Raw genomic sequence first — 288358 nt, 5'->3', positions numbered from 1 at the left:
ATAAATAGATGAATACAAAATTTACACAAAGTAGTTGGGGGAACACTTATTACTGGGAAGATAAGGAAAAGTCTTGTGTGAGCAGTTGAGCTGAACTTTGAAAGAATCTCGGGATTTTGAGAGGCTAAAGTGAGCAAGGACAATAAGGGCACAGCAATGAAAAATATCAAGCCACGTAGGGATTATATCAAGTAAGCCAGACTGGCAGGAGTGTAAAGTGTAAAAGGGTATGTAATGTGAAATTTGTCTATCTAGGTTTGTGCTAGTTTGTGAAGAGCTTTAAATGACAAACAGAAGAGTTTGTATTTGATCCTAGTAATTTCCTTTGTAACCCTGTGTATTTTATTTTATACATTTAAGAACATTATTCTGAGAAGAAATATATAGGCTTAGCCACACTGCCAAAGAGATCCATGACACAAAAGATGTTAAGCATACTCAAGGTTCTCTTACCCATTCAATTGCTAGCTCCTCAGGATAAAAAGCTCTTACTTGACTTTATATGCTCTTCTCCTTCCCCTTCTCCTCCCTTCTCTTCTCCCCTTCCCCCTCCCCCAGCACTTAACACAGTATCTAGCACACAGTAGGCACTTAATAAATGTTTATTGATTGACTGGAGGTAATGAAAAGCCACTGAAACTTTATAAATAAGGGAGTGAAATGATCAGACTCATGCATTAGGAATATCAATTTATCTGCTGTGTGGAAGATGGATTAGAGAAAGGAAAGATTAAATGCAAAGGAGATCAATTAAGAGGCTCCTGCAATGGTCCAAGAGAGAGGTGACAATGACCTGAAGAGGGATGATGGTTCTGTGAGTACAGAGAAGGAAACAGATGGGAAAGATGCTATGGAAGTTAAAACAACAAGATTTGGCAACTGAGGCAGTAAGGAACAGTGAATGGAGGAAAATGACCATGATATTCCCTAATATAAATGATTAAAAGGATGATGTTGCTCTTGCAAGAAGTTAGGAAGAGGGAAAGATAGCAAACTGTTATTTATTCCTTGGAATCCTGGAATTCATAGCATTATCAGTACCTGGGGCTCTTCCCCTTGACTGAAGAGCAGAGAGATCCTCCTCAAACCTTATTTAAGGAGAATGCTTAGGCCAGCCATCTATTTTTTCCATATTCAATGGAATCCTTGAACTTCTCCATTGTGCCTTTGCCCTGGGTACTTCCTCTTCTCCCCACTACTCCCACCTTCACCTTTCTTTTATGTATTGTTTTTCCTAGTTAAAAAAATAAGGACAGGAGTTGAGGACAGGAGTTGTCTTTCTTTTTTGCTCATATTTGTATTCCCAGTGTTTACTACAACGGTTGATACAACATAACCACTTAATAAGTGTTTGTTGACATGTGGAGTTAAGATTTCTGTGGGAATATCTAAGTGGAATTGTGCAGTAGGCCATTTAGAGCTAAAAAAGATAGATGAAAACTAGATAAATAGATCTGGAAGGTTTCTATATAGAGATGATGATTGTTATCTATTGAAGAGTTAAGTCTATACAATATGAGGATGGGCTGAAGAAACCAAGAATTCTCTCTGTTGAAGAGAAAACTTCACTGGGTCACCAAGCTTTGTTCAAATATTTGAAGGGTTGTCATATTCCATATATAAAATAATACTTACTCAATTTAAAGCCCAGAAGGCAGAAGCAAGAATGAGTGGAAATTGAAGGGGTAAATTTAGGCATAATGTCAAAGGAAAGTTCCTAATGTCCAACTCTTAATATCTTCATTTGGGATTTTCTTGGCAAAGATACTAAAATGCTTTGCCATTTCCTTCTTTAGCTCATTTTTTACAGATAAGGAAACTGAGACAAAGAAGGTAAAGTGAGCTGCTTAGGATCACACAATTACTATCTGAGGCTAGATTTGAACTCAGGAAGATGAGTTTTTCTGATTTCAGACCCTATGCTCTATCCACTTTGACACTTTACTGCTCTTCCTAAGGATTAGAATGTGGAAAGAAAAATGGGCTATTAGGTGCTGAGTTTTCCTTCATTAGCGGTTTTAAAGCAGAGGCTGCATGATCATTTATTGGGTATGTAATAGTGGGGATTCTTTTCAAGAGTGGGTTAGACTAGACAGTTACTGAGGTCCCACCAAACAGTTCAATTCTGCTTTTCTGTGGGCTGATGGGATCATCAAGAAAGAGTCAAGAGAGAGAAAAGAATCAAGGACAGACCCCTGAGAAACATCAGTTCTATAGTTGACACCTCTTTGGGGGACCTGAATGATGACTCCGAAGAGGAGATTGAGAAGTCTGGTTGGAGAGAAACAGGAAACAGCAGTGTTACAAAAAAAATGCTGAAAGGGAAGGGAAGCAGTGTCACCAATATGTCCTAGGCTAAGCCCCAAATGGTCCTTGTTTAATTGACTCAGATGTAAATAGCAATCATTTCTGCTTTGGCTAGAAACTCTGAGAATCTTACTCTCCAGATTCATTCATTTATTTATTTATATTTTGGGGGGACAAGGTGAAAGAGAAGACTTTGCCTAAATTGCTCCCTAGCCTTAATGACTGAATGGATGCCCCCTAAGTCAAACTGAGACCTGTGGAAGACCTTAGCTTACAAAGGCCAAGGTCTCCCATTTCATCCAAGGCCAAATCTGGTGGTCTTGATCTATATCTTGGCACTGGACCAGATAGTTCTGGAGGGAAAAGTGAGGCAGGTGACCTTGCACCTAAATCCAATTCACTTGCATGTCATGGTACCACCTCCGTGATGTCATGGTGCTCTGGGATAAGGAAAGACAAACAGCAGCATCACCAAAACATGAGGATGAGGATGGAGGGAGTGAAGGTGATGGTGGTGAGCCATCATTCTGCAGAGAGGCTGAGGACTGAGAAAAGGCAATGGGATTTACCAATTTGGCAACATTGGAGAGCACAATTTCAAGTTGAGTAGTGAGATGGGAAGTCACTTCGCAAGGAATAAGGGCTGAAATGTGAGTAAATCATTATTGTGACTTTCCCCCCTTCATCCTTGGCGTTGGTTTTAACCAGATTTGACCCGTATAACGGCAGTATTGGGAGATGATGAGGAAGGGGGTAAAGTACACTCTGTTCTGTAGAGTCACTCTTTCCCTCGGGGACTTCACGGACGGAGGAAGACAGCAGGGCGGTATGGCCGGGAGGGCGGATCAGAAGGGAAAAGCGTCCACGTTACTAGAAGCTAGCCCATCTTTTTTGAGTAGCACAGACGGAGGGCCTCCTCGGAGCCTGCTTCTATCAGGGCCCCTCCCTCCCAGGGGTGGCAGCCTGCTGGAGAGCATGCCCGACAGAGGTCCCCGCTGAGAGTGACCATCAGGCTCCCCCAGGCCGCCCCACCCCATGTCTGTATGGTGTAGTAATGCCAACTTCAGGGATCCCGGGGTCCTGTCTGCCTCTGCCTTTCCAGCGGAGCCACCTGCGGGTGCAAGCCCGAGGTGGGACGAACAGGGGAGGGACGACGCTCCCGGCACTGGGTTGGTGGGGAGGCGAGAGAGAGAGAGAGATTGGAGGAGAGAGAGCTAGAGAAGAGGAGGAGGCAGGCAGGGGCGAACCTGAGGCATTGCCGGTGCAGTCCGTCGGCGAGTCTCTCACACATTCACTCACACACACATACACACGCGCGCACGCTCAGGCGTTCTCCCACCACCCCCGCCCCCAGCCCCAGTCCGGGTCCTAGTTCGCTCCCTCACCTCTCCTCCCCCGCCGGGGAGCATCGCGGGGAGCCTGGGGCTAGCTGCATGGAGCTGGCGGAGGGGCTCAGGGAGGCGGCGGCGGCGGCAGCGGTTGGGGTATGGCTCAGACTGCCCGGCTGAGAGCTCCCGGGAGGCGGCAGCGACGGCGGCGTTAAGACTGAGGAGGGGGACTGAGTGGGGGGGAGTTGCAACACTCCCCAGGCGGCGGCTGCCGACCCCCTCCGCCTGGCCCCGAGGTAAGCGACACCGACAGGCGGCTAACCTGTTGGAGCCCTTTGTCTGTGGCGGCTGGGCTACAAGGACAGCCTTATAGAGGAAGAAGGGGACGGACGGAACCGGCTAGGTTTTGAGCAGACCTAAAGGAGCTTGTGGGGACATTGGTTCAAGGCTCCCCAGCTCTAAGGGTCTGAATCAGAGCGAGCCAGACTCTCAGAAAACATGGGGCTGGATATGTGAGACTTGACCCATCATGACCCTCAACTATTGTTCTGTTCCGGGACCCTGACTATTTCTGGGCGCTCCCTTGCTACCCTCTTGTCCCTCGGTTTGGATACCCCGGTTTGGGATAAAACAGACTCTTTATAGGTGCTAAAAACAAAGTGCCCCCCCCCCCGCCCCCACCCTCCCCATCCCCATCCCAGGTCCTGGCTAGATGCCAGTTGGGCGTATCCGGGGCTCCCCCTGCTGGTGTGTGGGCTGGGGAGGAAGAGCCTCCTGTGTCAAGGGATAGAGGCACCCCCCCCCAACTCCAGCCACCCCCTCCCCCCCCGGGGCCCTGATGAAGGAGGGAGGAAGGGAGGGAAGAACAGTCCGGTGTCTAGCCGGGTAGACAGCGACGTTTAATCTCTGTAAGGGTTGGGCTCCCTCGGAGCTAACTTGGGGGTAGGAGCAGTAAAGGGGACTGCTTGGTCACTTCGTTGACTTCCCGAAAGCCATCGTACCTGAGATGGTTTACACACGACTTGCCAGAAGAAATTCACCAACCCATCAGTCTACCTTCCCCAGGGAGGTCCACAGGTAATACTTTGCCAAATTTACCACTTACTTCCTTCCGAGAACGGGTATTTGACCAGGCCAGTACCTAGTCTCAATGCAGTGTGACTAGCATGAGTGGGGAGGTCAAAGGGGGGGTCCCTGCCCCACCCCCCCACTCCAGCAAGATTACCAGTCTCGAAGCGTCCTCTCCAGAGCTAATAGCCTCATGCATTTTTCCATTCGCCATCCTTCCAACTCTGCGCAAGAAATTGTGGCAGCCCTGAAGGGCACTGAGAGGGCAGGACATAGAAACGGGTGAGGGAAGCAGAAAGGGGTGAGTGAAAGAAGATGAGAGTCCATTTATTTTCACCCCACCCCACCCCCAAGCCAGCATTTTTACAAAGCCTCCCCTTTCTTTTTCTTTTTAAAATATAGCTCTTCTCTCCAATGGTAGCCCAAAGTCAGCAGCTAAATTTACTACTTGTCTTAATTTCATCAGCTTTCAATAATTTCAGCTTTTTTTCTCCTCAGAGATATTTGCTAGGATCGGACATCTTCCCCTTGCCCTCGCTCAGCCCCCTGCCAGCTTCTCAGCCACCCTTCAGGCTTTTCAACTCTTAGGAAATAGTGGTTTTTGTCTTAAGTTTTTCACTGGGTGTTGCATAGTGGCAAGCGAGGGGATATACACTGCACTCTTCTTTACTATAGAGGTGTATTGGCCAAACCTGGTGGAAAGTTGTTGTTGCCAGGTTGGACGGGAGGATTATGACAGCTTTAAACTCTGATCAAATCTTTGGGAAAACTAGCTTTTCATTAGCCTTGAGTTGGTAGGTCACATGAAAACCAAATGCTACTTTTTTTCTATGAGAGTTTGCTTGGGATTCCCATGTTTTCAGTCAGACGCCTGTGCTGTTTGGGGTTTGAGTGTAAGCTGTTTCATCTGTGAGCCTGTGCGTGGGGAGGTGAGGGGATGGAGGTGGAAATGAAGGATGGGAAGGGGTGGAGTCTGACAAAGGGAATTAGCAAAGGTTAATAAAGCATGACTCTTCCCTGCATGAAAGAAGAAACACTTCCTTTTTAATTTGGGAAGGAAAAGTGAAGAGTTTGTATTTGACTTTGGAAAGGTGGGGAAGGACAAATTTTAAATCCCATGGCCTCTTATAGGCTGGAATGAGGACTGCTAAACCTTATAATAAAGGATACATAGGTTGTAATCCTGGCCCCTCCAACTTATTACTTTTTGTTACCTTGGGCAAGTCCCTTTTTAAAAAATTTCTAAAGTGATGACTCCTCAGGTCCCTTCCAACTATAAAGCTCTGATTTCCTGATATATAACAGAAGTTATTGGCCTTTTTTTTTTCTTTTTTGTCATGGATCCCTTTGACAGTCTGAAGAAATATGGACCTTTTAGAATAACAATATGTTGGCATTTTGTTTTATTTAACAATTGAAGGAAATGCTAAATTTAAGTTAGAGGTCAGAAAATAAAGATGTGATATTTTTCTCCATCCACATTCACAGATCCTTTTGAATCTATCCATGGATGTCAGGTTAAGAACATGAACCCCTGATCTGTAAGTTCTTTAAGGAGATAAAGTATCTGTGCCTACAAATAAGGTTCCCACCCAGAAAAGACATCTCCTAGAATGGCTTTAATTTCTTTTTTGCCTTGGGGGGGAGTTGGAGCCCAGGCGTTAGGAACCTGGGCCAAAATCAGGTCTTGGAGAGTGACGTCACATTCCATTCCAAATGCCTGGCTCCAAGACAACAGATGTCGCCCAAAGAGCTGGGCTGGCAAGACACTCACTTCCATGATGGATGGGGAAAGTTATAAGTAGGGCTGGGAGGTCCAGAGGGAGCAGATCTCCTACTGGAACTGTAGGCGTGAAAGAGATGAATGGCTCGTGTGGAAAGCTCTGAATCCCTGTGTTTGGAAGTTTCTGATCCCATTAAGACTCAAGGCAGCATTGGGTAGGAGAGGTGGGGGAGGGTGGCAGAGAACAATATAAGTTATACTGGGTGCTCCTGAGTTATCCTGAAAAGAGCTAGTTTATCATTAGTAAATGCTATTTTGAGGACTGGCTGGACAGTGTGGATACAGCTCTGTGGGAAAACACACCAAATAAATCAAGCTGGACTCAGGTTTTTAACTCACCCTTCCCCCCACTGAAAAGTAAAGGCCAAGGCACTGAAATATGGCAAACAAAATCTGCATTCTTTGCTGCTCTACCAGCATAAATCAATTCAGCCTGGCCTGGGCTGCATCATTCAGCCAAAGAAACCAAGGGTGACTTTGGTATTTATGTTAGGCCTGGAGCTCATCTTTGTCAAATGCCTTTTGCCTTCATGCCCAGGATAGGAACCATTCGCTCCTCCGAAGAGGATGCTCAGTGAAAAACAGCATGGCCTCAAATGCTCCCCTGAAATCCTCTTACAGAACTTATATGGAGGTGAAATGAGGGGAGTAGCTTCTCTCATGTAGCATTATCTCATGATTCTGTGACTGGACTTTCAAAGGATGATGGCAAAGTTTTCATAGAATCATAGAATTTAGAGCTGGAAATGACCTCAAAGATTAAGTACTACAACTCCCTATTTTACAGATGAGAAATCTGAGGGAAGGGGACTAACTCAACCAAGGTCATAGAGGCTATAAGTATCAAAACTTGGATTTAAAAATGAGGTTCTCCAATGCCAACGGATAAGATTTGAATTTTGCTTTTGAATTTTGACTGCCAGTTTAGCCCTCTATCTATTACATCAGTGTCATTTTATGACCACAGGAGGATCAATTCACTTGTCTGAACCTCTGTGTATTCATCTGCAAAATGGGGATAATGCCCTCTCCTATAGAGTTGTTGTATGGTCCAAATGAGATGATAATTAGTAGACTTCTCCTGCATTTCATGCCCACTCCACCTCCTGCTCACTTCTCTTATTCTGACTTATATGAAGATAGAATGTGTTTGATTGTGTTCATGCTCTCTTTATAGCGACCCCTTTGTGTTTTTTATTCTTTTTAACTATTTATTTTCAAACTATATGCCGTTTTCAACATTCAACCTTGCAAAACCTTGTGTTCTGAATTTTTTCTCCCTTCCTTCCCCCATTCCCTCCTCTAGACAACAAGTAATCCAATATATGTTAAACATGTGGAATTCTTCTATACATATTTCTACAATTATTGTGCTGCACAAGAAAAATCAGATCAAAAAGGAAAAAATGAGAAAGAAAACAAAAAGCAAGCAAACAGCAACAAAAAAGTGAAAATACTATGTTGTGATCCATACTAGGTCCCCATAATCTGCTCTCTGCATCACAAGTCTATTGGAATTGGCCTGAATCACCTAATTGTTGAAAAGAGCTACATACATCAGAATTGACCATCACATAATTTTGCTGTTACTGTGTGCAATGTTCTTTTGGTTCCATTCACTTCACTTAGCATCAGTTCATGTAAGTCTCTCCAGGCCTTTCTGAAATCATCCTGCAGATCATTTCTTTATCCATTTTTTTTGTTCCCCTGAGGCCATTCGGGTTAAGTGACTTGCCCAGGGTCACATAGCTAGGAAGTGTTAAGTGTCTAAGGGCATATTTGAACTCAGGTCCTCCTGACTTCAGAACTGGGGTTCTATCCACTGTGCCACCTAGCTGCCCCCTGCAGATCATTTCTTATAGAACAATATATTCCATTACATTTATATGCCATAACTTATTCAGCCATTCCCCAACTGATGGGCATCCACTCAATTTCCAGTTCCTTGCCACTACAAGAAGGAGTGTCTAGCAATCCCTTTGTATACAGTATTGTAGACAATACTGTCTTGTATACAGACAGTGATAGATATGATAGACAGAGCTGATATGGTTTCTTTTTTTTTATTTTAAATTTTTATTTAATAATTACTTTATATTGACAGAATCCATGCCAGGGTAATTTTTTTTTTACAACATTATCCCTTGCACTTGTTTCTGTTCCGATTTTTTCCCCTCCCTCTCTCCACCCCCTCCCCTAGATGGCAAGCAGTCCTTTATATGTTGGATATGTTGCAGTATATCCTAGATACAATATATGTTTGCAGAACCGAACAGTTCTCTTGTTGCACAGGGAGAATTGGATTCAGAAGGTATAAATAACCCGGAAGAAAAACAAAAATGCAGATAGTTCACATTCGTTTCCCAGTGTTCTTTCTTTGGGTGTAGCTGCTTTTGTCCGTCATTTATCAATTGAAACTCAGTTAGGTCTCTTTGTCAAAGAAATCCACTTCCATCAAAATATGTCCTCATACAATATCGTTGTCGAAGTGTATAATGATCTCCTGGTACTGCTCATTTCACTTAGCATCAGTTCATGTAAGTCTCGCCAGTCCTCTCTGTATTCATCCTGCTGGTCATTTCTTACAGAACAATAATATTCCATAACATTCATATACCACAATTTACCCAGCCATTCTCCAATTGATGGGCATCCATTCAATTTCCAGTTTCTAGCCACTACAAATAGGGCTGCTACAAACATTTTGGCACATACAGGTCCCTTTCCCTTCTTTAATATTTCTTTGGGATATAAGCCCAATAGAAACACTGCTGGATCAAAGGATATGCACAATTTGATAATTTTTTGGGCATAATTCCAGATTGCTCTCCAGAATGGTTGGATTCGTTCACAACTCCACCAACAATGCATTAGTGTCCCAGTTTTCCCGCATCCCCTCCAACATTCATCATTATTTTTTCCTGTCATCTTAGCCAGCTGATATGGTTTCTTAAAGATGGTGGGTCATTCATGTGGAGCAGACCCTCTATAATAGCAGAACTAGAACATCTCTCCTGCAACTGAAGAACAAGATCCCCTAATGCAGCTAAAGGATTAGACCCTACCCTACACCCCTACCTCCAAAAAGTTGAAGCACTAGAACTCCCACCCCTTGCTTCAGTAGAAGCACTTGGGTCTCTCCAAGGTTTTGTATTAACACCAGAAAGCTATCTGGGTCTTTCCATCTTCCTTGGAGCTGAACTCATGGACATATATATTGTCTTCCCTAACTAGAGTGGTGGATCCTAGGGAAAAGAAACTCTCTTCTTGTTCTAGTTGCATGCCCTGTGCTTCAAGCAGTTCTTGACACATAGTAATTATTTAATATAGATATCCATTCAATTATTTCTATACTAATGAAATCACAGTTTTAGTTTCTATCTCTATCCTATTTCTATATATCTCTCTCCTACTTGAAGATAATTTCATGTAATATTAAGAGAGAAATTTAGTCAAGTTTCACTTAACCTTTTCTACTTTAGAGTGGATCACATCTTTTTTTTTTTTTTAACAAGAGCCAGATTCAGAACCCCCAAGCTCTGGTTTCCATAACCCAAGGGTTCTAAACATATTTTGTGCCTTTGCCTCTCTTGTCAGTCTGGTGAAACGTCTGAACCCTTTCTCAGAATTATGTTTGTTCCCTTATATTCATATTTGAAAAAATTACTAGTGTTCATTTAGAGGTTAGAGAAAATGAAGATGTAATATTTTCCTACCTAATTGCATAGGAAACCTCTCCACAAATCTATCTACAAACTCTTTGGGAGAACATGGACTCCAGGTTAAGAGCCCTCTGATCTAAATTCTAGAAAATTAAGGACTTTGGAACTGGTATGTGCTGAAATTGAAATTTTATGACTTAGAAACTTTTCTGAATGGATCCCTCTGAAGATATAAGGCAAGAGGGAACTCCCAGTTCAGATTACAAACCCCTATTGGGTCACTACCAAAACCAAATTGGCCCAGTTGGAAGTAGGATGTTTGGATCTTCTTGAAGTAAACCCAGTGACTTCATCATCCCAGTGACTTGTCATCTCTTGGTGGCAGTCATGGTGCTTCTTTTGGGGAATCTATCTGTACATGATAGTGATGATTTAGTATTAAGTACATTGATGCTAATTCGTCAAAAGTTATAGAAGTTCCACATGGGCCTGGCCCTTGTACTAATTTGGGAACAGCTAGAAAGTAGATTTCTAGAGCTACAGTAAAGTTGTCATCACAGTTTTCCATAGGATTAATCAGTGATTGTCAAAATTCTTGGTCTTGAGACTCCTAAAATTTATTGCAGATGACCCCCTCCTCCCCCGCATCTGGTACATTACATTTTTATTTTGTCTATCTAATTATCTAATTACCTAAAATTATCTAATAATGTTTATTATATTTATCATATTATCATATATATCATATTAAAACTTTTTGTCCTATTATAGGAATAGTTTTGACATTGTGGATCCTCTGAAAGGGCAACAACATTTATTTAATGCTTACTATGTGCCAGCAACTGTGCTTACAATTATTATCCCATTTGATACTCACAACAATTCTAGGAGTTAAATGCCATTATTAGCCCCATTTAACAGATGAGAAAACTGAGGCAAACAGAGGTTAAGTGACTTGCCTAGAGCTACCCAGCTAGTAAAGTGCTTGAGGCTGAATTTGAACTCAGTTCTCTCTGACTCCAGATGCCTTACTCTCCACAGACTACATTTTGAGGACCTCTTGGATAAATAATTGTTTATCATGAATTGTCAATAAAAATAAAACTTCCTGTAAGTACCTCAGGAAAAATGGTGCCCAATTTGGAATATGTCAGTGGTTAAGATAACAAATCAAGTGGTAGAATATTTTTATTTAAATATTTTATCAATGTGTTTTTGCCAGTATTTCTGTCATTTCCCAATAGTCAATTCCACCTTGAACCCCTATCTTTTAACAAATAAAAACAGTTAAGCAAAACAAGCTGACGATTTGATTGTATCTGTAGTGTAAGTGACATTTCAAACATGTAGTCCACCATCTGTTTGCCTAAATGAGGGAAATACGCTTCACTATCAGTCAGCTGGATTGGTCTTTCGATAATATGAATTCTATCATGAATGTTGTTTTTCCTGATAGAATCTTGAGTTAGAATCTTCTTACCTGGTCTGTCCCTAAAATTCTAGTTGCTGACTAGTGTTGAGTTTCAGACTTCAGACAACCCTTCCCATCTGCAATCCCCAGACCTCTTGTCAGAACACAGCAGACAGCCTTCTTTGTTTCTTTTTTTTTATTATTCTGAAAGCACTTATTATGAAGAACTGAAAAATGCACTTCAAGCTTGAAGTGGTTCTTTGCCATTCTACATGGAAAGGCTCAACTGCCTTTGTTTGAACTGGGTGAGGATGCCTGAAAATCCAGGGAAAGCTTCTGTCTCCAGGGGAACTAAAGTATGTGACTCCCTGTACACGAGAAAGTGGGGCAACAGGCTAGTATCTGCTTACAGAGCAGGCTTTTAGAAAGAGAAGGAAGTTGGCCGACTGTGCCCTGTGTTGCCCCCCCAATCTACTCCTATAGGGTGATATTAAGTTGTCTCCAGGTGATGCTTAAGAACAATGAACTTAAAGTGGAAAAAGTAGCATATTTTTGCCTTTGATGCATACTAGTCCTGCCTGCCTTTAGCCACCTTCTCTTCACTCACTCTAGAACTCCCTGGATCATTAAATTCATAAACTGGAGGGACCACCCCCTTGGCATTTTCTCTGAGTGAAACAGTCTACCTTTGAGATGCTGGTGGTGAGACCCAGAGAGGGAAGAACAGAGGCTTTCTTCTCTGTGTCTGGAAGAGATAGAGCCATGTTGGAGACTTCAGAACCAAGATTCAGGGTGGATTGGAGGCAATGCAGAGGAGAGCAATAAAAACAGCTGGAGTTGGAATGGTTGACTTGAAAGGCAAGATTAAAAGCTGCTAGGGGGAAGCTCTTGGCTGAACAGTAAGCAAAGAGGAGAGGTGATCAATGTCTCGGCTTGTCTCCCAGAGCCAAAAATATGCCACCTTCTTCTAATTTAGTTTCTGATGGGCTTTGACCCAATCCTATCTGTGCACATCCACCCCAGGTGGCAAACAAAAACATTTATTACCCTCCCATTGGTCCCTATCCAACTTTTCTCCCCCCAAAATAGAAATCTCTGTTTTATATCAGTCAATATATTGAGTGTCTGCTCTGTGGGAGACACCATGTTAGGAACTGTGGGGATATAACAAAAAATAAGGTATAATCCTTGTTTCAGAAAGGAAAGTTCAGCCTAAGAAATCAGGGATCTGGGGTTCATAATAACTCCTATTACTTTCTATGTTCCCTGAGCTGAGCAGTGCTAATGCTATTATCCCATCTCAGTTAGCCAGCAAATGCTCCTCTTCTGAAGGGTCTTCCTGGCATGGATTTCCAGGTCTGACCTTGATTCAGGGCACCAACACAAATAGAACTGGAGATGATTGTGGTGAGGGCAAAGTAGCATAGTCTCAGAAATGTTTCTGAGCCTGGATCTCTGGATAGTCTCTCATTCATTAGTACTCTAGAACAAAAGTTTTTAACCTGGGGTCTATGATAATGGATGAGAAAAAAATTACAACTTTATTTCCACTAAGCTATTATCAAAATTTAGTATTTCCTTCATTAATTATTTTTTAAATAATTATTCTGAAAAGGTTTACCAGGCCACCAAAAGAGCCCATAGTACCTCCCCCCCCAAAAAAAAAAGATTAATTCCATTTTTAGAGGGAAGCAACATGGAATAGTGGCTAAGGCTACTTCATTCTCCAAATTTTACTTGCTATGTGACATTGGGCAAGTTACTTAAATTCTCTGAGCCTCAGTTTTCATCTATAAAATAAGAACAATAATAATTCCTATCTTTAGAATTATTATGAGGCTTGAGTTAGTTTCAAGTCTTAAAGCATTTTATAAATAAGAGTTATTCTTATTCTACAGGGAGAATTTCTTTTGGAAAAATTTGTGGTCATCATTGCAAACAATATAGAAGGTGGGATGGCTTTCGGCCAGCACCTTTCTCCTTCAGAGGTGTAGTGTATTAAATCTCAGGGCAGCTTGTTAAGTTGACTTGATAGGTTAGTTGGATAAAGTGAAGGGGTGGGATAGAAACTATTGCTAGGATGTCTTTACTCTCTCCAGCCTTTATGGAAGTTTTAAAAAGAGTCAAAACTCAGTAACATTGTAGGTAAATTACATGTTTTCCATTCAGTTGCGCTTTTAGCTCAAGGCTTTACGACTTGAGGAGGAAAGCCCAATGAATTCATGACATTCAATCAATAGGTATTTCTTGAGTGCCTACCAAGTATAGGGCACGGTGCTTGGAGTGGCATGAAATATAGTAGCACTTCACTTATCTTGAAGCCTCAATTTCTACAACACATTCAAGGAGAAAAGGAGAAAAAAAGGTTTTGGACCAAACAAAAATAAATATTATAAAGCTCATGAATTTTATTTATGGGAAGACCTTCAGACCCCTCAATCTAAACCCATTTATCTTTTTAAAAACTAATTTTAATATAATTTGTTTTTAAATTTATTTCTGAATATTTCCCTATATTGTGAGCCTGAAAAATAAAAAAGGGGAAAAATTGCAGCTTAGCAAACCTAAAACACATGAACTGAATCTGACTGTATGTGTAATTAAATGAGTTTTTATAAACTTCATGATCTGGCTTCCCAGCCCATAGGAGATTAGAAACAGCAAATTAGAGAGATGTGAAGAGGAAATGGGAAATGGGAAATGCTAGAGAAAGACATACTGACAGCAGCCAGCTTTATGGGGAAGTTGGAGAGAAATATGTGTATAAATATAGGTATATGTAAATATATGTGTGTGTATTTATACATAGCTATATAATACATTATATATATATATATATACATATATATATATATACATATACATATACATATGACACGACAGAAAGGAGAATAAAAGCCCAGGAGTTAGAGTTACTAAATATAGGGGGAAAACTGACTTACCTCAATAACCCTGATCATTATGTTATAGCACAGTACAGTCATTGATATTCATAGTGATTATCCTGAGCCTTCAAGAAAAGGTTGAATTATGTTGGGTCCTCTGTTTAAGAAGGCAGAGAAGTGAATAATGCATTTTTAAAAGATTTCCATCACAAATTATTAAAATCAAGAGCTTTGACACTTAAAGGTGTAAAGTGGCATAGCCCAGGCCCCAGTAATGTTGAATAAATGAGGTGTCCCTGTACTAAGCAATGTAGGAGAAAGCTTACTTTGGTGCAAAGAGCATTAGACTTGAAGTGAAAAGACAGCCAAATTTCAGTCCTGGTTTTGCCCACTGTTACTTTGTATCTATAGGCAAGTTATTTCCCTTCTGTAAAAGGAGAAAGAGTAGGACTATGTCATCTCTAAGGTTCATTCTGCTCTTTATAAAACATGGTTTATATCCTTAAGGACTTTACCTTTCAAAGAGCTGTCCATGGTAATGAAGGACAATTATATCCCAGAAGAATAAAGTTCACAGCTAATTCTAAAACCTTTTGTAGTTAAAAGCTTCAACATCTCTGTCCTACATAGGCTCTACTAGGATTATTTGCACATTTTAAAATTTGCTGATTTAGGTTTCACTTTCTTCCTGTCTCTCTTGCTCTCTGATGGAGATGCTGAAAGGAATCAGTAATCAAGTCTGAAATGGTCTAGAGCTGCTAACAAATAATTATGATTTTAAAAGCATAAATTTACAGTTGGAAAATAATTTAAGAATTATCTATGCAATGCGTTTATTTTCTCGATGAGGTGACTGGGGCCAGAAAGGTTATTTTTTACTCAAGCTATTCAGTCATCAAGGCAGGATTTGAAATTAGATTTTCTGTCTCTGTGACCAGTGCTCTTTCTAGTAAATTATATTGTCTTTCTCAGTTATAGACCAGAGGATCATATTTCTAGAGCTGAAAAGGACCTCAGAGACCATCTAGCCTTCTTTCCTTCTTTTTACAGATGAGAAAAATGAGGCCCAAGAAAATTAACTGACTTACCTAAGATAATACAGGTAATAAGTATCAGAGAAATAATTCAAACTCTGGTCCTCTGATTCTAGAACAGTGTTCTACCCCATTATACCATACTATCTTCTTATGCCTTTGGGGTCCAGGATAGCCAATTTCCCAAATCTTTATTTTTCATTGTTTATCCCATCAGGTTTTTTAAGCTAAACTTTCAAAGGAGAAGAGGCCCATATTTTCATTGGATTTGGGTCTCTTTGGGGGAAGAGAATGAACACAGTACAGTAGATTCTTTTCTTGGTTCATAAATTGGCACAAGAATTCTTTTCTTTACTCCATATCATGGATGGACCAGTAAAATAGACTAGGCTAGACAGTCATCAGAAGAGAAAGCTATGTGACACTGTTGATAACATGCTGGACTTGGAGTCAGGTTTCAAATCCTGCTGTACTTACTATCTGTGTGATCCTGGGCAAATCACTTTCATTTTCCTCATCTTTAAAAATTAACTGGTTGACTTCTGAGATCTCTAAACCTAAGGTCCTATGCTGTAGATCAAATAATGGTTGGTATTCTTGATTTTAAAATATCTTCCTGGAAACATTTAAGATTGCTACACTGTTCTCTCCAGTAGTTTTATTAAGTAGTCCTTAACTAGACTTAGTCACAACATCAGTTAAACATTTCCAAGTGGATATCTTGTGGTATCTCATATTTCATCTTTCTAAAATATTACTCATCATCTTCTTTCCTATAAATATATAAAGCCTCTTTGCCAAACTTCCCTATTTCTCCATCCTCCAAGTCTTTTAAGTTTACTTTTCCATTTCTCAAATGGAGCATCTCTCCAGAGCATCTCTCATATATGTCTCCTTTCCTTTAATCACAGAGACATCATCCTACTTCAGGCTTTCATCACTTCTCACCTGGACTGTTACAATAGCCTCCTAATGAGACTCTCAGTTTCTAGTCTCTAACCTCTCCAGTGCATCTTCCACATAGTGGCTAAAATAATCTTCCTAAAACACAAGTCAGACAATGTCTGTGTCTCTAAACACTTTCAGCTACCTCTAACTTAAGATACAAATTCCTCTGTTTGTAAATGCCGCACTAAAAGCTAAAAGCCTTCCGAATCTGATTCAAGCTTACCTGTCTGAGCAAAATCCACCCTACTTTCTCTTCCCAGACTGCATGTTCCAGATAAATTGGTATTCTTGCTATTTCTTCCATGCAACATTTCATCTTCTAGACTCTGCATGAGCTATCTTCATGCCTGGAATGCACTCACTCCTTACTTCACAGATCATAAAATGACAGAATTTTGGTGCTGGAAGGATTCTCAACAACCATCTGGTCCACTTATACCTGAAAGGAATACCCACAATAACACACTCAATAAATGATAATACAACCTTTGCTTGAAAAAGAATGAAAAGAATAAAGAGAAACCTATTATTTTTCTAGGTATCTCTGTTTCTTAGAATCCCTAGTTTCCTTTAATGCTTAGCTCTTGCAGGACCTTCTACAGAATCCTTTCTTGGTTCCCTTAGTGCTTTTTCTCCCCTCTCTTCAAATTATTGTGGGTATGTGGGGTAAAATGTCAGCTCCATGAGGGCAGAAATTCTTCTTTGTTTTGTCTTAGTTTTACCCAACTTGTATATAATAGATGCTTAATCAATGCTCTTTGTCTTTTATTGGATTGGTTCCTATTTCTCTGGCTCTGCCTTCCTGAGTTGGAATTGGCAACTCAAACCATTGGCCCCTTTGACATGTGAGGGTTATCTTGGGAATAGGAAGGGAGAGTGGAGGAGATAGCTTACAAAGTCATATCCAGTAGCTAGATTGAATCAGCTTAAATTAGACTGGGAAATGTGTTCCCTATGTCCCCCTCAAGGAAAAGGGGAACTAAGGTTTCATTTGTGACAAGAAAGTGAGGTTAGGCCAAAAGAACATGATCCTGCTAAGTCATTGAATACAGAAGCATATTTTCCAAAGGATCTAATGTAATTTCTTGCCCTGAGGAATTTTTAAAATTGGAAGAGGAGGGAATTTTAAGAATTGGAGAAGGCAAAGAAGGAGAAGACAGTAGCAGTTAGGTATCACAGTGCATAAAGTGACTAGAGCCAGGAAGACTAATCTTCCTGAGTTCAAATTGGCCTTAAGATAGTTACTGACTATGTCACCCTGGGCAAGTAATTTTACCCTGTTTGCTTCACTGTCTTCATCTGTAAAATTAATTATAGAAGGAGATGAAAGCCACATTAATATCCCAAATGGGGTCAGGAAGAATTGGACACAACTGAAATGACTGAACAACAACAAACAACAACAATAATAATAACAATAATTTCTCACATTTAAATTTATATAACTAATGATGAGCCTGCTCTTTAACTTCTTGGTGCCCCAACTTTCAATGGTAGAAAAAAGTCTAGTTTCTTGCTTTAAGGTTAATAAAATACTTCTGTCACCATACGCCCTATTAGATAGTGAGATGGGTTTTTAAAACTCTCATTTTATAGGTAAAGAAATTATGGTTTAGAGAGGCAAATGATAATATTTACATAATAAATAAGATTTCTTTTTAATAATATTTTATTTTTCCAAATACATGTAGAGATAGTTTTCAACATTCATTTTTTTGTTTTGTGTTCCAAATTTTTCTCCCTCTCTCCCTTACCTTTCTCCTCTCCAAGACAGCAAGCCATATGATATAGATTAAATAGGCACAACTGTTTTAAGCACATTTCCACATTTCTCATATTGTGCAAGAAAAATCAGATCAAAAGAGAAAAGACCATGAAAAAGAAACAAAAAACAAGCAAACAAACAAGGGGAAAAAAGGTGAAAATATTATGCTTTGGTCCACATTCAGTCTCTATAGTTTTCTCTCTTGATGCAGATGATACTTTCCATCCCAAGTCTATTGGGACTGCCTTGAATCATTATATTATTGAGAAGAACCAAGTCCATCACAGTTAATTAATGTGTCCAGACATGTAGATATCTCTTTGCCACTTGCTATCACTCTGCTTTAATTACAATACAAGTTGTCACTGCCCCCTGACTTCTCAGGAAAGCTGAAAGCCCTTAAGAGAGATGGGGAGCCAAACCAGATATCAGCAAGTTCCCTCTGGGATGGAGAGTTTTATATATCACCCAGAGTTTCCCCACTATCTGTAGCCCTCTACAATTAATTATCACATAATCTTTTTGTTGCTGTGCACAATGTTCTCTTGGTTCTGCTCACTTTACTTAGCATCAGTTTATTTAAGTCTTTTTAGGCTTCTCTGAACTCAGCCAGCTTATTAATAAATGAGATTTCTAATGGTTTATGAAGTGCTTTACATATTTTATCTTATTTGAACCTCACAACAGTTTTGTGAGATAGGTGCTACTATTATCTACATTTTACAGATGAAGAACCTGAGACTCAGAGAGAGCCCAGTGTCACATAGTTATTAAATTTCTGAGTCAGGATTTGAATATGTCTTACTGACTCTAAGTTCAACATTCTAGTCATTTTATCACCTTGCTGCCTCAAGAGATTTTACATTGTCAAAGAATGAATAGACAATCATCTATCATAGTCCAGTTGCTAGAGGATGTACTGAATTCTAGGACTCCCATCCAGCTCTTTATGTCTGAGGCAGCTAGGTGGCATAATGGAGTTCAAATCCAGGCTCAGACACTTAATACTTACTAGCTATGTGACTCTGGGCAAGTGACTTAACCCCAGTTGCCTTGCCAAAAAAAAAAAAAAAAAGAATTCTGTGCTTCTAATTATGCTCCAAAAGTTATTAAAATAATGCGTACCCTTCTACTAGGTCCATGCTGCCAAGAAAATCAAAGAAAGAGGACAGGATCCATATTCATAAATAATATCTCAACAGCTATTTTTTTTTCAGTGACAAAGAATTGGAAAATAAGGAAGTACCCACCATTGGGGAATGGTTGAATGATTTATGATTTATAAATGTGATGGAATTAAGAAAAGATCAAGAGAATGGTTTCAGAGAGACATGAGAAGATTTGTATATACTGATGTGGAAGGAAGCGAGGAGAATCTGGAGGAAAATATGTTCAATAACAACAAGATCGTAAAGACAAATATCTTTGAAAAACTTAGGACTTCTGATCAGTGTAGTGACAGCCATAATTCCAAAGGACTCATAATGAAACATGCTACCCACCTCCAGATAGAGAAGTAAATTCAAAGTGTAGATTGAAGCATCATTTTTTGGACATGATCAAAATGGGAATTTGCTTTGTTGACTATTCATGTTTATTAGAGGGTTTTGTTTTGTTTTTCTTTCTCATTGCAGAGGGAGTAGGAAGAGGAGGATTTCCATCGACTAGAAAAATAAAATGTAATAACAAAAGATGAATTCTATGCTTTTCTCACCATTCTCCTTTATTTTCTTTTAAAGGGCTGTAGCCATGGGGTCAGTTGGGGGAGAGCACTTCAAGGAGCTCAGTCCAGGAGTGACACCGGAGGGAAACGTGGTGATGAGCTTCAGTTTTGACAGCTACCAGTTGGAAGAAGAGGAGCTCCAAGCCAAAGGGAACCAGGCCAAAGGGGTTCTGACTTTTATGGAGCCAGGTAATAATAATGGGGAAGTAGGCTCTATAGGCTCCCCGGTAAAGGCTCAGGGGTGGAGTTAGGGTTGGTCTAGGATGGGCTAGGAATGGAGTTAGAATTGACATCATCAAAGGGAATATGGATTAGTTTAGGTGAAGCCCTAAGACAGGAGAATGAATTAAATGGCTCCTCATGATTCCTCTAAACTTCTAGGAGCCTTTGATTCTATGAGATTCTTTGATTTTCTCTTGACTCCCATCTTAGACTGAGCCATAATTGGAAATGTAATATTCAATAAGCATTCACTAAGAAGTACTTCGATGATCCAGTGGATCGATTGCTGCACTTAGTGAGTCAAGAAAGTCTGATTCTCCCAGGCATGGAGAAGGGCTTCCCAGTGGTTAGAGAATAAGAAGAGAATTTGGATTCTATAAGTTTTCTCTTTTGACTTCCTTTCCAAGGACCTGTGGCTCAGGCATGTGACTTCCTCAGACCTCAGGCTCTGCCTGTGTAAGATGAAGATGGTGACTGGTGTCTGTTGTGTGAAACTTCTCACCAAAAATAAAATAACAGATTAAAATAAAAAGAAAAACATGAAGCTTTAGAATTCTTAAATGAAAAGTGCTATTTAAATACTAAGTGTCACCATGGTACTGAGAGTGTAACTATATTTAATGCAACTCATGCAATCCTGGGACTGAAAGGGATCTGGGAAGCCGGTAAGCCCATCCTCCTGCCTTCATTTGGGTCAATAGTTCAGCCATTATAGCCAGTGGCATTTACTTCTCCAGACCTCAAGAGAAGGCAATGGGGAGGTAACGTGGGGCACTATATTGAGTACTGATTTGAATTTGGATTTTGAATTTGGTTTGAATCTGCCACTTAAAGACTGGAGACATGTCACAGAAATTCTCATCTGTATTTTCCTCATCTGTAAAATGAGGAATCTGGATTAGATAATCTTTCTCCGGGTTCTCTAGTTCTTAAATCTTATGTTCCAAAGTCTTCAAAAATTCCCAGGAGGGTTTGGAACTTGGAGCTTGGAACCAAGACCTAGGTTTAAAATCCAACTTTAACAGTCTGACTCTTTGAGTCTCCGTTTCTTTATTTGTAAAATGGGGATAGTATAATTTGTACTGTCATTCTCATAAGGTTATTGGAGGAAAAGTGTTTTGTAATCTTTAGAGTTCTAGAGAAAAGGAAGTAGATACTATTTTTGTGGGGCAGCTAGGTGGCACAGTGAGTAGAGTTCTATTCCTGGAATCAGAAAGATGAGTTCAAATCCATCCACAAATACTTACTATCTATGTGACCCTGGGCAAGTCATTTAGCCCCTGTATATCTCAGTTTTCTCATCTGTAAAATGGGGATCAATAATAGCACTTACCTCGAAGGTTATGAGGATCAAATGACATAATTGTAAAGTGTTTAAGCACAGTACTTGGCACATAGTATATGTAGATTATACACATACACAATATAGTATATATGTTTTAATATATGTATACACATTTAAATGTGGTATATATAGTGTATATATAAGTGATATATATACATAGTATATGAGATATATATAGTATATATAAGTAATATATATATAAATACTATATATAAGTGACATATATAGTACATATAAGTGATACATATATACATTGTATATACAAATGATATATGTATACATAATATATACAAGTGATATGTAGATTATGTATGTGCCAAATACTATGCTTATATAGTTATATATATATATGTATGTTGTATAAATGTTAGCTATTTACAGAGTGATGCTGCTACCAAATTGAACCCTTTTAAACCATCTGCATTTCTGTCCTTGGGCTGTTTCCAAGTGCTCCCTCTATCCTCCAAAATATTTAATCCTCAATTCCTCCTGCTGCAAAAACAAGGGGGAAAATCCCTCCTTTGCTCAACTGCTGGGAGGTTTTAATTAGTTGCCTTTTGGAGAACTCTTGGGAGACAGTGGAGATCGTTTCCTATTTAGATCTGTACTATTTGACACCACGATAGGATCTCCTTAGTAACAGAGAATAAAGACACTGTAGAGACAATAATGGGAAACCACCTACCTGGTCAGTAGGCTCCCTTAAAGTGGGCAGTTCCAACCACTGGGCCAGGGGAGAGCCAGCTGTGTTTACATACTTAGTATCAGTCCTGGCCCTCCTGCCTGTTGCTCAGTATGGTTGTTCAGGTCTTGGCTGCCTCATACCAGGCAACTTTGATCCTTTGTACATCACCAGAGGGGTAATTATGCTTCCCACTGCTTACCCTGGCTGCTCTCTTTGTCTACACCAAGGGAACTCTGGGATACTAGCTATATTTATCCCTTAGTTCTCAGCTCAGATGCACTATTGATCTTCTGCCAAGCCCTAGGGGGACTTCCTGCTGCACAACCACCCAACCTGGGACCTTCCTGCCCTTCACTTACTCCCAAGTACTTCCCAACCTTTACTGGGGCATGCCCAATTGGGACATTACCATATGCTCTTATTGGGGAAAGACTTTTCTCATCGGTTAAGAATTCAACGTCTGGGATAATAAAACACTCCCTGCTAAGTACAGGGCAATTATTGATTAAACAAGTCATTCTAACCTTGACTCTGAATAAAAAATTATACTCATAGAGAAACCTTGCTCCTCATTTCTAGGATAACACAGTTCCCATGAAGTAGAGAATGAGGGAATAATCTTGGTGAGCTACCACAAAGTCCAATGGATGCTTAGACTTTAGACCCACAGTAGCAGCTTTTTTATATAGATTGAAATACCTTTGAACAGATAACCATGATTATGTTCATTTTACAGATGTGGAAACAAAGAAACTGACAAATTATTTTATTCTCCCTCAGCCCTAAGCATACACGTTCTTCTCTTTGCTGTTTCCTGAATATACCAAGATCATTTCATGCAGCATAAAGGGAATAGAACTAGAGTTGGAAGTCAGGATGCTTAACTTTGAATCTAGCATTAGATACTTACTAGCTGTGTGACCAGCGACAATCCACTTAACATTTTCAAGCCAAAGTTTTCTCATCTGCAAAGTGGGAATAATTATTCTTAGATCTATTTCTCTTTCTATTCAAACTCTTCAAAAGATGAACAGTCTTACTTTTCTATTTGTATCCCTAGTTCTTGCACATACTAAGCACTTAACAAATGCTTTTCATTCATTCATTTACGTGGGTCTGTTGCAAGGTTGTAGAGGGCTAAACCTATTGAGTCGATACACTGAGATCAGGACTGCTGAGCACTTGAGGCTAACTACTGATTGGACAATTCTCTATGGGCATATGCTTGGAAAATAGTCCTTCCCACTATCCGTGCTGGCTCAATGATTGGTATATACAGAGGATTATTTGAGGGACTAGGGAGTGGAGTAAGACTAGCCAGAGTCACTTTTTGGTAGTGGACGAGGGAGAAGGCGGTTGCGGAGATTCTGCTTCCATCCCCTTTACTTCTATCCCTAAAGACCAAGAATAAAGACTGAGGACTTTTGCTTATCCTGACCCCGGCTGATTCTGAGGTATCCTGGGTGCTAGCGTGGTAGTCACATTAGGTCATTGTGAAGAAAGCATTTTGCAGACCTTAAAACCATAATTTACATTTGTATTATGAGGGTGCACACATCTCTACTTATCAGGGATGCCCTCTCCTCCCTCTTTCAGACCACAGAAATCATCTAGTTCAACCATCTCCTTTTACAAATGAGAAAACTGAGAATCTGTGAAGTCATGTGACTTGCACCAAGTTACAAAAGTAACAATAGACTTGGATTTGAATTCAGGTGCTCTAATTCCAAAAGCATTGCTTTTTCCAATTCTCTACTTCTCTTAATTCTACCCATTTTCCAAACCTACCTCCTCCTCAAAGCTTCCACCAATCTCCTTTTCTGAATTCTTCCAGCTCTTGCATAGTATAATGTTCAATTACATATGGTCTTCTACCATCTTATTTCATGTATATTGGTTTTCTTTTCAACTAGATTGTAAGTGACTTAAGGTCAAGGCCACATCTTATTCTTCTTGTGTCTTTCCTATGAAAAAATAGGAAAGAGTTTGATATATAATAGACCTGAGATAGTCAAATCAGCTATAAAATCTAGGAGTTCTAGAGTTATGAATTCTTATGCCAGGATGTATGTGTATACATTTATCCTTGTCTATGTATACACACACACACATCCTCAGTTACTCCTCTCATCTGTCTTCTTCATGTAAACAGCCCCAGGATAATGGAGTTGAAAGGGACCTCCAAACTCCTCTAGTCCAATATGGCTTCTGGGCCTTTATTTGACCAAAGAAGAAAAAAGGGGCCCAACCAAGAACTAAACTGGTACACACTAAAATGGCAGAAACCTAGATTTGGAGCCATCAGGGATCCTATATACAATCAAGTTCAAAGCATTTCCCCATTTTAGAGACAGAAAAACTGAGGTCCAGAGAGTTTGAGTGACCTGTCCAAGATCATACAATTGCTAAATTTCTGAGGAAGTTTGAATTCAGATTCTTCTGACTGAATCCAGTTCTTACTCTATCTACTGCACCTCCTAAATGTCTTATATTTTGCTTTGTATATTGACAAGATAACCAAACAAATCTGACATCCAGTTCAAATGAGGTAAAACTGTTAAGCAATTTGCAAACTTCAAAATAATGAATAAACATCAGCTGTTGTTAGTACAGTTAGTTGCTCATTCCCCCAGGAATCAGTTTGGTTGGGTTGTGAATCTGATCTTTTCTCTCATGTGTTTGGGGTTTTAGTGACTGAGGAGCCGGAACCCGATGACCAGTACCATGGGATCTATTTTGCCATGCTACTGGCTGGAGTGGGCTTTCTCCTGCCATACAATAGTTTCATCACAGATGTTGATTATCTGCATCATAAATACCCAGGTAAGTCACAGCCTCTTAATGGAAAATGGACGCCTCTCTTCATAGAGCCTTAAAGTTCTACATTCTATGGATAGGGGTCTCATTGGAACTGGTATCTGGGAGTCACTTCATCCAAACATCCATCCATGTGGGCAGAGGGGGTTTCAGGCTTGTAGGGGAACACATGTAAGTGAATGAGCAATGGCTCATTCAGCATCCACATAGCTTACTGCCACAGGCTGGTGGGGACCAAATAATTAGGATGAGATGAGTCATAGAATTTCACGATGGGAAAATACTTTGGTGATTACCTTGTCCAATATTAATCATGAAATTAAAGTTACTTCAGACAGTGAATAGCTCAGCTTTTGGTCCTTACTTGACTTGCTGTGATGAGGCTTTAGTCAGAATGTAGTACAGTAAAACTTAGAGTCATATGACTTTTGTGACCTTGAACAAAATACTCAATCTCCATTAACCTCAATTTCCTCATCTATAAAATGAGTGACATCAAGAATTGGAAAAGATTCTTCAAATTTCAGATCTACAATCTTTGGCTAGCCTCATCAGCTTTAGCCCTTTACTACATCCTTCTTTATCTGAAGTTGACCCAAGACAAAGGATATTCATGATAAGACATAAAATAACATAGATACTAATATCTCCTTTACAAGTGAACATATTTTATATTAGAAAATTCTGTTGTCTCTACCTCAGAACTATTTACTTTTTGATTCTATAAGTTACAGTACTGGGAATAAAAAAAGAAATGAAAAAACAAAGCAATTCCATCTCTCAAGGAGTTTACAATTTAATGGAGTGGGAGGTGACAGTGATTCAATTATAAATTTAAAGCTAGAAAGGACCATAGAGGTCATCAAGTCCAATGCCCTCATTTTACAGATGAGGAAACTAAGGGTGATAAGAATTTAAATCTCTTGCCCAGGGTCCCAACTAATAAATGTCTAAGATAGAATTCAGAACCCAGGTCTTCATGACTTTAAATACAATATAAATAAACTATACTGAGCCTTTTTAAACTTTTTCCATTCATGACCCCCTTTCCCCTGAGAAATTTTTACACAATCCTCGGAATATGAGTATGTAAAATAGATATACAAATCAAATATTTATTGAAAATAAATCACAAAGAAATTTATATTAAAATAATTCTTTGGCATGCATATAATTTTACCATTTATGAAAGAGGAAAGCAAAGTTGCATACTAATAATATAGATGTGCTTGTTTATTTTTACATAAAGAATTAAGTCTTGGCAGAATATGTGATACCTTTTAGTGTTGCCAAATTTTTTCATGACCCCCACATTCACTTACATAACCTCATAGAGAGTTTCGACTTACAATTTAAGAAGCTTTGCATTATACCATACATATCATATGCACATATGCACAAATAACTATGATACAAAGTAGAGGCAAAAAAAATTCCAGATAAACTGCACTAGAAAAACTCAAGAGGAGGAAGATCACTTTTTTGAGAGGGACATCAGGGAAGGCTTCATGGCCTCTGAAGAGAAGGTAGGATTTCAATAGTTTATGTGAAAAGGAAACAAATTATAATCATTGCAAAAGAGTGTTACATAGGAGATGAGGTTTAGCATGTGGGTTTGGTGAGCAGCTACATTCAAGCTCAAATACAGAATGAATGAAGTTGGGGAGGGAGAAATGAGTCTGAAAAAAGTAGGTTAGAGCCCAAATGTGGAAGGCTTTATGTGCCAGACTGAGTACCTTTGTACCTTTCCCAACAGCAGGAGGGAGCCATTGAAAATTTTTGAAGAGAAGAATGATATAGACATAGTTGTGCTTTAAAGAGGCTTCCTTAGGGATCAGCTAGTTGGTGTAGTGGATAGAAGACCAGCCCTGCAGTCAGGAGGACCTGAGTTCAAATCTAGCCTTAGACACTTCCTAGATGTGTGATTCTGGGCAAGTCACTTACCCTCAATTGCTTCAGCAAAAAAAAAAAAAAAAAAAAAAAAAAAAAAGGCTTCAGTTATGTGGGGAATGATTTGAAGAGAGGAGAAACCAGTTAGAAGTATATTAAAATTATTCAAGTAAGAGGTAATCCAGGATCACAACAGTGAATCATTTGTTAGTTATTTGTCCTTCATTCTCAAAGAGGATCATGATCAAGAAGGTGATGTCATGACTTGCAAGTGAATTGTATTAAAGTGAGGAAAGGCTGTGCAAAGTCACCCGCCTCACTGTCTCCCAGAGCCATCAGGGTCCAGTAGCAAAATATAGATCAGGATAACTGGAGATGGCTCTGGATGCAGTGGGAAATTGGTCTTTTCCAAGTCTCAGTTTGACTGAGGCAACTGCCTGTTCAGTGATTAAGGCTAGGAAAGAAATGAAGCAAAGAATGATTTCTTTTACCTAGTCAAAAAAAAAAAAAATCATTCTGGGAAGTGAAGACTCTTAGAGTTTCTGGCCAAAACAGAAACAATTGCTAACTCACTCTGAGAAAGGAAGGAAGGAAGAAAGGAAGGAAGGAAGGAAGGGAGGAAGAAAGGGAAGGAGGGAAGGAGAGAAGGAGGGAAGGAAAGGAAGGAAGGAAGAAAAGAAGGAAAGGAAAGAGGGAGAGAGAAAGAGAAGGGAGGAAGGGAGGAAGGAAGAAAGGAAGGAAAGAAGGAGAAAAAGAGGAATGAAGAAAGGAGGGAGGGAGGGAAAGAAGAAGGAAGAAAGGAGAGAAGGAAGGAAGGCAGGGAGCGAGGAAGGTCAAACTACCTGCTTAGAACATGTATATATGTACATATGCATATGTTGACCCCTTCTTTAAGGAGTCTTCTTTTTAGCAATATATTGGGTTTTAACACTTTCTGCTAAACATGACTTGTTAGGCCTATGACTAAAGAATAATAAGAGCTCACATTTATATGAGCTCATTTCAAATAGCTCAGGTGGCTAGAGTATGGCTTTAGGAAGGGCAAGGTCATAAGTTGAATCTCTCCAAGAGGCGCAGATAGTTTTGCTTTATTTTGAATCTTGTCTTATGCCTTTGGTCCTGAGAGGAACAAGGTGACAAGTTGAAAGTGGGTCAGGGCAAACCCATCACCAGGATTAAGAATCCAGTTCATAGCAACTGGCAATGTAGCAATGATTTTTTGTATCCCATTCCTATCCTCAGCACTCAGGGTCTTAGAAGCAATGATGGAGTAACAAATAATTTATTTGATATAGACTAATAATACTGTTCTCTCTGGATTCTCTTCCTACTTGTCTGACTGATCCTTCTGTCTCTCTTTCACTGGGTCATCATCCTCTTCCTGTCCCATGGTTATAATGATCAGATATAAAGTGATAAGACTGAGTCATTTTAATTTTTTTATCACTTTAGTTTTCATTTATTTAATTTTTTCAGGTATATATACATTCATTTATGTATTTTTTTATTATAGCTTTTTATTTATAAGATATATGCATGGGTAATTTTTCAGCATTGACAATAGCAAAAACTTTTGTTCTAATTTTTCCCTTCCTTCCCCCCTTCCCCTTCCCCAGATGGTAGGTTGACCAATACATGTTAAATTACATTCATTTTTAAAAACACATTTCCTTATGAATAATATTGGGAGAGGAAAATCAGAACAAAAGGAAAAACTACAAGAGGAAAAAAAAAACAGAAGAAAAAAAGTGAACATAGCATGTGTTGATTTATATTTAGTCTCCCCATTTCTCTCTCTGAATGTGGATGGTATTTTCCATTCAAAATTTATTGAGATTGCCTTGGAACACTGAACTGCTGAGAAAAACCAAGTTTGTCATAATTGATCATTGCACAATCTTGCTGTTACTATGTATGATGTTTTCCTAGTTCTGTTTGTTTCATTCAACATCAGTTTGTATAAATCCTTCCAGGCTTTCTAAAATCAACTTGTTCATAATTTAAAAAAGAAAACAATATTCTGTTATTTTCATATATCATAATTTATTCAGCCATTCCCCAATTGATAAGCATCTACTTTGCCTCCACAAAAAGAGCTGCTACAACCATTTTTGTACATATGGATCCTTTTCCCTTCCTTTATGATTTCCTTGGGATACAAAAGACTGGATTGTTTTTTTAAAAAACCAGAACATGTCCATACCCAGTGAATACTGACCCTTCAAAATAGTCACCATGGAATACTATGTACGTATTCCAGTGGGAAACTACCATTGCTTAAACCATTTGAGGAACCACTCATTGAAAAGAGCCACTAAAGCCAGCTTACAAGCTACATATGGCAATAACTCTCTTAACTTTACAGTCAAGCTTTGTTATATCCAAACAGACTGACATCCCCCATATTAATCAGCAGAATAAACTTTGAATGAATAGGTTGTTTCAAAAGTCAAATCCATCCTCAAAAAATGAGACTTTGCCACCATTAAGAATACTGCAAAGAATGACAACTCAGTGGCAGAGTGGATAGTGTGCTGGACTTGAAGTCGAGTGAGTTTAAATGCTAAGACATTTATTAATTGTGTGAACTTGAGCAAATCTCAATCTTGATCAGCCTCAGACAAACATTGGAGGGGCTTTGGAAAAACACATTAATGTATTGTTTATGGAGCCATGAATTGGTCCAGCCATTCTGGAAGACAATTTGGAACCATGTCTAAAAAGCTATTAAATTATGCATATGCCCTTTGACTTAGGGATACTGCTCCTAGATCTATAACCTCAAAGAGATCAAAGAAAGAAGAATATTTCTGCACACCATATGTACAAAAATAATCATAGCAGATCTTTTTGCAGTGGCAAAGAATTGGAAAATGAGGGAATGCCAGTCAATTGGGGAATGGTTAAATGAATTACAGTTTATGAATGTGATGGAATATTGCTGTGTAAGAAGAAATGATGAAAGGAATAGTTTCATAGAAACCTAATAAGACTTGTACACACTGATGCAACAGGAAAACAATTCATACAATAGCAACAATATTGTAAAGACAATAACTTTGAAAGACTTAGGACTCTGATCAAGGTAATGATGAGCCTTTGCTCCAGAAAACTGATTATGGAACTTGCTGTCTACCTCCTGATAGAGAGGTGATTCAAAGTACTAGCTGAGACAGGTGTTTAAAGATATAGTCAATAAGGGAATTTGTTCTGCTTGACTATACCTGTTTGCAACAGATGCTTTGTTTTTCTTGCTTTCCAGAGGGGATTAGGGAGTGGGAAATGGGAGAAAGAGATGACAGATGTTTATTGATTGAAAAAAAAAATTTGATTTCTAAAAAGAGGAAGATAAAGAAGGTGTCCAGACAGCTATGCTATATGAAGACTGCTTAAAGGAATTGAGAATGTCTGGAAAAAAGAGGATTTGGAGGGGTAGAGACAGGAACTTGATGGCTATCTTCACATATTAGAAGAAATGTCATATAGAAGAAATAAAGATATAATGGGAAAAATCCTAATGATTAAAGCTGTCTAAAAAAATGGAGTAGAGTGCTGGAATAGGTAATGAGCTCTCCTTCAGCAGAGATCTTCAATAACAGGTTGGTTTTGGCCAAGCCTTATTAGGTCTGTTTCCAAAGAAGATTTGGGAAAATGGAAAAAATGTACATGTTCTAAAATATTTATATCAGCTTTCTTTGTGGCGGCAAAGAACTGGAAATTGTGAGAATAACCATCATTTGCAGAATAGCTAAATAAATTATGACATTTGTTCATGATGAAATCTTACTCTGCTATAAGAAATTATGAAATCGGTGATTTTAGAAAAGCATGGAGAGATCTCCACAAAATAATGAAGAGCAAAATAAGCAGAACCAAGAGAACATTGTATACAGTAATAGCAATATTGTTTTAAGAACAATTTTGAACAACCAAGTCATTCTGAGGAAAATGCTGAATGAATTTAGAAAAGAATATCACTGTGATGTATAAAATGATAAGCTGCTTGTCAACAATGAGGTAATTAAGGCAATTTCAATAAATTTGTGATGGCAAAAGCCATCCAAACTATGGAGACTGAATATGGATTAAAGCATTGTGTTTTCACCTTTTGTTGTTGTTGTTTGCTTGTTTTTTTCTTGTATTTTTTTCTTTCACCTCTTGACTTGATTTTTCTTGCACAGAATGACAAATATGGAGATATGTTTAGAAGAATTGCACATGTTTAATCTATATTGGATTTCTTACTGCCGATGAGAAGGGGGTTGGGGAGAGGAAGGGAGAAAAATTTGGAATATAAGGTTTATCAAAGGTGAATATTGAAAACTATTTTTTCATATATTTGGAAAATAAAAAGCTATTTAAATTTTTTTTAAACTGTTGAGCTGGTTGATCTTAAAAAAAAAAACCATGGAAATATTTGGACTTATGATAGAAGATGCTATACACTTTCAGAGAAACAGATGATAGGATAAAATAAGCATAATTGGCCTAATCTACATATATATATTTATTTATATATGTATTTATACCCCCACATATCCATCCATAAATATGTATTTATTTGTGTGTATGTGAAGAAGGGACCCTAAAACACTAAAACTCTTTGAAGAAGAAATTCTCTTTGGACTCTGCCTCAGTGAGGGACCCGCCTGAGGGAAACAAGACAGTTTCATTCTGTTATCTGGGTTGGTTCAATCCTGAGCAAAAGAATTCCAACTCTATTGAATTAAAAAAACTCATTCAATTCTTATTCAAATTCCAATTCAAGCTGAAACCCAGCTTATAGATGAGCCAACTTGGGACTCCACCCACGAGCCCCCTTCAGCTTGTAGCCAAAGCTTCTATTATAAAAGAGCCAATCTAAAATCCTCTCTTTGCAGAGGTTTTAAACATGCTATCCTATACCATGTTATGCCAAGGAAGCCTCTGCCCATTGGATAATATTCTTTCCCAGTGTTACCTTCTCTTTACCCTCACCTATTTCCCAAAATGGATTCTGCTCTGCCCCCAGACAATCTCTTCCTCTCAGAAATTCAAATAAAATATTAAAGACTCTCTAATCTCTATCTTGCCTCAGTTTCTCTGGCATTATAATTGTAGCCATATTTAGGGAGAATAGAGAAGGGAGGGAGAAAAAATAAAGTAAAAAGTACATGGCAGAGAACAAAAGAAACCAACAAGGAAGAAAGAGAGGCTTTATGCCTGTCAGGATTTCTAACCTTACTTTCCAATCCCAATAATAAACCTCTTTTATCAGTCTAGGTTTTCAGGTTTGTAAATTCCTTTACAGAGAATCCCTGCATCACCAGAAGGGGGTTCCCCAAACTCCCTATTCTTGCGCCGAATCCCAAGGAGTGCAGGGGAGCCAAACCTCTCCATATGTATGTGTGTGTGTAAATGATGGGGTCAGGGTAGCAATTCCTAATTCAAAAAGAAACATGTGACAAAATCACAATGGCCATTTTCTTTGGCAAAAGGCAAGTTTATTTAGAGGAGGAGATTATAGACAAAAATAAGAAGTAAAATAGCCATTAGGAATAGTAAATATGAAATATAATTGGGAGAGTATTTAATTAGTATATCCAGAGTAAAGAGAAAGATAACATTAGAGGAAAGGCATTATGGGGAGGGAGATAAAGAGTAACCTTATAGTGGGCTTAGTCCTGAAAAAGAACTAGCAAAGATCTTTATCATAAGTAGAAATACTTATAGGGAAATATAGCCTTTGGGGGTTTCTCAAAAAGACCAGAAAAGTACAGGCAGGAACTCAGAGGGAGTATCAAAGAAAGAGGAAGAGCCAGGGAGCTTAAAGGTGAGGAATCATGGAGCCAGATGGAATGCACCTGGCAGACCAGGTCCCAGACCTGCCTAAAGATATGCTAATCATTACTTCAAAGGTTGTTTAAAAATGCTTAAAGGTTTGAGGGATAGACAAAATAGTTGCATCCTCACAATCATTCTATTCAAACAGAACAGTCTGGGAATTAGATTTTATGTGATAATAGTTGATTGGACTTCTTCCTGACAGGAGAAGATAGTTCACATCTACTATCTATCTATCTATATCTGCTCTCTTTATGGTGGCAAAGAACTGTAAATTGTGGGGATGCCCATCAATTTGGGGAATGGCTAAATAAATTGTGGCATGTGTTCATGATGGAATTTTACTCTGGTGTAAGGAATGAGGATGATATCCGTGCTTAGTTGTGTTGTGCCAGTTTCCTAAATTGTTCTGCCTCAGTTCCTTGAATTGTTCTGCCTCAATCCCCCTCGTTGCAACTCTCCTTGCTGACCATTAGGACTGAGATAATTAGGGCTGGGAGCCCTGACCATTTGCATTCCATAAGAGCCATAAAAGTACAGCTGAATCATTTCAGATCTGGGAAATATCTCTTATTCCAGACTTCCTATCTCTAGTTTGACTATCCCTTTCACTCCCAATTTATTAGCATTTTTGGTCCTACCCCAAATCTGTTAGAACCAGATTGATGGTCCCTTCCTGGAAATTCCTGATCACCAGTGTTTGGACTCCATCCCTTGCTTTCGTGTTGCTAGGGCCCTATAAAAATAATTGAAATCTCACATTCCATGCTGAATTCTTTGAAATGAAAGTCCAATTCAACCCTGGGGGCAAAATAGATTTTGCTTTGCCCCCAGACAATCTCTCCCTCTCATATTAAAAACTCTCTAATCTCTATCTTGCCTCAGTTTCTCTGACATTATAATTGTAGCCATCTTTAGGGAGAGTAGAGAAAGAGGAAAAATAAAGTAAAAAGTACATGGCAGAGAACAAAAGAAATCAATAAGGAAGAAAAGAAAAGCAGGGCAGCTTTGAAAACAAGTGTTGTATTTATTCTATAGATTTTCTTGAAATGGAAATTTATTGTTTTATATTGAATCCTTCCTTATGATCTGCTGTGTTCATAGTAATGTTATTGTTTTTTCTCTTCTCATTTTCTATTTAATTGTAAAATTTTAAAAGTTCACCCAAAAAATGAAGAAGAAAAAGAGGTTGGATGGCTTTTCAGCCCAATTGTCATAGAGAGGATTTCTGCTTTGTTATGGATTGGACTAAATGGCCTTTGAAGCCCTTTTAGTCCTACTATCCTATCAAACCTTGTGCAGATTAGTAGTTTCTTCTCTGGGTGAGGCAGCTGAAAAAGTCCTAGTTTTGTGACTTTCTATGATTGACAATCCATAGTCCTTTTGCAATAAATTATTAAATTCTCCTTATGTTTCTTCATAGGCTGGAATCACTTCCATTAAATACTATATTTGGCAGTTGTATTGGGAAAATCTGAGTTCAAATTCTTACTCAGATACTTACCAGATGTATGATCTTGGATAAATCATTTAACTATTCTATATCTCATTTCCTGAGTCATTGGACCCAATTGTTCTTACATGACTGATAGTTTTAAATCCGGCTCTTAAATCTAGGATCTAGGATCCTAGGCATGGAGCTGGTGAAATGTCAGTGTAAGTTATTCCCAGGCTAATGTTAATATGCATGCACACTACAAAAAAACCATGAAAGTATGATTGTTACAGAGTTGTTATTATTGAGTTATATCCAACTCTTCATGACCCCATTTGGGGTTTTCTTGGCATAGATATTGGAGTAATTTGCCATTTCCTTCTCTAGCTTATATTTTAACAGATGAGGAAACTGAGACAAACATAAAGTGACTTGCCCAGGAACACAAAGCTAGTAAGTGTCTGAGGCCAGACTTGAATTCCAGATCTGGTGCTCTGTTTTATTATAAAGGATGCTGGGAAGAAGAATAGGTCATAACTGGATCTAAGCTTAATCACTACTACACTGCTCTTTTCATCAGAAAAAAATTCCTATTTGGTCTTTTTTTTTTACAAGTCATAGAATCTTATAGATGATCTATATAGTGTTGGGAAATTTTCTTCCCCCTTTTAGATAAGAAAATAATTCAACTGATTTCTCTAATCCAACAGACACTTATCAAGTCCCTATCATATGCCAGGCACTACACTAGATACAAAGATACAAAGATTAAAAGGTAACATAAGTGCCCTCATAAAGCTTACATTCTATTGAGAAACCAACTTGTGTGCATTAGAAATAAAATCTATATACAAAGTAAACATAAAGTAATTTCAGGGCTGGACACCAGCAGCTGGGGAGGTCAAGAAGATGGTACTTGATCTAAGTTTTGAAGAAAATTAGAGATTATTAGAAGGGAAGGGAAGGACAGCATGCATTCCAGGCAAAGGGGCAGCTCATGCAAAGATATGAAAGTAGGAATGGAATATTGTGCATGGAGAATAACCCATTTCGTAGTAAGTCGGTTTTGCTGAAGTGAAGATTGTGGAAATGGGAGTTATATCTATTAAGTCTGGAAAGGTAGGCTAGAGGCAAATTTCGAAGATCTTTGAATACCAAGCAGAGGAGTTTATATGTGAGGCAAAAGGGAGCCATTGAAGCTTATTGGGCAAAAGAGTGAGTGACATGGGAGATATTTGTGCTTCAAGAATATCACTTGATGGCTTTGTAGAGGACACTTTGGAATGGGAAAATGCATGAGGCAGGGAGATCATTTAGGAAACAATTGTAATGATCTGGGTAAGAGGTGATGAGGGTCTGAATAAAGTGGTGACTGTATGTGGTAAGAAAATGGAACAGATGCAAAAGAAGCAGCAGTGAAATTGGTAGGACTTAATAAGCCATTAATTGGACAAAGATGGTGAGGATGACTGAAATTAGAAACCTGGCTTGATGGTGAAATCAGAATATTGGGAAGAAGAATGGGCTTTGTGGGGATTGGGGAATAAGGATGGAAAGTATCAAAATGGGGGAAATGAGAAGAACTGAGATGCAGAGTTTTGAGAATTTCATTTAACTATGGCACTCACTGTTGATCACAAAGAATGGTTTCTGGAGCACAAATGAGGCAATAGGATCATTGTGGGTAATTCAATGCCTCTTTCCATTTCCCCTATCCCTCTTCAATTGGACATTTGAGGGAAAAACATCAGTAAAAGACTGAGGAAGTGGCAAGGTCTTAAGACACAGCATGATGGATAAAATACTGAACTTGGAATTAGTAGAACTTGGCTTGGAATCTAGCCCCAGACACTGAATAGTGTTACTCTTTAGGATTCAGTTTCTTCAATTGTATAATGAGGGTAGGAGTGAGAACTGGTGGTTTCTAATGACTCTTTGAGCTCTAGCTCTATGATTTTAATAATAATTTATATTTATTATAGTATTTTAAGGTTCATAAACTGTATCCTACTAGTTAGGTAATACATGTATGATAATACTCTTTTTATGGATAAGATTACTGCCTGTGAAAGGTCATGTCACATGATCACATAGTAAGGGCATTTTTTGAACCCAGGTTTTCTGAGTACAGTGCCTGGAGTCAGGAAAATCTAACTGTAAATCTTACTTCAGATATTTGTAAGCTGTATAACTCTGGGCAAGTCACTTAACCCTGTTTGCCTCAGTTTCCTTATTCGTTAAATGAGCTGGAGAAGGAAATGGCACACCACTCTGGTATTTTTGCCCAGAAAATCCCAAATGGGGTTTCATGAAGAGTTGGACACAACTGAAATGATTGAAGAGCAACAGTTTCTGAGTACAATTTTAGCACTTTATCTCTTATTATATGACACCCTCTACTATCTGTGTTCATTCCCTACTCACTAACTTTTTGGTCAAAAAAAAATTTCAAAGACTTGGAGAATCTCCCTTGTCTTAGCAAAGATTGGCCATTCTGTCACTCACCAATTGCTCCTTCTTGACTGCTTAAATGTAAGCCATGCTGTTTGAGAGAGACACAGTCCTAACCCTACTCTTCTTCATCTAAATGGCTAATGAGCACCTCACAAGAGGTGAGAAGGAAAAATGACCCATGTGTGATAAAGAGCCAGACCAAGTCTGTTCTACAAAGAGCATCAAAAACAGAGGGAAAAGTCTTTTCTTTTGCTGGGTCCCTCCCCAGAAGCCAGCCTTGCTTTTTGGATGGGGAGAAAATAGGGGAGGAACATCTTTTTTTCCCCTAACCTCCCTCTCCCTATACTGCAGGGACTTCAATTGTGTTTGACATGAGCCTCACCTACATCCTCGTGGCCTTGGTGGCTGTCCTCCTGAACAATGCCCTGGTAGAGATGCTGAGCCTACATACCAGAATCACTGTGGGTAAGTGAGTGTCTTTCCTTAATTTGCAGGGGTCTCCTGAAGCCAGCTATTGGTTGTTATCTTATTTGTGTATTGAAAAAAGGCTTGTCTTCCCCATTGCAGCTCTACCCCAATGACCTAAAGTTCTAAATATCATAAGACTAGTATTTTATTGCATTTTGAAAATTGCAAAGCACTTTTAAAAATAATATTCTATTTTCCTCCACTTACATGCAAAGGCAATTTTTAGGGTTTTTTTTTTTTTAGTCCCAAATTTTCTCCCTTTTTCCTTCCCCTTCCCCTTCCCTGAGACAGTAAGCAATTTGGTATAGATTATACACGTGCAATAAAAATTGCAAAGCACTTTGCAAATATTATTTCATTTAATCTTTACAACAACCTTAGAAGGTAATTACCATAATTATTCCCATTTTAAAGATGAAGAAAATGAGGTAAACAGTGGCTAGGTGATTTGCCCAGGGTCACACAGCTTATTAAATGCCTAAGACTGGATTTGAATTCAGGTTCTTCTGATTGAAGGTCTAGTACTCATCTTCACAATATGGTGGCCCTGCCCAGAAGGTCTCAGCTAAAAAATATATGAGAAGCTAGATGAATACAGTGGATAGGATGTTGGACCTCAAGTTGGGAAGACCTGAACTCAAATCAGAGCTCAGACACTTATTAGTCTGAACAAGTCACTTTATCCTGTTTGCCTCAACTTCCTCGTCTGTTAAATAAGGGTTTTAGATTAAATCCTGATTCCTAGCAGAAACACTATCTGGAATGTGAAAATATATGATCTTAACAGTTGATATTTGATATGTTTAGAAAAATTGCACATGTTTAACCTATATGGGATTACTTGCTATTTGGGGGAGGTGATGGGAGAATGGAGGGAGAAAAACTTGGAACAGGTTTTGCAAGGGTGAATGTTAAAGCTATCTTTTCATGTATTTTGAAAATAAAAAACTATTAAAATTTTTAAAAGAATTTTAAAAAACAGTTGATATTTGATTAATCAATCAAGAAACATTTACTAAGCACCTATTCTGTTTGCCAACACTGTGCTAAGTGCTGGAGATACAAATAAAAAGTAAAGGTTTTAAGGGTCATAGATCTAGAGATGGAGGGTACCCAAGAGGCCATCAATTTTTCAGGGAAGGCCGAAACTGAGGCCGAAAAAAGGTAAAAGACCTACCCAAGATCACCCAAACAATAATTCAAATTCAGGGTTCAAATATGGGGCCTTTGGCTCCAATCCAGAGATCATTCCAATGAATCAACCTAGTCTGGACTGCCACAAACTTGCTATGTGACTTTGTAGAGTCTTCCTCTTCCTATTTCTGGGGACTCAGTTTTCTGAGGCCCTGAAAATGGTGATGATGATGATGATGATGATGATGATGATTGACATTCATATAGCACTTTAAAGTTTACAAAGCACTTTTCTTGTAATTTCTCACTCTATGTAGCAGAATATATTCATCAATTCCATTTTACAAATGAGATAATAGGCTCAATAATAACTTGTTTATGGCCAAACAGACAGTAAATATTAGAGCCAGGATATGGTTAAGAAGAAGAAGATTGAAGAAATCTAGTAAGATTAATATCAAGTAATTGGAAGTTACAACTAGGTGGTACAGTGGCTAGAACACTGGACCTAGAATCAGGAAGATCTGGATTCAAATCTTTTATAGATATTGCCTAGCTGTGTGACCCTTAGCAAGCCACTTAAATTTTTACTAACCTCAATTTTCTTATCTGTAAAATGGAGTGGAAGACTTCCTTCCAGAGTGATTACGAGGACCAAATGAAATAAAATATGTAAAGTACTTTACCAATCTTAAAATTCTATTAATAATGTTAGTTATTATTATTATTATTACTATTATTATACAAAAAAGAACTTCTATGGAGTTCAAAAGGAAACACAAATAAGTAAGGCAGTTTTCTTTTAATTGCCATTAAATTGAGTATATACACACTTGGAAAAAAAAGTATGATAGATCACTTTTTAAATCATCTTTTCTGGTCTCTTTATAACAAAATGTTCATGTTTATTGAGTTTATAGTAAATAAAAAAAGAAAAAATTAACATGAAGAAAGTAGAGCCAAAAGACCATGGGCTGTATAAAAAAACTATATAAAAACTATCTACAAGTACAGCAGGGAAAAGAGAAAGAAAAATGGTTGAAGTTAACAGAGGGAAGATAAGCTGTTATGAGATCTGTAGGTTAATTAGTTGCAAATGTATTTAATTGATTTTAATGTGGCAAATTAGATTCAAAATAAATCACTTTCTTTTTTTTTTTTAAATGAGTATCAGGTAATCATAAATTTACAGCCAGAAGGGACCTTTAGTCCTGTGGGTCTCAAACTTTTTGGTCTTAGGTCCCTTTTTCATTTTGAAAAATTATTGAGAACTCTTCCCCCAAAAGCTTTTATTTAAGCAGTTTATATCAATAGAAATTCACCAAATTGGAAATTAAAGTTGATATATTTTTTAAATATTTTCATTAATTACATTTAAAATAAGGACAATATAAATGACATTTTCTGAAAAATGACTATATTTTCCAAGACCAAAAATATTTAATGAAAAGAGTAACATTTTTCCTTCAAATTTTTTTGGTTGTTTTTCAGTTAAGTCTGATTCTTTGTGATCCTATTTGGGGTTTTCTTGGCAAAGATACTGCCATTTTCTTCTCCAGCTTATTTTAGATGAGGAAGCTGAGGCAAACAGAGTTAAGTGATTTGCCTGGGTTCATAAAGCTAGTGTCTGAAGGTTAGATTTGAATTCAAATCTTTCTCCAGATTCAGTGCTATTCACTGTGTTACTTAGCTACCTCCATGTTATAGGTAGGATTCAAAGTGGGGGTCTCTGGTGCTAAATCCATTACTCTTTCTATTATGATCTCTAAGGTCCTTCCCAGCTTCTACCATTCCATGATTATTGATCACCTTTAATTCTCAACAATTCGTGGTCATAGAAGGACAACACTTGTCACCCCTCCATGCCATATCTTTTGGCATCCAAAACAAAACTACTTCAATCCTCTCCATCCCTTCTAGGCACAAGCACTGGATTCCACTGGGTGAATGTGAAATTAATCTATTCATTTACTCACTTCTTTTTAGACTGCCTTAATACATATAGCTTTCAGCAATGCCGGTTTTATCAGAACACTGACTATTGGGGATTAGGACAATGAGAAAAATTAGGTAGCTGATAGATTCCCCAGAGGAGCTTTTTCTCTCCATAGCCTATGTGATGTAGTGAAAGACAGCACTGAGTGCTGAGTGAAAAGATCTGCTATTTTTTACCTATGTAACCTTGGGCAGCTAGATGATGCAGTGGATAAAGTACTGGATCTGGAGTCAGAAAGCCTTGAATTCAAATCCAGTGGCAGACATGTTTACTAACTGCGTGATACAGGGCAATTCACTCAAATCAATTTGCCTCAGATTCCTCATCTGTAAAATGAACTGGAGAGGGAAATGGCAAACCAATTTAATATCTTTACCAAGAAAACCCCAAATGAGTCATGAAGAAAACCGAAAATGATTGAACAATCATAAAACTTTGAGTGAATAACCATCTCTCTGTATTGGTTATCCTTAACATTTTTACATATCATAAGCCCTCTTGGACAGTATGGTGAAGGGGTTCAATGAACCCCTTCTCAAAAATAATGATTTTAAGTGTATAAAATAAAACACACAAGATTACGAAAGAAATCTGTTATGATCTCTAAGATTCCTTTCCATTCTAAATCTGAACCTTACATGGATAGAACAGAAAACTGAGGTTGAAGCTGAAGCTACCCTCCTGACAGACTGCTTGGGGAGAAGATATGGAGCTCCTTCAGAGCCTTAACACAGGAAATGAACTCTAGGTCTCCCCCAGCCTTACCCCTGACTATCCTGTATATCTTCTCATCTTCAGGTTACTTCTTCGCAGTGGGCCCCCTCCTGTTTGTCAGCATCTGTGATGTCTGGCTGCAGCTCTTCTCCCAGAGACAAGCATATGCCATCAACTTGGCTGCTGTGGGTACAGTGGCTTTTGGTTGTACAGGTAGGTTAAAGCACCCTAGAGTGGGGAAGGGTGCAAAGGAATTCCAGTGACTCCTTTCATTATCGACAATGCCCTAGATTGTCAGGCAATCTTGAGGTAGATTGGGGAAGGTTGAGCCTAGGGAAGCACAAGTTTGGGGAGGGGATGGGGCCTGAGGAAATGTCTTCTGTTGGGGCTCAAATGCATTCTTAGGCCTTGAACTAGCCCACGAAATATTTATCTGCTCTGAGGCCGACCTTCTTCTAAGGGAGTTCAATGGCCCTGGGAGTCCTGATGTAGTTCTAACCCTTCAATTGACCTCAATTCAATTTGAGGTAGAATCATCTCCATGATATTAAGATTTGGGGAGGGGGACAGAATCAAAGTTCTCCTTCAAGTCTGATCTTCAACCTGATCTCTTGGCTACAGGAATTCACTAAGTGGTACTGGAAGGAGGAAAATCACCATTTCACCCTCATCCACTTTTGGGGGAAGGGTGGGATTTAACTGACCCATGGTCAGCTCTCCAAGGAGGGGGCTCTTCCAGATACTATCTTTCTAAGGGGTAGAATGGAAGAATGGTTCTAAAATTAGGAAAAACCTGAGTTCAAATATCTCCTGTAATGTTTATTACCTGTTAAATGTTGGGCAAATCTGGACCTCAGTTTCCTTATCTGTAAAATGAAGAGGGTGGACTCAATGGCCTCAAAGGATCTTTCTATTTCTAAATCTTTGCTTCTGTGATTTCCTGAGTACTTTATAAAAGGGAAAATGGCTTGATATCTGGTGATCCTCAATAACTGAATATTCCTCCATCTTTTCCAATATATGTGGGCAACATACTGAACCTGCTCATACCCTCAGCCTGTAGCTCCCAAAAGCTTATATTCTGATAAATCATGATAAAGAATGGCCTGGATGGTACAAACATTGATTCTTTTTTTAGTAATATTAAATTGAGTCAGGGATTTATGGGATGAGGAGGAAGAAGAAAAGAAAGACTTCTGCATTATGTCTATTCTATTCACAAGCAGGAATCAGTTAGCTCAGTGGGATTCTTTATATGTCTGCCCTGAGGGAAGGAACTTTCCAAGACCTTCATACTATCTCTGTCAGCAGCCCAAGATGGTGCAACTTGCTAATGGTCAGAAAATGTTCCATCTGGTTGCCACAGTCTGGCAGATATTTCACCCACTAAAACCTAGGCTTCTGCCAGCTAATTGGCACTAACTATTCCCACCAATATTTATGTTCTGTTTTATGGCTTTTTATGAAGGGTAAGATGGGCAGCCTGCAGACCCACGGAGCCTTGCTCCTCCTTGTCTGCAGTGAGAATCCAGAGGGTTCTCTGCTCCTTTCACTTCTGCCTTGGGTAGCCTGGGGATGGAGAGTTCAGGAAGGGCTCAGATCCCCAGAGCCAGATATGGAAAGGCAGGTAATATGGGAGCCTGTCCTTCCTTCCTTCTTCTTCACTTTTGAAGGGAGTTGGGTCAGTGAGGGAATAGGCCTGATCAATAATCCATCCATCAATAAGTATTTATTAAATATCTACTATGTGTCACATACACTGCGAGGCACAGGGATATATAAAGATAAATCTGAAACAATCTCTGTGTACATATATATGCACACACCCTTGCATCAGTTTTGTAATTGTGTGTGTGTGTGTGTGTGTGTGTGTGTGTGTGTGTGTAATTGCAAGACTGATACAAGGTAATTTTTAGAGGAAAGAATTAAAAATTGGACTTTTCCAATGCCACTGTTTTTGTGCCTGGTTTCAACTCCATAGACAAGAAGTCTCTCCCAGAATAAGCTCATCACTTTTAAACTCAGCACCAGGCTTCTCACTCAAGGCTTGATTAATGCCACCTCCCTCAGCCTCCTCTCCCCTCTGATTAGGGCTGAAGGGTACTGTAGCCAAATCTTGAAGGACTCTGGAAATTCAAAGAAGTGGAGCTAAAAAGGTTACTTTCTAGGTAGAGTGCTTCTTCTAGAAGTAATCATAATAGATAACATGTAGCATTTACTATGTGACAATATAGCATTTTATAATTATTATCTCACTCATCCTCACAACAATAATAGGTACTATTATTATCCCTGTTTTACAGATGTGGAAACTGAGATAAATAGAGATTGTGATTTGTAAAGTCCAAGTATCTCAGACTGGATTTGAACTCAGTCTTCCTGAATCCAGACGCAGCATTCTATTCACTTTGATACCCAGTTCAATTCAATTCAATTTAACAAGCACTTATTAAATACCATCTGTCAGACTCTATGTTTGGTGCTGGGGATAAAAAACAAAAACATAAAACATACCTGCCCTCAAGGAGCTTACATTCTATGGGAGGTGGAGGGGAGAGGTGTTTCTTGTGATTTTCAATAATAGTCTCCAATGAATATGTCATCAACCAATCAAAGATTGGGAAGAGGGATCAAATCTCACCCTCCCCATAAAAGTGGGACTTGTCTCCAACACAACTACATCTGTATTTATCACCCAAAGTTATCAAACTCCTCCACTGTTCAAATTCCCAATTTCCAGCCTTCTGAGTCACTCCTACCCTCCTGGGTAGTTTAAAACTAACCTCTTCTCAGGCACTCACAGCATTAACTACATGGTGCCACTGGGAAAATCCCTACTCCTACTTCCACCCTAACATACCCACCTTCCCTCCTTCCACCCCTCTACCTTATAGCTGCAGCAGGAACCTCTGGGAGGACTCTGCTCCCAGGAAGTGGGCCATAATTAAGAATTCCACTTGTCCCTTTTTATTTTGGATGGGATAAAGTGAGTCATCAGAGTAAGCCATCATGGATGTGTGATAATCATTACAAGACCCTTCTCTCCAAACCCACCCTTCTTCCCAGGTTCCTTATTTCTGTCAAAAGCCCTACCATCCTTACCCCAAATCATAACTTTGGTGTCATCTTTGACCCTTTATTTAGTTTCATCTTACACATGTCTATTTACTTTACAAATTTTGTTTCTACTTCACAACATTTTGCAAATCTGACCCATCTTTCCACTTTATCACCTTTTTTAGTCCCTTATCACCGCTCACCTGGATTCTTATAGCAACCTTCTCATTGGTCTTGCTGTCTAAGTCTCTCCCTACTCTATTCTATCCTCCACCTAGCTGCCAAAGTAATATTCCCAAAGTGGAGGCCATTTCCTTCTAGTCAATAAACTCCAGTGGCACCCTATTGATTCTAGCATCAAATATATCATCTTTATTTAATTCTTTTCCATTTTTATTTTTGAGTAAATTTTGTAATATATATAATAGGCAAATACAGGTATGTATGTAACACTGAGACTCAAGCCTGCATATTTACATGAGATTGTTATTGTTCATGGAAAGAATAATTACTATCCAGGCCTGAAGGAAGGCTGTGTTGGAGACTAATCATTGCCTCTACCAATGAGAAGAGTCCCATCCGATGCCTAAGCTTGAACCTTGGGTTACATACTTACCTGTATATAGAGAGTCATATATGCAAAAGTTTAGGTTAGAACCTATACATATAATTAATATACATATAACATGTGTATATAATTACATTTATATGTAGTTAATAAATATCAAACTACACATACAGTGTGGGGGGAATCTCAAACATGTTTTACTGGTGGGGTGCATGATTGAAAGCATTTGGAGATCAGTAACTTAGGGGACTAATTAAAAAGTTTTAAAGATTTCAAGTCCAGTTTACAGGAAATTCCCACTCTTTCTTCCCCCCACCTCACTATAAGGGTGGGGAAGTAATAACATATCTTCTTTTTCTTCTCTTACCCTTCCCTCTCTCTTCAAGTGCAGCAATCCAGTTTCTACGGCTACACAGGGATGTTGCCCAAGAGGTACACCCAGGGGGTGATGACTGGGGAGAGTGAGTATCTGCATCCATCCTGCATCACTGGCAGGCTTCCCTAGCTTGGTTTTCTCATATGGTCACTTTCTGGTCTACCCCAACAGGAGGTATGGTAGGAAATAAGGAGTAAGAAATGCATTGAGGTGATTTGAAGTGAGTTCCTTTTCCAAAGGTCATCCTGAAGTCTTTCTTGCTTGTTACTGGTGTGGAAATGCTGGGGAAAGGGTGGAGGATATAGTAGGGCACAGAAACCAATGAGAGAGGCTATTCTCACTTTGAAGAAGCTGGTCTAGGACCCTATAAGGCCAGACCCTGAAGCAAGATCTGAGGTTTCTGATTCCTATTGCTCTCCTCACTGCTGAAGATCAACAAAAACATGCCTGACCAAGGCGTTAGCCAATGAGAATAAATCAGAAGAACCTGAAATTTGGGTCCCAGATCCACATTTTTAAACAGAGATGTCAAAACATTTAGCCTGAGGGCCTGACTGCTCATAATCCACAACATTCTCAAGTGCATCCTGAACCAGATTAAGATGTAATTGAGAAATATTTAACAAAATAAATAAAAATACAAATAAAACATAAATAATATTATATTTTAAAATTAAGTCAAGATTTGGGGGATCATTAGGATTTAGTGGTTCCCAACTCTATTTGACACCATTGGCTGTCCCCTTTTCTTTATTTGCCTTCTCTCTTCCTATAAAATGTTAGCCTTTCTTGAAATGAATGAAACCTCACTCCAGTCTGAGAGTGTGGCAAGTTTGGATGGACTTGGATTTGTGTGCATGATTAGGTTTGGGGAGCAGGGAGGAACAGTTTAAGGATTTGTGGTGGGACACTCCATTTTGGGGGGAACAGTGTGTTGGGGACCATGAGTGTGTGCAATGTATATATTAGCACTGGGGTAGAGTAGTATGTGTGTGTGTGTGTATATATATATTTGTGATTGGCTGTATGTGTAAGCAGTGCATATATTTGTGCATATGTGATATCTGTATTAGGACTGCTAGGTTGTTGGTTTTTTATTTTTTTAAAAAGTTAATGATGCATTTTATTTTTACTTTCCAAATATTTCCAGATTATTCCAATTTATGATTTGTGCTCTTGTAACAAAGTAAAACAATGAATAAAACTAACAATATGTTATCATTAGCTGAAAGGGCATGCAACCTTCCACATTTTCCTTTATTCTCTGTTTTTAAGTTCTTTTTAAAAATTAAAAATGTTTTATTTCCCTTCTATCCCGAGTCCAATAGGAAAAAAAAGAAAAATAAATTTCTTGTAACAAATACACATAATCAAGTCAAAGAAGGAGCCTGTTATTAGGTCAGCCTGCCTCAAGTCTCTCCCCATTCTAATCCATCCTTTGTTCAGCCACTTCCCCATTCAGTTAACTTCAGTGGCATACTATCACCTCTAGGATCAAATACAAAATCCTGTCATTCAAAGCCCTTCAAAACCCAGCACCTCCTCCCTCCTTTCCAGTCTTCTTACACTTTACTCTCCAACACATATCTTCAATCCAGTGACAATGATCTCCTGTCTGTGCCACAAATAAGATACTCCAGCTGTTAGCTCTGGGCATTTTCTCTGCTCTAGAATGCTCTTCCTCTTCATCTCTGCTTACTGTCTTCTCTGGCTTCCTTTAAATACCAACTAAAATCCACCTTCTACAGGAAGCTTTCTCCAACTCCTCTAAGTGTCTTCCCTCTTTTATTTACTTATTCATCCATCCATTTAATAATTTGATTGATTTATTATTTCATATTTATCATTATTAATATTTATGATTTATTATTATTATTATTTATTCATTCTTATCATTTATTCAATGTTTAGTCTTTGTTATTTTATTATTTCTCATCCTTTGCACAAATATTTGCTTATTAACTCCTCCATTTAGTTATGAGCTCCTTGAAGGAAGGGACTATCTTTTTGCTTGCCTTTTTTTTTTTTTTTTTTGTATCCCGGGCTCTTACCATGCTGTCCAGCACATAATAGGTGCCTAATAAATGCTAATTGACTGACAGGCAAATTTCCTCATTGGAGATATTGCTTATATACAAGATGCCCCCAAATTCTTCAATTTTAAGTTCAATTTTAAGCAAGCTGTTTAAAGGCTGTTTTTCTTTGTATATATTTGTGAGAGCTAAGTGTACAATGTCCCCAAATTTTTCAATTTTAAGTTCAATTTTAAGCAACTGTCTTAAAGACTATTGGTTGTTGTTTGTTTTTTTTTTGTTTGTTTGTTTGTTTTTTTTTTTTTTTTTTGGTGTATATATGTGAAAGCTATGTGTACATAGTATGTGTAAATTGTTTATATTTATGGTGGGACTAGTGTATTTGTGGTTGGATGCTTTGTGTAAGCAGTGGGTGAGCATGCTGTATATTTGTGTAAAAGTTTGGGAGGGGAAGTGTGTGTGTTTGTAGGGGGAGGTTCTGTGTTTGTGTATTCGTGGGGGGATCGGGTCCATTTGAGGAGGGCAATAGTATGTGTGCTTGTGAGGAGAGAGAGACTAGGATGTAGGAGTGGTGTATGTGGGGAGCGGAGTAGAGCTGTCGTCTCTGTAAGGAGCAGGGTATTTGCATGGAGTAGCATGGTGTCTAAAGGGGGGGAGGGTCAGCTCAGGCTCCCCCAGACCCTGATCTGACCCCTAACTCCCCCTTGCTCAGGCACTGCCGGAGTCATCATCTCGCTCAGTCGCATCTTCACCAAGCTGCTGCTGTCAGATGAGAAGGAGAACACGATCATTTTCTTCTTCATCTCTATCGGCATGGAGCTCATGTGCCTGCTTTTGCACGTGCTGGTGAAGCGCACCCGCTTTGTCCGTTACTACACTGCCCGATCCCAGGAGGGCGCACCAGAGCTCAAGGGCAGCGTGAGTGCTGGCTCAGGCTACCGCGTGCACCATGACGTCATTGCCGAGGAAGTGCGATTTGTAAGTTTTTAGGAGAAAAGGGGTGGGGGAGGCAGACTCACCATGGGATCTTAGACTGAACGCATCCAAAACTAAGAGCCCTCCTTTGGAAAGCTCCCATAAACACCCAGATCCCATAAACTTATAAGGAGAGAAATATACACATACTATTCCCTGTACACTACTCTCCCTTCCCATATAACCTTCCCCAAATTACATGTACACACACGTTATTTTCTTTCGAAAAAACAAAGTCTATACATTCCTTGTATGCACATTACTTACATTAAAAAAGCCCTTCTCCTTCCTACACTGCCCTCTGATAATCAGAAGACATCATCACTGTTTTAAAGTGCTGCTGTCTGGCTAACATAGTGATTTTAGGGATGTATCTTCCTGACTCAAGACCCAGGTCTTTATACACTGTGCAAAGAAGCATAAGGCATGATCCCTGTCCTCCAAGAACTGATTGTTATTGAAAAGACAAAAATATATATGCATGAACAATAATTAATCCTTTGCAAACCAGAAAGTGCTACCCATACAGGACTTCTTACTATTTTTGGAGATTGATTACAAATAGAACATAATGAATGAAGTCCTGAAATGAAACTATAAGTGCAGAGGTAATTTAGAGAAACAAGACATTGTGGCAGCTGATACTTGAAAACTAGGTAAGAGTCTATTTATTGAATATTTATTGAAGATCTAACGTGAAAACTGTTTTAGGTGTTGGGGCTACATAGACAAAATGAAATAGTCCCATCCCTCAAAGAACTTACATTCCAAGAAGTTTTCAGTATGCAAATAAGTTAAGAGGAGCAGAGAAGACATTCCAAGAAAGATTATTTAAAAAAAAAAAAGTTATAAAAAGTATCTTCATTATTTTATAATTTAAAAAGTATAAATAAGATTTTGTTTTTGTTTTTTTGCCTAAGAGACATAGTCTCATAGTGAACAGAAATAGTAATAATAACAATGATAATGACAACTAATTTACTACGTGTCAAGCACTTTACAAATATTATCTCAAAAATCTAGCATTGGTCCTAGGAACATCTAGGTTCAAATCCTTCTAAACACATGCTAGCTTTGAGATTCTGAACAAGTCACTTGGAGTTAAATCAACTAAGACTATAAATTGAAAAAAAAAAAAAAAAAAGATAGTACTTCCCTCATTGATAAAGAGCAAGTCCTATAGGAGAAGAAGTAGGACTTCTGACCTCAAGTCCACTTCATCTATTGGAAGAGGGAGTTACCTCATTGGGGAGTTCTCTATATCATTGAAATCACAGGTCCCATACCTGTATAATTATCCTTCCTACATTGCAAGATAAAGCTTGGCACCCCCATGATTTGGAAAATTTTCAATCTCCCCTTCTTACCAGAGCAGAAGTCTGAATTATTATGTTATTTAAAAGTAAAATCTATTGATGTTTTACAATACTATACATATATTTTATACATACCTGAGTATCTAAAGTTTATCTGTATAGTTAACCAACTTTCCTCATGTCATCTATGGCTTCCACAAAACTCCCCCAAAATTCCCATTTAATTTTTTATGTTGACTCTCAATATATGAAAATCTCAATGGAGTAAGTCTCAATGTAGAAGGGAAAATTATACTTAATTTCATCCTGGGGAAGTATCAAAGGTATATGAACTCACAGAAATAGCCCAGGACATGCCCAACACCTCAAACTAGTGGGTCACCTCTGCCCCCAATGAAAAGGTGACACAGTAGATAAGAGTGTTGGGCCTGAACCTGAGTTCAGATTCATACTTACTATCTGTGTGTGATCCTGGTCCAGTCTCTGCCTATAAAATGAGGATAAACATAGCCTCTACTCACTGAGTTGTTCAAGGATCAAATGAGATAACATTTGTAAAGTGCTTAGCATAGTACCTAACACATAGTAAGTACTTAATCTTGTTCCCCTCCTCTCCAATTTGCTAACACAATTTGTTAAATCTGCCTAAACCAGGATTAAACTAAGTAGTCTCAAAGACCCTTTCCTTGATCTATGGTTCCATGCTCCTTTGAGATGAGACAGTTTTCTTAGTTGTAAAATGAGCCCAAAATCTATGAGTTACTGGGGGCATAGGCCACTCACTTTCACTGCCCCATATTTGCTAAAAGGCCAAAAAATTACATCCCACCCACTGGTAACAGGCAACCTCTAGTCTTCCTAGAGGGGAAGAAGGAAGACTTTTGTCCTCAAGTTCACTTCATCCAGACATTTTGGATTCTGCAACTCTAGTAATATACTCCAGCCTTGTAGAATCATACACTAATCACAAATCTGCCTGGGGCTAAATCATAGGGAGAAAGCCTGTGATGTCCCTGAGGTGCTACTCATTAAAGTCAAAGCACCTTAGTGCAGTTATGCTGGGAGAAAGTGATCAATCAATCCATTAATCAATAAGCTTTTTTGTGGTTCAGTCATTTCAATTCTGTCTGACTCTTCATGACCCCATTTGGGGTTTTCCTAGCAAAGACACTGGAGCCATTTCTTTCTCTGGCTCATTTTGCAGATAAGGAAACTGAGGGACACAGGGTTAAGTGCCTGACCCAGAGTCACATAGTAAACGTCTAAGACTGGATTAGAATTTAGGAAGATGAGTCATCATGATTCTCAGCCACAGCATCTAGCTATCCCCAATAAGCTTTTACCAAGGGTCTATTACATCCCAGGCAATGTGCTAAATGTTGGGAATAAAAGATAATAAGGGACTCCTTATAATGCATTATGTCTCCAAAGAACTTATGTTCTAACAGGGAAAATCACATGGATAATATAAATATATAAAGAGTAAATACAAAATAAATGCAGGCTATTTGGGAGAGGAAGGGCATTAGCACCTGGGGCTGAAGTGGAGATGAGGAAGGGCCACATGCTCAATCACAGAGGAAGTAAAAGATTTTACCAGATAGTAAAGTGAAGGTATGGATTTCAGGCCTTTGCAAAAGTATAGAAATTGGAGGTAGAAAATCATGTATGAGGACCTAAAGAGTCCTTTGAAGGATACCTTCCACCTCTGAAGGCCCAAAGGACATAGGACCATAGTTTTAGAACTCCAAGAGAACCCTAGTCCAATCCCTCATTTTGCAGATGAGGAGACCAAGTCACAAAGATGTTAATTAACTTCTCTGGAGTTACAAAGTCAAGTCAACAAGTCAAAAAGTATTAAGTACTTTTTTGTGCCGTGCACTGAGCATACAAAGAAAAACAAAAGCCAACCCCTGCCCTTTAGGAGTTCAGTGGGGGAATCAGAATGCAGATAACTATGTACCGACAAGATATATTCAGAATAAATTGGAGGAAGACAGATTTAGAGGGAAAGTAGTCCTTGTCTAGGGACAGCCAGGGGAAATGTGCAGAGATGGGAGATGTCTGACATATTTGAGGAGCAGTTAGGAAACCAGTATCACTAGAAGCTAGAGTATAAAAGAGGAAAATAAGGTATAAGACTGGAAAACCAGGAAAGGTTGAGGTTGGGAAGAGCTTTAAATGTTTAACAGCATTTTATATTTAATCCTGGAGGCAATAGAGAGCCACTGGAGTTTACTAAATAGGATAGGAACATTGTCAGGCCATGTAGGAAGGGGCAGGTTATGAAGAGTTTTAAAAGCATAAACCACATGTTGAGTGAAATGACTTGGTTAAAGTCACCCAGATAGAGAGGATTTAAAATCCAGTGCTCTTTCTTCCATATCTACATCATATAATATTAAAGGGAACTTCGTTTTTGTCTTATGATATAATATAATATAATATATATGAGAATGTTTCCTGCATCATATAATATTAAAGTGATCTGTGTTTTTGTCGTATCCCCTTCCGCATCCCGAAGCGTAAACATGCTAGAAAGTCTCTGAAGCCGGGAAATCCTTGGCAATATCTCTCCCTGCAGACTTGAGGCCCCGGGGAAGCGGAGGCTGTTTGCCTCCAGCGGCCCCAGCCCCAGGGTTTTGTGAATGGGAGATGACAAAGCGGGCCAATCTGCCCCAGCTTCCTGCCCATCTGGCCCCAGAAGCTTATTTCTCAGCCAGTGGAGCTCGTGAACGGGCGGAAGATCTCTAACTTGAGAAGGATGTATGAGAGCATCCCCGCCGATGGGCACCAAGGGAACGTTTGCTGGGCTAAGCAGAATGCTCATTTAAAGGCAGGGACTTTGGTCGGCTCCCACCACAGCTGTATCCCAATTAGCCTGATCAAAGCAGGCTGCCCAGCTGTTCCTGCTAAGCATGGAATGCCATCTGGTGGTGGCCAGAAGTAACGCACCTGCCTTCTGCTCTAAAGGGCTGGAGTGCGGAAGGACTAGTTAGTCCCACCTCCTCATTTTCCAAATGAGTTCACTGAGGTCCGGAGAGGTTAAGGGTCATACAGATAGTAAGTGTCTGAGGAGGACTTGAACCCAGAGCTTCCTGCCTCCAAGTTCATCCCTTCATCCACGAACCAAGATACTTTAATTCCAAAGTCCTTTTTACTTTACCATGATGTTCCTTATGGCCCAAATTCTTAAAACGTGGATGGTGACCCCATATGGGGTCTTATCTGAATTTGGGGGGGTCATGAAATTATGATTTATTACAAATGTTTGATTTTTATACATTTTTAAATTTTTTTACATTTTATGTTTTATATATTTTTTTATTTTATACATTTTATGAAATTATTTTTATCCCAGGGCCACATAAAAATTTCTGGAACAAAAAGGTCATAAACAGAAAAAGTTTAAGAATCCCTGCCTTCTAACTCTGAGATACCACTACACACCTGTCAGATTGGCTAAGATGACAGGAAAAAATAATGATGAATGTTGGAGGGGATGCGGGAAACCTGGGACACTAATGCATTGTTGGTGGAGCTGTGAACGAATCCAACCATTCTGGAGAGCAATCTGGAATTATCAAAATTTTATCCAAAAAATTATCAAATTGTGCATACCCTTTGATCCAGCAGTGTTTCTATTGGGCTCATATCCCAAAGAAATACTAAAGAAGGGAAAGGGACCTGTATGTGCCACAATGTTTGTGGCAGCCCTGTTTGTAGTGGCTAGAAACTGGAAAATGAATGGATGCCCATCAATTGGAGAATGGCTGGGTAAATTGTGGTATATGAATGTTATGGAATATTATTGTTCTGTAAGAAATGACCAGCAGGATGAATACAGAGAGGACTGGCGAGACTTACATGAACTGATGCTAAGTGAAATGAGCAGAACCAGGAGATCATTATACACTTCGACAACGATATTGTATGAGGACATATTTTGATGGAAGTGGATTTCTTTGACAAAGAAACCTGAGTTTCAATTGATAAACGATGGACAAAAGCTGCTATACCCAAAGAAAGAACACTGGGAAACGAATGTGAACTATCTGCATTTTTGTTTTTCTTCCCGGTTATTTATACCTTCTGAATCCAATTCTCCCTATGCAACAAGAGAACTGTTCGGTTCTGCAAACATATATTGTATCTAGGATATACTGCAACATATCCAACATATAAAGGACTGCTTGCCATCTAGGGGAGGGGGTGGAGGGAGGGAGAGAAAAAAAATCGTAACAGAAAAAAAAAAAAAGAATCCCTGCTTTCTGAGACCTTTTCTAATGGTGGAAATAGCATGTAAATAAATATATGTGTGTATATATACATATATATATATACACATGCATATCTCAAGATATATAGAGGATAAATAGGAAATAATTAATAGAGAGAAGGCACTGGAATTGAGAGGAGTTGTTGAAGGCTTAATGTAGAAGGCAGAATTTCAGTTGGAATTTTAAAAAAGCCAGGTACACCAGTAGGCAGATATGAAAAAGACTGTTTCAGGAATGGGGAACAATTAAGTCCTAAATCAAGAAGCTCTGATGATTTTTGAACAGAGAAGTTGTTGTTTTTGTTCTTTATCCTTTTAAGAGGACCATGGCATGGGAAGGTGATACCGTGACATGCAAGTAAATTGGATTTAAGTGAGGGAGGGCTGTGCAAGGGCACCTGCCTCCCTTTCCCCTCCAGAGTCATCTGGGTCCAGGGGCCAGACATAGATCAGGAGGATGGGAGATGGCCCTGGATGCATTGAGAAACCTAGGCCTTTTTAAGCTAAGGTCTTCAACAGTTCTCAGTTGACTGAGGATGTACCCATTTGGTGATTAAAGCTGGATAGTAATTGAGGCAAAAGAATCTCCTCTTTCACCTAGTCAAAAAAAAATCTAATTAAATAAATCAATAAATCTGGAAGAGGAAGACCTTCAGGTTTTCTGGGCAAAGCAGAAGTGATTTCTATTTATATTCAATCTGAGTCAGATCTCAGGAAACTCTCCAGAGGCCGAAGTCAGTGGGGACTTTCTCAACCTAGCCTGAAAAGGTTCTTACTTCCCCTGCTCCTTTTCTCCCAATTATAATGAGGATTTTCACAAAATTGGTAGCGCCTCAGCAGTATCCTCTACAAAGTGAGGGAAGTGGGGTAACACCTCTTGACAGAGAGGCAATAGACTCAAGAGGCAAAATGAGATGTATGCTTTTAGATGTGACCATTTGGGGAATTTGCTTTGCTTGACTGTGTCTATTTGTTACAAAGGCTTTGTTTTAATTTGTTTTTCCTTCTTATCCAATGCAAAAAGTAAAAAGGTAAGGTAGAATTAAAATAGAATAACCCTCCCCCCCCCAAAAAAAAAAGGAAAACAAAACATCATTGAGATAATACAGAAAATACAAAAGGTTAGATAAGCAACATCCTTTGAAAATTACAGGTTAAATGTATTATACGCTTAAAAAGAAAAGCAAGGCATATTTAATAGGGATCCAAATTTCATGTACAATGTTCTCTCTTTTTCTGTTCTACCACAAATATGCAAATACCCCCATTGTTAAGTGTAGAATATAAATAAAATAATTACTTTTAAATGAAGAGATTTGGTTAGATGGTGTCTAATATCCCTTCTAGTTCTGATGTTCTAGGATGCAAGTCTCTCTTTGAGTGCAGACTGATGATCCCTTCTCCCAAGATCCAGCTTACCCTGACTCTTTTCCCCCTTTCTTCTCCACCACCTCCACCTTTTTCAGGAGGATCGGCATCATGGTGCAGGAGGTTCCCCTCAAGGCAGTGTGGGCCATGAGACTGAACTGGCTGGTAGTGGAACCTACATGAGATTTGATGTCCCTCAGCCCAAATTCAAGAGAAGCTGGCCTGACTTCCGAGGTAAGGAGAAGGGTATCCATCCCAATTAGGCTAGAGAGTTGGGGACAGGAGAAGAGTGGGGAGAAAAAAAGACAAAATGTCTTGCCATTCTTCCTATTACTATTACTATTGAAAGTTAGGTCATGGTGCGGGATTTCGGAGTCCCTTTCACTACTTTTCATGGGGCCATCCAAAAGATATCCTTTGGTACCTCCTTTTGCCCACCAGATTAGCAAGGATAGTCTATCCAAGGATAGAATGATGGCTGGACAATTCTATACCATCCAATTCTTAAATTGGCTTAGCCCTTGGCAAATCAGGCGCTACTCTATTTCAAGGGCTGTATTCCTCCAAAAAAAGAAGTCTGAACCAGAGGCACTCTAAACTTGATTTTGCCACTGATTATCTGTGGGTGGCTTTATTTTTTAGGACCTTAATTCCCTATTTGTAAAATAAGAGGGTTGGACCAGATAATTTCTCAGAAACTTGGGCCTAAGGTCCTTTTTTTTTTTTTTTTTTTTTTTTTTTTTTTGGAACAACCAGTAACCAAGTGGTTTCCACAGAAACTGGGGGAGAAATTTGAATCACTTCTGGGGAGGTGGTGAGTTGATGGAAAGAACACTTGACTTTGAAGAACTGGTTTCACCCAGAACTGGGTTCAAGGTCTAGCTTAACCACCAAGTGATCTTGTATGAATGTATTTTCTTTGTAGAAGGAGGAGTTTGGACTCGGTGGTCTCTCTGGTGCCTTTGGGTTCAAATATTCCGATTCTATGATGGGAAAAGAAGGGGGAGGGCCCGTACTGATGACAAGAACTCTGGTGTTTCCTTCTTCCAGCCATGATGCTGCAACGTTACGTGGTGTCCCGGGTGATCTGGGCCTACATGCTTTCCATCGCCATGTCCTACTTCATCACACTGTGCCTCTTCCCTGGGCTGGAATCGGAGATCCGCAACTGCACTCTGGGCGAGTGGCTCCCGATCCTCGTAATGGCCATATTCAACCTCTCTGACTTCGTGGGCAAGGTAAGACCCAGGCTCAGGCCCCTGCCTGAAAGGGCTCTTTAGGGATGCTCCAAGCAGACAACTGCTCACCTCTGCTTTCTGCATCAGCAAAATAGCTGGCCACCTCCGTGTTCTGACTGGGAAGACCATCCCATATCAATTATCTCAACAGCCCTACCCCCTTTAGTTTTTCACTTTCTATCTTAACATCTGAGTTTTCCGTTTTTAGGAAGCCTATATTGAAATGCAAACCTTTTTGGGAGTAGTCACCTTATTGTAGATGAGCACATCCGCTGGATATAAGATAGGATCCCAGAAGCATCAATGCCCTTTTTTCCTTTTCTCATTCCTCCTGTAAGAGTACCTCATCTTTCAGACTTCTATCCTCATCTTCCCTAGCAATACTTCACCCCTTCTCTGCCCCCATCTCTTCAGGGCCCTATTCTCTCTTAAGAGTTAGCCAGATATTATCTATCTCATATAACATAAAATTTTATTTATTTTTTATTAAAGCTTTTTAATTTTCAAAAGGTATACATGGATAGTTTTTCAACATTAACCCTTGCAAAACTTGTGTTCCAATTTCACCTTTCCACCCACCCCTTCTCCTAGAGGGCAAGTAATCTAATATATGTTAAACATGATAAAAATATAATATACAATTTTAGCCTAATTAAACTAGTTCCCTCCTCTCCCATCATGAGGGTAAGAACATATGATGCATGTAACTGCATTAGAAATGTCATGTACTTGATGGTATATATACGATGAATAACATATTTCTTGCTTTCTCAGTGGGTGAGGGAGAGGGTTGAAGAGAGGAAAAGAAATTAGAATCAAAAATTAAAATTAAAAAAGGAATGTCATGTCCTGAGACAAGTTAGTAGGAGAGCTATTGTTAGGAAGAACAATGGATATCCCGTACATGATAGGCAGCATTATGCCTTCCTTGAGAGCCAGGGTGGTTCAGAGAGAAAGCACTGACTTTGAACTGGTTTAACCTGAATTCAAATCTAAATTCCACTGGGGGCTTTTGGATGAGTCACTTATTGCTCTAATTCTCAATCTCTTCAACTAAAAAAAAAAAAAAATGATAATATTCTGGCCTAAATCCCAGGGCTCTGTAAGAATCACAAGTAAAAAGAAAGGAATTTGTTCATAAGAGGTTAGAGGTCTTGGATCCCTTTAGGTGATTGGTCTAAATCTTGAATTTGGTTATTCAGGAATGTACATTAGAGAATCTTGTTCTATTTGATTTTAAGATGAAAGTCCCCAAAAGCCAAGCTGGACATGAAGAGATTCCAGTTTTCCATAAGAAAGTAACTCCACACTTTGCAGCACTTTCCTAAACCCTAGACCCTTCTATTTTGAGTTCTAGAGTTCAGATGCCCAGCAATGAAGCATCTGCCACTCTGAAGCAACCTCATCCTGGAGAAAGACCTGACACGAGGGATCCTCAAACTTTTTAAATAGGGGGCCAGTTCACTGTCCCTCAGACTGTTGGAGGGCCAGACTATAGTAAAAACAAAAACTTTGTTTTGTGGGCCTTTAAATAAAGAAACTTCATAGCCTGGGTGAGGGGGATAAACATCCTCAGCTGCTGCATCTGGCCCGTGGGCCATAGTTTGAGGACCCCTGCCAGTGACATAGTCCCATCCTTTATTTGGGAGTTGGCGTCAATGACCTGTCATGGCCATTTATTATCTGCATGACCTAAAACAAGTGACCTCCCCTTTGAGGCTGCAGTTTCCCTACTATAAAATAAGAAGTTGGACTAAATAGCCTCAAAAGTCCCTTCCAGCTCTAAATCCTTAATTCTTTGACCCTTCGGTGGCCTCCCAAAAGATCATCCTGACCACAGTCTCTCCACTTTTCACAACACTACTAGATTAATTTGCCTTTTGCATTGATGTTGTTCAGTCATTTTAGTTGTGATTCCATTTGAGGTTTTCTTGGCAGAGAAGTGGTTTGCCATTTCCTTCTCCAGCTCATTTGACAGATGAGGAAACTGAGGCAAACAGGTTAAGTGACTTGCACAGCTACTCTCTGAAGCCAGATTTGAACTCAGAAGGAGTTCTTTCTGATTCCAGCACCAGCACGCTATCCATTCATTGCATCACTTAGCCACCCTGGACATATCACTTTTTCATAGCCACCCTTCAGGGATCTCTGCTGCCTTTCAAGTAAAATGTATACTCCTTTGCCTGGCATTGATGCCCAACCCCATCCAGCCCTTCTGTACTTTTCCAGACTTATATCACTCCCTTCCACGTAATCTGCTCCAGCCAATTTGGACAAATCTTTGTTCCTTAAGCTCACCCTGTCCTTTCCTTACTTCGTACTTTGTTTAACACTGTGCCTGCCTATTCCTGGAATTTCCCATACTGAATTCCTGTAATCCTTTAAAATCTAACTTGGTCAAAGGATATGAATAGGCAATTTTCAGATGATGAAATTAAAGCCATGTATACTCACATGAAAAAAATGTTAGAGCACTATTGATTGGAGAAAGTGCAAATTAAGACAACTCTGAAGTACCACTACACACCTCTCAGATTGGCTAAGATGACAGGAAAAGATAATGACAACTGTTGGAAGGGATGTGGGAAAACTAAGACACTAATGCATTGTTGTTGGGATTGTGAAATGATCCAGCCACTCTGGAGAGCAATTTGGAATTATGCCCAAAGGGCTATTAAATAGTGCTTATCCTTTGATCCGGGAGTTTTACTACTGGGTCTGTATTCCAAGGAAATCATAAAGGAGAAAAAAGGACTCACATGTGCAAAAATGTTTGTAATGGCTCTTTTTGTGGTAGCAATGAATTGGAAAGTGAGTAGATGTCCACCAATTGGGGAGTGGTTGAATAAATTATAGTATATACATCTATATTTTTATGAAAAATGCTCTAAATTTCTATTGATTAGAGAAATGCAAATTAAAACAACTCTGAAATACCGCCTCCCAACTTTCATAATGGCTAAGATGACAGGAAAAGGTAATGATAAATATTGGAGGGAATGTAAGAAAACTGAAACACTAATGCATTGTTGGTGAAGTTATGAAATGATCCAACCATTCTGGAGAGTAATCTGGAATTATGCCCAAAGGGCTATAAAACTGTGCACACCCTTTGACCCAGCAGTGCCGTTACTGGGTCTATATCCCAAGGAACTCTTAAAGGAGGGAAAAGGACTCAAATGTGCAAAAAATGTTTGTAGCAGCTCTTTTTATGGAATCATGTTGGAAGGGAAATTGAGTAGAATTTCTAGAAAATGAGTAGAAGCCCATCGACTGGAGAATGGCTGAACAAGTTGTGGTACGTGAAGGTAATGGAATATTATTGTTCTATAAAAAAATTTTTCCACTTAAATGTTATAATTTTCCTCTCTGGAATGCTCTCTTGCTCCTTTCAACTTATTTTGTATCTTGAAGGCTCTCCCAAGTTTTCCTGGTTTCAGGATGGGCTCCCTAATCAGTGTGCAACACTTTCTGACTTCTTCAGTATTCTGTATAATAGTTATTTGGGTTATCCCCTGACTAGAACATAGGCAATACAAGGGCAGCAATCTTGTCTTATCTTCCTCAAGTGCCTAGAAGAGTGCCCCACACATGGTCACTTGGCTGACTTTCGTTGTTATGGCTCCTGACTGGGCACCATGTCCACTGGGGCTCCCATGCTTTTGCTTTGTCTTACAGATCCTGGCAGCCCTGCCCTATGACTGGCGAGGGACCCACCTCCTCATCTACTCCTGCCTACGGGTGGTCTTCATCCCTCTCTTCATCTTGTGTGTGTACCCCAGTGGGAAGCCCACCTTCAGTCACCCCGCCTGGCCCTGCATCTTCTCCCTCCTCATGGGCATCAGCAACGGCTACTTTGGCAGTGTGCCCATGATCTTGGCTGCGGGCAAAGTGAGCCCTGAGCATCGAGAGCTTGCAGGTATGGGGAGCGGGCTCAACATGAGTTAGTCAACCTTGGGCAAAGCAGAATATCTTAAGGAGCTCAGCTTCAGAAGATCTCAAACTCACCACTGGATTTAAAAAAAAGCACAATTTCCCATCCCAACTACTTCCTCACTCCCTCTGTGCCCCCTCATGCAGGGTTTTTATAGTTCATTGGAGCAGGAAGAGACCTTTGCAATGATATTGTTTAATTTTGTAATTGTAATTTTCAGCTGTAATTTTACAGTTGAAGAAACTGAGTCCCAGGGAGATTATTTCTTGTGCCACTGTCATTTATTGAAATGATCTGCCCTCAGCAAAAAGTTGATGCCATTAACATTTATTTTTAATCATCCCCCTATGTTTTTCCTGCCCTTTCACCTCATCTGCTGCCCACCTGTGGTTCTCCCTTCAGGCACCCAGTATTTTCATTCTCCTGTGCCCCTTTACCCACTCTTGGTACAGTCTCTGCTCTGTCGATGCTCATCTCAGCATGAGAAAGCCAGATGGCACTGTCTGTCTTGAAATCAGGAATACCTGAGTTTGAATCTTTCCTTAGATGTTTGCCCAGAGTGTGCCCAAAGCCATATACTTAGACCTTGGACAAGTCACTTAACTCTAATTTTATCTATAAAATGGGAATAATAATAGCATGTATTTACAAGGGTAGCTGTGAAAATCAATTGAAAAAGGGAATTTCTCACCAGAAACTCCAATGAAATTCTTTCTCACCCCCCAAAAAGGAAATGAGACATATTCTATGTGATTCCAGAGAGCAGTGGGCGACACAGATTCTTATATCAAAGAATTTTCCAGCAAATAAAGCTGATGACAAAGGAACAGTCTACTTTGTGAGGGGGTAGTGAGCTTCCTGTTACTAAAAGTGTACAAGCAGAAGACAGATAACCATCTGTCAGAGGTGCAACTGAGTGGAAGGAAAAAGAATAAGCATTTATAAAGTGCTTACTGTGTGCCAAGCACTGCACTAAGCACTTTTAGAAATATTAAATAAATTTTAATAAAAATAAACATAGAATATAATAAATAAAATAAGTTTATATTATAAATCATGTCAAATATTAATTACTTTGTATTGATTGGTATATTTATCAAATATTTAAATATTATTAGATATTTCTATTTATTTTGTTTATTAAATGATTATTACTATTAAATTTTCAAATATTGAATAAATATTAAATATAAATTATCAAGTGAAATATATAAAACCTAAAGTTTATATACATAAAGTAAATTTAACTCATTTGATCCTCACAAGAGCACCATGAGGTAGGGGCTGTTATTATCCCATTTTACAGAGAGACCTGATTTTTAGGTCACACAGCCAGGAAGTCCCATCTCTCTGACTCGGACCTGGTGCTCTCTTGTGGACTCTCTCAGTAACAGGCACCTCCTTCCCCGTCACTGATTCTCAGATGCCCCCAGCTCAGGGGAGGTCCGGGGATGGGCAGGGTGGGCAGCTGAGCAGAGGCAGGCTGGCGTCCCTTAGTGGGTCCCTCCCTTCCCCCCCCTCCTTGGTCCCCCAGTCAGGAAGGCTGAGCGGGCGGTCCTCTTCTCTTTCCAGGTAACACCATGACGGTTTCCTACATGACAGGACTGACCTTGGGATCAGCCGTGGCGTACTTCGCCTATAGTCTCACCAGTACCTCCCACAGCACCTGCTTTTACACCGAGACCTTCAACACCACCTTCACATCAGGGTACTGAGCAGCCTTAGGGCCCTGGCAGGAAGTTCAGCTGGCTGGTGTGTGCACGGGGGGTGTGATGGGGCTGTAGGTGCAGGCTGGGGTGCCTGGATCCCGCAGGGACCTTTTATTCTTCTGCTTGTGTGTAAGTTAAGCACCCTCCCTTCCCCCTGCACCCCATAGCCCAATCCCCTAGAAAAAAATCCCCAAATTTCAGAAAGCCTCATCCTCCCCTCTTCTGTCTGACAGTAATAGGAAGTCTGGGAGTCAGGGAGTGTGTGAGAAGAAGTCTCAGGGCAGGGCCTTAAAGGGGCTGCATCCCCAGCCCTGTCCTGGAGGATGTGAGTGAGTGTGTGTGCCCCCTGAAGATTCCTCTCTCCCCACCTCCTGCTTCCTCCTGCCTCCTGCCCCACTGATGGATTCTGACTCTTGGGGTACAACCTGTGGGGCAGAGATTGGGGCTCGTGTGGAGGCAGCAGGCCAGGGAGGAGTCCAGCTGAGTCAAGGCAACCCAAAGCCTTACTATAACCAAGCCATGCACCCCAGTCCTACACCAGGCCCAGCCTGGAGCCCCACAGTATTGTGGAGAGGGCAGGAAGCAGCAGAGGAGATGACCCTGGGGGGAAAGAGCAGTGAACCCTCTGAACCCTTCAAGCAGCCAGATTCTCCTCGATTGTAGATGGGGTGGCTCCTAGGCTCCCAGGAGTTCTGGGAGAACCTTTCTCAGGCAGGGGCAGGCTAAGGCCAGGGCCAAGGCAGAATCCTGAACAGGATCTGGTGAATCCTGCCCCCACCCCCAGCAACACCCCCAGCTCTCTTCCCTCCCAGTATTAGTCTTCCTTAAACCAAGAAGATTCAGCTGAGGGATGCTCTGACTAATTAGTCAAGCCCAGGGATTACTTCCTCCTGGCAGGAGGAAGAGGGAACCCTGGTCATTTTTGTCTGTCTAACTTCCCTGCCTATCTATTCTCAAACACTGTGTAACTTGCTGTTCTATGTGTGGGCTGTTCAGAGAAGGAAGAGCCCAGAACAGATGTCCGGAGTTGTTGCTGCTCTGAAGTTGGGGGTGGGAGAGAGTACGGCAAATGTGAGACCCAACACTGGCACTCTGGGGGGGGGGTTCCTAAGAGATGTAGGGTGACCCAGAAGCAGGATGGGGTGGGGGTACCCTCCCACCATTTTGACCAGGACAGACAACAATGGGTCCTATGGTCCCCAAGGCCATGTAGGAAAAAAGCCAATCTCCACTATCCAGTTGGCAGACCATAGTCCAGCCAGTCCTTTCTCCTTTAGCCAACACTCTGCCACCACTACCATTCTCCCCTTTGTAGGTGCTAGAATAATTTTTACCTCTCCAGAAAAAAAAAATCCTTGCAGGGAACATGAGATGGAGTGAATGAATTCTGTGAGATCAGTGTGGTCCAGTGGAAAGAATTACTCAAAGGATTTAAAAGAGATCTCAAGAAGTCTCCTAATCCAGTTCCCTCATTTTAGATAAGAAAGCTCAGTCAGACCAGGCAGAGCTACATGGCTGGCAAGCAGCAGAATGTGGGATTTGGACCCCAGCTCTCCCAGCTCACATCTTTCTAGTGCTCTACATGGGCTAGGGGTCAGAAGAGAGAGTCCTGGTCCCAGCTCAGTCACTGACATGCTGCATGAAGTGGGACAAGTCACTCCCCCACCTCTATACCCCAGGTTTCTGTTTCCCCCTCTATACAAGAACATTTTGAGTTGATTTTGGGGTGCTCTGTAGTCTCTGACATTTTAGGGTTTTACTGAGAAGAGAAAGGAAGCTTCTTAGGGAAAGAAGTAAATTACACTGGCAGGCGTGTGATGGGGGGTGAGGGCAGTACTTGGGTCTTGGGTCTGCTCTGAGGGGGTGCAGACAGACACTGCAAGGTGGCAGCCAAAGGAAATCACCCTAGTTTGGAGATGTGCCAACAGAAGAGACATATCTATTTCAGCCTGGATGCAGTCTTTATTTCTCCCAACCCTCCCCCTATCCCCAATCCTCAGCATTAATTTATTCTTTACCTGGATAAAGTTTGGCCAGGAAAGTTGGGGTGGGAGAGGGAAATAAGATATTTTTTACAGATCATAATGGGTTGCCCTCAAGGACGTTAGCAATGGGAGCTTTGAAAAGTCTTCTCCATGGGAAAAAACGATACCGACTGGTTATTGGTGGGCAATTGAAGGAGAAAAGTCTCTGATCTCCGACCTTTGCCCATCTCCACTGCTCAATTCTCTGATCCTGCCTAGAGGAAGATGGGAGCTCCCTCAATAGCCTGCGCTCTCCCTGAGGGGAGTCCTCCATTCTGTACCACTGAATTTTATTGTGTGTGTATATATCTGTCTTACATAAAAATGTACCACTTTGACCATTAAAAGATCATGTGAAAATATATAAGAGGCAGAGGAAATATTACGGCAGAGGGCAGATTATGGTCTTTGAAATACTCTAAACTCCATATATTTTCAATATGAATGTAGAGAATTGTGTCATCTCAGAAATACAGTCCACACATCCTCCATCCCTGTCTTCTCACTCTTGCCCTCGACAAAGTGACTTCCTATTGCTTGCCAAGATGCTAAGGGGAGGGGAGAGGAGGGGAAGAAAGCAAGGAAATGAGAAGGAAGCCCACTGATGCTTGGAGATGGAGACATTGGGGCAGGATTCTAAAACCCAAACACAGTCCTGAGTGGATCTGGCAGATGGATGATGTCCTTCCCAACCCTGAGCCTCAGTTTCCCTAGTTGTAATGAGGGATCAAGGAAAGAATTTGAGATCCAGGGACTCTAGGACCTTTGGATAATGGCAATCAACTGAATAAAACTGGAATTAGTCCCTCAACAGACTTAACAACAAAACCTTTGAAATTAGGGGAGGCTATGCATCTCATAGTCCTACTCTTTCCAGGGATTAAACCACCTTTGTTTGAATTCCTTCAGTGATGAGCAAGTCACTACAGTTCATTCCATTTATGATGAACAGATTTTATTAGGATCATAAGAGCATAAATTTAAGACATTCGGGGATATTAGAAATCCTCTGGTCCAAGCCTTTCATTTTAAAGAGAAGGGAACCAAGACCCAGAGAGATTAAAATGATTTGCTCAGTCACAGACTATTTTTCCTTATATAAAATCTACCTCCTTAGGACTTACACCCATTGCCCCTAGTTCTGCTCCCTGAGACCATGCACAAGAAGCCTTAATTCCTCTTTCACATGAAGACAAAGTCTCTAGAAATAATATAGTCTTTCACTAGTTGCGTCTCTGCAGAAAATTAGGACTTGTGCAAAGATGTTCTGGTAAACATTTAACAAAAGGCTCTCTGGGTTAAAAAAAAAAATCTAGTCTACTTTTAAGTTCAATGTGCAAGTCAGGTAGATGGTGCAATAAATAGACTACTGATCTTGGAATTAAGAGCTCTGAATTCAAATCTTCAGACATTTACTAGCTATATCAACCTGGGTAAGTCACATGTCCATTTGCCTAAAAAAAAAAAAAAAAAAAAAAAAAAGAAGAAGAAGAAGAAGAAAGAAAACTTAATCTGTATTGTTAATTTTTTTCTATTACTTTTTAAAGTTGATAAATCAACAAAACAATAAACCAAGTCCTGATTTATAGCATTTTATGATTTCCAAGATCAAAATGCTTGCACTAAAATTTTAACAATCAGCTTTTCAAGGCTGGGAGCTAATTCTAGCACATCCCTGCTTTTATCCCTCCCCAGGAGTGATTAGCTTACATGTTCCAGGTATTGGATGAACACTTTTTAAAATGTGAGAGACCCAAGCTGAGTGCAGCCCTACAGAAAAAAGCAGCATAGGGCTTTGGACCAGTTATGGGAACAGTGAAGCTTCTTGCTCCAGTCCCAAAGTAAGATGGTGCCAGCAGATATTACCCTTAGAAACTAGCCTTATTTGTAAGATGGACTGTGTAATGGAATCCGAATCTACTTCTCCAGGTCCTGAGGGTGGACAGCTTGCTGGAGCATGGATTTATACAAGGTTGATGAGCCCATGAGTCACCTAGTTCCATTGGTTCTGCTTCCTTTTCCTGGGCACCAAGGGAGGTGGTGTGCCTGTAAATGAATAACTAGAGTCTTTCTTAGAATATTTATTATTTGCAAAGTGCCTTCCTCACAACATTTCCCTTTTACAGATGGTAAAACTAGGGCTGTGCACAGAGGTGATGAATTGCCCATGATTACCCAGTTAGTGAACATCAGAGCTTGAATTCAAATCCACCGACCCCACTGACCATTGCTTTTTCTCTTAGGTCACACTGCTTCCACACAATGGGTATAGGGCTAAGACATGGGCCAGCTCCCCTCATATAGGATCTTGGGAAAGCCTGGAATCAGGAAGGGCTAAATCCTAATGGTCACTGACACTAACTGAATTTGGGATCTTGGATGAATAATTTCCCTCTCAACTTCAACTTCCTCCTGTGAAAAAAATGAAGAGGCAGGATTATTAAATTCATCTTTGGGCCTTGCTTTTTCTGCCAAGCAGCAGACTTTCCCTCACCTCCACTCAGGGCTTCTTGAAAAAAAAATGGGTTGGTGACTTGCTGGGTTTAGGTCCAGATGGTATCTCAGAGGCTTCCTAGTCCTAATCTCTTATTTTCCAAATTAGAAAACAGGATTGAGGAAGTTAAGTGACTTGTGCAACATCACAAAAGTAATTCATGGCAGAGAAAGGATTCTAATCTCAGTATTCCTGTACCCCACTCCTCTAAATGATGGGGTTTTTAGAATTATGCAGAAATCATAACTGCCCACCCAAACTAAACACCGATAGTCTACCCCCAAAACCTAGGATGTTTCCAACTAGAATGTCCTTTGGAGACTTGGGTGTGGGTCAGGGGGTTGGGATGTGACCCATTTGTTTATCATGGTGAAGTCAGGTTATGAACATCACAAAGGCAAACGACTCTTAGACAACCCATTTGTGTATATGTACATAAATGTGTATATGTGTATATATAGGTACACACACTTCCCTAAGCTTATTGCCTTCTCTTAACACAGAGCAAAGGCTCTTCATCTTTTTGATATCATAGACCCCCTTGGCAGTCCGGTAATGATGTTTTTAAATGCATAGGATAAAAGAGAATTACAAAGGAAATCAATTGTATCAAAACAAAATTACATTTAAAAAACCTTTAAAACAAGTATGTAGGTCCTGTGTCAAGAACCCCTGCGTGAGATGGGCTCCCAAATCTCTTCTAGCTTGAATAATATTGTAATCCATGAGCCTTGAAAGGAAAAAATATATATATATGTATACAGTGTGTGTTATTGTTCAGTCAGTCAGGTCCAAATCTTCACCCAACTTGGGATTTTTTTGGCAAAGATACTGCGACACTTTGTCATTTTCTTCTCTAGCTCATTTTACAGATGCAGAAACTGAGGCAAACAGGGTAAACGACTTGCTTGGGGTCACACAGTTTAAGTAATTGTCTGAGGCCAGATTTGAACTCAGGAAGATGAGCTTTCCTGACTCTTAAGTCCAGTTCTCTATCCACAGTGACATCTCACTGCTCTTTATTTGTGTAACATGTCTACACACACAGAGTTATCCATGATATTTATGTATGCATGCACATATACACATGTGTGTATATATATATATAACTAAATTATATAACTACAGTTATATATAATTCTATATATAATCATATCTATATTTAACTATAACTATATATAAAATAACTATGTAAAACCATAACTATATAACTACATAAAACTATATATAACGATACATATGTAAAAAGTGATAATTGTATCACTTACATATAACTATAAACTACATATATAAAATTATATAACTTTGTAACTACATAACTATAACTCTATACATATATGTATGTATGTATCTGTATTTGTGTATGTGTACATATATATCTCCTTGTGGGTTTTTAGGCTTTTTTCCTCAGTTGCCCCAGGTGTAGCCCCAGCTTCCCCAGGCCCTTGGCCACCCAGAGTTGCTGGGAGTCTGAATGGTTTAGCCTGTTCCCATCCCTACCCAACAAAGGTTTTAGGAAAGCCCCCAGACCTCTGAAGGTTCTGTTCACCTGGCCCACACAGGCTGTCTCTTGAAGTAGTGAGTTCCCTGTCCCTAGAAATGTCTGACCTAAGGATGGCCGACTGTCCATCAGGAGCCTTAAAGGGCATTCATGTCGCAGGTAAGACTCAGACTGGACAGGTACAAGACCCTTTCTAGCAGCACAGTATAATATAAAATGTGAAAGCCTTGGGGTCAGGACAGCCTCCATTTTAATGGAACTTCTGCCAAAGTCCCTTCGCCTCTCACACATTGGAGCCTCAGTTTCCTTGTCTATCACACAGGGACACATATTTTCTGGAAGGTAACAGGATTGGAGCTGGAGGGGGTGTGAGAGGGACATTTTACAAATGAGGAAACCAAAGCTCCGAGAGATTCAATGATTTGCCACAGGAACTAAGTAGCAAAGCTGGGATTTGAACTCAGATCCTGTGACCCTAAATTGAGTACTTCTGATTCAATTGTGGTTGAATCACAATTCATACAAAAATTTCACACTTCCTCTATGGCACACCAATCTCAGAGACTTGTTTCAGGATCACATGAAAGAATAAAGTTTTTCAAACCTTAAAATGTCACATAAATGTCAGCTATTGTTATTATTCCCAAGAGGCAGCAGAATGGACAGAAAGCTGATTTTGAAGTCATGAAGACCTGGGTTCAAGTCCAGCCTCTGACCCATATGGCTGTGTGACCTGGCCAAATCACTTAACCTCTGTGTGGTCAGCCTGGGTTGGTGGAGGAAAATTGAAATGAAATCATCAGTCCCGTCCCTTTCCCTGTTACTGTTCCTGCTCTAACATTATCTGATTTCGGCATCTTCTGACTCTCCTTTTATTCTGTGTCCATTCGCTATTCCTCTAACAAAGACCCGCTGGACTTTTCCTTCCTTGCAGCCTAATGATTCCTAGCAGGGTGGCTACCACAAAGACCTTCATCTCCCGGGGGAGGTTGGGGCCCGAGGGAGATGCCCTGCGTGGCCGCTAGATGGTACTATTGCCTCACATAGCAGCTCCCACCCTTGGGCAAGCACAGACGCCCAAATGACCTTTCTTCCAAGGTTGAGGGGGAAAGGACCAGAGACTGCAAATGCTTGCAAATAGGATGACCAAAGAAGCGGCAGGCTTCTTCTAGGAAAGAATGTCTCCTGGACATCTTGCTTGGGACCATGACAACTTCCTGGGCTTCCCATCCCATCCCTCCAGATGGAAAAGTAGATTGTGTTTTGGGATTGTGATGGGGAAGAAAGGGGAGATCATGGCTAGGGTCAAAGGCACCAGGGTCCGAGGCCGCTGCCAAACTTTATGCCCTGGCTCTCTATGCATCTTTTGACAGCTTTGACCAGAGTGTGAACAACTATTCGGTTCTTACCTTTAAATCTTGATTTCCTCCAAACTCCAGAATTTTATTTGAAAGAACTGAAGCCTTCTAATCCAACCCCTTCCTGAGAATCCCCAATAAAGAGCTATTCAGTCATTGCTTGGAGAATTCTAGTTCTTCTCTTGAGGTGTCCATCCCACTTTTGGACAACTAATTGTTAATTTTTTTTTCCTTCTTTCCATCCTCATTCTGTCTGAGTGACTTCTATCCATTGTTGCCTTCCAAGACCAAAAACATATGACAGCCTTTCAGATACCTGAACAGCTAGCAGAACCTCTCCTAAGTTTTGACTTCTCATAGGATCTCAGAATGCAAAGATATCTTGCAAGTCATTTAGTCCAGTCCATACCGGAATAAGAATCTCTTCTGTATTCCCAAATAAAGCCACCCAACATTTGCTTGAAGGCTCCTCCAGGTTTACCATTCCTAGTTCTTTTAGTAGATCCTGAAATGGCATGATAAACTAGTTGTTTGCCTCTGGACATTCTCCAGCCCCTAAATCCAGTACTCTAGCAATCAAGGAATCATCACTTCCCTTGCCCTAAAACACTTCACAGCTTCTCAATGCAGTCTAAAATTACATTAACTTTTTGGCTGACTCACCTTGACCCTACAATAAAACTTTCTCATTTTTTCCTCAGATAAATTGTTGTCTATTTATACTTTCCCATCTTATAAAGAGGATTTTTTTTTAAACCCAGATGTATGATCTTACAATCAACTAGTAAACATTTATTAAGCATTACTATATTCCAGGGACTGTGCTAAATATTTAGGATACAAAAATAAAAGACAGCTCAAGTCTAATGGGGGAAGATAACATTCAAACAAATGTTTACAAACTCTATAAAGGATAAATAGGGAATAATTAAAACAGAGAATTAAGCACTAGAATTAAAAAGGGTTGGGAAAGACTTCCTATAAAAGAGGGGATTTGGGTTGGAATTTAAAGGAAGCCAGTAGGCAAAGTTGAGGAGAAAAAGCATTCCAGGCATGGGAGACAGCCAAAGAAAATGCCCAGAGAGAAGAGATGGAGTAATCTTGTTTGTGGAACCACGAGAAAGCCAAAAGCACCAGATTAAAGAACACATACTGAGAAATAGGGTATAAGAAGACAGAAGGTAGAAATGGCTTCTGAATGTCACATGGAAATTTTGTATTTGATCCTGGAGGTTATAGGAAGGCGCTGAAGTTTATTAAGCAGAGCTTTAGGTCAAATCGAAAGCTTCAGGAAAATCATGTTGGTAGCTGAATGGAATAGGGAGAGACTTGAGGAAGACAGATTCAACAATTGTAATCTTACATTATCCCTATTATTTTCATCATTTTAAATAGTCCATTCTAGTCCATCAAGATCTTTTTTGGGTCCTGAATGTCATTCAACACATTAGCAGTACTCCTAGCTTGGTTAAATGAAAATGTAATCATCATGGCCCCTAAATAAAGCCTTAACTTGTTGATAAAAGCACAGAAGTGCCTGAAGCTGTCTGCATTTCCTTTGCACAGGCTAGCAGAGAGAGACCTCCTTTCAACCTGACATCCAACTATCATGGCTAATCCTTAGATTTAGGCATTCAAACAACTCTAAATCCCCCCAACTGAACTATTGGATAACCTATATTTCTGCAATTTGCCTAAGTTTAATGTTTTGCTAAAAATGTAACTGAACAGTATCTATGACATTCTCTAACTTATCAATCTCGTAACTCCCCCCTCTCAAAAAGAAGATGTGATTTGTCCTTGTTGAAAGCATTCTGGTTCTTTGATCGCTGCTCCCTTTTCATGGTCACAAGCCATTCCTTTAATAATATCCAAGATTTTACCCAGAAATCAAACTTGGTGCAAGCGTGATTTTAGTCTCTGATTAAAAAATCAAGACTTTTTTTTTCCAGATCTATGAAAATCTTCTTGTCACCTTTCAAAGATACTTGGATAATGTCTCAGGAATAGCATTCAACAGTTCTTTTAGCAGCTTGGGATAGAGTATGTCTAGATCTCACTTGAATTCTTCAAGAACAGTTGGGTGCTCTCTTGCTCTCTCTGTCTTGCTATCCTTCTCTTAAGAGCACCAAGTCTTCATTACCCCATAATAAGTCATCTATCGTGAGAGTCAAATGAAGTTAGCCATCAATAGTTCTCCCACTCTGTAAATTTGGACAAGTCATTTAATCTGGGTTTCCTCATCTATAAAATGAGGCAGTTGGACTTAATCTCCTTCTCTGTCTCTGTCATACACACACACACACAATCCTTTCCAGTTCTGTGGACTTTAGACTGTAAGAGTTGAAAGGGATTTTGGAGATCATGTCAAAAGTCATGCAAAATTAAAGTCAAGAGCAATACAAATATAAGGTTATAGGGAGATGCAGGCAATGAGATCAAGTTCTCCCCAGATAAAAGAGGCCTTTAGGATAAGAGCAAGCCCTTAGGATCAAATATAAAATCCTTTTTGGCATTTGAAATCCTTTGCAAAAACATGGCCCTTTCCCACCTCTTCCTGAGTATACTTAATTCCCTCGCAAGCATTACAATTCAGCTACTGGCCGACTGGCATTTTCTCTAACATAAGACTCCATCTTTCTTCTCCTATCTGAAGGGATTGCCTCCATGCTTGGAGATGCTCTCTCTTCCTCTCCCCCACCTTAGTTAGCCTCCCTGGCTTCCTGTAAGACTCAGCTCAAAGCTCATTTTCTACAGAAGGCCTTTCTGGCCCGGCCCTACTGACTACTGGTGTCTTTTCCCTGATGTTACCTGCCATCCATCCTTGTGCTTCTGTATTATTTTGCTTGGTGATCTCCCCAGCTCACTTATCTCTATGCAGATGATTCTGCTCTAACATTTCTCCTGACAATGGTTCTTACTTCTCCATCTCCTGACTGGTATCTCCTACTGGATACTCCATAGACATCTCCAGAAATGAACCCATCTTCCCCTCAAACTGTCCCTTCTTCCAAATTTCCCCATTATTGCCAAGGTTACGACTACTCTCCCAGCCACTCAGGCTTTTACACCTAGACATTGTATTGGACTGCTGATTCTTTCCCTGCACCCCCTATCCAGTCAGTTGTCAAATCCTGTCTATTCTACCTTCATAAAACTCAGAGACACCCACTTTCACCACATCAGAGCAGGCTCACCTCACATTTAGACTATTGTAATAACCTTCTAGTTGATCTTCCTGCCTCAAGTCTCTCCCAGTCCAATCATCTTCCATTCAGATGCCAAATACATCTTCCTAAAGTACAGCTCTGACACTCTCCCCTCAATCCTATAAATCACAATGGCTCCTTATTATCTCCAAGACCACATATATAATCATTTGTTTGGCTTGTTTATGTCTGACTCTTAATGAACCCATTTGGGATTTCTTCTCTGACACTCTCCACCCCATTCTATAAACTACAGTGGCTCCCTATTACCTCCAAGACCAAATATATAACCATTTGCTTGGCTTCTTAATGACCCCATTTGGGACTTTCTTCTCTGACATTCTCCCTCCCCCTCATTCTATAAACTATAGTGGCTCCCTATTATCTCCATGACCAAATATATAATCATTTGCTTGGCTTGTTTATTTCTTACTCTTAAGGACCTGATTAGGATTTTCTCGCCAAAGATACTAGAGAAGCTTGCCATTTCCTTCTCCAGCTCATGTTACATATGGGGAAACTGAGGCAAAAAAGTGACCTGCCCAGTCTTCCTGAGTATACCAGACATCTTTTCCCAAGTATATTTAATTCCTCTGCAAGCACTATAATCCAGCTACTGGCCTAGGGCTGCCTAGATGGCTTTTAAAGACCTTCAAAACCTTGCCCCTCCCTACCTTTCCATTCTTCATACACTCTGAATATACTCTCCAATTTAGCAACATTAGCCTTGTTGCTGTTCCTCAGATATGACCCTAACACCCAATTCTGATAATTTTCACAGCCATCTCCCAAGCCTGGAATTCTCCCTGGCTTCCTTTGATTCTCAGCTAACATCCCACCTTCTACAAGAGTCTTTTCCCAATCCCCCTTAATGTCAGTGTCCAGGGACTCTATACATTTGCATATAGTTGTTCACGTATTTCCTCCTCCATTGAGTGAGCTCCTTGGGAGCAGGGACTCTTAATTTTTTTTTACCTTTCTTGCTATTCCTAATGTTCAGCAGTTCCTGGCAAGGTAAGCCCTTAATAAATGCTTAATGAATTAAGGGCTGAGCAGTGACCTGCAAACTTTGCCCCAGTAGTCTGGCCTGGAAGCAACCTGTCTAGCCAGTTTTTGGAAGTCCCAAGTCTGTTCCTGCCTCCAGACTAATAATAGGCCTGATTTGCCTTCCAGGCATCCCCCCTTGCATTCCTCCAAGCCAGTGAAGTCCAGGATCATCCCACAATAGACTGGGGTGGGGCAAGGAGGAAAATCACCCTTCCAGAAAGGTACTGAGGTCATACCTTTTTCTGTTCCAGAAAATGCAGAGGAAGTGCCCATGTACCAATCCTCCTGCCTCTGTAGCCAATCCATTCAAGAGAGACACTGCAAATTCTACGGCAGCACCTTGGAAAGGCAACTAGGGAAAGGCTGTGCTTTCAGAATGTGGAGCCGTGGCTCAAATTGTCACTCTCCATCTGACCCCCTCAAACTTCAGTTACTATCTTCCTGTCTGGACAGCAGTTATCCCAGGGTGGCCATCTCCTCCACATCCTGAACCTCACCCCCAACAATTTAAGGAGTATTTAACTTCCAGAGAGGCACGGTGGTAAATCTAGGGGCATATTCTCCAAGATGGAGACTGAAGGGGTTATCTCTGAATAATATATGATCTAACTGGCCTAGAACACCAGTTGGCACTCTTCTCTCAATTAGGAACAGCTAGCACTTCCACCAATGATTAGATCCCCTATCTGACATCCCATTCAAAAAGGCAGTTCCCACTTCCTTCAGATGTAGGTGGACTGCCCCAAGTTGGTTTTAGGGTCCCCTTGGCCTTTGCCAAGCCAAGAATTCCTGCTCCTCTGATAGATTCGGACCAATGTTTTGGACAGGATCTCTTTACCACCACACAGGCTGGACCAAGGGACTGTCCCCAATCCCCTTCTCCCCGCCCCAGTAGACAGAACCGGAATTCTTTCCCCCAGGAAAAACCAGGCCAGAAAACAGTTAGTTGGGGTTTTTTTTTCAGTTGAATCTTTTTTTTTTTTTTTTATGAAAAAAGATCACACAGAATTCGCCAACAAACAAAATTGCAAAAAAAAAAAATTAAAAACAAAAAAATCCCCCCAAAACAAAACTGAAGTCTGGCTTTCCTTCCCTCGCGATTGTCTGGACAAACCCTTGTGTTTTCCTAGAAGGCGCTGGGGCAGATAAGTGCTTTCTGTCGGGCACGGGTACCCGTGCTCCGTCGGTCGCTCGCTCACTCTCGCTCGCTCGCTCGTTCTTTCAGGCTTCTCTTCTCCCTATGTCCGCACACAGTCCGTTGGGGTGAGTACAGTACACTTTAGGCCTAAGGGGCAGGGTAGGGGCAGGGTGGGGGGTGTGCGTGGAAGTGTGGTGCGTGAGCCCAATGCTTTACAATCACAATCCAACAGGAAATAAAAAATAATATTCTAAACGTCAGACCGTGTTCACTTTATAATTCCATAACTTTTTTTCACAGTTTTAAAAAGTTTATATTTATATATATATTTATATATATTTATATTTATATATATAATTAAAAAGTTGAATCCATTTAAAGACGTATAATACAGGGGGGCTAGAGAGTCTTTTCGGTACATTAAAACTGTACAGGTTAAGAAACAGCATTCTCCTCGAGGCTCTTGGGGAGCCCTGATCCGGGAGAGGGACTGGGGGTGCAGGGGCGAGTGAGGGGGTGTCAATTTCAGCACCATTTGTGGTTCTTCGTAGTGTGAGCGCTGCAAGGTGGGCTTGCCCCTCATCTCTTCCCTTCCCGAGGACGTGCCCCAAGTACCATTGCAGATGAGTCCAAGATCCATCCTCGGGAGCCGTGCTCCCAGGAGTGTGAGGCAATACCCCCGGCCATCCTTAGAGGGAGGGGGCCCGGGATGGGGTGTCCCAAGCAGGTGTCAGTGCACCCCTTTCTGAGTGCAAGGGCAGGGACCCCGGACACTTCTGGCTTTTTTTTTTTTTCATGTTCCCCTCAAGCCTGCGCATTGCACAGGCCCTGTGGGGCAGCTGGGAATTCTCCATGAATAGAGAGGCCACTGAAGCTTCATCTTTAGGGTTGGTGGAGCAGTGTAGCAAGAGGCAGAGATGCAGCTTTCCAACAGGAATTGGGAGAACCTGCTTGGGACCAGCCCCACCATCACCAGTCAACCTCCTCGGTGGGTGATAAGTAGCCTGGGGAGAGGGATGCTGGTATCTGATTCCCCTCAGGCTTGTTCTTCTGGTCACAAACCTCCCCACGGCACTGCCTGGGAGCCAGGCCAGCCCTGAGTTTGGGAAACAGATCTCTCCACCCCAAGTAGATCCGGATTTGGGAGTTTCCTTGGAAGGGTTGGGAAAAGTTCTCATGCAGTTCATGTCCTGAATCCGGGCCTTTTGGGTTCCTTTCAAACCCTTCCCCTCTCACTTGCCTTCTTCTGCCACTCAGAGATCCTGCATTTTGTGGATTTATGAGAAAACATGAATTGCAGGGGCCCTCCCGGCTTGAGTGTCTCTTAGGTTCCTGCTGCTGCTGACCAGACCGCTGCCAAAGACATCCTGACGTTCCTAAAGGGCTGTCCTCCAGGGCCTGGGCAGCAGCCTGCCCACTGTCCACCCCTGCAGCCAAGCATGTCCAAGGTACTCAAGAGAAGCTGGGCTTCCCTCTCCATCCAGGACAACTGGGAGGGTGAGGGAGCATCAGCTGTATATATTTTATATATACCCTGATGGTTCTCCCGTGTCTGTCCCCAGCCAAGGGCACCTCAGGATTCTGAATGGAGGCTGGAGACACACACATACACATTCACACACACACTCACACACACTCTCAAACACTCACACAGAGTCTCCCTCACCGTGGCAGTGATCATGAGAATCTCCCCCCTTTTTTTCCCAGGGGAGGTGAAGGCAGCTGGTCATGAGCCCTTTCTATGCGGGCAGCCGGGTGAGGGGGCCGGCAAAGGGAGTGAGGGGTTAAGGGGGGAAAGTCTGTCCTTGGTGCTGTCTGAAAGCATCTGCAAGTCTCCTTCTCTGCGCATTTGCTGTCGCTTTGTGATGACCCCCCACCCAACGACTCAGAGGTTAGGCAAGTGAAAGAAACAATCATGTCGTCTATATACTCTCTCTCTCTCTCTCTCTCTCTCTCTCTCTCTCTCTCTGTCTCTTTCTCTTTCTTTCTATCCCCTTCTGATCCCTCTGTCCAGGTCAGAGAGATCCTGTTTGGGCTGGCTAGGATCTCTCCCCTTTTCTCAGCAACTCAGCAGATAACTGGGACTCCATCTGTGTTAAAAATCATGCCAGTGGTGGGTTCATAGGTCCCTGCCAGGTAATACAGGTCCTCACTATCTTGATACTTCTTGGTCTTCAGCATCTGCTCATACTGGTCCAAGCCAACCACGAGACACTTATGGGAGACGGTTTGGACATCATTCTCATCCACGTGTGATGACTGGTACAGGGCGCGCTGAGGGGAAATGAGGAAAGATTGATCAAGTTTTATTAAGAATATCACCCTAACCCTACCTAATAATAATGATAATGATAGCTAGCATTTACATCATGGAACTTAAAGGTTTGAAAAGTGATTTACAGTGGATAGAGTAGCAGCCCTGAAGTCAGGAGGACCTGAGTTCAAATCTGATCTCAGACACTTAACACTTCCTAGTTGTGTGACCCTGGGCAAGTCACTTAACCCCAATTGTTCAGGAAAAGAAAAGAAAAGAAAAGAAAAGAAAAGAAAAGAAAAGAAAAAAAAGAAAAGAAAAGAAAAGAAAAGAAAAGAAAAGAAAAGAAAAGAAAAGAAAAGAAAAGAAAAGAAAAGAAAAGAAAAGAAAAGAAAAGGAAAGGAAAAGAAGAGAAAAGAAAGGAAAAGAAGAGAAAAGAAAAGAAAAAAAAATGATTTACATTGTGCTAGCTTATATTATTCTCACAACTACTCTCTGAGGTATTATTATCTTAATTTTACAGATAAAGAAACTGAGTCCCAGAAAAGTTAAAAGTGATTTGCCTAAGATCATATACCTAATTATATGTCTGAAAGAGGAAATGAACGCAAATCTTCAGTCAAAATCTAGCATTCTGCATACTACTCTATCCACTTACCTGCCTTATGATGAACAATGCTCTTAGCTTGTCATTTCAAAAGCTATGTTTTTTATGTGCTAGACCAGTGGTTCTCAAAGTATGGTCTAGAGAATCCTGGGGATCTCTGAAACTCTTTTAGAGAGTCTACAAATTCAAAAATAGTTTTTATTTCCAATATGGTAAATGTCTATAAATATAACTCAGATAAACAAAAATGCTTTGGAGAGATCCTTAATAATTTTTCATAGGATAAAGATACTGAAAACAAAAGTGCTAGACTTTTCACTATAAGCAGGTTCCCCAAAAGTAGCTACTTACTATATTAGATTACTTGCTGTCTAAGGGAGGTGGGGTGGCAGAAGGGAGGGAGAAAAATTTGGAACACAAGGTTTTGAAAGAGTGAAGGTTGAAAATTATCTTTGCATGTGTTTTGAAAATAAAAAGCTATTAGTTTTGAAAAATCAGCTTCATAAACTTAAATCTGTAAAGTCAATCATATTTCAAATTTCCTGGAGTTAGACAGGTGATCTGGAAGGAACTTTCTAGTGAATTTTCCTGCAAAGTAATCTCCTAATTTGCTTTGTACTATCAATCCAAATATTCATGGCTTAAAGAAGGGACCAACCAGAGGCAGCTAGATGGTGCAGTGGATAGACTGCTGACCCTGAAGTCAAGAGGACCCCAGTTCAAATCCAGCCTCAGACACTTAGTACTTCTACTGCTCTGAATAGAAAGGCTGTCTGGGAGGATAAACCACTAATATTCATAATGCACTTTTAAGGTTTGCAAAACACTTTAAAAACATGGTCTCAGTTTATTCTAAAAGCCCTGGGAGGTAAGTATAGCTATTATACCCATTTTTAAAGATGAAGAAACTGAGGCGAAAAAAAAAAAAAAAAAACTTTGTTTGAATTGCTCAGTTACACAGCTAACAAATGTTTGAGACCAGACTTAAACTCATATTTCCTAATGAAGCCGAGTAGGATACAAGGAATCGTAATAAGTCATCTGGCTCTTCATGTCAGAAAAGCATGGGTCTCTTTTCATTACTGTCAGAATACTTAGCTTCTAGTGAATAACATGTTATCAAATACTGAAAAACCAGCTCTCCAGGGAAAAAAAAAAAAAAGAAAACTATTCATTTTAAATTTAAACTACATCATAACTATCTTCTCCATCACTGTATTAAATAAAAAACACATGAAACTTGATTTGTAGCATTTGCTGATTTTCAAAGTGCAAATGCTCAAGCTGAAAATTTAACAACCAGCTCTTTCCAGTTAGTTTGAGCTGGCTCCAGGCCATGCCTGCTTCCAGTCCTGACTCTGCCATTTACCTCCTTGTATAGATAGGAGTGGGTCTTTTACCTCTCTGGTTTTCAGCAGTGGTTTGAGTGGATAAAACGTCACACTTAAAAGTCTGGAATTACTTGTGTTGAAATCCTAATTCTTTTTTTTTTTTTTTTTTTTTTTTTGCTGAGGCAATTGAGGTTAAGTGACTTAGTGCCCAGGGTCACACAGCTAGGAAGTGTTAAATGTCTAAGTCTGGATTTGAACTCATGAAATTCTACATCTGACACATACTGGTTGCATTAACCTTTGAGGCTCAGTTCCCTTAACTGTAAAATGAAGAGACTTGACTAGTGGCTGTTAAAAGTTTCCTTTCATCTCTGAATCCATGACCCCACGACTGAGTGGAGCTGGATTTGAGTTCTGCCTCCAATGCTCTAAGTTCTCTTCTCTCTTTCGGGGGGAGCTGGCTCTCCACCTGGGAGATTCCCTGCTCCTCTCAGAGCAGACGCTACAGAGCCTAGACTTGTTTCGCTTTTACCTACCTCCATGAAGTCCTTCCTCTGGCTGGAGGTCTGCAGGGCGGTGGGGATGCTCCTCTCTGACTTCTGATCCCAGCGCTGTTTCCCAAAGCAGGAACGAGAAGAAATCAGTGAGTTTCCCTGAATGAACGCAGATGATGAGCCAAGGTTGCTCCTTGCAGCCCACCCCAAGGATCCAGAAGCCCAGCCAAACTAAGGACAAACTGCTCTACCTAATGGCCACTCTTGAATTGATCCCTATTTCCAAGTCACCTTGATCACAGACCTGGACCTCACTGGCTTCCCTACGCTATGTAGGGGCACAAAGGTGCCCGGGAAGCACCAAGGTGACACTGCCCTCCCATCTCTAGAGGATGCCCCAGCTAAAGCAGTGATTCCCCAGTCATTATCTACCATAGACATTTTGGAGGACACAAGAAGGAGCAAATGCTCCCAATAAACAGTCTACATCATGGGGTCTTAACCCTTTTTCTGTGTGATCATCCCTCTGGCAATCTGGTGAGGGCTACAGACTCCTCAGAAGGCTTTCAAATACAAAAATAAAATATACATAAGATTACAAAGGAAAACTATTATACTGAGATAGTTATGAAAATATTTCCTAAAATCAATTCAAAGTGAGGCACTTAGCTGGCACAGTGAATAGAGCACCAGTCTTGGAGTCAGGAGGAACTCCATTCAAATCTGGCCTCTGAAACTTACTAGTTGTGTGACAAAGGGAGGGAAGGGGGGGAGACAGAGACAGACAGACAGACAGAAAGAGAGGGAGAGAGAGAGAGAGAGAGAGAGAGAGAGAGAGAGAGAGAGAGAGAGAGAGAGAGAGAGAGAGAGAGAGAGAGAGAAAGGAGAGAGACAGATAGACAGACAGACAGACAAACAGAGACAGATAGACAAAGAGAGAGGGAGGGAGACAGAGGCAGAGAGACAGAGAGGGAGAGAGACTGACAGAGAGACAGAGAGAGAGAGAGGAGAGGGAGAGGGAGAGAGAGAGAGAGAGAGAGAGAGAGAGAGAGAGAGAGAAAGGGAGAGAGAGAGAGACACAGACAGACAGACAGACAGACAAACAGAGACAGATAGACAAAGAGAGAGGGAGGGAGACAGAGAGAGGCAGAGAGACAGAGAGGGAGAGAGACAGACAGAGAGACAGAGAGAGAGAGAGAGAGAGAGAGAGAGAAGAGAGAGAGAAAGGGAGAGAGAGACAGACAGACAGACAAACAGAGACAGATAGACAAAGAGAGAGGGAGGGAGACAGAGAGAGGCAGAGAGACAGAGAGGGAGAGAGACAGACAGAGAGACAGAGAGAGAGAGAGAGGGAGACAGAGAGTGAGACAGACAGACAGAGAGACAGACAGACAGAGAAAGAGAGAGAGAGAGAGAGAGAGAGAGAGAGAGAGAGATTCAAGAACCTGAAGTTAAGAACCAAGCCCATGTATGTCCATTTAATAGCAAAGAAAACTTCTCCAGAACTAGAGTCCAACTGTAATTCGAGTTTCCTTTAGCTAATGATGACTTCAGGCCAGAAGTTAGAGCATGGGTGATAGAAAGCATGTTATTTCATACCAGACCAGTGACTTCACTGGGGCAGGGAATTCTCCAACAGGCAGCTATCCTGCAAACTCAGTCTCTCTCTGAAAGTTGCCCAGGACTCTGAGAGGTTAGTGAGATTTAACCTAGGATCTCCTGGCTCTGAGGTCCTCTCTCTAGTCAATTAGGATAACATAAAGCAGGGGGTGCAGGATTTAAAAAAACAAATTGTGACAACTGTACTTCAATATAATCAGTTACCCTTGTAATCCTGTGTATTGTAGTTTATGCATTTATTAATAAGAGCTGTAATTTATATAGTGATTTAAAGTTTACAACACTCTCTACAAACATTGTTTCATTTTTTTTTAGGATAACATGTGATTGTGTTGGACTACTCACCATGTAGGGGAGGGATTGGGGGGAAGCAGGGAAACAGAAGGTTTTGCGAGGGTCAGTATTGAAAAAATTACCCATGCATATGTTTTGTAAATAAAAAATTATAATATAAAAAAAGGGATAACACATGATTCTGAGAAGGATCCATAGATTTCACCAGATTACCATGGCATGAAGACTAAGATCACTGCTGAATCTCATACCACGAGGAAGATTGCTGAAGATGGACCTGGCCACTTGGATTTCCTATGGATTCACTATCGGTATGGAGGCTATAGAAGATTTCCCCCATCTCCCCCTGGAGACTACTGTCCGCTTGGTTGGCTTGGCCACTTTGTTTCTTGGGAAGATTTCCTGTGCCCCACGTGCCTTGAGGACAGGGCCCAAGATTTTCCTAGAGCTTCGTGCCCTCGGACAACCCCTTGGCTATTTTTCTTTTGGAGGGGGGAACCAGAGCTTTAGAGCTGGCTCTTGCTGGGGAGAGGGGGGGAAAGGGAGACCACCACCTACCTTGCCTTCGTGGAGCTTCTTGCCGGGGTTGGTCTCCTCAGGATGGTAGAACCACTTCACCCTCACCACCATGTTGTTCCCCCACGACTCCCACATGCTCTGGATGCGACCGATGTAGGGCAGGTTGGGCCGGCCAGCCGACAGGAAGACCGCACAGTCGCCAATACGGATGATCTCTTTCCCCCGGACGATGGCCTTGTAAAAGAGCTTCCTGGCCTTGCCCTTCATGCCCCGCCTCTGTGGAGAGCCACAAGTACCGGGTCATGGCTGTGGGGGCTTGCACCGGAAGGGCATCAGTCGTCCCCCCCAGGCAGGGGCCTTTTATGTCCCGGGTACTGCAGTGGCGAGCACGAGGGAGCCGTCCCAGCTCCCAGGAATTTATGGGAGGGCTGTTCGGCTGTCTCAGTGCTATCTCGAGTCAAGGTGAAGGCAGGGATTCTGAGCCTAGGCCCGTACGGCTTTCTGTTTTTAAATCTTTCAAGAACTCTTTTTCCACATAACTGGTTTCCTTTGTGATCCAAAACATTAAAATATAACGCACAAAGGAGTCCTTGAGGGGGACCGTTACACACCAAAAAGCTGAGACTTCCAGAGCAGACACTTTGTGTCTCGGGACAAGACCTTTTTGTGGCTCAGGTACCCCCCGGGAGGTGGGATGCACATTTTCTCTCCCACCCACTCTTTGACTGCCTGCATAAACAAGATATTCCCTTGGGCTCCGCGGCTGAATTAAAAGGAACAGGATTTCTTATGGTTACTGTTACCCGGAGGATGGAGGATTAGGCTACGCCACTGATTTAACAAAGGGTAACAGTTGGGCCAAGGCCGGGGTTAGGTTGGCTCCCAGATGGCAATAAGAGTCTTGTTTCAACAGGTCAGAGTCAAACTCCCTTGGCACTATTAACAATCTCTTAGCAAAAAAGAAGGGGGGGGGCCCACAGTGGGAAGGGGTTAGTTAACATGCTCTTGGGCCTGGAAAGGTCTATCCACCCTTTAGGTGAAGGGGAACGCGGAGCAGATCAGTGGCCAGCTCTGCAACTCCTTTCCTGTTCACTGGCCAGAATGGGGCAGGAGGACCTGCGGTGGACAGCCCGCAAACCTTCCACAGGGGGGACATGCAAGGAAGACACTCTGTGGGGGGGCCAAACCCTGCTTTTCATAATAAATGGATTTGTGAAATTGTGTGTAAACTGCAACTGCTGTTAACTGAGTCATTTTAGCTGCACTAGTTTCATGGAAAAATTCTAGCTAAAGATTTTGGCAAAGCGTAGGATCATCTGATTGATTGCTCTGCATGTCACGGAGGTCCATTCCCCTGCCTCTGAGCCTCAGTTTTCTCAGCTGTAAAATGGGGAGGTTATACTAGATGACCTCTGAGATCTGTTCCTGGTTTGAATCTAAGTCCAGCAATCCAGGACCTTCACACCTCGGAGAGATGCCCTAAAAAACGTGCTCAATAAAGCTATTTTTATCATCGACAAGGCCGCTCTGCAAGGGTCCTTCCTTCAGTGACTACAAGGGCCCGGGGGGAGAGTCATTACCTGAGTGGGCTTGCCGAACCACTTCCACAGCTGCCTGGCCGGGAGGAAGGCGGCGATCTTGGGCCGGTTCTCCACGGACGGCAGCCTCTGCCGCTTGGCCAGCTCCTTGGTGGTGGGCAGGTGGATGCCCTCCCGCTTCTTGGGGCGGCTCTTGCTGCCCCCGGGCTGCGCCTTCGGGGCCGGGGTGGGCGGCTGCTGAGGCTGCTTCTTGCCCTCAGGGTGAGAGGAGGTCCGAGATTTCCCAGCCTGCTTGGCCGCCTTGGCAGGAAGGTCTGGCTGGACAGAGGGGCCGGCCTGGGCCTCCTCGACCGTCTCGTCGTCTGAGCTGCAGGAGGAATCGTCTGTCGTGGAGGAGGAGGAGGAGGAGGAGGAGGAGCTGGAGCTGGAGGAGGTGGAGGAAGAGGAGGAAGAGGAGGAAGAGGAGGAGGAAGAAGAGGAGGAGGAAGAAGAGGAGCTGCTGCTGCTGCTGGAGGAGGAGGAGGAGGAGGAGGAGTTGGATGAAGACATCGGGCTGGAGGCCCGGGAACTGGAGGAGCTACTGTCCTCCCCACGGGCGTCCCCCCCATTCTTGTCCCCTTCCTCTTCCCCTTCAGTCTCTGAACTGCTGCTGCTGCTGCTACTGCTGCTGCTGCTGCTCTCGGACTCCTCTGCCGCGTCTGCAGCTTCGGCACCCCCCTTGTCCTTCTCCATGGAGGCCAGGGGGTCCCCAGAGCCGTCAAACTTGCCCGCAAAGCCGGGAACCAGAGGGTCCTCTTCGGGGGCCTTGCCGCGCACGGCCTTGGCCTTCGCCTCAGAGCCCCCCAGGGAAGAGTAGCCACTCAAGGCCACGAGGCTCTTGCACTCCCGGCGGCCGTTCAGACCCGAGTCCTCCAGCATCATCATGGCCTCCTTTGTCTTCTTGCTCTTAGGGGAGGTCACCCCCTCGTGGTCCAGCTTGATGAGAAGCTCGCTGTCCGCCGGCCTCCTCGAGCCCTTGGAGGCCGAGCCAAACTCGGCCGCCTCCTCTGCCCCTCTGCCCTTCTTCCCTTTCGATCTCCCCGAGGAGGGGCTGTCAGCCGCGCTGAAAGCAGTCAGCTCCCCATAAGCCTCCGGGGCCAGCGTGCTGGCGAATGCGGGCGTCTGGAAAGCAGGAGCCGCTGGGCCGTGCAACTTGGGGGGCAGCCTCATCTTGGCGGCTTTGCTGCGCTTCTCCTCGGGGAGACCCGTCGGGTTCTTCTTGGAGTTCTTGGTGCCCGCCTTGCCCAGGGTGCCTGGCTTCTCGGGAGTCAAAGGGGGCCCTGGAGAAGGGTCGGTCTGGGCCACCTCTTCTGGGAGACTCGCCTCTTCTGGGAAGGGGGAGAAAACAGACATGCTAAAGGCCACATCAAAAGCGGGGGGCCCTTTCACGGGGCTCTCCATCAGCCGCAGGGACGCAGCTGAGCGCTCCGGAGCCCGGCCCCAGCTGCCGCGCCAGCTGCCACCCTGGGTTACTCAGCCGAGTCAGAAATCTCCAAGTCAATGGGGGACCCTGAGATGCCCCCCAGCCACCCGGCAATATGGCTCAGTGGGGTGGGGGGAGTATTTAAAGAGATTTCTTCAGCCAATATGGGGAAGCTCTTTTACCCATAAGTAACTATTAATGGGAGTCTCCAACAGCTTCTCCCTAGTTGGGGACTCCTAATCTTACTTATTCTCCCGGCACTACGGCCACAAGGAAAAGCAACAAGAAGGAAGAAGACATGAACTGACGCTGAGAGAAACAAGAAGAAAGAGGAATTCACCGTGCATAACAACAAGAATGTGCGATGACCAACTAGGAAAGACCTGGTTCTCAGGTCAGTGATCCAAAGCACTCCCAATAGACTTTGGATAGAAAATGCCATCTGCGTCCAGAAAAACATCTAAGGAGACTGAGTGTAAATCAATACATGCTATGTTCACTTCTTTTTTCTGGTTTTTTTTTTTTTTTAATCTCTTCCATGGTTTTTCCCTTTTGCTTTTCTTTCCCAACATGCTTCATAAAGCATTAAGTATTAAAAACAAAAAGAATTTACTAGGGGAAAAAAAGAGAGAGGAGAGGAAGGTGAATATGATTTCCAAAGATGAACAGCCAAAAAAGCACAAGAGTTTGTCATAGTGGGTCAGACCCATGGAGCCCCCAGATCAAGCTTCTGTTGCCGACTGAGGGCCCAGGGAATGTGCAACAAGAGGGCCCAACTGCCTCCCCTACCCCAGCCTCTTTTAGCCTCCATTTATGTCAAAGATTCTGACCTTCGTGAGACTACGCTTGCTCCTTTGGAAGGTTAAGCGGCGGGTTCCCCCACAATACTTATAGCAGTCTACTCACTATTCAAGAAAGCAGACCCTGGATGCAAAACAGACCACTGCAAACGGACTTTGGAAGGAAGGTTGTAACATTTAGTGGCTGCTCAAGACCAGAGAGTGTTCAGTTTGCTCATGGTTAAAAACGAGGGGGATAGATAACACGGCATCTAAGATTCTTTGGCCCTTAGGCCTAGGATTTTATGAAACAGCCTGCCACTGAATTCTCTGAGACTCAAGTCTCTTCATCTGTAAAATGGGGGGAACTGGACTGGATCATTGCTGTGTTCCTTTCCAGCTCTGGAGGAAGCTCAGTGGTGCAGGAGATAGAACACCAATCTAGGAATCAGGAAAGCCTGAATTCAAATCCTTGCCATAGAAACATACCTGATCACTTAATTTTTAGCCTCAGTTTCTGTATTAGGGATAATAATATCATCCATTTCACAGGATTATTGCAAGGATCAGGAAAAAAGATATTTGTAAAGCATTTTGCTACAGATAATATGAATGAGACCTATGATCTTGTGATCAGAGAATAAGCAAGAATCCTCTGTAAGGAGGAAGGAGAACACAAAGCTCAGGGCCTCCGGTCCAACTTACCACCTTTGCCCTTGGTGCTGGGTTTCCGCCCACGACCTTTGCCCTTAGCACCAGATTCCTCTGACCCCAGGGAGCTGCCGTCTTTTCCTTCTCCAGCATCCTTGCTGGATTTCCGACTTCGACGTTTAGCACTGGGCACGAGGAGGGCAGGGGAGGGCTCTGCACCTGTGGAAGCAAGTACAGGAGAGGCTCAGAAGCCACTGTGCCCTCAGGCACAGGAGCCAGAACACAACAGGCTGGGGCTACCCTCTGGCACTCCCATGCACAGGGACCCTCTGGATCCCCCCCAGCATGCTTGCTCTTCCCCGGCCTTCCCCTCCACCTGGAGCTCCCTCACTGCAAGCTCAGGGTTTATGGGCCTCTGTGGGGAAAAAAGGGACTTTCTAACCATTTGATAGGTTCTGGGAATCCCCCTATTAAAATGTACACCTACCCCACCCCAGGGAATCCCCAGACTAATATCCCCTCCATTTCTGCATTTTCCATTCATGAAGGTGTACGCTGAGATTGCCCACAGCTCTCAGGAAGGATAAACAACAGGACCAAAGCAGCCATTAGGCTCCCCAGGGGGAAGAGAATAGAGCCAGCAGGCTTCTCAAAATGCGTAAACGGGCTTCAAAGGCAGCCTAGCCTTGTCTTGGGTCAGGCCTAGAAATGGAGAGCCACTTCCAGAGAGGTCACAAAGGTCCATGTTGTGCTTCCCTGGGACTCCCTCCTGTTAGAAGGGAGCCGGCCCTAGGAAGCTCAGGACAACTGAGGCCGGCCCGGGGGATGGCACGGGGGAGGGAGCCCACCCGATGGGGAGCCGGGCCTGGGGGGGCCTGGGACAACCGAGGCTGGCCCGGGGGATGGCACGCAGAGGGGAGCCCCTCCGACGGGGAGCCAGGCCTGGGGGGACTTGGGACAACTGAAGCTGGCCCAGGGGATGGCACACAGAGGGGAGCCCGCCCAACAGGGAGCTGGGCCTGGGCCCGGAGGACGGCACGGCCCAGAGAAGCAACTAACAGTCAGGTCCCAGGCCAGACTGGCAGCCTCCCGGGGCCTCTACCCCCACTTACACTGAATCTTGTAGTCTGGTGGCAGAAGACGGATGTGAGATAAGGGAATACGCCCAGTGTCCCCATCATCAAATTCTACCGTGATCAGATCCCCATCTTCCTCAAGATCCAGGGCCCCTGAGGGAAGAGAGGTAGAGGGAGTCATTACAAGGGACCTCACACTTGTCTGGCCTCAAATTGTAGAAGAGAAAGAGAGAGAGAGAGAGAGAGAGAGAGAGAGAGAGAGAGAGAGAGAGAGAGAGTGTGTGTGTGTGTGTGTGTATGTGTGTAAGGCAGGAAGACATACAATACCCAGCCCCAAATGGCTCCTAAAGTAATCAGTTCCCACATAAAATGACCTCCAGGAGGATGAAGGACAAGTCAATGATTCAGAGCACTTAGATTCTATTTTGGGGTCAACAACTAACTTGACTTTATGAGTCAGTTTCTCCACCTATAAAGGGGGAACAGTAATACGGTGGGTATTCTGTGATTTTTTTTTTTAAAGCGCTCATTATGTAAAATTCAACTAAATCAATTCACAAGAATTCTCTGGGTGCAGCGCATGGGAAGGGGAGGGGAGAGCTGTTAGAATGTGACTGCTAATTAGTCCCTTGTCCTTTACGATGTTAAGATCTCAGGATGGTATTGGATGGAAGTGTGATGTCCACCCCCTACACACACACACACACACACACACACACACACACACACACACACTCTCTCTCTCTCTCTTCCAGCACAAGAACCAGCAACAGTGGAATCCTGGGTCTGGGAAGGCAAGTTAAGACTTCATTTTTTTATCCTAGGATGCTATGAATCAATCAACAAGCAAAAGCTTTATTGGTGCCGGCCCTACAGTGGGAATATAAAAACGGCACACACATACAAATAAAACAATAACCCCCCTCCCCAAAAAAACCTCACGGTCTTTACCCTCAAGAAGCTCTCATTCCAACAGAGGAGACAAAAATGGGAATAAGTGGGCTGTGTAAATGGACAATGTATCATAGGGAAAGCATGAGCAGCAGCGGAAACCAGTTCCAGTAGAAACACAGATGAATTTAAGGACCATCGTAAAGACAGAGCTGAATCAGGAGTTTAAGACTTTTTTTGACATTGATACAAATGACTGAGAAAACTGGTGATGAATTTGAGGACCATAATGAGGGCACAGCTGAATCAGGAATTCAAAACTTTTTCTGACAATGATGACTGAGAAAACTGGTCAGACAAGATGGTGGATGGGGTACGGCTTACCTCGGACCACAGTGCCAGGATAGAGACAACGGTACTGCTGGCTCCAATAAGCTGCAATCCTGGTTCCCTCAGGCAAGAATCTGATTGACGGTGGCTTCACATCTATGATCTGTGGGAGGGGGGCAACAGGATAAATACACTGAGGTCTCCTTGGGCTACCCTGAAAAAAAATGCTCCCTGTCTGTCCCTAATATTTCCTGGGTTCTCCTCATCAGGGTTTAGCTACTAGCTTCCAGACCAGATCCAGACTCTTTGTAGAGTTATCAGTTGACATTAGTGGGAATTCCCTTCATGATAATGGGGAAGAATATAGAATACCCTTACCAACTCACCCAGAAACTGAAAAAAAATCACCTATTAGGCATGGATGTCCAAAAATCAGTTCTTTTCCAAAGATGAAAAGCTTTTAATATTTTTTTCCCTATATTTCTCCTCCCTCATTCCCTTGAAGATCAGATTTTTGGGATACATTGAGGTTTTGCTGATTTCCTTCCTCCTTTCACTTTTAAACTTTTTGTTCTTAAAAATTATTTCTTATAGAGAATGGCTCTCTGGGAAGGAAAGGAAAAGAGAAAAGGATAATGGGGAAATTTAAGTAATATAAAAACAAAAAATATCAATAAAAATTTATTTAAAAAAAAAAAAAAAGCTGGGGGTCATGAGGAGAGTCTTTGTTCTAATTCAGTGCTTCTTCCAAAGGATTAGGAAAAGGAAAAGCCTTAAATTTTCTCTATGTTTCTCCATGGAATGATTACTATATGCTTCCTCTGTAACTTTCTTCCTCCTCTATTCCAAATCCTCCAATCAAAGGAAAAGGTCACATTCACTCACCGCTTCTTGAAGGAGCTGCTCCAGACAATAGATGTGGGGCCGGTTGCCCCTCTCTCCTTCTACCACCACTCGGTATCTAAAATACCAGATCAGTGTACGTGTCAAGCCACTGGGAAACTCATCAATATTGAAAGCTTCCTTCATTGCTTTCAATGAATTCATTCAATTTAATTCCAACCAGTACTGCAATTTCTTTGGTCCATCATTGAATTCAGTTGTTCTGACATCACCATGCCCTCCATCCCCATGACACAGCTCCCTTCTCTTCCAGCTTCCTTCCATAGAGACTGTTAAATGAAGGTCACTTTCCCTCTGACTATACCATGGATGGGTCAAATGATGTCTAAGGAAGAGCCCTTAAATGAAGTCCTTTCCTCTTCCATGCCCCATTCCCTTAATCTCCATGGATCATTACCCTGGGTCTCACCAAGTAGGTGTGTTTTAATGGTACTTAATGGGAGAGGATCAAAGCAATAGAAGAAGAACCTCTAAGAGAATCTTAGATGATAGGCAATTAATTGAGAGGGAGAATATCTTTTTGGATAAGCAGGCGAGCGTAGGTATAAAACATCAAATGTATGTCGGGCTCAGTTGATATGTTTAGTTGGTTTGCTGATCTGCTCTTTTTCTCTCTTCAAAATCTTTGGAACTAGTTAGGGATATATTTGGAAATGAAAGTAATAGAAAAAATAAAGGGACGATTTTTAAGATACCTGGAAAGATTTGTATGACCTGAAGTAGTGTGAAGTGAACAGAACTGGGAGAAATCTTTGTTGCTGTTATGCAATAATATTATACAACAACTTTGTAAAGACAAACAACTTTCAAAAACATAAGATCTTTTATCAATATAGAGATCAATTCTGATTCCAGAAACCCAAAGGGAAATATGCTATCTCTTGAGAAAGGAGGATGGACTCAGGGGGCAAAAGAAGATATATTTTTGGATATGGCCAATTTGAAAATTTGTTTTGCTTGGCTATGTACTTTTGTCTCCAGATCAGAGTAGGGAGGGAGAGGGGAGAAGTAGAGAATAAACTTTTGTTATTAGGCAAAAAAATTAATATTAAAAAAGGAAAAAAATAAATTATAAGATTTTAAATAATTAAAATATTGGTTCAAGCTGATAGCATAGCCTAGCAACTTGATTCTTCAAAAGTGTGGAACACCTGGCTTCCTTAGCTCTAGCCTCTCACTTGGCCCTAGCCACCCTTTAGCATTATTAACGGTAATGACCTGGGGTTACTATTTACCAATATAGAATGAGTGTGTTATGATAGTGAGTTCTAGGAATAAAGATAGAAACGAATATGCTGGAGCCAGTTCAATTTTCAGTGTGAGCATTTATTCCTTACTTAACCATAAACCATAAAAAGATATAAATCAAGCCTTGGTTGTTTTGTGAATTGCCTGGATTTAAGAGAGTGAAAGGGAAAATGCTAATAACAATAGTAATAGCTAATATTTAAATAGCACTTACTATGTGCCTGGCACTGTGCTAAACATTTTACAATTACTTATCTCATTTGATTCTCACAATAACCCTGCAAGGAAGGTGTTATTATCCCTACTTTACAGATGAGGAAACTGAGATAAAAATTAAGCAATTTGCCTTTCTAGTCAATATATGTTAAGAAAGGGGACTTGAAATGGTCTTGCTGTCTTTTAAGAAGTTGTCTCTCTACCCACTGCACCAGCTATCCTCTCATTGCCTCTCCCTGTACACACTCCTATAATACTATTAACAAATGTTTTTGTGAATTAAGTTGGGTGGTTGAGAAGAACTAGGCCATTGATTAATTAATTATACAGGAACTCCTCAGTCTAATGAAGCCATGATCTAGACCAGGAATTCCAAACCTGGGGTCTAGGAATTTGCTTTTTGAAAATATTTTGATCACTCAATTAAAGCCATGATCTAGATTAGGAGTTTCAAATATGGGGACTAAGAATTTGCTTTTTAAAAATATTTTGATCACTCTATTTCATAGTAATTCATTTTCTTTGATTCTATACATTTTATTTTATGTACTTAAAAACATGATTCTGAGGGGTCCTTAGCTTTCACTAGATCCTGATCTATTAAAAGGGTTTTCATCACTGCCAAGGAGAGCTTCCTCAGTCCCCCAGACCTTTGGGAAATCTGACAAGCTTGAACCAGACTCCAATGATAAGGCTATCCTCCAGCCGCTCACGTCATTTTTTCCTTCAAGGTCTTGTTTTCCCCTGTTTTGGGATTCCTTCTGGCCCTGGGTGTGTGGTGGAGTGTGACTTGCCCGGCCCCTTGTCAGGGCCCCCTACCTTTAACCTTTGCCTAGGATAGGAGGAGGGACCCAGGACCCAGCTCCTCCCATAACTCACATGTCAGGCGAGTGGACCGTCTTCACGTGCCCAGCGTACAACAGCTTGTCATCCATAGGGATGAGGACCCGCAGTCCGTCCTTCAGCTCATCCTTGTCAATGATACAGGATCGAGGGGCTGTGGGACAGGGAAGGGACAGCAGGAATGAGCCACCCTGTTCCCCAATCAGAAGGATCTGAGTCAGCAGAGAGAAATGGTGTCTGTCCAGGGAGGATTTATTACTTGTCACCAGATGAATGGCAGCCTTCCTACTCAGCAGAATGCAGGGAACCTCAATTAGGAAGCCTCTCACTTGCCTTTTTTCTTCCCACGAGTGAACTCCTTGAGCTAGCTTCTCTCCCCCTGGCTTGTGGAGCAGCTGGCTCCACAGAAATGCTTATTTCCCCTTTCCTGTTCTTTCTCCTATTTGATCTTTTGAGAATGTACACTGTGCAAAATCACCCCCAGGCCACTAATACATCAAATGGTTTCCTGCAGCCCATTCTCAATTATTCATGAGGGGGGGAAAGGGAAAGGTGACACAGACCTAGAACTGAACCTGGGATTCTCATTAATACACAGTCCTCTCAGACAAGGAAACTCCTCCCATGGATACAGGTCAGCATCTCTGTAACTTATGGTCTTGGGGAATTGCCTAGGAACCAAGAAGTGCTCTTCGGTGATATATACAGAAGCTCCCCGTGAGTAGGGAAGACAAAACCATTCAGGTACAAACAAGATAGAGAAGTTGGAGATAATCATCGCCTGCCATTGAGAGGGATCAGGAAAGCTTCCTCTGGAAGGGGGCATTTTAGCTGGGACCCTCACAATCACCCCAGGGTGCTGTTATTATCTCCATTTTGTAGTTGAGGAATTGGAGACAAAAACAAGTTAAATGATTTGCCTAGAATCACACAACTGGCACAGTCTGGAAGCAGATTTGAACTCAGGTTTCCTGACTTTTAGTCCAGACAGTGATGGCATTTCCTCTACCAATGCAGCTTACCGGCTCTGTGACTCATAGTCTTACAGTGCTGGCTAGGGAAATGTGCCCAGGATCACAGAGCCAGTACATGGAGGAGGTAGGACTAACAGCTAGATCTTTCAGGCTTCAGGGCCATTCTCTATCCACCAAGCCAACCGTGACCAGTGGATTGTGAGCTCCTTGAGAGCAGAAACTCTTCTTGGCTTTATAGTATCTTAGTGTTTAGCAGTAACTGGCGCTTATTAAATACTTGGTGACTTGACTTGTTGGCTTGTGTATTTCAATTGCACTTACTTAACATAGCTGTTCTTTTCATGGATTTTTGACATACTATGGACAATGCTGGGGCTGGGTAGTCCCTGTAGATCTCCTCAGCACCCAGGAGCATTAGTCACTTTCAAAATGTCCAATGGACTAATATATTTCAGGTCAATCAGAATAAATATTGATGGAGTTTTGTCTTCTACTTCCCTCCCTTTCCCACTTGGGAAGTGTCATAGGGCAAACAATAAGCAGTCAAAAGATCTTTCCTATAGTTTCAAGGCTGCTATTAACTATCATCCAAATGGTTTCTCTGCAAAAAGCTCTCAGTAAGCTCGAATGGTTCCCTATTACCTTTAAGGCTCAAACACTAAAATCCTGCTTGATATTCAAAGGTCTTTATAAACTTCTTCCTCGCACCCATCATTTTTCCTGGGTTTTTTTTATGCCTTAGACCCCCTCCTCTTTCCAGTGTCTGTATGGTACTGGACTTCTGCTGCTCCTCAAACAAAGCACTCCATCTCCAGACTCTGGACATTCTCACTGATTGACCTCCACCCCCTTTCATTTCCTTCTCCTAGCTGGTTTTCCTAAGGTTTTTTCAAATTCCATCTAAAATCCCACCATCTCAATTCCAATGGACTTCACATCTGGAGAAAGAACTATGGAGACTGAATATAGATCAAAGCATAGTATTTTCACCTTTTTGTTGTTGTTGTTGTTTGTTTGCTTGGGTTTTTTTCTTTCTTGTGTTTTTTTTTTTCTCTTTTGATCTGATTTTTCTTGCGCAGCATGATGAATATAGAAATATGTTTAGAAGAATTGCACATGTTTAATCTATTTCGGATTGCTTGCTGTCTTGGGGAGGAGGAAGGGAGGGAGAGAGGGAGAAAAATTTGGAACACAAGGTTTTGCAAAGGTGAATGTTAAAAACTATCTTTGCACATATTTGGAAAAATAAAATACTACTTAAAATAAATAAAGTGCTACCTTCTATATGGGAAGCATTTCCCAATATCCTTTAATACTATTGCTTTCCCTCTGTTGATTATTTCCAATAATCCTATAAATAGCTTTTTTAAACATAGTTTTTTTTTTGCATGTTCTCTACCCCTTTTGACTATAATCTCTTCAAGATTATCCCCAAGGATGAGCACAGTGAGAGGAACATAGTAGGCACTAAATAAATGTTTGTTGACTAAGAGGAACATAGTAGGCACTAAATAAATGTTTGCTGACTAAAAGTTCAGAAACTAAAATTCTGGAGTACACACCTTGCTCATACTCATTTTCATTTTCAGTGAATTGACTTACAGTCTATAGAGCATTCAAAGATGAGGCTTTCCAGGGGCTTATTCATCAATAAGATTTGAGGGCCTTCTCCAGTTATCCTGATCTATATCTGGCCACTGGACCCAGGTGGCTCTAGAGGGGAAAGGGAGGCAGGTGACCTTGCACAGCCCTCCCTCACTCAAATCCAATTCATTTGCGTGTCATGGTATCATCTCCCTGATGTCATGGTCCTCTTCAATAACAAAGGACAAACAATATAGAAAATTTAGTTTGCTTTAGAAGCCTGATGCCTCCTTATATAAGAGAAAAAGTTGAGGATACTGTTAAGTATGAGGTAGCATAACAGCATTCTAAATTATTTTGAAGGATGAATCTATCTCTCAATAACAGCAATAAAAGTTGACATTTATATAGTGCTTTAAATATTTGCAAAAGTGCTTTACATTTGAGCCTCATAACAATCTTATGAGGAGGTGCTATTATTGTCCCCATTTTACAGATGAGCAAATTGAGTCTGAGAGAGCTTAATAAGTTTAGTGAGGTAGGATCTGAACTCAAGTTTTCTTTATTCCAAGTCCTGAACTCGATCTATATTATACTGATGAGACAGTCAATTGGACTAACTAAAACCATAAGAACAAAGTCGTGTGTAGGCCCTGGAATCTGGACCTCAAAGAACCCAGTTTCTTTCTCACTCAGAAAAAAAGATGCAGAATCAATATCTGCTCACTGGCCATTATTCAGCATGTGATTAAGCCAGAATCATAATTTTTATTGTCGTTTTTTTAAAGCACCCCTACCCAAGGACTGGGAAGGGAAATCAAAGAAGTCCAGACTGACACCATAGTAGTCTGGAAGGGAGCTTGGAAGTTCTGGCTTCAGTTAGCTTGTGAGTCTCATTTATGGATTTCAATGGTCTATGGTCTTTTCATTTGCCATTTCCTTAGTTATTCCTGAGAAAGAGTTTAGTACAAGAAGTTCGGTCTAGTCAATGGTTCCATTTAGTGGGAATCCTTTGGAAGTATAAAATGATGGTCCGAAGAATTTGTACCGAAAATTCTTTAAGAGTACCTTTGAAGCAGTAAATAATTGCACAATTACCTTACCTTGTCTAAATATAATCTCCTACCCCAGGGGTCTTGTCACTTCCTAAAAAACTGTTATTGAAAGATATTTCATGGGACCAAAAAACATTGGAAACCATTGGTCTAAATGAATGACAGCTAGACTGAGTGGGGAAGCATAATTTGAGGAAGAGACAGCATCTCCCACTTAGGACATTACACTATGTCAATCAACTTGGCAAATTCTCCTCAAATTTATCCAGAGATTCCAAGAACATTATTTAATTTGGGGAAGGAAGATCTATGGCCTGGCCCATTATCTTCCAGATTTTCTTTTCTTTCTCTCCTCATTTCTTCCCTTCTCTAATTTTATCTCCCTTTTTTATTTTCTAACTTGCTTTCATCATCTATTTTTTCCCTTACCCCTTTAATCCTTCTCCTTTGACAATGTTTTAGACCTACTAGGAGTGTTAGTCAACGCTGCTTAGCTCATTGTTTCCAGCCTTTTTACTCATGAACCTGAATTGGATGGGATCTCAGGTGTGCCTAGAATGTACACCAGATGCTAGGTCACCCCACGGTCCATGATCGTTGGTCCTTCCATTTAGGAAAAGTAAGTAGAGCAGAGTCACCATACTTTCTAGGCTCTCCTGGGAATGGGATCAACAAGATCTTGTGTTCACATGTTTAACATATAGTGGATTACTTGCTATCTAAGGGAGGAGGCTGGGGGGGGAGAGGGGGAAGGGGAAGGAAGGGAGAAAAATTTGGAATACAAGGGTGAAAGTTGAAAACTATCTTTATGTGAATTTTGAAAATAAAAAGCTACTATTAAAAAAAACAAAAAAATCAATATTCTGTGTCCCTGTCTCAAACCATCCAGCATGTCTCCTTCTATCCTACTGCCCATAATCAATATCTACATCTATATCTGTATATATGTACTCAAACATACTCCTACCAACACATATATATATATATTTACTATATACATTTGTATTTCTATGTAAATACCTAAATTTATCTCTATAAATACACATATATCTAAATTGACTTGTACATAGACTTTGACTATATACAGGCCTCAATACTTTAAGAAGCTGTGATTTCATCAGTGTGAGGACTCACTTATTGTTACAAAGATTATAAACCCTCTATAGCTTAGCATGGTATTTGAAAGCTTCTGTGGGGCTGCTAGATGGCCCAGTGGATGGAACATCAATTCTGGAGTCAGGAGGATCTGAGTTCAAATCCAGCATTAGACATTTAACCCCAACTGCCTAGCCAAAAAATAATAATAATAATAAAGTTTTCTTTGGTTGAGAAATCTATCACCTTTTATTCAATCTGATCAATCTATCCAAACTTAGCAGACTTCATTTTACAATGGACAGAAGTTGTAGGATAGAGTTGGTGGTGAAGTTTTCACAAAGGGACTATATGTGCAGTGGGATAGGGTTGGGAGAGGGTAAGAGAGGGGGAAGAGGTTTTGATTATCTCTTCTGAATGCCTTTGGCAAGATGAAGCCCATTCCTGGGCCCGTATTTGAAGACCTTCCAGCACGGTAGGACTTAGGGTCATAGATGTAAGAGTTGGAAAGGGTCTTAGAAAATATCAATTCTAACTCGTTCATTTTACTCAGGAAGAAACTAAAGCCAAGAGAGGCAAAGTAATTTGTTCATGATCACACAGCTAGGAAATGTTAGAGGGAGGGTTTGATCAGGTCTGCCTGATTCCAACTCCAGTGCCTTATTTATTGATTCATTGCAGCAGGCCTAAAACCCCCAACACACCACAATAAAATGCAGAATATTGAATGGAATATGTGACTATGTATGAAATCTGTGTGTGGTCTTATTTATATCCATAATTACATTAATTTACATATTTGTGGTTTTGTCTAATTCTCCTCTTCTGCCTTAGTCACCAGAATATTCTTCTTTTTCCCCCTTTGTTCTTTTTCAATCAGAACCTGATAATGAGGAATTGGAAAGCTTAGGCTAATAACACACCAAGGACATTTTTGATAATGCATTGGTGGTGAGCCATAGATGGCACTGTAGCCCGGGAAGGCCTTTTCTTATTGTCTCCTGGCCCCAGTACTTCCTTTCCCTCACCTGGAGTCAGAGGCCGCTCTACCAGCATGCTCAAGGGCAAGTTCTCATCCTCAGAGAAGCTGCTGTCTTGATTGGGTTCAAAATCCTCTTCAGCTGCCATACTTTCCATCAGCTTACTCACAGCTCCTCCCTTCCCTCGGTTCTAAAGTTGGTCAGAAACACATAAGATTGTAAAATCCTTGAAAATAGAGGTTATGTCCATTGTAACTCAATAGTGGCAAAAACTAGGAGACTATATTCCCATGCTACTAAACCATACTTATAGAATAAAGTCTTTATAATTTTCACTGATTGGACAAACCCTCAAAAAATTATTATTCCAGCTAAAGGACTGAGGGATTACAATGTCAGGTTTTTTTCCTCCAACAATGAGATTGGCGACAAAAGAGAAGTCAAAGAGAGAACCAGAATACGACTGTACTATATCAAGATGATTTTGGCCAGTCCCAGACACGCAGGAAGATGCACTCAGGAAAATAGTCTGACAGAAATTAGGTATAGACCAACATTCACACCATACACCAAGATAAGCTCCAAAGGGGAACATGATTTAGATAAAAAGAGTGAAATCACTGAGCACAATCAGAAGACCTGAGCTCTGTAAATCATGAATATCTAATGACTAGGTGTTTGACCTCGTTTTGTTTTTTGTATTTTTTTTAGTTTATTTTATAAATCAAATTTTATTGCTACCTTCTCTCCCCAGGAGCCATCTTTTATAATAATTTAATCTAATGTTTCTAGGCTTCATGAACAAAGTCACATAAATGACTAAAAAAGAGAAAGTCATAGGGCCAGTATTTCTTGAAGCACAAATAGTGACTGGTTTTAAGATTCCATTTTTCAAGTGACCCAACTTTCCATCAAAAATTAGCACCATTAGATGCTCCATGAATATTAGGATGTTGAATCCCAGGAATGAACGATGGGCTACTATGATTTTCCAAAGAGATCTAATGAATAGAATTCATGGTAGTCAACACCCGGTAGAGCTAGAATACCACAAAGAACAACAATTTATCCTATGGGTTGCAAAACAGTCTGAACATCTGGATGGAAAAGGGTTCATCAATGATCTGACATTCTTGACTACTGTACTAAGGGGCAAGCCATTATGGGAACTGATCTAGCCACCACTGAAGATCATTGCTGGTTGGGCTAGGGTTCAGTTTTTGGTTCCTGGTCAGTTCAGAGCCCCAAACAAGCTAGCATTTCTTCTATTTCTACTCCTTAGTTCCCAAAGATGACCTGTAAAATAATAGCAATAAAGGTTTAAAACCCAGCTTCTTGGGAAAGGGACCTGTATGTGCCAAAATATTTGTAGCAGCCCTATTTGTAGTGGCTAGAAACTGGAAAATGAATGGATGCCCATCAATTGGAGAATGGCTGGGTAAATTGTGGTATATGAATGTTATGGAATATTATTGTTCTGTAAGAAATGACCAGCAGGATGAATACAGAGAGGACTGGCGAGACTTACATGAACTGATGCTAAGTGAAATGAGCAGAACCAGGAGATCATTATACACTTCGACAACGATATTGTATGAGGACATATTTTGATGGAAGTGAATTTCTTTGACAAAGAGACCTAACTGAGTTTCAATTGATAAATGACGGACAAAAGCAGCTACACCCAAAGAACGAACACTGGGAAACGAATGTGAACTATCTGCATTTTTGTTTTTCTTCCCGGGTTATTTATACCTTCTGAATCCAATTCTCCCTATGCAACAAGAGAACTGTTCGGTTCTGCAAACATATATTGTATCTAGGATATACTGCAACATATCCAACATATAAAGGACTGCTTGCCATCTAGGGGAGGGGGTGGAGGGAGGGAGGGAAAAAAAAAATCGGAAAAGAAACGAGTGCAAGGGATAATGTTGTCAATATAAAGTAATCATTAAATAAAAATTAAAAAAAAAAACAAAACCCAGCTTCTTAAATTGTGGTTTGTGACCACATATGAGATCTTGTAACTAAACGTGGGGATCATAAAATTATGATTTATTAACAGTAAATGTTTGAATTGTATACCTATATACTCAGGGTCACAAAAATTTCTTGGGCAAAAAGGGGGTCACAAGGGAAAAAGTTTAAGAAGCCATGATCTAGGGAGAGAAATTTCAGAGAGGCTGATCTGTGAGTGCTAAAATCACAGAATTTTAAAGCTGCAAAATGAAGTTAAGCAGAACTAGGAAAACTATATACACAATGACTACAGTGATGTAAATGGAAAGAACAGTAGCAAAGAACAAAATGAATGCAAAAAAATTATAGTGACCCAGGTTAACCCCAAAGAAGAGATAGAAGGCCAGACTTCCTCAAGGTTCTTTCCAAAGGAGAGGAACTATAGGTATAGACCATTATATAATTTAGTCAAGGTTTTTAAATATATAATGATTATTTTTGCTTCACTTTTTTTTCTTTTTATTCTTTTAAAAGGAAGGAGGATGCATTGGGAAAAATAAGTGATGGAAAAACAAAACTTATCAATAAAAAAAAAAATGTTTAGATGTCTTTAAAAAAATTTCCTAGGATATGAATAGAAGTTTTCTAAAGAAAAAATTGAGCTATGAATAGTCATGTAAAAAAATTCCAAATAATTATAGAAATTCAAAATTAAAGCAATTCTGAGATTCCACATCACACCTATCAGATTAGCAAAGTTGACCCTAAAAAATAAGAATGACAAATGATGCAGAAGCCATGGGGGGAATGAAGGTGGGAAAGACACATTAACGAACTATTGGTGGAAGTGTGAATTGGTATATCCATTTTGGAAAGTAATTTGGAACAATGCCCCGAAAATTACTAAAGTGTGAACATACTCATTGACAGCCCAGTGATAATACTACTAGATCTAAATTAAAGAGGAAATACTTTGTATACAAAATACTTGTAACAATTCTTTTTTCATTGGCAAAAAACTGGAAACTAAGAAGGTGCCCATCATTTTGGAATGGTTGAACAAATTAAGGGACTTGAATGTAACAAAATACCATTATGGCATAATAACTGATAAAGAGGATGGTTTTAGAGAAACTGGGAAGACTTGTATAAATAGAGAGTGAATTTATACAATAATAACATTATGAAAACAAACAACTTAGAAAGACTTAAGAACTCTAGTCAATGCAACAACTAACCAGAATTCCCAAGAACTGAGGGTGAAGTGCAGGTGATAGAGTCAAAGTGCAAAATGAAATAGATTTTTTGGACATGGCCAAGGAGGAAATTTGTTTTGTTTGATTGTGCATATTTGCTACAGAGTTTTTAGGTTTTTTTTTTTTTAATCAAGGATAACAGTGATTAAAAAAAAAAAGAATATTGACTTTTGCCAACTGAATCAAAATTTAAATTAAAAAAAAAAGAAAAATAAACAAGTAAAAATGACAAAACTAAAAAATAAATAAAACGAAAGCCTTCCCATACAACAATCCCATGAGATCAGTACTACAATTATTGTTTTTCATTTCACTTTACAGATGAGGAAAAAGAAGAACAGAGAGGTTTGTCCATAGTCATAGTGTAAGAGTTATTAAACTTCAAGAACCTATCAGCCTTAGTACTCTACCTCACCACCCCCATCTCCTCTGATTGAAAGGTAGTGGCTTGAACTCCAAAATTTTCATTTAGGGAGCAAGTCCAAGTTAGAATATCTCCTCATTTCTCATCTAGTTGTACTACTTTGGGACTTCTGTGATTTTTCCACAATGTTGAGTCCTTTCCCCATTCCTGACCACCCCCTTTCATTAAATTGTAAGCTCCTTGAGGGCTCTATCCCAGTACTGATATACAGAAGTTGGAACCTACTCCATTTTCTCAGCCTAGTGTCCCTTCTTAGCAGCCTGGTAACCTAACCATTCTTGGAAGTTTGCCCTACTGGTGCTGGCTTTGGCTTTAAATCAAATTCTGATCAAAACTCTTGAACTCCTGAGGCTAGTTTTGCCTTCCCCCAAAGCAGGGAACTATAGTCTGTGCTACCATGCTCCACTCAGAATAATGTTTTTAAATATATAAAATAAAATATGTAGGATTACAAAAGAAACCAAATCTATTGAAATATAGTTATGTTATGCCCAAAGGGCTATAAAACCATGCATACTCTTTGACCTAGAAATAGCACTACTAGGTCCATATCCCAAAAAAGATAAAAAACAAAAAGGAAAAGGACATGTGCAAAAATACTGATGGCATTTTCTGGGGGCAAAGAATTGAAACCTGAAGGGATGCCCATCAACTGGGGAATGGCTGAATAAATTATGTTATGTGATTATGATGAAATACTATTGTACTGTATAGATGTGATAAGCAGAATGCTTTCAGAAAAAAACCAGAAAGACTTCTGTGAGCTGATGCAAAGTGAAATGTACTGTGTACAAAGTAATAGCAATATTGTAAGAGGATCAGCTGTGCAAGGTATAACTTTTCTCAGCAATACAATGATCTCAGACAAGTCTGGAGTTAGGATGAAAAATGCTGTCATACCAAGAGAAAGAACTGATAGTGCTGAATGCAGATTGAAGCACACTTTTTTTTAACTTTATTTTTCTTGAGTTATTTTTTTTTGGGGGGAGGGATGTCCTATGTTTATTTTTTCACAAATATTATAGAAATGTTTTGCATGATTACATGAGTATAATCTATATTGAATTGGTTGTATTCTCTATGAAAAGGAGTGGGAAGAAAAGAAGGAAGAGAATCTGGAACTTAAAAGTTTAAAAAATGAATATTAAAAATTGCTTCTACATGTAACTGGGGGAAAATAAAATACTAAATAATTTTAAAATGGAAAGTTATTACAATATTAAAGAAAATTCAGAATCCCAGGTTACAAATTTGTGGACTAGATGGTTTCTAACATCTCCTTTAGTTCTAACACTTTATATCTAGGGGACCACTGTCCTCACCCAAATGCTGACAAAGATAGATAGATAAAAGAATCAAGTCCATTGCTTTGTGCTTCTCTTTTTTCTTGCGGCCCACAGAGAGGTAAAGAGACTTACCTCTTTCTTTACTTCCTTCCCTTTAGCCTTGCCCTTATTCTTCTTGTTGGCCATGGAGCTAGTTAAGGATGTCCGAGATTCTGAGGTCAGGGAAGGGATACCAGGTGGGGACATGGAGGAACAACAGGAGCTCTCCTTTCCCTTCTTCTTCTGCTGGAGGGACAAGCACAGCAGATGGACAAGGTCAGAGGATCAGCTGAGAGGAAAGGGGCCCTGGTAGAGGAGGAAGTACATTAAGCATCACCTCCCTCCCTGAGATCCCCTCTTCTGACAACAACAGTGGTCAGCTTTGCCCTTGCATCAACCTAACCACTCTCCACCTGCTTTTTAAAAAATAAGAACTGGATGGGTCCAGAGTAAGAAATTCCTTCCTTTCCCTGAGCCTATTCTTACTTCGAATTTGCATTTAAAAGGAGATTGTGGGACTTTTTAGTTCCCATGACCACTTCCCCCCAAAATTATAATTTATGTAATATTATTCCTGAACCCAAAGAAAGCTCAAGACCTGATCAGCCAGGCAGGGAAAGTGGAGGTTTGGGATAGAGGTGCTGTGGCCACAGATCAGGCTAAGGATTTAAGGACCATCTGAAAAACAGAGCAGTATGGCATGGTGAGTAGAGTATTGAATTTAAAGTCAAGAAGTACTGAGTTCAAATCTGGCCTCAGACATTTACTAGCTGCATGACCCTGAGCAAGCCACCATTTGCCTCAGTTTCCTCATCTGTGAAATGGGCATAATAGCACCCCACACCCCTCACTCCCCAGGGCTATTAATTGGAAAGCACTTAGCACAGTACCTGGTACTTAGTAAAAAGATTAGCTATTATTGTTAATACAAGAAACCCTGCATTTCAAATCCCACCTCTGCCACATACTGGCTCTGTGATCTTTGGGTTCTAGCCAACTTTCATCTAAGATTATAAGTTACAAGGAATGGAAACTGAATATAAATCAACATCAACACATTCTATGTTCACTTTTTTTTCTTTTTCTTTTTCTGTTTTGATTTTTCTCTCCTAACATAATTCATTAAGAAATATGTATTTTAAAAAATTATAGTACATATAAAATTAGAAAATAAAACAAAGGGGGAAAAATAAGTTAACAGGGAAAAGACTAATCTGCATTGATCAAGAGAATTCACTAATCTGGGAAATGAAATCACCACATCCAGTCCCTATCACTATCTAAAAAGCAGATATACATGAAAGCCCCTGGAGTCTCTTTTGACAAAGATTGATCACCAAACAGCTTCATCAAAAGAAGAGGTTTCCAAGACTAATTAGAAAGGGAATAGGTGCGGGCTTTGGTATGACTTGACCAAGGTGTTCTTACTCAAGACAAAGGTAGTCAAAGGGTCCTAGTCCTGTGGCTGGAAGGGACCTCAGAGACCAAATCCAATCCCTCATCTTCTAGATATGGAAACTGAAGTTCTGGGACATTTAAGTCACTTTTCCAAAGTCACACAATTGTCAGAGGGTGGAATTTGAATCCAGGTCCTCTGATCCTATAGCCAGTACTCTTCCCACTGCACCTTACTGTCACCCATATTTGGAGCAGTCATACTAGAGAAAGAAATCAGTATTGAGAGTAAGGTACTGGTAGGAAATAAGGAGGGAGAATAGCAGTAACTAAGGACTGAGTGATTTCAAATTCTTGAAATTTGCCAAAGAGGGAAACTGTTGTGGTTGGTTTCCATGTCCCTTGCCAGCATTTATTAAGTGCCTATAGGCTAGACCTTGTGCTAAGCACTAGACCCTGTCCCCAGATCCTAAAAAGAAAATCCCTCAGGAAAAATCATAGCATCCCACACACAGTCCGTTCCATGATGCCCCTCTCCCAGCTCCCTACCTTGTTGAGCTCTTTCCTCTCCTTCCCTTTGCTGCCTTCCTTTCTGGGGCTCAGTGGGGTCCCTTTGCTGCAGCGGCTTCCCTTGGAGACAGGGGTGGAGGAAGCAGGGGACAGAACCGTGGCTGAAGTGCTAGCGTCATGGAGGAAAATCCGCTCACTCCGGCGCCTGTTCCACAGATCGTCATCGCTCACCTCCAGCCCAAACTCAAAGCTTGATTCTTTGGGGGACTTGAGTTTCTTTGACTTTCGCCCTTTCTCCACAGCAATCTTGGTTTTCTCCGGGACAGGGGGATTGACACCCAGGGTACTGGGAGAGGGTGTAGGCGGGGCTCCTCCCTGCTCCATCAGTCCCTTCTTCCCACGAAGCAGACCTGGTGGGGACTTCTTCCTTATTTTGACTTCACTCTCAGAATCGGTATACTCAAATTCAGTCCCTAAATACAATTGGATGAAAGGATTATGGCATATTCCACTCGGCAGTGGGTAGATAGTAAGTGCCAGGGTATCTTTGAGCTCTCCATTAAATACCCTGCCCTTCCAACACCTTAATAACAATCAATTCATTCAACAAAAGAGTAGACGACAGAGTTGAAGATCCAATTGGATTCAATGCATCTGAAGCATTGCTTTCCATCCTAGGTCCCTGCTCCCTTCCTATTTTTGACAACCCTGTGAGCAAAGAAAAGATGCTATTTTCCCTTCTGGGAAATAAGTGACCCTGCCTTATGAATCAGGGGAGATAGGAATAATGGCAGAGATCCCAAAGCCAAGAACAAGTCAGAAGGTTTCCTATATGCTTCCCTCCATTTTCTCAATGGCCCTTCAACCAAGCATAGAGAGATCCCAAATCTCATCTGCCTCCAGAGCTTCAAATTCTGACCCCTTCTGCTCTTTTTAGAGCTATTCTGGGCCTTTTCAATGTAAAGACTCTAACATAATATTATGGCTCTGAGAATAACTTTCATGAAGGAGTTTCATGAACTCCTTAAGAAGTTCTGTACTTAGTTCAGGCTTTAGAATGCTTTGTTGGGACATTCTCACCATAGTCTGAGTTTGAAAAGAAAGAAAGAAAGGGGAAGGAAGGAAGGGAGAGAGAGAAAGAGAAGAGAGAGATAAAGAAAAAGAAAGAAAGAGAGAGAGAGACAGAGAGAAAGAAAGAAAGAAAGAAAGAAAGAAAGAAAGAAAGAAAGAAAGAAAGAAAGAAAGAAAGAAAGAAAGAAAGAAAGAAAGAAGCATGTTATTCACTTAAAGAAATCGGGTTAACTCTCAGATTGGCCCAACTAATGGAAGAAGCTTATTATTGGCTAGCATCATCATGGTCTATTTCCTGGAAGCATCTGATTTCTCACAAAATGGGGCTAGAAATCCCCTATGAAAACTCCCCAAATTAGCAAAACGGTACTTTCACAGCTAGAAGAGACCTTAGAGATGACATCCCTCCAATCAAGCAGGACGACGCTGAAACCCAAACAGTACAACGACCTTCCAGGTCATACCATGAGTTGCAGCTCAGGATCTCCCATCTCCTAGTTCCTTTTCATTATACCAGGCTCCATTTTCTGTCTCTCAACTTTGCAAGCAAGCAGCAGAAGGAGACCAGACTGGGAGATATTTTAAGGAAAGGATCTGCTTACCAGTTTAATGATGCTATTAACCAATCTTTTATTAACAGACTCCCAACAGCTCCTAGACACAGCTTGGGGGTTTCACGGCTTATTAGGGGTGCAGGCAATAAAATGCAGCTGTGATGAATGCCAGAGCAAAGTCTGCCACCTAACTCACTACTACAAGATTTAGAAATGGCTGAAAGGGCAGAGGTGCCTACCTTAAGTCTGGGGGGGTGGGGGGAGGAAGGGGACCTGCTACATAGCTTGGGGATACCTAAAAAATACAATTGAGACTCTAGAAAGGACTACTTGTTGGCAATGTAGACACTGGCGTCTCTAAGGAGATTTGTGAAATATGTGTATTTTGTGTGTGTGTGTGTGTGTTTGTATTTTGAGGAGTTTAAAGTCAACAAGAGTCAGCATTAGAGCACTGTGCCCTTTTCTCACAGGCCTAACATTAGTGGCCCCTTAGTGTACATGGTTTTTCCTGTAGGCCTTATTATGGCCTGTGACCTCTCTATCTACACATGGTCCAATCTGTCTGTGACTAAAGTGTTCCCCCTGTTTCCATGCCTTTATGTCTCTTCACTCTGGTTTTTCCTTCTAGGAGACCTTTGTGGAAGTTTTAGTGTGCTCTCCCCTATAAAAAGCTCTCCTCTCAGATGGTTCAATCTGTCTCCTGAGGAGAGAGGGAGGGCAGTTCTCCTCTTCTTTCAAAGACCAAGCCCATAGGCCAGCCTCGATGTGTGGACTCAGATCAGTATCAACTCCCTGGTGCTCATAATCTGAAAGAAGGTCATATCAATGGGATATAAAGAATACAGGCTTAAAAAAATAATTCTTTTTTCCTTGACTATGAGTGTTTATAATTATGGTTTTATTTCTCACTCTGTGTGTGTGTGTCTGTGTGTGTATGTGTGTGAAACAGAGACAGAGACAGAGAGAAAGAGAAAGAGAAAGTCTTGGAAAGAAGACAGTATTTGGAGGGACCTTGAAAAAAACAGATGATAAATGCATGTAAAAATAAATAATTGAATAAATACAAATTGCAGGGGGGGAGGAGCACATTAACCATTAACAAGTGCTAAAATGATGGTTAAAAAAATTTAGGCTCAAAAATTTTACTGTGACTAACAAGTTTTCATTAAGCAAGGCCATAATCTATTAATTTTATTGGTTGACAAAATTCATACTTTGATTTCTATTATAATAAATAATCACTATTAAAAATGAGGCAGAGACAGAGATACACAGAGAAAGAGTGACTGAGATAGACAAAGATACAGAGAGTGCAAGAGACATAAAGAGAGATCTCTAGAAACAGAGAAAAAGGGAGGGAAGGAGAGGGGGAGAAGGGGAGAGAGAGAGAGAGAGAATACACTAATGAGAATATATAGACCAAGGAAAATTCATATCTTAATCAGAGTATTTAGTTTTTATAAAAGGATCACGCCTTTGGACACATGCCTAAGCATGGTCTGTATTTGTATTTCCATGAAATACAAAAGAGTGATATGGTTTGAGTTTAGAGCAGAAATGGACTTCAGAAGTAATCTAGTCCAAATCCTTCACCTTAGAGATAAGGAAAATGAAATCTAGAGAATTTGAGTGCCTTTTCCCAGGGTCAAACAGATAGGAAACCTCATAGGCAGTATCTATACTTAGGTCTTCTAATTCCAGAAAGGGGAGTGGGTTCCCTGTTCAAGTCTCCTGGGGTTGTTAGGTGGCTTTCTAATTAAATACTTGTTGGAAGGAGAAGAAAGGTGTTATAAAGGAGATGGATGCTTTGGGTCCAAGTTAATCTAGATAACTCCTGAGGTTCTTCCCGTGTCTAAGATGCTAAAATACATTCATAGCCATCTCCCTTGCATGTCCCCCAGCCTTGGAGAGAGCTCATTTGTGGGCCATCAGCATCCCATTGGCTGCTCCAAGTGACATTATGTTACATTTCTATTATACAACTTCATATTACATTAGTTACATAACACAACTATGTTATCCACATTGTTACTTCTTTGAGGAACAAAATTTGAGTCTGATAACCTAGGCTTCTCTGACTTACTGTGTGATCTTGGAAGCCAGCTGTGGGCAGACCTCTGTGGGACTCTTGTTTGTTCATCTATAAAGAGGGGATTGGATTAGCTGAGTCCCTTCCAGGTCTAAATTGCAACCCTATGGATTAGGGAGTAAGACATGAATATATGACTCAGTTATTCCAATGTCAGCACTGGGACTTGGCTCAAGAGGTCTGAAGCTGAGCCTGGGGTCTGTTAGGGACAAAAGTGTGCTAGTGTGAAAAAAATTCTGAACTTGAGTTCAGCCCTGTGAGCTCCAGTTTTGTCACTTCCTAGTTTCATGACTGGGGGACCACAAATACTGTGCTGAGAGATACAAATGTGAACTAATTTGTGACACCTCTCTGAGCTGAAGTTTCCTGCTCTGAAAAGGAATAGAGTGAGGTCAATTTGGTTAGATCACCTCCTTCCTCCAGAGAGGAGCAGTGAGGGCCAGTGCATGTGGTTGTAGTTCTGTTTCCTCAATTTTTCTGAGCAGGAATAAGTGAAGGTAGTTCTATATATGCTTGAATGAGATTTAGGCCTGAATTTTGAGTGGAAACCTTGTAATATTTTCAACCCCAGTCCCAAACTTCCTCTCTCCCAGAAGATTGATGATAACTTAGCAGCTTCCCTGAACAGGATATGGTTTTAAATGGGATTTCTATCCTCTAAAGGGAGAGAAAAATGAGACACCTTGACAATCCTCCCCTATAGGCTGTTCCCACCATTTCCCAGTAGGCAAAGGATTGTATGTACAGTTCTTTTTTCCTGATCTAATGAATCCTTGGAGATCAGCAAGGAACAGGACAGATATTAATATCTTAATTTATACATATATATATATGACTGGAATGATCTCTTAAGCAAAACAGCCTGAGCTGAGAGGTAAAGGCAAGAGTTGAACGTAGGCCCCTTGTGGTACAGTGGGAAAAGTACTGGCTCCTGAGTTCAAAGTTCACCTCTAATACTTACTAACATTGAGGCCATAGGCAAATTATTTAACTTCTCAGGGCCCCAAGGACCTCATCCATAAAATGAGAGTGGTGGACTAGATTGCCTCTAAGGATCCCTTCAAGCTCTACATCCATAATCCTTTAATTCCAAAAGTCCCTAACCAGAAGAATTAGATCATTTGTATAGAGAGAATTCCTTGGGCAAGAATGAAGAGGGTTCCCTCAAAAAAATATCTAGTATTTTCCCAGTAACCTATGGAAAAGTAACATATGTTCATCAAGAAAGAAAATAATGTCATTCTCAGTTCTCAGTAGCCTTAACTAGTGGGGCTAAACTGGGCATCTTCTCAGCCTCAACTGTGAAATTTTCCAAATTACTGAGCTCTCCTTGGGCATCCTCTAGTCCCAGAGTATCAGATAAAAAGTGCCATCTCGCTTTTGTGAACATTCAAGTACTCCAAAGAGCCACCTTGCCAAAAACTTGGAGAATATTTACTTCCATGAATAGATACTGACATCTACCTTTATCTCTTATTGAGACTCAACCACACAGAACAACAAATATTGATCAGCTAATGCCCTGGGCTTGCTCAATAAAAAGAGGATGACTGACTCACACATCAATATACCTTTACAAAAGATGAACTCATTTAAAGTGGCTCTATTGAATGGATCACTTTAAATGAGATTTGTTTTCAATGGTCACCTGTATTTTATGAGGCACTTAAGAGCTCTTTGGTGATCATGGTCTCTATGAAGTACTCACATCTGTTCTCCAAACTTTCCCTCCACCCTTGACCCCAAGCACAGAACTCACCCATTAGATTCTGCCTTTCTTCCTTCTTTTTTGCCTTCTGTTTGGCTTCCAACTGGATGATAGAAAGTGGGGGAGCCACAATGGGGCTAGGCATGGCACTGGCCGCAAATCGGGCCAGCAACCCCAGACCACTCTCATCTAAAGATGGGGATGACAGCCTATTGGGGCCATTCATCCCATAGCTGTCCATTTCTTCCTCGTCTTCTTCATCATCTTCATCTTCTTCTTCCTCCTCTCCAGAACTATAATCTAGCATGCAGAAAACAGGAAGCTTGTTATATATCTGGGGGAAAGGGGGACCATGCAGTTGCCAAAGTCTGTATCCCCAGCAGAACACCCCTCTCCCCTCACCCAGTTGGGCAGTAAAGTTTCTTTCCCCCATCTTCCCATTTTCCTACATACTACACCGGTGTTGAGCTCTGGATTCTGCTCTGTGTTGAAGGTTCTCACCTAGCTACAGACTCAAAACCATTCAAACCAGGCAGCCAAACAGCTTTAGAACCCAAAATACCTTATCCCTCAAGAACTGGAAGGATTAACACTAACCAGTTCCTTGGGATGAGCCCAACAGGGGGAGGAGGACAACAAATATTTACTCCCTTTTCATCAAAGAAAGGAAAATAATTTTTAAGATCAAAATGGACAGATACCCAGCATTTTGTACCATTTCTTCCTGGATTTGTTAACCAATCAGGGACCTTGTGGTCAGGCCCCAGTAGTTTTAAAATCAGTTTTTGTAAGGGGAATACCAATCAGTATGTGCTGTGGGAGAGGAGGGGAAAGTGACAGTAAGTGACACATACAGAAGACAGAGGAACATATCCATCCACACACATTTTGCACAGACATGCTTCAACACACTCACACACAAAGGCCCAAAGGGAAGAGAGATGGAGTGAAGCAGGGCCAAGTATGGAGGGAAAGGAAGAAGAAGAAGAAGAAGAAGAAAAAGGATAGAATTGGAAGAAACTAGAGGTTTGGAAGGGAAAAGACAGGAACCAGGCTCCTAGACTTCCTTTGCCTCTAAGGACTCAGTCTGGAGATGGGGAACCACATTTTTAAATGGTAAATCTGACAATAAAATGTATCTGGATTGGGCTTGGGCAAGGGAACAGTGGGAAGGGGTTTACCTTTTTATTTGGGAGAAGAGAGTGATCATAAAAAATTTAAAACATTAAAGAATTTTTTTAAAAGCAGCAACAGAGGCCAGACCACTTCTCTAGGAGTATCTTGAAGTAGGTCTAGAGTCCTGTTATGATCTGCTGGCATCTTCTGTCCCAATACCAGGTGGGAAGAGCAAAGAAAAGAAATTCCAGTGGTGAATCACAGGAAAAGGAATGAAAGGCCAGTCAAGGGAAGAATTAATGACCAAGCCAAATATGAAATTATTTCAAATATGAAATCACAGAAAGCCGGTCTTCCCTTGTAGTCTATCTCACTAAAAGCAAAACAAAACAAAAAATCAAAAAAGTATCTGAGTCATGCAGATTATTGTTCTACAGAAGGAACTTGAAACTACTTCTCCCCTGATGGGCTAACCATTTGTGGCCTTTAAGCTGTTAAGAGACTTCAAGTTTTCTCAGGTTAGAAGGACCCTAGAATAATCTACAAAGAGCTAGCCAAATGAGACATGGCTTTGTAGTTCATTATGACAAAATGACATCCAGCAGAAAGCAGTCTTAAGGCTCTGTCCAGGATCCCAGCATATAACTGCTTATGAGGGTATCCAATCATCTAAGAAACTGACTTCAGAACAAGGGATAAGACTAACTTTTTTCCCCATTTCCCAAATCCCTTGCTTTCCTGGGAGGACTTCTGGTGATCTGGGGTGAATTAAGAAAAAGAAACAAATCCCAAATCCAAATTGAGCCATTGAGAAGGATCTGATCAGAGGAGACTGATGCTGCCCTTCGCACTCCATGGAACATCTCTTTAGTGAGGCTATCTAGCTGGGCTTTCAGTGACGCAGGCTGTTCCTGCCTGATTCTTACAAGGAACAGAGTTTTCCATTAAATTTGCTCTGGCTTATGTAGGTTAGGCCAAGGAGCTAGAGAAGTGGGTGGGCCAAGATCAAAAAAAAAAAGGAAGGAAAGAGATAATACTGCCCAGCATTTCAAGAATCCCATCTGGGCAAAAATAGCCATTTTCTGCCTATGAGTCATACATTCCATAAAATTTGTGGTGCAAATATTTCTAATGCAACAAGACATAAAAAACACTTTTAAAACTCGACAAGTCCAGCCAATATGCATGCTATTTATTAGAAGGGGGGAAAAAAGAGGGTACAAAGACAGGAGTCATACCAGATAAAACTCAATGGGTGTCCCTTAAACTTTAAGAAATAAAACACCCATGTAGAAGGATGAAGCCTCCATTCTACCTACAGAGAAGTGTTTTTCAAGTAAAATGGGCTATAAAACTCTCTGACCTCTCATTCAAATAGCAAGCAGCTCTTTACTCTTTCCCTTTCCCCATTTTCCCTCCTTTATTAATTCAGAGCTTAACTTTTAGGGGATAAGCCCCAAAGGAACTGAAGGTCCCTTCAATTGTAGCATATACATATACTTCAATTACTCAGAGGGTTGAAAAGGTGGGTACATCCCCAGGAGGAGTAACAAAAAGGTAGGGCAGTGGATGGGGAAGCAGGGTGTGTCTTGTTCATATGCATGGTGTGGAAACACTTAAGCTGGTACCAGACACACAAGCTCAACCATGGTGGCCTGTGGCAAGGAAACATGTGGTTTGGACATCTAACAGATGCACAAAGAAAGCATGGGATGGAGATGAAAGGCAAATGTCACTTTTAATGATAAATCTTTGGAACCAGGAGCAGCAAGCAGACTGTACTTTGGGAAGGCAAAGGGGGAAAAGCCCCAAGACTTTCTGCAACTGCCAGAATCCATTTGTTTGTTTTCTGTGCTAATGACAGCCAGAAATGGCTAACAAGAGCGGGAAGTTCATCTTGTCTGACCAATTTGGCACCAAAACCCAGACTGAGGTTTAACTTCTGTTATTAGGCAATCTCTCAAAAAGGAGGCGAGCCAGTTAGGTGAGTGATAAGTCAAGGAAGAAAAGGAGGGGAGAGATAGAGGGAATGGAGAAAAGTAATGGACAGATCTGTTAACAGAATACAGGAGAAAGTGATAGCTTCCAGAAAGAAATGGAAACGACTGAGATGACCAGAAAGGAGACAGAAGCAGGAAGGGGAGGGAAAGGGAGAGAGAGGACTGAACAACACACACTTGAAATCCATTTCACATATTAAAATAACATGGTTCTGTCAGAGCACCAAGCAAGGCCTACAGCATGCAAAGCAGGCTAAGTGTAGGCAGACTTTCCACAGCATCTGGGTCCCCCCAACATCTGGCTTTGATTGGGCTTTCCAATTCTAGGTTGTTGGGTTGTTTTGTTTTGTTAGGTTGTTTTTTTTTTTTTTTGGGGGGGGAGGGGTAATATTTAGCAATTGCTTTTGTTTTTGCTTGTTGGTTCTGTTTGGATACTTTTATGTCTTCCCCTCCAATGGGGATGCTTGACTTTGGTTTGGAGGACGTTTTTCCCATATATTATGCTACTGACTCCAGAAAGTTGTTCCATTCAAATTAAGATCCAAGAATGGGCTTGACAGTTCAGGCCTAGCATTATCAAGGGAACCAGCTGGCTTATAACGGAATTATCCCTCCTCTCCCCACTTCCCATCTCCCAAGCCACTTGGAGAACACTTAGCTCTATTGTAAGAAAAAGCAACATCAAAATGTTACCCAAAGGTCAAACACTTCCTCCAATGAGAGAATGGACTCAGTTGGCACTTTCCAAAGTCCATATTTATTTGAGTATTTATTGAGTTTCAGTCTTCCCCACCCCCATTCCAACCCCAAGTACTATTTTCAAATATTTCTCCTTTTGTCTATTTAAAGTTACCAGCGATCACTGCCATCAATGACCAAGCCATTCAAATGTGTCCATCAAACTTTGAATTACCAGGCCTCAAACTCTCAACCCAACTTGGGTCTCCATGGTCCTTCACCAACTCCTTAAAAACAAGAGCAGATCTGTAAAGATGTGAAGTTTCCTACAGAAGGTACTCTCGAATCTATTGGGAGTATTGAGGAAGGCCCAGAACTTGGGAGAAAAAGCTTCTTCCTCTAGGGATCTTTGGAAATTAATAAATTCTTTCTGGAGTCCTTAGCATAAAAACCAACTAAGCAGGGGTTTACAAATAGCAAGAAACGTTCCTATAGAAAAACCCAAAGGGAGGGATGCTGTATTTTTTTTTTGTTTTCTTTTCTTTTAAACCCAATAAGTTAAAAAAAAAATAAGGAAAAAAGAAATAAAGAAAAAGATACTTAAGTTTTATCAAATGGGGGCAAACACCAAAAAAGCCCGAACTTTTATAGACGACAGAAAGAAAAGGTATTTTGCCTACCTACATAATAATGTGCAAGGTTCAGGTTCATGGTTAGGGACCCCTCGCTGAGCAGGGTCTGCCCTACTCCCAGCCTTCCCTTTGCTTCTTTAGTGCAGCGTGAGAGCAAATGCAAGAGACCGATACAGACATTCAAAGCATCATGGATAGGGGTCAAGGGTGAAGGGATGGTCAAGCAGCTGCAAGGAGAAAGCGAGCACGCTAGAAAAGCTTAAGTTATTAATTGTTTTAGTATCAGGGAAAGTCATTAGAAACCCTATTACCCAAATATCCCTTAAAAGAAACTTTGGGGGAAAAAAAAAAGGTTCATCTGCAGGGAAATAAATAAATAAATAAACATTCATAAAAGGAATAATCCACCCTCCTCCCTCCCAACCCCCCGAGGATCCCCAGTGCCTTTCCCCACTAAGAGATCCCACTGGAAGACCAAATGCATTTTCCCATCAATAATGCACCCAACCCCCACCCTGCCCAATTCTAATAGGAATAAATAGGAGGCACATTTTAAAAAATACACTCTTGGCCAGTTGGCTTTCTCCTCATGAATCAGGAGAAATTTCATATTTGTAACATGAAGTCCAAGTTGGGGAAAAACTAAAAAAGTTCAAAGCATTGGGCTTCACTCAGAAAAAAAAAGGTGGGGAGGGGGAAGCTTAGAGGACAAACACCCAAAGTTGCAGGGACACATGGGGATGCAGAATTGAATGGAAAACAAACCAGATTCTTCCATGGAAACACTAGAGCATGGGCCTTTTAAATTAAGGCCTTCTAGAGTGAGTATGTGTGTATGTGTGTGTGCAGGTTGGTGGGAGAAAGATGTCCAGTCACAGAGCTAGGAAGGGCTGATTCTCTTCTTGGTCACACAGATTTTTCTCTCTCTGATACAGCATTTGTATCAGAAGGCCATTTCAAAGCAATTCAACCAGAATGGAACATTTTGCTATGGATTAATGGTCATCAAAAATGGAGAGTTGCCAATTTGGAAAGGGGAGGAAGTAGGAAGCTAGGGGTAGGAAGGGACGGAGCATAAACAGCATGGCCTGGGAATTTTCAAATTGTTTTCCCCGATTTAAATTTGGATGGTCAATCTCCCTCTGCATGGTTATGGCTAAGCTATATTTATATAGTAGTTTTATTTGTCATGAGGTTGGGGTTAAGGGTGAGGGCCTTCATTTCCAAATTCCAAAGAACCATTCTGATGACCCATCTCCATTATTCTCAATGAGTGAGCCCTTAAAAAAGTAACTTCCTTGTATCTTTTAAGAAGGTCTTCAGAGATCTTTCCCAGTCATAACAGGGAGTTAATACTGAGATGGACCCCAGGCACCAAAGACCCTGGCCAAGGAAGTCATTGGAGTATAGTTTCCCAAAGATTCTCATTTACTTCTATTTCTCTGAATATTCCTGATTGAAATGGAAAATCTGAGAAAATTACAACTTAAGACTTCCCCCCAAAAAAGTGTGTATTTGGAAAACCGTATTGAAATTTTTTAGAGTTGGGAAGGACCTCAGCAATAATGTGGACAAGTCCCTGCATGTTATACAGGAAAATGAGGTCCAGAAGGTAGAAGTAATTTGTCCAGGGGCCATATAGCATGTGAGTGACAGAATCCAGACGAGGATTGAAATCTCAATGTCCGGTGACCTGGTCACTACACCCATGCTGCCTGCCCAACTATTACCTTTTCACTGCTATTACCTTTTCAAAATATGAACCACAAAATGTTTAAAATGACAAATATTTTACACCCCCATTCTGGCTTTGTCACCCTTCAAAGTGGAAATATGTTTTTGAACTAGTGTTTCCAAATATTCTTTAACCACTGTTGAATGATAACAGAGATTAAGAAAATAAATTTTAAAAATAAAATAAGCAGCTTAAAAAAAAGAGCAGGAATGATGATGGTGATAATAGAACAATTAATTTTAATCCTGAAAAATGAAATGAATGCCAATTGCTACCAGGGATATTTGAATAATAGAGAGAGCGTCAGACTGCATTAATACAATTTCTACTTGTTTTGGAGTTGTGAGGAGGTTGGGGGGAGGGTAGAACAAATGAAGGGAAGCGTCAACCTAATCACCTAATAAGAGACACAGCAAGAGAGACAAGGCACACTGGTTTAGTTAAAAATGAACTCGATATGTTTAATAAAGCTTGGTATACCAAATCGCAGTACAAACATCAAGTCACACGCCCACACAACAGTATTCCATTTACAAAAAGTTCCTCTGGAAGCCTCTATAAGGCCCATGCCAAAAACAAAATAAAACCAAAAACCATGGTGACAGTGGTCAGGAAAGAAGTAAAGGAATTGGAAGGGGGAGGAGGGGGGGAAGGGAATGGAGAAAGGTGAAGACTAAAAACCAGTCCATATAAAAGCTCTAAAAGAGCCAGCCAATAATATTATCACAATGATACAAATACAAAATAAAATAAAATAAAAAATTATACTGATAAAGCAGGCTACGCTGCCAAGAACAAAGATGGCTGCCCTTCCTTCAGCCATCCAAGATGGCCAACCTTGGTAACGCCATCTCTCTCAGTCTCTCTCTCTCTCTCACTTTTTCCTCTCTCTCTCTCTCTCTCTCTCTCTCTCTCTCTCTCTCTCTCTCACAATCTTTCTCTCTCTCTCTCTCTCCCCCTCCCTCCCTCCCTTTCTCTCTTTCTCTATAAAACATGGAAGGTATTTTTGTGTTTTTAGCTAGTAACCTTGATCAAATGAGTCCTCCGAAGAATCACTGAAGGAAGATCTAGCCTCGGCTTCTCGGAGTAGCAAACCAAATGATTGCTTTCTGCTTGTGGCCTGCTTAGCTTTGAGAGTTCTGGTGGCAGACACGCCCCTCTTGGGTGGTTTGAGACCACCAGTCGACTTGCTGCTCTTTTTGGCCACTACGCTGTAGAGACTGGAAGGTCTCGTTTTGGAGCTGGATGGAGACTGTGAAGGCCACTCATCCCTCAGGGATTCATCATCTTCCTCTGAGTCCGTATCTGCAGTCAAAGTAGTTTTTAATAGAGATTAAGTCAAATAATTTTGGGGGTTTCATTTCCTTCTATTTACATAGAAATAAATGAATATGTGAAAACAACAGTGCTTCTGAAAATAGAGGCTGAAAGTCTTGTTGGGACAAATGAGGGAAGCGGTTTAAATTTCCCCCATCCTCCCTACTTTGACCAGCATATTATATAATCTGATTTCTGCCTTACTCCCACTTGACTTGACCTCCAAATTGCTGCCACCATGTAACTCATCTTAATGAAGCTTGGACCTGGGCCATTTCTTAGGCTGTGATTGCCAACAATAACCAAAAACTGAGCTTCCTAGTTCATTTCTTCCTCCCATGGCCAAAGAAGAAAAAAAAAAAAAAAACATTCCGGCAACTGAAAACTTATTGTCCTGAGAAGCAAGGAAATTTCTTATTTCCCACCTCCTTCTGTGGAATATTATTCTTTCTGATAGAGAAGAAACTTTTGTTCAGTCCTCCCAACTGTCTCTGAGTATGGAAAATATGTTTTCTTGAGTCACAATTAAGAATGCTAATGAATAAAGAAGAAGTTGTAATCTCCCAGAGACCATGGAAGTCTCAGAAAACAATAAAATGGAAAGGTCTCTTAATGTCTTATTCCTCATCTTCCCAACACCTTGGGCCTACTCTCTACTTTCAGAAGACCTCAACACACTCCTGGGGTATCCCACAAAGAGGGAGAAGGATCCTTTAACAACAACTCTATCTAGCTCCAGAGCTCTTGCCTTAAAGCTGCTGATGCTACTTCTTGTCCCTCACCCCAGAGGCTCACTGACTTTAGGGTTTACTTCCTCAGTAATCTAATAATTCCACATTCCAGAAAATAACTAACTTTTAGGTCTGAATCCATATCATTCGTTTCTACATGATAATAGAATTCTAAGACTAAAAAGAACTTTAGGGTCATCTCATCTAACCTACTTATCTCTGATAAGTACTCTATCTTTGCCAAGATAAAATCATTTTCCCCCTCCCTCCATTGGTACTCATATTTGCCTATCATTGCAAAAATGTTCCCTAATCAGTAAGATCCCTCAGGAGTTTATTCTGCTGTTCCGGCTCAAAGAAAAATCTTTTGCAAATCTAACCCAAATCTTCCTTACTGAAAAAATTTAAACCCATTTTCTCTAGCTCTGAAAATAGAGAATAGATGGTCAGCATTTTAAAACCACCTTGCAATTTTTCCTTCGTCAGATGAAATAATAGCAATTCCTTTAACTAATAATCATAAGACACTATTTTTCTTCTCTGTACTTTTTTTTTGGGGGGGGGGGGAGCGGGTGTTCTTTGGTGGACCCTTTAAAAATTCTCTTACATGAGCAGCCCAGCCCAGGGAAAAAAAAACAAACAAAGCTGCAGCTCTCCTATCGACAGAGCATCTAATCAAAACTGTTTGAGACAGCCCTTTTGGCATTCTAGCAATAAATCAGCTGAGAACAGCTAATGCACACAGTCTTTTGAGAACTGGGTGTCAAAGCTCAGTCAAAACTGTAGCACCCCTCCCCCCAACTCATCTCTTTCTGCAGACAAAGCAAAATTATTTTGTTTTTTGTTTTATGATAGGGTTTGTTCTGATCAGATTGGCTTCCTAATCCAAAGTGGAGTAAATCAATAGCACAGAAAATCAGAATAGAGTATCATATATCCACCAAGTCCTGCTAATGAGAGAATGCTAAAATGTATCATGGAGGAACATATATTTGCTCAATACCAACCGGGCACAATGAAAGAAATTGAGCGACTTTCAATTGATTACTACAAGCAGATTCTACTCATACTAGTGCAAACACATCCTCCTCTATGAGTAAGAGGAAGGTCTCCTACAACCAGGCAGCAATGGCAATGCTATATGATGAAGATGATGATTTTTCCCCAAGGCATTTTACTAAATGAGTGACTAGTCCAGGAGTTTCATTAACCATGGGATGTGTCCAGGCAGAAATATATGAGATTTGCTTAGATCACACCCTGGAGAGATATGGAGCAAGATCTTGATCTGCTAGGTCACTGGAAATTCAGATGAAAGATTTGACTTAATTGTTTAAGAAAAATCTGTGCTTGTCTTTGGTCCAATCAAAAGTCCAAACATAAGACACACAATTGACCCTAATTCCTCTGAAATTGCTAAACAAGAAACCAATTCTAAAAACCTAGTGTGGAAACTAACATAACAATAGGGGACAGGTAACCAAGCAATTTGAAAAATTGTTGGAAATGGAAGCAGGAAAGAATGGGCCAATATATAAAAAACCCAATCTCTCACCTTTAGGGCTAGAAGAAATTGCAATTGGGATGCAGATCTTAGCTCTCAATTTCACAGTGTTTTAGTCACTACTATGCATTCAGGTGATCTACCATTATTTACTCATAGTCTACGTGCTGTATTCCATGGATGTTGGAAAGACTCAAACATCACCATGGGAATCAAAAAATCTTGAACGAAGAGACATGGCTGGGGTCCCTTAAGCTCCATCTTAGTCATCATAGGGGGTAAGGAAACAAAAATGCAGATGTGCCTCAAACACAGCAATTGTGTTCCAGCAAAGTGTGTCACATCAACTCATGTTTTAAATGCATCAGGGGAGCTTCACGATTTAAAGGAACCATACAGCATATTTCCTGAGTATTGCTTCAGAAAGCTAAGCATCCCTCTGTAGTAATTATGCCTGTCCCCACCAAATTTATGGGATTTGTAAGTGTGGATTTATGGGTTTTTGTTTTTCCTGAAGAGGGGCCAACTTATATGGAGTGGTCACTGCTTTTCCCCTAGAAAGTTTCCTTCCCTCCCAGATTCCTTCAGTCTTAACTCTGAATACCTCTGGCCTCCAAACAGTTCTGTCCTCACATTAGGCAGGAACAATGCTTCTCTTCAAAGATAATTCCAAGCTCTATCCCAGGAGCCCTAAATTCTACAAAGTATTTCAACCACAGGGAAGAACATTCTATCTATAACCAGCTTATCATGGCGATCACTCATAAAACAAACCGTATCCTTCCATCAATCAGAATTCTTCAGATACCAACAGAGACTTACAACCCAAAATGAGGAAAATCACATACTACATGAACGTCGGCTATTTCATAAAAGTAAAAGTGAACCACAAAGGTTTGACTTGTTAGACAGCACACAGCAAAGAACACTCTGACCCAGGAACCAAACATATCATCCAAAAACTTGGAGGTGGCAAGGGAAGGGAATACATATCTTTTCTGATGCAACATAGTAAGGCATAATTGTAACACATTCTTCCAAAAAATACATGAGAAAGGAGAGACAGAGGGGAAAAGAGAGAGAAAAGAAAGACAGAGAAAAAGAGAGAAACAGAAAGAGAGAGAGAGAGAAGAGAGGGAGGGAAAAGAAAGAAAGAGAAAAGAAAGAAAAGAAAAATAGAGAGGGAAGAGGAACAGAGAAAAAAGAAGGAAAGAAGGAAAGAAAGAAAGAAAGAGCAGGGGAGGAGAGAGACAAAGAGCAGGGAGAGAGAGAGAGAGAGAGAAAGAGAGGGAGAGAGAGAAGACAGAAAGGGAGGAGAGAGACAGAACACACAGGAGTGAGAGAGAAAAACATCCCCTCCCTGCCCTGACAAGGATAAGCAACAGACAGGTTACTTACTATAGGAGTAGCTGCTCATTTCCGATATCACAGGTGAGTGGGAAACTTTCAGTTGACCTTTGACCTTTAGCCCCACCTCCATCTTCATTTTGGCAGCGAACTTATTTTTACCTTCTTTAGGGGGTTTTAGGGATAGGCTCAGGCCCTTGGTCAGGACTTTTTTCTCTTCCTTGCTCAGCAGAGTGTCATGGGGAGATAAGTACCTGGTGCTAACCCCACTACTTTTCTGCTTCCCCCCAGAACTGTCTGAAAACTTGTAGGGTGACTTCAGCTTGTCTTGCTTGGTGAGGGACAGGGCCTTATCCAGCTTGGTTGCCAGCTGCTCCTGGTCACTGGCCACCTTCTTCTTCTTGATCTTTAGCTGGAAAGGAGAAGTCATGGTCACACATTAAGATACAGATATGAGGCCCTGGAATGGCCTTTCCAATTTGTCTTTATGGCAAGGAATCCAAGTCTCATGGTGTTGATAAAAGAGCCTCTCCTAGGAGGAACTAGCTCTGCTGGGCAGCAGGTGAGCAGGCAGTAATGACTTTCAGCTGGGAAGTACAAGAGGCATCGAGAGGAAGAATAAAAAAAATAATAATAACACACAAAACACAATGTATCCTATACCATGGAAATGAAACCGACTGCAGCGGAGTCAGTCTGGTTATTCTGACCACATTAACCACTACATCAGATTACTGCACAGAATGTCCAATGGACAGAAGCAAATACCACAACATGGTACTGATAACGAATCCACCATGCTGAAGCACAGAGCCAAAAAAAAAAAACTTTCAATCACATACTTGTTTCTGCCTTATTATTAAGTTGACCATTTGTTTGTTTTTAGTTAGACATTCTGCCTTGATTAAGGTCATTGATGTCTACAAAGTAACTGCAAATGTATTTTAATTTCCTCGTATATGTCTGAATTCCATAGGAGGAAATACATTTAGGTCTCTTCTGTTAAAAGTTTATAGTGAAGGTTTATGGTATTACTTAAATGAACAAATGATGGTAATGAAAAATAATAAACAGAACACTGACCGAGAATTTGCTAATTGGGCTTCCTTAACTATACCGAAGCAGACCTACATAACTATGTTCTCATTTAGAGTCAACCCAACTCACACCTCCTGCAAAGGGTTTTATGTAGGAAGGATAAAAAAAGAAGAGGTGACTTAGAGAAGAGGGCTTTAAGGGAAATGATTCTAAACATTATCAGAGTAAAAAGAAGGGCTAGCTCTATCCTGATTACTACTGTAGAGTTCCAGAGTAAATTACAATGGAATCAAATGTCTTCTCTTAGATCTAAAGAATAAGACAGATAACCAAACATTAGTTTACTAACAATCTACAACAACCTGCCCTTGAATTTGAGTGTCAAAATTGAGTGGGGGAAAGGAGGCAGTTAGTGTTCTGAAAGAGATGGGCTAATAATTAGTGTTTATATAACACTCTAAGATTTACAAAGTATATCCCAAATCTGTCATTTGAGGCTCATAATCGCCCTGGAAAGTAGCTGCTATCATCACTCCCATTTTATAGGTGAGGAAATGGAGGTGGACAAAGGTCAAGTATCTTGCCAAGGAACACATAGATCATAAGTATCTGAGGTCAGATTTGAATTCAATTCTCTTAGGCCCCCAAAATTCCTCCTACTGTGTTACCTAGCCAGTCTCCTCTTTTAGCCTTCCAAATGGTGGCTATTGTACATGGTCCATACTCAATTCAATAATACTAATGTTCCTAGACATGCTGATCAATTGCCCAATTCACCATCTTCTTCCTGATCCAAAACACTCCTCCCTAGCCACTATTTTCCTCCTAAGTGTTACCTTCCTTATTGAGATATATGCTTCCTGAGGACAGAAATTGTCTTTTAAGATGTCTGTCCCCAGCTTAGCATTATGCCCACCACATAATAATAATAAATGCATTTCCCGTCCTTTTTTGTTCATTAAATTCCTGGATTACTAACCTCATTGGAATAGCCCGATGTGGTCTCATGGTCATCCCAATTCTGGTGTCTCCCCTTTGATTTCCCAATTCCACTGTCTATGTCCTCCTCATCCTCAGGGATTGACCCCTTGTGTCTCTTCCGCATCCCTTCTCCATTCTCCGAGTCTTCTGACAGCAGCAAAGACTTGCTCAGCCTGCAACCCAAATGTACCATTGGTGATTGGCTCAGGTACTATCCCATTCCTCAGCCCCCAGAATCAGCCAGTATTAACCACTCTTTAATGTTGGTAGATGAATCTCCCACTGGAGTCAAGAGAGCACTTGGTGGCCCCTAAAAGGAGGAAATTATTTAAGTTTTCCTAAGGTTGCTTGATATGGAATCACCTTTAGGATCATTAAGGTGAAAACTGAGTCATAGCTTTTAAATCTCGCCAATTTTAGAGTTGAAACTTACTTCAATCCGCTTCTTTTTCAGATGGGAAAACTGAGGGTCCAGAGAGGTACTTTGTTCAAGAATCAAATTATGAACCCATTTCTTCCGAGTTCAACTCCAGAACCCGTTCAAAGACTGAAAGCCCTTACTTTCTAGGAGATCATGCTAGAAATTCTGGGTTGGGTGTACCCCGAGACAAAGGGCTAGATTTTGCATGAGGAATTTTAAGAAATTCCATTAGGAAGAATAAGAATTTATAGAACTCAGAGAAGAAATTCTCATCCATGTACCATTAATTAATGCTCAGGGCTACACACACACACACACACACACACACACACACACACGCACACATACACACACACACAATTTCATCACTCTTTACCAAAATGTGCTATGATTGAGAGGTTATTTATAATGTTCAATAGAATCCAGGGAAAGTGGGAAGCAGAGAGCTAAAAAGTATCTTGCACAGGGAAAAAAAATAAAAAACCATTCCTCTCTGCTCAGCTGCCTGAGTACCCAGAAGGACAAAGTAGAAAGGAACCTAAAGGAAAGGACCCTTTGTCTGTTTTTAGTCAAAAAATTGGGGAAAAAATGTTATTCCCTCAAACTCCAATAAAGTCACTGCAGACATTGCCAAACTATTTCTCCTTCCTCATTCACTGCTGGTTATTAACAAGAAATTTTCGCCTCTGTCCAAACAGCTCTGTGGCCTCCAGGGATGTTGTGGTTTGCCAGGAATGTTCCAGTAGGCCCAGTTCTGGAGAGGGGAGGAGGGAGCTAGAGGCCAACCTACTTCTTTATAGATAACCTGAAACCATCCCTCCACAGCTGTTTTTTTGCCATTGTTTTTTCCACAAGCACTAACTACAACAAGCCACGCAGGCCACTTCTGCACCTCTCCAGTGGAAATTGCGATTGTCTCTCAGATTAATCAATAGGCTATTCACCAGGCCAGACCCTCAGGCAGACCAGCTCCCTCAGTCCTGCCCCTAAGCTGTGGCCCCTTGCCTAACTTCCAACTTCACTGACCTAGGCCCCTCCCTGCTTCCTAAGAGAATGGCCAGAGAAAAGTCTGTACCTCACCATCTCCCAAGTCTCCCTTCCCCTCATTCACTCCCAAGGGAAGTTGCTCACTTCTGGCACTCAGAGCTAACTAGGCCACCATCCTGCAAACCAAATCAGGTCTGAACAACACGGCTCCCCACGGACGGCCGGGTCCTCTGCAGCCAGCGAGAGCGGCCCGGGAACAATGGATCGGACGTGCAGAAATTAAGTGCGGCCAGCAGCAGATGGAGGGAGCAGACTTGCTAGGAGCTGGGCGCTGGGGCCATTCGGGGAAGACCAGGCTTGGGAGGAGCAGGAGTGCCTCAAGTGCAGGTCCGTGACCCAGGCAGGAGTCAGTCACTGAGAGTCCCAGCACCAGAGCCAGGACTCTGGAGAGGAGCAGCCAGCTCCCAGCGGCAGAGGAGGCGCATTTGGCCCCTCACCCCGTTAACGTTCCCCCGCCGGGGCTATTCCTCCCACTTAGCGCCGAGACGCGTGCTGACGTGCCGGGTCCGTCCTCCTGCCTGTCGGTCACCTCAGTTACCAGCCTGGGCATCTTCCTATTGCTCACTCTCTCTTGCCCAGTCATTCTTCTTTGAAAGAGCACACACACCACCACTGGAGCGTACTCACAGGCCAGCCTGGGCCCTGGCGACCCCCGTGGTCACGCCGAGGACCCCGCACCGCTCAGCGGCCCTGCCCGCAGAGACACCGCTCCTGGCCAATGCCCGCAGGCCCCGCGCCTGACCGACACACGCTGCCGGGGGCAGCCACCATCCAGGACCACTGACACACGGCAGCCACGCCACAACCCCGCGAGGCCCCAGGCTCTCCTGGGCCTCCAAGCACACGCTCCTCCCCCTCCACAGGGCGCCATGGACCCCGGCCCAAGATGCCAGTCTTACTTTCCGCTCCTGCCGTCACTCTTCCCTTTTTCCAGAGGAGGAGACAGAGCACTGGATCCATGCTTCCGTTTCCGCGGCCTTCCAGGGCCTCTTCGCGCCAAACTTCTACTTTTCTCTTCACGTTTTTCCCTTTAAAAGAACCACAGCTTCGCTGTTAACCAGGGGAGACACAACCTGCACACTGCGCACACACACACCACAGACCCGCACACGCCTACACCGCCTACCACTGCCACACCGCTAAAGGAGAACTACCACAAGAACCAAGACAAAGATGGCTTCCTAACGGCGAGTGTCGGCCTCCGCCCTCGAGGCGTGCGCGGGGGCCCGTCCGGGAGCGGCCTCGGACCTGAGACAGAGAGACGCCACCGAGGAAAGGGGGGAGCCAGCTGGGGGGGAGAGGAGGCCGGCGCACTTACTCAGAATCTCTGCGCCGCTGCAGCTTCACCAGCTCCCGCTGCTTCTCCTTATACCGGCGCTGGAGCTCAGCCAATCTCATGCGGTAGTCGAGCTCCATCGCGTCCATGTTCTCGATGGCAGACTTGATAGAGTACATCTTTGTTTGGAAAGAAAAAGAAAAGGGAGAGACCTCAGAGGCTGGCTTCAAGGTCAAGGATACGTGGCCTGCTCCATCCAAGGGGGCCGCTTATGGACAGGCCTCTTGGCTAGATAACGTATGCCCCGGTAATGGGAGATTACAGTGTTAGTTTAAGTGTTAAAGTTCTGGCCCCATGAGGAGTAAAAATGGAAAGGCCCTTACCGGTTCATCCTTTTTCTGCATCCAGCTATACTTCTTATTAGGATTCAGTTCCCGAGGCAGCTTGATGGTCTTCAAAGGGTCCATGAAGGGATTGGAGAGCACCTCCATCAACATATGGGTGCTGGCAGCTAGCAAGCTCTCAAGGGTGGGTCGCACAGGACAGCTCTCAGGGCCTAGGAGGAGGGGAAACAATGACACTTAGCAAACAAATGTCTGGTATAAAACCATTACTACGGCAGCCCTTTTATAGTGGCAACAATCAGCAATTAAGTGGTTGCCCTCAGTTGTTCAATTGGGGAATGGCTGATTACATTGTGGTATATGAATGTTATAAAATATTATTGCTCTGTAAGAAACAACTCCCAGAATGAATACAAAGAGGCCAGGAGAAACTTACATGAACTGATGCTGAGTGAAGTGAGCAGAACCAGGAGATCATTGTATACTTCAACAACAAGATCAATAAAATGCAAGTAAACAATAACAAAAAAGTTCGTGAAAATGCTAGGTTGTGAGCCATACTCAGTCCCCACTCTCTGGGTGCAGATGACTCTCCATCACAAAATCACTGGAGCTGGCTTGTGTCATCTCATTGTTGAAGAGAGCCACATCCATCAGAATTGATCATTGTATAATCTTGTTGCCATGTATAATGATCTCCTGGTTCTGCTCACTTCACTCAGCATCATTTCATGTAAGTCTCTCCAGGCCTTTCTGAAACCATGCTGCTGATAGTTTCTTACAGAGAAATAATATTCTATTACATTCATACACTATAACTTATTCGGCCATTTTCCAATTGTTGGGCATCCACTCAGTTTCCAGTTTCTTGACATTACAAAAAGGGCTTCCACAAACATTTTTGCACATGTGGGTCCTTTTGCCTTCTTTAAGATTTCTTTGGGATATAAACCCAGTACAACACTGCTGGATCAAAGGGTATTTTTGATAACTTTTTGAGCACAGTTCCAAATCGCTCTCCAGAATGGGATGAAACAATTATTATTAATTTTTTTATATGTTTATGTTGCTTATTGAGTATAAGTTTGGTCTGAACCTGTGATTTCACTAATTTGGGAACTCCTTTTAATGTTTTTCTGCAGGAAAGAAGTTAAATGATTTGATTAGGACCACAGAGCCAGTATATTTCAAAAGCAGGACATATAGCTTGGCTCTGAAGCAGGCTCTCTATTCACTATTCCCTATTACATTTCTCTCGTAAGAAGCTGGGCTTTATAGTACTTTTACCTTTATTCAAGCATCTTCACTCTGACTACCTCATTTCCATCCTCATACAGTTTCTCTAATATAAAGAGTTACCATGTTACAAATAAAGAAACTAAGTCACAGAGTTGGCAAATAACTTCCTTAATAATGTCTAGGCAGTACAGCAATTGAGAAGAGGGAGGGAGGGAGAGAATTTGGAATTTTTTCAAATGAATGTCAAAAATTTGTTTTTACATATAACTGAGGAAAAAATATTATTTTTAAAAATTATCTGCCCAAGCAGATTCATGGCAGAAGCAGGCTGAGAAGTGCCCCTGGCTTGGAGAGAAAGCCAGTCACTGTTTATGATTATGCTGTTTTATTGACAGATTAAACTCAGTTTATAGCAGAGTAGTTAGGAAGAAAGGAGTAGAGGTACCTCTATCAGGCTGAAAGATGCTATAGGTAGGAATTAGGACTTAATGTGACTTGAGAGAGTGAGGAAGAGATGATCTTTATTTAAGATTGTCTGTAGGGACTCTGATCTGGGATTCTTTTTGTGCTGATCTAGCAGAGCACTACAAAAGTCATATTTTACTATGCATTTTGCAATAGTGTGGACAACATTGGAGAACACAGAAATATTCAGGAGTCACTGTGAGTCAGTAGATAAAGGCTCAGGAGACCTGGGTTCTGGTCCTAGTTCTGCCACTAATCAACTACATGATTCTTAGAAAGTCCCTCTGGGTTTGTTCCTTCCTTTATCGAATTAGAATGGCTTAGAGAGGGGGTTCTTCACTTAGCAACCATGAATTGGTTTTTTTTGTTTTTTTTTTTTAGTATTCTACTATTTTTAGCATTTTATTTTAGCAAATGATAACTATTCATCATCATAATAATCTATAATAATTTTATTTAGTTTTGTGATTCAAGTAATTCTATTAATAATGACAATTTTAGTAAATATTTACTATTTTAATATTAGTAGCTATTTGATGCCCCAAGAACTTAATAATTTCAATTAAATTTAAAAAGCAATGATAATTTCAGTGATAATTTTAGTAAAAATTTCATACTTTGTTATTAACTATTCAATATCCTGATAATTTTATTAATATAATTTTAATTTTAATAATAATTCTGATTTTATTAGAAATAAGTTTTAGTAAATATTCTATATTTTAGTATTATAGCTGTTTGGTGCACCAATAATAGATTCTTAATAATAATAACTTTAAATGTTTAATTTTAATTAAAATTTAAAGGTAATGATAATTTTATTATCTAATAATTTTAATAATTGTTATTTTAGTAAACATTGTATATTTTTGTATTAGTAGCTGTTCAGTACCCTGATAATTTTATTAGTAATGTTAATTTTATTATTTAATTTTAATAATGAAATTTTATTAATAATTTTAGTAAATACTTGCTATTTTAGTATTAGTAGCTATTCAGTGTCCCAAAACTCTTTAATGCAGTTTGAAGCTCCAAAAGCCATAAACACTACACAAGACTTTTTGGATACCTTGTACTTCTATAGGATTGATTTCTTTTGTAATCCTGTATATTTTATCTTATGCATTTAAGAACGCCATTCTGATTGCCCATGTATGACCTATATTAGATTTACACTGTCTTGGAAACGGGGGAAAGGAAAAAAGAGGGATCAAATTTAGAATTCAAAACTTAAAAACAAATGTTAGAAATTGTTTTAACACATAATTGGGGAAAATTTTAAAGAAAAACAGTTAAGGGTCTCTGGTTATAATGTTTGGGCTAGTTTTCTGGAGGAACTTGGGATCAGTCCAAGTCCTTAGTCTTAGAATGAAGGAGAAAGGAGGGCCACATGGCTGGTCAAAGATGGAATGAATCATTTCCAGTCCTCAGTCTTTATATACCTTAGTACAATTACATCATTACAGCACATTAAACATGTGTGAACTAGAGAACCATTACACACCATTCTAAGTACTAAGTATATATATGAACTAGAGAACCATCATCTCATCAATTCCACTGAGCTAGCACCTTGTTTCAAGTATACTTCTTCAGAATTCTGGCCCTCTACATCTAGTCTAGAGAATCTTTATAATTTGATAATGTTGGAGTAAAGGAGCAAAGAAATATAAGGTAATAATGAAGTAAGATTTAGCCATAAAACTGAAAGGACAGTTTCAAAAAAAAAAAAAGCCCAACAAAGCAAAGTAAGATATTAAAAGATTATAGGTTGGAAGAGACTGACAAGAAATTTGGCCCAGATCTAGGAGAGGGGGTAGGGGGAAAGGAAAAATTTGGAACAGAAGGTTTCGCAAGGGTCAATGCTGAAAAATTACCCATGCATATGTCTTGTAAATAAAAAGCTTTATAAAGAAAGAAAGAAATCTGGCCCAGCCTCCTCATCTCACAACAAGCATATTGAGGGCCAGAAAGATTTAAAATTGACATGGCAAAGTGTCAAAGGAATCCATGGCCAGCAACAAGTGGGATTCTAATCATGCAGGAGAGTCAAAAAAACAGATGCTTTGGCCAGCTCAGTGACCACCCTGGCTTTAAAAAATACCCACCCAAACCAGAAGACATCCACCTCTTTCCCAACTCACTCTCGACTTCCTGCTTCCTCTTCTCCAGTTCTAGCTCAGCGATCTCGCTCAGCAGAGTGATCCCCTGTAAGAAGCTCTGCTCCAAGGACAGGCTCTCAGCCACCTCCAGGTTCACCAGGGCCTGGGTGACGCCGCCAGTGTTCAGCAGGGGATAGGCCTGAGGGAGCTCTGTGGCAGCCACCAAGGCATTCATGCCGGCCAGGGGGTCGTCGGGCTTGATGTCCAGAGTAGGCAGGGGGCAGGGAGCAGCTTCCTCTGGGTACGGGGGGCTGGCTGGCACGGGCCCTGCCTCCTCTGCGGGGAGGCTGTAGAGCTCTTGCCCCCCGGCCCCGGACTCCCTCTCTGGGATTTCCACGCTGGATGGAGGTCCACTAGGCAGAGGAGTGCCCTGCTTTTCATTTGGCTCCTCTGTAAGTTCCCCCCGGGGGAGGTCTTCCACATCTTTATCCAGTTGGCCTTCGTAGTCCATGTGAATGGAGCAGGCCTCTGGCCCAGCACTTGGCTCTTCCTGAATCTTAGCTTCAACTTCGGTCGGGCAAGACCCGACCTGATACTCTGGTGGGCAGCCCTGACTCTCCTCCAGCTCTTGCTCCATTGGGCCTAATGATTCTCCCGGCTGCGACAAATGATTACAGTTGTCCGGGCTCTGGGCTGGCCTAGCTGCTGGGGACAGGGGACTGGGTGGTTCCAAGTTTGGCTCAGGGAGTCCTTCCTGGCCCTCTTCCATTTCTTCCACCTCAGCCTTCACCCTCTCCTCCAAAGGTTCCTCCTCAGGGCTGGCCTGGAGGGTATCTACTATTTTGGTTGGGGGCAAATGAAGGGGCTTATCTTCCGGAGACAATTCCATGTGTTCAGGTCCCTCAGTAGGCAATGGCACATCAGGAGCTAACCCATCGGCATCAGAAGCTGCTGTGGGCTGGAGGAGATATGGGTAATGTCTCCCAAAAGAAGTGGGAAGGGACTGGAATGAATATCTTGGAGGAATCTCTGCCAAAGACATAGAGAGATATTCATTAGATACTGTAGTCAAAATCCTTATTTATTTCCTCTCTGTCTTAGAGGGAAAGCTATTCTTGGGCAGGGATTATTTCCCTTGTTTCTAGTATGGTATCTAGCATAGTTCACACCTTCTATAAATGCTAATAAATAGTGAAAAGCAAACAATCTAAGTCCTTACTCACTTATCCATCATCAGGGGATGATAACATCCCACATACTTATTTTGTATTCTTTCTTCCCTATCCCACCCACCCACCCCAAAAACAACAACAGTGTTCCTATGCCTGGAATGCCTGGTGTTTGAATGACTCCTTATTAATTCATCTGGAACTTTTAATCAACCTAAGCCCCTTGTAAAAATCCATCAGTTTTCCTAAAATTAGGTTGTCCCAGTTAGCACATTCTATTACCAGCTCATGAACTAAAATATACTGGTTCTGGCATGAGTTTTCCCTTAACCTATCTGCTAAACAAACTGCTACCAACTTCAGGAGGTGGAAAATGTAGGGAAGAGAATGAAATGATTTATGATATTTGATGGGCACTGGGATGGAAGAAAAAGATGGTGGACTGCAGAAGTTTGAGATCATTTGGCTATAGCCAAACTCCAGCTTCAATGTAGGGGAGCTACTTGTCATGAGGAAGAACTTGGGTCACTTTCAAGATTATCATATTAAAGAAAATAAAAGTTTATGAATCTCTTACCTGGAAACAAGGCTTGAAATGGGCTGGAGGCTTCTTTCTCTAATTCCAAGTCTTTCTTCTCTATGTCTTCTGGAACTTCCTCTTTGGGGGGGATAGCAGGGGTTGGAGGTGGGGAGGCAGGAGGAGGGCTAGAAGGGTGGGAACTAGGGGTGGCAGGGTAAGAGTAAGCTGGTGGCTTGGGTGTCTCCTCCAATTTCTGGATCACCTTAGCTTTGAGCACTGTCACAGGTGAGGCACGAGGGGATAAGGGTGGTGGGCTCACAGCCTTGCTGTAGGACGTGGAAGTGCTGGGTGAGAGGACGGGGGGCTTTCGGTGGATAAGTCCTGAACCAGAGGAGGGGAGACCCTGTTTACTATTCTCCAGGCTCCGCTTGGAGACCTTCTCTTCCATCTCTGCCCGCTGTTCGTTGACTTTTAATCTTTCCTGTCGGAGAAAAAAATACACAATAGCATTAGCTGTTCTGAGGGGTCCAGAAGTCACTTCTACCTATGGACTGAGGTCATCCTCAGTATTGAAAAGGTAGATCTCAACCTAATGCTACCAAAAGGGTGCCATCTGAGTGGGAGACTATTCTTTCAGATATACCCCAGAAGCGTTAAAAGTGTACACTGACAGCCCTCAGGTAAAAGCTGGCACACCACCTGGTCAGAGCTGAAGAAGGGCTCTGAGGAGGTCTTGTTGTCTTCCAGCCAAAGCTCAGTCTCTTCTCTGGGACTATGACGTAATTGTTCTGTTAAGGACGTGTAATAAGCACAACTGTTCCATTCAGAACAGCCAAGCCCAATTCCCCTCCAAGGAGAAGCTCTCTGCTTAAGCCAATTCTGCTCTTTCAAGAATTGCCTCCAATAATCAGGAGCGAGCTTCCTCAGGGCCTGCAGATCACCATCTTCGACCTTGATCTAATTCGATATCATGGCCACAATTTGGGCCCATTTAGAATGTTTCATGAGGTCGGGGAGAGAGAATCAGTGGGACAGAGAAAGGGGAATAAGATGGTGGATTTCTTTCTAAGAACATGGTAGCTGCCATACTAGCACTTTTCCCCTGTCCCAATTTCTTGTTACTGATGGAGATACCGAGAAATGCTTTGTGGGAGGCTATGGTTATCTCACTGACAGCAGTTTTAAAAGGCCATTTTGACCATGAATTTCTCCACAAAAAAACATTCACCAGCTTTTTTAAAAATTAAAAAAAAACATTTAAATAATTTCACCTAAAACTTTTTGGAATACATTTCTATTCTTGACATGTTTAGTCCCCTTGGATGAAATAATTCTTCTTTGTAGACACTGTAAGTGCACTTCTCAGACCTCTACATCTGATATTTCTGAAACTGGAATCCCTTAGAAAGGTGTCCATTAATTTGGGAGGCAGAGTCTGGTAAGTGGATACTATGACAAATGGTAGCTCCAGTAGTATGTACTCTCTCTTACCCAAATGTAAACTTAACAGTCCAGAGCCCTTTCCCTCTCCCACCCTGTAGAGTATGGCAGAAGGAAAAAGGACATGATACTATCAAAAGGCAAGCAATCCATTCTTTGCACATGAACTCCAGACCAAAAGAAAGCCAAATGAGATGGCTGGATTTATAAAGGGAACTATCTTAATTCTCAGAGGGCATAGGACTTGAATCGGCCTAAACAAGTGCTCTACCTATAAATTAATCTCTCCTCAACACACATCCACCCTTAAAAAAAAAAAAAAAGTCTCTTTAAATAAAGCATTTAACTGAAGAAAGCATTGGTAGGAAGAAGGGAAAGAGAGATACCAAAATCTTATCTATAAAATGTCAAGAGAGGGGTTAGAGATCTCAGCCTCTTAGGAAAAAGAATAAAACCTCCGAGTCTTCTCCTGTGACTAGTATGCCCCCACAAGGGACACAAGTGTTTCATAAAATCAGCCTTCAAAGTCTGAACTGGACTGTGTCTGATTTATGAATGGCCCCAGGGGATCCTGTCAAGGAATTGTTCTCTGAGAGGCAGCAGCAGCTGAGCCCTGGGGGCTAAGTTTTATTCAGACAGGGTTATCTCTGGCACAGGCTTGCCCCACTACCCCCAACAGGGTTTGGGTCCAAGGCAGGAAATGTCCATGTGAAGTCCTCACCACCAGCTGGGCACTCCTCTGCAGCTCCATGGCGTGCGCAGCTTGCTGCTGCAAGATGTACAGCTCGTGTTGCCGTAGCAACTGCTGGTGAGACAGCAGCTGGAGCTGATGAGCATGTTGGAGGGAGCTTCGGGTTGGGGGGTACATCGCAGGCCACAGAGGGGGTGCTCGCTCCATCAACTCAGCTGAAAAAAACATAAACATGCACAAATGGAGAGCCAAGTCAGATTTGGTTGAACCACAAATCTCACTGTCTAGCAGACCATCAAGAAGGGGAAATCAGTCCATAGCTTTCTTTATGGACTCCCAGAGGCCTGGGTTTAGGATAAAGCTAAGTTAACATACAGTTCATGTCCCCACATTGCTTCCAACCCCAAAGAGCTAAAGTCCCCACCCTTCATTGTTTTCTCCATCCCTGACATGATCACAGTGAGAATTATATTCATTTATTTGACACCACAGGGAAATGAGATATTTCTTATATATGAATTTTTTTTGAGGGGGGAGAGGAGGATTAAACAATCTCTCCTGAAGTCTCATAATATTTTGCAACTCATATGGACATATTATACTTAAGATTATACTTATTCATTCATCTCTCCTACTTTACAGGGCCCTTTGGGGACATAAACTGAATCAAATTCAATTTAATGTAACAAAAACTGAATCAGGAGACCTACTATGTGTCCGCTTGGATAAAAAAGAAAGCTCCTCGGGGAGCTTACTAGGACTCTACAAAGGACAAACAGAAAAGAAAATGGAAAGAGAAAGAGACAAGAACAATGGGAAAATCAAGAAAGGCTGAACATAAGAGAGAGCAATAAACAGAATCTAGAAGGAAGCTAGGACTTCTAAGAGACAGATACAAGGTATGAGAAAGAGAACCAGTGCAAAGATCATCAGGAGAAGGAAGGAACAGGCAGAGGGTCAGTTTCGCCAATTTACGAAGGTGGGTAATTTAAAATAAGGCAGCAAAGACACATAAGAAAGAGTTTAAATGGCAGGTCAAGAGTTCTGGTGAGTATCTCCAGATAGGCATTTGGTGATGTAGAGTACAGGTGAGAAAAGAGATTAGGATAGGCTATCTAGATTTGATTAAGTTAATTATCTAGTTATTTCTCTCAGAACTTACAGAGAACTCTATAATAGTGGATATTGAGTAAATCTTTACTGAGTGAAGAAACAAATGAATGAAGAAATTTAGGAGCCAAACTCAGGCTCGATTGCAGAAATCTGTTTAATTTGGGTGCCTGGCAACAGCTACCTCTGCTTCTTTTGCATGGTCTCTGTTCTGGTTTTATCCCAAATTGTCTCACACTGCAGTAAACTCAAATATTATATTTAATTTCAATGCCATCTCAAATCCTTTTGGAAAAATGAAGATAATAATATAGTCTCAAATAAATAGGTCGTAAACTTCCCTGCCCTCGTAAACAGTATATCGAATTAAGTAATTTTGCCTTTCCCTGATGACTCAGGGATAATATTATGAATATCCAATATTATACTTGCAGTGATACAATGAAACCCTCAGAGTCAACTGAAGTCTGTAGGGCTATTTACCCCTAAAATAAATGAACCCAGGAAACTTCTTAGAATCTGACTTATCCCTTTCTGTCCATGCCAAAACTACCTCCTCTTACTCCTTTCACTCCAATTTGCTATTTTTAACTTATGTTGGACTAGAGTAAACAAGCTTGTTAGAATTGTGGATAAAATAAAATTAAAAGGCTTGGAGTAAGGACCAGGGGAGCTCTCCTAAAAGTGGAATCTGTAACTTGAGCATATGGACTTTGTAATATTTACTTGGTCTGTTTCAAAGTGGGGTTTTGGAAGGAATAAGGAGAGGAGAAAGGTTGGCTTATTTTTACCTTCTAGGCTATATTTTAATAATTAAGACTACCTGATAAATAAACTAAGAAGTTTATGCAGATTAAAGACCAAAAAAAGCCCACTAAAAATTGTCTAGTAAGATGATTATAGAAATTAAAATCAGATTCATCTAATCTATAAAAATATTACTATCATAAAAAACCAATTTTTAAGGAAGGATCATAGGCATACCTTTGAAAGAAAATATTTCTAGAAATCTATCAGATAAAACAGGAGATTTCTGTCTTGACCCTATTACAGCATACTTGGCTAATGCACTTCTATTGTTATAATGTGCTAAGATTGGATTAAATTAGATTCTGCCAAACCCTGGTAATACACAAGAAATAAAGAGAGGAATCCATTAGAAAATGTTGATATTAGCTGTAATATTTTGAGAAAAGTATGTACCACAATGGTCTAAATGTCATATTTTTCCCCTTTCTCCCCAAATCTGACTAAAGTTGCTCTCTTAGAATAGGAGTGACAAAGAAAGAGGAAAATAGCAGAAGCAGTGATGATTAAAATTGAAATGTTGTCTCTCCTTTAGCAAGTAAGCTCCTTGAGGGGAGGGACTATTTTATCTTTGTCTTTGTATCCCCAACACAGCAACTGGCACAGAGTAAGTGCTAAGTAAATGCTTGCTGATTGGTTAATTGAAAAAGAAAAGGCTTATCTAGTTACTTATTTGCTTATTTTAGGCCTACTATTGCCAGACAATGTGATCCTCACAACAACCCTGATGGGCAGTTGATATTATTATCCCCATTTTACAAATAATGAACCTGAGGCTTGGCCAAAGTCACTCAGCTAAAAAGTATCTGAGGCTAGCCTGGAATTCGAGTCTTTCTGACTCTAGGTTCAGTGGCTCATGCCTTAATACCCTGTGGGATCCTTTTTCTTCTATAGAACCTCCACTCAGCATGATGGAAGCCTTCCTCTAGATACCAAAGGAGCATTGTGGCTGTCCATCTGTTATTCCTTGTTTATAAAACATAAAAGGCCTCCCTGATTTTCTGATCATACATTTCCCTAGTGTACTGCTTACAGGAAAAATAATTCTGCTTTTTGTAACCCTAAGACTTAAAATTCAAATGCAGGCTGTTACTGAATAATCTTGGGCAAGCCACTTACTCTCTGTGCACCTCAGTTTCCATATCTGTAAAATTTTATTAAATGACCTCTAAAGCTCTTTCTAGTTCTAAATTGATGATCCTATAATCATTCCACATGCTACTTCTTGAATATAGAATACTATTGGCTAACCTGTGTTTCTCCATAGCCTTCTGAGTGACCCCAACTTTGATTCCTTGGATAATATAGTGTTTCATCATTTATAAGCATATATATGAAGCCATGTCAGGGAATTCATTATTTCCATTAATCAGAACTTAGCTGTATCTGGAGGGGATCACGATTTAAAGGAATCCTTTTTCCATTTGGACCCAACTTAAAATACCCTCCATAGAAATAGAATTCACCTTTGGCCCACATATTTTTTATTCCAAAAGGCCATTTATCTTAAAAAGATAGGTCTTGTCCTTAATCCCAAAGGAGAGTTATGAGAAAACATGTCTCCATTTTCTTTACACAAACCTATAGGTATAGGGGACCGTATGTAATGTCAGACTAACTGATATGTTGGTTTTGCTCAACTCTTTGTTTTTCTTTATTATTTGTCATAAAAGATGGCTCTCAGAAAGGAAAAGAAAAGGAAGGATCTATCAGAAAATGCCTGTGATATAAAAACAAAAGCTATCAATAAAAATTGATTTAAAAACCAGATCCAATTGTCCAAATGCAGCCTATTATGCTCCCTTCCTTCTATTCAATTTTGGGTTCAATTCATCATACATCTGAAGTCTACATTCTAAAAATATGAATCTTTATGAGAATGGTCTACACTTGCATCAAAAGTACATGAAAATAGGAAAAGGCAGGCATTGGTAAAAATCCTTTGTAGCTGAGCACATCTTTACAATCCAACAACTGATTGGAAAGCCAAGAATACAAGATCATGTTACATTTAGCATCCTGATTACAGCTCCCCTTCCCCCCTCTCCCCCTTAGTAGAGCAAAAATCAGTCTTTAAAAATCTCTATTATTAGTTCAGAAAGATTTCTTGATAAATGGAACCAATGACTCTCTGGATGATTAAAATCAAATGAGGGATAAAATAAGAAATATGTACGCCAAAGGTGAATTCTATTTCTATGGAGGATATTTTGAGTTGGGTCCAAACGGAAAAAGGATTCCTTTAAATGGTGATCACCTCCAGATATAGCTAAGTTTTGATTAATGGAAATGAGTCCCCTGACATGGCTTCATATAACCAAATGCATACTGTTCAATGTAACAAACATGTAAGATATGATCATTAGCTTCAAACCAATAGAAATATGCAGTGTGAATTTTTTTTTAAAAAAGGAACCACTTTAGCAGGATTTGTTTAGCAGCAACCAGCACATATTAATTAGTATTCACCTTTGTCTGATACTGTGCTGATTATATCATGCCCCAGAATATTTCAGATATTCCTCAATAAGATCCAAGATTATTCCAAATATATTGTCCAAACAATTCATAAAGGAACAACGAAATGGATGAAAAATAACTATTTCTCAATTTGTGCCAAGGAGTTAAATGTCCATTCCTTTAAGTTAGTATTAGACATCTAAGAGGTACTGAAAGTTTTAACTGTAATTATGAAATTTTCAGGTTTTTTTTTAATAATTATTTTTCAGTACATACTTATATGTTTTTTTTTCCTTTCAAAAAAGATCTCATTCAAGGGGAAGATCTCATTCAAGGAATGGTACCTCTATCGTAAGATGACTTTATCTAATTTGACTAGCATTATCAAAAATATTTATAGGGCAATCTGAAGAATATTAAAGTACACAATCATTTATACTGTTTAAAAAAGTTCCATAAAATATCCTTCTATCAATCCATTAAGCAACAAATGTTTAATAAGTACCTACTATATGACCAAGAATGGTATTAGAAACTGTGGATAAGAATATATATAAAGAAAAACAATCCTTATTTCAATTTATTCTGTCCCCTGACTCTCTGTGGGCCAGTATTAATGAATTCCATCAAAACATTTCAAACTCCAGAGTGCCCCAAATTAGTGTGGGGAAACGTGATCTAATTGTAATCCCATAAATATGTATAAGATAGTTTGTCTCAGACTATAGTCACATCTTTCTTTATTTTCTCACATCATTTAATTTTGTCTGTGTTTTTCCCACGGGCATTGTTATAGTTACTATATGTGGTTTTCCTAGTTATGCTCACTTCACTTTTGCATGGATTCACATGAGTCTTCCCATGTTTCTTTGAATTCTTCATATTTATTGTTTTCTTATGTCACAAAAATATCCCATTATATCCACTGCAAACCATTTCTTCATTCTCCAATTGATGGGCACCTACTTTGTTTCCAGTTTTTTACCACCACACAAAATTAGTTAGCTATATCTGGGTCCTTTTGGCCTTGGACATCTTTGGAATACATGCCCTCAGTGGAGCATTTTACTCTGCCTCTTTTTTCCCCCACACAATGCTTTTGTTTTCCAGAATGAGTAGATCAATTTGTTGCTCTAATTTTAAATCTAGTTTGATTATATAATTGCAACACCTTCTTTGAAAGAGTTAAGACAGGGTCTTATTATCCCCATCTGACAGATGAGGAAACTGAAAAAGATTCAGGAACTTGCTCATGAATATACAGCCATTCATGAGTGATAAAACTATATCTAGAATGTAGATATCTGGTCTCCTGGTGCTTTTCCTCTAACCACACTGTCTTTTCTTAAGCTCTGATTCAGATTGAATGGCTAGATCTGCCAGAGAGAGACCCATTCAAAGTAGCCAAAAACAGTGGCTGTCTCCCTCCAGCTAAGCTTGTATCCAAAGTCCACTGTGAAAGTTATCTGAGACTGAGATGGTTACCCCATATAAGAAAGATGTGGTTTGCAAAAGTCTGAGATAGGTTAAAAATGCAACCTATCTACCATGAGTCCCCATGGGCTTGGCTATTCACCAGGAGTCTTACTTACCAAAATGCGGCAAGTGTTCACTGGGGATCACTACCAACTGTCCTGACTGAGGGTCCCTGGCAAACTGATAAGCAGAAGAAGGAATAGAACCCCCCATACCAGGGGGGAAAGCTGGAGTCATGCCCTGGTGCAGGGAAGGGTGGCCTAAGCCTAGGAGAAAAAACATAAAAGATTCACATCAGTTTAGGTGGTTGCTAAGATCCTCACCACCATGCACTAAAACTAGCTCAGATGCTTCTATAACCATGAGATCCCCATCCAAGAGACTCAGTAGGAGAAAGGGTAATGATTAGACTTCACACTGGCATTCAAAGGCCTTGTCTTTAAACGGGAAATGCTGCCCTCCTTGATTAAGGAACCATCACAGAAGAACCAGTCACAGGCTGGGTGGGAACCAGTGCCCTATCTTTATATTTACTTGAAAGTCTTTTCATAAGTGTTTGGCTCTCTGTGCAGATGGAAGGGAGCAGGGAGCAAATAATCCCCAAAGTACATCTTCTCAAATACATTCAGAGAAGCCATATCAGCATTTTCAGATACCATTCAAAACAGACACACAAGTTAATATATTCAAACATGCACGTGCTCTCTGGTGCCCAGCCCCAATACCCTCCCTTTGTGGTCCTGACACAGGGAAATCTAGGACACATAAGTGGTGGAGAAGATGAAGCCATGGTTAATCCAAAATAAATAACTCATTCTCAGGCCATTAAGAGCTGACTCGAGCTACTAAATATTTGCCACCCCTTTAATTTTTTTATTAGTCAAATCCTTCGCCAAAGTCAGTCAAATTTGTTACTTTAACATACTTTATTTTCCTACTTGCTTGAACCAAATCATTACTCACACTTAGTGAATGAGTGAATGGTTCTCTGCCAGGCAAGCTCAAGGACTACCAGCACCCTACTGTATTAATCCTACCAGAGACAGCTTGCCCACAAATCCACTAGAATTCAGGTCTCCTAACCTAGCACTCACCGTAGGGATGGCCTGCTAACCACATGGAGGGGCTACCAGTCCGGGGTAGCCATGGGTGTGCAGCCAGGTGGGAAGCTGGGTCAGCAGACCAACGCCCAGAACCAGTCAGGGCTGGGCCCCCTGTCACCATGAGGTTAGGATTCAGGCCGTTTGTGGCACAACCAGCGGGATGGATCCGGGCCAAGTCAGCTAATTCCTTGCTTTCTCTGAAGGGAAGAGAAGGAAGACACAGGGAAATGGAGGAGTTAGCATAATACTCAGAGGTCAGTGTATGTGTGTGTGTTGTCTATTTATTTACTCTTATTTATATATTCAAGGAAACTTTTACTTTAGCTCTAGATGGGGTCAGTAGCTCATTGAAACTTCTGGCCTCTTTTTTAGGTAGCAACAAATAGACTTTAGAGGTCGAGTTGGAGGCAAATAACAGGAATGGTTGACTGGTATAGTAGATAGAAAGGAAGAAAACAGTTATGGTAAGAAGAGCATAATCTTGAAACTTCTTGAGGAGCATATATGGCCAAAGAATTGGGTTCCTTGGGTAAGTGCACTTCCTTAATCCAACACTATATACAATATACATGCATATATCCAAAAATGCATCATGCAAGCCCATTACTTATCCTTAGTGAGGTAGAAGGTACTAGCAAATAAGATATATGTAAAAAGTGTGTATATACTGAGATATATAGATTTTATACTTTAATATACTTTTTCACTATATAAACTGTCTATATCTATATAAAGTATTTAACTTACACACATATAAAATTACATTGTATATAAAGAACCCTTTGCAAACCCCTAAAGTCTGGAATGTTCCCTTTCCTCCCCTTCTTTAGAAGAATCCTTTACTTTCTTCAAATCTTACCTCTACTTTCTATACCAAATCTTTCCTGATCCCCCAGATGTAAGTGTCTTCCTTCCCCAAATTAACTTATGTTCATTTTGTATTTATTCTAAATATACTTATATATATGATGTCTTTCCCAACCAAATGTAAGTTTTTTTGAGGGAAGAGACTCTTTTATTTTATCTTTGAATCCCTAATACCTAGCAAAATGTCTAATATGTAATAGGTATTTAATAAATGCTTGCTGACTGAATGAATATACAAATATCAATCAATATTGTTGACAGATAATGACACTGAGATACAGACAAGTTAAGTGATATATTGAAGGTCACAATATGATAAGATAGGACTGGAGTCCCTGTCTCCAGAATTCCCAGCCCAAACTCTGTTTTTATGTTAAGATACTCAACTTACAGTTGTCATCAATGTCACTAAATGTATGCTGAGCACCTAAATATATACAAAACCCTGTAAAAGGTGGTCATTATATCAAGAATCTATGATTTTGTTAGTGCAGGAACTTGTCTATGGAAGCAAATAAATCTTAGAGGGTTGCCTTTGAGGGATGCTCAAGGGATATGCCCACAGTTACAAGGCTAACTATAAGTATCAAACAAAGGTAGTCTATTCATGTCTGCCCAAATCTAAGCCCAGGGCCATCTCTACACTTTGCCATTCTATTTCTTATAGGATTTTAAAGAAAAAAAAAAAAAACCATAGTCTCTATAATCTGGGAGCCATGGCTAAGTTGGGTAGAGAGAAAAAAATAACCAATAGCAATACAACAACATGGAAAACACCAAAAAGTAGCATAGACAATGCAATAGAGCTCTCAGGAAGGAGAAATCATTGTGAGTGGGGGTGGTCAAAGAAAGCTTCATCAGAGATGATGGGGGAATTAAGCTTGTTTTGAAGAACATGGGTCTGAAGAAGAAAAACAAGGGAATGCATGAGCAAAGAGAGAAAGAAGAATGCTAAGGTATGTTCCAGAGAGAGCAAGCAGATAAATTTGATTGGAGCATGGGATTGTAATGGGTGGGAATAAGGCTAATGAGATAAGTTGGGATCAGATTGGGGAATGTCTTCAAAGCAAGACTATGGAATCTAAAAATCTGTCCTATATGTAGTCCTAAAGTTATGTACTGAGACAATTAATCTCATAGTAGTACACTGTATGAAGTAAAGAAGAGTTATGAAACTAATGCAAAAATTCAGATAAGGAGAGGCTGTTTTGAAAAAGACAGGATAAGTTCCAATGATCTTGTGATGAAGAAAGCCATCTGCACCCAGAGAGAGGAGTGCAGGAACTGAGTGTAGTTCACAACATAGCATTTTCACTCTTTTTGTTGTTGTTGTTTGCTTGAATTTTGTTTTCTTTCTCTTTTTTTTCCTTTTTGATCTGATTTTTCATATGTAGCATGATAAATGTGGAAATATGTACAAAAGAATTGCACATGTTTAACATATATTGGAATACTTGCCATCTAGGGGAAGGGGTGGAGGGAAAGGAGGAAGAAAAAAAGAATTTGGAACACAGGTTTTGCAAGAATGAATGTTGAAAACTATCTATGCATATGTTTTGAAAATAAAAAGCTTTATATTAAAAAAAGAAAGAAAAAGATAGAACAGATAGAAGAAGCATTATGGAAGAAGGGTTAAGAAAAAAAATTTTTTGATAGGTTTTGTTAATTTTTTTCTTGAACTTTTTTCCCAATAGTATTTTATTTTTCCAAATACATATAAAGATAGTTTTCAAAATTTATTTTGGATTGACAAAGTTTAGAAAATGCCAGATGGGGAAAAACTAGGAATCTAAGGCTATTATCAAAGAACTGATCCTAATGATTCAGGAAATTATATTTATGATGTCTTTAAGAAAGAAAAGAAAACAAAAGGAAAGAGAAGAAAACAAAAGGAAAAACTAAGGATAATTGTGGGCTGAATGGGATAGGAGAAGAATCTGAGAGTAGGAAAGGATTAAAGAATGGGAATTGGGAAGTGGATAATATGCAAGGACAGGGAATGATAAGGTCTCTTTGAAACAGGTTGAGTTGACGTTGGCAATGGGACATCCCCAAAGAAATGAGCAACAACTAGTGATGTGGGGCTGGAACTCAGAAGCATAGTGACATGTAGATGTCAGAGAGTCCTTCATATATCACTGATAAGCCTGAACCAGTGGAATCAAATAAATTAAGAAGAGAGATCCAGAGAAAGACATTCAGGGAAATGAGAACAAATCTTGGGGAGTGCTGACATTTAGAAGGCAAGAGACATGAAGTGAAGGAGAAAGGCTACAGAGGGGTTATTATCCAAAGAGTCAGAAAGGAGTACCTTGAACTAGTACAGTATCTGCTGTGCCCATAGGCAGTTTGGTAGGTTAGAGAGCAAATTTCAAAGTCAGAAAGACTGGACTTCAAACTCCTACATCTGACATATACTAGCTGGATAAGTCCCATAACCTCTCAGGGTCCCAGGCATTTCTCTAAGGCTCTTGAGATGGAGAAGGCTAATCACAAATAAGGAAAGCAAAAAAGAGAAAGTGGTCTGTATTGCAGATTTGCCCTGCAAGGCCCTAAACAAAGACTAATCTCAAACTAACCTTGGCCTTTTATCAAAAAAAAAAAAAAAAAAAAAAAAAAAGACAACATGGCAAAACATTCTGCAGATTTAAGTTATTCTTTCCCCTTTATCTACACATATCCATTTATTCCCCTCTTGCTTCCCAAAGCTTCTAGGCCCCATGATGTTAATCCTTTACTTCAAATCTCAAGGAATTAATTAGCTCCTTCCCCAAAAGCAGCCTGCCAAGAGTGGCAGTCTCGGAGCACAGCTTGGAGTTTGGACACTCTGAGCCCAGACAAATAGATATTAAGAGATGGGAAACAAATGGGAGTTGTGGAGATGGGGAAGGGCTTGCAGCAAATAAGGGAGCTTGTTCCTCCAGTGTGGAGGCTCACCTGAGCAGCTTCTCTTGGTCCCGCTCCAAGCGCCCTCCCCCCAGGAGGCGTTCTTCCCTGTGACGGCCTCGGTCATCTCCGCAGTCCTCATCTGAGCGACTGTGTCCTAAACAAGAAGATCAAATCAGTCAGTGAGAGCAGCCTGAGGAAGAACAAAAACTGCAGAGGCCAAAGGTCCTCCACCTTGCCCTACCTCCTGGACTCAACCCTTCTTTTATCTCTCTTCTGACCCTACTAATCTTCACCTCAGATGGATGTGGGACCAGCCTGCCAATGTTTCTATTAAACAGTTTTAATCTATCAGATTTCGCAAGGCCAGGGTGGGAGCAATCTTTGGTTCCCTGGCCACGGTTGGGAAGTACCAGCTCTCACACAAATATTTGGCCAAACTCCGAGATGTCACTGGCGCACTGATACTGCCAAGTAAGATAAGAGCTGAATTCTCCAACAGCATGTCAAAAAAGGGGTGGGATATATGGAAAGAGACTGTTAGGTCATCTGGCCTAATTCCAATTTTACAGATGAGAGTACTAAGAAGAGACCTGAACTCATGTCTTAAGGCTCCAAATTCAGAGATCTTCCCACTCTATCACTTCTGTCTCAAAGGAAGAACAGATCAGAAGTTAGATTATCTTAGACAGAAAATGCCATCTGCATCCAGAAAAAGAACTATAGAGATTGAATGTAAATCAACACATGCTATGTTCACTTCTTTTTTCTGTGTTTTTTTCCTCCCATGTTTTTTTCCTTTTGTTCTGATTTTTCTCTCCAAATATGATTCATAAAGCAATGTAGGAAGGAAGGTAAGAAGGCAGGAAGACAGGAAGGTAACGAGGGAAGAAGGGAAGGAGGGAAGGAGAGAGGAAGGGGAGAAGAAGGGAGGAAGGAAGGGAAGAAGGAAAGAGATTATCCCAGAGAGCAACTAGACATTTGACTTGTAGGGTTTTTCTGGCCCCAGTTTGCAAAAAAAAATCCCATTTTTAAAAACCATGAATTTGTTTTCTTAGAAATATTAGTAACTACATAATTATAATCACACACACATATTATGCATTTAAAAGCATCACATTCTGAGAAAACGTCCATAGGCTTCGCCAGACTGCCAAAGGGGTCTATGACATAAAATAAAGGTTAAGAACCCCAATTCTAGTCCAATCTGGGCATTAGATTGAAGTTGTCATATGTAGTAGCAATCACTTCTTATACTTTATATATACTAGTACTCCCAAAATAATAAGCTCTAAGTATTTATATAAGCTCTTCTCCCAGTGCCTATCTTATAGGGGAAGAGATTGAGTTTTGGAAAAGAAAAGAGGCTTTTCTGTCCTTAAGAGGGGAACACAGGTGCTTATTCTTTCCTCCCCTCTACAAGATATGTTTCATTATCATAGGTAGGTGTAAGACCAGACAGGATGCAACCCTCTACCGAGCAATTTCCAACCCCAACAGGCTTTGTAGATCCAGACTTAGATCACAATTTTGGGAGCCCAGACCCTCTGCTTATCACCTTACCTTGCCTCTATTCCCCAACTTCCCTCCCTTCCCCGTTCCAGACCCTTAATCCGTTCAGGTGTTATTATCAAGTAAGTACACACAGCCCAGCAGTGCCAGAATAAATAGTATCACAACTGTAACAAGCAAGAAGGGAAACATGGATACAACTTATCTACGAACAATCCAAGACACATCAGCTAACAACAAAGATGGTTTTCTTAAAAGGAGAAATATGTTAATTGTCTTGAGGCTCCATATGTTTTAATTTACGTGTGGTTAATTACTTTTTCTCATGGTCTATTTCCCCAGGAATGCCAGAAAGGAGGCTGGTGAGTACAAAAACACAGTAGCTGCTGGCACAGAGACGAGGCTTCCATGCACTCTGCTCTAGCCCTGGTCTTGGCTGCATTGGTGTGCCAAGTGGGCTCAAGCCTGGGCAGACAGGGGTGTCCCTGTGGTTCCACAGCCATCTGGAAGCCTTCTCTGACACCCTTCCAACTTGCCCTGCCCGTTCTGCTACGGGCCTCTGCCTCTTGCCCTCTCAGTCCCAAGGAGGAAAGAAGACATCTCTTTTTATTTTATTTTTTAAAATGTACCTATATACACCTATGTGTGTGGCTCCACCCTAAGTCCTGAAATACTCCTATTTAGGGTAAAGATAAGAAGGCAGGGAGTTTACTCCAGCCACAAAAGGATCGATCCAGAAGCAAGTTTTGCTCAGTTCCACAGCCTCTCTGGTGAGAAACTGGGGCACCTCCAGCTAAAACTCTGCTGGGATAACCCAAGGGGCAGTTTCCTTAAAGACCTCACTAAGGCCAGTCACCTCAGACTCCCCAGAGGTTTAGATTTCTCAGTCAGTCCCAGTGGGAGCAGAGGTGATCTGCAATGAATGTAGAATTGGAAAGCCAGGAGACCCCAAGTTTGTTCCTATTTCTGCCTCCCATTGTGATCTTTAAAAAGTTATTGCTTGAACCAGGACATCATTACACACGGCAACAACGAGACTATATGATGATCAATTCTGATGGATGTAGCTCTCTTCAACATTGGGATGATTCAAACCAGTTCCATTTGTTCAGTGATGAAGAGAGCCATCTACAGAAAGAGGACTATGGGAACAGAGTGTGGGCTACAACATAGCATTCTCATTCTCTCTGTTATTATTTCCTTGCATTTTGTTTTCTTTCTCAGTTTTTCTTTTCCTTCCTTCTTGATCTGATTTTTTTTTAATGCAGCAACATAACTGTATAAATATGTATACATATATTGGATTTAACATGTATTTCAACATATTTAACATGTATTGGACTACATGCCAGCTATGGGAGGTGGTAGGGGGAAGAAAGAGAAAATCTGAAACAAAAGGTTATGCAAGGGTCAATGTTGGAAAAATTACCCAGGCATATGCTTTGTAAATAAAAAGCTTAAAAAAAAGAAAAAAAGTTACTGCTCAGCTCAGTCTGTCTACTTGTCAAATGGGGAGACCAAAATGTGCCCCTGTCTGTCTCCCAGGAATAAGGCCTGGCTGGGCTGTCAGTCTGAAAAGGGCCCTCTCCTTCTGGAGGAAAGTGCTAGCGATGTCATGTCATAACATTTCAGGGGTTTTGCACAGACTTTGGAAATCAAACTGATCTTAAAGAAGAATACTGTGCTTCTGCTTTGTTTCTTCCCTCTTGTGCCTAAGGGGCCCCAAAAAGTTCCCATATCAGAAGAAACTTGAGAGAACATATAATGTTTAATGCCTTCATTTTTACAAATCAGGAAATGATTTATCCAAAATCATACAAGTCAATAAATAATGGAGTTTAGATTTGAACTCTAACTCCATATCCTATGCCCTTTCCCCATAGTATCATAAGTGTTTTTCAATAGTTCACTGGCCTAACAAAGAAAGTACTTTTACCAAATCAAATCAGAGAATTCTCTCAGAAAGAGGGAGTGAGGGTGGAGAGAAGATTAAAGGAACTAACCTTGGAATATACAATCTATGGCCTTCACATTGTTTGATTTCATCAAATCCACAGCAATTATTTCTAAAAATACAGACTTCTGAATGACAGGAGCACTTCTAACTTTTCTCTAACAGCATTTTTTGTGCATACAGTCATCATCATGAGCGATACAAATGTGTTGATAGCAGAGTGGGTGGCAGCAGAGTGTTTGCACTGGCATAGCAACCAGAATTTAATTATTATAGTCTTGGGCTTGGCCCTAGATGGCAGCTCTCTACTTATAAACATGATCTCTTTGGGTAGGCCAACGGCCTGTAGTAGAATAAGGGGGAAAAGTTTGCTACCTCTAATCTAATTTATCCACCTTATCTGGAAACAGCAAGTACAGTGGAAAGAGCAGTATATTTGTCTTGGAAAGAGCATCCCCTGGGTTTGAATCCCAGGAGTGTGTAACCTTGAACTAGTTCCTTTGCTTTGGAAGGCCCCAATTTCCTCATCTAGAAAATGATGGAGGTTGGGCAAGATGACCCCCCAAATTTCCTTGAAGCATTATGGTCCTTGATCCATTCCCAGCATCCTTTGATTTTTCTTCCTTCCCCTCAAGAAGGACCACACTTTAGTATCATAGAATAATACATTGTTAAGATCTAGAAATGACCATATAGAAAACACATCTACTCTGACCTCTCCCTATTTTAAAGATGAGAAACTTTGTGCTCTCACTGCCAGGTACTACTAGCAGAGCCACGATTGATACCTGGTCAATAGCTCTCACTTTTAGTGTTCTTTCCAGCACACCATGATAACCAACAAGAAATGTAGCTTCCTTTTAAAAAGATAACTACTCCTACTTGTAACCATTTCAAGCTAGCAAGCATATATTAAATACCTACCCATACAGACAATATACTGCCATTCGAATCTTCCAGAAAAGGTGATTCTACAACCTCCCCGAGAATTTAACTCCTTCCAGTCCATCTATTTTTTTTTTCTATTTCAATTAAGCTATATAAATACAATCGGATAGGATTATTGAGACATGAAAAAACAGGCAACATCTAATCAACGACATTGGGGCCCAAAGTCAAGTAATAATTGGACAATGGATGAAATGTGCTGTTCTTCCCTTAAGGGGATGGATATTATTGGTCATGCAGTAGAAGGAACATTGAGCTTGGGAATCAAGGAGACAGAATTCAAATCCTTACTGACTCTTACTATTTGTGATAAGTTGTACAATTTCTCAATCTCAGTTTTTTTTATCTATTAAAAAAATGAGTTGAAACTAAACAAAAAGTTTAAAGTTTAAAGGTTCCTTCTAGATCAAGATTCATGATCCTATATGTAACACACATTCTAAAAGCTATTCTTTTGTGATCAAAGCAGGAATTTGAAAATGGATTGCTTGGAGTTTGGGCTACAGTGAGGAGCCATAGAACAAAGTGTTTCTTGGTGGGAAATTAAGAGGCCCCATGGAGACTCAACTCATAATGAGTTAGCCTCATTACCAACGAGCTCAGATTAACAGAATTAACGGGACCAGACAACTGGCCAAATAGGAACAAGCCCATAAATGTGGTATCTTGGGGTAGTTGTGGCAGGCAATTTGCCAGAATGAAGGGGCATGGCTATGGACTGGGAGCCATAAGGTCTAGCCCTGGCCTAGTCTAGCAAGGTAAATCACTATTTCTTCAGGCCTCTGTTTCCTCATCTAAAAGCTAAGAGAAATTAACAGAATGATTATAAAACTCAAGAAAATTCTGAAAAACAGAAAATATCCCCCATAATATACAGTGGTATTATTCTGAAGGGTTCTGATGCCCAGAGCCTTTTATCTCTCAGCTTCTGCTTCCTCTCTGCCAAACCACCCACAGAGGGCTGAATGCCAATACCAATGGCTCAGTGGGGATGGGGAGGGGAAGGCAGCAGGTAGGCCTGACAGCTCCCTGACACCTCATCTGAGTGATAAAAATGGTCTTCCGGGCTAATTCCCCCAAAGAAAAGACCTCCTATAGAATAAATGTCCAGGCTTGCTAAATCCCTAAACGTTCAGAAAAATAAAAATAAAAGGTATGTGTGCACACGTCTAAGATGGGGGAGAGGAGAGGTTTTAGGAGATAACTTAAACATCCATCAAATTAGTTGGCAAGCAAAGAGATTATATATGCAATATGAAGCGTCTGAGTATTTTAATTCTGACTAATCTCTGCATTTTTAATGCTTACTAACTTCAATAAAAACACACCTATTGCTCCAAGGTAGACTTTTATTTTCGTATCATTCAAATCATCTCTTTCCTACCTTTTTCTTCTTAAAAAAACTTTAAAAAAAAAATGATGGGTAAAGAGAAGAAATGTTAACATCTCAGAGCCCCAAAATTCAGACTGGACCACCCGCAGTGAACTGCTCTTTCATTTCCTTTCAATTCTTCCACTTTCCCAATGCCTGGGACTTTCCCAATGCCAACCTTATTTGGGCTGGTGATATTATGGAAGACTCATTATTTATTGCAAGTTTAATTTTAAAGCTTCCACCATCTCCCCTTTCACCACACCCCTGCCCCTCTCCTCCAGCTCCCCCTTTTCCCACTCTCTGGGGCTGGGATGGCTCCCTCTGGTACAAACCAGTTATTGTCTCTATCAGTGAATGACCATTTTGTCCATCTATAATGTGATGCAGGGAACTTGCATACAAAATTCAATCAATTATGCACAGAGGACAGGCTGAGGGCCGGTTTCCATGGCAACCAAGGCCTAGTACTAAATACTTGCATTTTACTAGCCAAATACTACAGATTAGTCATCTAAAGCCTGCTTTCTCTTTCTTAAAAGGTCTAAATATTCAAGCACTCTCCACTTCCAAGCAAGCAAACTAATGTTATTACTAGACTCTTGGCACATGGGGAAAGGAAAAGGGGATAGGGAATGGAGGGGAGGGAAAGGAGGGCCTGCTTCTGTTGCCAAGCCAATTACATCGCTTAGCAACAGACCCAGAGGCCTGTCAGAATTCAACCCTTGTTTTCAGCCCCTGAGTTGGACTCAGTAAATTACATTTAATGCCTGGTGGGAGGGTCTGAGTGGCTGAATGGCTCTTATACACATATCCCCCCTCCCCTGTGCTGATGAGGAAGTATAAGACAGTCTGCAGTTATGGCAGAGGGGATGAGAAAAATGGTTTCTGGGGCAAATATTTCAACTGGATGACCAACTGAATAAACATGGCCATGTCTGTCCAGAAAGAAACTGGGAAAAGGCAAACATCCTTCCTCTTCCAAAACACACACACACACACACACACACACACACACACAATCCCTGACCTCCACCTGAAGCGGGGAGAGGATGGGGAAGGATTATCAGGAGCTGCCAATCAGAAGTTAAGATTGTGTAAAGGATTAAGTGAGTTATTTGGCTACCACAGCTAGGACTCTCCCATTTGGTCTCAGGCAGGACTGATCCAGATGGGTAGCAGCTATCAATACCAACACAAGGCATTCCAGAATGTCTAGAATGCATTCTTTCCTCCTTCCCTAAAAGAAACCCCACAGACCCCGCAAAAGGCAAATCTTATTTATCGGGTCTCTTAAGTGTCCTGAAGTTAAAACACAGTCCAAGTCTAGGCTCTTACTCTCCCAGAATGACAAGCTTTAGATATGTAAAGAATCCTCCCGGTCATTTAAGTCAGTCCTTTTGTTTTACAAATGGAATCTCTCACATAGATAGCAGAAGCCAGTAGGTGAGCCAATATTTGAATCCAGAATCCGAGGTAAAAGTTCAGCTGAAAAATTTTGTCCTTTGGGAAGGAGAGAGAGAAAAAAAGAAACAGAGCCTCCCTAATGATGAAAGGCAAGAGATTATTTTAATCCTAAATTATCAGGGCTCCCTTTTCTCCTTCCTAATACCTACCTCACTTAAGCATTTCAGTTACATTGGAACAGGACAACTAGGTAATGCAGTGGATAGTAGTTAAATTCCTGTAGTCAAGAGATCCAGTCAAAGCTGGCCTCAGATACTAAAAACTTACTAGCTGTATTTCCTAGCTAGTCATTTAATCTCAATAGCTTCACAAAATAAATAAAATTTCAGATGTAGTAGAATGTTTTGCCCAGGCTCCTTTTTTAGAGTTTTATGGGGCTATAATGAAAAACTTCTAAAGATTAACCCTAACAGGCAGTGTTCAAGAAGACAGGAAGCCAGAAAAAGGGGGCCCAATATGTCAGTTCTGCTGACCTATACACCCTAAGAAAGGCCTAGAGCTGGGTGGAGAGGAAGTTGTTTCTTAACTTGAAGTCCACAGATTCTGTCCAAGCATAGAGTACTTGGGGGACCATGGACTTGGATGGGAGAAAAATGGCATCTTTATTTTCAGTTACCTCTGAAATTTAATATTTCCTTACTTAATAATTTTTTTAAAATGTATTCTGAGAAGAGGCCCATGGGTATCACCAAACTATTTAAGGGATCCTGAACACAGAAAAGTTAAGAACACTTGGTCTGGAGCCTATGAGAAAAACGATATATAGAGTTAAATGACAAAGAGAGTTAAATAGGGCTTTCATTCTCCATGGAGCACAATAATAATAGTAATACTATAATCCTCCACTAACTGATTTTATATTGTGACATGGAAATGACTTTGGGAGCAGGTCTCATCAAGCTGGGAAGATTTCAAAGTAAATCAGAAGCTTGAGTGTCAATCATGATTCTCTTTTCTCTGAAGAAAAATAGTGAACTATGGTAGGAAACAGGGCATAGATTGTCAGGTATCACCAGTGTGTTAGTTTGTTTTACTTAATAATCCTTTGTTTAAAAGTAGAAGAGGAGAAGAAAGAGAAGCAGATCAATTGAAAGTAAGTGGGTTTTTTTTTTAAAGCATTAATAAAGTATTAAGGTTGTTGTTGTTTTTTTAAATATAAACAACAATCTTAACGACCAACTATGTTTTATGTCTGACCAGCTGGAACTCAAAAAGCTCATGTATTAAGGCCTATGCCTCTATGGGGTTAGAAATCTTTATTAGCATAGGGTAGTGCCAACACCAAAAAAAATAATGGAACTTGAAAGTGGTAATCCATAATGGCCAGTTAGTAAGATACAAAAACCATACTACTGGTCCATTAGCCATAATGGAACATTGACTTTGTGCTGTTTTTTCCAGGAATAGACAGATGCATCTATCCAGCCATATTCTCCTCTTGGATTCCCTCTTCCAAAATCTTCTACTTATGACCCAAAACATATAGGAAAGCTAAGATTAACCTATACACTAGTTAAAAGAGTGAAGCTTCCCCAGAGAATTAAGACCACAATTTTATCCTAATTAACAAGGTATTTCCAAGGCATTGCCTGAGCTGCTGCATGAAATCACTCCCACTCCTCAAGGGCTAAAAGGCTTCTGAGTCAGTTTTCCAAATAGAACATCTCCTGAGTCCTGATAAATCTGGGCTGAAGGAAGCAAGGTAAAAACTACCTGACAGAATTCAGAAGAATTACACAGCACATCCCCTTTCTCTCAGTAGAGACGTGGTAGCCTTCAGGTATAGGATGACGCATACATTTTCAGACATAGTCAATTTTTTTTTCTTGACTTGTTAGAAGAAGGGTTGGGAAATAAAAGGGTGGGGCAGAAGGAAGAGCCAAGGAAAGTGATAGGGATCTATTAAAAGGAAAAAACATCAATAAAACTTGTTTAAAGTAAGAAAAAATACCTGACCAACCTGAAATTACCTTTGCCTTTTCCTTCTCCTTGGCACTATAGCATTGACCACATCCTCTCATTTTTGATCCGTGCCACTTGGGCTTCTGCCTTCCACTAGCTCTCCTTGGCCTTCTAAAAACACTTCTTTCTCTCTAATGTTTTTTACTGATTCCATCTCTAAGGAATTCTAACCATTTCAGCTTCTCTCTACCACCCTTCTTTCCTACCTCCTCCTCCCCTCACTCTACACACAAAACACATGACAGATTAATCTCCCAGCAGCCAAATACACCTCTTTGGTTCCTTCCTTTGCCCCATCACTGTCCACTTCAAGTCAAAAATTTCTTGGCTCTGGCCTTCATTCTATCCCAGTCAATGTTTAATTTCTCATAATCCAGCCTTGTGAACCTCTGCCAGAAATTCCCAGCCTTCAATCAGAGAAGAATGGTGGGAAATGGATAGGAAAACCCTATCTCTCTTATTTCTCAACTTACTCAAACTGCTGCCCATCATGGTCAAGTGGCTGCCTATTTATAAGACTGTGGACTATGATTATATGAATAGATCTAATAAAAAGACAATCTTGACTAAATTGATTTTAAATTCAGTCAAACTGCTGGTCTGAATAGGTGTTCAGGGTTCTTTGCACCCCTCAGAACAATATGACTGACAACTAGCTTTTCCCTCCACAATGAAAAAAACTACAAAAGACCTTCGCATTCCTTCTCATGCCCCAAAGTTTCTAAGTCCTTCCAACACATAACCTAACCACCAGCTTCCCCTTAGCCATTTACAGGATTTTTGATTCGGAATTCAAAATAAGGCCATCAAATCCAACATACCCATTACTCAGATGAGGAACCTTTCCCAAATATTGCCTCCCCAGGCTAAGTCTCTCTTTCCCTGGGCATCAGGATGGGTGCCATGGATAAAGCCCTGGGCCCCAAACCAGGAAAACTTGAGTTCACATTCAGCCTGATTCATTTAATCACTGTGTGAAGCTAGGCAAATCACAACTTCTGCCTCAATTTCCTCATCTGTAAAATAGCACCTATCTCCTGCGGTTATGATGATAAAATGAAATATTTGTAAAGTGCTTTGTAAACCTTAAATCTCTACATAAATGTGGTTTTCTTTTCAGAAGTTCCTCTAGTTTCTATGCTAGCTACGTCCTTCTCTGCTATTGCTGAACTCTTGTCCTAGAACCAAGGAGACTTGAAGGAAGGCCAGAGATGAAGTGACGGCAATCGAAATGTTACACTCGCTACTATTCCTGTGAGATTGGACGCTACCCCCGCTTTTCTCCTGGGAGCTCTCTGTCTCGCTTGTCTTGTTTTTCTTATTTAGATCGTGAGTAGAAAGCATGTCTCGCACTATGTTTTGAGTGGTACCAAGGACATGGCTGGTGCTCAATTAAATATTAAATAACACTGAAAGTCAGAGGAAATTTGGCTTAAAGGGGAACTGCCTCTCATGTGGAAGTATTTTGACAAAACAGCCATTTGATCAGAAGAAAGCAAGGACTTCTACCAGAAAGCAAGTTAATTAATGACCCCTATGGTTTAGCTGACTAAGACAATTATAAAACAATTAGATTTAGCAAATCCTGAGTTTGAGGATGTCAATAATTAAATACAGAGTAGAATTTCTCCTAGCTAGTTAATATTCTCAGTGCTTTTAATTTTGTAAATATTATCTTATTTTATCTTCACAACACTCCTGAACAGCTGAGGAAACTGAGGCAGGCAGGTTAAGGACTTGCCCAGAATCACACAGCTCATCAATATCTAAGATTGGATCCGAACTTGAATATTGTTAATTCCAGGTCTAACACTGTGGCCAGTGCAGCAACTAGCTGCTCTCTTTCCAGCATAATTAACAAGGTTTGATATGGTAAATGTTAATAGATGTCAATGTCCCCACTCTGAAAGAGATAGGAAAGAGTGTCTCAATCAAAAGCATTAGATCAGTCATTCTATGAAAAAGAAAGATAATAAGGAAAGAGAAAGTGAGGAATACAGAAAAAAGAAGAAAAATGAGAGGAAAAAAAAAGAAGGTAGAAAGGATAAAAGATTAGAGAGGAAGGGAAAGAAGAGGGTTAAGGGATTGCAGCTGGAGTGCTTAACTAGAGCACTAGACCTGGAATTAGTAAGGTCTAAAATCCAACTGGCTTCAGACATTTGCTAGTTTTGGGATCCAAGGCAGGGCACTTCATCTCATTCTGCCTTACTTTCCTTAACTGTAAAACAGCAATGATAATAATACAACTATCTCCCAGAGTTATTGTAAGGATAAAATGAGATATTTATAAATCACATTGAAAACTTTAAAGTACCACATAAATGCTAGCTGTCATTATTCTGATAATTGCATTTTGATATAATTGTTTTCCTCTGGATTCTTATGTATTTTATGCATTTAAAAACATTTTGAGAAAGCAGGTTATATGTATAAACACATTCATGCATATATACACGTGCACATGTGTCTATATTACTTATGTATATATGTGGATTGTGTGAATATATACAGATACAAATGCATCATATGGATATATGTGTATATATACACATAGGTGCTTGTATGTGTGTGTGTATGTAGATATACACCCACACCCACATGGCCAACCAAAAAAAATAACTTTTTTAAAAAGGCTAAGAACTTTAGAATAAAGAAAAAGAAAGAGGAAATATTTGAGGGATGTATGAAAAGAAAGTTGGAGAAGGGGGAGAAGGAGGAGGAAGAAGAGGAAAAAGAAGAAAATAATGTTGGACAATCCATGGACAATCCACTCTGTATTTCTTACGAGAAGTTAAGTTCTTAAAGGAGTTAAGTAAAAAATATCAAATAATGAAAAATAAATTCTATTAATTCTAATGACATTGAGTTCCATTAAACTGAAGCTTCCACATATAGCCAAGATATTTCCATGCCCCACAGTGAAATCTGAACTAAGAATAAGCCAGTGCTACCCTTGATTGTTCAGTCATGGTCAATTCCTTATGACTCTATTTGGGGTTTTCTTAGCAAAGATATTGAAGTAGTTTGTCATTTCCTTCTCCCTTTTACTTTAAGAAAAGGAAAGTGAAGCAAACTAAGTTCAGCGATCAGCCCAGGGTCACAAAGCTAGTTAAGTGTCTGAGGCAAAACTCAAACTCGGGTCTTCCAGACTCTAGGCTTGGACCTCTATCCACTGCACCACCTCCTTGCCCTCCTTTGGCCTTAGAATTCTCTATAAGAAGCTGACTAGATTTGTTCACATAGTGAAAGAGCCCTCACAGTTCTTTGGTTCTGTCGTAAAGAAATATCTACCCTTCAACTTTTATCCTTCCAACCCAAACATCAACCAGAGAACCTCAGAGATGAAACAAATCTCAAAAGTCATCTATTTTAATCAATCATCTTCCAGAAATCCACCAGAAACTTCAAATCACAATAAAACAGCAAAAAAATGCAAAGGTTTAAAAGAGGGTAGGGATGGATATTAAAATATTCACATGAGACTGGTGTGATAAATGTTTGCAATCCGAGCTACCAGAAAGACTGGGGCTCGTGATCACTTGAATTAGGTAATTTTGAGCTGCCGTGGAGTAAATTAATCTAGTTTATGCACCAAGTCTGACACTAAGCGAGAGAGAATTATCTAAGAATAAGGCAAATCAACCTAGGTCAGGAAAAGGGAGCAGATTAAAGTTTCCATAATAATCAATACAGGGATTGGGCCAGTGAATGGCCACTGTTGTCCATCCTGATTAAAAGAGGGAATCCTGTTTTCCTACTTTCTCCACTCTCCTGACTATACCAAGAGCATCTCTCACTAATTCATTGCTAAAAGATCTGGGCTTTAGTCCTATAGAACAAATATAAAAATGTATTAGATAAAGAGATAGGAAGACCTGGATTAAAATCCCCCTAGTCTCTGTGTGAACAAAGTCACTTAATTTCTCAGCTTCCCAGACTACTCTCAAAGATTAAAAACTGCAGAGAAGCTACTGATCCACACTAAAATTTCCTCATCTCTACATGAATCATAGATATTCTAAACCTGATCAGCATCATCTTAGTTCAACAAAATCATTTGTGTGCCCTCTGTTAAAATGGCATCCAACCTGTATCTAGACCATCCTCTCCATATCTGATGAGGATTAGCCTTAGTGTTCTCTACAAATCCCTGAATCCTAGATCCTCATAACTTGAGGTGACATAAGGAGAGAGGAACAACTAACAGTTTCAAGAGATCTCTTATCCAGGATCTAAAGAAGCAGCCTGGGCTGAATTTTTTCTTCTATCTGGTGATTAATTTGTCAATCTAGTATACTTTCTCTAGTCAACTCTTCCCCTGTCTCCCTACTCTATTACCCACCTCTCCTATTCCTACCTTTTAGAAATAGCTGCCATTACATTTCATGAAAGGGAAAAATAAGAGGTATTGGGAACTGTGACGTTTAACCTATTAAATTCACAGAAAAAAAAAAAAAAGAAAGAAAGAAAGAAAAAAACATGAAAGTAGTTAGAGTACCAGACTGTCATCCTAAACCATTGGCACATGGTATTTGACAAATACTTGACACTACAAATAACAAAATATCAAAGGCAGAAAGACCTTCTGTTGATGATATTTTTTGACCCCTCATTTATTATTTCTTTTGGTCAGAGAATTAAGAGTTATTCAGATTTAAGAGTCAGGAAACTGAGTTAAAGAGCATTAACTGTCTTGCCAAAATTCACCAGAACCAGAACTCAGGTCTCCATAGTTTTATCCTGAATGGTCTTTCCACTAGACCTCAGCTCACTGTCCCAACACACCAGTCTTAGGATCCCTTAATACAAAATCAAGTTCCCAAAATCACACATTTTTTATTTTTGCTTTGCTTCTCTCCCATTCCTTATTTTTATCACTTTTGTCAGTTTCTATGGGTTAAGAACCACTCTTCCAGAGCTCCTAATTCATTGCATTGAGGGATATGGTATTTTGAAGGAAAAAGATAGACCCATGTAAACTAAGGCTGAGACCAAGGGCAGCAAGAAAGACTTAAGGGCCTGGGGTCCCTCTCCCCCTTATTTTCTGCCATCTTGGTTAAATCACATTATTTCTATCAGCCTTAATGCCTTCATCTATAAAATCAAATTCCATATATTAGTAATATTAATCAAATTCCACTAACTGGAGACGAAGGTTCTTTCCTGCCTTAGATGTTAATCTTAGTGAAGCAATCCCTACCTGATCCTAGGTAGAGAATGAGAAACCTTTTAAATGCTGAAAACTATCTTTCCCTGTATTTGGGAGAATAAAATATTATTGGAAAAGAAAAGAATTAGGGATGTTAAGGGACAGGCAGCAACCAGAGCATGAACGGGGACAGGGAGGAAGGATGCAGCCAGGGCCCATCGGGCCTCAGGGCCGCCCCGGGTCCTACCTTTGATGTTGCTCAGGGATAGGGAGCGATCCTGGTCGGCCAGGCCGGGCCCCAGCTTAGTGCCACTGTTGTCCTTCTGGCGGGCCACGGCCACCGCAATGCCCACAGGCGGGTGCCTCACTTCCACCTCGCCCTGTGACCCGATGCTCTCCCTCCCGAAGGACTTGGCACTTTCCGGCCTCTCAGGGTCCCTCTTTAGCTGCTTGCCCCCTTGGTGGGAGAGCAGCTGCTGGACCTTGGCGGTCCCCAGCTGCGAAGGGTCCAGTTTCATGTTGCCCAGCCCGCCAAAAGGGCTCTTCTTGCCGCTGCCGGGCCGGGCTGAGGCCTCCTTGGCAAAGCTGCCACTGTACTTGATGAGGCTTTGCATGGCAGAGCCTTCGCTGTGGGGGATGGGATGGAGGTCACCACCCCCCCGGGGACCCCCCACCACCGGCACTCGCTGCAGCCCGCTGGGGTCCAGGTAGCCTTTCTTGGCCACCTCCTCCTCCGCCCGGCTGACGTGGTTGTGCTGAGCGGCCAGCACGGCCATCTGCGTGGTGGCGAAGTTGCCCATGTCGAAGGGCTTCCACTTCTGCTCGGGGGGAAGCTTCAGCTGGCCGGGGTCCGGGGGCTGCCGGGAGGGCTCCAGGACACCATAGGCCTTGGCCGCCTCCTTGGCGCCGGCCCTGGAAAAGCGCTCGCGCTCACAGGCCCGGTGCTCGACCTCGGGCTTCAGCAAGTCCTTGGCGGGGAGGTAGTCCCTGCTCTCCGGGGAGCCCAGGCCGGGCCGGCTCTGGAAGGGCTCGGAGGCCGCGTGCCGCTTCAGCACCAGGGAGTTGGCGCGGATGACCGAGTTCTTCTCCCTTAGCACCTCGGCCCGCCTGGCGTCGCCCGGGCCGGGGAAGTCCTGGGGCAGGAGGGCCCGGGAGAGGTCGGCCAGGCCCCTTTCCAGTGGCGGCTGCAGCCCCTCCACCTTGCCCGGCTCCTTGTCCTTGGCCTTGTTGTCCCGGGCCTGGGAGGCGATCTGGATGGGGCCCATCCTCTCGTCGTAGGCCTCGACGGAAGGCACGAAGGTGGGGGCGATGACTTTGTGCTCCCGGCCCGGCTCCTTGGCCGGGGGAAAGATGGTGTACATGCTGGAATGGACGGGCTGCGGGGGGAATGTCACTGCGGAGGAGGAGGAAGACGAAGCGGACGAGGGGGTCATCTTCCCCGGCGGGGCAGGGTGAGGAGAGGGGCAGGTGCAGGAGATGTGCAAAGTGGTGATAGCGGGGATCACGGCCTCGCCCCTTTTCATCCTGTCCAGGTGGCCGTGGAGCGCGGGCCTCATGTTCTCGTCGTGCGGGGCAGCGTCCTTCCCACAGCAGTCCTGCTCGGCGCCCAGCGCCTTCAGCAGGGGGTCTCCCCCGCCATTGCAGTTGCTCAGGGAGGACGTCTGCAGCGGGTTCTTGGACTTGGGCTCCGCGCTCCCCAGGGCGCGGTGGCTGACATGCTCTGCCAGGAAGGGGGAGAGCCGCTCGCCCATCTTGGCCGCCCGCTCCAGCCCGCTCAGCCGCCGCTCCCCTTCGGGCTTGGCATCCTGCGTCAGATCCACAACACTGCGAGGCCGTGGCTCCTCCTTGGCCTTTCCCTCCCTCTTGCTGAAGGGCGGCGGCAGGTCCCCCCTACAGGACCGCTCTTTGCCGTGCTCCTTCGCGGGGCCCTCCCGGGAGCCTTTGGGAAGGTGGCTGAGGTCCTTGTCCCGGAGCAGGGCGGCCGAAGCATGGCTGGCTGCCGTCCTGGACACAGGGTTCTGGGGGTGCAAGGCCACCTGGCCCGGTAGGTAGAATCCATCTGGAAAAGAGCAGGAAAGCGATAAGTCCCCCCTTCCTCAAACTAGCCAACCCCAACCGAGGACCAGCGTCATCCATACCAACAAGACAAGATCCAGAAGGATGACCACTTAAAAGTGGGATACTCTTGTCACCCAACAAAAGTGAGATATTTTGTTACCTACCAAAAGTAGGATACTCTACTGTCTAATAAAAGTGGGATACTCTGTCACCCAACAAAAGTGGGATACTTTGTTACCTACCAAAAGTAGGATCCTCTACCAGCTAACAAAAGTGGGATACTCTGTCACCCAACAAAAGTGGGATACTTTGTTACCTACCAAAAGTAGGATACTCTACCAGCTAACAAAAGCGGGACACTGTCACCCAACAAAAGTGGGATACTTTGTTACCTACCAAAAGTAGGATACTCTACCATCTAACAAAAATGGGATACTCTATCATCTAACAAAAGAGGATATTCCAAAGTTTCAACAATGAAGCATGCAACCTCCCTCCTGGAAAGGAGATAATGGGCTCAAAATACATAATGAGAAAGGCATTTTTGAACCTGGCCAAAGTAGGGATTTGCTTTGCATGACTGCTTATTTGTCAAAGCAAATTTGGGTTTTCTCTTTTTTTTTTTTTTTGGTTCAATGGTGGGGAAACAAGAGGAAAAAAAGTTTGTTAAATGAAAAATAAAATGAAATGAAAGAGTATTTAAAAAGAAAAAAGTCAAATCGTCTAGCCCACCAAGCTTTCACTTCTTTTAACCTGGGGCAAGAATAAAAAATCTAATCAAACTTATCACTTTAAAATGTGACTTTACTGATTCTTTTTGTACAGCAAAATAACTGTATGGACATGTATACATATATTGTATTTGACTTATACTTTAACATATTTAACACATATTGGTCAACCTGCCTTCTGGGGGAGGGGGTGGAGGGAAGGAGGGGAAAAGTTGGAACAAAAGGTTTTGCAACTATCAATGCTGAAAAATTACCATTCATATATCTTGTAAATTAAAAGCTTAATAATAATAATAGTAAAAAGTGACTTTATCTCAGGCCCAATTAAGGTAAACCCAAGAAACTCATTCTAATTCTTTCAGGTCTCAACAAAGATATAGTGAGTTCCATCTGGCCATGATGAAATTAAGCTTTCTCTTTTCCCCCTCCTAGGGATGAGTTCTCATGTTGATGGAAGGTCTGCCTACCCCAAGTAGGCAAAACAAAGAGCCAGGGTTGAAGGAAGGCTGAAATAGTCTGTTCCTGACAGTACAGGCAGAGTAATTTCCAAGTCTGGAACTTAGCACCCACACCCACAGCACAATCCCCAAGCGAGGATGAGATTAGTCACACTTAGCAGCTATCTCCACCTCCTCTCCTTCTTAAAACAAACTGGAAGGGTTTTTGTCTCCTTTCTGGACAATGCGAACTTCTGGGCCAAAATCTTATAAAATCATGATATTCTGCGGCATCCTGAAGTTATCTTTGTTATGTGATGAATCAGGTCTCCTCACTCTCATTTGTCAATTTTTCACCCAAGAGGTAGGGGAAAAGGGAGATAGACTGAAGGTGACATAGTTTTAATGAAGGGAGGATATCTGGGTGAGAGAGGTGCACTCCTACATATATAAATATATTTGTATGTACATATGCATGTATTCAGTCATCCTCACATTATTAAAGAAATATTTACTCTCAAAATACAGGAAGGTGGTGTGTGTGTGTGTGTGTGTGTGTGTGTGTGTGTGTGTGTGTGTGACCAAGAGGGATACACTGCAGTGCATAAAGTATGTCTAGGAGGAAGTCAGAAACTTTGAGATACTGGGAGGCTAAGAAAAGATCAGATGAAGTACATGTCCTCACACAGTATATGCAGGTGTATCCCAGATAGACAACAAGGAAACACCAAACAAAACCATAAGAACTTGGGCCTACTTGTGCAGGGTCTAGAATTTGGCTCTAACCAAAGAGAATCCCTTGAATTGACTTCTCTTCTATAATAATATCAACTGTTAGGCCGGGGGGCCAGAGGAGGGAAGAGGGATAAGTGTCCTTGAGAGCTGGGAAGAATCAGGCTGCAAAAGGAAGCGGGCCTCCAACGTTCCCACTCCCCCTCCACAGCCTCCTGCGATGGGGATCCCCTTCCACTCCTGACATAAGCACTCCGAGATCTCACCATCCCTCCCCTTCCCTGCCTTCCCCTCCCTCACTACCCCCCACCATGCCTCACAAGGAGAAACTGGCATTAACAAAGAGAGGGACATAGGGAGGGCAGGAGGGAAGCATCTTGCCAAACCCTGCAAAGGCGGAGGAAAGCCGCCATGTGGGAAGATGAGGAGAAAAGGGGAGCTGAAACATATGTCTAGTGTGTGCAGACAGACGGCACCCAGCTCCCAACAACCCGCCCACGAACGCTGACCTTTCGGAGAGTCAAAGAGGCCCGGCTGCCCCAGCTGGGCCAGAAGGGGACTGCCGCTGTTGGGGGGCTCCAGGTGGCTCAGGGGAATATACGAAGGGTACAGCCCATTAGGCAGATGGGAAAAACCTGAAAAACAAAAAAAGAAAACATGTTTTGGGAACAGCATGCTAGCAAATTCTTTTTTTTTTTTTGAAACACAGAATTGCAGACTGTTTTGGCTGGCAACCCCAAATGCCAGATGAGGCAAGTGCTAGATTTAAACACGAGGCCTTCCATAACACGGCAGGCCCCAAAGTGACCCATCAGCATCCCTCTGGACCAGAGGAAAAGGCTTAGAAGCTCCAGCTCCTAGGATAATGACGATCAGGACAACAACTGATTAAGGGGGATGTGTGGCAGGACAAACTGCCCAGGAGTCGGCTGAACGAGGTTCTAGATTCACCTTTGCTCTTGACTAACTAACTAGGAAGGTGGGCCTCCCATTTCCTCCTCTGGAAGAGTGTCTTCAGAGACAATATGGTGTGGTGATAAGAATCTCAAATCAGAAGATGGGGTTTTAATCCTTGCCTTGCCAATGGCTAGCTGGCTGTCATTGGGCAAATCACTTCCCTTCCAAAAACTCCATTTATTGATCAATAAAACAAAGATGAACATAGGGTCTGGACTTATCTCCCAGGATCAAAGTTTTTATTTCATACAAGTCATCTCCCTTACTGAAGCTGGACCTTGCCGCTTTCACTGGATCATTCATACCTAGTCCTATATCTCCACATCCAGTGTTCTTTCCATTGAATTGGGGGGTGCGAGGGGAGGGGGAAATCACATTTTTTTACCCAAGAGGTAGGGGAGAAGGGAGTTAGAAAGATATTACTTCATTTGATTTTCAAAGCATTATGTAAATGTGGGAAGACTAAGTGGTGAAATAGAGCATTAGCCCTTCCAGGGGCAAGGTTCTCTGTCACAAACCTTCATCTGATTTAGGATTAGAAATTCCTATAACTCATTTTTTAAAAATAATTATAACTTTTTATTGCCAGAACCCATGCCTGGGTAATTTCTTACAACATTATCCCTTGCACTCACTTCTGTTCCAATTTTTCCCCTTCCTCCCTCCCTCCACCCCCACCCCCTATAACTTTATTAAAGGAGAAGCTAAGGAGTGTTGTGGATAGATTGTGAGAGAGATGGGGACTTTGCCTTGGGCTCCAGAATTTATAGCTGGTGATAATTATAATTAGCAATTATGTGGCAAGGTCTGCAAAGCATTTTACAGATAAACCAGCTTCAGACACTTACTAGCAAATTGAGGCTAAATCCCAATTTGCCTCAGTTTCCTCATCTACAAAATAAACTGAAGAAGGAAATGGCAAATTCCTCTAGTATATCTGCCGAGAAAAATCCAAATGGGGTCAGGAAGAGTCAGTCAAGATTGAAACAAATGAATAACAATATGTAAATGTGAGTTATTCTCTTTACAAGCATGATCTCCAAGGTCCCTTCCAGCTCTTCCTTTAATTCTAGCTCACTCTGATGACACATCTAGTCAGTCCCACACATTTTAGAACTAGTAACTGTTTCGGGTTCAGTTAACTTTTATCTTCTCAACCAAACCGTAATCTCTTTAAGGACAAGGGTCTACTTTCCCCACAGAGCCTAGGCATTCTTGTCAAAAGCATGGAAGCTATTTAATAATAGCCTTCATTGATTTTGCACTTTACAAGTATACACTGAAAAACAATTATGTCAGAGTCTTATCAATTAGGTCAGACTCTATCTATTAGGTCAAGCCAATAGAGAACATTACTTGATAGTACTTTTTTTTCTTTTAAAATTTTTATTTAGTTTTTTTTTCCCCTAGTTATATGTAAAAAAAATTTTTTTAACATTATTTTTAAAAACTTTTGAATTCTAGATTCTTTTCCTTCCTCCTCCAAACCCCACTGGGAATGGAGGCAATTTCCATAACACTTTCCCCTTCCAAACTGAAAAATCTAATATTAGCAAATGACTGATATAGGGTAGACTGTTTTTTAATATTAGCTTTTTATTTTCAAAATATTGAAAGTACTTTGTTCAAAAGTTAATGTTAATTAGTTATGGGGTAACCAGGCATTCCAGATGGAGGGCTGAACTCAATGTCAGAAACAGCTGGATTCAAATTCTGCCTTAAACATTAGCTATGTGACTAGATTCTGAGCCTCAGTCTGTCATCTATGAAATTGCTACTTTGTAGTGAACAACATCACCTAGTTTACAAGGTCCTTATCAAAATCAAATGAAATAATAGAGGGTGTTCTAAAAGTTATAGCTTCAAAGACTTTTGGAACACCCAGTATCTGTAAAATGCTCTGTAAACCTTGTCACATAATTGCTAATTATAATTACCTCCAGCTATAAATTCCAGAGTTCAAGGCAAAAACCCCATCTCTCCCATACCTTTAACCAGATTTTCTTCAAATACTGAAATGAAAAAAGATGTTAATTGCTTTAAATAATCTTTAACTCAACCCAAGACCAAGCACTTAGCTCAGACTGTGCCAGCTAGAATTCTTATTTTCTTGAAAGAAATAAAAAAGCATTACTTTTTCAAGCGTTCGATCATTCTGACTGGATAATTCTGAACTAACTTTTCCTTCTCTTTTACGAGTCTCAAGGAAGACCTTCTAATAACGGAATTGGTCTTCATCCCTTCTAAAGTCGCTTCCAAATCCAGCAAGTATTCTTACCATAGAGATCTAATCAAGAAAAGTCTGAATATGCAAATTTAGGATTAGCTACCCATGTGATAACTGCATAGAGGATGGGGACAAACCATGACTCTGATGACAATGTCACTGAATAAAGTGAAGTACAGTGTGGGAGGTTGTGCTAGTCCCAAATCATATAGCAGTTTAGAGTAGAGTAGGCAATAATCTCAAATCTTGAAGTCCAAGAGTAAGGGAAAACTCAGTCACCTGCAGAGAACATGGTTGGTGTTTTAAGTTCCATCTATTTTACAGATGAGGAAACTGCAGCAAACTAAAATTAAATGATTTGTCCAGGATCACAGAGTCAATAATTATCTGAGGTCAAATTTGAACTTGACTCTTCTTACTATTACATTATATATACCCACACACATAAAATGTATATATGTGCACATATACATAAAAATAACTATATAATTATACATTTATGTTTATATAATATAGCTATATATAAATATATATAAAACAGCAAATATATATTATGTGCACATACACACACACACATATAAGTGTATACTGTGTGTATGTATGTATAACACACACTCATATCCAAAGTATAGACGGTCTTTGGGCTTCTAAATCAGGCCTGAAATACCCACTCTGTTTCTGATAGCAGGTATGTTGGCAAATCACAGCTTGCTTGCTCTGGCAGAGTCACCTTGACTCAAACCCTGTAGGCATCATAGTAATTTACCACTTCAAAGGATAACGTTTCTTCTTTATACCCTTTTCCAACTCAGGTATACTACTATATGTCCTTCTCTGAGAAATTCATACCTGTGAATGGAGCTATAAAGCCCTGAAGCCATTTTGAGAGAAGTCTTCAGCAATTACTGGCTCCTGGATAGGGCCCAAGAAGGACAATCTTCTATATTATTCTATTCTAAAAGGAATTGTGCTTTGTCTATACTAAGGTCCAAGGGTAGACTTAAATTTGCAAGGGTTTATGGGAAACCAATGGGGTATAATTTACCAATTCCCACTCTCCTCCACATTCTCTTGGAGTAAGGTACTGTCACCCTAACACAAATTTCCAAAAAAGCTAATAAAGGTAAAAGAATAGTTCCCTAAGATTCAGTTTTGTTTTTAAAAATAAAACTTCATTAACATCTATTCTTTAATTTCATCTTTCCTTCTCTTATAGAGACATCTCTTATGGATAACCCAGTTCAGACACATGGAAAAAATCTGATAATATATGCAGTTTTCCACACCTTTAAGTCCCACACTTTGACAAAGAAGATGGGAAGTTTACTTCATTTCCACTGAAAAAGTTATCAGTGATTAGGTGACTTAGTGGATAGATCATTGAGCCTGGAGTCAGGAATCTGACCATGGATACTTACTGTGTGACCCTGCACAAGTCATTTTACTCAGTTTGCCTTAGTTCCCTCATCTGTAAAATGAATTGGAGAAGGAGATGGCAAAATAGTATCTTTGTCAAGAAAACTCCAAACTAACAGAAGACACAACAATAATAAACGAGCAATTGTTGGGCCAGGGACAAGTAGTAAAAAAAAGATATTCCCAGGAACAGTTAGTTGGTGTAGTGGATAGAGTATCAGCCCTGAAGTCAAGAGAACCTGAGTTCAAATCTAATCGCAGACACTTTACAATTCCTAGATGTGTGACTCTGGACAAGTCACTTAAAAAAAGATATTCCCTCTGAAGTTTGGAAAACAAGGAGGAAGGGTTAGGGGATAATGACACAGCCCAAGGGAGACTGTAATAGCTAAGGAGTTTGGACAACATGTACAACTTCCCAGATGTGAGGCATTGGAAGAAGGAAGTGCTAGAGAACTAGCCTCCAATTTTAATTAAGCATGCTTCCCAGTAACAGAGTGGCTAAAAGCAATTTTGCCTAGTAAAAGAACTTTAAATGTTATCATCCCAATAAATTTCAGAGCACAAGGCAAACACCCAAGCTCTCCTATATCCTTTAGCCAGGAATGATTCAAGCACAGGAGGAATATGCTAATTACTTTAATTAATCTTCAGCCCCACTCTAGATCAGGCACTAGAAAAACCTAATCTAAGGATAAAACTGGAGGCCACAAACACGCAAAAACTAGTCTTAATGGTTCCAGTGCTGAAACTAAAAATCTACGAGAAATCTAATTCAAATTCTGCCCTCCATCTAGCCTAACTCTGCAATCCTGGATGAGTAGTCCCTTTTTCATCATGGGTAAAATGTTTATTTTTTCCAGTGAGTGGAAGAAAGCAGGAAGGGAATAAATGATAACTGAAAGAAATAAAATGTTTTACAATAAATGGGACTAGTAATAGCATTCCCTTCACAGAGTTGTAAGAATCAAATGAAGTCATGTGTAAACTGCTTTGCAAACCTTAAAATACTATATATTTTTTTATTGTTGTTCAATTTTATCTGATTCTTTATAACCCCACTTGGACTTTTCTGGGCAAAGATACTGGAATGGTTTGCCTTTTCCCTCTTCCATTCATTTTACAGATACAGATGAGGAAATTGAGACAAACAGAGGTAAGTGACTTGCCCAACATCACACCGCTAGTAAGCATCTCAGGCCATATTTGAACTCAATGCTTGACTTGACTTGACTTCAACGCTGGTGCCCTATCTACTGCATCACCTAGCTACCCCACAAATGTTATATAAATGCTGGCTATTCTTATTAAGAAATAGGTCTTCATACTACTGAGGTGTTCTAGGCTGATGGTGTCTACTAGGCCAATCCAACAAGTCTCTTCATAGAAGGGTTTATTTTTCTTCTTTTTTCAATGCTTTTATTTTTAGTAGTATTTTTATTCTTCCAAATCTATGCAAAGATAGTTTTCAACATCTACCTTTGCAAAACACCTTGAGTTTCACATTTATCTCCCTCCCTTCCTCCCACCTCCCTCCCCAAGACAGCAAGCAATTTAATATAGGTTAAACATGCAATTCTTCTAAACAAATGATAATTAATTTAAAAGACCTGAGAAGGAAAAATTAAAGTATCTTTAATCATATTATTCAACCATATCCTTAGGGACCATGTAGAGAAATATGGATTGGGTGACTGTATAGTTAGATAATTGTTAAGGTACTTTCCCCCAGTAATTAGCACAGTACCTAGTACCTAGTAAGAACTTAATTAAAGGTTTATTAAGGGATAGCTTGGTGGTAAAGTTGATAGATTCCTGGCCTCAGAATCAGGAGAACCTGAGTTCAAATCTAATCTCAGACACTTATCAGCTGTGTGATCCTAGACAAATAATTAAATCCCAATTGCCTCCCCCCAAAAATAATAAAACCAAAATGGTTATTGATTAAAATACAATAAAGACAATAAATATAATAGAAACTTAATAAATACTCAAAGAAGGATGTCTTTATTTAGAAAACTTATGACATTTGTGAACAACAAATAAGTCTGGAGGAAGAATACTGAATGAGAAATTGGAGAATTCCAAAAGATTTTGACAGACTAGAGCGAGCGATATACTTGAATCTAAATAAAATGAAATTTAACAGAAACAAATATAATGTTCCAAAATAATCAACTAAATAATTATACGAGTAAAAGGTCACGTAGATGCTACTAGAAAATATTTCCTAAAGGAAATATCCTCCCAGGTATGAAGAGGGGGAGGGACAAGATTATGGGATCGTAAGGTCAAAATCAATCAACACTGGAAAAGAGTCCCTAAAATTGAGTGCAAACTTGGGCTGCATTAACAGAAACACAAAATCTAGAAAGTAAGTCTAACATCACCCCCACACTCCATAAATTTTGTACTTTGCTCTAATTTAGACCACAGCTCTATGATGGTGGATAGAGCACTGAACTTCAATCAGCAAGATCTGAATTCCAATCCTGCCTGAGATACTTACTGGTTGTGTGAAGCTGGGTAAGTCATTTTATCCCTATGTATCTCAGATTCCTCAACTGCAAAATGGGAACCAGTAATTAAAATAAGAGATGTCCAAAAGTGGAATGTTAGGTAGCGAGTTCCCCATAGGTGGATGAAAAATTGTCAGCAGAAGTGAAGTGAGCTTGTAAGAGTCCACAATTAAATTTTCAGTGACAGCATTTATATCTTAGAAATCAACAATGACTACAAATTAGGACTTGACTTATTAATTGTCTAAACTTAAATATTAATAATGCAGATTAAACTTAAAAGTGTCTGCATAAATTATTTCAGGAGAGCTCCATTGTTAAAACACATATCAGCACACAGCTTCAGTTGTGTGGTATGTGAAAATAAGAAAATCATGTTTCAGATTGAATAATGTCTGACTGAGTATCCTTCCAGCTCCAAGATGATTCTATGAAAAATGAAATGATGAGAAGGAAAGGAAAAAAGAGGGGGGTGGGGGGGAAGTAAAGATGAGGGAGTGAAAGAGAAAAGAGAAAAGGAGGGCAGGGGAAACAGTTTATTCCTAAATTTCAATACAGAAAATATTAAATATGATTAAATGCAGGCAGTTAGATAATTGGCCCACTCATCTTTTTCAATCATACAACATATATCCTTAATCTAAGACATATCAAAGCTGTCTTTGCCAGAGAGGGGAGCTAGTCAGGGGGAAAAAATAAAAAAGTTCACTTACAAAAAAACAGCAAACCGACTCACTGTCCAAATCCCAATTTTGGTCTAAAATTTGAAAATATATCTATCAATTTTTTCTGCCTTAAAGATGAATAAATTAATTAAAGCAATTTAAGTGATGTATAAATTGCTTTACAAAACTTGAAATGCTATATTTGTTGGGTTATACCAGTCCTGTCTTTTTCTTTGTGATTCCATCTGGGTTTTTCCTGGCAAAGATACTGGATGAGTTTGCTATTCCATACTCTCTGGCTCACTTTATAGATAAGGAAACTGAGGCAAACAAGGTTAAGTGACTAGGGTCACACAACTAGTATCTGAGGTCAAAATTGAATCAGATATTCCTGACTCTAAGCCTAGAGTTCTATCTTTAAGATCACATCTAGGTGGCCACAGCAAATAGAATACTATAGAGTGAAGTAGGAAGACTAGAATTCAAATCCTGCTTTTTGGAAATTTAGCTTTCATAACCTTTCAGCCCTACTTTCTTCCTCTATAAAATGAGGATGATGATAAAAGAGCTCACTTGTTGTGGGGTTGACACAAGAAAATATATATGAAGTGTTCTATAAATATCACTATTATTATGATTTCATTCAATTCAATCTTCTCATTTTACCAAAAACAACATTAAGCTCAGAGACAAAGTCAACAAACAATAGCTATTAAATGACAAATCTAGGTCTTCGATCTCAGGATCCCAAGATTTAAGGCTGAAAATGTCTTTACAGATGAAGAAATTGAAGCTAAACAAGATATGAGTGATTTTCCTAATGTCACATATATAGTAAAAAACAGAGCAGATCTTCAAACCCAGATGTTCTGGGTCCAAATCCAGAGTTCTTTGCTCTTTCCACAGGACCCCTCACAGGTCAGTGTGAGGTCTTGAATATTTGCCACTGAATAAAAAATTAGATCTCTATCTCAAAGGAGGGAATATTCATGCCAATAAAAACATAAGGGAAGTGTGTCAAGAACAGTGAAATAATAGGTCTGGAAATCCCAGATATAATTCCAGTTTTACTATTTTTCTTGCTATAAAATCTGGACAAAGCACCTAAATCCTGTCTCGGTTCCTTCTTTGACTAAACGGGTATCTTCATTATCCCAAAGAGATGCAATAACTAAGCAAAAGAGAAAATAGGTCAGACAGTGCTTGAGTAAGTTTAGGAATGGGGTACAGGAATGCCAGCCTTAAGAGAGATATGATTGGCTAAGATGACAGGAAAAGATAATGGTGGAGGGGATGTGGGAAAACTGGGACACTGATACATTGTTGGTGGAGTTGTGAACGGATCCAACCATTCTAGAGAACAGTTTGAAACTATGCTCAAAAGGTTATCAAACTGTGCATACCCTTTGATCCAACAGTGTTACTACTGGGCCCATATCCCAAAGATATTTTTAAAGAAGGGAAAGGGACCCACATGTGCAAAAATGTTTGTGGCAGGTCTCTTTGTAGTGGCCAGAAACTGGAAACTGAGTGGATGCTCATCAATTGGAGAATGGCTGAATAAATTGTGGCACATGAATGTTATGGAATATTATTGACTATTTCAGAGAGAACAGGAGAGATTTACAGGAACTGATGCTGAGTGAAATGAGCAGAACCAGGAGATCATTGTACACAGCAACAACAAGGCTATACAATGATCAATTCTGATGGACATGGCTCTCTTCAACAATGAGATGAATCAAGCCAATCTGAATAGACTTGTGATGGAGAGAGCCATCAGTGCCCAGAGAGAGGACATTTGTTATTGTTTGCTTGCATTTTGCTTTCTTTCTCATTTTTCTCCTTTTTGAACTGATTTTTCTTGTATAGCATGATAATTGCAGAAATATGTACAGAAGAACTGCACATGTTTAGCATATATTGGATTACTTGCCATCTAGGGGAGGGGGTGAGGGAAGGGAGAGGAAAAAAAGTATTCAAAAGGTTTTGCAGGGGTGAATGTTGAAAATTATGTATATGTTTTGAAAATAAAAAGCTTTATTTTTTTTTTTAAGAGAGAGAGAGAGATCTGAGGTCTGAATGATATCTTATTTCAATTTAAGGAAGGTATCCAGGACACTCCTTCTCCAGGCTCTCCCTACCATGCCCAACAATGGCAGCCTTCATCTTCTCTTTCCCCACCCCACCCCCATCTTCCAGGTTCTTTTTATGTGTGGTTGTTCAGTCGTGTCCGACTGACCCATTTGGCACTTTTCCGGCTAGATACTAGAGTGTTTTGTCATTTCCTTCTCCCGTTCATTTTACAGATGAGAAACCTGGGGCAAAGTGGGTTAAGTGACTTGCCCAGAATCACATAATTAATAATTGTCTTACGCCAGATTCAAACTCAGGAGATGAGTTTTCCTGACTTCAGATCGTTTTGCTGTTCCAAAAAAAAGTAGATTCTAAGAATTAAGAGATAATTTCTAAAACAAACAAACAAACAAAAACCAAATGGGTGTTTTCCAGTTAATGCTCAGAGGGTTAACCAGGAAATGGAATTCAATCCAATATCTGCAACTCCTTAATTAAAGCTTTCCTATAAATCAACAAGAATTTATTTATTAAGCACCTATAAACACGTCAGGGCACTGTACCAGATATGGCCATTACTCAAGACATAAAAAAAAACAACCTGTCTCCAAGAAGATTAAATCTTAACAGTGGAAACAACAAGTCAAATACACATATACTACATATAGAGGTGAAAAGGCAGGGCTGAACCTATGACTTCCTTCAGTAGCACTCAACCAAATCAAGCCAAGTCAATAAGCATTCATTAAGTGCCTACTGTGTACCAGGCATTGTGCCAAGAACTGGAGTGATACCGGAAAGGTGATGTTCCATTGCTTCTCTGGAGAAGCTCTCCACACTAACTAGACACAACAGAAATTAGAGATAATCAGAGGAAAGGCACTAGAATTAGGGAGGACCCCAAAAACTTTTTTTAATGGAAGGTGGGATTTGAATTAAGGTCTGAAAAAGCGAGAGAAACCCAGACTGAGATGAACAGGGAGTGAATTCCTAGCATGAGAAAATGCAAAGAGTGGCAAGAGCTCTCCCAAGTGCCCTGTGTGAAGGACAGTAAGGAAGCTAGTGTGACTGAATTGTAAAATAGTAGAGAGAAGAATAAAGTGTAAGAAAGGAGCTCCCTTTGTCATTAAGGGCTTTAAATACCAAACATAGCATTTTGATATTCTGATCCTGGAAGCAACAGGGAGCCGGTGGAATTTGGTGGGTTATTATTCTTCTTTCTTGAAGAGAACAAAATGACATTACCATGCTAGAGTCAAATTGCTGTGTCTGATTGTGGCTGATCAGATCAATAGGAGCTCCGAATGCTCAGGTCGGACACAAACTCTAATTTTGTGCATCATATATATATATATATATATATACACCTTCTCTGGTGAGGGTACAGAGTGGTTCTATATGGAAATAATTTGGTGTTTTTAGGATTATCACTTAGAACAAGAGCTAAGCCTTGAGACAAAGCAGTATTAGAACACCCAAGGGTTAAGTGGTTATATAGCCAGTCTATTAGAAACAATACTTGAATTTAGGTCTTCCTTCTAAGACTGCCTTTTACTAATGTGTAGGGGTAGGGATGGGAGAAAGGCTGGGGAAAGGGAAGAACCATGGAGAGGCTATATATTATATATTCTATCCTCAGCACTATTCCCCTACTCTCCTACAACCACCCCACAACCCCTTTCAGTAGATTCTCAGTCAATGTCATACAGGTTTTCAGGGAATTCACAGATGAGACAATCAATGAGTTTCACAGACCTTGAGAGAAAGAGCGTTTCCTCCCCCCCCCCCCCATTTCCCATTTTCTTACTTCAATAGGGAAGGCCATCTTGCTTTGAAAGACCCCTGGTAAGCAGTCGACTCCCTAACTTTCTGGTCAGCCCACCACCCCCTGGGCCAGGGCTCTGAGGATTTAGGAGTCATCAATGGGGAAATCTCTCTCTTAAATGTAGCTTAAATCCCTCATGCTACATCTTAAGCCTGTCTCTGCTTGTTCCTTCCTCAGTGGAGATGGCCAAAAGCTGGTCACCCTCTGGCTGGAGAGCCCTTCCACAGAGGCGAAGACCTTTATTAAACGCCTCCCTGAGTCTTTCCAGTCAAATAATCCCAGTCCCATTAGGCTTTTGTGGAGGGACTTATTTCCCAAGCTTTTAATCATCCAGCCTGCCTATTCCACCCACAGCCTAGCCACCCTCCCAGGTCAAGCTAAGGGCTCAGTCAGGCCATCTGGTAATAATGAAATTGGTGGAGAAGAGGTGGAGGGGCCCCTTGGGGGGGCTTCAGAAGGGGAGGGGGCACTAAGGTGTAGGGGGACCCAGGACAAAGGTCAGGGGAAGCCTCCTCTCTATCGAGAGGAAGGAAGGTCCAGGCAGGTCTGGGCCCAGCGGCTGCCATGGCAACAGAAGCAAGGTCTGACCAGGTCTTGGGAATCTCCGAGGGGGGATTGCTGGGTGAGGACTGGGGGGGCTTCACTCATTGGCCAGTTGGGTGAAGGAGGGGGCAGAGAGCAGAAGGAATCAGAGGCAGCTGCAAGGGTAGAGAGCCTCAGGGCAAAACAGCAAGAAAAAACAGTGTAAGGACTTGGCAAGGTCCTGGACTTGGCAAGGTGACTTCCAGCCCCCGCCGGGGAGCCCCAGGGTATAACTTTAATCAATAACCAGGTCACTAAAAAATCCTAACAGTCAGAACAAGCCTGACTTAAGGACCTAAACACCTCCTGGCTCCTGCCCCAAGTCACAGGAGAGAAAATTACCTTGAAGGCCAGGCAGGGACAAAACAAAGTATTGCCAAGCTAGGCAATGCAGCAAACACTTATTAAATGCCTCCTTGGTACCAGATGCAAAGGATACAGAGGTGGAGAAAAACAGATCCTGCCCTCGAGGAGCTTTCATTATAAACGAGGTGATCCACTAAAATATAAGGTAGAAGAGGTACATGAAACATCATCACACAAGACTTTGCAAGGGTCAGTGCTGAAAATTATCCTTTCATATGTTTTAAAAATAAAAAGCATTAATAATAAAAAAAAAAAAAAGAATCATTATCAGCATCTTCATCAGCCCATTTATCTGGAGTTCAGAACTATACCTAACCAGCTTTATGACTTTGGGGAAATCTTTTTACCTGTGTCTGCCTAAAATGGGTGTGATGATAATAACAGCACTTGCCTCCAAGATTCTTTCTAAGGATAAAATGAGATATTTGCCGTGTAGACCGTAAACCACTATATGAATGCTATTATTGTTATTATTATTCTGCCCATCCCAGCCTCTGTTCATAGGAAGAATAATAACAACAATAACTAGCATTTATGTAGTGGTTTAAGATCTACAAGGTAATCATCTCATTTTATCCTCAGAAAGAGTCTTGGAGGGAGGTGTAATTATTATCATGCCCATTTTACAGATGAGAAGCCTTAGGTAGACAGAGGTAAAAAAAGATTTTCCTGAAGTCACAAAGCTAGTTAGATAGCTGAGGCAAGTGCTGAACTCCAGAAGTTCTAACTCCACATCTAGTGCTCTATATTCCTTTAGCTGCCTCAGGAGAACATACAGTCTGTCTGTCTGTCTGTCTCTCACACACATAGACAGTCTGTCTCTCTCTATACTTCTCTCTCTCTCTCTCTCTCTCTCTCTCTCACACACACACACACACACACACACACACACACACAAACACACACAAACACACACACAGTCCTTGTCATCAATGTTCATTTGGCCATATCAGATGGGAAAAAAAAAAAATGGGGAAATAAATTTCTACTAATGGGGAAGGAATACATGACCCAAAATATCCCCTCTGAAGTTTACAGACAGAAGGTAACCACAGCATAAATAGGGGAAATAAACAGGAAAGGGGAAGAAAATTATTGATGTTTGTTACAAAGGTTTTGTTAGATTTTTTTCAATGAGGGGAGAAGGGGAGAAGATTTTTTTCAATGAGGGGAGAAGGGGAGAAAGAAAAAAGTAGAAGATTGTTCATTGAAAAAAAATTACATTTTAATAAATTCAAAATTTTTAAATGAAAATATTAAAAATACCATGGATAGCCATTGGCACGTTGAAGTGTACACACACACACACAGTCTTTCTCTCTCTTTCCTGTCGCTCTGTATCTCTCTCTCCCTCTTTACCTATGCTGCCTTTCTCACACAAACACAGCCCTTGCCTTCAATGTTCATTTGGGCATCCCAGATGGAAAAAAAAAACAAAAACAAAAACAAAAATTGGGAAATCAATTTCTGCTGATAGGAAAGGAATGCATGTCCAAAAATACCCCCACTAAAGTGTACAGACAGAAGGTAAGCACAATATAAATGAGGGAACTAGGCAGGGAAGGGGATAAATGAGTAAAGAAGAAAATCATTGAAATCTGTTACAAAGGCTTTGCTTTGTTTTGTTTTTTCTAATGGGGGAGAAGGAGAGGAAGAGAAAATAGATTGTTGTTCATTGAAAAAAAATTACATGTTTTAATAAATTCAAAAAATTTAATGAAAATATTAAAAAAAGAAAAAACTATGGATACCCATTCACACCTTAAAGTGTACATACACACACACAAATAGACAAAACTTCATCCTGAACTCCCCAATCACAAGGCTAAGTCACAGGACTAGGAGAGAAGGAAAAATTTATGAAGCTAGACTCCATACTGATGTCTGTGTACTTATGTTTTACATACCCAGGGCACAGCTGGGCAGCTCTCTCTGCCAGAGACACCTCAGGAGGCTATAAATATTAACCCTTAAGGCAAAGCCCAATAATTTACTGATTCTGTGAGCACAGAGGAAAGCTCGTTTTGTCACCTGCTCTTAAAATTAAATGTAGGAGAAGGAACCCCTGCAGCACTCATGGAAGAGCCTGGAGGAGTGATTCCCTGTAGGGATTGCTTGGCCTGGACCTAGAAGCTCTGATTAGTTCTCCCTTCTTCCTCCAACTTCTTGTCATTTGTGTGTTTGTTGGGCCACTGAGTTGAAGAAGAATCTGGGCTGTCTTTAAAACCCAGCTGGAAATATTCAGTGTGAATAAAAAATGAGAATTATTCCACTTCTCTCACCCACACCTTCTCAACTTCCACCCTCATCAACAACCCCCACAGTTGAAAGAACAAATGAGATCCCATTTGCCAAAGTGCTCTGAAAACTGTAAAGCGCTTTATGAATTTAGGGATAAGTATTAAAATAAATAGTGGGAAAACCGCTTCCTGGGGACTCTTCTGACATTTGGCTAGGCTAACAGAGAGAACACAGAATGTTTTATTTAGTTCACTGGACCACTTAGAAAGACCAAAGAATGCCAGGAGTCCATTCATTCCCTGATCTCAGGAATAATAATAATAATAGTATCCCATACTATATGTCAAGTTACTGTTTTCAAAGTAACTTGATACAGTACAGGTTTTCTCACTTGCTCCTTTACAACTACAAGATAGGCAGGGCATGTATTATCATATCCATTTTACAGATCAGGAAACACAGAAACCTGAAGTTATAACTGTAAGAGTCAAGCACTAAGCCACAAACAGCTTTCTAAACTCCTCATGCCATGTTTCTTTTCCATTATAATGGCCAAGGCATAGAGGTTCCTAACCTGGGAGGTCCATAAATTTGCTTTTTAAAAAAATATTGTCATAACTATATTTCAACGTAATTGGGTTTCCTTTGTAAACTATGTATTTTATTTTATATCTTTAAAAACATTATTCTGAGGAGTCCATAATGCTTCAGCAGATGGTAGAAAGGATGAAAGAAAAAAAGGTTAAAAACTCCTGAGAAATATAGGGTAGACTAGGAAAGAAGCATGCCCTAGAAGCCCCTCTTCTCTACCTGAAACTTGTCATCCTTAACCAGCCCACCCTACCTGCAAATACAAGGGACTTTTAATTTCATCAAATCTGGATTTTTTTTCCCCCAGACATGGTAGTTCCGAGCTAAGAACTCTCTATTCCTGGTTCCCTTCCAGCTATAAACTACCAAATCCCCACTTCAGTCTCAGAGGTCCTGATTCAGAGATGTCAAGGCCCATGTGCCAGGAACTCAGAATAAGACAAGAAGGCCTTGATGAAGGGAAAACAAGACTGGGAATGAACACAGTTCTATAGCCATTCCAGAACCCCCAAAACCTGAACCAACCAAAATAATCAGTCATTCAGGGGTTCTAGGATCAAGTGGTCACGAACTGTGTTCTTCCATACAAAGAAACCGCCTCATCAGGCGCAGGACAATTGTCCCATCTCTCATTAGATGACCTGCTAATCAGACGGCCGGCCAGCTATTCCTTTCTTATTAATTATTGAAAGTCTGATCATTATCCAATACTGTGGTAGATTGAGGGGAAGAGGTTAGAATATAAGGGAAAGAAGGTTTTAAAAAAAAGAAGAAGAAGCTGCAGAGAGCACCAAACAAAGCTAAAGCACTTTGGAGACCTTTAAATTTTCTAGAAATATTAGTTATTATAGCAGTCCTGGCAATACCACTAATTAGCTGTGTATCTTCTGGAGAAATATCAGTTATTATATCAGTCCTGGCAGCACCACTAACTAGCTGTGTATCATCTGCTCTAGAAATATCAGTTATTAAAATGCCATTTACTGACAATACCACTAACTAGCTGTGTCTCTGCTCCAGAAATATCAGTTATTATATCAGTCCCGACAACAGCACTGACTAGCTGTGTATCTCTGGCACCCCTTTTCTCCCCAAACCTACCCCTCCCTGGGCTTCTGTCCAGAATAATTTCTTCCTTTCTTTTTTTGGTCCAGACTCATGATTTTATAGGAGCTCCCAGGTGAGGAAACTCCCTGCCCCATTCCAGATCAGTACCTCCACAATACCTCAGGAGGGCTGGGGTACCAGGAAGGGGTTCCATCATGTTCCCAGAGAGTACATGTATGACATCTTGGGCTTGGGATATGAGGGGCTCCATCATTTGCCTCTGTGTCTGTGTGTGTATAAGTGAGAGGTATTGCTTGGGTCTGAAACTATATGTACAGACTTCAGTCCAATTCTCTTGTTCAGTCCTGGATTGAGAGTAGCGTAAGCAAGAAAATATGAGATGTTTTTCTTGTGTCCTCCATTTACACCACAATCTCTAGCACAGATGAAGCGGTTAATAAATGTGTGTTATTTGGGGGGAAGAAAAAAGAAATTGAGAAAACCCAGAGAGAAACCTTGATAAAGCTTCTCCCCTCAGGCTTTGCTCCTAATCTGATGATGGCTTTTGGTCAGAGAAACATTCAGCCATGATCAAACTGCCAGCCAGAGCAGAACAGAGCCAAGCTCTCTTAGCCCTTCCTGCAGTTCCTAGCCATCCCCAACCCTCTGGTTAAAGGGAAGGCATCCACACTGTGAGACCCCCGGAGATGGCCATTCCTTCCTACCTCCGATTGCTCGCATCGTTTCTGATTAGTGGCCAGCCTCTGTTTCCTGGTCCCACATCCCTCCCCTCCTCTGCTTGCTCCCCTACTTCTTCTCAGGCCTCCAAGATTGCTCATGAAACCCGGAGAACACTAATCCCCATTCTGCCTCCTCGGCCTAGGAAAGATGGGGAGAGGAGGGATATTGACACTCCCCCTCGGGACGGGTCATTACCTTCATGGGAGTGGGCGGCCCACAGTTGCACCATCTGCAGGTTGCTGGGGGTAGGTGACCGGAAGGGAAGGTCAGAGGGCAAAGGGGCAGGGCTTCCATGGGGTGTGGAGGAGGTCCCTAGTCCGCTGGCCACAAACCCACCCAGGAAGGCCTCACCTGAATGGGGAAGGATGGAGAAAGAAGTCAGGGTTAGGCAGCAGGTTTAAGGCAGTCCAGCCCAGAGCTCCCCTCCCAGCCTCCCTTTCCCAGGTATTGCTCTAGCCTCCCTGGAGCAGCACCTATCCCAACTGAGGGGAGTTTCCTCCGCTCTTTACCTACAGACATGTTCTATCCAAATGCTACTCATTTCTTAACACAACAGAACCTTCTTAACTAACATTCCCTCACTCCCACCGACTTTTTTTTGCTAAATCCTATCAGTTCTATGGGGACTTAAGCATTCTGAAATTAAGACCAGGAAGATGGGATGAAATGGCAAAATAATCACCTAAGCCATGTACTGAAATATTTCGGAGCCTACACGAGAGACTGGAAAAGGTTTTTTGTCGTAGGACATCCTACTTTAATAAGATGAGGGAAAAGGGATATTGGAAAGGGGGAAGTGCTCCAATTTTATTTATTCATTCAACAACCTTTTATTCAAGCACAGACCACATGCAAAGTAGTGATCCAAGTAGGAGATGAAAGAGAAGGCAATATTTCTTATTAGAAATATTGACATTAGAAGTAACACCACATCAATTTGGTCATTGTTTGAGTCATTACTAATATAGAAATTAGAAATAAGACATTCTCCCTTCTCTCTCAGAGTTTACAGTCTAGTAGATGAGATGTAAAGTAAGGCACATATGCAACCAATATGTTGCATATCGGATCTACCATCCGATAGAGACAAACTCTATGCCAAAGGAACCCAAGGAAGGAAATAATTGGAGGAGGTGGCCACTCTCACAACGTTGTAAAGAAGAGGCAATATAGGTATTAGAGATTTTACAGAAGAGAAAACCAAGGCTCAAAGAGATTTTCCCAATTCTTCAAGTCTTGTTAATTACACTTATTAAAAATTTCAGAATTGGAAGTTTTAGAAAAACCTGGGAAGAGTTATATGAATTGATGCAAAATTAAGTGAGTAGAACCAAGAGATCTTTGTACACAATAACAGTAATATTGTAATGATGATCATGCTATGCAACATAGTTCCTATGGAAATATGTTTTGCATGACTTCTAATTTAAAAAATCTAAAAAAAAAAAAAAAGATTAGTCTAACTTCCTCCTTTTACAAATGCAGTTTGGTTTTAAATAGTAAAAATGTCCAGTGGCCAGCTGCAAATGCAGCTGTTAAGAATTTTGGAGAGAGGTCAAGAGACCCAGGAGTTGTCTGTATAGAGGTGAAAGTGGAAATCATTGGATGGAGGAAGAGAGCAGAGGAAGAAAAATAGAAGAGAGAGGGAGCTGGAAGCCTAGAAACAGACAAATCTTTGTTGAATGCCCATTTTAGGGGCTGAAAGGTCAGGCCAGGAAGGGAGGGGGAACACTGGCTCCTACCCCCCAATCTAACAGAATCTGGTAAGGGCTTTCGACATAAGCCGTTACTCTCCTTCCATCTCTCCCCCAACAAAAGGAACAGGACCTCTTCTGTTCTTGGACGGTAGGTTTTAATCAAGCTGTGGGGAGAAGACAAGCTTGCCCTTTGGCCAGAGTAGGAAAGGGGGCATCTGAAACCTGCTAATGAGCTAGCTGCCAGGTCTGGAGGTCATTTTCTTGGGAAAGCCTCAGCAGATGCAGAAGAGGTTTGGTTAAGTAGGGAAGGTGGGGAAAACAGGCTTGGCGTCAGTCTGCATGACCCTTTTGCTGAGCTTGGAATAAAAATGCAGAGCAAAAACATATCGAGAAAAAAGTTGCCCTCTCTTTACCCCCAACTGACCACCCCTTCCTCTACAGCCCTTCTAACCCCTCCTTTACTCCCTTCGGCAAAGCTAGCTAAGCAGAAACATTTGTCTAAAAAGCAATATCAATGAGCTTGCGCCAAGGCTGGCCTGTTGGGGATGGCTACTAAAGCAGACCTCGTAAGGCTCTAAATGGAACTTCCCCTTTCCTAAGCTCCCCCTCTTTCCCATTCTGGGAAACCCCAAGGGTGAACCTGAGCAACCCTATGAATAACTTAGGGCTTCAAGAAATGAAACTGAACCAAAATAAAATAAAATAAAATAAAAGGCTTACAAGGAGAACCAAGGAGAAACTAAACTTGGACTGGGGTATTACTTCCACCAGCTCAAGAGCCTTTGGCTACCCTTCTTGCCCACTAATGTGTAGAGGAAAAGTTCCTAATATTTCAGGTTATTAGGAAGATTAATGGGCCTGAAAATTCTTCCTTTCTAAGTTAGGCTTAAGGCAAATCTAAGGAAAAAGAAAAAATAAAAAGGGGATATTATCCAACTGAATTCCCCTTCATACTTCTCCTATGAACTCCCCAATCAGCCCCCTTTCTCCCTTCCAACAGAAGATGCTCCTTCAGTCCGGAGACAGATCTCACCCATTGTAGAGACCTGCCTGCCAGACTTCATGACTAGCCCATTTCTGCAGTGCTGTGGCCCCCTTGGCGGGCTCCGGGGCATTACCGGGGGCAGGTGGTGAAAACCAGGATTTGCAGGTGTCCATTCAGTCGAGAGTAGGGGAGACAGCTGTTGGGGAGGGCACCCCAAATGGGTACTCTGTACCCGCGGTGGGTAAATCGGGAATCCAAGGCGACAGCTTCCTCCTCCCCCTTCCCCTGACCGGCCCACTCCGGAAGTCAGAAACCAGTACCCAGCAGCCAGCAGCCCTCAAGGTTTGCACAATCGGTTACATAAACCTCCCCATGGTCACCCTTTCCTCCGACACAGCCAAAAACAGATGTGGCCTGTCAGCCTGTCTGGAGGCCCCTACTTCTTGTGAAATACGGCTAACCACCAACGTCATACATGTATGGCTCCTATGACTGCCTTCTGATAGATGACCATGTCAAGGGGGAGGTGATACCATGATGGAAGAGAAACAGCCTGGCTGGGGGCAGGTGCCCGGATGCCACCAACGGCTCTAGCCGACCAGAGAATTCTGAAGACCGCCCCTTCCTCCCAAGATCAATGACTCCAGCTCCCTAAGTCCTTAGGTGGACACAATCCAATTGGTGGTCCACCCTAGTCTTGAACAACTACAGGGAACTCACCCATAAGGAGAAGAAAGAGAGCCTAAATCCAAGCCTAAATCCCTTCTGGAATACATCCCTGATCTAATCTTCTGCTATCTCTTAAGATCAAACTTATTTGTATCCAAGAGGCAAAACAGGACACTGCTATATGCTCATTAGAGATAAGAAAAGCATTCCAGGCAAAAGGAAGGATTTCCTGATAGATCTAGGCTGACTCAAGTGTCCACATTCTCTATAAACAACTAGTCAGTCCAAGAAATGAAGAAGGTAATACTAGGTAAAGAAAAACTATCAATGATAGATGTCCTCCAATCTAATCACTTGGCTTTTATGCACTGATCAAATTCAATTTAAGTTTTTTATGTATATGTCCTATCTCCCCTTCAAAATCATAAATCCTTAAAGGTGGGATACTATCCTATTTAAGGTTATACCTACACAATATGCTGAATTCTCAATGAACTAATCTGATAAAACAAGAAATGAAGCATTTTGTAGACTATACAGCATACTATAAAGATGAGTTATAACTGAAAGCCTCAAACTTAAAACATAATTAGAGTGGAAGTTTATATGAAATATTCTAAGACAGCAGCACCTAGTGGCAATGTGTAGTATTATAAGCCAGCTCTATTGTGTATTTAAAATACCGGGATGAGATTTTGTGAATGTTCCTTACCCTACTTATAGTAACTGAAAACTACAGCACTCTATTTTCCATCAGCAGCTCAGCATAGATTTGATTCAGTGCAATACCATACCCCCAGCCAGGATAAGCTGATCACCAGAAATCTTATCCCCATGCAGATTTATTGAGACTCTGATACTCAACACCTTCTCAATTCACCCTTAGCAGACTCTCCCCTCTGATTAGAAGGATAGAGGTCAGAATATAAAATTCCTCCCAAAGTCTTCCTTTATAAAAGACTTACAACTCCATTTTCCATCAGCAATTCAGCTTGGCTTGATTTCAAAGAACACCATGCCAGATGGTCTCACCCCTGCCCCATCCCCAATCCCCACCAATTACCAGCTTCCTTTTATATGTTGTCTTAATTCCTGGGGAATAGGGACCATCTTTTTCTCAGGTGTATCCCAAGCAGTTAAGCACAGAGCCTGGCTTAAATAGGTGCTTAATAAATATTAACTGATTACTACTTGGCAGGAAATCTAGTCTAATCTTTTCAATTCAGATTTTGTAAATATAGTCACAAAAAGGCAAAGGGCAACTTTAGAGCAGCAGGCAGGGCAGAATTAGGAATTGCATCAGATGATTTTTAATTCCTTAGAAATCAGGGAATATGCTGTTTCCAGTAGACATAGTCCTATTCATTATTACTTCAATACCCTGCATGCCAGGAGGGCAAGCTATATTATTAACCCCTTCTTTGCAAAAAAAAAAAAAAAAAAAAAAAACACTTTCAATTGGTCATAAGAAACTTCTCCCTTATTAAACTTCTAACAAATCTTGTCCCAGAGAACTTGCCAATTATTGATGGATGACTGCCCTATTCATAATTCCAATTTAAATTTCTTTTCTCTCTCAATTCCTTGTTCCCTCTCTTATTAGCATTAGCATATTTAGATAGTTATACTAAGTTCTATTACAAATTATAAGGAAGATGCTAAAAAAGAAAAAGGTTTTTTTGTATAAACCTGTAGTTTTTTATTACCACTGAGAGAGAGAGACAGGCCCTATCTGTCCATATCCCAGAGTTACATGGAAACTGACAACCCTAGATAGATCCTTTCCAGAAAGACAATGAGAAAAGACTAATCCTTATGGACCAAGTGTCCAAAATTATAACCTTCTATTTAATGACCCTAAAAAAAAAGTCGAGTAGTTTCACAAAGTCAAATTTTAGGGATAATGTTGCTTCTTTTCCTGGTAGAAACCAATAATTCCAAGAGGCAGATGAAAAGGCAGATTTCCATCATGGATACAGCCGGGTCAAAGGCAGAGATGGGAGGTGGGATCATGATCACCAGCACCATCAATGTCGAAGTTTTCTAACTACAATTTCAGAATACATTCCCAGGGTCTAATCTTTCTCAAGCTCAAACTTGGTCTGCCCCAAGAGGGTGAGAAGTGAAGTATGCTAGAGAATGAGATAGGGAGGACTTTCTGGAACAGTACCAGAGTTCTGGCCCATCCTATTTAACAGCTTACTCCTCCCTCCCCAACACCCACTTTTTGCAGACTCTCAGAATGATCATGGCTTTGTTCCACAGGAACCCAATCTCCATATATTCCTGTAGATTCATAGGGTGCTATTATGCCCATCAACTCAAAGGAATATCTCTCATCTGAAAACTCTCATAGCATCTTTTCCAAACCTTTTTCTTATATACTAAGTATGTGATAATACACTTATCACATAATATTGTCCATTATAGAATGTTATCATCTTACTTCTGACCTGGATTGTATGTTCACCAGAGCAGTAACCAATGTCTTTATAACAGTATTTTAACATAAAGTATTTTAACAAAATACCTAGGAAATCTTCATTTAATTAACTCAACACACACCTCTCCTCAGGGATGTTAGACTTGCCAAGCCTGCATCCCTGTTGTTAATATCCTCCCCTCCCTAGGGTTGATTCTGGGTAATTTCTCCAAAGGTCAGACATTAAGTTACTATGTATACCATGCCAAAACCATGTCAGATACAGTTATCCGCCCAGGACCTTCCTTCTCAGGGCCATTATGTAGGGCCTGAAGAAAACTTCCATTGGTTTCCTCGCTATTATTTTACCTTTTCCCTGACTCCATTTCTCTTCTCTCTCATGGCCTATCAAAGGATTCTTCCTGGAATGAGCCAGGATTTGGGGAGGGGAGCCAAGCCAGTGAAAGTGGAAGGAATAGATTTGAGAGGGAAAGAACAATTCAGAAATGAGATACATGATAAAAGCATAACTAGAAAACTGAGAATTAAAGAACTGGAGAGAAGAGCCAAAGTAAGCCATGTTAATTACATGTAAATATAGTTAAGGAAAGGAACCTATCTGACCATTACTATTACTGCCCCCTAAACACACATACTCTCTACCTCTTCCTCCTCTCATTTCCCTCTAGCTGGGTCAGATTTTAATAATATCCTTAGAGAACTATTTCCCCTAGTCTACTCCTTCTTTTCAATTCTGTCTTTCTTTCCTCCTTAGCCCATGTTCCAGAGCTAGGAGACTGCCTCAAAAAGCTGACCTTGACTAATCAGGCTGCCTAATCAGGAATATACCAAGGAGTTCTGCCTCTCATTAGTCATTATGTGTGGGCTTTCTAATTAAAAATCCTTTAGATGCCTATCAGTTTTTCTTACTTTTCCCCCAAGGAATGGGACAAACTTCTCAAAGTGCATCTGTTTGTCAAACCTTACAGAACAAGTGTTCTTCATGAACTTTCTCCCACCCTTCTGAAGAAATGTCAGAAGGTCTCTCTAGGACTTAAATGGTGGAAAACAACATCTTTATTTTCACTGACCTCAAACTGAAATTTAGCATTTCCTTTTAACATAAATGTAAATAACAAATATTCTAAGAAGGATCTATAGACTTCCTCAGACTGCCAAAGAGGTCCAAGGAACAAAGGTTAAGAACACCTCTGTACTCCTCAAGGCTTACAGCATGAACTCATAGACTACATCTGCTTATAAATCTGAAACATTACAACTCACTGGTCTAGAATACAAAAAGAAGTGCAAATCTTGCCTCAGATACTCAACTTTGTGATCCTACGCAAGTCATTTGACTAATTACTGCCTCAATTTGCTCATCTAATAAAATGAGGATTATGGAACAAGTATTCTTTAATCTGGTGTCCACAGACTATCCCTCACCCTTCTGAATAGATGTCAAGAAGTCTCCCTGTGACTGGTAGAAAATGACACCTTTATTTTCACTAACCTTTAACTGAAATTTGGAGTTTCCTTTTAATGTAAATGCTAACAACAAATATTCTAAAAAGAATTTACAAATTTTCCCAGATTACCACAGGTCAAAGGAACAAAAAAGGTTCTGCCTCCCAAAATTTTTGTGAATATAAAATGAGATGTTAGTCAAATACTCTGCAAAACCTTCAAATACTTTAAGAATACCAGTTGTTATTTCTAGCGCTAAATTCTATAAAAGACCTTCCACAGGAGGTAGTACTTTAGAGAGGGCCTTCCCCAGAAGATTTTGGGCTAAGAAGTCCTGGACCCAGCCCTAGAACCATTTTAATATCCGTGCAGTTCACTCTTCCTTTGTGGCGCCTCAGTTTCCACATCTATGAAAAAGAGGGTTGAACTAAAAGGTCTCTAATCAATTCTGTGACTCTATAAAGATCTAGGGCCAGACACTCCTCTTGAGAAACAACATGGAAATTGAAATGAAAGAGATAGGGCCATTGTGAAGTAGAATATTTTAAATTCTCAAGTGCTTTTCTGAAATTCCAATTCTTTTCAACTTAAAAAACAAACACACTGCAAAATCAAGTTTTTCCAGAAAAGTCAGGAAGCTTTTGATGGCTAAACTGATGCTCCTTCTCTCTGATAACTACATAGCAATTAATGGCAGGTTAACAAAGCAGCATCATGAATACATAGAACCAGGGTTTGATTTTTCAAAGAAAGGCTCAACTCTGCAATTAGGTACATTTATTTATTCAATAATAAAACTATGTCGAACATAATTGAGTCTTTCCTTGATTATTCAGAAGTGACTTCTAGATCACCTGGCTGGGCTTCTGTTTCCTCATCAGTCTAATGAGAGGGTTGGACTAGATGCTCTTTGAGGTCCCATCCAAAGGTATGATCCCAGGATCTTACAAGGCTTCTCAAGGTCATTATTTTATAAACATAAACTTTCACTTTAATGAGATGTACAAAGGTAGGAATTATAAAATGAGAGAGCTGAAAAGGACCTCACATGACATCTAAGTCATTTTACAGATGAATAAATTGATATCCTAAGAAGGGGAATAACTAACCAGGGTTAACAGAGTTCTAGGAACTAACACCTTCTGGTAAACATGGCAAGAAGCATCTCTTAACTGCTCTCTCTCTTTTTTTTTGAGGGGATGGCGGGGAGAGAGAAGAATTTATTAAGTATCTATGTTTTACACACTGTACCAAGGAACTTTTTTAAAGTTTTTATTTTCAAAACATATTTTAAGATTTCAGGATTCCAGGATTGGTGGAGGGGAATTTCAACATTCCCCCTTGCAAAATCTTGTGCTCCAAATTTTTTTCTCCCTCCCTTCCCTCATTCCATCCCCTAAACAGCAAGTAATCCCATATATGTGAAATGTGCAATTCTATACATATTTCTACAATTATCATGCTGCACAAGAAAAATCAGATCAGAAAGGGAAAAAAAATGAAGAAATGTAAAAATGTAAGCAAACAACAACAAAACGTGTGAAAATGCTATGTGACACACACTCAGTCCTCACAGTCCTCTCTATAGGTGCAGATGGCTCTCTCCATAGCAAGACCATTGGAACTGTGTGCCAATGGTTTTACGGGTTTCATCTTCACAATAAGGGAGGTAGGGTATTTATTATCCCCATTTTATAGTTGAGGAAACTGAGGCAGCTAAGTTAGGGGACTTGCCCAGGTCACACAATTAAGGCTGTAAAAGAACATCTAAACTCAGAACTTCCTGATTTCAGGCCCAGAACTCTATTTAACATACCACTTAGCTTCCTTAATGTGCAAAGGATGTATAAAGCATTTTAGGGGCAATCAAGGATCTCACTGCAAACTGAGGTGAACTCATGCTACATTTCATAGCATATCATAATTTTTAAATAATTCCTCCAGAAACATAAAAATTCTACCACACAAACAAGGGCTCCACAGCATACACTACACTCCCAGCCCCAATTCTCCACTGTATTCTAAGATTTATTTTAACAATCTCTGTTACTCCCTAGACCAAAACACCCTATCATGGTTGCTACTCCCTTATTGGTAAGGTGGTCCTATTACAATGTAACCTTCTGCAAGTCAGGAAATGTTTCTTTTTTTAAATATTTGTATACCCAGCTCTGCAGAGTTCCTAGAATGTAGTTAAGTGTTTAATAAATGCTTTTTCATTCATCCTTCCTTTTCAGTGGTTTCATGGAGCTAAAAGAATTCTGCATTTCAATGACCCACCAGTCTTAGTTGAGCAGCTACCTTCCAGGGTGGACAGGACTCTAGATGTTGCTTGTCCCATGTGCTACATTATTTTCTAAAATCTGCCAAAAGTAATCAGAGGTAAATCCCCCGCCTTCATTACAAATATTCTAATTAAGCTCCATGAACCAAAGCTACTATCTTCTTTTAATCCAGAAGCAAGGGATACTGGTAACTTAGACATCAGTCACCCCTTCAACAGAATGAGCTCTAACTTACCTTTCCTAAATCCTAAGAAACTTTTTTATTTAAATAAATTTTTATTTTGAAATAAAGGGGTAGTCCTTGTAAAGAGTAAGAGTTCCAATCAAATAATTATTGAATATGGCAGCCTTAGATTATGGAGACCTATTAATTTAGGAAAACCAGAATGCTAACCCTAACTCATAGGATTGGGAGCTAGGAGAGCATTATGTAGCTTCTAACCTCTCTTCTGATAAATAAGGAAAAATCAATGTCAAGGAGATAAAATTACTTGTCCAAGGTCACAAAGATATAAGTAACAACCAGAATTCAAAATTAGGTCTTTGATTCCTAATCAATAGTCTTTTTACTACTTTAATCTTCTAGAGGGCATGTAACAACTCATAACAATCAGATCCTTTAATGAATGACATGAGGGGGGAAACATTTATTAAAGGACATACTATGTTACAGAGCACTGGCTAAATCAGGGTGATACAAGATAATAAATATGAGGTCTTTGACCCTGAGGAGTTCACATTCTAAACCAAATTAAACCCAACTGTGGTAGCCAGGGGGCTCAGATCTAAGAATTCACCAAAAAGATAAGTTTATCTAAGGGAACAATAAATCAATAGACACACCCTTTCTAGAAGCAAAGGTAATAACAATTAGTATTATATTACTGGAGATTATAAAGAGCTTTTACATTTTATTTTATCTTTATTATTCTTTTGATGGCACAATCAAATGATTTCTGTGCCCAAAGCAAAAGTTTGTGGGAAGTAAAATAGAAGTGGGAAATTAGTATTGTGTCCTGAAACTAGGCAAGTTGTAAAATTGCAGAAAGTAGGACCAATAAGTGGATGATTGGATGGACTGGAGAATATGCTGCAATAGGGGACTCTCTTAATTTTTCATATATTTCAGTCCCTAGAGTAAAGAGCTCAACTCCAGAACCCAAGTCCCAAAGTAGAATTAACAATAATGATGCCAAAAAAATGTCACTGAAATACTTTTTTTTTACAAATGCTCCAAAGAAAAATTCAGAAGAAAGCACAATCTAGATAATTTCCAAAGTCATGTGAGGAATTTATTATATATTGTGGCTTTTTAAAAGTAAGCAGTATGAAATGGAGATTCATAATTTCATACAAAATCCTCTTTTTGTGTCTGTGTATATGGAAATGCTTTTTTTTTGTATGTTTAATATTCAACCTTTACTTTTGTAAGATTTTGACTTCCATTTTTTCTCCCTCCCTTTCTTCTCCCCATCCTAAAATGGCAATTAAACTAATATAATAATACAATTACAATCATAGTAAACATATTTCCACATTAGTCATATATATAGCTTTTTATTTACAAGATATATGCATGGGTAATTTTTCAGCATTGCCCTTTGCAAAACCTTCTGTTCCAACTTTTTCCCCTCCTTCCCAACATCCCCTCCCCCAGATGGCAGGTAGACCAATACATGTTAAATACAATATATATATATATACATATCCATATAGTTGTTTTGCTGTACAAGAAGAATTGGACTTTGAAATAAGGTAAAATTAACCTAAGAAGGAAATAAAAAATGCAAGCAGACAAAAACAAAGGGATTAGAAATGTTATGAAGTGGTTCACACTCAGGAAATGCTCTTTTTTTGGAGATCAAGTTCAGAACAAAAAACATTTTCAAAGAAAGTATTATTTTAATTTATTACATACTTTAAAAAATAGATTCTTATTTTAATATACAATCCTTATCTAGAACACAATCACGTTTGTTATTGTGTGTCAAATTCTTAATAAAATTCTTAAGGAATTAACATAGGGAAAATATAAGGCAACATAAGATATATAAGAAATATACGATAATATAAGAAAATTTAAAAGAAATAGCATCAGAGAAATATAAAAGTAAATATATAACCTCAACCTGGGAGACATATCCTACTTGTTTTTCCACTTCCAAATACTAGAAAGGAATATTACAAAGACTCAGTAACAATTGTGCAACACAACATACTTGAATGAGTTCTCTCAACACAGCTCATTTGCCTTTCTGCTCTGGTGCCCTCACACCATCCCCAAAACACTTAAGGTCACTCACAGACCAAACTGGGATCCACGGGTGATAGTCTTACTTGGCCAGGTAGATTTCTCAGCCTGCAGTCTCCTTGGTTAAAGACACTCCAGCTGCTTTCTCTGTCTCCTACATTCTCCATGTCTTCCAAGGGTTGCAGCTTTTCACATATTTTAGGTACTTCCAAAAAAACAACCCAAGGATATGGTCCACAAAGCTTGTAGAGCATGACTGTTTTGTTGTCTCTCTCTCTGTCTGTCTATATATATAGACAAAATAATACTAAATCACAACCCACCCATTCACTCAGATGTTTCATCATCCAATTGATTAGATTACTTGTCAGTCAACTCATTAGTACATTTTAGGAACAAGGTTAGGATACACCACACCCAAGACATTGAGAACTAAAACCCTACTCAATAAGATTAAAGTTTCTGACTAGCCCAGTTTTCTCTCTAATTTTACCTAGAAAGAATAGCATCTGATTTTTTCAAAGGATTTATGCAGAAATCTGGACTCTATGGTACTAAGAATTCTTGCCATGCCTTTATACTCTTTCCCTCATTCAAGGACCAATGTCAAACCTCATCTCCATCTCTTAAGAGCCATTGTTTTTCTTCCAGACTGAACACAAGCTTCTGAAATAGGCTTTTCCTGGTCCCTCTAGTGGGTAGTACCTTACTCTCCCTCCCTGGACCTTGAAGAGATTTCATGTTTCATATATATATATATATAAAATTAATGCATTTTATTTTCCAAACCTATGCATGTGTTTGAAATTAAGAACTGTATTTATTTTTACACTCTTTTTGTACCCCTCCAGTGCCTAGCACAGTTCTTGAAAAATTTGCTTAATAAAGACTAATTTACTAGCTAAAAAAAAAAAAAAAAAAAAAAAAAAAAGCCAGCAACATATGCATGGATAAATTTTCATCATAAAGCCTTGCAAAACTTTTTGTTCCAATTTCCCCCACTTCTCCCACACCCTTCTCTAAATGGCAAGTACTCTAATAGATGTTAAACATGGTAGAAATATGTTAAATCCAATATATGCACACATGTTTATACAATTATCTTGCTGCACACAAAAAAATCAAATCAGGAAAAAAATTGAGAAAGAAAATAAAATGCAAGCAAATAATAATAAAAAGATTGTTGTGATCCACACTCAGTTCCCACAGTCCTCTCTCTGGGTGCAGAGGGCTTTCTTCACAAGATTATTGGAACTGGTTTGAATCCATGTACTAGTTTAAGTCCATGCTGCTGCCCCTTTAAACTAGATTATTTCTCACTCACTCTTCCATTGTGCTCTCCAGAAGCTCATCATACCATACTTTTTCAGTACTCTCCACCTATGGTCCCTCCCTCTGAGTGGACAGAGTGAAACATGGATTGAAGAAATCCCAAAACCTCCATTTAAGGAACACCTAGAGCAGCAATCTCACCAGACAAAACTCCTTTAGACTATCTCCCTTCTTTTCTACAGTGTCCATTAGATTGGGAGTTCCTGGAGAGCAGATTAGCATTGGTCTTTCTTTGTACCTCCAATATCTATCACAGTGCCTGGGACACAGCAGACATTTAATAATTGTTAACATACTGGCAAGACTATAAGCTTCTCAAGGGTAAGGACTGAGACTACCTTTTTATTCTTAGTGCCTTGCTGTGTGACCTGTTGGTCATATAGTGCAACCCATATATAATACATAAATCCTCTCTATGCTGGGCCCCACATGGACATCAAATGTTGGGGAATTTCCTTCCAAAACAATCCATTCTATTTCTGGCTAGCTTTAATTGTTGGGGGAAATTTTCTTATTTAGCTTTTCTTAATTGTAGTACCTTGTTTGGAGATTATCTATCATTTAAATTCTCTCTGTGTGTATCCCATGGTATACAATAATATGATATATTATACATCCTACTAATAAATGCTTTAGTACAATTATAACCTATTATAGTCAACAAGCATAATATAATAACATAGCTTACTGTATTATTTATCATAACAGTATATATGTTTATACTATATAGTATAATATTCAGCAGATAGCATAAGGTTGATATGCGCTATATATACTTATATATAATATGGTACAAATGGGAAATAATCTCAGGGGAGTGGGTGAAAGAATATATACGTATCTGTATATGTGTATATACAACTGTGTATGTTTATGATATTATATATAGTATATTCTACTATATATTATTTGTGTTATACTATCATATGATGTATTCTATCCTATAAATTTATACCACATAGTATAGTAATGATATATAATAGTCACATAGCATAACAGTATATTTTTACTTTGTTATGTCATAGTATAATATTGTTGTAGTTATTTGTCCTTCATTCTCAAAGAGGCATGCAAATGAGTTGGCTTTAAGGAAGGAAGAACTGGGCAAGGTCACCTGCCTCATTTTCTCCTCCAGAGCCATCTGGGTCCAATGGCCAAAAATAGATCGGGATTGGAGATGTCCCTGGATGCAATGGGAGACCTGAGCCTTAAGCTAAGGTCTTCAACAGGTCTCAGTTTGACTGAGGCTGTACCCATTTAGTATATATAGATTTATACTATATAGAGATTAATAATATCTACTATACAGCATAAATATATTATATATACTTACCCATTCAGTATATATAGATTTATACTATATAGAGATTAATAATATCCACTATACAGCATAAATATGATATTATATATACTTAGAATAATATGGTACAAATGGAAAGTAATCTCAGGAGAAGAGATGAAAGAACATATGTGTGTGTGTGTATTTTATATATACTATATTCTACTATATATTATGTTATAGGATATATTATATATCCTATAAATTTATACCATATAATATAGTTATATAATAGTTTATATAGTATAATATATTAGTATATTACATGTCATAGTATAATGTAATAGATTTATACTATAGTCTGATATAGTACATACATTTGATATTTATTGTATATATTTATATATAATACGATACAAATGTAATCTCAGGAAAGGAGGAAAAAAAATATATGTATGTATATGTGTGTGTATACACCTACATACACATACATATATATAAGGTATATAATTTGCATATTGTCTCCCCATTAGAATGTGAGCTCATTAAGAGCACAAATCATATTTTTGTCAAATTGCTAGAGAACCTGGCAAGCAACAGGGTTTATAATCCCCATCTCCTCATTTCTTGCTCTCACTCTTACACAGTCTAAATGCTGATCTCATCATTTGGCTGAAACTGCTCTCTCCAAAGTTGGAAAATTAGAAATTATTTCTCAGTTGCCAAATCAATCTTCACCCTTCATGACTTCTCTGCAGCCTTTGACACTTCAGAGCACTCTCTTCTTAATACTCTTTTCCCTTAAGTTCTTTGTGACATTATTCTCCTGGTTTTCCCCTATCTATTTGACCCACTCATCAGTTTCCTTTGCTGCATCTTTATCTAGGTTATGATACTATCCACAGATATCCACAGTGATCTATCTTGGGCCCTCTTCCCTTCTCCCTCTACACTATTTCGCTTCATGATCTCACCTATTTCCACGGATTCAATTATGTCTAGGCTGATGATTCTCAAATCTACTTATCCAGCCCTAACCTTTTGGCTGGGTTGTATGCTATTAGCATTTGACATCTCAAGGGACTTGCTAAATCCTTTTCAGGGCTGTGAATTCATCTTTGCTGTCTTATGAATTTATGCTGTGTAGTATATTCCATATGGTGTAGTTATAATATATAATAGTATGTTTTTACTATATTATATATCACAGTATAGTATGTATAGATATATACTATAGTATGTTATCTAGTATACAGTGTACATTTGATATCTACTGATATATAATAATAATACAAAAATATAATACGGTACAAATGGAAAGTAATCTCAGGAGAGGAGAAAGAATGTGTGTGTGTGTGTGTGTGTGTGTGTGTGTGTGTGTGTGTGTGTGTGAAAGAGAGAGAGAGAGAGAGAGGAGGGAGAAGGGAGGGAGGGAGGGATGAAGAGGAGAGAGGAAAAGAAGGAAGAAGGGAGGGAGGGGGGGAAAAAAGGAAGAAGGGAGGGAAGGAAGGAAGCAGTAAAGGGAGGGAGGGAAAGAGAGAGATACAACTCTCCCCTCTGGCTGCAAGAAGCTTAGGTAGCAGCCACACCTAGCAGGTAGCGGGATAAACCAGCTTGAGGGTAACTGACAGCTCCCAGAATTGTAAATATCTTAGAGGTGTGGCTACCTTTAGCAAGTTAAGATTTCCCCCAGCAGAATGGGTGGATGAGAACAATTTGTTCCAGGGCCATAGAGGTGACTTCCTGCAAAGCTCTTCTCAGATGCTACCTCTGACATTAGAGCCTGTTCCTGGTCTAACACTGAGGCAGGAAAGCCAGTCCAGGAGGCTGCTGACATAGTCTAGATGTAAAGTCATGGTCAGAGAGACAAAGGGGCAGAGATGTTTTAGAGATGTGAAGGTGGAAATAACAGTCTTTCTCATTCACTAAACCTAATCTTGCCTGCCATTGTTACTTCCTTCTCTGTAAAATGGAACGCTGGAATGGATGCTCTTTTAAGGTTCTTTCCAGCTCCTATCTTCTATGACCTAACAAAATGGGAGTAACAAAATCTGCTATTTATTTTACTGAGCTGTTTTGAGGGTCACGTAAAGATCAAATGAAATATTGTTCTTAAAATACTTGGCACATAGTAGGTGCTCTCCCCCTTCCTTTCATGGAAAATGATGTCTGTGAAATCACTTCAAATAAATGCTTTTTCCCTTCTCTTTTGTGTGAAATAAAGGATGAGAAATCACTTCAAAAAGCTTAAAGTGTAATAAAAATGTGAGACAATTATTATTGGAAAATCAGAAGAGATGAAGTGATGATCCTAGAAACAGGTTTTAAAATAATTGTTTAAATTTTTATCTTTTTTAAATGTTATTTATTTTCTCTCCACCACTACCAAGTCATAGCTCCTAACAAAAAATGAAAAAGAAATAAACAAAAAAGCAATTCAGTCCTGAATAGTATATGCAATTCTACTCCATACTGCTCCACCCCTGCAGAAGAGGTCTTCAGCTAATACCAAAACATAATTGAGATAAATAGAGGGCAATCCAATTCAAGTCTATTCAACAAGTGTTTATTAAATGCCTATCAAGTACTTTAAAGGGGAGGTGGGGGGTGGGGGAGGAAAGAGGTCCCTGCCTTCAGAAATTTACTTAAGGAGATGATAATTAGAAGAGAGAAGAGATGAGAAGAGGAAACTACATACACACAGAAAAGTAAATAAGAGTTCTAAATATATGCAGACTAAATACAGTGTGTGGAGAGTACAATAACCAAGAAAGGCCTCTGGTAAGTAAGAGTAGTTCAGCTGAGTCTTCACCAGAGCTAATTCTATAATAGCACCTGCCTCCTCAAGGCACAAGTCTCTCCCAAATCCAAATCCACTCAGTTGTCAAAATAAAATCCTAAAGGCTAGGGCTAATTCTGTATGTATCTGTCTCTGTCTCTCTCTGTGTCTTTCTCTTTCTCACTCTCCCCAGTGAACAAAATCAAGTGGTTCCCTATCCCCTTAAGGACTAAATATCTTCTGGAATATAGTCCTTCATAATCTATCCCCATCATATTTCCAGTATACTTACACCTTATACCTCATATTGCTGTGTTCTGGTGACTTCTCCATCTTCATCTGACAACAAATACACTCTCTGGACTGCAGGCATTTTCACTATCTGTGTCTCAGCAAAGAAAGCTCTCGCCCTCTTCATCTCAGCTTTCTTGCCTTCCTCTAAGCCCCTACTAAACATCCCACCTTCTATAAAGAAACCTTTCCCCTCTGCGCTTAAAAGCTAGTCATTTGCATCCAGTCTACCTCCCTAGGTAACCTTCAGATCTAAGCCAGAGCCGGACACAGAATAAGCACTAATAAATATTTATTGACTGACAGTGGATTGACAAGATTTGCATAAGACTACAGAATCGACCATATGCAAATCTGCTTCCAAAGGCTACAACCTTAATTAACATATCTCTTATTATCTTAGTCCCTTTTGGAGGTTTTATTCTTTCTTTTCCCAACGCTACATTTTCCAAGGGCCAGACCCCACTCTTGGAAAGGCAAAATGGGGGCTTAAAAAGTCAGAAGTTTAGCTAGGCTGAAATTCCAGTATTAGCAATTTTGGGGTGTCGGAGTGGACTCCACAGGAAAAGTAGAGTGAGATGAAGAGAAATGGTCATTCTTTGGCCCTCAAACGGTTAAGTTCCAAGAAGAGAGCAGGAAAGATACAGAGAAGAGCTGGGATTCCATTAGAGAGAATGATGGGATGGAGAACAGTGGGGAAAATTTAAATCTTTTGGGGCAGCTTAATTAGGAGGCCCACTGGAGTCCCAACCTATGGACCAAAGAAATAACTGAACTTTCTGATTCATAAGGCCATCATACTTATATTTGATGAGGAGGAAACTTAAATATAGCCCAGAGAATGTAAGTGACTAGCTTACTTACACTGCTAGTCAGAGTCTGAAGATCAGATCAAAATAAACAAATAAATAAAAAACAAAAAAATTTAATTAAAATTAATTTTTTTTTAAATCCATGATTTCCTGATTCCAGATAGTATTCTACCCATTATACGCTACTGCCTCTCACAAGAATTCACTTTACAGAATTCCTTTAAGGAAGAGTAGTTCCATGAGAACTGAGTACCCCCACTGATTTTTCTGTCAGTGGAGCCAAAAGTAGGATTTAGAATTGTGTTTATCTTTGGGGACAAGCCCCTTTTAGGGACAAGGCCTTAGAATAAAGATTTTTCCTGATTTCTCTCCTTCTAACTAGAATCTAGATTTTGGGAAGGAATGTGTTAGGCAGCATGCTACCATGGAAGAAGCTTTAGTCTGAGAAGCAGATTTGAGCCATATAATCTCAGAAAGGATTTACTTTTTAAAAAATTATTTTACTGTTATTTTATATTTTTACATTACCTTCATTTGTGAATGTATTTCTCTCCCTCCCCTACCCAAGGAGCCATATATTGTAGCAAAGACTAAAGGGAGGGAGGAAACAATTCAGCAAAATTAATCAATACCTGACTTAGATGGTCATTGTGGGTCACCTCCAGAAGGGACAGTGAGACAAATGGAAATTCTCAGGCACCAGTTCAAAATCCCAGCTCCACAACCTACTTTGTGGTTCCTGAGCCAATCAATTTAGCTTGTCATTGTCTCTCATTTTTTCTCATTAATAAAAATGAGGGGATTTCCCCAATTGATAAATGGTTAAACAATGTAAACAGAAAATTTTCAGATGAAGAAATTAAAGCTATTTCTAGTCATATGAAAAAAAAATACTCTAAATTACTACTGATTAGAGAAATGCAAATTACTACTCACACTTGTCAGACTGGTTAAAATGACAGGAAAAGATAATGACGAATGTTGGAGGGGATGTGGGAAAACTGGGACACTGATACATTGTTGGTGGAATTGTAAACGGATCCAACTATTCTGGAGAATAATTTGGAACTTTGCTCAAAGGGCTATCAAACTGTGCATACCCTTTGAACCAGCAGTGTTTCTACTAGGCTTATATCCCAAAGAGATTTTAAAGAAGGGAAAGGGACCCACATGTACAAAAGTGTTTGTAGCAGCTCTCTTTGTAATGGCTAGAAACGAAACTGAATGAATGGCCATCAGTTGAAGAATGGCTGAATAAGTTATGGTATATGAATGTAACGGAATATTATTATTCTGTAAAAAATGACCAACAAGATGATTTCAAAGAGGCCTGGAGAAATTTACATGAACTGATACTAAGTGAAATGAGAAAAACATTGTATAGAATAACAAGACTATGTGATGATCAATTCTGATGAACTTGGATCTTTTCAATAATAGGGTGATTCAGGCCAGTTCCAATGATTTTGTGATGGAGAGAGCCATTTACATCCAGAGAAAGGACTGTGGGAACTGAGTGTGGATCACAACATAGCATTTTAACCTTTGTTGTTGTTTGTTTTTCTTTCTCATTTTTTCCCTTTTGATTTGATATTTCTTGTGCAACATGACAAATACGGAGATGTTTAGAAGAGCTACACATATTTAACACATATTGGATTACTTGGTGCCTTGGGGAGGAAGAAGAGGGAGAAAATTTTAGAACAAAAGGTTTTGAAAGGTGAATGTTTAAAACTACCTTTGCATGTATTTGAAAAAATAAAATACCACAAAAAATTAAGAAAAAAAAATGAGGGGGTTGAACTAATGTTATGATACAATGATTTTCAATACCTTTTGATCAATATTTTTTTAAAAGACAAAAATACAAAAGCTGCCAAACTGGGAAGCGATCATTAATGGTGGACAATAGAATCCATTTCTAGAAAGGACTCTACAAGCTGGAATAAATGGATGAATTTAGGAAACTGGAATGAAAGTAAAACCCTTTCTGCAAAAGGGTTAAAAAAAATCAACTGTACAAGGTGGGAGAGATGTGACTGGACAGCATAAGTGGAAAGGACTTCAGAAATTTTATTGCCTGCCAGCCCCACATAAGTCATCATTCCACTCACAAGGCCTAATATGATTTTAGGCTGTGTTAATACATAAGCAGTTTCCAGAACAAGGATAACATTGGTTCCCCAATACTGTGTAGTCACAGTTGAAATATTTTGTTTAGTAGTAGGGATCAAATTTTAGCACACAGTCTGGAAAAGAGAGGTCACAGTTTCAAAGATTTTGAAATCATATCATGCAAAAAATTGTTAAAAGAACCGGAAGGGCAATTGGTTGGCAGTGGTCTGAATTAGGAGAATTCAAAACTGGTCTCAGATACCTGTTAGCTGTGTGACCCCAGGGGAATCATTTAATTCTGATTGCCTTCTCCCCCCCAAAAAAACCCCACAAAAACACAAAAAAACTAGAGATGACAAAACCTTGGGTGAAAAAGACCTATAGAGGACATTATTATCTTCACAAAAATGTAAGGCCGTTTGCCTTTCAATACAACAAACATTTATTAGATACTATGTCTACAAGGCTGTTCTCAGAGAATAGAAATAGGACCAATGAGTGAAAGTCAGAGGGAGACAAATTTCTCCTTTATGTGGGTATATTGCTTCATTCAGTGATTGACAACCAGGTCTTTGGCAGAATGGCACGTGTTCATCTTGGAAACATCCCTCCAACATAATACTCTGGTTACCAAGTCTTTCCAGTCTTATAGTAACAAAGGTGGAAAAGGATAGTAAGTACTTAAGAAATGCTATTCATTCATTTATTCATCTCTTCAGAATCTGGCTCATGTCTCTCTCTAAAAAGTCCCTTAAATTGCACATGTTTAACATATATCGGATCACTTTCTGACTGAGGGGAGGGGAGGGAAAAATTAGAACATAGGGTTTTGTAAGGGTGAATGTCAAAAATTATCTATGTATATATTTTGAAAATAAAAACTATTATTTAAAAAAGAAAGAAAAAGAAAAACACACAAAAAAAATTTTTTTTAAATAAAAGTCCCTTAGTTCCCTTGCAAACATCCAGACTGACGAGACATAGGGCAGTTTTTATTTATCCAGACATAAAATACAGAACTGATTCATAACTGAGTTCTAGCTGTGCAGAAAAACTCTTTCCCTTTGAGTAGGTCAAGTCCCTCCTCTCTGTCCTTTGGACCCATCGGGCCCCCATGACTTACTGTACCAATGGGGACATGGGTCTGGGTAATTCTTCAGTGCATGTGGTTTTCCTGTTCTGACAATCCTTCCCTTTTGTGGCTGAAACCTGGTGAGATCTTTCTCTCTGCAATGAGTATTTCTCTCTGTAAGTATCGAGGGAGGTCTATTTCTTGTTCCCATTTCTCTCAAGGGTAAAAATTCTCTCTCTCTCCCCATCTTCTGTCTCCTCCTCCCTGCTTCGTTTGAGCTCCTCTCCTTTTCTGTCTCTGGCTGGCTACACTTGGTTCCCTAGAAGGGCTTTGGGGCTACGTGCTCTTATCTCTAAGTTCCGCTGTGCTTGCATCTTCTCCCATAGTTCCACTTCCAGAAGACTTTGCTGGGACTTCTGGCTTCAGAATAGAATGGAATAAGAGAACCTGAGTTCAAATCCCAGTGATTTCACTAACTGCAAGTATGATTTTAAATCATTTTTCTTCTCTAGATCTCAGTTTCACAGAAATAAAAATACTTGCCTTATAGGATTATTGCGAAGCTCAAATCATTTTATAAACCTCAAGACACTACATATTATAAATGTGATCTTCCCAAATTCAAATCCAGCCTCAGACACTGCCTAGCTGTGTGACCTAGACAAGTTACTTAATCCTGTTTGCCTCAGTTTCCCCATTTGTAAAAGGAGCTGGAGAAGGAAATGGCAAACTGTTACTATATCTTTTCCAAAGAAACCCCAAACAGGGTCACCAAAAGTTGGACATGACTCAACCCCAATTGCTATTATCATTTTCAGCATGAAAACACCAGCTCTCTAGAATCCAAAAGAACAGTAGTAGAGAAAAAGGGAGACCAAGGTTTCTCAGCCTGCACTAATCTCTCTCTCTTTTTTTTTTTTTTTTTTTTTTTTTTTTTTTTTTTTAATTTTTTTATTTAATAATTACATTATATTTACACTCATTTCTGTTCCGATTTTTTTTCCCCTCCCTCCCTCCACCCCTCCCCTAGATGGCAAGCAGTCCTTTATATGTTGGATATGTTGCAGTATATCCTAGATACAATATATGTTTGCAGAACCGAACAGTTCTCTTGTTGCACAGGGAGAATTGGATTCAGAAGGTATAAATAATCCGGGAAGAGAAACAAAAATGCAGATAGTTCACATTCGTTTCCAGTGTTCTTTCTTTGGGTGTAGCTGCTTTTGTCCGTCATTTATCAATTGAAACTCAGGTCTCTTTGTCAAAGAAATCCACTTCCATCAAAATATGTCCTCATACAATATCATTGTCGAAGTGTATAATGATCTCCTGGTTCTGCTCATTTCACTTAGCATCAGTTCATGTAGGTCTCTCCAAGCCTCTCTGTATTCATCCTGCTGGTCATTTCTTACAGAACAATAATATTCCATAACATTCATATACCACAATTTACCCAGCCATTCTCCAATTGATGGGCATCCATTCATTTTCCAGTTTCTAGCCACTACAAACAGGGCTGCTACAAACATTTTGGCACATACAGGTCCCTTTCCCTTCTTTAGTATTTCTTTGGGATATAAGCCCAATAGAAACACTGCTGGATCAAAGGATATGCACATTTTGATAATTTTTTGGGCATAATTCCAGATTGCTCTCCAGAATGGTTGGATTCGTTCACAACTCCACCAACAATGCATTAGTGTCCCAGTTTTCCCGCATCCCCTCCAACATTCATCATTATTTTTTCCTGTCATCTTAGCCAATCTGACAGGTGTGTAGTGGTATCTCAGAGTTGTCTTAATTTGCATTTCTCTGATCAATAATGATTTGGAACACTCTTTCATATGAGTGGTAATAGTTTCAATCTCATCCTCTGAAAATTGTCTGTTCATATCCTTTGACCATTTATCAATTGGAGAATGGCTTGATTTCTTATAAATTTGAGTCAGTTCTCTATATATTTTGGAAATGAGGCCTTTATCAGAACCTTTAACTGTGAAAATGTTTTCCCAGTTTGTTGCTTCCCTTCTAATCTTGTTTGCATTAGTTTTATTTGTACAAAGGCTTTTTAATTTGATGTAATCGAAATTTTCTATTCTGTGGTCAGTAATGGTCTCTAGTTCATCTTTGGTCACAAATTTCTTTCTCCTCCACAAGTCTGAGAGATAAACTATTCTATGTTCCTCTAATTTATTTATAGTCTCGTTCTTTATGCCTAGGTCATAGACCCATTTTGATCTTATCTTGGTATATGGTGTTAAGTGTGGGTCCATGCCTAATTTCTGCCATACTAATTTCCAATTATCCCAGCAGTTTTTATCAAATATTGAATTCTTTTCCCAGAAGTTAGGGGCTTTGGGTTTGTCAAACACTAGATTGCTATAGTTGACTATTCTGTCTTGTGAGCCTAGCCTTTTCCACTGATCCACTAATCTATTTCTTAGCCAATACCAAATGGTTTTGGTGACTGCTGCTTTATAATATAATTTTAGATCAGGTACAGCTAGGCCACCTTCATTTGATTTTTTTTTCATTAATTCCCTTGAGATTCTCGACTTTTTATTGTTCCATATGAATTTTGTTGTTATTTTTTCTAGATCAATAAAATATTTTCTTGGAAGTCTGATTGGTATAGCACTAAATAAATAGATTAGTTTAGGGAGTATTGTCATCTTTATTATGTTCGCTCGGCCGATCCAAGAGCACTTAATATTTTTCCAATTATTTAAGTCTGACTTTATTTGTGTGGAGACTTTTTTATAATTTTGCTCATATAATTCCTGACTTTCCTTTGGTAGATAGATTCCCAAATATTTTATGGTATCAACAGTTATTCTGAATGGAATTTCTCTTTGTATCTCTTGCTGTTGGGTTTTGTTGGTGATGTATAAAAATGCTGAGGATTTATGGGGATTTATTTTGTAGCCAGCTACTTTGCTAAAATTATGAATTATTTCCAATAGCTTTTTGGTAGAAGCACTAATCTCTCTCGTTAAATGATCTAAATAAAACAAGTAACCACTTATCTCTGTGGGCCTCTATTTTCCCCATCTTTTCTAGGGCCCTGCCATTCTCCTCTGACCCCACCAAGACTTTTCTGCTTTGAGATAAAGGAGGTCAGTAGGGAATTGAATTGAAATTAGAGCCATTCATTAAGACTATCACTCATGAGAGAAAATCATAATGGGTTTTTAAAGTTTTATTTTGCTTGACAACTTTTATTTTTATATCACCTTCATTTCCAAATAACCATTCCAATATAAAGAGGAGAAAAAAGTATTCAGCAAACCTAATCACCACATCAATTGTCTGCCTGATATGCATTATTCCATACACTATTCTACAATATTCCATAGTCTGCTCATTTCCCCACTTCCTACCCTCCCCCTGCAAAGAAGGGAACACATCAATCATCTGCCAGAATGTGCATTATTCCATACACATTTCCACAATATTCTATAGTCCATTCACTCCCCCCTCACCCTGCAAAGAGGGGATAAAAATACATTTTCTCAAGAGAAAATCTTATTGTATACAACAAGAACACTAGCTCTAGTGTTGAAAATGTGACTTAACATTCCACTTCCCACACTTAGTATATGTATTATATTAGGCAAGTTACTTAACCTGCATGGACCTTAATTTCCTCATCTGTAAAATCAGACTAGCCAGGATAATTTCTGAGAATGTTCAGTCATTCAAAGATTCTAAACAGACTTTTTTTTTTAATCTGAAGGCTGACTAAGAGAAATTATCAATTTCAAATGCAACTGGGACCCCCGATGGAATGCCATCAACTGGTTTGATCTGAACCTATAATAGCCTGCTATCTAAGCACAAACACCACAGAGAAAAAAAATCTCCATCTGGGAACTTCAACTGCAATATACCATGAATGGCAATATGCAATACCATGAATGGTAGAAAGACTATTGCCTATAGAGGCAAGGAACCCCAATCCCAGTTTTGCCACTTGCTACCTGGATGACTGGACAAAGTCATTGTTGAGTTGATTCAGTCACATCCAACTCTGTGGCCCTATTGAAGGTGGGTAGAAGTATAGACATCATTAGCCATTTCCTTCTTCAGCTCATTTCACAAATGAGCAAAATGAGGCAAACATATAATGTGACTTGCCCAATAACAAATACTGCTACCTACATGACCTTGGGGGGAAAAAATTACAACTCCTTAGGTCTTTCCATAAGGAATCAGCCTTTGAAGTCCCCTCTAAGTTCAAGATCTATGATATTCATAAAAGAGGAAAAAGTGCAAAAATATTTATAGCAACTCTTTTTATAGTGGCAAGAAACTGGAAATTTGGTGGATGTCCATTAACTAAGGAATGGCTGAATGAGTTATGATATATGAATGTAATGGGATATTATTGTTCTGTAAGAAATAATCAGCAGGATGATTTCAGAAAAACCTGAAAAGCCTTACATGAACTGATGCTGAGGGAAGTGAGCAGAACCAAGAGAACCAGATTGTGTGATAATCAACTACAAGTCCGCTATTGGCTCTTTTCAAGGCAATTACAATCTATGGAAAAAGCCATCTGTATCCAGAGAGAGAACTAGGGATATTGAATGTGGATCAAAACATAGTATGTCTACTTTGTTGTTATTGTTTGTTTAGTTGTGGGGTTTTTTTTTTGTCATTTTTTTTCCCTTTTTATCTGAATTTTCTTGTGCAGCATGACGAATATGGAAATATGTTTAGAAGAATTGCACATGTTCAACCTATATAGGACTGCTTGCTATCTTGGGGAGGAAGGAGTACGGGAAAGAGGGAGAAAAACTTGGAACACAAGGTTTTGCAAAGGTGAATGTTGAAAGCTTTATTTCCACATATTTGGAAAAATAAAATACTATTAAAATTTTTTCAAAATCTATAATCTTATAATTCTTCTACAGGACAGGACACACAGTAGGTGTCCACTGAGAATTTTTCAATTGTCACTCTCCAACTGCTCAGCATTCCTCTGCCTAGACCTGGCACCAAATTTAAGTTGTATAAGAGTGGGAAAATTCCAAACTTGTGTTAAGATGCTTTCACAGCATCTACAAAAATAGTGTTTGGGGCTGGCTTTTACCTTCTGCCTACATTGCTTGTACATCCAACCCATCACAGAAGACCTGACAATCATTCTCCTTCACCCCCTAAGCAAAACTGCCAGTCAGTTTCCCTCCTTTATCTCCTCCAGAAGTGTCTGGATTATTTTATTTTATTTTATTTTTCGGGGGGTGGGGGGTGTTTTTTAAATCGAGAGAGATAAGAGGTAACTGTAGAAGCCTGTCTTGCTGCCTGATAATGCAAACTTTAGGGAGTTACTTACAGACTATGATTTTTCTCTAGATCTTTATGCAAAGCCTAGCAAAACAGAAAAGGATGTGTGGGTGGTATGTTTGTATATCTAACAACAACCAGACCCATCAGGGGAGAACTACCAAGTTTTCGAATGTATTTACTATTTCAGCTGATGCAAGTTCCACCTTTCTAAAGCAGACTTATTAAAAACTGACCCAGTTGTGAAAGACAATATCATTTTTAACATACAAAATAAAGAAGGAGGAAGGAGAAAGGGAAGAAACATATTAAGTGACTACTATTACCCAGGAACTGTGCTAACCACTTTACAAATAATATCTCATTAGAAGGACCATAAGGTTATCACAGGGAAGTTAGGAAATTATACAAGACAGATACTGGACGTTCTCACCTTAGCATAAAAAGGCCCTACAAGGCCACCTCCAGTCTCCCTGATCTATTTTTTCCCACTGGATCCAGAAGGGATAATTCACTTACATATCACGACATCCCCTTACTGAGTCATGGTCCCTGTTCAAGAACAAAGGACAAACCACATTACGTGAACTATCCCTCACAAGATTGTGGTCAGAAAAGTACTTTATGAACCTGTTAAAAATGCTAAAGAAAAATAGTGAAAAGTGTGGAGAGAGTGGCCTCTGAGTCAGGATCTAGATTCAAGTCCCACCTTGGATAGATATAGGCTGTGTAACTTTGGCCAACTTACTTAAGTTCTTAGTGTTCTGGGCAAATTTATAAATTACAGGAAAAAATGCCAACTTGCATTTGCAGATTAAGTTTTCCCACTGAGGGAAGTCCATGAGAAGCTGATGAAATCCAAGGTCTGGTCCACAAAACCATAAAAATGCAAGGTTGTTATTATTACTCATCGATATTCTTCCAGCAGTGCTACATAATTGCAAGTCATGGAATGCCTTGCTCAAAGACAAATAAAAACTTCAGCTATGTCCAAGGACAAAAACAATCAATTAAAATCACTAAGCACCTGCTACTTTGGTCAGTCTGGCAGGTAGGGGGCAAAGCGGATACAGTAACAGGTGTGAAGTCAGGAAGACTAGAGTTCAAAAGGGGGTCTCAGATCTTACACAAGTCACTTAACTGTTTGCTTGAGTTATCTCTTCTGCAAAGTGGGCTGGAGAAGGAAATGCCAAGAAAACCCCAAATGGGGCCACAAAGTATTAATATGACTAGAGAACTTGAACTAAACATGTGGATCTGCACAAGGTGTAAAAAGTGCACCCAAGAGAACTAGCATAAAAGATATGAGTGAAAAAAGAGATTGAATGGTCAAGGTTCATATCAATGGATGGCCTCAGTACTGTACTACAGAATATGAAATGATCGAAAGGCTTCCAAAGCATTGGGTAGATCCTAGACTACTATTTTCACATAAAGCATATGCTGAATAAATAATTTTTTCATTTATTCATCCACCATGGAAAGGTATTGGCAATAAAAGTCATTCAGGATGAGAAAGCATGGAGAGAATGTGTTTAATAAGCATTTATTAAGCACCTACTATTTACCAAACACTCTGCTAGACACTGAGCACATAAAATCAAAAATGAACCAGTCCCTGTCTTGAAAGAGCTTATATTCTATTCAACGACTAGTGAGAATAACTACCACATTACAATCTTTTTTTTACATTTTTAAAAATAATCCAATATAGCATTAAAATCTTATATTTAATTGTTTAATCATGTATGCAAGTCTTTTCTCTTAAACCACATCTTAAAAGGCCTCCAAAGGCAGTGATTATTTCTTACCTATCTTTGAGCCAAAGCAGAGGAGTATACAGAGTAAGTGCTCAAGAACACTTTAATGGACTGGACACGATCCTAATTCACTTACTCTGATCCATCTAGCACGGGAACTCATATTTAAGCAATGAAATTTGAAGCTGATCTAGACCCACAGAACCGAAGAGGGAAATGGCCAAGCCACAGAAACATTGTTCCAATGGTAGCATTTCCCCCCAAGCACCAGCACTAACTTCCAGCACATCCATGACAACAGTCAAGTCCTAATTAGATGTTTCAGTCTGGTGCCATCCTGAAGAAACAGGGAAGGGACAGTTTCTAGCTAGAGAAGAGGGATTTGGCCATGGGTCACAATCCTCCCTATTTCCCATCCCTTCCAAGTTATCCTCAATGCGGGTCAGATGGCAGGCTAGCTAAAGCATGTTCTTTTAGACAACAGTAATATTGTTTATCAGCTTAACCATTTACATTTTTAAAAGTACAGAACAAATTAAAATTGGAATTCTTTCCTTAGGGCCTCCAGGACATTAAGCTTCTCTAAACTCTGGGCTAAACTCTGGCTTCCAAACCCTGTTCCTTTCCAGGATCGCCCATGGAGGCTTGTCTGTAAAAAATTTCCTAACGATGGGGCCCATTTGAAACTGCAGAAATGGGAAACAAAGAAATTAATCATTTGTTGTATCCAAAAAACACAGGAATTTTGGAACTAGAAAGAAATTTAAAGATGGAGGGTTCACAAAGTTGAGAGGGGACTACTTTTTATGTCCCTGAAGTCCTAAAACTGGGGGACTAGAAATGCCAAGCTGAGAAAGCAATTGATAGTAATACCCCCAATGCAGATCTGAAATGCAAAAAGAAGAGAAAAAAGGGAGTGAATTGGAATCTGAAATTAGCATTTGAAAATTATCTATAAGGGAATGGGTCAAACAGCCCCTTTTCCTCTCCAAGTCTCTATTTTTTCAACTGTGAAATAAAGGCAAAGGAATAGCTGACGACAAAAATCCCTTCCAACTGACAGTCTTTGTTCAGTTACTTTGCTAATTCAATTCAATAAGCACTTATTAAGCTCCACTATGTACAGGGCATTGTAGATCCAAAGACTAAAAAGACAGTGTCCCTGCAATTAAAAAGTGTCCCCGCATCCTAATGGGGGGAAATATGTACACAGGTAAATAAAATACAAAACAAATGAAGAAGCAATGAGTGAGGTAGAGTCCCCAGTAGATCCTGACAGACCAGGTGAGAGGCCCCTCTTTTTCTTTTAAATGGAAACAGGTTCAAGGGTGATTTGCTCAAAGTGGTGTTTAAATCCATTACAGAAATAATTCCTTAGCTGATCACACAAGTCAAACCAGCTCCCCTTCTCTTCCCTCTTGCACATCTGGATCGGCCTTTCTTTCCTATAATGGGGAACAGGTTTCAAAACAGGTCTGTCCTGAGCCTTCAGTGTCTTGCTCTATTTCACAACTGTTGTGATTTTGTCCTATCTATTGCCTCAAACCTGAACTACTTTGGTGAGTGGGTTGGGGGTTGGGCCTCCTTTTACCTGACCCATCCCTCCTTCTTCATCCTGAATTGCTTGTACATCCAACCCATCACAGAAGACCAGACAATCTTATATTTGGATAGTGCTTTGTACCTTTCGCCCAAAACACTCACAGCCTACACAAACAGCATCTACACTTAGAGCTTACATTCCCAGGGCAAAGAAATTTATACAAAGCCAGCCATATATAGGGTAAATTAGGAATAATTAAAAGAGGGAAGGCATTGCAATTAAAAGATGCTTAGATAAGGCTTCCTATAGAAAGTGGGATTTTTACTGGAACTTAAAGGAAGCCAGGAAAGTCATAATCAGAGAAAAGGAGGGAGAGAGAGGAGATTCAACCGGAGAAAATGAGCACATTCCAGAGATAGAATGTGTGGTTTCTGGAAGTACCAGGAAACCAGTTTCAACAGACTGAAGAATATGGGAGGTAAGATATAAGAAGGCTGGAAAAGTAGGAGGCTAAAAAGCCAAGCAAGGAATTTTGTATTTGCTCCTGAGTAGGACTGAACTCAAATTTTATTTTATATTTTACTTATAGTTCCATTTTTTCCCCCTGAACTCATGTTTTAGAAAAATCACTCTAATGGCTGAATGGAGTAGAAATAGACTTGAAGGAGGCAGAGCAGCTACCATTGCAGTAATAGATTATTGGTATTTTCTTCTGATAGAAAGGAAAATGAAATTTAGAAAGGTGAAGATACTGCAATATATACAGCTAGAACTGGAGTTCAGGACTCTTGTTTCCTAATCTAGTTTTTTTTTTTTTTTTAACTATACTATTATTACCAGTCCTCTTCTAGTATCTTTTTTCTTTTAATCTTAAGGAAGGATAGAGCACCAGCCCTGGAGTCAGGAGTTCAAACCCATCCTCAGGCACTTAAGACTTCCCAACTATGTGACTCTGGGCAAGTCACTTAACCTCAATTGACTAGTGGGAAAAAAAAAGAAAAAAACTTATGGAAGATAACCTCACATAGTAGAAAGATCTCTTGTATCTAAGTTATCACTGCTTTTGGCAGCTAATAGTGAATAGAGTGATAAGCCTAGAGACCCAAGTTCAAATCCAGTCACAGATACTTAATAGTTACAAGTTTCCTCAATCATAACACGGACATAATAATAGCACTAGCCTCCTAGGACTGTCCTGAGAATCAGATGAAATAATATTTGTAAAGCACAATGCTGACACATATTATGCTCTGGATAAACATTAGTTCTTATAATTATATTAGTATATATTATATTACCATTACTATCATTATTATCTCTATAGAGTGAATGTCAGAACCTTGAGGACAAGGGTTTTCAATTTTTTTGTCTTTGAATTTATATTTAAAGTTTCTAGCTGAAGGCCTGAAATGCAGGGACTTGAGAAATGTTTATTAATTGACTAGTTGATTGAAGTGGAATTCCCAAATCTTCAATGGAAGTCTTCTGGCCTATGCCATTCATTAGCTAAATAAATACTTTCCTTTGCCTAAGCTAGCTTCTTCTTCCTCTTAAAATGAAGACAAAACAAGAGGTTACCTCCCCCTCAGTAGAGGGAGACTGCGAGGATCAAATCCCAGCTGTGAAAATGATCTGAAAAGTTGGAAAGGCTGTATAAACAGAGGACATCGACATCATCATCATCATCATCATCATCATCATCATCATCATCATCATCACTGATGTTAGTTCCCATTGGCAATTATCCTAAAAGATGATTGGTGTTTAACAGCTGCAAAGACAGATCTGGGACTATTGTGTGCCCTCTGCTGGTTTTGTAAGAGATTCTTCCTCTATACAAAGCATTCTCCATAAGAGCAAGTAAAAAAAACAAACCTTAAAGTAAAACAAGGATAGAAAAAGGGGGGAAAAGAAGGTAATTTTAAATAGTTTGGGTCTTTTCCTGGGATAGCTCCCCTAAGAGTTGCCCTCTACCCCAAAGACCTGATCTTTACTAGGAGAAATAATTAATTTCTGAAATAATGTATCAAATCAGATATGATTCATTAATAATAGTCTATCAGATCAATTGAGATGATGTATATAAAGCACTTTGGAAACCTTAAAGGAAGATATGGCTAAGGGAGCTGTGATAGTTAATGTTTTTGACAAGGAGCTGGCTAGAGGGAGGGGGAGGGGGCTAGTTCTCCCTACCCCCAACCCCTCACCCCGCTTTGCTTCTGCTGCCAGAGTTGGGGAATCCAACATGGTTTTTCTGGACTTTCTTCTTCTTGGCTCTTTCACGGGGAAAACAAATCAGATGGGCCTTCTCTAATTCCCCAGCGGAAGATAAGGCCTACCGGAGGGCTTTCCATTACAAAGGCCTTACAGAGCAGCAGCAGATAAGGTTCTTTTACACAGGGGCATCCATCAGTTAGCAAGCATCCTTAATGGCTGGGCCAGGCCAGGTGCAGGGTCTGAGCTCACCTGTGCCAGGCTACTGGCAGCAGTAATTAAATGGGTATTAAGGAGCTCTCATCCAGTGTTCCTTTCCTGCATCATTAGCTGTGCCCTGAAGGCTATTTTCAGACTCAATGACTTCAGGCCAGGTCATGAGCAGGTCAGATAAAAGGAACATAGATTTAGAGCCCAGGAAGGAACCTTAAATAAAGGTTACCTCACTAATAGGAACAGAACTCAAAGGCCATATACAGCAGAGGAAACTGAGGAGGCTCTGAGAATGTAAATGATTTGTACAAGGTCATAGACTTGTGGGGAGAGAGGGGACTTTCCATTCTGCTTCCTGATCCAAGAAGGTCTCATTTTACAGATGAAGATACTGAGACCTAGACAGATAAAGTGACTTGCCCAGAATCAGAGAGCTAGGAAGTGATAAAGCCAGAACAAGAAGCCAGTTCCTCCAAAATTAAATCTGGTACTTTCCACATCAGGCTTCTTTACCATCAACGATGTGATTGCCATTCAATGGGAATTCACTTTCAGAACCATAAAAGAGACCTTGTCATTGCAACAAGCACATTCCATTCAATCCGAATTCCCCACCACTCTATGCTGGAAAGAAATATTCCTCCTAGAAAAAAGGAAATTGGCTATTGATTAAGTTTCAAAATGCTTCTTGGTACAGAGAGCATAAGAGATAATAATAATGATAATAATAATAACTAACATTTATGTGGCATTTATTATGTTGCCATATACTGAGCTAAGTGCTTTACAATCATTATATCATGGGATTCCCATATCAACCATAATCTGCATTTAAAGGAAGAGAAAATTGAGGCAGTGTTAAATGACTTGTTCAGGGTCACACAGCAATTAAGTATTTGAATTCAGGTCTTCCTGACTGCAAATCCAGGACTCTATCCTCTGAAAATTCTAGCTGAAATATGACTAAATGCTAAAAGGAAAAAGTGGCAGAAATATCAAGAAAACAAGTACCACACAAACTTCACAGTGCCTGCTGATTTAGAAAATCACCATGAAGAACGAGTGTCTTTCTGGACCAAGCTTCTTTTTTTGCATCATCTAACTTCTCTTTCTCCCAATCTGTGTGAAATTGAGTTTTCTTTAGGGTCACTACCTACTTCAGGATGATTTTTAAAGAACTAGCCTTCAGAAACCTAAAAAAATCTTCAAGGGCTCCCTACTGCCTTTAAGATAAAATAGAAAATCCTATGGCTGGCATTTAAAACTCTCCATGAGATAGCTTTAATCCATCTTTCCAGTCCTATATAAAGGATTTTGCAAACTTTAAAGTACTATATATTCTTATTTCATATTCCTCCCTTTCATGAACTTTCCATTCTAATCAAATTGGCCTGCTTAAAATGGTTCCACAAAAACTTGGGAAGACTTATATTGACCAAGTGGACAGAACCAAAAGAACAGTATATATCATTACATTATTGTAACAAGGATCAATTGCGAAAGACTTAGTTATTCTGACCAGAATAGTGATCCAAGACAATTCTGAAGAGCACGTGATGCAAAATGCTATCTCCCCCCAGAGAAAAAAGCTATGAACCTTTAAGTATAAATTAAAGCATTTTTTGAAAATTTACTTTTCTTGGGATTATTTTTGGGTGTGGTTTCTTTTGTGATATAGCTAATATGGAAATTACCAGGGGAAAAGGAAGGGGAGAATGGCTGCTAGCTGCTCCCCTTAAGTGATATTTCATTTCCCATCTCATGGACCATTGCCTAAATCTCTCTCTCTCTCTCTCTCTCTCTCTCTCTCTCTCTCTCTCTCTCTCTCTCTCTCTCTCTCACACACACACACACACACACACACACACACACACACACACACACTCCCTAGAACATCTCCACTTCAAAGAGTACCTAATTTCCTCCAAGCACTTCTTCCTTCTAGTACAACAGGGGGAGGAGAATTTCTCTCTCTTATATTACTTTATATAACTTTTGTCAATTCCAATCTATTTATCTATAAAATGTAAGCTCTTAGAAGACAGAAATTGTTTTATTTTGAGGATCTTCATTTCCCCCTGTCTAGCCTAGTGCCTTGCAAAGAACAAACCTTTAATCAATACCTGATCAAACTGAATTAAAGTGCTATAGAAAGTGGAACTAATGAAAGTACTATTTTTGCTGCTTGTTTCTAGAAAGTGGTTTGGGAGGTAGACCTAAATCTCTAGGGTATGGACCTAAGGAGATTTATTCTCTTCACAAGGTTTCTAAAACAGAAAAAGAAAACTCTAGTGCTTAAGATAGTAGGTTTTAACACCAGTGAAAACCAAATTAGTCACTAGACCTCCCTACCCTAAGGGGCAGGCTAGTCACAACTTTCCACCTTAAAATCTCTAGGTTGAATCAGTCTAGTCAAGTCCAAGCTAGTAGAATCAAGAGCAGTTTAACTCCATTTATTCAGCCAGCCAACATCCATCTAAGATCTTCCAGGGTTAGATCTTGCACTAGGCACTCCAAACAAACACAAAATCAGTCTTCAAGGAGCCCACCTTCTCCAAAAGGGAAAATACATAAATAAATGGGCAATCATATTCAGGGGAAGAGGGAAGACATTCCCTCTGCATTGGGGAAGAGAATAAGAATAAGGCATCCAGAAGGAGTTGGTACTGGAAGTTGAGAATTAAAGGAAATCAGATATTCAAGGGAAATTAGGCAGCACAGTGAATAGAGTACTGGACTGCAGTCTGGAAAACCTAAGTTAAAATCCAGCATCAGACACCTAGTTGTGTGATTTTAAATCACTTTACTCTCTTTGACTGTTTTCTCATCTATAAAAATGAACTGGAGAAGGCAATGACAAACTACTCAAATATCTGCTAAGAAAAGCCCAAATGGGACCACAAAGAGTCAAATAAGACTGAACAAAAGGCATTCATTTTAAAAAGCAGAGGTTGAGAAAGTCCATCCAATGAATGAATGAATGAAATTAAGGGGGAAAAAGTCTATTTTATGTGCAAAAACAATGTGGTAATAAGCCTTGGGGATATAAATAGAAAAACAAGCCAGCCTCTGTTTTCAAGAAGGTAGAAATTTAACTGGAGGAGTTTTCAAGGAGATCAAATGCATGGAGGGGAGATAAGATATCCAGTACTAGAACAGCAATTAGGCCAGGGGACTACTTACTACCTTTTCCCAAAATAAAGAGCCATCCAATTGAACATTCATTTCCCTCCAGTTCTCTTTCACATACCTCCAAGCTTCAAAGTCTTTTTAGACCATAGTCTTCCTCGGCACCGGGGGCTTTCTCCCATTACTAAGTTCCTCCTAGAGCCTTCCACAGGACAGGGGTCCAGTCCAGTTGTTCTTCATTCCCAGTTCCAACTCGGCTATTGATTCTCTTTTCTACATAGGTACCTCCCTCATCTCACCTCCCACTCTTCCTTCTGCTCCCTTCTATATACAGTCTTTCCCAATAAGAATGCAAGTTCCTTACAAACAGTTTATCTTTCTTTTTGTTTGTATCTGTATCTCAGCCCAAGGTCAGACACTCAGGAAAACATTTAATAAAAGCTTTTTTTCTTTCTAACCACCTGGAGTGACTCAGTGTGCAAAAAAATGGGAAAAATACAAAGCCTAGACAATAACCGAATCTCAGACCTCAAGAAGCAAGTAGGTCAGCAGTTATTGTCTAAGGTTATTTTGGTTAGCTGATTAGGCACAATCAGGCTCAGTGCCCCCATTCCCCAGTTAACCCCTTGGTAAACTTCCAAATTGTGGGGCATCAAGGAGGACCCATCAGAAGGGTTCCACAAAGACATTCATACCATTTGAGAAAACAAATACTACAATTCACATTTACAAAGCATTCTGCCTGGTCTCACAACAATCCTATGAGTAAGAGTTGTGTGTCCCTATTTTAACGGGAAGGAAACAGCCTCAGAAGCATCAGAGGGATATGACAAAGGAGTAATAATCAAAAATAAAACCCTGATCTTCAGTCCCCAAGGCCAGAAGCAAACACCTTAGTCATCCTTAGCTTTTTCCCTCTCCAGCCTGGCCAATGTGGAGGACATACATCCTCCTTGTAGTCTGAACAAGTCTGAAGGCCCAGCCCCACCAAACCATTACACATCCAAGAATTAGTTTCCTTCCACTTAACCTATTCAAACCCCTCTCATTCTTCAGTCTCATCACCTCCACACAAAGCCTTTCCAACTGCTGTGAAAACTTTCACCTATTTTCCTCTTATAGCTCTTATTATCTATACCACTCAATGGTATAGATGTGTCAAATTCAGATTATAAATTCCTTGAGAGTAGGGATTCTATCTTCCTCCTTAGGATGACAGCATTTATATAGTGCTTCAGGGCTTCCAGGTGGTACAGTGGATAGCCTGCCAGGCTTGAAGTCAGGAAAATTCATTATCCTGAGTTCAAATCTGGCCTCGGACACTAAATAGCTATGTGACCCTAGGCAACTCACTGTGCCCAATTTGCCTCTATTTCCTCATCTGTAAAATGAGCCGGAAAAGGAAATGGCAAACTACTCCAGTATCCAAATGGAACCAACAAAAATGGGAGAGGACTGAACAACATATAGCATTTTAAGGTCTGCAAAGTGCTGTGGATTACCTCACTTGATATTCACAATAATCCTATGAAGTCAGTGCTATTATTATCCCCATTTTATAGATAAGGAAACTGAGACAGAGAGAGGTTTAAGGGACTTTCTCAGTATCACACAGCTATTTCAGAGACAAGACATCAATGTGGGGCTTTCTGTTGGAGCTTGAGGGATCTTGTTGTTGTATGACCCTCAGAGATCATGAAATGACCTGCTCAGAATCACACAAGTAGGAAGGACCAAAGCCTGGGCTCTCAACGATATGAGATGCTCAAACCCGGGACTCTAAATCAAGCCTTCTGTCCCTTTGTCTTCTCTACTCCTACCCTGCCAGCCCCGTACAAACAAACACAGGTTGATGAGGGGTTCAATACCAAGACCATACTTTCTCAACCAGAAATCATGTGCAGCAGTCTGACAAAAGATACTTCTCTTTCGAAAAGCCTCATTCATAAGTGTACTCCCTTTTCCTGAAGTCAGGATTGTCCTAGAAAACACAGGTCACCATGGTAATAACATAGTAGATTCACAGATTTATAAAAACTGGAAGGAACCTTAGAGATCAAGCAGACCAATTGAATATGAAGCACAAGGGAAAAGCTGCATTTCTTCTGAAGATTTCTCATTCCCCTTAAAGAAGCAGCCAGGTATACTGGAAAAACCTTGGGCCCTCGTTCAGGCCAGAAGATGAGAGACTGGGTATCGGGGAGAAGGTCACTTAATCTCCCTTCAGATGTGGCCAATTAGTTCTCCTCAGTGTATCCTGGAGAGGGTTGCCGATAAATAATAACAATAATAATACCTTTGAGCTCATATGGACTGGGTCCTCCAAATCACCCCTTAGTCTCATTTTATCTTTATCCAGAATGACCTCTGGAAAATCTCAAAATATAAATTAAGTGGAGTCACTATAGAATTCCCCAGATGTAGGTAAAAGGGTCCTTTGATCCCCTACAAGCACTCAAGATAAGACATAGGTATATTTACATATGTGTATATCTGTATATCTATATAAAGATATAGATATATCAGGTACAAGGTAGCCTTTATTCTCCCCCACCTAAGGCAGAAAACAAATCCAGCACTCACAGTGGTCCTTAAACAATTCAGGTGGCTCGATGGATAGAGCACTGTGCCTGGAGTCAGGAAGTTTAGTCATTTTCAATCTTGTCCAACTCTTTGTGATCCCATTTGGAGTTCTCTTAGTAAAAACACTGAGCAATTTGCCATTTCTTTCTCCAGCTCATGTGACAGATGAGGAAATTGAGACTGAGTGAAGTGAATTGCCCAAGGTCACACTAATAAGTATCTGAGATGAGTTTTGAACTCAGGTCTTCCTGACTCCAGGTCTAACCTTCTACCACCTAGATCAACTGTGAAGGACTTGGCTCTTTTCAACAATGAGATGATTCAAGACATTTCCAATAGACTTGGGATGGACAGAGCCATGCAGAGAGAGAACTATGGAGGCTGTGGATTAAAGCATAGTATTTACACTTTTTTTGGTAGTTGTTGTTTGCTTGCTTGGTTTTTTTCCCTTTTGATCTAATTTTTTTTATGTGGCATGATGAATATGGAAATATGTTTATTTTTATCTTTTAAAAATTTATTAAAGCTTTTTATTTTCAAAATATATGCATGGATAATCTTCAACATTTACCCTTATGAAACCTTGTGTTCTAATTTTTTTCCCTACCCTCTTCTTACCCCCTCCCTCTAGATGGCAAGTTCTTCTATACATATATGGAAATATGTGTAGAAGAATATAGGATTGATTGCTGGGTAGAGGAGAGGGGAGAAGAAAAGGAGAAAAATTGGAACACGAGGTTTTGCCAAGGTGAATGATGAAAACTATCTTTGCATGTATTTGGAAAATAAAATACTGTTTTTTGTAAAATACTATTTTTAAAAATTATACCATCCCAGTGCTGTGATGGAGAGAGCCATATGCACCCAGAGAGAGGACTGAAGGAACTGAGTGTGGATCACAATATAGTATTTTCACTCTTTTTGTTGTTGTCTGTTTGTATTTTGCTTTTTCTCATTTTTTTTTCCTTTTTGATCTGATTTTTCTTGTACAGCATGATATTTGTGGAACTATGTATTGAAGAATTACACAGGTTTAATATATATTGGATTACTTGCCCTTTAGGAAGGGGGTAGAGGGGAAGGAGGGAAGAAATTTAGGTTTTGTAAAGGTGAATGTTGAAAATTATCCATGTACATATTTTGAAAATAAAAAATTAGATAATTTTTTAAAAAATCCTACCCTCTAGTTAGTTGGCCAGAAGTCAGAGAGACCTGAATTCAAATCTAGCCTCATACACTTATTAGTTATATGACCCCAGGCAAATGTTTTATCCTGTTCCTATGTGACCCTGGACAAGTCACTTAACCTGTTTGCCTAAGTCCACTAAAGAAGGAAATGGCAAACCATTCCAGTATCCTTGCCAAGAAAACCACACAGAAAGTATGATTCCATGGGATTACAAAGAATTGGACGTCACTAAACAATCAACAACACAATTCCTTTCAGTTCCCCTAACAAAAAGGAAAATGAGATAGAGAAGTCTTAGTCACTTCTCTTCCATATGTTCAACTCAATGCCCTTCTTTTGCTTCTGAAAACTCAACCACAACCTACCTGAGCATTTGAGACAAGTCTAGGGCTTGTCTTGGGAGAAGACTTGGGATTCTTGGAAGAAGCTGGGGATACTAAGGGAGAAAGGGGGAGGGAGCAGGGTCTGCTTTCAGAAGTAGCAGTAGTTGCAGCAGAGTAGATAACATTAAGCCTGGAAAGTTAGGCAGGGCCTTAATTGTGAGTAATTTACAACGCCAAGCAAAGTATCCCTTATCAAGAAGCAAAAGGGAGCCGGCCAGTATGATACAGTGGGAAAGGAGCAAGATATGAAGTCAGAGAACACGGGTTCAAACCCCAGCTCTGTAATTGACCGCCTGTGTAACCTTTGAAAAGTCTGAATTAGCAAGTCTTGGACCTGTCTGAGTCTTATTTTCCACAGCTGTAAAATGACTGAGCAGAGCTAGAAGTCCATCTTTAGAGCTCAATCTCTGAACTATGAGTTACTGAGTAGGGGTGTAAACCTTTGCTTTAGGAGTATCAATTTGGCAACAGCCTGGATGAGAGGGGAAACAAATCAGAGGGAAAATACAATAGCGCAGATTAGATATAACAAGAAACTAAACTAGGAGGGTGGCTATGAATGGAGAGAAGGCAGATCTGAGAGATGTTATGAAGGTAAAACAAATAAGAACTGGGATACAATTGGGCATGAAAGGTGAGGGAGAATGACTCCAAAATTACCAGCCTGGGTATCTGGAGAGAATTCTCCAAGAGAAATAGACACACTAGGAAGGGAGAAGAAAGAGCGTGGTAGGGGAAAGGTGAGTTCTGTTTTGGATATGTCAAGATGTCATGGGACGTCCAGATGGAAATGTCCAATAGATACTTAATAATGATATAGGTTCAGGAAAAAGATAAGAGTTAGATATATAGATCTAGGAATGAGATGATAGTTTGACTAAAGGAAACACGGGAAAAAAACAAAAGGGAGAGTTTAAAGAGAGAAGAGGGCCCTGGGAAAACCCACACATAAAGAGAGGAACATGATAATGAATGATCCAGAAAAGGAGACTGAGAAGGAGCAGTCAGAGAGGTAGGAAAATAACCAGGAAGATGGAAGGACAAGGAAGCACCCTAAAAACTCAGGGAGGAAAAAAGGCAATCAGGAGAGTATAGGTTAGTCAATCATGTCAAATTTGGCAGAATGGTTAGGTTTTCCAATATGGAACAAGACCTATCACCAAATAAATACTGAGCCACCATGAAGAATGAAGTTACCAAGAATTAAAAATGTGCATTTATTAAAAGGTCATATAAAAATGTGGAAGATTGCCCTAAAGTATTGAACTTTAGGTAGCTGTAGCCAAGTAAGTAGTACTAAACTTGGAGTCAGGAAGAATTTGAGTTTGAATCTTGAAGCAGATCCTTAACAAAAAGTTCTAATGACCTTGGAGAAATGAAGATAAGAGCACAAAGTAGTTGCAAAGAGCAAATAAAATAACATATAATTTTTATTTATTGAGTCATTTTCCATCATGTCCGATTCTTCATGACTCCTTTGTAGAGATTTCTTGGCCAATATAGAGAGTGGTTTGCCATTTCCTTCTCCAGCTTCATTTTACAGATGAGGAAACTGAGATAAACAGAGTCAAGTTACTTGCTCAGGGTCACACAGCTAATAAGTGTGTGAGGCTGACTATGGAGTCAGGAAAATGAACTTTCCTGATTTCAAGACCAGTGATCTATCCATGTGTCACCTAGCTACCTTAGCCTATGTAAAACATTTTCCAAACTTTATAGGGTTATATAAATGCCAGCTATTATTATCAGCTATTAATAGCTCTGACATTGGGGATGGCTGTGCCCAAACCAGGTAGAGTTTAAGGCAATCTCAACTGTTAAAAAATTAAGGAATTGGGTGCTGAGGAAGTTTTAAGTTGTCTTCATTTTTCCCAGTGGGTTTTGGAAGTCCAGGCTTCAATCAGTATCAACCCTCTCCAACTCTCAACACTTTATCCTAATTTGACTACAGTTCTTCATTTTTCTAATAATTAGGGTCAATTAACATAATTGATTAAATTTAGATCCCATTTAACTTAATTTACTTGCCTGCTCACAATGCAACTAGATCAGATGTTTATAAGCAATAGTCCCAGGATCAAGGCCTGGCAATGTTAGCTCCTACCTTCTTAGGCTTTGGAATTACACTAATGAATAAGGAACTCTTAAAAGTTACTCCCTCAGCAAATCAGTCCCAAGATATTACTAGGTAGTAAAAGAACTGGAACTGGAACTCAGGTCTCAATTCCTAATGTATGATGCACTTTCCCCTATCCTATAATATAATGCCTATCTAGTCTCCTAGGCTTTCCACAATCCTGGCCTAACACAGAATGATCTCCAGTCTCTCCTGCCATTCATAATTGGTACAAAGCTTTACAAAGTTTACAAAGTTGTTTTGTTTTTGTTAAACAACCAGGCCCTGGGACATGAAGTTCAATTATTACTATTTTTTTCCTATAGGCTCATAGATTTATTTAAATTTTTTTTTGTTACAAATGTATAACATCAAGCAAAATAGATTCCCAAATCTGTCACATCTCATACATATATAGACAAATTTATCATGTCCCATATAAATATATACCTCTGTGGGAGGTATGTACATGTACATATACATACGTATGACATGACAAAAGTTGGGAATTTGTTTTACTATATATTATACTTGTACTGGAGATCGAAACATCTACCCACTTATCTATATCTATGTGTATATATACACATAGCTACCCATCCGAATATGTGTGTGTGTGTATATAAAATGAAAGAGACAAAGAGAGAGAATATAGAAATAGATATATATGGAAAAGGAAATGGCTAACAACTCCAATATTTTTGCCAAAAAAGAAGTCATGAAGAGTTGGACAATAAAAAATTACATGTTATCTCATTTATTCTTACATATTTACATGTATATATACATAAGTATCTATGTATATATCTATACATATCTCAATCTATAGCACAAGTATTATTAGCCTCATTTAACAAAAAAGAAACTGATTATCAACAAAGTAAAGGGACCTGGTTCTGATGGCATGCCTAGTAAACATGTGGGAAAGTTTACAGCCTTACTCATTCTCAGTTTCCCACACTTCCCCATTCATATTCACCCCACACAGGAGGATTCTCCACAAAATGACTCTCTCCTGTATCTCATTCTTTCTTTCTGATCTGAAACAATCACTAAACTTCCTTCCTGTCTAGTTCATCTCATATACCATGAACTGATTTCCTTTTACCCTAGGTCAGGTCCTCAAAACCCAAATACTATATGCCTTAGTTTCCTAGTTGTCCTCCCTGCTTCCAGTCTTTCCTCCCTCCAATTTGTTCTTCATCCTCTTGCCAAAATAATTTTCCTCTGACTATTTCATTCCTCTACTCAAAGGCCTTCAGTCCCATCCTTAGATTAACTACAAATTCCTTAGCTCCGTACTTTAAAGCATCCACAATATTACTTCCATTTAGGTTTTCAAACTTATTTCTTCTTACTCCCTATTAGAAATCATAATATTCCAGCCAAAGTAGATGATAACTATTTACCATTATCATTACTACTACTTGGCTAGAATTCAATACTCATCTTTTCTAACAGGAGTAGTACCCCCATGACAGGAATTAATTCATTTTTGATTCTTAGGATGTTGGTCCTTTCTTCAGGGCTTAAATCCCTTGTCGCTGTCTCCATACTCAATTTTCCTGATTTTACTTATTTACCAATCTTACTTATTGATGTATATGTTATTTCCCCCTCTCCTCTTCTTGTAAGCTCCTAGAGGACTGTATTTTTAACAGTGATGTTGTTAAATTGTAATGAATTAAAATATCACTTAATCATATGCCCTGCTCTAGAATCTAAGATGAACCTTTACTGTATAAAGATGATCAAGTTCAAGCTTCTCAGTTGGGCTTTTAACGCCCCATTCTTCCTAGTCTTTTTCTTAAAGTGTAGATTTGAATTTTTTTTTTTCCAAAGGTTGCATTCTCTTTTTATGTCACAGTCATTTTCAGACATATTCCCTTACTACCAACAAATAAGCCTCTCTCCTAACAAAGAAAATGAGTTAAATAAAACTGGCCGGAGGGTCTAGAGTGAATAATTAACAGCATTTGCAATATTTACCACCCTTGCCCAGATTCTACCAAAAGAGGCAAGTGCTTTTTCATCTCCTCTCTGGGACCAAAAGCTGGACATAATTACTCAAGCTTCTTCCTTCATTTTAGTGGGATTTTTTGTTTGTTTATTTACATTACTGTAGCCAATGTGCATATTATTGCCTTGATTTTTCTGCTTGCTTCACTCTGAATATGGCCATACATCTTTCCCTGTTTGTATAAATCCTATGCTTTCAACATTTTTAAATAACAAAATAAAATTCAATTCCGTTCAGACACCAAAATTTTTGCATACATAGAAATTTTCTGCGTTTGATTTCCCAGTCCAGTAGAGGAAATGTCTGAATTAAAGGTCTTTTTACAACTATTAATGACTTTACTTACATAATTCGATTGTTTTCCCAGAATGAAATAAACAATTCACAGCTGTAGTGTGTGTGTATTAGTGTGCCTGCCTTTTCCCCACACCCAAGTGAAATGACAGTTGCCTGAATTTGCATTTCTCTTAATAATCTGAAGCAATCTTTTCCAGGGTCACTGACAAGTTTGCAATTCTTTTGTTTGTTTGTATCCTTTGACCTGTTAAATCATTAGGAATTTCTTTTGGGTTTTATATTTACATTAATTGCATGCACATACACATATATGTATACACATGTGTTATTTTGATTTGTATATGTATGCATATATATAAATAATATATAAATATATGTTGATAGATAGATATATATATATATATATATATATATTATATATATATATATATATACATATACACACACATATATCTTAGATTTCCAATCCTATTTCCAAATATCAGCATGGTTCTCTCCACTTTTCCCACAGAATTCTATGGAATATTAGAGCCCAGAAAGTACATTAAAGATCACAGTGTAAAATGTCCTTTTGGGGCCATTTGAGAAAAACTGGAGGACCAAAAGAGAAGTCTAGCTAACCCAAACTCAATCTTCCCACAATTATTCTTACAATCACAGTTCAGTATCAATATCAAATGCCCTCCAATACTGTTGGCTTACTGTTTCCTATTTTTACCAATGAAGGTATGAATTCTAGATCCTGCCTTCCTTCTCCCTCTAATGTCACTAAGGTACCAATGTGGAAAGAATAGTGGATTTAGAGTTAAAGGATCTGTGTGAAACTGGCAGAGTTGCTACTATCAATGTCACCTTTAGCAAGCCTCTTCTCTAGACCTTTTCTCACAGATAAAATAAGAAAGATGGAATGGATGATGTCTTAACATCTCTTTCCAGATCTAAATATATGTATGATTTTAAAAAGACATACACGGGCTATTTTAGAGTGGGACAGGAAGAAATAAGCATTTTATATAGTATCTATTAACTGCCAGGCATTGAGCTAAGTACTTTACTACTACTCCTATTCCCCCTGAAAATGGAGTTAAGTGACTTGCCCAGAGCCACACGGTGCTCCAAAATTTGAATTCAAGTTCTCCTAACTCCAGCCCAGTGCTCTATCCACTGTGTTACCTAACTGCCCCAATACGTGTTTTACAAATATTATCTCATTTGATAAAAGTAGGGGCACTATTTTATACCTCCCTATACATCACATTATAGTCATTACAGTAGTCAGCAACATAAGTGTTAGCTGCTACTAGACTAAAATTATTCATACCTGGGTTTTAGCCAGGTTTTAACACTTAATAGCAATTACTTTAGGTCACATTTACTAGAAGGACCCTGGGGGGTGGGGGGTGGGGGAGGAAGAAGTCATGCAAGGATGGTTCGATGGTCTCAAAGGTTTCTCCCAGAAGCTACATTCATGTTCTTTGTTCTAAGGTCACTTTCAGCTCTGACAGATGCTATTTCATAATCTAAAGTCCCACCCAGGTTTAATAGCCTATGATCTCAATATTATATTGAGAATTTCTGTTTTAATGTAGAGATAAAGTGCAGCACAGTTTAAAAAATAAAAACAAAAACTAGTCTTACTTAAAGTCCAAAGAATCATCTCTTTCAACTGACATCTACTAGCTGTGTGACCCTAGACAAGTCACTTAACTACTAAGTGTCCTAGGCAATTCTGAGAGCATAAACTGCAGAGAAGGTGCTCGTATACACCTTCCTGAGATGAGTTTTTTTCACCAATAAAATTACAGGTCTAGAGCCTATTCCTTACTATTAATATGATACTTTCGAGGTATCAAACAAAAGTACTTGTAAGTGGAAAGTGACTGGATTTAGGTTAGAAATTCCAGATCTTCTATAGAGTACTAATGTGACCTGAGGAAATCTTTCCTCATCTGTAAAATAAGATACATGGATTAGATGACCTCTAAAGTTTCTTCTAGTTATAAGACTAAGAATTTATAATATTATTTCAAGCTCTATTTCCTCTGCATTTCCCTTACATTCTTGTTGTACCCTATAGCAACTAGATAGCACAATGGAAAAAGCTGTGAATTTGGAGTCAGGAAGATCTAAATTCAAATCCAGTCTCAGACACTAATCCATTCATCCACATATGACCCTATGCAAGTCACTCAAATTTGTCTGACTCAATTTCCTCATCTGTAAAAATAAATAAATAAACAACAGTATCTACTTCCCATGGATTTTTGTGAGGATAAAATGAAATATTTGTAAAGCACTTGGCAAACTTTAAAGTACTATATTAACATTAACCATTACCATCATTTTTATTATTAGAGAACAACAAGAAATGTCAATAGGAGCCACAGGATACTGTGGTGAAGTGCCTGGGGCTGCTGACAATGAGATAACCTCCGACTTCTGTGCCTAATATCACCTCCCAAAATCTAATGCTGAACTGACTTTTCAGTCTTTCAGCCTCACCCAAATGTCCAAATACATTTTACCTTATGCTAACTGTCCAGTAGCAACGCCTAGGGAAGAACCATGTGCTAATAATGGAATGAATCTGTGGTCACTTACAGCTAAGGCAAGAATGATATCATCTATTGCTTAGTTATAGGAGAGATGCTTAACCTAAAACATGGAATCTCCCTTGTAAGGAGAGTGCCTTTCTGATCAAAGTTAAAGCCACAAATTCATAATAAGGGCTAAGTTCAAAGAAAGAACCTATGTCCAGCACCCTACAGCTTAAGAAATAACAATCCTATGTTTATGCAGGATAGAACAATGGATAAAGGGCTGGACTTTAAACCTGAGAACTAAGTTCAAATCCTCCCTCATGTGCTTATTAGCTTGATGAGTCAATTAACCTCTCTCGGCTTGTTTTCTCATCTATAAAATAAGAATAATAACAGCACTTACTCACAATGTTTTGAGGATCAAGTGGGAAAATATAAAACTCTTTGCAAACTCTAAAGTGCTGTATAAACGCTAACTATTATCACATAGCACTGGCAAGCAGCATTAACATCACTGGATCTGGAAATCGGAGCACCTCATTTCAAATGTTACTTCTTTCGATTACTAGTTCAAAGACATTGGGAAGATGACTTCACCCATTTTGGCCTGTTTCCTCATCTGCAAAATGAAGAGGTTCTATCACTAAAAACTAGTACTCCAATGAGTTTACTAGATGAGGAAAGTGGCTCAGCTAAGTAAAGTGACTTGCCTATGGCCACACAAGTAGATAGGGTCCTCAAACTCAAGTCTTCTGACCCTTCCACTTCATCTTGAAGCCCTGCTGGGAAGAAAAAGGGAGAAAAGAGACTCTACTAGTATTTTTGAGAGTATTTCGAGATAGTTTACTAGTATTCCAGTAAGAGGAAACTGCTATTAAGTTCCACGTTTAGCCTAAATAAACCCTCAAGAAGTGGAGCTAGCGGCAATGAGAAACTGAAATAAAACCTTAGCAGTGGGCACCAAAGGAAGCCTGGTGGGTAGCATCACTACCTCAGGCCCCATTCAGATTAATAAATAAGTAAAAGTAAAAAACATAATAAAAACCAAGTAATTATGAAGAAGCAGCCAAACTCCAAGACATCCTTGTGTTTGAGAAGAGCGGTAGTCAGAAGCTAGCCCTGAATAATCTCAGGCAAATCATTCCAACACTAACCTTTTACTTCATTTGTAAAAATGAAAGAATTGCACTTGCTTATGTAGAAACAGAATCAATGGTATTAATCATTCTGCCACAATCACCAATCTTACAGGATTGTTATGGGAGGCTCATATGAATCTATATCAAACATTGAACTCTTATTTAAATACGATATTTGCTATTATTAAAATGATAAACTCTAAAAAAATAAAAAAATACCTAGACAAAGATCCAGGTAAGGATACCTGAAAAGAAAAAGAGATTTGAATCATCTAATACACGGCATTCCAACGAGGTAAAGCTTTTAAACAATACCGATATCCTCCCTTGATATGTGACGACCTTTTACAGGAAAGCTTTTTTCTTGGTTTAACACACCCTCCTGACATTTCCTTCATGACATCAGTCAACAAATATTCAGAAATTAACGCTTTAGAGATTAGCTTCCAGAAAGGCAAACACAGTGTTGAAAAGAGTCAACTAACATTTTTAAGTGCCTATAATTTTACCAGGCACTGTGTAAGTTCAGGGGATATTAAGAAAGGCAAAAAAAACAAGAGTTCAAAGAACTGAACTCTGGTCCCAGTCAGATGACCTGGATCCTTGTCCCATATCTGTTACAAACCAGCTATGTGACCCTGGGCAAATTAAGTTTAATCTCATTGGACTTTAGTTTCCTTATCTTTAAAATGGGAGTAATAACAAGTTACCCGCTTCATAACTGTTTTGAATATTTAAAATGTAAATGAAAAACTTAAAAAATAAAAAACTTCCAAAAAAATGTTCCCTGCAAAATAGAATTAAAAGCTCTCTCTCATGGGGAAGAAGAGAAGAGCTAGTCCAGGAAACTACAGAAAAACTAGCCTTAAACGTCCACCAGGAAGTGTTAACCTCGGCTTCCCCGTCCCAGTAGTGGAAGGGACAAAGAGCAGGGAGCTTCGTAACTGAACCTGGCTCCACCTTCTTCCAGTCACCTACCTGACCCAGTCAGGGCCGGCTACTCCCGGGAGCCAATGGTGGGTGGAAGCGGGGAAGAAAGAGGCTGGCCCAGAGCAGGTCTAATTTCATGGAGGCCGACGTCTGGGCTCTGGGATTAAGCCCAGCCCCTGCCCCAGGGCTGTGGGTAGGGTGACTGGCCAGGCCCAGTTAATAAAAAAGCCTGAGGCAGACCAAAATAGAACCAGCGGAAATAATTACAAAGTCCTAAAAGATCCTACGGACTGCCCGCGCCGCCCCCTTTCACCTCCCTTCCTCCCTCTCCCCTCTCCCCCCCCCCCCCCGCCCCGTCATTGGGAAAAGGGGAATGCCCAGTTTATCTCTGGGGTTAAGCTTAGAAACCCCTACTCTAGACCTCTGATTGGGTTTACGTTTAATGTCCACAAAAGCATTTTTCCCAAAATTGCATTCAATTCCAAGTAGTCCATTTCCTAATAAGGAGGGGTGAAGAGGGGGTGGGGGGGGTAGTGGACCTACTACAGTCTGCACCTGGGAAAAGGCAGGGCTATTAACTAATTTGCTATATTCCCACCCCACAGTAACCCAAATCTAGTCCCTTTTTTTTCCTACCAAAGCACAGATCGACCCCAATCCCAGTCCTGTCAGGTGACTCCCTCCCCCTATTGCTTCCTAACTAGGGGATTTCTTCGGCAGAGTTGAGGCAGACGTGGCGTCTAGTACGGACTTGCTCCCTCCTTTCCTGCCCATCCGGGCCAGACGCCAGGAAGGGAATAGAGTTCCAGTCATTTCAAGGCCCAGTGAGCACTGAATTTAGCCGGGCCTAGGGAGGGTCATCACCGCAAGATCAGCCCATTGATCTAGGCCAGGCTAACTGTCTTGCCAGAACTCCTGGGTCTTCTCATCCTAGGTTTTTCAAAAGGAAAGCGTAGGACCACATCTTTTCGGGTTTGTTTTTGTTTTTTTTTTTTGGGGGGGGGGAAGCAGGCGAGGCTTTTTATCCTTTTGCACTCTCCCCCACCCCACCCCCACTTTACAGTCTTAGGAAAGACCGAGAGCGCTAAGCACTTATCCATTCCGCCGCGGCACCCTGAGGATTCCAGAGCTAGGCTAGGGCTAAGACCCTCCTCCGCGTCGGTTCCCTACACCCCAGCACACAATCCCGCCCCGCCCCACTTCATCTCCCCCAATGTCCCCCATTCTAGGTCACCGCAAGCTCCGAGAGGTCGCCCCCACCCCTCCCCCCACCCCCTGCACAGTGTCGCTTCACAAAGACCCTTTGTCCCTCCGATCCGCTCCCGGGCAGGTTCCTGAAAAGTTAAACACGCAAAATAAATAAGAGAGAAAGCGGGAAGAGGTCGACTTGGGCCCCCGGGACTGGGGGTAGAAAGAAGGGGAGGGAGGCGTCAGCTCCGGGGCTGGGACCAATCCGACCCGGCAGAAGCAGGAAAGAGAATCCCCGGTCAGTCAGAATGCGAACACCCCACAAACCCCACCTCTCAGATTTTCCCACCGCTAGATACATTCCCTTCTTTCCCCAGCGCTCAAATGAATGCTGCAGCCACCGGTCGAACATTTTCCAGTGAGTTAACGCCCTAAAATACCGATCGGGGGGGAAAAAACCCTCAAAAGAAAAACAAAATAGCCCCCTGCTCTTGAGAAGAATTAAATTTTAATGATAGGTTCTGGGATGCTTCTTCTGTCTAGAAATGGTGAGGGGGGAGCTATGGGGGAAGGAGAAGGACCGGGAGGATGCTGGAAAGCTAAGCGAGGAAGAGGGACGATTCCGCATTCCAGTGGCCCTCGGCGCCTTTCTCCAGAGACCCCAGTTTCCAGGATTCAGGAACTCGGTCGCTTTTCTTTTTCCCTTCCCCCAGCCCCTCATAGTCCGAGCCCTAGGCTACGCGTCCCAGCGCGCCGCTGCAGCCGCCTCAGCCTCCCACTTCCACAACTGCTGAGGGAACAGACGGCATGACCTGGTAAACAACACAGGGCAAGAGAGAAGCTTAGAATGTGACAGGTCACAATTGCAGGGACAAGTGGTGCGTAGGAAGGGCCCAAAGCTGGAGTCCAACAAAACAAAATTCCCTTCTCTCTCCAGGCCAAGTTAGTTGAACCAATTAGCTCTTGGACTCCATGCTCAGAGAGAGCAAAACTAGCTGTTAATTTCAAGTAAACCGTGTGCAAGTCTTAGTTCGGGGGAGCAGAGAGGGTCACTAGAAGACAACCGAGAGTAGACTGCTGAAAGCTGGATTTAGTTCCAGCCGGTCGAGGGATAGAGAGGGTGGAGTGGGGGACCGGTGCCCATGTGTTCACTTTTATTGCTTTGTTCATTTTACACCTCTCGTTTCAGCACCTGGAAAATTGGCACTGCCAACCATTCCCTAGCCCATAAATCTTTCCCCTCGATCTGGGCAGCTTCCTTCTCTGCAGATGTTGGCAATCAGGTTTGCAAAATTTCAAAGTCATTCATTGCAGAAGGGTGAAGGGAGGCAGAGTTGATTGCAGCAGCACACACAAAATCTTGTCACCTTAGCAAAGTCTACTGTCCCCTTCTCCACACCCCAGGAAAAAAAAAAAGTCTTGAACCGCAGAAGGGCAGGGGGGTCTCCGCACAACTTTGCAGACGACAGCTGCCACATCAAAGAGCCACAATCGAACAAGGCAATTCACCACCCCGAGTCAGTAGAGCCCTCTGCTACCCTCCCCCGCAGTCCTGAAGCTCAGTCCCGGTACAGCTAGGAGTCTGACTGCCCAACATCTGGGAATTAGTCAGCGGTAGGAGTTCAGAGACTGAGACAGTCGAAAAGAGGAGAGTGACTGGATGTTATTAAACATACTGGAGTTTCCAAAAATTTTAGTAAACAAATCTTAAAGGGAAAAAAGGGCAGTCAGTGAGAAAAGATATTTTTTAAAGAAAAAAGTTATCGTTCTGATTTTTGCGGGATTTTTGTCCTGGTATCTTAAAATGCTCTAAAATTGAAAACGACACTCTTCGGGTAGACTTGCCTCTATAAAAGCTGCCTAGGAATTATCCCTTCCTAACCCTAAGCTTGAATTCCCAGCGGTCGGTCACGAAGCAGTCAACCAGCTCTCCCAGGCCGGGGACTAGGTCCCGGGGACTGGGGAAGAAGGATGTTGTAAACTGAGACTTCTTAAGGATCCTGGACCTGCTTGATCCCTTCGCAGTCCGCTCTGCCTCGGGCTTTCTCTTCCTGGTTCCTGCCGCAGGAATATATCCAACTAGCTACGCTGGGAGATCAACTCCCCCTAAGCAGAGAAGTCAAAGCCAACCCGAGGCCGCACCCTATGGGACAGGGCAGACTCAGAGGATGAGGAGAGGAAAGGGGGTTCAGTGTAAATTAATCTCTTGCCCCTGAAGCAGCTGCCCACTGTATTCCCAGGACACATGCTTTTCAGTGGAAGGCAAATTTTTCCCAGGAAGCTCCTTCACAGACAGAGCTGTCTCCTTTCCCCGATCTTAACTCCGGTAGCCTCTATCTGCCTCAGCCAAACAACCCAGGCTCGCTCCCGAGTCGAGCCAAGAGTAGCTCGAGCACGAAATGAACTCTCTTGCTGAAGCCTCCAAGGATTCTCAAGCTTTCGAGAGGTCTCCAGTCCCGGCCCCGTCCCAAAGGAAATGAAACATTTTGATTTCTCCTTTTCCGAAATACTAACAAAATACTATCAGCTGCTATCTATGCCCGATACCCCTCTTGGGAAGGGGTTCAACTCTCTGATCCGGTCCCTAAAGCCAGGAGATGATCTATTCAGACTCCCTTATCCTCCAAGGAAACACTCCCAAGTGGACTGAAAGTGTTGCAGGAGCAGCAGACAGGGAAGATTTCCAAGTGCATTTACTTGAAAGAATAAAAATCCTATCAGAAATTCTCCCCTGCTCCCCTTCCCAATATTCTAATACTGGATCTTCCAAGATCCCCTTTGCCTCAAGTCGGCAGTACTTATTTATATCAGATTTTAGAAAACTGCAACTCAGGAGGGTCGGGAGGCCACAGCTCTCCAATGAAGGGGAAACAGAGTGGGCCAGAAGCGGTAACCGGGAAGTGAGGTCGAGTGCCGGGACCTCAGACCCTTACTTACCCGGGTGCGAGTGGAGGTTGATTCCCGACGGCATGTACTTTCCCGGCGGCAGAGGAGCCGGCAGCCCGGCGGCCAAATGGCCAGAAGAGGAAGGCAGGCGGCCGGTGGCCGTGGCAGCACCGACCCGGTGGCTCTCCATTGCCAATCCGGACAGTAGCGGAGGGGGGGGGCCGTGGACAGACCGGGGAGGCCCCAAATCTCGGCCATCCATCATCTGAGTGCCAACTTCCAAGCCGTTTCGTTTTCCTCCACCCCTCCCCAGGCGCCCCCCCTTCCAGGGCCCCTCCCCCCTCCACACACCCCAAATCAAAGGGGTTTAAAATATAAGCCTCGGAGCAGTTCCATGGTCTTCGGCCGGCGGAGATTCCGCTGGGGGCATTTTCTTTGCCTGCGGTGGGGAGAGATCAGAGACACAAACACTGGAGTTAGAGCTCTTTCCTCCTACCGCTCCCTCCTCCGTACTGCAGCACCGCTCGGAGCCGGGCCAGCAGGTAGGCAGGAGCCCGCGGAACTCTCCCGGCCCGAAGAAAAAACAAACAACACCCCTTCCACCACCAAAAAAGGGAAACCACTCTGAAAAATCTCCTAAGTGTCTTCTCCCCCAAAGTCTCCCTTTGCCCCTGAATGGAGCAAGGCAGTTCATTAGACCCAGCGGGTATTTCCGTAGCCAAAAATATATATATATAAAAGGAGCATCGCATTTCAATTTTTAAAAATCACCGCTGCTTTCTTCCCGTTCGGTCTTCCTCAGATCTAGACTTTCAAAATATTACTAAAAATGAAGGCTGCTTTTTTTTTTTTTTTAACTCCCCTCGACATACACACAATCTCCAGGGCAGTTTTCATAGGCTTCCCCCCCCCCCCCTCCTCCTTTCCCCTTTCTCTAGAAATTCTAAACCAGAGAAGGAAAGGCTAGTATTGCTTCTCTCGGAAAGACCTGATCCCACCCGTTGAAATGTTTTATTCCAAAATGTCACATGTTTCAGCTTTAAAAACTGTGAAATCTTTTGCTTCTGAAGATTAAAATATCTCATTAAACATTTGCTTAGTATCTGATGGAACAAGTTTAATATTTAACCTTGTGAGTTCTTTAGTTTAAATCATTTCCCCCTTTTTGTCCCCTTTTTGAATTTTATTTTTTCCTGAATCCACTATAAATAGATTCCCATTCCGCTGCACTAGTGGGGGCAAGGGTTTTACAATGCTTTTATTAATCAAGTCGGGATTTTTCTTCTTTCCTTCCTCCCATTCTGTGACAAGATTGTCTCAGAAAATTCCGTGAGACGTGGCATACATTCTAACCTTAGGATTTGGTAGAAAATTTTAAAATAAAACAGGGCAGGCTATGGTTTCATTTTCGTTGAAACTCTGTATGGAAAAGGGAGGTCGCTAACCTTAACCTGGGGGATGGCGATGGGCAATTGAAAGGTTGGGGTGGGTGGGTGATGGTATCAAGTCTACTTCAGTCATCTTCGAAAAAAAATCAACTGAAAAAAAAAATTCCCCTCCTAAAATCTGACTCCTAAAATTCTCAATAGAGGGAGTATCCTCCTCCTCCGTCCTCCCCACCCCCATGTTTGGTAAATATTCCCGAAGTTCCAATTTAAAGCTGTTTGTTTAAAAGATTTGTCCTTTGCTGATTTCTTGGGGGAAGGGAGAGTCAGTTTGGATACATTTCCCTCTCTTTTCAAACGCAAGCGGGATGGGCAACTACAAACAGCCGAAATGTTTTATATATACATTTTTTTTTAACTATACAAAAAACCCCAGCAGCTATCTCCCCCGACAAACTAACCCAAATCCCTCCCCAGTCTTAAGAGTCCCACATCCCCTGGACAAGCCTCCAGTATTCGGTTTTGCTGGTGTCTTATCTACAGAGTAAATACTAGCAGGGAGTTTGCCACATTCTCCTTCCCTTTGGACTTGCACATAATTTAAGCTTAAAATACCCTGAACCAAAAATATCTACCTCCAGTCATTTACCAGGGCTTCTCTTACCAGCTTTGTTAATGGTTTCTTATTTTAACCTGGTTTTTACTTACAAACAGCTCATCCGTCCCTCGTCCCCCTCCCTTCTCTCCAATTCTCTGGTTACCAGATGAAACATTTACTTTTAAAAATCTAATATCACCACAACCTTGGATACATGTTTTCCATCTTAAGCACAGCGGTAGGTGAGCTTCACGTGATTTTTTTAAAAATTTACTTTTTTTTTTTTTTTACTGTCTTCAAAAGATAGATACAGGACAAAAAATAGAGACTTAAAGTTGAAGCTTCTTATTCAGATTATGGAAAGGGTTGATTTATCATTCTGTGCGCTGCCTTGGATGATTCCTACTTTTCTTCTCCCTTAAATGCAGTTAAAATGGCTGAATTCCGGCTTTTAATTAAAAACAGCCTATAATCTAAAATGTCTCTCCCTCTCCCCATCTCTCTCAGCCTGCAGGGGCATGGAGGAAAGCTGGGGTGTTTTTGTAATGGAGTGGGGATCCCCGCCTTCCCGGTTGCATTTTTCAGAAGGGAAAGTCTTAGGGAGGGGGTTAAGGTGGGGGAAATGGGGAATAGTCGAAGAGTTCAATGCAGCTCAGATCCCAGAAAAGTCCTTGCATTCCCAAGTTCTTTGAGGATGAGAAGGGTTGAAGTGAAGGCTGAGCAGGGCAGGTAAAACCTATGGTAGGAGACTCGAGTGGGAGAAGCAACTATTTAACTTTCCAAAAAATAAGAGACTGGGGAAAAACCTACCTGCTGGAGCGGATGATCCCCTTCCCGCCTAACCGCCTCGCCTCTCGGCCATCCTGCCGCCTGCCCCCCGTTCTTGTTTCCCTCTGGGGAATTATATCCAACTCAGACTTTTTGCCCGCCTTTCCTTTTTTTGGTATGAAAATGTCCTTTAGTCCATCCGTTCGGCTCGCCAACTCCTCCACCCTCCAGCAAACAGGCTCTGCGACCCGGCTTGCTCTGCTTTCCTGGAAAATCCAGCTTTCTTTCTCCAGAGGTCCCCGCTTTTTAATAAAATCCAGGTAGCACTGGTTTAAAGAATCCCAAATCTCCATATACAGCCCGGGATTGGAAAAGGTACATTACACAACCCCCTTTCAAGTTCCTCTCGCTGGATCTAAAAAAAAAAAAAAAAAAAAAAAAAAATGGGGGGGGGGAGGGAGGACAACTCTTTAGCAATGAAACCAGCATTGTTCCCCTGCTCCCTCCTCCTCCCGAGTTGGCCAGCCAGGATCTCATAGTAAACCTCTCATTGGCTCCCTATGCTGCCAATCACGCTCATGTAAACACTTTGGCCCTCAGCCATTCCTATAAAACCAATTATGGACCAAGGGGCTCGAGCAGTTTCCAGGCTCCCCTCGGCGGGGCTGAATGATCAAAACTGGTGGTGAGAATTTTTCCCGGCCGTTTCCAGGCAGCCCTCCCCTCTCCACCAGTGGACCCCCCCCCTCGCCCGCCCTTGCCCTCCTCCTCCCTCTTCCTCCCCCAACCCCCTCCCAGTCTGGGCTGACTGATCAAAATAGTAGAAGATGGTTGTAGCTGCAATTCAGTTCTTTTCATTCCGCTGTTTAATGGGAATGCTGTCAATTTCCTGCGTACTGGGGACCTGGCAAAGGGACGAAGACTACAGAGTTTGTAGGATCCAGAGGAACCAGGGGAGAAAGGAGAGCTTTGAGGCCGTTTGCTTTTCTTTTCCCTAACCCCCTGTTCTCTTTAGTCTTTCCCTCCCTCTTCCTCATATCACACACACACACACACACACACACACACACGCACACGCGCGCATACACACACACACACACACACACACACACACACAGAATACATCTCCTTTTCCCCCCAGATCTTTTCCAAGTTGCACAACCATGGAGGATGGTGCAGTAACAATCCAATTGTGAGTAGAATAGGAGGGAGGAAGCGACATGATTTATTTTTTCTTTACAAAGCCACCATTCATTCTCTCTATGGTGGGGGGCAGGGGGGAAGCAAACGCAGTTTTCCTAGTCCCAGTCCCTCCCTGAAACGCAGTGTCAGATCGTTAATGATTAATATTTTGGAGAGGTCAAGGCGACAGCGGGTGAGTGTATATAATCTTCTGGGGGGGGGGTTCCTCTAGAAACGAAGGTGGGGGTATGGATGCGTGATAAGAGTTTTCCCTGCCTAAAACAATCCCAAGCTGATGTGCTTTAGAACCGAAGAAGCCACTTAACAGTCGTTCGTCCTCAAGCCCCTCCCAAACCCCTCTTTAAGCGCCGTCACCCCTCCCCCCAAAAAATCTGAGCAGAAAACAGGATTAAAGCGGCTGAGCTAGAGTACAGAATCCCACTTGATTCTGACATTTCATCCTATTTGCATTTCTCTGCGGGGCCTTCTGAAACCTATTAAACTGTAATATTAAAAACTCTTGGCGTAGGTCCTTCTCCAACCGCTCCACACCCCCATCCCTTTTCCTCTCAACCCCCTGCTCTCTGGCCCTTCATTCTCTGCTCCCAACTGGAAGGAAGGCGGGGTGGACTACGGGCGGGGGGGCAATGTGTTTAGCTAAAGAAAAGCAGCAGCAAACCCCTAACTGCTTTGCTGGCCGCTTTTATAGGAGGGAGAGGAAGGAGGGGTAAAAGTCCCCCCCCCCCCAATTCCCCAGACTTTGTACTTTCCATACTGCCCTTTCAGCAAAATCCCTCTCGTGTTCGCCTGCCTGCAGAGAAGAGAGTACGTACCTGGTTAGAAGGGGAAATAAAGGGGCTAGTGAATCGGTAATAAGGGAAGCTATGCTGCTTGCATACCCCGCTGGCCTCAGAGTCAGTCCCCGAGCCGGAGCAGCCACCTGAGTCACCACGGAACCTCTCTGGCTCCTCTGTGACTTCCAAGGCGGAGGTTAAACAAGAGCTGCTCGGATATATCTGGGTCTTTCTCTTGTAAAGAAAAGAAATTGGGGGAGGGTGCCTAAGAATGACGATAACTGTGAACACAATGAAAAATCTACTGCTTGTCTATTTCCTTATTTTAGCTAAATAAAATTAACAAGACATTGAAGGAAAGAAGTAAGTCCAGTTCTCTGATTACGAAAGGAAGCTGAGTCGTTTTTTTAATTAAGGCCTCAGAACCCCAGAGTATTCCCCAAATCACTGCAAGTTTAAGGATTTTATCCTTTTTTATTTTTCATATCCACTTCTTTTAAACTTTCAGAAGAGAGCATTCTGCTACTTCGACTCCATTCTATTTTTTTCTCGACTTTTAGAAAAGAAAAATGGGGGGAGGCGGCGCGAGCGGGGGAGGGGGGTATAATTTAATTCCAGTATAAATTAAAAAAAAAAAAAAGTTCAGTCTCTGGAGGGCAGTTTCAAGTTGCCCTTCGCCAAAGCCTATCTAGCTGGTTTCTAGGCTGCCCTCTTTTGGAAGCAGAAGATCTAGAAGGGGAGGGGAGGGAGAGGGAGGCGGGAGGCGGGAGTGGGGGGAAGGGAGAGAAGAGGAAAGAAAGAAACTAAAATAGTAATGAGCCAAGGAGGAAAGCAATGTCTGTATGTTAAAAGCAAGGAAGCGCTCATCTAAATATCACCCAGGCACCTTCGGACTCGGCGGAGGAAAGGACACTGACTTGGGTAGGACACTACAGCGAACGGCTCCCAAATTAGCAGGAGGATCCTCCCGATGAAAAGGGAGAGGGAAGGGGTAGGAGGGGTGGGGGGGTGCTGAGAGAATGAGAGTGCGAGACTTGGGATGGGGGGAGGTGATTGCTGGAAAAATTAATGCAAGTCTGAAGCTTATATGGCTGCCTGAACAGAATGCCGAGGGATCTTGAGCGATCACTGGAGCAGCAATGAGTGACAGGCGCTCTCTCTAAGCTTTTTTAAAAGTAGTTCTTTATTCTTTGAAAATCTTGCAAATTCAATTCCCCCCCCATACATACCGGTATTCAGATTAAGAATCTTCCCCCCCTTTTCTCCCGACCTCACTCAGAAACTGGAGAAAGTCTTAAATTCTTGTATAGAGATAATTTTAATTTAAAATATACAGACATGAAGAAATAAGGGTTTAATCGCTTACCGTTGGGGGTCGGGGAGGGGGGGGCAAGACGAACATGGAGAGAAAGCATATTTTTATAAATGTTTAATGCTTTCACACCCGGATGCTACAAGACGCTATAATTGTGACGGTGGGGTATGTATGCAATAAATCATTTAGTTGCTAATAAAAATTCTGCTTGTTTGTCTTGAGTTTGCCAATGGCGCTTGCATTTTTCAAGTGTTTCTCATCAGCGGGCAAAGAGAATCTGCATTTCATTAAAGCTGCAATTTCGGTGTTGATCAATCTTTTTTTCTCTTTCCCAACCCCTCCATACACACCCCTTTCTTTTGTCAGTCATCCAACCTATCTTCTCCCCTTCTCCCCCCCACACACCTCAATTAAAAAAAAAAAAAAAAAAAAAGCTTAAGTGAGAATATTTCGCGGGGCTAGTCCTCCAAACTCCACAAATCCAGGACCTCTGCTATTTTGAAGAATGTTTTATATAATCGAATGGTTACCTAGACAAGAGACTGAAGGGTTGGATTTTTAGTTGTTGGTTTTTTTTTTTTTTTAACCGAGGGTGGGGGCGTGTGTGAATAGGGTGGGGATACACTGGGGTGAGGAAAACATGCAAAACAGATCCTGTTAACACTAGAGCAGTAAACAAGCTGGCTGGCATGTTTATGTAGACCTAAATATGTGTGTGTGCATAATACGGTTGTTGATGCAAGATCGGGCCCTCCCCGATGAAACGAGGTCTGATTCCGTGGCGAATGTTTAATTGCCTTGATCTTTGCCACCGATAGTGAAGTCACGACTTGAATTAAGCCCTTTTTTTCCTTCTCTCTTCCCGCGGCCCCCCGCCCCCCCCCCCCCCTTTTGCTGCAGTCAGTCTGGTAAACAGCAGCTGGGAGCCATCTTGTAGGTTGGGTGGGGAAACCGAAGCCAGGAGCTTTGCAGGGAATGTAGTGGGAAAAAAAAAAAAAAAAAAAAACAACCGATTGTGGGGGGGAGGGGAAGGGGAGGTGTAAGTGTGGAATGAACGAGGGTTGCTTGTGTTGTATAAGAGGAATCGAGTGCCCCCCCCAACCCCCGCCAATAAGCAAAGCAGGCAAGCGAGAGAGCTTGTACAGTGTTGAATAACGCGTCCACCCGCGGATGGTTCAGCAGGGCTCTTGCTGCTCCGCTCCTTCTCCTTCTAGCGGGCGTTTGAATTTCTTTTTATTTATTTGGGGGTGGGGAGCGGGGTGGCTGGGGTGTTAATCATTGGCTTCGCTCTACTCTCCTCGCTTGAAAATTGTGGGTTGTGTGTTTGGTGTGTTGCCCCCGCCTTCTCCCCCCTCCACTACCCGAAAACCTAAATTTAAAAACTAGATCTTGTAATTTCTTCCTCTCTCTTCACCCCCACCCCCACCCCCCGCTTCTCCCAAGCCTCCGGGAGCGGGGACAGGATTTTGCTCGACTTCACAACAGCCATTTTCCGAGCCGAAACGTTCAGCTTTACAAGTCCCTGTGCAACTCGCCACCCCCGAACTACCAGCACCCCCATCCCAATTTCCACTCCCCTTGCACGCTGGTTAGGAGAGCTATGGTTTAAGAGTTAGTTTTATTTATTTTATTTTCAAATGGACTTGATAAGACTTTTGCAAATTGTTTCAAGGGTTTGGTTAGGTTTTCCCCTTTTGTCTTCCCCGCTTCCCCCCCGAGCTGCGCACTCCCGAGAAAGGGTGGATGAGGGGAGTAGAGAAAGGGGTGAGTATAACTGCCCTACGGACCTGAATTTGCTTTCTCCAAATAAAATCCATGGAGGGAAATTCGATAGCTCCCAACCCCTCTCCCACCACCCATCTCCCCTCTCCCAGCTCCCTTCTCGGGCTGTGTTAATTAGATTAAGCCCTTCTTTTGTTTCGCTGCAGTCTATTCGGAACTGTGGGGGCCTTTTTTTCTGACGGAATGTAGCATAAACACGTAACCATGCCCCAGCTGGGTTGACAAAATACTCCCCCCCCCTTTTTTTTAAATCAAAGGACAAGCCAACCTTGAGGCTTTTACACTCATATCCACAGCCTCCTCCTCCCCTCCCTCCACACCCCCCCCCCCCAGTTGTTGCTTGGCTTAGCAGGGGAGAAACGGCTCTTTTGTTTCCCACGGCGCAATCCTCTCGGCCCGGAGACCAGATAGGAATCTCTCCTCGTTGCCTGTCGCCGCAGTTTCAGCCGCTGCCTCTGTCCCTTCTCATTCACCTTGGAAAGAAGGAAAACTAACGCAGTCTTCATCTACGAATCCGAACGAGCTTCTCCAACGTTCTTAACAGCTCTAAAAATCTAGTGACTAGTCCGTCTTCCAGTCTCTTCCCCCCATTCTAGCCCAGCCCCCCCACCCTTTGTAGACTCAAGGGCACTTACTCCTGCCCTACCCAAACAACCCTGTGTGCTGGGCGACTGCCCGTAGAGCACCCCTGTCCTCCCAACCTCCCTCAGGAGCTCTCCACTGGGCTTCCCAGTGCCTGGGCGGCGATACCCTATGGCGTAAACAGTGCTTACTGGCTAAAAACTTTGTAAATCCCAAAATGGAGCCTTAAAAAAATGACGCGGTCATTTCCTGGCTGAGGGACCCAAGAGTGTTCGCCTAAGGGTTGTATCCCGATAAACGAAAGCATTTACTTAATTCGAGAATCAAAAAGTTTGGAGTAATTATAAAACAGATTTTTTATTCTAAATCTAAATCTGGGTTTTTCCAGTTTGTTGTCCTGGACAATACACACTATAATCTCACTGCGTTTGGGGAAGGAAAAGGGAGGCGATTTGTAAGGGGTTTTGTTTTTTTTGTTTTTTGTTTTTTGTTTTTTGTTTGCTTTTCCCAATCCCCATTCCTCCAGCTCTTTAAACTAGGAGGTCCAAAGTACCCCTGACTTTCCTGCTTGCCGTGTTTATTCGGGGATTGACCGAAGTGAGGCCTTAGGGGCCTCCAATGGAGCCCAGAGACTACTTAGCGGAGACTAGCTTCTAAGCCGGGGCTGCAGTCTCCAGTTCTTTCTACCTACCTCTCTTGTTCTTAGAGAAGACCCGGAGAAGCACAGCCAACGTCTGCACCCCTCCCAGGGTCCCCTTGGCAAAGTGAAAATGGGTCCATGGGGAAGAGAGCCGCGCATTGCCCTGAATAGGTTCGGAGTAAGAGGGAGGCCAAGCGGTTTGGGGGATCGTTAGAGTTTCACCTCCCCCCTGTTTGTCTTTAGAAAGGACCTGGCTTGAGCCGAAGCTTCAGCCCCCATCCCAACGCCCGGCCGGGTCTTACACTCAACTCTGTTTTGATTGGAAAGGAATTAAAGACTCCTCGCTGAGGGAGGACAGTTTGAGCCATAAATCTTGTGTTAGCTTCTACGAATTCCTCTCCCTTCCAGCTCTTTCCCCGTACTCAACTTCTTGCCTGGAACTAGTGGACATCTTCGACTTACACTACTTGCCCCTTCCCCAAACTTTGAGCTGGACAGTGGATGGGAGGCGGAGAGGGAAAACAGAACCTGGTCCCCCCAAGGGGAACGCTTGAATCAAGCCGAAACGGCTGGGATTTCTTACCGGTGTGGGCCGGGAGTGGTATGGACTGAGAGGGAATACGGGATCTGAGCTTACTGGAGATAGGGTTTGCTGACAAGCTTCAGCCCCTCGGTTCTCCCCTCCATGTCAGTTCAGATAGGGCTACCCCCAGTCCCTAGAGCTCGGTAATCTGTGCATGGTTTCGAGCCTAAGCAGTTTTTCCTGGCCCATTTCGGCCCCTGGTAACCAGGGCATTGTGCCCAAGCTCTTCCTTCCACTCTTGTGAGAGAGGATAATTTTTCTTAGCCAGAAATCGGTCACCCTCTCCGCCTTCGGACTCAATCCTCTGGTCTGTCGGATTCTGCAGCAGCTACCCCAGTTAACATTCCGTACGCAAGAGGAAAGGCTCTCCCCGGAAGATAAATCCGGGCGACTAGACTTTGGGGCCCGGGTTGGCTGAAGCTTAGTAGATAAGCCTGGGCGGCCGACTTCGGTAGCCCCAAAGCTTCTCCAGGAGAGGAGCGAACAAATTGATTTCCTTCCTTCCCCCCTCTCCTTCCCCCGAGACCTTCCATTCCGAACCAAGAAAGTCTCTAAGGCTTGTGGGTCCCCCATCCGTACCGAGCTGAGAGAGGTTAGGGAGCTTTGACAGCGGCATTGCAATTCGTTTTGCTGTAGAATCCGAAGGCGTAAAGTTCCGGAGTAAAGCCTAGCTGGAAGGCCGACACTCAATGAGTACCCTCTGTGTATCTACCTTCCGAGCCCACGGTCAAGGCGCTCTTGTCTGCACCGAGGCCCCACAGGACCCCAAGGAGAGACTGGAGTCTCGGGAATCCGCTTCGGAGGCTCCGTCTGGCTCAATTACTTCCTCGTTGGGGCCTGAAGTTGTCCCAGCAAGGAGGAGGAAGGTTGGGACAGCTGCACGATAAAGGGGGAGAGGACCCAGCCACTTTGATATCAGTCTGCCTATCCGCAGCCGCCCTTGTAGCTGAGCTACAAACCCAAAGGGTAGCCGTAGACTACACAGACCAGTCGCCCCAAAAATACTGGAGTGGAGGGAGTTGCAAGGATTGCCAGTTCCTGAAGTTCCATTTCCATCCTATCCAAGCCAGGTGGGGTTGGGTTCATTCTGGATCGGGGAATATAATGGAAGAGGTCACCCCAAAAGGTTTGGGATGGAACAGGGAGGATACCCTTGACTTGAGAGAGAAGTTACACGTTTAATCTGGGTTGGTCTTCATCTGATGAAGACTTCATTCTTGTCCCGATTTTTGACTTAACTCTTATCCTTTAATTTTCTTCACTATTACTTGACCTCAGAGAGCTGGTGGAGAGGGAGGTTAGGAAATTCTCTCACGAATACCTTGATAAAATCTCCAAAATGCACTTGACTAATCTCCTCTTTCCATGGCCGGTGACCCATCCACCTCACTGATATCCTATTTCTCACTCACATCGAGCTGAATTCCACCTGAACCCAGACAGCAGAATTATTTAGATCGACACAGTAAACTTCAAAAAACAAACTAAGGATGGTAACATCCAGATTTCCATGTCACTATCAGTTGACCTGTAAAACTGGCAATAGTCTGAGAACTTTCAAAATTCCTGCCTTTCTTGAAAATCTTGTTTCCATCTTTTGAGAGTCCCAAGGCCCTGGGGCTGGATTCTTTTGCTTCAAGGGTTGTAATTCACCACAAGTATTTATAATTCTGTAAATTTGGAAGTCTGAGAAAACACCCCATTGATTCTAAAGCCTAGTTCATGAACAGAGATAAAAACATATCTCTTCTCAGTTTTTTCCCTGGGTATAAAGGTGGAAAAACATCAACATGGGTAGTCAGCTGTGCCTAGGGAACCTAGTATATAAATCCAGAGAGAGTTTATTTTCTCTTAATTAATTCCATCACGAATTATTTTGCATTACTCTGCTTACCAGCGGAGGGGGGGGGGGGGAGGGAGAAATGCCATTACATCTTATGACCTCTACGTTAAAGACTCAAGATACAGGAATTCTGGGGAGAGCAAAATACTCCCTTAGCTTTTCTTTTTCTTTATTTTCTTATTTTTTTCCAGTATATTTTCAGAGAGGGGAGATAGTTAACGTTTCCTTCCTCCCCCCTCCCTTTTTTAAACAGCAAACACCATCAGTCACTGATAAAGCCAGAAGGCTGAAATCTAAATGTTTCAAAAAAAAAAAAAAGTCTAGGGAAAGTAATCATTCAGAAACTCACAGATGGGCCATCAAGATACACTGACTGACAGATGTCCGGGGTGCATTGGGCCCGGTGCTTTTAGAAACACTGATCAATGAATTAAGCGAAGTTCTCCCAGGTGTCTCTGCCACAGAAACCAGTCTCTATGGATTTCGCATCTGCTTTAAACCACATTTCCAACCGCTATGGGTATATTTTTAAAATTACATTTTTTCTCGCTGCCTGTTTGTGCTAAAGGGACAGGGATTTAAGGGCTGCTGGACAAGATCTTACAGGACTTGCTCAGCGGGTGTCAGAGAGAAAGGAATTCAGAAGTTGGCTGCCTCTATCTGTGTCTTAAACCACCACTATTTAAACCAGAACCCTCAAGAAACTGGAAAATCCAGATTTGGAATCCAATGGAGAAACAACTTCCTTCACTCCTCTCCCCCACTCTTAAAAAAAAAATTCTGCAGTTTCCAGCCCAAGGTTACATTCCAGTACACACATTTTTACACAGAATCGAAGATAGCGTTTCTCCAAATAAACCGCCAATAAATCAGCCAGGCGGCCCGGTTCCCCAGGGACTGGCTTGGCTGAAGGGCTCCCGGCAACCTTAAGCAACTTGCATTTCTTAACCCTGTGGACCCTTGTAGAGAGATGAGGGAGTCGAAGAGATTTAAGAAAGAGTAGCCCCTGACATCCTCTCACCTCCGCCTGTATGTCTCTCCCTTCCCCGCCCCCCCAGCCAAATCTTCAAAGAAAAACGGTAATCAGGTTTATGTTTGCAGTTATACACATATGTGTAATGTGTGTGTGTGGGTGGGTGGGTTATATGTGATTGGGGAGGGTCCTTATATGTAGATGTATGTGTGTATTGCCTATGTCTTGAAAAAGCTCTTCCCAGCTAGCTTTAGGCTCGGGAAAAGCCAAAGTGGAAGGCATTTGACCCTCCCGGAGAGGCGGGGGAGGCAGCGGGGCGTTGGCGCCGGCCCTTGTTCCGATTTCTCCCCATGCTTTAAGCCTGCTGCGGTCTGGGCCTCCGCTATCACCCATCGCTAGTTCTCGGCCAACCTCGGGCGGGCAACGGGGGAGTGCGCGCTGCGGATTCCAACCTTGAAATAGCTGCAGCGGCCAAACCTGGAGGAAGCTGCTGGGGCGCCTCTTCTCCTTGGGGGCTGCCAGGGATCAGACCTGAATGTATTAATAGCTGCGATTTTGCCCTCTCTCTGTGCCCCCCGCCCCGAATCCCAACAGTCCGGCGCTCCAAGCATGCCAGCGGAGTCCAGCAACCGTCCCAGGCTTTGGACAGCTGAGAGCGACCCTTCACGCCACCCCACCCCACCCCACTCCCTAACCCCATAGGCGCCCGAGAGCATCTGCAGCCTTTGGCCGCCTATCCCGGCGCCTCCCCCAGGCAGTCCCACCCCGATTGGGGTGGAAGGGGGTGGGGAGGAAGAATCTCAGTCCGGCTCCTTTCTGCCCACTCTTCGGGCATCCTAAATATTCCCTTAACGAGCTCTGTTTAGCCTTCTGAGCCCGGGACCAGCCTTGCTCGGGCCTCTCAGATCCCGGGCTGGGCCAGGGCTGGGGGAGCGGGGGTGACCTTAGAGGCCTCTCGCCAAACTCGGCCGAGCCTTTGACTCCGCGTGAGATGCCAATCAGTGTAACCTTTGCTTGAGTGTCAGAACGCGCCGCCGGAGTCCTGCCCTCAGCCCCTGCTGTGCTATTAAGCTAAGCAGGGCTAGGCTGGGCTGGGGGTTGAGGAAAGTGACTGCGGGAACGAGCTCTGATTACTGCACCCGCAACCCTTAGCCATACTGCGATCTGTGCTGGCACCCCGCTGTCTCCCGCAAAAGCGCCGAGAACTAACTACTTAAGGCCAGCGTTGAAAGAAAGAACATGGATCGTCAATTCAAAGGACCTGGGTTCAAATACCACCTTCCGCGCTTACTACCCGGGTGACCTTAAGCAAGTGGAAACCTCAGTTTCCTTATCTGTGAAGCTAAGGGCTGCCCTGAAGGACTTCCGAGCTCCCTATAGCTCTGGCATCGTATGTCCTCCGGGCCTGGGACAACCGATACAGGACCGACTTTTCCCCTCTGTCCTAATGCTCTGGACTGCCCCGTGCCGTTACACATTGAAATTCACTACCCTTCCCATCCCCCAAGTATCAAAGGAACGACTTAGGAAGCTCCCTTCTTTTTCGTGAACTTAAATGCTTCAGCGTTATGGTCTGAGTAGAGCACATATCCTGCCCTGGAAAAGCTTACAATCTAACTAGGCCGGGGCAGGACACATTAAAACCCCTCATCTCACTCCAAGAATTGAAGCGCCAAGGTTTCTTCCACACCTCCAACCAAACGGGTTTCTGAAAGCTTTGGGACTTGCTGAATCATTCAGTTAACAAGGAGATGTGTCTGCCTTATGTAAGGAAAACCATCTTAATAAAGGCGAAGATAGCTTCGAAGCAAAAGGCTGCGGCTAAAGCAAGGATTAAGCCTCACCGGAGCCAAACTCAGCTACTTAGGCCAGAATCTGGTGGGATGGGGCATGTGAGTTCCCGGTGGTTCTAGGGCTACAGGAAAAAAAGGCTATTTTTCTAGGATGAGGTCAGGCATTTTCATTTCCTTTTTCTAGAAATGTCCCGACCCCTGGGTGTTCTTTTTTTCAGATATAGTATTTCACCGTGGAATACAAAGACAAACACCCTGCGCTGTCCTGTATATATCTTTTTTCCAACAAGGGTCATCAAATCAAAGGATTCTAATTGGGGTAAGGGGGAAAGGGAGATTTCTGAAAGAAGGAGAAAGTAGAGAGAAAAAGAAAAGAAAAGCAAACTAGTTCTCACCTTCCTCAGTGTCTCTGACAGGCTTTGGAAAAAAGCGTCTTACACACACGCTCCTCCTCCCTCTAGGTTTTTATTCTCTGACATTTTCTTTCAAGCAGAAAATAAAAACATTTCCCATGGCTACTACTTTGAAAGATTCCCTCTCGTTGCTTCCTCCCACCCCAATCTCAATCTTCCTCGGGCTTGCAGCTCAAAGTCCAAAAACAAACCTGAAAAGATTAAAAAAAAAAAATCTTTCCAAACAGACTTTGCTAGCTGCACTCCTCCGCCCTTTTTCTTCTCCACCAACAAACATCTTCAACTCTGATCAGTTAGAAGCAGAAACCCCCAACCCCCACATTCTGCAGCTCATTGCACAGTAGTGGAGAATCAGGATCGTTTCTAAGAATCTATCATTTATTTAAGGAAAATGACCCCTAAATTATAAAGGGAGGAGTCTTCTACCCAAAGGAGTTAAGTCCCAGAAGGTATGAGGAAGAGAAGAGGGAAAGTTCAGTTTTTTATGGTGGCCAAAGCCCAGAGCCCAAAGTGAAGAAAATTAAAGAGTTAAAGTTTATTATTAGCCTGTGCAGATCCTACCCTCTAGACCCTGAAATTAGGAGAATGGTCTAGGGAGCCTGTGATTTGGGGTATTCCATCTGTTAGCAGATGGGTTAGTGACTCAAGGAGGCAGGGTCTTTGGAAAAAAAGATTTTTTTCTACAGCAAATACTTTAAAGGCCTAAGGCTCATATACAAATAATTATGTATATTTGTTTACAAGACCCATTTTCTCCCAAGCAGCAGCCCCTTCCCCACCCTCATAACCTACACACATCGATATCCCTTTTGAGATTTCTTTTTCCTTCCCAGCTTGTCCTTGATGTTCAAGGTGACTTGAAGTTAACCCGAGTAAAAGCTTTAAGTGAGAAAGTATACTGTATCATTTACTTGAGAGTCTGCATTAACCCGGCCACTGGCCTAAATCTTTAGATCTGGAGATATTAGCAAATGAATTCAATAATCAATCATTTAACTCTTACCTGCCAAGCAAAAGTTAGTCCCTGTCCTCAAAGAGATTACAGTTTCACTAAGGAGATAAGACATACATAAAAATACCAGGGTACAAAAGGATGATAAAAGAGCATAGAAGAGTACGATTCAAATCCTTTGAAAGATCAGAGCAGACTTCTTCCAGGAGAACATGGATGGCGTCATAGAGAAGATGACACTAGAGTTTAGCTTTGAAAGATGGGACAGAGATTCAGTTGTTGGACAGCTAGTTAAGAAGTTAGTGTCTGCAAATGAGATTTACATTTCTGAACCATAACCTCAACTACAGTAATGACAGGCTTGTGCCCAGAAATATTCACCCAATAATGATTGATAAAAAAAAAAAATAGCTTCTAAAATTTTTTAATGGTTTAGTTTATAGTATTTAAAATATAATCAAAAGGTATTTAAATCGAAAAGAAAGGGGAAAAGGGAGAACTATGTACAGTTACCAGACTTGAACATTATGGATAGAGAATAATTATAACAGAAAAAAAGGAGTAAGAAGAGAGTACAGAAATTCATAGGAGAAAATGCCTAAAAAGGATTTGACAATAAAAAACTGGCCTCAGATATATATAGATAATAAGCAAAAAACTAGAGCTCCTGATACAAGGACTAGAATCTCACTGACATCAATAAGACTTAGTAGCTTGGGACCCCATGACTAGAATGATGCTGAAAGGGAGAAAGGAAAAGGACATATCATTAGATGTTCCACTCTATGACAGGCACTGGGTTAAGTGCTTTCCAAATAGAATCTAATTCGATTCTCACAATAACCTTGCAAGATAATTAATATCCCCTTTTTATAATCGATGAAACAGAAGCAAACAGAGATTAGTGCCTAGGGTCAGTGCTGGGATTTGAATTCAGGTCTCCCCAACTCCAGGATTCTATCTACAAATATTATGTAGCTGCCTGAGGGCATATTCAAAAGAATTAGGAAAGAAAGAAATAAAAGTAATGTCATCAGAGTGTACTACAAACCACTCCTACAGAAAGAAGAAAGAGATGAAAAGTTTGGGAAACAGATCACTAGTTTAGAATAGTAATGATGGAAGTACTTCAACTATCTAGATACTTGTTCTCCTAAAATAAAAATAAAGAAGCAGAGCAGCTATTTTGATTTGCCTTGATGCTAATTTGATATTTCAAAAAATGAAATAACCAACCAGGGGAAATAATATTCTAGAATCTGATTCTCACAAAGTAGGAGGAACTAGCTGCCTGAAGTAGAAATAAAATCATCTGGTTTTTAAAGCTCAAACAGCCTGGTCCCTACCTACTTTTCTGGTCTTCTACTTCACTGCCTTCCTTGTACTTTATGATCTTCCTGCTATTCCTCAAATATAACATCTTCTGACTTTGTGTTTTTATTCCTTCTCCTTGTCTGGAATAATCTCCCTCCTCTCTTATGCCTTTTGGCATCCTATACTACATTTAAGACTCAGTTCAAATCTCAACTTTTACAAGAGCCCTCTCCCCACTCTTCAGACTTTTTTGCTCATTCTTTCTTTTTAGAATTGCTACTCATTTATTGTTATACCAGTTATATTATAACATGTACATAATTGTTAGCATGTTGTCTTCCATCTTAAAATGTGAACTCCTTGAAGTTAGCAATATAATTTTGTCTTTTTATCCCTCATGATTAGCGTAGTGTTTGGCACATAGTAAGCCTTTAATAAATGTTGATAATGATATAATGATAATGATAAAAACATCCAGAGAAGTCACCAGCTTAGACTATATGATTAAAAAGGAGAAAAAAAAAAACCAAGGTATAGTGTGAAACATACAACAGATTACAAAGTATTCAGAAGAATAGAATCCTATAAACTAAAACGTAATAGAGAAAGTCAGTTAAAAAAATTTTTTTTAAATTCAAGAATAAAATTCTTAAAGTCACAAAAAGAAACAATTTTGATAAATTAGAAAAATTGGAATCATCTGACGAAACAGCCAAGAATGTAAAGAATCCAACATAGTTTTTAAGCAGCATAAGTATGTGACATGGGCCTATTAAAAATACCTCAGTGGTAAAGTTCAGAATCAGCTGAGTTTAGTGAAAAAAGGACATAATAAAAAAGAAATTTAATCTATATGGGAGAAAAGGAAGATCAAAAAAAAAAAAAAAGGAAAAGGACTGTGGCTAAAGCAGATAGGACAATGATAATGGCAAACTGCTTTAATCTCTATTTCTGGGTTTGTTTGTTTTTTTTCCCTGAAAAGGAGAATGAGCTTTAGCCTGGGAATGACAGACGAGAAATAGCTATTAGGGAGTTGGAATTCTAGATAAATAGTAAAGACAGTAAGAGACCACCAAGCTGCCCTTGATGAGCGAGTTCAAGTTACTGGGCCCAAATGAACCACCTCGTCAGTTGCTGAAAGTACAAATATATGTTATGTAATTGCTGAGACAATATCAGTAATCTCTGAAAGATCATGAAGAATGGGAGAGGTGCCTAAAGGATTGGAGAGGGCAAATGTGCCAGTTTTCTAAAAAAAGGAACAAATGGACAATTCAAACTATAGGCCAGTGAGCTCAATTCATGTTCCTGGTACAATTCTATAATGTTTTTGAAGGATAGTTAGTGAACTAGATAAGGAAGAAACCATCCCAAACAGCCAGCAAACCTTCATCCAAGAACAAATAGGATTAAACTCATTTCCTCGTTGACAGTTACTAAACTGGGAGATCAGAAGAATGCTGTGGATATCCACCCAGATTTTATCCATATATTGTGTCTATTCTTACAGGCAAAATGGATAGACAAAAGTACTGTTAAGTGGCAACTAGGACAGTGGATAGAGCTCTGAGTCAGGAAGACCTGAGAAGTCACTTCACCCTGTTTATATCAGTTTCCACATTTGTTAAATAAGGTAGAGAAATGGCAAATCACTCCAGTACCTTTGCTAAGAAAACCCCAAATGAGCAACATATTTGTGGAAATATGTATAGAGGAACTGCACATGTTCAACATATATATAACACTTGCCGACTGGGGAGGAGGTGGGGGAAGGGAAGAAAAAAATTAGAACACAGGGTTTTGTAGGGGTGGATGTCGAAAATTATCCATGTATATATTTTGAAAATAAAAAGCTTTAATTAATTTTTAAAAAAAAGAAAACCCCAAATGGTGTCATATGAAGAGCTGAACATGACTGAATAACAACAACACTGGTTGAATGTCCACTTAAACTTAAAATGTCAATTTTAAAAGGTCTCTGAATAAGTATTCCCATTTGTGTTTGGCCATGTGCTCTATTTTTGGATCATAAGATCTTAGGAAGAAACTGGAAGGGATGTTTGAAGTCATATAATCCGATCCCTTCATTTGACAGATGGGACAAGTAGATTCTACCAATCCACTTTGAAGTTAAGTGACCTGTTTTGAGATTACAGACAGAGCAACAGAGATTTGAACTCATAGCCTCTGACTGCAAATACAGCAGCACACACACACACACTTTTTATTAGTAAAAAAAACCACATAAATACCATGCTTATTAAATTTTCAGATGGCAAAAGTCAATCAATAAACATTTATTACATTCCTATCACATATCACTGTGCTAAGTGTTGGGAATACAAAATAAAGGTAAAACAAGTCCCTGATTTCAAGAAGCTTATAGTCTAATATAAGTAATTATGTACAGATGAAAGCTCTAATCTAGATAAACTGGAAATAACCAACAGAGAGAAGATATTAGAATTAAAGGTGATTGGAAAAGGTGTCAGGTAAAAGGTGGGATTTTAGCTGGGATTTGCAGGAAGCTGAAGTCAGAGGGCAGAAATGAAGAGAAAGAGTTTATTTTGCTGAGTCACAGCTAGTGAAAATCCCTGAGTCAAGAGATGGAGTATCATTTTGAGAAAGAAGGCTAGTGTCATTGTATCTCACAGTACCTGGAGAATATAAGGTATGAGAAGACTAGAAAGGGATGGAGGCAAGGGAGATGTTTTCCACATTACAGATAGTTTTGAATATCAGATGGAATGAAAGAGGAATAATTAACATATTAGATGAAAGATCCACATTTCAAGGAACTCTTAGTAAGCTGTGATTGGAGGCTGAATCTATTAAAATGAAATTTAGTGGAGATTTATTTCAATCCTATTCAACAAACATTCCTTTTAAAATTTTATTTTATTTTTTAATTTACCAAAATTTGTCTTCTCTCCTTTTCTCCCTTCCTTCCCATCCACATCCCACTGAAAAATTGGTAACAAAAATTGGCAAACATTTATCAACTATCTACATTTTGGTAGAATGCAAGGGCTAGAAAGGCAAACAAAAACCAAAGCAATCCCTGTTTTGTTTGGTTTTTTCATTTTCCGTGAAATCATGTTGTTGTTTTTTTTTGGGGAGGGGGGGGCAAAGATATTGGAATGCTTTGCCATTTCCTTTTCCAGTTCATTTTACAAATGAAAACTGAGGCAATAAAATGACTTGCGCAGGATCATATAACTAATAAGTATCTGAGGTTGGATTTGAACTCAGGAAGATGAGGCTTCCTGACTCCAGGTCCTGTATTCTATCCACTTTGCCACTCAGCTGCCAATCTTCAGGGTACTTGAATGCTAAAGAGAGGAAACAATACATGGAGAGGTAAGTAAATGCAAAACAGATACAAAATCAACATATAATTAAAAGTATAATGTGATGGGAGGACCTGGTAAAGGAGATGGATAAATGTAATTTTAGAGCCTGACAAATCAAGGTTTTTCAACAGTGGGATATTGGTATTCAAAAACTAATGCAACCTCAGATTGTTTTAAGGAAGACATAGATAACGTCCAGAGATAAGGAAAAGATAGTCTCATCTCTTGTGATTTCTTCCTGAGTCAGAGCACATTTGGAATATAATTTTACATTGATAAGCTAGAAAACTAAGGAGGAAAGCTAGAATGGTGAGGGACTCAAGGCTGTGCTATGCCAGGGTAAATGGAAAGAAGTGGAAATGTTTCCCTGGAAGTAGAGAAGACTTGAAGGGGAGAGGAAACATGCTTGTTCTTCAAGTATCTGAGAGACTTTCATGTGGAAAAGGGATTAGATTTATTCTTTTTGCTCCAGTGGGCACAATATTCCAGTGGGAACAGATAAAGAAGTAGATTTCATTCAATGTAAGGAAAAACTTGTTAGCAATTATAGTTACCCAACATGGAACAGAATAGAAGTAGTGAGTTCTTTCCCACTAGAGGAACTTTAGCAGAAACTGGAGGTAGAAAAATCCCATCCAGGGTATGCTCCCTTAAGTGGGGAAGTTTCTCGTTTAGGCATGGGCTGAAGTAGGATACCCTCTAAAGTTGCTTTTTGATTATATGATGCCCTGAGCTGAGAAGGGAATTTGTTGTTCGGTCCCGTCGGACTCTTTGTGACTCCCATGGACCCTAACACACCAGGCCATCTACCCTCCACCATCTCCCAAAGTCTGTCCAAGTTAATATTTATTTCTTCCATGACACTTCCAACACATCTCATCCTCTGCTATTCCCTTCTCCTTTTGTCTTCAATCTTTCCCAACATTAGAGTTCCAATGAATCTTGTGTGGCCAAAGCATTTAAGTTTCAGTTTCAGCGTTTGACCTTTCAATGAAGAGTTTGAATTAATTTCTTTTTAAGTATTGACTGATTTGATCTCCTTGGTGTCCAAGGGACTCTCAGAAGTCCTCTCAAGCACCACAATTTGAAAACATTGATTCTGTGGCACTCGGTTTTCCTTTTTGCCATGTTTTGCTCCTTGGAAAACCATAGCTTTGACTATAGAGACTTTTTTTTTGGTAAGGTGATATCTCTGCTTTTTAGTATACTGTCTAGACTCGCCATAGTTTTTCTTCCAAGGAATATGTGTTTTTTAACCACATAATTATAGTCACTGACTGTAGTGCCATCAGAGCAGTATTATCTGTATATCTGAGAATGTTGATATTTTTCCTAGCAACTTTAATTCCAGTTTTTCATTCATCCAGCCTGGTATTTTGCATAATGTAATCTGCAAATAAGTTAAATTAATATACAGTCTTAATGCACTTCTTTTCCAATCGTAAGCCAATCAGTTATTACATGTTTGATTCTAACTTGCTTCTTGACCTGCATACATTTTCTTCAAGAGACAAGTAAGATGATCTGGTCCTCCCATTTCTTGGAGGGCTTTCCACATTTTGATATGGTCCACAGTCAAAGGTTTTCATATATAGTCAGTGAAACAGAAGAACTCTCTTGCTTTCTTCATAATCCAGTGAATGTTGGCAATTTGGTTTCTAGTTCCTCTGCCTCTTCAAAGACCAGCCTGCTTTTTCTAGGTTCACATATTCCTGAAGCCTACCTAGCAGAATCTTAAGCATAACATTGCTGAAGAGAAGGGAACAAGTATAGGGGATACCTATCAGTGGGTAGGAGCAAAATCCCTGACGAAGGGAAGAGTAGCACTGTGTCAGTGAATAGGAAATCTATTTGTCATTATCTCCAAGTCTCTGAAGAAGAGTTAAAGCTAAGTATTAATTCCTCTCCAGGGCACACTCTCAACTCTGGACTTTGTCTGCCACTTGCTGTCCCTTCCCCACTGTCACTGGGCACCTTCACCTCCGGCCCCCCTTCTCCTTTCAGCTTCTTTTTATGTGTTGTCTTCCTCCATTAGAACGTAAACTCTTTGTCAGTGGGGACTGTCTTTCTGCTGCTTTTGTATTGTTGATTCAACCTAAAACCTAGAAATGTTGATTGACTTGACTTGATTTAGATAAGGAGGTTGGGGTCATACCTTGGAAACTAGTGTAAGCCCTGTCTCATTAAGATAAGCATCAAGAATAGGCTGCAAGTATTTATTAAACGCTTGATACAATGCTGGACACCTTGGAGATGCAAATGCAAGAAAGATGGTTCCCAGAATTGCATTCTAGCTGGGGAAGACAATACACAAAAGGTACTAAAGCGTACTGGAGGGTGATGATGGTGGGTGGGGAGGTAGCCTCACAGGGATGTGGTGTTGATGTCTAGAAAGTCAGAAGCAAAACAAAAGGCAGGATCTCAGATGGCTAATTCGGAATCCTCAAAGTGGAGGGACCAGGTAAAACTCATCAATGGGAGCAAGGAGTCAGTGTGACCGAAGGCTGATCTAAGATGAAGGGAACCCCAGGAACTGAAGTAGCTGTGACACAATGGCAAAGAGCTAGTCTGGTACTTTGGGCTTGGGCACACATTTTTAAACTATATTAACAGGTAACCACAAGATAATTGCTTAGCCAAATCAGAGGAAAGCTATTCAGCAAAGACACAGCCTGATTAAGTTGTCCTCAATTTCCTTGTTCTATATTTCCTGCCATGCTGGTCTACAAATCTACCTGGAGAAGGAGAGTCACTCTTCCCTTTCCATTGGGCTTTGTGCTTAAGCCACTAGAAGGCTTGGTCAACAGCCTGAATCTTTAGTTTCTCAATAAAGGCATACCCTGGAGATACTGTGGGTTCAGTTACAGGCCACTACAATAAAACAAATATCTCAATAAAGCAAGTCACACGAATTTTTGGGCTTCCCAATGCATCTAAAAATTATGTTTACACTATACTGTAGTCTATTAAATATATGATTGTATTGTCTTAAAAATGTATATATCTTAATTAACAAGCATTTAATGCTAACCTTCATCGGAGCCTTCAGCAAGTCATAATCTTTTTTGTTGATAGATCTTGGCTTGAAATTGATGGCTGCTGACTGATCATGGCTGTGGTTTCTGAAAACTGTGGTAGCTGTGGCAATTTCTTAAAACAAGGCAACAATGAAGTTTTCTGCATCAATTGACTTTTCCTTTCACTTGAACAGTTAGAGTCCATTGTAGGATTATTAATTGGCCTTATTTCAATATTGTGTCTCAGGAATAGGGAGGTCCAAGGAGAGATGTGGAGCAGATGGTTAATGGAGTAGTCAGAACACACAAAAGATTTATGCATTAAGTTCACCAAATTACATAGGTGTAGTCCATGGCGCTCCAAAACAATTACAACAATGACATAAAAGATCACTGATCATAGATCCCCTTAATAGATATAATAATGAACAAGTTTGGAATATTTCAAGAATTATCAAAATGTGACAGAGACACAACATGAGCACAGGCTGTTGGAACAATGGCATCCTTCAAATTGCTTGATGCAGGATTGCCACAAACCTTCAATTTATCCTCTCCAAAATGCAGTATCTTTGAAGCACAATAAAATGCAGTATCCCTATACAATTTAAAAAGAAAACTAGTTTAGCCAATATAATAGGCTAAACAGAGAAGAGCTGAGGTGTATAGTTATGCAGCTTTTTAAACTGAAAGATATCTTAAGAGATCATTAACCCAACTACCTCAATTTTACAAAGGAAGAAAAAGAAATCTAAAGAAATTAAAACGTTTTACCCAAGATCCCACAGCTAATAAGAGGCAAAAATCAGGACTCACACCCAGCTCTAGTGCTATTTCCCCTCTTCTCGGCCATCTCCTTCAAGTTCTGGGATCCCAAGGATATTCCCCAACAGAAATATAGACTTTTATCTCCTCTACCTCTTAGAATCCCTAAATTCCTTCAAAGCTCAATTCAAGTACCACTTTATACAAGAGATTGTCCCCCCAGCTGCTAGTTACCTCAATCCCCCCAAATTATCTTACATTTGCTTTGCATCTGTTTTATATTTATCTATGCACTTGAATAGCGGGTGAGTTGTACTTAAGAACAGCAGCAGCAGCTGAAATATTCAAGTTCACAGGAAAAAAAAAAACCTGAAAAAAAGCAACTAACAATAAAACCCATGGCCTCAATTTCTATCCAAAAAATGGCCTAAGTCTAAACAGCAAGCAAAATGAACTTGAGGTCCTAATACAGGGAAAAAAAGTTAACTTCCTAAGTACAATAGAAATTTGTTGAGATTAAATCTATGATTGGAACATATCCAGAGTTGGAAAGAAGTACTTTATTTTTTTAATTTTTATTTTTTATTTAATGATTACTTTATATTAACAACATTATCCCTTGCACTCGTTTCTTTTCCGATTTTTTTCCCCTCCCTCCCTCCACCCCCTCCCCTAGATGGCAAGCAGTCCTTTATATGTTGGATATGTTGCAGTATATCCTAGATACAATATATGTTTGCAGAACCGAACAGTTCTCTTGTTGCACAGGGAGAATTGGATTCAGAAGGTATAAATAACCCGGGAAGAAAAACTAAAATGCAGATAGTTCACATTCGTTTCCTAGTGTTCGTTCTTTGGGTGGAAAGAAGTACTTTATTGAAAATAACCAAGATAAGTATAATGTCAAAGGGCAACATTGCATATTAATAAGATATGCTGATGGGAGAAAATTCAGGAACTAGAAGGAGAAAAACTAGTGGAGAGCGTATGGGTGAAGATCAATAGAAGATAAACGAAAAGCGATTTTGTCATCAGAGTATATTATAGGCTACCTGCGCAAAAAGGGGAAATAAATGAGGCAGTTGAGAAACAGATCACAGGTCTGGCACCGAGGCCTGATGTAGTAGTGACTGGGGACTTCAATTATCCAGACAGCTACTGGCACTCTCTCTCTCTGCCAAAATCCCAGTAGCTAATAACTTCTTGACTTCCCTTAATGATAATTTCATCCTTCAAAAGGTAGAAGAAGCAACCGAGAGGAATTCTTTTCTAGGTCTGATTCTAACAGGAAGGAAGTGGTTGCTTAGGTGAAAATGATGGGCACACTGGGATGGAGGAAAAGTGAATTTCTTAAAATTTGTGATAGAAAAAAGGAAAAACAGGTATAGTCTGACGTCCACTCAAGGGTGATGTTTTCTAGGAAAAATAAATGTACAGATGACACTTTTAAATTTAATCTTCATTATTAACATTTTCCCATGACTTTCTTAAGTTAAAACAATAAGTCAAATCTTAATTTGTAGAGTTTACTGATTTTCAAGCTGTAAATGCTCATAGAAAAATTCAACAGTCAGCTCTCTTGAAATGATTCAAGCTGACTCTAGCACAGGCCTACTAATTTGGGAACAACAAATTTCAAAGTGTTCAGAGAAAGGACAAGATCATTGACTAAAATTCTGTAGGGGAGGATATATGGGAAGTTCTCAAAAATGAGATTCCCTTAAAGTCTTAGAGGTAATTCCATTTAGGAAAAAAAATAGAAAAGCTATGTAAAGAAGCAAAGAATTCACTAACCAACTTAGATTTTTAAAAGACATAAAAACCATAAAAGTGAGGACAGGAGATTCAAATTTTTTTAATTTGCATTTATTGCAATAGCCCAGGAATAGTAGAATTCAGAACAATCCCAGGCTGATGAGATTAGTTAAGAACACCACCAAGTGAGGATTAAAAAAAAAAAAAAAACTGTATTAGGGGAAGAGAAAGATCAAATAAAACACCTGACCATTGTTTGAAGGTAGATTGGACAATGGTAATAGTCAATAAAAAGAAGGCAGAAGTGCATACTTTCTCTGCCAAAGAGAATATCCTGTGGATGGGAAATAATGGAACAAAAACCGTTCAAAGGGTGTTGACAGTCAATATAAGTAGAGGAGACAGTAAGAGAATAACAGCAGTCTACCTTTGATGAATTCAAAGCATATAACTCAGAATAACTACTATTATGGATATTGAAAAGGTGAAGAAATCAGGAAGATCTGAGTTCAGATTCTGTCTCAGAATCTTTCCCTTTGTGTAATTCTGAGTAGGTGACTTCCCACTGAATAAATCACTTCATCTCACTAACCACAGTTTTTTAAATTTATAAAACCAAGTTATTGGATCAATGACATCTGGGGATCCTTTCAGCTCCAGTTTGAACTACAAATAGAGATCTTTCTCATTCTCACATATCCACTTCCCTTTAAAAGGCTCGTGGCTTTATTTTTCCTTCTACCCACTTAGAATTTAAGTGTTTTGTGTCTCCCCTCTCCCTCCCCCCCAGCCATGGCAGGGGAAAGGAGACAGTCATGGGGATGGGGGGGGAACCAGTCCAGAGGAATGTAATCCTTTTCCATCTTGCATCTCCATGTCACTGAATGATGGTTTCATGAGGCATTGTAAAAAAAAAATTTCCATCCTGCATTCCTTGTTCACTCATTTAAGAAACTATTGTTGTCCAGACAAATTCTCTTTACATTTCAAATAAACGGGATTATTCCTCAGGAGGTAATATCCTGTAATTTGAACACAATAACGGGAATAAATTACTTGCTTAGAACTAATAACGACAGCCCTCACCCAATGCCAATATATTGGCACAAGCCCTGCTTTGGTTGGTTAAAATGTAATTGTGTCCCTGGCAGACATTTTCCTTCAGAAGGACAGCAATGACTTTTAATTAAATTTGCTGGGAAGAAAAAAGGCAGAAGGATTTGGGAGCTGATGGGGTTGTTTGCCCCTCTCCAGGCCACAAAGCTCATAAGACAATGGTGAAAACTAGAAACAATCAACCTGAGAGACAGAACTTCTGATGTTACCAGGAGTCCCTGAATTTTTCCTTTTCTCACCTAGGGGAAGAAAGGAATTCGCTGTGTGGCAGTTTGAAAAGGGATCAAGTACTCTCCTCCACACTGACCCACCTCCTGCCCAATGGAAGACTGACAATCCTCATTTCATATAATTATAATATAACACCTGAGGTACCCCCATCCCATGCTGATAGGATGAGCTACCCCGGTTTGAAGATACTCTGTGAGTCTACATTTTCTCAAAAGCCATAGATTACACCCCCCACTGATGTGTTTATATTTACTAGTGAGTCTCTAAACATAAATAATTCAGAGCAAAGGCTTCAAACTAATTTTTAACGAAATAAGAAGCAAGAAAAGTAACAATAGAAAATTCTACCTGTACACCTGGGAAACCCTCTCCCACAAACATATATTCCATCAGTGGGAAGAGAGGGCACATATAAGGAGTATGGATAGAGAAGCATAAATATAGAAAGGGCATGTGGCCAAAGCACATGGCACGGAGGAACATGCACAGAATGAACATGTGGGACAAATACGCGCCCATGAAAGGACAATACCACTTCTGACATGTGGAAGGTTGCCAGCCTCTTCCAGGGATGTTAATGCTGTTCCTGCTGGTCTCTGCCAGACACAGAGTCTGTGTTAAGCATGGGAGCGTGGTAAATGGTCTCCGTGACTCATATTCTCTATTGATTTAGGGGTCCCTCTCACATACAAGGCAAGCTTTGGAGCTTCTTTCTGACTTCAGTTCCTGGGTTTAGCTGGAATTCACAGCTCAGCTCCCACTGCTTCTCCCCAAGAAGAAAGATGCCTTTTGCTACAACTCTTAGAAAACCAGAGTCTAAGGAAAAACTCTTAGTGGTTTTCCCTCATTTAAGTAGGTTCTATGTAATTTTAGCCTTGAAGATTCCTCTCCAAGAGGAGAGTCCTTGCCATAGGAACCAGATAACTAGTATCCATAAGCAGGCTTAAATCTATTTTTAATCTTGGCTTCCTGCTTACCACGGGCAGGGTTCTCTGTCAGAAAGCTTGATTTGATTTAGGATTAGAAATTCCTTTTAACTCCTTGGTAAAGGAAAAGCTAGGTAAGATAGTGGTTAGAAGGCTAAGCCTGAATTCAAATCTACCCTCAGACATTTATTAGCTGTGGGACTCTGTTTGCCTCAGTTTACTCATCTGTAAAATAAGGTAGAACAGGAAATAGCAAATCACTCCATTATTTTTGCCAAAGAAAACCCAAAATAGGGTCACAAAGACTCAGACATGAAGGAAAACAACTAAACAAAACTTCTGTACCTTTAAAATAAAAAATTTTGGAGGGTGATTCCTGCCAGAGAAACCCTACAGAACTATATGGGTCTGACCCACTGTTGGATATTTTTTAGAAGCACATCCCCCACAGAGCTTTGCTGTCTGTCATGAAAATAAGGCACAAAGGTCAAGCCCAGGGAGTTTGGTATTATCCTTCAGCCTAGCCTCAATTCTCTTTAATATAAGTATGAAATCATCAATAGTTTTCATCTTTTTCTTCTTTTTTTAATAGCTTCCAAATTCTTTTTTTGATTTATTTTAAATAATAACTTTTTATTTTCAAAATATATGCAAAGATAATTTTCAGCATTTATCCTTGCAAAACCTTGTGTTGAAGGCTTTTTTCCTTCCCTGTCCCTCTCCCCTAGGTAGCAAGTATTCCAATATATATTAAACATGTGCAATTTTTCTATATATATTTCATCTTCTTTTTTTTTAATGATACTCTTCTCCTTTATGACTCTCTCTCTTCTTAGAATCCCTAGTTATCTTTAAACTTAGCTCAATCCTGATTCCCCTAATTGTGTTTTCTATTACTACCTCTGAATTTACTGTATATTTATTTATTTATATGTATTTATTTGTATTTATCCTCCCAGGAGAATGTAAGTTCCTTGAGGACAGGGATTGTATTTTTGTCTCTATATCCCAGTTTTCCAGATCAGTGCCTTGCCCACAGTAATTACTTAATAAATATTTTTGAATGAATAAAATTTGTTGTCATTTAATCCTCACTGTCACCCCATGAGGGAAGCATAGTCTCCAGTTAACAGATGGGAAGGCTGAGACTCAGAGAGGTAAGTTGTCTTGTTAAGGTCACACATTTCAGGTCTTATTTCAGCTGTGTATCCCATGCATCCAGCAGAGTGCCTTCCACATAACAGATGCTCAGTAAATGTTTTTGAATTGAATTGAACCCAGGTTTGCAATAGCCTGTGAGAAGGTCACTTTCTCATGGTCCCTCTGTACTCTCTGTCCTTTCACCAAATGGAATTCTCCCAAATTGGCAATCTGTATTGGAGCTTCCACTGCCCAGTTCATTCCATGGACAAAGATAAATCTTCTTGGCTTTCTCTTTCCTCTCTGGTGCAAAGACTTCAGGTTTCCTTTCTCCCCTTAAGCTTAAAAAATTATTCACACTTTTTTGTTTAGTGCATTGCCTAAATTTCCCTTTGTATCCATCTTCTCTCTTCCCTCCCAGAGAGCCACCCCTTCTAAAGGAGAATCATTTTCTCCATCATAGTGTGTAGTGGTAAGTGATGTATTTGGGGTACAGTACCAAATGATGAGATTGATGTAGGCCCCAAATGTTGGGGTCCTGTGACGTGAAGAATTCACAATGGCCATCCCTTTTGGTGAAAGTAGGTTTATTTAGGAAAAGACATTACAGACAAAGTGACCAGGAATGGTAAATATGAAATAGGTTTGGGAGAGCAGAGTTAGATGGCAAAGTGGTTTGAACAATAATTAACAATGGAAAAGACAAATTCCCCAGTGGAACTCCCCGTTAACTAGGAAAAAGGAAATACCCCATGAGGTGGAAGCATACTACTGACTGGCAGGCTAAATCCTAAAAGGCATTTAGCACCCTAAAAGAGTTAGTTATAAGAAGGAGAAATGAGCTATGGTGGGCTAACTCCAAAAGGGATTCACAGAGATAGTGGGACTGCAGTAGATTTATAGGGGAAATTTAACCTCAGGGATTTGACATAACTTGGATTTTTGACTGGACCACCCCAGAGACTGGGACCATAAGGCTGAACTGATCCCCATCAGGGCCCTTCTCTGTTCTCCTCAGGGAGTATCAGTACTTCAGGCTTTGTCTGCCAACCTCAGTGACTAGGACCTCTTGTCCAAAGAACTGGGTTCTAATTTCCCCTCCCACTCTTACTTAGAGACTCTGCTAGAGACCTCCCTCTAAGTGCAGATGCGGAGCACTAGGATGGATGTAAGGATAGGAGGGTAAGATAGAAATGGAAGATACTGTCCCAATATACTCCAGCTTTTGTAAGCCTTAAGGGACGAAAGAAACTGAATATAAATGCTGAGGGGTATCAATACAGAGAGGATAGTGGAACAGCTGCGGCAGATGGACCACCCACTCTGGAGTCAGACCCTACAAGCTGTGTGACCCTGGACAAGTCACTGAACGCATCTTCCCCCAAAAAAGACATATTGGATGGACTCAGGTCCGTGTCCTGCCTCTGATTAGGCAAGTCATTTCTCTAAGTGTTCATCTTTCAGAGGCACCCAGTGACATCATGGTATGATGACTTGACATGAGTATGAATTGGATTTAATTAAGGCAGAGTTGCACAAAGTCCTCATCTCTCTTCCTGAGTCATCAAAGTCCAGTGTCAGGACAATGTCCAGATGAAAGGTGATGGCCCGCTGCTTCAGCTGTTTCATGGCAACTGTTCTCATCTGCCCATTCCACAGAGAAAAGTCTTCACATGTTGGGGGTAGACACCCCCCTAAGTCACCAACAGGTTTGAGGTCTGTTGGTTCTCCTCAACCTGGTTTAGCCCATCGATTGAATGGCTCTCCTGGCTGTTGCACGTCCTCCCAGGAGCCACAGGTGGGAGGTGGGTGCCCGGTGGACACCAATAAGCAACCCTGAAAAGGGCTTGGCAAGCTCTCATACCAGAGGCTCTAGTCATCCCTGAGCCCCACACACCCTTTCTCTTAGTGAGTTAGGGAACTCATGGAAGACCTGGAATAAAGGTACCAACCATGGAGAGTTTCCTATATCAAGGAAATCACAAGTTCATTTTTAGAAACAACAACAAATCTATTCATATTTTCTTAATTTAATTTCTTCTTTAATATTTTCTCCCCCTTCCCTTCCCATAAAACACAGGTCTTTTTTCTCTTGAAACTTTTTCATCAAGTCCCAGAAATCTCTTCCATCTGGCACCCTATCACACCCCTGGAAGATCCTTCAGCTTTGGAACTCCCAATTCAGAGGCTCCTCCTCCAATTAGAGAGTAGATGGCTTCTCCTAGAACCATTTAAGGAAGGCGTTTAGATCAACCATCTCTTTTGTTTTCCACCAAAATAACACTTTGCTCACCCCACACCTTAGGCTTTGGGTTCCCCATCAGAATTTAAACTCCTTGAAGGTGGGGCTGTTTGTATCTGTATTCCCAGTGATTAGAAGCATCAAAGTAAACACAATAAATACTTGTTGACTATTGAAGAAGCCCCTACATCCAGGGCAACTTTCCCACCCCATCCCCAACTGAAGTTGATTCTTATACCATTCACTGTGGTCTCTGCATCTTCTCACCCCACTTGGGGAATCTTGCAACAATGCTCCTTTCTATATTTCCCACAGAATATCTACATTTTTTTGTCCAATGATCAAAGGCCCTTAAGAAGCATTTACACTGGGTCTGTAGGATGATAACCTGCTGTTCTCTGTCTCTGCAGCAAGTGGATAGAGAATGAAAGAAGCAGTAACAGAAAGGAATTAGGACATGGATTCAGGCAGAATTTCCCTACAGAGAAAGGAAGAATTTACAACAAAGGGGTTCATGGGTCTCAACTAAGGAAACTCCCTCTGTCAATATACATCAACACCATCTTGTCAACTTATAGGCTGAGAGAGTTGAGAGAGTGCTGGAAATGAAGGGAAAAACCCAGGGTTGCACAGCTTTTATGTGTCAAAGTCAGGAATTGAACCCGAGACCTCCTTTCTTGGAGGAATCCTCAATGCTAACTGGTTATCCACATTGTCTTTTATAATTGGTATGGAGGGGCAGCTAGATGGCACAGTGGATAGAGCACTGACCTTAGAGTCGGTCTGAGTTCCAATTTTACCTCAGTTACTCCCTGTGTGACCCTGGGCAATCACTTAATTCCGATTGTCTTCCCCCAAACAAATAAACAAACAAAGAAAACACTGGCATGGAACAGATGCTTCTTGAATGAAATTGGAAAGTTTCAGCATGGTATTGGTCTTACCAGGAGAAAGAGGGCTAGCCTAGAAGGGTAAGTGTCTGAGAGGATAAGGAGATAAAGGAAGAAAGTAGGGGGAAAGACCTTACTTAGGTGGCTGTCTATTTGTTGGGGATGTCTTAAGGGCAGAGACTATTTCATTTTTACCTTTGTGCTCCCAGCACAAGTGCCTGACACAGTCGGGTCCTAGTGCACGCTTGTTGATCAATACTGTAGGAAAGATTGTTCAGTCATTTCAGTCATGTCTGACTCTTTGTGAATCCATTTAGGATTTTCTTGGCAAATTTACTGGAGTACTTAGCATTTCCTCCTGCAACTTATTTTACAGATGAGGAACTGAAGTGAGTAGCATTAGGTGACTGGCCCAGGTACAAGTGTCTAAGATGAGATTTGAACTTGGGAAAATGAATCTTCTTGATTCCAAGCCCAGTCCTCTACCCACTGCAGTAGAAAGGATTTGTGATGATAAATAGCCTAGGACCACAGAGAGAAAGTTAGAAAGGTTTGTGGATGTGTTTAAGTCCAACCCTGTTATTTTAGAAATGGACACTCACAGGGACCGGGGGTGGGGGTGGGGGAGGGATTCTCCCAAGTTCTTATGGATCCAGAAGTACTAGATGGTCCCTAAAGCCCAAATCACAGAATCCCAAGGTTGCAGATTCTGTGGTTCTATCTTGACCTTTCAAATCTCTCCCAATCCTGGGAGCTTGTGATGTTCATGACTGGCAGGCAGTCTCCTGGTGCTCTGAATCACACCCTTGAGATGGATGGATACATGTGTCTCTATCTGTAGCGTGCCTAACAGGGACTTAGCAAACTACCCTGTTGCTATTTCACACCCTGTCACTCAGATTACCCACTAGAGGAGGGAATAGCTCCCAGGAGGGAAACAAAGGGACCATCCTTTTGCAAGGTTCCCTTTGCATTCTTCCTCCACCCTGAGATTCCACAGTTTGGAAACTCTTCTCCCCAAAGTCACTAGATACAGGTTAATGAATCTCTCCTTTGGTATAATTTTTTTTTTGCTTGATTTCAATCCTGCCTCCCAATCCTTACATCATTCACAGAAGCCCAGCACCTTCTAGTCAACTTCACAGAGCCTGGGGAACAGCTGTGACCAAAAAGATCCTATTACATGGGTCAGATTGGCAGGAAACCCAGGACAGGGGAGCTGGAGAAACTAGACCTAAGTTTCAAAGCAAGACCAAGGCTGTCTATACATATGTCACTGTCCTGGGTGTCAAGTGTGGGCAGCTCCCCGTGCAATGTGATTAAAGGGATCTTAATAAAGCGACTTCCCAAATATAGCTCCACCACCAACCTGTGTCAATGTTCTTAAAATTCCACTATCAGCGATTCATTCTTTTAGATCCTGAAGGTTTTCCTGGTTTCAAAGGTCTGCTATTACTGTTCATATCCTTTTTGGTGATGAATTAATATTTAAAGCGGCTGAAAACGTGGTAGAAATAGAACCAAGAGCAGTATCTGGAAAATGGACATTGAGACACTGACTGGGGGGGGGATAGGGAGTGGACCATAAAGACTTATTACAATGACATCATCATTTTTCAGTGGGTCTTGCTTCTCCTTCTCCCTCTTCACCCCAGAAAAGAGTGGATGTCTGGAAGAAATTCCAATGCTCAGATGCCATCCCAGAGGGAGCTCCCTTGGAAAAGAAGCATGGAGAATTTGGCCTAGAAAACTGAAGCTTGTTTGAGCTTTAACAATTTTAACCTTTTTAATAACATGTCCTTCTAAAAAGGAATAATTAAAAGAAATAAACAGACTTTGATGTGTGTAATCCATGGGGACTTTCAGGCTCAGAGATGAGGTCACTGAAGGCAAGGCTTAGGGGACCTGGTACTGGTAGAGACTCTAGGCTGAACTGCCATAGCCTGGGTATCATTAAAAACAATCGTGCTGGGTGTGGGAGCTAGGAGAGGGGGCCCTGATTGTTGGCTACACCCTATGCAGCTCTGGGAAGGTAAAGGATGAATTGTCCTTTAAAGGAGGAGAAGCAACTGGCTAGCAGAAAAAGAACTCATGACAAAGGGGAGTTGCTCCGCAGGTAGATATATTTTTAAGGAAGCAAGGCAATTAGGGTTAAGTGACTTGCTCAGGTTTATATTTCTGAAACTACATTTGAACTCAGGTTTTTCTGACTCCAGGACTGATGCTCTATCCATTGCACCATTTAGTTGCCCATTAGGTAGGTATTTTTTCTCCCCTAAATTCCAGGCCTGGTGCTCCATCCATTGCACCATCTAGTTTTCCCATCAGGTAGGTATTTTTCTCCCCAAACTTTAGGATTGGTGCTCCATCCCTTGCACCATCTAGTTGCTCCATCAGGTAGGTATTTTTCTCCCCAAACTTTAGGACCGGTGCTCCATCCCTTGCACCATCTAGTTGCCCCATTAGGTAGGTATTTTTTTTCTCCTAAACTCTAGGACCGGTGCTCCATTCCTTGCACCATCTACTTGCCCCGTCAGGTAGATATTTTTCCTCCCCTAAACTCCAGGACCGGTGCTCCATCCCTTGCACCATCTAGTTGCCCCATCAGGTAGGTATTTTTCCTCCCCTAAACTCCAGGACCGGTGCTCCATCCCTTGCACCATCTAGTTGCCCCATCAGGTAGGTATTTTTCCTCCCCTAAACTCCAGGACTGGTGCTCCATCCCTTGCACCATCTAGTTGCCCCATCAGGTAGGTATTCTTTCTCCCCAAACTCCAGGAGTGGTGCTCCATCCATTGCACCATCTAGTTTTCCCATCAGGTAGGTATTTTTTTTTCCTCCTGCAAGGGACTGAGGTTCTCCATATCCCAAGTCTCTGTAGCTTAAATTGAATTGGTCACTGTGCCACTGTCCATGGTCCCCCTTCTGCTTCCACCACCAGGCAGCTGGGATTGGAAAGGAGAGATACTTTGCTATGGTGGGAAGACACCACTGATAATGGAGTCTGAAGGCCTGGCTACAAGATCCTGCCTCTGTTACTTACTGCCTATGTACAAATACATCCTTCTTTCTGGACTTCATTTTCCTTGTATGTAAAACTAGGAAGTTGGACTAGATGTGCTCCCAGATCTCTATTTTGTAAGGAATAGACCTTCATCCATCTACAGACCAGCATAATACCTGCACAATACCTGTATTATGCCCAACTAGCTTAATATATCATATGAGGCAATATATTATGACTAGATAATTCAATATATGCTACATTGGATACAGCACTGAGCTTGAAATCAGGAAGATTCATCTACTTGAGTTCAAATCCAATCTCAGACACTGATGTGTGACTCTGGGAAAGTCACTTCACTCATTTTGCCTCAGTTTCCTCATCTGTAAAATGGACTAGATAAGGAAATGGCAAATCATTCCAGTATCTTTGACAAGAAAACCCCAAATGGGGTCATGAAGACTCAGACATGACTGAAACAACTGAAGAGCAACAACTGCCTAATATTTCACTCAGGTTTGGGACACGGGTAGGGGGGAAAAGATCTTTGGAAAAGGACATCATGGGTCCTTACTTTGTTTTGCAGGGTAACTTTTTTTTAACTTGTCTTTAAAGAGTATTTTTTTTCCAAATACATGTAAAGAGAATTTTCAACATTCGTCTTTGCAAAACATTGTATTCCAAATTTTTCTCTATCTTTTCTCCCAGGAGAGCAAGCAATATGAGTTAACCATGTGTAGTTCTTCTAAACATATTTCCATATTCATCATGCTGCACAACAAAAATCAGATCAAAAGAGGAAAAAGCATGAGAGAAAAAAATTAAGCAAAAAACCCAACAATAACAAAAAAGTGAAAGTAGTATTCTTTGATTCACATTCAATCTCTTTAGTTCTCTCTCTGGATGCAGATGTCTCTTTACATCCCAAGTTATTGGAATTGCTTTGAATCACCTCATTGTTGAAAATAGCCAAGTCCATTATTGCTGATCATCCCATAATCTTATTGTTACTATATATAATGTTCTCTTCATTCTGCTCACTTCATTTAGCATCAGTTTATGTAAGTCTTAGCAGGCTTTTCTGAAATTAGCCTAGCAGGGTGTCTTCTTTAGCCATAACTCAACTTTGATCCAAAATACTTGTCAAAATGATAGTTTAGTGACCCACTTTAAACCAGGGACCAATGCTAAGTCACATGGGGAAAAATCCAAGTTCTCAGTTTACATTTTCCTCTTCCCAGCTATAACAGCCAATCTCTCTGGATCCAGGAAACTAGGCACATTCCCTTATGAGCAAAATTTGAGGCTTAAAGTTTTCAGGATCACAGAATTTTAGAACTTAGAAGTGGAACCATCTATTTCATTCTCTATCTCACACATAATATGCACTTAATAAATAACTGTTGAATTCAATTGAATTTGCTTGAGCTGAGATTAGAACTTGGGTCTCTTGAATCTCAGCTTAGCAATTTTCTATTATACTGTGCCTATTACAATGTCCTACTCGTGCCCTCGTAAGAAAATGTTGGAGGATAAGAAGGTAAGGAAACTAATGAATAGACAGATTAGACAAAGAGAGACACAGAGACAGAGAAATAGAGATAAAGGTACAGAGTCAGAGAGAAGATAGAAAGGGATACTAAGAGAAAGGGCAGACAGAGAGAAAAAGAGAAAGTGGGAGAGGGAAAAGAGAGGGGAAAGAAAGAAAGAGGAAGAAAAGGCGGGGAAAGGTGGGGAAGAAAGAGAGACAGAGTCTTTATGAGATGGTTGATAATGGAAAGCAGAGTATATATATGTAAGCAGTATATAGTGCCTGCCCGTGCTGTAATATATCACCATGTATGTATATATCCTGTTAACATGCCCTTTTTAATGGCTTGGCTATTAGGAAGGGCAGGAGTGGGAGGGGTGGAAAGGACCTGCTACTGTTTGAAAGGGGAAGGATGTCAATCAGGGAAGCCAGAGAGAGCAGGACCCTGACCTTGGAAGCGAATATAGAAGAATATAGAAGAAGTAACCACAATCTGGAGACAGAAAATCAATTAACAATTTAAGAGAGGAGTGTTAGTCACTCAAAACCAAAGAGAACCCATATGAATAATGTTACCTAGGAGCCACACACTGGAAAAATGGAGGGTCTTCGAAAGATTTCGAATGCCAGGTTAAGTAATTTGAACTTTATCCTCTAAGTTTTAGAAAACTACCAAGTCTGCCATTACCATCTTCACCACTAACATCACCAGTGCAAGCTTTGGGGATTACTTTATGTTTCTGAAGCAAGGGAAAGTAGAAGAGAGAACCCTGATTCAGATCCAGGAAGACCAACCTTTGAATGCTGCTTCCAATGGCTCTGCCTCTGGTTGACACACTTAACCTCTTGTTCCAAGTCAGGGATGTCACACTCACAGAGGGAAAATCACATAACAACATTATCTACGTTTTATTTTGTTTTTATTTGTTTTGTTAGATTTTTCCCAGTTGGCTTTCCATATGGTTCCAGCAGCAGTAGAAAATGTTATGGGCTATCTGTTTCATTTTTGGGGTTTTGTTTGTTTGTTTGTTTTGAGGCAAAGTTAGGTGACTTGCCCACATCACATCTTAGGTTGAATCTGAACTCAGGTCCTCCTGGCTCCTAGGCCAGTGCTCTATTTGCTGTGTTACTCAGCTACCCCATCTTACACCAATATTTTTGACTTCTCTGCTCTAAGTATCTCTTTCTGCCTACAAATTGCAGAGAAGATGGGATCACTTGTGCTGACAGAGGCTCTACAATGATGAAGTCATAAGTCTAATCCCTATACTTACCTGTTTACAAGTTATTTTCCCCTAGTAGAATTAAGCTCCTTGACAATAGAGACTATTAAATTGTAATTAATTAATTAACTGAATTTTGCATCCCCAACCTTACATAGAGACTGAACATGAGTATTTAATGAATGTTCATTGAATGAATAAAAGAATGAATGATCCAATTAAGGACAGTATCCATTTCATTTTTGTCTTCATTTCTTCAATGCCCATCACACAGCCTTGAACTCTTTGGTTTTAACTAAATCTGTCTAAAACTCTCTCCAATGTATAGTTTTAAAGAAATTTCTGATACTCTGCAAGATTAAGTAATTTACTCATGGTCACATTGCTTGAATATGAGTTGGATATGTCAGAAAAAGGCCTGGAATTCAGGTTTAGTTGATTTTACCTCCTGGCTTCCCTGGCTCCCTTTTAAATCTTGGCTAAAATCCCACCTTCTGCATGAATTTAATTTAATTTAATAAAAGAGTTAAACAGCAACAGAGTCTTGAAAAGAATTCAAGAGGCCTACCCTTTTCTTCCTTTCTGGTCTTGCCATCCTTTCCAAGTGCAGGGATAATCACAGCACTGCTCCTTGGATTTGCCACCTACTCCTACCCCTCACTCCTGATGTGTGGAGAATGTCCAGTCTTGAGATTGGGAGTTTACTCATGAAGATCCAACTCCCCAGCCTTTACAATATTAACATAATGGCTAGGTCTTGGTTTAGCTGACTTTCCTATTGGGAAAATTCAAAACAGTAGGAAAGAGACCTAAAGAAGTGCCCTGTTTTTTAATTAATTTAATTAATTAATTAGAATGTGGGAATATAATGAACTATTATTATAATATAACAAATAAAATCAATAGTTTCAGAGGACAATGAGAAAACTATAAATTGACAGAGAGCAAAGTGAGAGAACCAGAAGGACAATTTGTAAAATAATATTAAATAATACTAAGGACTTTATGACTCTGATCAATGAAATGGATAAAGTCTACAAGTTCTGAAGATCAAAGATGAAATTGCTACCCAACTCTCAATCAAAAGGTGATGGACTAAAGATGGAGAATGAAACATACGTTTTTGGACATAGCCAATGAGGAAATGTGCTTCTCTCGACTATGCATATCAGTTATGAGAGTATTCTTTTACTTTTTCTTTTGTTGTTCAGTAGTGGTAGGGACGGAATAGAAGAGAAAAGAGATAAATGCTTGTTAATGGGAGGGAAGGAGGAGATTTACATTTTTAAAAAAGAAAACGAAAAACTCACAACATGTTCCATACTAAGGCCAGAACTTCAGTCCAATAAGGGAGATTGGAGGGAGAGAACACATTTCTTTCTATTAAAATTTTTTCTTTATTTCTTTTAGTTTATGCATGTACATCCATTTTTTACATATTTTCATGTGAGTCATGTTGGGAGAGAAAAATCAGAACAAAAGGGAAAAATCAGCAGGAAAAACAGAAAAAAAAAGGGTGAAAATAATATGAATTGATTAATATTTAGCAAACACTTACTAAATATCTACTATGTGCTAGGCACAGTGCTAAGTGCCTTACCAATCTTATTTTTATTTGATTCTCACAAATGACACTTCATGGTAGGTGGTAGTATGATCTCCATTTTACAAATGAGGAAACTGAAGCAGGCAGGTTCAATGACTTGTCCAGTGTCACACAGCTTGTAAATGTCTAAAATCAAATTTGAATTCAGGGATTCCTGACTCCAGGCCCACTCTTCTAACCAATCTCTTAGGGAGAGGCAGTTTTTTTCTTGGAGAATGTTAGTTGACTGTTCATAGTTTGAAAGCAGAGTCTTTTGGGGCCCTTCGTCTCCTCCCCCAAGGCTGCTTTCCTGGGTCATACTGCCTTGGGACAGCAAGCCTGGGATCTATAAAGCCCGAGCCCAGGACCAGTGACAGGATGCATATATTCTCCAGCAGAGAACACTGCCCTCCTTTCAAGCCTCATTCAAAGACCATCCAAGCTTTTTTTCCAAGAGCCTCTGAGAATAGAAGAATCTCTAAGCTCACTGCCTTTGATATACAGCAGAATAACTTCCTCCCCAGACAGCAAGGCCTTATTTCTCTTCTCTGAATGGATACTTAGCCACTCTCACAGCTCCTGTTCAGCTGCATTTGTTTCCTGAGGGTTTATGCTCATCAACAAAATAATCATGTATCTCTAGGACATCTGGGAAAGAAGGGAGGGTTTGAAGAAACAGGAATCTAACCTACCCCCTTTAAGATTCAGATGGACACACATCAATGCAGATTGATGACTTGAAACATAGCCTGCCAAAGGTCAGAGTTTATGGGCTTAGTCTATTCTTATGACCTTCTCAATCACTCTAAAGACCCCTGGGCCTGGCTAGCTGTCCTGCAAATGAACTCTTATCTATGGTGCCTCAAAACAGTTAGAGTATGAGCTTCTTGCAAGCAGGGCCTGTATCAATTTTTCTTTTTGTAACTCTAAGGATAACTTAGCACAGTGTTTAGCATACCATAAGTGCTTTTAAAAATTTAATTGTATTTTTTACATAATAGCTTTATTTTTCAAAATACATGTAAAGATAGTTTTCAACATTCGCCCTTGCAAAATCCTGTCTTCCAAATTTTTCTTCCTCCCCCCTTCTTCCTCCGTTTTCTAGGCAGCAAGTAATCCAATATAGATTAAATATGTGCAATTCTTCTTAACATATTTTCACATTTATCATGCTGCACAAGAAAAATCAGATCAAAAAGGGAAAAAATGAGAAAGAAAAAACAAATAAGCAAACAAAAACACAACAAAAAAGGTGAAAATACTATGTTGTAATTTGTATTCATTTCCCATAGTCTTCTCTCTGGATGGTTCTCTCCAGCACGTCTGTTGGAATTAAACTGATAAATGCTTCCAAAAAAAGGTTTCTCATTCATTTAATAGACATTTTTAGCATTGAGTGTATGTACTTCTCTTGTACAAAGAAGAATGTCAGGATTTTTGCCCTCAAGAAGTTCCTGCTTTAATTGGATATAAGAGACTCTTAGACATATGAGAATTTAGGCAATAGAAGACAACAAGCTAAGAGTACACATTAAATACTTAAAAAAAAAAAAAGATTTTCATTCACTCAACAGACATTTTTAGCATTGTGTATATGTACTTCTCTTGTACAAAGAAACATGTCAGGATTTCTACCCACAAGAAGTTCCTGTCGGATATAAGAGACTCTTAGACATATGAAAAGTTAGGGACAGAAAACAACAAACTGAGAAACAACATGGTTCTAAATGCACTAAAAAAACAGTAAGGGCTGAAGGAACTCAGAAAAGGCAGAGATTCCAGGGGCTTGAGGTGATCTTGGAGGACTTCATGTAGAAGGTAGCATCTGAGCTTGGTCTTTTTTCTCTACGTACATAAAATCTGGGAGAGAGAAGCACAGCCCTTCACTCAAATCCAATTTGGCATCCCCTCTCTGATATCTTAGTTCTCTTCAAGAAGGATAAACAACAATAATAACCACAACTACATACACAAAATGACTGAAGAAAAAAAATCAACACTGAGTAATTAGAATGATCAAGCTTGTTTCCAAAAAGGAGAAGAAGAAATGAACCTCCCTCTCTTTTCTGCAATCATCAGGGAATTGTGATGTGAAACATTATATATCCCTTCAGATTTGGGGATATTTTGACTTTGTTGTTGTTCAATCATTTTCAGTCACCCCATTTGGGGTTTTCTTGGCAGAGATACTGGAATGGTTTGCCATATTCTTCTCCGGCTCATTTTACAGATGAGGAAACTGAGGCAGACAGGATGAAATGACTTGGCCAGAATCCCACAGCAAGTGTCTGAGACCATTCCTGGTCTCAGGAAGAAATGAGGGTTCTGACTCTGGGCTGGGCACTCTTACCATCCAGAACCACCTACCTGCTTTAGTTTTATTTGGACCTTAGTTTACTCATCTGTCAAATAAGGAAGATGAACTAGGATAATCTATAAACTCTTCAGAATAGATATCTTATGATCTATTTTACATTGTTAATGTTGTTTGGTTCATATTAAGCCGGGGATAAATACCTCCATCAGTCATTTCTTTTGAATTCTTTGCCTTCTGAATTCTCTCCTAAAACTAAAATTTTTTTTTCCCAAAACTTCAATGATTACTTCTTTGGGGATGACTCCCAAATCCACTTGCACCTCAAATATAAGATGCCTAGAATTGAACTTCTCAAAATGACCCTTCCTCAAAACTTATCCTTCCATCCAACTCAACTCTTACTGTTGGATGACACCATCCTTTGAGTCTTTCCTCTCCTTTACTCTCCATATTCAACCTGTAAATTCTACTGTCACACAATTTTTTTTCTTTTTTCTTTTTTCTTTTTTGAGGCAATCAGGGTTAAGTGACTTGTCCAGATAGTAAGTATCTGGAGCCAAATTTGAACTCAGTTTCTCCTGGCTCCTGAGTTAATCCATCAAACCACCTACCTGCCTCATGAATATCTTTCCCATGATTTCTCTCCTTTCTCTTTCTTTCATAAGGCCCATAAAAGGTACCATATAAATACCATGTAAATACAAAAACTTTTCCTTTCTTCCTCTTAAAGCATCTAGTCTAGACCAAGAATTGATTTGCAACCTTTTCTGATTTCCCTACCCCTTGGCTTTCAAAAAAATCCTACTCATACCCACCCTATTCAATATGAAAGAAGATAAATTAGGGAGATTAAGTTTGCATAAGAAAAATAAGCACAGCATAGACATCTCTAAGAAGAGGCCAAACCTTTGGTAACTTCTTTGATAGGAAATCAATTGTAAAAATCAAATCAAAATACTGCTGTTTCATGGTAATGACTCATACCAAGTAGACATCAGTTAGTATGAAACTACTTCCTGTGTTCCCCTAGACAAACTTCTTGCAGCCCAAGCTGCCAATTCTTTATCCAGATCTCTCTTTGCTAGGATTACCTTACAATTTAAAATTACACTTAGCATTTATGTCTTCTTAGTAGGAAGGAAAGAAATAAGCATTTATTACGCATCTGCTATGTGCCAGACAATTGTGTTAAACCCTTTACAAATATTATCTTAATTGGTCCTCCCAACAACCCTGGGAAGTAGCTTCTATTATTATCCCCATTTTATAGTTGAGGAAACTGAGGCAGACAGGGGTTAAATGATTTCCCAGCTCATAATTATCTGAAGTAGTATTTGAATTTGAGTCCCTGGGGCCCAGCCTGCACCACCTGCCCATTATTTAGCTGCTTCTAATAGTGAGATGCTATAACGCTGGCAATTCTGCTATTTTTCATCTTCGTATCCCTACCATGAGGTCTTGCATATAATAAACCTTTAATAAATGTGCTGTTAATTTGAAACTCCCTCTGCCTCCCTTAGAGAGTTATCCTGAGAATCCAATGAGATAGCAGATAGGAAAGTGCTTTAAACAACATAGAAGTGCTACACATCTGCAAGGAATTATTATTGTTGTCATTGTGGCTGTTATCTGCCATCTCAGGGTGATCAGGGTGGGTATCAGTTATAGTAACTGCAGTTATGATACAGTCATAACAGCTGCAAGGTAAGCATTAGTTATGATAAGTCAGCACTCACAGAATTACAGAGTGCTTTCCTCATGAAAACCCCGAGGGCTGGATAGGTACCTGTGAATTACCCTGGACATTTGATGTTTTCCTTTTAAGCAGGGACAGATGGAGGGGGCAAAGGAAGGCAGGAGGAGGGGGGTTGGCTGCCAAGGCCCGATTGGTCCACTATGTTACTTTAGAGGAGATTTCAAGAACCCTTAATCCTCCTCCTTCCCCTCCCCTCTCTCAGGTCAGTTTTCCTCGGCTGGCACTGCCAGGAGGTCAAATTCTTCCCCTTCATTTCTGCTGGGGGCTAGATACCTAACTGGTTACTTTCTTGGCAACTGCCAATCCTATTGGTTGACATTAGGGGAACCCAGGAGGGCTGTCTGTAATGTTACCATATCAGTCTGCAGCCAAGGACTAGAGGGATGGGCAGGAACCTGAGTGGCCCCTTCCTGGCACCATGGAAGCATTTTCATTATTGACAGGAAATATTACGGAATCTGGCACATTTCTCACTTGCAGAGGGCCAAGATTTGGATGTTCTCCTGTGCCCCTCTTTCCTTCTATAGGTCAGTCCTTTTGGCACTTGGCTCGGGCACATCTGCTCAGATAATCAGGAGCTCCTGCTGATATTATTATCTTTCCTTTATTAGAATCATTGAGAGCTCTCAAAAGGTTGACTTGAGGATTCAAGAATGACTGTAGAGTGGGGGTTTGTTATATAGATCAGTCTGAAGACTTTCTTGATATCCCCTCACCCCCAGTCCCCAGTAGGAAATAATCTATGCTTCCTTGAAGTCTACAGCTCTTTGTGTCTACTTTCCTTATAAAGAATTTGCATTTGTATTATGCTACATCAGCCTTGTCTCCCCTTGTTAAGCTTTATTTCCTCTATTAATATGTCAACTATCAGACCTCCCCATCTCTGCAAAGCCATATCCAACGAGTGACCCCTGGCTCTGAGTTACATTTAAGGCAGGAGAATGAGTCAGAAAGATTTTCCCAAGGAAAAGACAGTGATTAGAACCAGGAGGATGAAAGACATAATAACAGAAATGAATGGCAAATATAATGATGAAACAGAGTTAAAAATGGTTGAATTCAGAAAACACTCCATAACCAAAACTGGTTCAAGGGAATAGAGGATGAAACATTTCTCAGTAAAGATGTGCAATGCTAGATGGACCATCAGGCAAAGTTGTTGGATCCATTGGTTCAGCCAAATTATTTTTCCTTTTAAACAGGAGTGGTCCGTATCAGGAAATGACTAGTATAAAAAACAAAGGGCATCAATAAAACTTAAAAAAAAAAAAAAAAAAAGGTGTCACAACAAACCTTCCTTTTCCTCAGGCACAGACATAGGGAGTCACAGAAACACATACATGCAGTAGTGTGCTGGTCAATGTTTAACAACTGGTTGTCTGGGGGAAATATATGCGTGACACAGTTTTATGTTTTAATTTGCATTATTAACATTTTCTCCATCACTTTCTTAAGTCAAAACAATAAATCAAGTACTGATTTGTAGCATTTACTTGTTTCCACTTAGTAAATGCTCATGCTGAAAATGTAACAATTGGCTTTCACAAGCTGGTTTTAGCTGATTCCGGTATGCCTCCTGTACAGCCCTTCACGGATCCCTCAAAAACTAATTCATATTCAAATCCAGAAAGATTTTTTAGCACCTACTGTGTGCTGGGCTAAGTGTTATAACACATGTTTCTCCAAAAGGGAGGGCAATCTGGAGAGCATTTTAATTTTAGTCCATAAACAGCAGCCCCAACCTCTGAGTCCATGCTGCCCCCCTGTGACCACTAACCCCGTTAGGTTTCTACCTTATGCTCACTTCACAGTTCTTACTGGGGTTCAAAGAAACTGGCAAGTCTCCCCAAATCATGCACAGCAATATTCTTGGACTACTGGTCACTATAGCCCCAAGTGAAAATGCTGGGACTATCTAGGAGCTCAGACTCAACAGGAGCCCCTTTGAGAGAGCATTCTCCAATACTCCTTTTCCTGGTTCAGAGATTATTAACTTAAGGGTAAGTTTAATACATCAGGTTTGTCAGATAGTTAGGTGATCAGTGAATAGAGCACTGGATCTGCAGTCAGGAAAATGTTAAGTTCTAATTAAACCCGAGACACTTACTAGCTGTGTGACCCTGGACAAGTCACTTCCTTCTGTTTGTCTCAGCTTCCTCATCAGGAAAATGCAAACCATTTCAGTATTTTTGCCAAGAAAACTCCAAATGGGATCATTGAGTCAGACATGATAAAAACAATTGAACTGAAAAGCATTTAAATACATTATTATGAGGTTTGCAAAGTGCTTTATAGCTGCCCAGGGGCTATTATTATCCTCTTTTTTATAGATAAGGAAACTGAGGCAGATAGCAGTTAAGCGCTTTGCCTTCTAGCTGTCTGTGTGACAGTACCTGACTACTGTCTAAAGCTGGATTCATTGAACCTAGGTCCACGTCCATTACTTTATCATACTACCTAGCTATCACTTCAGATTTCAGGTATCTGTGAACTCAGATGGAAAAAAAAAAAAACCATTAATCTTTATTTTCACCAATCACTTAGTGAAATAAAGCATTTCCTTCAATTATTTAAATGTTATTCCCAGAAGATATGTATAGACTTCACTACTTTGTCAAAGGCGTTCACAGAATTTAAAAAAAAAAAAAAAAAAAAAAAAAAAAAAAGGTCAGGAAAGTCTGCCTTGGTTGTTCCCAGAAATCTTGATTATTTGCAAAATCAGGGAAGGTGAGGCAGTTTACTGTCAGTAAATTCACTGAGATATTATTCTAAAGCCTTCTCGATGCAGCAGGTAAAAAATAGGGAGAACCCAGGAAATTTGGAAGAAGAAGCTTCAAGCTTGGGCTGGTGGAATCTAGAAGGGTGAGATTTTAAAGGGTTTGCCAGAAGCAAAGGGGAGAAAGGCAAGGAATTCTAGACAATAGGAGGCGGAGACCTGTAGGAGTGATGATAGAGAGCTAAGTATGAGCATAGATTCCATATGTTTATCTGTCTGCCATATGGCAGCAGTTCCCCTGTCCCCTATCCTCTTCTTGATTACCTATCTTATCAGGCTGGTCCTTACAGGATCTATAATCTTTTGCCATCTGTATAAGCCTCAGTTTCTTCCCTTGTTAAATAAGATGACTTCTTAGGTTTAGATTGCTGTCCTATTAATTAAAAAATAATAATTTCTAGCACTTAGCACTTAGCAAGTCTCCCCAAAGAATGCACAGCAATATTCTTGGAGAACTGGTCACCATAATCCCAAGTGGAAATACTGGGACTATCAGGAGCCCAGATTCAACAACTCCCCTTGGGAGTACGTCTATTCCTTGTCCTGGTTCAGTTATTAATTGAAGACCCAAACGGTCTGTGGGTAGGTTTAATACATCAGTTTTTATGATATTAACTAAATATGATTAATAAATGCTTATTGACAGATTGACTTGTCATGGCCAGCCAGTAAGATCTGAATTCAGATCTTGTCGACTCCAAGTTCAACTTTATATCTGCTATACTACATGGACTTTGGGGGCAGCTAGGTGGTTCAGTGGATAGAATGCCAGACCTGGGAAAGTCCCTTACCATTGTTTGCCTCAGTTTCCTCATCTGTAAAATGAACTAGAGAAGGAAATGGCAAAAACACTCTAGTGTCTCAGCCAAGAAAACCCCAAATGGGGTCACAAAGAGTTAGACATGACTGAAAAATGACTGAACCTTTCACATGACCTTTCACAGATGACATAAAATGTCAGAAGTAGGAAGAACATTTTAAAAAAGAATATTACAACCACTCACCCAGCAACAGTGACCTCACCAAGGTCAACAAAGGAATAGAGGGCTAGGTCCATAGATGCAGAAAGGACTTCAACGCTCCTTCCCTTCATTGTACATTTGAAGAAATTGAGGGCTAAGAAAGTTGTGATTTCTCAAATTCATATGAGAAATAAGCATCAGATGGACATGGCTTTTTTCAAAAAATAGGATAATTCAGGCCAATTCCAATAGACTTGTGATAGAGAGAGCCATCTGCAACCTGAGGGAAGGCTATGAGGACTGAATGTGGATCACAACATAGTATTTTCACTTTTGGTTGTTGTTTGTTTGTATTTAGTTTTCTTTCTTGTTTTTTCCCCTTTTTGTTCTGATTTTTCTTGTGTGGCATGATAATTGTGGAAATATATATGGAAGAATATTGGATTACTTGCCATCAAGAGGAAGGAAGAGGAAAAATGTGGGTGAATGTTGAAAATTATCCATGCATAAGTTTTGAAAATAAAAAACTTATTGGGGAATGGCTGAACAAGTTGTGGTATATGAAGATAATGGAATATTTTTGTTCTATAAAAAATGGTGAACAAGTTGATTTTAGGAAGGACTGGAAGATTGTCACAAACTGATGCTAAGGGAAACAAGCAGAGCCAGGAATACATTGTACACAATAATAGTAACAATGTATATTGACCAACTATGAAAGGCTTGGTTCTTCTCAGAGGTTCAGTGATCCAAAGCAATGCCAATGGACTGAAAATGCCATTTGCATCCAGAAAAAGAACTAAAGGAGACTGAATGTAAATCAACTCATGCTATGTTTGCTTCTTTTTTCTTTTTTGTTTATCTTTCTCATGATTTTTTTCTCCCAACATGATTCATAAAGCAATGTGTATTAAAAATAAATAAATGTGCTAGAAAAAAAAAGAAAAGAAAAAGCTTTTAAAGAGAGAGAAATAAGCATCAGAAGTGAGATTTGAACGCAGATCCTTTAACTCCAAAATCAGTACTGTTTCTGCTACTATACCATGCAGCCTGTACACAGGAAGCTGGGATAAAAATTGAAATAATTTCCATCTGTGCTTTGTGTCATCCTAGCTCATCCCAGCTGTTATAATATTAGTCTGCTCTGGGGACTTGGGGCCCCAGGATTTCCTGGCACTTCATCAGAAGTCACCATGACACTCAGGAACACTCACAAATAAAGGACAGTTTCCTGCACCCCTCCCCACCCAGCCAGAAACTTAGAATTACAAAATGTCAGAACTGGGAGGGACCTGGGAATTTAATAATAACTGACGTTTATATACTGCTTTTTAATGTTTGCTAAGAGCTTTATATGTGTGTATTATCTCATTTGAGCCTTACCACAGCCCTGTTTGGTAGTTACTAATAGTATTATTATCCCTATTTCACAAATGAAGAAATAGAGTTTCAAGGGAGGGGCCCAGGGTGATGTGGACTAAATCTCATCATCCTAAAGGATGCCTTCAATGCTGGAACTCTCCACCTCATCAGCACCATCTTCCCTGAGATTCCTCCTTTTGATTGGATAGGGAGGAGATGGAAAGCTTTTCCCAGAATCTTCCTTTAAGGAGCAAACTTACTCTTCCCCCCCTTATCTCCCTGCAGTCTTCTTGGATTTTGTCATCATGTCCCTTCACCCTCCTTGCATCAGTTTCTTTATTTGTCAGATAAGCTGGAGAAGGCAACGGAAATCACTTCATAATTTCTGCCACAGAGTCGGACCACAGACAGATAGCTGAACAGCAATCCCCTCCCCTGGTTACCCTGATTTTTAGCCTTCCTTTACATTCTTTCTTCTCCCATTAGATTGTAACATCCTCAAGGACAGAAACTTTCTTTGTTTTTGTTTTTTTTTAATATATTCTTAACACTCTACACAATACCTGATCCGTAATATAGTGGATGCTTAGTAAATGTTTATTTTTTCCTTTTATTTTTTCCCTAGTTATATATAAAGACAGTTTTTAACATTCTTTTCCTAAAATGAGTTCCAAATTTTCTGTCTCCCTTTCTCTTCTCCTCACTCTCTGAGACAGTAAGCAATTTGTTATAGGTTAAACATATTCAATCAAGCAAAACAATGCTATTTAGTAATTTTTTCCAGGTTAATTTTTTTTTCTTTTTGTTGAAGCAATTGGGATTAAGTGATTTGTCCAGGGTCACATAGGTAGTGAACAGTAAGTGGGACCTGAACTCAGGTCTTTCTGCTTTATCCACTGTGCTTATAGCTACACTCCAAGTTAATTATTTGTTGCTTTTTGTATAGAATTTTCTAAAAAATACTTTACACACACAACAAAAACATTTTGTCTTATTATTGTCATGTGTTTTTAAAATCAGGAAATTTCATCAGAGTAGAAGATCTTTCAATTAATTTAAACTGTTCAGTGACATAGAAATCAGAACCACACTTAAAATCTGAAGCCTTAAAAAAATTAAAAATAAAAAAAAAACCCTGAAGGCTTAGAAAGAGTCTCGTAAATATTTTTCATTTTTCACTGTCACTGTATGGATTCTTTGCTTTATTTCTTCTTTGGAACACCATTTGGATACTGCTGGTAGGTTTTTTTTAAATAAATGTTTGTTGATAGACTGACTGACAAGTAAGTGTCAGAAGCAGAATTTGAACTGAAGTTTTGGTGATTCCAAGTCCAATTCCACTACATGGCCTTTCATAGATGACATAAGATGCTATACTTGAGAAAGACAATAAAACAAAGGGTGTTACTTAGAATACAGTTTGAACTGGAAAAGACCTTTGATGATATCTGGTCTAACATATGGAGGGATAAGTAAAGTCTTAGGGAGAGGAAATAATTTGTCTAAGTCTTACAATAAATTATTAGAGAGCTCAGCTTTCCATTGCTCTCTGGTGCCTTTTTACTTTCTTTTTTCTTTTTTTTTGAGAGGCAGTTGGGGTTAAGAGACTTGCCTAGAGTCACACAGATAGGAAGTATTAAGTGTGTGAGGTCACATTTGAACTCAGGTCCTCCATCAGGAGGAGGAGCCAATCTGAGAAGTATGAAGTGTAAAGTGGTTTGGCTGTTGTTCTTTTAAAGCAATTGGAGATAAATGACTTGCACAGGGCCAGTGTTCTTTCCATTTCTTCCACTTAGCTGCCTCTAAGGTGATACTTTAGTTTGCAATTGTGATTTGGGGCTTGTTCAAAAAGATCAGTAAAAATGTCTTTTCTTTATTCCGGTCTTCTTCTTTTCCTCCCATCACCTTCTTTCCTGATCTCCTGCATGTGCTTCCTTCCCAAAATCCCTGTTATCCCATTCCACTTTTAATGCTTTAGAGGTTTTTTGTTTTTTTTGTTTTTAATTTTTAAAAGCATTTTATTTTCCAAATACATGTAAAGATAGCTTTCAACATTCATTTTTGTAAGATTTTGTGTTCTAAATTTTTCTCCCTCTCTCCCTTACCTTCTCCCTGCTCAACACAGGAAGCAATCTAATATAGGTTACATATATGCAATCCTTTTAAATTTTTTTAATCATAGCTTTTTATTTTCAAAACTTCTACATGGATAATTTTTGACATTCACCCCTTCAAAAATCCTGTATTCTAATTTTTCCTCCTCTCTTCCTCCTTCCCCCAATCAGCAAGTGATCCAATACAAGTTAAATATGTGCAATTCCTCTATACATACTTCCACAATATCATGCTGCACAAGAAAAATCAGACCCAAAAGGAAAAAATGATAAAGAAAATAAAATGCTAGCAAACAACAACAAAAAGAGTGAAAATACTCTATTGTGATCCACATTCAGTTCCCATTGTACTCTCTCTGGGTGCAGATGGCTTTCTTCGTCACAAGACATTGGAAATAGTCTGAATCACTTCATTGTTGATGAGAGTCATATCCATCAGCATTGATCACCTTATAATCTTTATGCAATCCTTTTAAACATATTTCTATATTTGTCATGTTGTGCAAGAAAAATCAGACCAAAAGGGAAAAACCATAAGAAAGAAAAAACAAACTAACAAAAAAGGTGAAAATATTATGCTTCGATCCACATTCAGTCTCCACACAGTTCTCTCTTTGGATGTGGATGGCATTTTCCATCACAAGTTTATTGGAATTGCCTTGAATCACCACCTTGTTAAGAAGAGCCATGTCCATCACAGTTGGTCATCACATAATCTTGTTGTTGCCATGTATAATGTTGTTTTGGTTCTGGTCATTTCACTCAGCATCAGTTCACGTAAGTCTTTCCAGGACTTTCTGAAATCATCCTCCTGATCCTTTCTTATAGAACAATAATATCCCATAACATTCATATACCATAACCTATTCTTCAGCTGGTGAGCATTCACTTAATTTCCAGTTCCTTGCCACTACAAAGCGGGCACAAACATTCTTGCACATACAGGTCCCTTTCCCTCCTTCAGGATCTCTTTGGGATATAAGCCTACTAGTAACACTGCCGGATCAAAGGGTATGCAGTTTGGTAACTTTTTGAGTATAGATAGTTCCAAATTGCTCTCCAGAATGGTTGGATCAGTTCACAACTCCACCAACAATGCATCAGTGTCCCAGTTTTCCCATATCCCCTCCAACATTTATTATTATCTTTTCCTGTCATCTTAGCCAATCTGAGAAGTATGAAGTGTAAAGTGGTTTGGTTGTTGTTTTTTTAAGGCAATTGGAGATAAATGACTTGCCCAGGATCACACAGCTAGTAGGAAGTCTGAGATTGAATTTGAACTCAGGTTCTTCTGACTCCACCTGTATGAAACTGATTATAAAAGATGCTTCTATTTTTAACATATGAATTTTCCCCTATTTAAGGATTTCCTTGCTATCACAAGGTCAGTTTACCTATGTTTCACAAGATTGTGACTAAAAAGAAAGAGGGGAGTGTGCTAAAAAAAAGTCAGGATGGAGACTTTTCATCCAAGCTCAAAATAGGGGAACAGGGAATGCTTTTCTCCAGGTTACAAAGTATTCTGCATATAGTAAGGTTTATTTAATGTTCAATTGAATTACTTTGTGTTGGTGCTGTATTTAGAAGGAGTTTATTAAAGCCCCTTAGGGAAAGGAGATACCAGAATTCAAAATAACTGCATTTCTGGTTCTCATCCTCATATTTGTTGTTTAGTCATTATAACTATATCTACTCCTCCTGACTCTCCTTGGGGTTTTCTTGATTGTATATTGGAGTGGCTTGCCATTTCCTTCTCCAACTCATTTTATAGATGAAGAAATTGAGTTAATAGATTTAAGTGACTTGCCTAGGATCACTCAGCTTTCTGAAACCAGATTTGAATTCATGAATGTGAGACTTTCAGACTATGGCATTCTATAATTTCTACCCTAATAGCTTTGCCCAGACTGTTACCAATTCCTAGAATTTCTTCCTTTTTCTAAGTACCTCTAACTTTTTTCAAAGCTCAACTCGTGCCAGCTTTTATATTCCACTTCTTCCAGTTGTTAGTGCTACACAGGGGCTAACAGGGAAACTTAATTATTTTTTTAAAAACTTAATATTTATTAAATTTACCATTTATACACATTTTCCAGAAAATCTGGCATTCCCCAACTAGAGAAGACAGAAATAGTTAGTCTTCAAAATAACCAGTAATTCCTAATGGATGCAAATAGTAAAGAATCTATAATTTCAACAAATCAAATGCAAGTATCTATGACTTACTCCCAAATTATCTGATTTAGCAGATAAATCTAAGGAACTGACTAAAATATAAAGAGGTTGAATGATTCTTCCTTAGCCAAAAAAGCTAGATGATTGTCAAATTTTGAGAGTCAAACACCACAGATTAGAACTTGATTTCTTGTTTTGTTTATACTCTTAAGAAAGTGATGGACAGATTGACTAATATGACAGAAAAGGAAAATGATAAATGTTGGCGAGGATGTTAGAAAAAATGGAACACTAATGCATTGTTGGTGGAGCTGATCCAACCCTTCTGGAGAGCAATTTGGAATGATGCCCAAGGGCCATAAAATCGTGCATATCCTTTGATCCAACAATACCACTACTAGGTCTGTAGCCCAAAGAGATCATAAAAAATGGAAAAGGACTCAAATGTACAAAAATGTTTAAGACAGCTCTCTTTGTGCTGACAAATAATTGGAAATTGAGAGGATGCCCATCATTTGAGGAATGGATGAACAAATTGTGGCATAAGAATGTAAATAATGCAATACTGTTGTCCCTATAAGAAATGATGAGAAATTGCAGAAAAACCTGGAAAGACTTACACAAATTGATACCGAGTGAAGTGAGCAGAACCAGGAGATCATTAAACACATTAACAACAACATTGTGCAGATGACCAACTATTAGAGACTTGGCTCTTCTCAGCAATACAATGATCTAAGACAATGATAAAAGACTCATAATGGAAAATGCTACCCACATCCAGAAAAAGAACTGTGGAATCTGAAAGCAGATTAAAGCATATTATTTTCACTTTTTTGTTGTCTTTTCTTTCTCATGTCTTTTTCTCTTTTTGATATGGTATTTCTTTACAATATGACCAATGTGGAAATATGTTTAATATGCTATTGTGGGAGTTTCTTTCTTTCTCACTTCCCAGCCATGTTGGCGGCAGAGCTCTCTGGATGAGGGTCCTCCCAAACCACAGGCAGGAAGATTGTGGCCAAAAAGAAGATAAAAATGTTGTTGGAGTCCATTAACTGGAGGCTTCAACTGGTTAAAAAGCATCAAATACGTGCTAGACTACAAACAGACCCTGAAAATGATCAGACAAGGCAAAGCCAAATTGGTCATCTTAGCCAACAATTGCCCAGTCCTCAGGAAATCAGAGATTGAATATTATGCTATATTGGCCAGAATTGTCATACATCACTACAGTGGCAACAACATTGAATGGAAAACAGTATGTGGGAAGTACTACAGAGTATGTATGCTAGCTATCATTGACTCAGGTGATTCTGATATTAGAAACACGCCAAAACACACCAGTGAAAAGTAAATTGTGCAAAAATATTCTTTAATAAACTGGCCAAAGCCAGTTTAAAAAAAGAAAAGAAAGTAAAAGAAATATTTTTAATGTGATTGTAGATATAAAATCTAAATCAGATTTCTTGACATCTTAGGGAGAGAGAAAGGGAGGAAGGGAAGAAGGGAAGGAAAAAAGGAAATCAAAATATTGTAAAAGTAAATGTTGAAAACTAATAACCTTTTAGAAAGTGACGGAGAAAATTTTTTTAAAATTTTAAAAATCACTTTAGAAAATGATGGAGAATAAACATTAAAGTGTATTAAGCTTACCTTCACCCCAGTTCATTGTTAAACATTTCCAAAGACTGAGTCCATATCTTTGCCACTCTGAAATTACTTTGATTTCCTTTGCATAGATAGAATATTTGTTTCTTTGGGTCCTAATTATTATCTCACAATAGAATGTAAGCTATTTGAGAAAAGGAAATGTTTCTATTTTGAGTCACTGATTCTAACACTGAACCTAGTGTTTGGCATGCAATAGGTGCTTATTAAATGCTTATTGACTACACATATCCTAGTCCTCCTAAAGTGTTTTTTGTTGTTTTGTTTGGGACTTTTTTTTTTCATTATGATCTTGAAACAGAAGGGAAGGGGACTGGAAGGTGAAAAAAGAATCTGATAAACCAGAATTCTATGTGGGCAACAAGAACTGGACCCAAATTTTCCCCAGAATAGTCTTAACTTCAACTATGGCCTTGCAGGTTACCCATTTCTTCCCTTTGTCCCATAGACTGATGGCATTGATCGCTACAGTATGGGATTACGATGGAAATTGAGAGACTATAGAGTAAGAAGTTGGGGGTTCAAATCTCACCTCTGGTGATTACTACTTGTATGACCTTGAAAAATATCTTAATTTCTCTGAGACTCAGTTTCTTCATCTTTAAAATGAACCAATTGACTAGATGATCTCTTCTAGTTCTTAAAACATGGACTTGTCTGATTTTTCCTCCTGTAGCATGGTGGGGTACTGATCGTGTTGGGGTGCTTCAGAGAGTCTAGAGGCTTCTGGAATGAAGGTTCTGCTCTCAAAACCAAGTGCCATTCATTATTACAGCCAAATGAGATTCCTCACCAACACCTGAACAGAAAAATAAATGTGGAAAGGCTTAGCAAGTGCTCCTCAGAGCTAATGCTGGACTGCATTGTCTTATTGATGGTAAATTGAGCTGACATATAATTTGTACCTTACGCATGGGGAAGAAATTGTCGCAAGGAGAGCTCTGAAATCAACCATGAATAATTCTGTACATTCAACAAAAACACCAATAAAATGAAAGTTTAAACAAATACTGTTCAAA

General features: G+C 40.5%; 3 protein-coding genes and 2 long non-coding RNA genes across 12 annotated transcripts; 3 read left to right on the top strand and 2 right to left on the bottom strand.

The window, feature by feature from the left end:
• Positions 1-3484: 3484 nt before the first annotated feature.
• Positions 3485-64141, top strand: SLC29A4 (solute carrier family 29 member 4). Its single transcript, XM_052000059.1, has 11 exons — positions 3485-3931; positions 19931-20103; positions 24858-24989; positions 36937-37050; positions 40982-41110; positions 44909-44983; positions 47644-47909; positions 54968-55103; positions 55920-56107; positions 59786-60026; positions 61614-64141. The coding sequence occupies exons 2-11, from the start codon at positions 19941-19943 to the stop codon at positions 61754-61756; spliced, it is 1587 nt and encodes a 528-aa protein (XP_051856019.1). The 5' UTR covers positions 3485-3931; positions 19931-19940; the 3' UTR covers positions 61757-64141.
• Positions 64142-74329: 10188 nt separating this feature from the next.
• TNRC18 (trinucleotide repeat containing 18) lies at positions 74330-235673 on the bottom strand. 8 transcript variants are annotated; one of them, XM_052000002.1, is made up of 30 exons: positions 235305-235673; positions 232563-232950; positions 179832-179987; positions 162893-163018; positions 158673-160484; positions 144113-144218; positions 140300-140505; positions 139322-139471; positions 133383-133567; positions 131279-131702; positions 129575-130561; positions 125766-125938; positions 125425-125561; positions 125006-125134; positions 122637-122811; positions 120671-121031; positions 116747-117025; positions 109611-109859; positions 104177-104610; positions 102326-102478; positions 97314-97455; positions 91614-91731; positions 89253-89328; positions 88422-88530; positions 87183-87299; positions 86125-86289; positions 83221-84545; positions 81680-81916; positions 79250-79366; positions 74330-76795 (listed from the first exon to the last, which is right to left on the bottom strand). In XM_052000002.1, the coding sequence occupies exons 2-30, from the start codon at positions 232774-232776 to the stop codon at positions 76589-76591; spliced, it is 9069 nt and encodes a 3022-aa protein (XP_051855962.1). In that variant the 5' UTR covers positions 232777-232950; positions 235305-235673; the 3' UTR covers positions 74330-76588. The 8 variants fall into 8 exon arrangements, with proteins under 8 accessions (XP_051855962.1, XP_051855953.1, XP_051855977.1 ...); XM_051999993.1 differs by having other exon boundaries at positions 232563-235673; XM_052000017.1 differs by having other exon boundaries at positions 79250-79324; positions 232563-235673.
• A 694-nt stretch (positions 235674-236367) lies between these two features.
• On the top strand, positions 236368-262580 carry LOC127563470 (uncharacterized). The gene is made up of 2 exons (XR_007953972.1): positions 236368-238159; positions 259678-262580. It is a non-coding gene; the product is annotated as an uncharacterized LOC127563470 (long non-coding RNA).
• LOC127563467 (uncharacterized) lies at positions 239712-242713 on the bottom strand. Its single transcript, XR_007953971.1, has 2 exons — positions 241609-242713; positions 239712-240808 (listed from the first exon to the last, which is right to left on the bottom strand). It is a non-coding gene; the product is annotated as an uncharacterized LOC127563467 (long non-coding RNA).
• Positions 262581-269362: 6782 nt separating the features above from the next.
• On the top strand, positions 269363-288135 carry LOC127545141 (60S ribosomal protein L30-like). The gene is given in 4 exon segments (XM_051972237.1): positions 269363-269407; positions 270064-270226; positions 286675-286744; positions 286746-288135. Coding segments are annotated over 4 exon segments (558 nt in total). The 3' UTR covers positions 287026-288135.
• The last annotated feature ends 223 nt before the right edge of the window (positions 288136-288358 follow it).

This window comes from Antechinus flavipes, chromosome 1 (assembly GCF_016432865.1).
Source record: "Antechinus flavipes isolate AdamAnt ecotype Samford, QLD, Australia chromosome 1, AdamAnt_v2, whole genome shotgun sequence".
Classification (NCBI taxonomy): Eukaryota; Metazoa; Chordata; class Mammalia; order Dasyuromorphia; family Dasyuridae; genus Antechinus; species Antechinus flavipes.
This window is presented reverse-complemented; position numbering and strand designations above follow the sequence as displayed.

What these genes read in the sequence shown, in the direction of transcription:
- SLC29A4 (XM_052000059.1), top strand. Translation starts at nt 19,941, where the DNA reads ATGGGGTCAGTTGGGGGAGAGCACTTCAAGGAGCTCAGTCCAGGAGTG. An exon ending in TCTGACTTTTATGGAGCCAG is followed by an intron (nt 20,104 to 24,857) that starts GTAATAATAATG and finishes TTGGGGTTTTAG; the next exon opens with TGACTGAGGAGCCGGAACCC. An exon ending in TTGCCGAGGAAGTGCGATTT is followed by an intron (nt 47,910 to 54,967) that starts GTAAGTTTTTAG and finishes CACCTTTTTCAG; the next exon opens with GAGGATCGGCATCATGGTGC.
- TNRC18 (XM_051999993.1), bottom strand. Translation starts at nt 232,776, where the DNA reads ATGATGGATGGCCGAGATTTGGGGCCTCCCCGGTCTGTCCACGGCCCC. An exon ending in GACCAAGAGAAGCTGCTCAG is followed by an intron (nt 140,506 to 144,112) that starts GTGAGCCTCCAC and finishes TCTTCCCTTCAG; the next exon opens with AGAAAGCAAGGAATTAGCTG. An exon ending in AATGAGCAGCTACTCCTATA is followed by an intron (nt 117,026 to 120,670) that starts GTAAGTAACCTG and finishes CTTTGACTGCAG; the next exon opens with ATACGGACTCAGAGGAAGAT.